Here is a 288,358-nt window from a genome sequence, read left to right as displayed (position 1 = left end):
AGTAAACATTTATTATTTAATTAGGTAAAAACTCTTTATATTAAAAAAAAGAGTTAGACTAATTTTAATAAACTTACATGCACTTTCTATGATATATAACTAAAACATTAATTTAAGTTTAGTAAAAATGTAAAAACTGTTTGGCATAAATAAAAGAACATGAACTTGTAAAAAAAGTTTTACTACATATGAATTTTTTGTTTTATTTATTAAATTTAATTTATATACAGCTAACATAATAGTATACACTTAATATTTAATTATAAACAAACTTTGTGTTTGTCTTCATTCTTTTGAGCTTCTTGTCGTGACAGCTATGACAGAACTACTTGAACATTAGATAGTTCTCGTGTTTATGGTACCTTATTAAAAACATAGTTATAATGTTTTAAAAATAAACGAAACAAACTTAACTAATAGTAAAGTAAAAAAAGCATAATTATAGGGGTATACAACGGCAAAATTGAATTAAACTTTTAGCCCTGTGACATTTTAGTAAATACTTGGTTTAAAATGGCTAGTTTGAATAACAATTAAAAGAACAAATTTTCATATGTCTTTTGTTCAGACTTATAAAAAAATTGTCTGTAAGTTTTATTGCTTTTTAAAAAAACACTTCTTTTGCTTTCTTGCTTTTAATAACTATTTATGCAATTTTTAAAGCAAAAGCTATTGTTAAGAAGTTCTGTCCGCAAGAAATTTTACTGGTAAACTTGGCCATTTTACTTCTAAACATATTTAAACTTGTAACAGTTTAAACTTCATTTTTTAATTTTAAAGTTTACAGCTTTACAACCTTATAGTGTCACAGAAGAAATTCAGATATTTAATTAATATTTATTGAATTAAACAAAACAAAAGTTGAAAACTAATGAAAACAAGAGCCTACTAAATTTTGTGAAATATTTAAGAATGTTTTATATATAAGATTTTAGCTTACAAAAAATACTTTAAATAAATTTAAACTTTATTAATAAACAAAATTTAAAATAACAGCAGAGTGATTTAAAACAGTGGCTCAAAGAACTTATTTAAAAGAAATTAAATAAAATAAATTGTGTAGATTTTTAATCTAAAATGTAATATTATCAAATTAAACATCAATGTATACTTCAAACCATAGTTAGTGAACAATTCACTGAACACTATTTTTTACTTGTATAGTTTTTAACACAACAAACTCTGCACAGTTGGAATAACTGACCAGATGATCTGCTAAAGATTATTAACACATATTAATTAATGCCAGTTGTTGTGGTAGTTATTTATCACTAGTTTATTTAATTATTGTTTCGCAGTATGTTCTTTTTCATAAACGTTTTGTTAAATATACTTTTGTTTAAAATCAACAAAATCGGCGAAAGTCTGCAGAACAAGTCCGGACTTTCGTTTGCCGTGAGACAAGCTCAAATTTAACAAAAGGGTTGATCATGCCAATTCGATCATCAGACCACAAGTTTCGGTAGACTGAGACCGTTCTCAGTCTACCGAAACTTGTGGTCTGATGATCGAATTGGCATGATCAACCCTTTTGTTTAAAATGTTTTCAAACCTGTGAAAAACAAAATATCTATTTTTAAAACTGAATATATAAAATATAATAGAACTAAGCTTAAAAAAATATTTCTAGCTTTTATTTAGAAACAATTTTTTAATAAATCATTTTTTTTGTTCTACAATTGGTTTTACTAGTATTCTTAAGATCATATTTTTTGTAGCTATAAGATGACTGAAAGTTCTCTTGCTGTAATAATTTTTCTAAAAACTGTGAGCATCAACTTTCCATTTTTTTTTTGTTTATTTTTTGTTGTTTATTTCAAGCAGCTTTTAAGGTAAAATATTTTTATTATGAACGTAATTACAAAAGTGTATGTTGTATTTTTTGGTTACAAACATATAACTACTGAATAAAACATGATTAAGTAAATAATTTAAACCTGGGCTTTCCAATTTTTTCTTTTTGATGGCCCAATTTATAAAAACTTAAAAAGCTATGGCCGTTTTGTACCAAGAATACTCAAAAACTACCATAAAAGACACCCAAGACTTTTTTTTTTGTTCTTCATTAACAACTCTAGAACATTCAGCGTAAGTTTAAATTTATGGCCTCCTGCCCCTCTTTACTGCTCATGGCCCCCCTTTGGCTACTTGGTTCACATTGGGAAACCATACTTTAGAAAAATGGTAAAGACTTTTTAAAGTAAACGTGCAAGTCCTAGTGGAGAATGCAAAAATTTTAAACTACTTTAGCTAACTCATTGTTTTATTCTTCTTATTAGTTGTTAATATTTTTCCTTTGATAAAGAAAGCAGAATAACAAAACTTTCAATTTTATAAATATTTTGTTTACATAACTGAAGCTTATTTTAAAATATTTCAATTGCTTCTAACTTGATTAAATCACACATATGATGGCAATGATAAAATACAATAATACCATATTTCTTCAATAATTATTAGTTTACAATACCTCAATATGTCAACTAGCAATTAATATCAATAGTTATTAGGTAGTATAATTTGCTTACATCAACTCCATGTTTCTTATAATCATAACATTTTTATTTTTTAAAGCTAAAACAAATTTAGTATAACTAACTAGCTTTAACTTTGTGAAAACATATGGCTAATTCATACTGTTACAATAATCACAGGATTGCTACTTGTATTTTCAAATATTTTTCCATCATATATATATAGTATCAAGGAAACTGAGTTTTTGAACTTTGAACTATATAAATGCATCTAAATTTTGTATATAACAATGCACCTTATATGTTGTTAAATATAAGGATATTTGTAGAGTAGTGCAAGTCTTACATTTAAAATTATATTTCGAAATTAATTAACAGATATAGCAACTATAAAGCAAGCTTAAGTAACAAATTAAAAAGGCACAATACCGAATTATCGAACTATATTTGGGATTTAAAAGACGCAAAAAAAGACTAAAATAAAAAATTGGAAATACTCTGCAGAACCAAAACCGAAAAACAACAAAACATGATGCCATTTATGTTGCTTGGAAAAGTACGAGATGGAAAAAATTAAAAAAGATTTATCATTAAATAAAAGAAAGGCAGCGACCTTGCTTCTATAATCAAAACATGTATTTATAAGAACAAAAACCACTAATTAATAACAAAAATAACAACAAAATAAAACCAAAAACAAGAACAGACAAAGCAAAAATAAGTTGATATGTACATAAGTTGTTTTTAGAATAGGCTAACTAAAATTATTCAATTTTATTTAAAACGTCACAATGTGTTTCTTTTTTTGTGTGATTCTTTAAAATTTTTGCTTTGTTCTTTATTTTGTTGTGAAGATATGTACTAAACATTAAAACTAAGTAAACGATTCGAAAATTAGTTGTATTTTATATTATAAATAATATATACATATAAATATATATATATATATATATATATATATAGATAGATAGATAGATAGATAGATAGATAGATAAATAGATAGATAGATAGATTTTTTGTGTCAAATCAAAGTTACATTACTTTAGATGTGGAATTTTTTTAAATTTCAGGTTTTTTATGATTTTGTTTAAAAATTTTTATTTTCAAAATTTTTCTAGGTAATTTTAGCCTACATGTTAATCTTCAAGGTTTTCAAAGATTCTAGTTTTTTTGGCAACCCTTATTTCAGCAGCTAAGTTCAAATTTATTGCTAATTATAATCTTGCTTGACTACCAAGTAATAGTGCAGCACTAGGTATGCCAGCAGCTGTGACAAAGTTTAAAAATAAACGGTTAACAGCAAAATGGGCACAAAACAACAACTACTTAACAACGGGTAAAAACTTCATAAGGCTACTAAATTACAGAAAGACAAAATTGCAAGAGGGCACAAAATTGCAGGGAGATAACTCTGCACGATTAGAAATTCGCATTAGGAGATAAAATTGCACGAGTAAACAAAATTGTACAGAGACAAACTTGCACAAATGGTCAATCTTGCACGAGTTTTATTCTTGCACGAGAGTAAAAAATCAGAAAAAAATTAAATAAAAAGGAAAACGAACTAAAATGAATAAAAGTTACTAAGCGAGGGTAAGGGGTAACAGTGATAATAAAAATAAAAATAGAAAAATAACAAACTAAAACTGTTAGAGAAAAAAAAAAATATAATCAAAAAAAAGCTACCGACCGAGGGTAGGGATTAGGGGTAGCAATAGTAAAAAAAACTAAATAAAGAAAAAATTAGAATTAATTAAATAACAAAAAAAAAACTCGTGCAAAGATGTCTCCGTGCAAAAGTGTCTTTGTGTAAAAATTTATTCGTGCAGTGCACTCGTTCCACTTTGTCCCCTCGTGCAATTTTGTACACTCGTGCAAATTTGACAACTACCCGCTACTAATATTTGAATTTTAACCCGTAATACTTAAAAAACATGTAATTTGAAAATATAACCGAAAACCCTAGAAAACAATAAAAATATAAACAACTATTTAGGTAAAAAATACACTAGAGGGTGGTCACTGGTTTTTTAGATTTTTTTATTCTTGCAGGTTTTCATAATTTATTTCATGATTTCAAAAACACTTGTTTTTGGGTCTATTTTTATTTTTAAAGTTAAGCATAAGGTAAAAAACTGTTTAACAACATTGAAAAAATACTGTAAAGCTACTTTAGATGTGTTTTTTAACGGTTAATTTCTAAATGAAAATCAATAAATTTTGTAAATGACATATTTTTCTTGTGTCTGATCAAAGTTTTTAATTTTACATGTAAATTTTCAAAGTTATAGTTTTTTCTCATTTTTCAAGGATTCCAGATTTTTGAAGGTTTTTTTTGCCTAAATTTCCAAATTGAGGTATTTTTAGGTTTTTTAGAAAATTTGATTGCAAATGTTTTTTCAATTTTTTAATGCTATTTTAAGATTTTTTCTATCTAAAATACAAATTTATACCAAAACTTTACTAGAAAATGTTTACTTCCAAAAACCTAAAAAAAATTTGAATCCTTAATAACAATTCTAAAAAACAGCAGAGAATGTATAAAATAGTTAACATTCTGATAAAAAAAATGCCATTATATAAAATAAAAGAAAATATGGATAACAGACCAAAAATTTGAAACAAAAAAGAAAAGGAGAAGAGAGAGATTGATATTGAAACTTTTTTCAGATTTATAGTGATAAGAAACAAATATGAGTACTGTATTGTTGTTTCGTGCCCCTTTTGCTGTGAAGCATTAAGCTTTTCACTGTTGCTTGCTCACAAAATCCTGCAAAATTTATTTCAGTTTCAAACTTATAATATGGTGACCAAGCCTCTTTATAAATTTGAACTCATCAACTGAAAATTTTAACTCATCAACAGAATGTAATCGCAGTAAAATCCTTAACTAGACAACTAAAACAATTACAAAAATTATGATTAGAATAGCCTAAAGAAGTAAACAAAAGCAATTAAATAGCTAACTAATTGTATTAAAGTTGAATGTTAAAACTATGTATACTTCAATAGTTTTTATAGTTGTGTTATAGTTACTAAGATAAAACAAAAAAAAACAAAAGTAAACCAAATTAGTCTACTTGAAATTTTCGACTGAATATTTATCTAAATTTGCAAACAATAATAATTTTAAGATAAGAGCATAGGGGGGGGGGGGGGAGTTAAAACATTATTTTGAAATTTAATCTAATTATATATAGCTTTTACTAAGCTACAAGATGCTTTTTACAGATATTAAAAAGTAAAAAGTAATTTTGAGATACAGCCAGTCAAAGTCAGAGGCAACAATAGGATCTCTAAGGGAGGCGCAAACTAAAACGGCAAATAACTTAAAATCACTAAAAAGTTAAAAACTAAAATTTTATAACGAAAAAAAATATTTTTTATATTAATTTTTTATATAAAGTTTTTATTTTTCAATTTTTTTAAATTTTTATCAACAGGAATTTTTTAATATATAAAGAAACACTTCCTGAAATTTTTTATCTCAAAAATCGTAGGAGAAAATAGATTTTTAGTGAAATTGTCTATTTTTGCCGTTTTAGTTAGCAGCTCCCATAGTAAACCTATTGTTGCCTCCGACTTTGACCGGCTATATCTCAAAATTGTTTTTGAAACTTTATAATCTGTAAAAAGCATCTTGTAGCTAAGTAAAGACTATATAAATTAAGGATCAAAATTAAAAAAAAAGTGTTTCACCCCCCCACCCCCTATGCCCATAAATTTTATACTTTTTTGTGATTATGACATCAGAGTATATCAAAGTGTTCTAAATAAATTACTATGGATTCAAGTTTTCATTTTAGATTTAAATTTAAAGTCAGTACATGTGTCAGTGACTTAATAAAAATTTAGTCGAAAATGAACAGAAAATGTGATTTTTAGGGATTGAATAATAACTTTTGAGTTTTAATTAGTTATTCTTAATGAAGCCAAAACACATTAAAATAATACAGATCGATGTGTGATGCAGCAAACATCACTTAAGTATTCCCATCTCTAAAACTTGTATCACACTGAAGAACTGGTTATATTTTAAAAAATTAAGAATTCTTAACAATAAAAAAGTACCTTATAACACAGGGTGGGCAAGTGCCCTTTTTTGCTTGATGCGGCCCTTGGAGTGAAAATGCACGGCCCAAAAATAATATAATCTAAGTGGAATCTGGCCCTAAAAATATAAAACTGCAGCCAGTAAGTTTTTAAATATGGCCATAACCAAACTTCTAAACTTACCTATGTTACTTAAAATATTCTGGTTTTGTTTGTGAACAAAATGAACTGTCTGAACAAATAGGTTACTATTGTCTTGAACACTGAAGATTGAAAACGGTTTGAAATTTATAAAACTACAACTATGTGATCTGAGAAAAAAATAAAAACCGTATTTCTGGGTTTTTTTTTTTGAGGTTTTCATAACTTCTTGTAGGTCTTTTTTTTCTTAGTAAAAATATTTTTAAAGTAAAAAAAATATCTTATATAGTATAGAAAGATTGAAAATATACTGTAACAATACTAAAAAATAGTTTGTAATAAAAAACAACTGAATGAACCCAAATTAATTTTTTGTATTTAATAGATTTATTGTAACTTATGGAAAATCGTTGTACATGTAAAAACTGTTTAAAACTTTAGGTTATTAAACTAATTTAGTTCGAAATTTCTGGTTTTTCTAAGTTGTTTTGGTCATAATTGTCAAATTCCAGGTTTTTCCAGAATTACAAGCTATTTGAAACCCTGAAAAAATTAAAACATTTTACTGAGGTGAGATTTATAAAAAATATCAAATTAGCTTATGATATTCAAAATGCTTTAAATTAGTATGATGAGTTTTTATGGTTATAATGAGTGTTTAACAACCGTGTTTTAAGAAATTTCAAACTGATTTTTTAAATTAAATGAAAATGCTTTGTTATTTTTAGTAAAGTAAAAAATGTAAGAATTATATGCTAGCAGCTGCTGATAGTTGTTGTAAATTTTGTAAATTTAAAAACTAAATTTTGACACCCAGTTGTTGTCATTTAGTTGAGCTAGTGTTTCAAATCTGAAAAAAAAAGTTTCAAGAAAATATAAATACAATAAGTCGATAAGTATTTTATATGTTAAGATTATTGTTACTTTTAAAACTATTGAATGTCTGTAAACTTTTATTGTTCTTTATTTGGTTTCAAAATTATTTTTTATTTTAATATACACAAGATTTAAAAAGTTAAAGAACAACTGGTCTTAACTATTTTTAATCTGCTTTAGACTTGCTCCTGATGGCAATTTATTAGTAAATATAACTCAACCTTTATGGTCATATATTATCAATTTAAATTATAAACATTTTTTATTTTAATTTCTTGTAAACGTTTTCCATTGTTCTAGGTATCTAGAAAATCTAAGAATTTACTGTATATTTATTAGACAGTGTTCAGAATAAGAACAATAGCAGAAACCTAGTAGGTTAATTTAATAAATCAAGATACACTATGCCTTTCAAATGTTTGAAAATGGTAAATTATCTTAAAAATTAAGTTAATAGCAATATTTCAAAAAAAAAATTAATTTTTATTTTTCAAAGTTTAAAATATGCTTTGCCTCCAAACTTATTTTTAGTCAATATAAGTTTTTAATAAGAAAAAAATTGGTTATTTTTCTTTCTTAAATGTGGCCTGATGGCCTCGTGGTCCTATGACACGGCTTTGAATTGAACGTTATAAGATCAAAAGTAATGGCTGACACATACACAAAAAATCTAATAAAACAACAAATGTGAATGACCAAAACAGCTCAAATTAATTACTTGCCCTTCTATCCTGCCACAGTAGCAAACCCCAATATGTGCTGACTTTTCTTTATTAGTTAAGTACTACTTCAGTAGCTATAATAAATAAACTATGAAAGGCAGATGTCATATGCTAAAATTAGGTTTGATAAGAAAAATTAAAAATAAAATTTACTGAAAATTGTTTGTTCATTCTTCACTTTTTGTAATGGATGCTTGCTATTCACTGGTTCTGCATGAACATACTAAAATTTTTAAAATGTATCATCAGCGAAGAATCTATCTGTTATAGAATTTATATCACCAACTTACAGAAAAAAACAAACTAAGAACATGAACAAAAATTTTTCTTACTTTTTTTTTAATGTTGCAAATAGTTTAAGTATTAATAATAAACTCTTTCAAGAAACAGGAAAATTTCATTTTTTGCAATTTATTGACAACAATATATAAATATAAAGAAACAATAAGATACATGTAGTTACAAAAAAACTTCTAACATAAAAATGAAAACATCCTGCTAAAATATCCGAGGAAATTTGTTTTAATATAGCCAATAAAATGTTTAATTTTAAATAGTCAGCTAACTAACATTAAAATATCAATTCAAGTATATTAGTTGAATAAATATTAAGTTTTAATTCAATTTACCATTATTACAGTTATTGTACTAAAAGTTTTATTTGTAATTACTATTTTTTACACTTCACTAAACATTTAAATTTTTCAGACTTTCACCTGGAAACTCAAGTTTCACTATTCCATATTCTTTCTTGTTACCTACACTACCTTTAGCTGGGTTATTTAAAATGTTCAAGCTCTTTTATTAGAATAAGGTCAATTGTAAAATAAAACAGACTATAGTTTTTTTATGTCTAATTAATAGTATATTAATAAGCGATAATATTAAAATAATACAGTTATAATACAATAATAATAAATAATATTAAATAAACAAGCGATAATAACTAAAATTAAAACCAAATTTTAAAGTTGTTTATTTTAGATTGTTTTAATTCTAACGTGTTTTATTAGTATACCACACCAAATATATATAGCATAAGCAGTTAGTTAATTTTTAATATTCGATTATTAGGTCATATTATATTTTAAAACTTTAAACTACAGTATGAATTTATTACGGTTTGTATTTATTCTAAATAACTAAGATACTTTTTCGGATGAGCCTTACTACAAAAATACTATAATAAATTTAAGAAAATGAAATGTATTCTGTTATATATTTTAAATAAATTTCATTGTTAAAAATCACTTTACTTTATACAAACTTTTATACTAAAATATAAAAAAGAAAAAGTATCTTAACGACAAAATAAAGATTTTCTGTGATAAATACATTGTGTTAAGTTTTGACTTCTTTAATTAATTGGATTAATCTAGGAAAATAAAAATATTTCTAATTATAAAAAATACCATTTAAGTAACATTACACTAAACTAAAAGGAAAACTCATTTGACAACTACGAATTGGAAATGTTTCGAATAAAATGATAACTATTTTTGTATTTTGGCATAAAAGTATATTTGTAAAAAAGACAAATCATTCTACCAAACACACTTTTTTTGTACTATAAAACATTATCAGCCTTATAGTTATAGTTTATTGAACGACAAAAAAGACGCTCAAAATATTTGGTCCTAGGACCTGGTGGACCAAGAACCTTCGGTTATCGAGTCGTATACCATGGATACCTTTTAACTTCTTGTTCAGGACTAATATATAAATATATATATATATATAAGCTTAATGTAACACCAAAAAAAGTTTCAAAGTGCTTTTCTTTCTAAAATTAAATAAAACTAAAAATTTTTTTACAACACAATGCAAGTATCAGTTTGTTGTTATTAAATTATAAGAATTTTTTTGATCAAAACTATTTCAGCAAACATATTAAAAATCTAATATTTAATTTATTTAAAGTGCTAGTTTTGTTGATTAAGGTTATTTTTATTTAAGTAAGGAATTTTCTTCCAACTCTTGTTAAAGGGGAAGCTTAACTAAATCTAGCTATACTAGAATGATTTATAATTTTGACGTTATTTTATTAAGTTTATATTAATGGTAACATTAAAAAAAAAGGCTAAACCTATGTCTACAAATACCAAATTCTAAAATCTAATGTAGTTGTGGCCGTTTATTAATTTAAAATATTAGTTTTTGCAGAACTTAATCAGCTTTTATACTTTTTTACTTGGTATCAAACCTAGTCAAAAAGCTTAATTAATACAAGAAAGGATATATGCTTATTGAAACTCGTATTTGAAATAAGTAATTGTTGTGGTTTTTATGTGTAGTATAAACTTTTGAAAAGTTGTATTTTACTATCAAAAATTAAAACAATCTAATTATGTTTTTAAAAGTATGGCTATTTTAATGTTTTAATGTTGCAAATGAGTCATTTGAAATTTTACTTTAAGTTTACCAGATTGCAATAAACAGACTTTCATTAAGTAATTGGCATTCGCTTCGCATAGCAACACGAAAACTCTGGTAACACTACTTGAAGAGACTTGGTTTTATAGTTTCTACGTTTAACTTTTTCTAATGTGTCTTGTTACCAGCAATCAGAACTTTTTATTTTAAGAAGCATTAAAGTTTGCAATGAACTTTATTCTTTTTATTTTTATTCTATATTTAATTTTAAAAAAAAGATTATTTAAAACTTTAAAAAACTTGGATTTAGATTTAATTTAAGTTAGTCCACAAATTTTGCATCTTGTAAGTTTATTATTAAAAATGGTTAGATCATATCAGTCATAAAAGGCATTTAGTATACTTAAAAAACTATTTTTTAATCTATTTTGAATATAAATAATAAGGAAATAAGTTATTTTCAACAAAAAATCTAAAATGTTTGGTTTAGTTGGTTTGGAATTTTTTGTAACTAAAATAAGTTTAAAATTTAATACATGATCAATAATTATACAGAAAATTTAAATGTTTTTTCTCAAGAAGTTTTTTTATTATCTTTCATATTTTAGTTTCTAATTTCTAATTAAATTGTCGCTTATATCTAAAATATTTAAAGTATATAAAATTTAAAAAAACTAAATAAAAGTCAATGAATATTTTCTGTAGTGCATAAAATATATGTGAATAGTAACTTTTATTGTAAATGTTATGTTCTTCATTTATAAATATCAAATTATAAAACATTCATATAATCATTATTTTTAAGCAGTTTTAACTCGATCATACACTCAACTTCTCTTTTTTTCATTATTTTAAGATAGTTTATTATTATCTATGACTAATTGCTATCATCAAAAAAATCGTTTTACTTTTCTGTTTGGATGTTGAATTTTGATTGATTTAAGTTTAATATTATATTATAACATAGAGTTTGAACTGTTATAAAATATTTCTTTTCTAGCTGTATAAATTGACACAACCTTTGTTAAATATCAAGTGAAGTATTTTTATTGAGTTTTAAGCACAAAATGTTAGATAATTTAGATTTTATGAACATATTTGTATTTGAATACTATAACAGTAAAAGTTGCTTTTGTCATTTAAAACTAATGGCTAGAGACAACAAAACAATGATTTTTCTTGTATCGAAAAATTTATTTTACTAGATTTTAAATAGAAAAATTACTAAATTTTTTTTTAAAGAAGACAAATTATAGGTTTCAATTTGTATACTAAGTGAGTATAAAACAACTATTCTAAATGAAATTATTACTTTTATTCGCTGTAAGTGTATTCTTTTGAATTATGTTTGATTTTTATCTTTAAAAAATATTTAAGGATTACAAAGTATTTGTGTTAAAATTGTTAGTAAGTACGATAACGTAAAGAACATTTTTATAACTAGTTAAAGACGCGCAAATTAAATTCAACGACTTAAACTGCCATTGTAATATAGTAATAAAATACACTATAAATTGAAAATAAATAATTTGATATTACTGGTTAACAAAATAAAGATTGATTTTTTTTTTTTGGCTTGGACATTTTTTAGTTGTAAAAGACATAAAAGCATAATAAAAGGTTTAATATAAAAATATCGCATTTATTGTAAAAATTAAGGCTTTTAAAACTACCTTTAAAAAAACTGAAGCAAAATTACCAGTAGTTAATGATAAAAAACTAAATAAAAAGTGAGTAACGGACAGTGAGAGCTAATGCAATTTGAAATAAACTGATGCCAAATGAAATCAAGTGATGCGTTTATTTTAAAAAACATTTGTTGAAATTTGTTAATTAACTCAATCATCAAACATATAATGTTATAACAAGTATTTTTTATAGTTTATTTTAGCAGACTGCAAGCCAGTTAAAACTTGAATTTAAACAACTAAAAATGGTTTAACTACAAAATAAAAAAAGCTTTAAAAATCTTGATGCATGAATTTTAATAAACGTTCGCCGATTAGTGTGAATAAAAGTGTAAATTATAATTGCAATGATTATATTTGTTATTAAGAGCCTTAAATTATTTTAAACCTTGAACTATTTTGTATCACAGAGATTATATAACAAAAAAAATGCTACAAATTCACATTCTGTATACATGGAATGACTTTTTGAAATTTTATAATAGGTTTAACACATTCTTTCAAAAAACTAAAAATATATACAAAAAAAATCCAAAGATATTAGTTCTTATATTTATCTGAGTAAAACAAAATTATTCGCCGAGTATCAAATTGTCCATTTATAGATTTTATAGATTTAAATCTTGACTAGTTAAAATAACAGATAACTTAAGAGAAATAAATAAATTTAATCCCATATTCATTTACTTTATAACTTAAATTTTTAATCATATAGTTATTTTACTTCATCAAATAGTTTTTTTATTATAAGTTAAGTACAATGTAAAATATCTATTTGTAAAAAGAAACTTTCAACCTTATAAAAACAATCCAGCATGTGTAGTTTAAAAAAAAAAAACAGAAAAAAACTGTTATAGTTATAGACTAGTTTTTGAATAAAAATCATATAATAAATATATAGTCAAACAACTATTTAAGTTATAATAGTTGAATTCAGAAGGTTTATTAAACGCTTAGAAAGTCACAACTTGTTTTAAGGCTTTAGTTGTGTCTTTTTAAACTTTCACATGGTTGAAAAAAGATCTTTAAAGTTTTTGTTCTCACTTAAAAAAAAAATTAACTGAGTAAATACATTTGTTAACTTTAGACTTTTTATTTTTGCTAATGTGATTTTAGAATAAGTTTTTTAGTTTTTTACTACAATTCTACATTTTAAGATAATGAGAATTAAGGTAAGTGATGTATATATTTTATTATTTTTTAACGTCTGTTTTACCATTGTAGTAATACATGTCAAGTATGTTTTATAACAAGTTCGAAATAATTTAAGAAGAAAAGCACTACTAAAAACAGTTTAAATAGACAATTTGGTTTAAAAAGTGAATATAAGTTCTAGAAAGAACGAATATTCTAGTGTAGTAAAAATAATTTATTTAAATTGAATGTATAGAATACAAATTTAAATTTAAACCATTAAGTTTTTTTTTTGCATACCTAATCTAAATGTATAAGTTGCACATACGTACTATGAGTAGATCAGTTATTGTATAATAAGTTTTTTTAGTTTTTTAAACTGAAATTGTGTTATAAAGGTAAGCATTTTAATAACTAAAACAAAAAGTTAACATTTGATTCTCTTGACATACTGTTTGTTTTTCTGATTCGAACATTTTACAATCTACAACTTATTTAGAACTAATTACTTTACATACCCAAGAAAAATTAGTTTAATTGATGCGAGTAAAAAATTTAAAAACGAGATTTATAAAAAGAGAGCTGTTTTAACAGTACCTTATTGGGGCGTAGTAAGGCGGTTGTAACAGCTTCGTACGGCTGCATGAAATTCTTTCATGATGTAAATAGTTCAAATTTCACATAAAAATTTAAAAAGTGACTTTTAAGTTCTCAGAACTCAATATACTTCAAACAAATTGTTAAAAATAAATTTGAAAGCATATAAATTCTTTGTTTGCTCAACAAATGGTCATAGTTGTTTGGTAGCACTAAAAGTAGTATGTTAGTAAACATATATACAAATGTTTTGTAGATTTGTTAATATTCAGGTTTATTTTAAAATCATAATTCAATTCCCTAACAGTGAAATGAAGTTTGTTTTTTTTTTCTAGAAAATATTGTTTTTTTAAATGATTTTAGTAATAATAAAATATGTAGTTTTCTAAAAGTTTGTGAAAGTAAAAATAGTAAACAATAACAAACAAAATTCATAAAATAAATACAATCATAGATTACTTTGTACAGCAATGACTCAAATTTAAAGAAAATATCTTCACTAGCAATATAATGAATAAGATAAATAATAAATATATAAGTGGTTTTCAATGATACTGAACTGTTTAATAAAATTATGAAGCAATAAGGATGATGTCATAACTTTGCTTACTCTTTAATCTTTTAAAATAGTTTTATTAATTAAAATTTTATTCTTATCTTTAAAAAGTATTATTTTAAAAATATAAGATTCACCTTTTTTTTCTGCTTATATTCAGTCTTTACATATAAGTTTTTTAAAATACCTTGTAACTGTAAACTTGTAAACTGTATAGGGATGATATCATAACTTAGCCTACTCTTTAATTTTTTGAATATAGTTTTATTAATTAAAAATTATTTTTTATCTTTATAAAAATATTATTTTATAAATATAGATTCAGTTTATTTTTCTGCTTTTATTAAGGCTATACACATAAATTGTTAAAAATACCTTATAACGTTTGCATACTGAATAATAGTAAGACTTTATTTTTTTTTTACATGTACAAATAATAATCTACCTTTTTGTTAGAAAATAAGTATATATAAGGTTATTTAAAATAAGCATTGCAATGTAAGTAGAAAGAGGACAAGAATTCTACTTATACTAATTTAAAACTATATTATCATGATTTTTTCAAACATGGACTAGATTTTTTTGAGGTAGCAATTCAAGCATTTCAAACTGATTTTTAAAAAAATTGATTCCGTAAGCTTCGTATAGTCAAGGTAAAAGTTTAATTTAGTTTATTAATCTTGGCATCCTCATTGACTTAAAATTATTTGTTTTATAAAAAAATTAATTATCAGTTACTATATCATATATGTAATTCCTTTACTCGTGTTATCTTAGTTTTTTTTTAATTCTATTTTTAATAAGGACATAAACAATTAATTACAAGTTTTTGTACATAGTAGATAGGTGATTCTTTATCTTCAAAACTGTTTTTTAGGTATTAAGGTAGTAAAATTTAATAAGGGGTTTTGAATTTTCACAAAAAGGTGTAGTTTTTAGTTAAGAGAAGAGAAAATTTAGAAAATATACAGAGAAGGAACCGTTGTTACTAGTAAGTAAAATATCATTATAAAATAGCGGTATGAAAGTCAGTTAGCTTTCAAGAATTATAAAAACAATTTTTTGTTTTGTCAGTTTTGATTTAATGTTTTTCTTTGCTAATACCATACAAGTCATTTAAGTAAGCATATTAATCTATTAATTGTTAAAATAAATGGTATTGTTTTTTACTTCATTTCAGCTTGAATGAATGCAACAAATTAATTTGTTTTTGTGTCATAAAAGACTTATAACCACAAACTTCTAGTTAATAAGGGTTAGGTAATAAACTTTAAAAACTAAAATTTTGTAATACCTACAGACGAGTATATTAAAATATATTTCATTATTAGAAAAATAAACTTCAAAATATATTGGCTAAACTAATCTCGCAGAAAAAAGCTATCGGTTTGCTTTCTTTCATGGCCAGCATAAAACCCTTAAAATAAATTCAAAACTTAGTATATAGATTAGTAATTATGTTTTTTTTTTTCTTCATTTTTACTAGTGTAATAAGTAAATCATATAATTTTGATGTTTCCAACACAAACATGTACTAAGATATTGATAAAATTATCGATTACACTTACAAAAAGTTTTATGCGTTTTTCTAACAATAAATAATTAATTGCTTAGTTGTGTGAAAACTTTAATTTTTTTTTAAGTTTTTAGCTTAAGAATTTTGATAGTAAGAGTTAGTAAACAAGCTAAAAAGAGAACACATGAAGGCGTCCTTTTTTTGATAGAAGAGAAAAAAGGTGAGATGGATTTTTTTTTATGTTTGTTAGTGAGGGTACAGTTGAATGAGCGGACTGTTTAACTTTAGTTACTTAGTTGGTTTCTAACCTATAGTCAAGCATGTTTTGTTTCTGTTTTAACTATAATTTTTTGTGTTAAAAACATTAAAGGTACTCTAATAGATTTACATCACTAATCCGCCTTAAGAAGTAGTTTTTTTTTTGTTTAGGTAATTTACTACTATGAATTATATAAATTAAAAGAAATCTTATTAGAAACTAAGAGTTCTAAAGTACATACTTATATTTTTTAAATCAGCAATTTTAAGTATAGTTACACATGTGTTGTATATACACACAGTGGATCTTTAAAAATTTCTAACCAATTATGACTAAATTCTCGTACTAAAATCAAAAATCAATATCTTTTAACTAAGTTCAGATGTATTTAAAGTCTTAGTTTGTTATTATATCTACCCGAAATAAACAAGAACCTAGAAATTGTTTTTTTATCTTTATGTGTTTTTAAGTTTATAAAAATCACTAGAATCAACCTGGAAGATAGATGCCACTTTGCATGTAGATACAATACCTTAAAAATGTAAAACCAACATTAAAATTTTTACACAAATGTTTCTAGTGACCAGTACTAGTATTAAATTTTACCTTTCCAGATGTTACACTTGCATCATACAAAATTTTGATACTTCAGTTTTTCATGTAATTAATGCCTCGGGCAGTGTTTATACACAAACTTTTATGTGTAAATAAACTCTTGCTGACTCTTCTTGCATCACTAAAGTATTATGTTACACATGGAATGTTTGGTACTTATTTCAAGTTTAATTTAGTTTATTGTTCACTTCAGATGTTTAAAACAAAATATTTTAAAATTTAAATCTAAAAGCAAAGTCTGTTTAAATTTTTTAGAATCAACAAAAGAACATTTTACCATTAATAAAACAGTGTGTATTTAGTTGAAACTTTTAAGTCGTGAAACTTACATAAATTGATCGATAAGCGAAAAATTCAAACTACAATTAAGTAATAGTAACTGAACATAAAAAGAAATTCTCTAGTTTTTTATAAAAAATTGATAAAATTTAGTTTAAGTTATGTTGAAGTTTATAGTTGTAAAGTCAGTCTTACATTACCATAACTACATTCAATTTAATTAATTTTTTTAATTGCATAGCTATGAGTTATAAACTTATTTTTAAATATTTTTGGTATACCTATTTAAAGTTTTAAAGAGTTATAAATATAGTAAAAAAAAAAAATGTTTTTTGTGAGAGTAAAAAAAAAGTGAAACTTAACAAACTGTTTTCTTGTACATTGTTTAGTTAATGAAAAACTGAATTGTTCAAGTTAAATTTTAAAGTAGCTAGTTTTATTCAAACTTGTTAATCCTTTTACCTATTCAATTGTTTTTGTTAAGAAAGACTTTAAAATGTATTAAAAAGTCTTGTGCTTGTTTTCTTTAAAAAATTAAATTATTAAAGTTTTAGTTTTAGTGTAACATAAAACTGTTATACAATTATATAAAAACTACTTTATTTTGAATTTTACTTTTCATAAAAATTTTATTTTGTAAAAGTTAGAAGATATTATAAATTATGAGTTTTCGTTTTCTCATTAGTTCATTACTTAAACTCAATTGAGCACAACCAATTTAATATATACATATGTATTTCAGCAGAATTATTTTTAAAGCTCTAAAATGTTTGCACCAATCCAGTCACCCGCGCTCCAGCTCGTCATCATTGATGAGACGACTAACAGGGTCGGAATCGTTGTGCTTGACTCCCTCAAAGATCCGCACTTTCCTTCAGCTAGCCGTTACAAGTTTCTCACCAGGAGCCCATGCGGGCTCGTAGAGGTGAACAGCGGAGGCTGGGCGACTGCTAGGCTTCCCAATGTGCCGCGCGTTTTCTGCATCTTGCAGTCAAACGCAAACATTGACATGAGGGCTGCGTATAGAATGTCAAGCGGTGAGTGGTGATTTTTAATGATTTTTTATGTTGATTAAAATTTTTGTTTATTCACTTAAGGTATATTATTATAAGTGTATTTTTCTGTATTATACCAATTATACTGTTGCTCTAACTTTTTATTTTCAGTACACTTAGCTTACAAATAACCTGTTTGTTCATGTGTTCTTTTTAAGAACAGTCTCCTTCCCTACCATGTTACAGCAACATCAATTTTTTTTTTACAGCATTCAAAGAAGGAGACAAACTGTTTGTAGTGGCGCAGCACGTTGAGAACAAGCAGCCGATGAGGCAAACGTGGCTGCGTCTCAACTACACATTTGTGGAATGTAACCTTCGACAACCTAACAAAGACCACTTCATGATGGTGCTCCAGAACGTTCTTCAGGATCCGAGGGACATCCTCGGATCCGCACACTTTTGAAAGTGTTTATGTGAAGTGTAAATCTTTTTGTATTTTTAAAACATCAGAAAAAATGCACATCTTTGTACATATGTATGTCTTTGTTATTAGATTAAATGTTTTAATATTTTTGGACAATAAATAAAGTGTTTACCTAAAACTTTTTAAATTTAAACAAATTAATTTTAGAGACTAATGTCTATATGAAATTTTTACTATTAAAACTATTTAAATTCGTCCTGATTTAAAAAGAGCCTGTTTGGATATGCCTTTAGTTTTATATGTAGCTTTTAATTGCTTATGGTTTCCCGCTCTTAAATGTGAATAAAGCAGAATATATCAGAATAGAGGATTGTTTGTATAAATTTCTAAAATTTAATTATAACAGTTATTTAAGTAATTATTTATAAGTGTGATAAAAAAAAGCCTGAAGTAGTATTTTAATATATTTTGCAATAGTTTTAAAGTACTATAGCTACTTGGTAGTAAACCTTAGCCTTAAAGTTAGATAAAACCTATTCAAAGATTTACAAATGCAAAAGTTTTTTGCTTTATTGTCCTAAAAATAAAACATTTTTAGCTACTTCTATGCACCACTTTGTCAAAAGTTTAACACTAGTAAAAATTAATTAAGTTTATAATATAATAAGAAGCAATAAGAGATTATTTTGTTTATCAAAGAATTTGTTTGATTTTTTAGGGAAACACTTAAGTTTTTAACATATACATTTAATACTTTTTTATAGATATTCTAAGATATATTAAGCCTAAAATTATAACTAAAGTAGAAAAATAAATTTTAAAATTTCAGTAAGTTAAATATAAATTGTATCTACAAAACTATATAGAGTTTGAACTATATGAAGTACAAAAAGTTAGAAAACGATAAATACAAAACAGTCATTTTAGGTGCACATAAATTGGTTAACTCAGTATCTTTGAGTAAATTAAATTTTTAAATAAAATTCCTGTTGTTGAGGTTTTTGATTAGTGGTTGTATTAGTACATTTTAGAAAAAAAAAATATTTTCATTTTGAATTAAAAAGTAGTGTTTAAAAATGGTACTTGTTAATATTAGATGGATTATAATTTTTTTAGTTGATATTATGATACAAAAAACTTAGGTTTTCCAAGCAGTCACTGGTTAAAATATACTATTTTTTTATTAATTTAACTTAATTAATTTTAATTTAAAACTGTTTGAGTTGATTTAGGCCTTTTAATAAGTGTATTCATGATTCGTTACACATGACCTAACATGAATGTGACGTCACTATATGATGCTGTCTGCTCATTTTACTATCTTTAATTATCTTTTTAGGAGCAGCAACTCCTCATTTTTTCCACCGTTAGCTCTTCATACCTTGGCTACTTTTACTTAGCTTTACTGTTAATGCAAATTTTTGCTTGTTGTTTTCACCATGAAAATATTTCAATATACATATTTTTTGGGAACGGGTCTAAGTTGCACGAAGACAAAATTGCACGAGGTTACTAATTTGCACGAAGCCAAAATTGCACGAAGAGGTTTTGCACCAAGGGTCAATTTTGCACGAGTTAAATTTTAGCACGTGAGTAAAAAAAAAAATTATAAAGAATAAATAGTATAAAAAAATAAAAATAATTTAATAAAATAAAAATTAAAAATAAAGTTATTAATTGAGGGTGAGGGTTAGGGGTAACAGTGATAGTAATAATATAAATAAAATATGTATAATAAAAAAAAATTAAAAAAAGCTACGGACCGAGAGTAAGGGTTAGGGGTAACAGTAAATGTAAAAAAAAATAAATAAAAAAATAAAAAAAAGTTAACAAAAAAAAACTTACCGACCTAGGGTAAGGGTTAGGGGTAACAGTGATGGAACAAAAATAATTAAAAAAGATTATAAAAAAATAAAAATATTAGTAACAATCAAAATCCGTGCAAAATTTTCTCCGTTAAAAATTGTCTGCTCGTGCAAAAGTGTCTTCGCGCAAAAGTGACCCTTTGTGCAAAAGTATCTTTGTGCAATTTTGTGAACTTATGCATTTATGTCCCTTCATGCAATTTTGTACGTTCGTGCAGTTTAAACAGTTACCCATATTTTTTTCTATTATAAAAGTTTGTTTTTTTCCAAAAGATTGTACTCTTACAATAGTTTGATAAACTTATTACACAAATTCTATCAATATTTTGTAACATTTACTTGTTTACATTGCTAAATAAAAAATGTTGGCTACATAGTCTAAATTGTAGAACTTTACATCGGGCAGTTTATTTAAAATAATTCTAATTTAGTAGATGTGTTCTGCTTATTTTCTTCAACTAAACCAAAAACATTTTGTTACTAGTAGATGTCTGCGTAAATGACTATATAAACTTAAAAGTATGCAGTGTATAGTTTTTCAAAAGTAAAAAAACAATAATTAAGTTAAAAAACTAATGTAGTTATGTAACTATAGATGACTCGTACATTTACCAGTAAAATTAAGCTATATTTTAATTAAGATTGCCGAAAAATCAAGATAGATAAGACTAAGTTTTAGAAAACTTTTTAAACTGTACAAGGTTAGCAAAAAATGTCTTTTTGGGCCGAACATACTAAAAATAAGTTTTCAGAGCATGTTATTAAAAAATCTTTAAAGCAAAGTTTTCTTGACATTAAAATTTTATAAGCAATGATTTCTACCAAAAATAAAAGAAAGTTTTTAGTATTTTTTAATTAATGACATCATTTTAGTTCGCTTTGCATATTTTTTTTAGATTCATAAATTTTGGCTTAACTTCATTTGCAGGCTATACGTTGCACGCATATAAGTGGTATGTTTACAAACATTTTGAACATTTAAAACGTAGAGTTGTTATAATAGCCTTGTTCTTGAAAGCCCATTTAGTTCAGTAAGTAGAACTTTATGTAGAAGTATTTCAAGTTGTTATGAAATTTAAACATCAACATAACATAATTATAACATATTTCCTTAATTTTTTCCGTATTAGAATGTTTCTGTTGGTTCAGATATTTTATCAAATGTAAGAACTAAGAAATGCATCAATATGATTTAAATAAATATCAAATTTGCTGCTCATTTTTTATTGTAACTTCTTGTTTTAATTAAAAAAACTTAAAACTTTCTTTTTATTTAACTTACACTAGTTTTATAGATTTTTTTTTTATCTATTGTGATAAAAAATTTAGTTTTAAATACTCGATAATTATAAAAAACTCTTCAATTATGTCATCATAAATTTAGTAAATTTAAAAAGTAATAAATGTATACAGTAACCTATCGGTTACATGATCACTTTGTCAAAACCCAAAAGTGCTTACTGAACTAAAAAATTGTAACTAATAAGTTACTTGTTTTTAAAAACATGTTTAACACATGACTTTTAGCTCAGAAGTGCATAAGATTTTTAATAGAAAAGTTACTGTGTATGATACTTATTTTAACAGAGTTAAAATAAAACTTAACTAAATAATCTAATCAACCTTTTTTATTATAACATTGCGTTTGTATATAAATAAAATAAGATTACTATATCATTATACTTGAAAAGGTCATAATGTTTTTACACCACCGAAATCTGGTAGTGAATAGAATGTTCAATCTCCACTAGTACAATTGTTTTAATAAGCTGTTTACAATTCGGTAAATTAAGCAATAATTTTTAGTTAAGATAGATAACTAGATAGTACTACATTACTAAAAGTTTCATAAATATATATTAAATCTAGTTAGAATATGAGAATGTAGTTAGAAATAATTTTAATTTTTAAGAGATTTTCGTCTTTTATTATATTCCATAAAACTATTGGCAAAGACCAAGAATTTAATTTTGGTCTAGTTTTGGTAAAGTTAATAATCATTAGGAAAACAAATATTTAAAAGTTGTCTTAAATATATATTTGAAATTCAACCAATTACATTTACTTAAATACTTCTTTTTTGTTTAGATTAAACTTATGCATTGTTTTTGTTAAAATTTATTTAGCTGTATTTTTATAAAAAATTCTTATACCCATAGCTGCCAAAATTTCCGTGTTTTATTCTGTTCTTAAGCTTGTATCATTATAGTTTCAGAATTCTTCTAGGTATTTTTGACGATAAAACTTGGTTTAAAATACTTCTATAAGTTTTTCTATATATTAATTTTCCTAAAAATATATTGAATGATTACTTATCAGAGTTTAAAATTTGTACACAGATTTAGAATAATCTGATACCTCTAGGAAGTTAAAGTTTAAAGCGTCTTTTTTTAACTATATTTCTACCTAAAGGGCTGATTAAACATTTTCATACTAAACCGAGCCTTTAGAGAGCAAGCTTATTAAACAAATTTAATAATCGCCATTTAATAAGAGTCTATTTTCATTACATCTCCTAAACATGTAGTTTAAAGGAGTTATTGCTGCCTTGCTTGTTATCTAGCGGGTTTATTTCTCAAAATTTCTTCTTACTAGTTGTTTCTTTAGTAACATAGTTGTTGATTTACTAAATTAGTTTAAACAGCGATAATATGCAGATATATTGTTTATTAAACAAAAAAGGGTTCAAAATAATAGTTCCTAGGACCTGATGGACTAAAATCCATTTGTTTATTAATTCCCACACCACTTGGATACCTTTTAAAGTCTTTTCCAGGACGTTAAATCGGCCTTTTTAGAAAACTATTTGAAAACTAAATTTGCAACTAAAACATTTAATTAAAGATATGAAACTCAAGCTTAAATAAAAACCGAATATCTAATTCTCATTTAGTAAGATGTTTGCTAATACAAACTAAGTAACAACTGAATTATTAATGATTATTCAATTATTCTTTGACAACGGTCTATTAAGTTTAATGAAGAAAAAGTTAACATGACTTTATTTCTCAAATTTGTTTTTTCTATGTTAAAATAGTTTATAGAATAAAAAATAATCATAAAGAATTAAGAAGATATTTAAGTTGTAATCTTATGTTTATTCTTTATTTTTAAGTTGTTTTGCTATTAATAGTGTATTGAATCATAATTAATAAAAAGATCAAGATTTCCACTGTTATAATAGTTTTTTAACACTTGAGTACAAGTAACTATAAATAAAATGCTAATAATTTTAGGAAACCTAACTTTAATAAGTAAAATTTTATTTTAATCTACTTAAAAAGCACACTTATTTAACAACAGATTTAAGTTTATCTTCTATGTTATATAAAAAAGTATAAACAGTGTTGCAAAACTTTTGTAACAAATCTTTTAAAGTACAGTATAAGTATGATCAAATGAAAGCATTTGTATATGGTTACTGTGAAAAAATATATTTCTTAGACCGATTACCGGAAAGGTTTTTCCTTATATCATGTCACTCGACTAACTTTACAGTGTTGGTTTTTATTGTACAAATTAAATAAACTATACAGTATATAAAATGCTTTAAATAGATACACAGTTAAAATTTAGGTTTTATATTAATAATATCTATTTAAGTGACAGGTTTGAGAGAGTTTTTCAAGGTTTAATTTTAATCATTTAACTATTAAAGCTAAAGGTTATTGTAACTAATAAATAAAAACTCTATAAACTAAAATTTTAAAGTATACATTTTTTACTTGTTATATTTAATATTTTTTAAGACCAAAGAGTAAAAACTATATAAATATGTGTCTGTATATTTTGGTTTTATGGATATAAAAACTTCGGTTTTATAGATATGTCTGTCTGCTAATTAACTAGGTTTAAGGTAAAAATTTCTATAAATATTCAATTTTGTTAAGGTAAAAATATAAAATAAGTTAATACATGTTATATTTCTAATTTGAATCAATTAAACTATTTAGCCTACACATAAAAAGATAGTTTATGTTGTTTATTCCAACTTACAAGTAACTTTTGAAACTATGTAAATACCCGATTGTAAAATCCCATAAATTGTACTAATATTATTGAAACTTAAAACTTTTTATTTATTAAACTGTTAATTAGATTGACTATGTTATATTATACGTTTAATATACAGCACATCTACTACATGGTAGTAAAAAAAAATGTTTTAGTTAGTTTTCGGAAAATACATAACCTTTATAAACTAGTAAAACACTAAATCAGTTTTATTTTTAAAACTAAACGGAAAATTTGTAAATTATCTATTTAAGATAGTTGCTTAATGTAAAAATTTATTTTCCTAAACCACTTTTTCTCTTGAATTATATAAAAATCTTCAAACAAAACTTATTTGTTTATACAAAAACGTTCGTTATAACTACTTGTTTATATTGTTGTTAATATCGTCTATATTCTAGTTAAAATTGTTTGGTATTGTGGTTATTTCTTTTACAATTTCTAAGCTGAGCTATGCTTTGTTTCTTAATGTAACAAAATAATTTAGAAAGTCCTTCAAAGAGTAGTGCTAATACTTTTTAATACGAGCAAATATAAAACTTAAACATATCAGAGTTACAAATATTAGAAACCATAAACTAACTTCACAAATTCACAAACAACATCTAGTTGCTAACAAAACAAATTGATTGTATCAAAGCTAAATTTTTGACAAGTCTAACTAGTAAAAGCTTAACAAACTATTTCTATAGCGTAGCTATTTTAAGTTTTGTTAAATTATAGATTAGGTTTTGTTTATTTTGAAGCATCTACTTCAAAATTAAATTTAACAGTATAGTTTATGAACTCAAGTAATCAAATTAACAAGCTTTTAGTTTGAATTACAATATACTTTATAACAGACAAGTTTTGTTGAATATAAATTTGTTAAGTGGTATGTACCACACAGTTATTATAGCGAACTATTTTAATAAAATTTACATTTTATTACTAACTATTTAAATTTCATATAACAGCGTGATGTTTTTATGAGACACTTAAAAATACGTAAATAAATAAAACCAATTTGTGAATATAAAAATAAATTAAAGACACAAATTTCTTGTCACACTTAAAAAATTTTGTAATTTACATAAAACTTTTTTACATTTTAAGAAATATACTTATTAAGTTTAAAATATTTTGTCAAAAACTCAGTCAAAACAGCATTTTTACGAAAATGACCACAGGTGTATAAAAAAATAATTTTTAAACTATTTATATTTCTAAACTGCAAAAAAAAAATCATTTTGTTTAACGTCAAAAACAAAAAGCCCATTTGTACTAAGTTCAATAGTTACATTTGTTCACATGCAAAATTCACATTAACTTTATAATGTTAACGTATTTTCAGACCATCTTAACAAAACTTATAAACTACAATAGATCTCATTACAATTTATATTATTCCAACCAAGAATGAAAATGACTAAATGTTCCTTTCTTTCCTTGCAAGCAACTTTCTGTTTTTTCTAATGCCTATTTTAGCCAAATCAGCTTCTATTCATCAAAACTTTAGTTTCTCACTTTGTTTGGAACCATGATTTCTATCTGAAGAACAGCGTACACAAAACTGAGCGTAAAATAGTGTTTTATATGGTTGTATTGTTGTTGGTTCTTACTAATAGTTTTTTCTTGTTGTTTCAGTAAAATATGTTATATCAAAAGAAAAAAGTATATAAGCTTAAATAATTTTTTTTTATTATACCTTTAAAAGTGCCTATTAGAATAGCATACCTAATTAATAATTAATTTGTAATATTTGAACAAATTAAGTTCTTATTAATTATTCACTATCAGCCAAAATCTACTTGATTTCTACTTAATAAGTGCTTCCTTGTTTTAATTTTTTTTCTCATTTGCAAACTACTAATTATTTTACAAAAAGCTTACTATTACACATTTTCATAAATAAATACAAACTTGGAAGAAAGCAAGAATAAAAAAAATATTTATGTCGAAAACAGCTAGCTTTCAATTTACTTTTTGTGTTTTAAAAACTTTAAAACAAATAAAATAATAGTACCCATATTTATAAACTAGTTAGAAATATTTAACGAAACAAAAATGCTTTTAACTCCTGATAATTTAAACTATGTAGGATATTAATCTTGACAAGAAAATAGAAAAAATAAAGCTGTAGTTTTAGGACTTGCTATATATTAGTAATGGAGATATTATATTTCTACCTAAACTACTTTCAAATAATTGAACAAACCAAAAATTTACCTTGAAAAACGTAAACTTCAACAAAACAAAACATACACAAATAAATAAGCATACAACGACGATTTTTTTATAATTGAGAAATACATTTAAATTAAAGTAATTTTATAATTGGCTAAATTGAACATATATAATAAACAAACAACGAACATCTACACTACTCTATATACAAAACACTTGTTGTATAAAAAACAAGTTAGTTGAAATGATATATAATACTTTTAATATAAAATTTTCGATAAACATTATAAAAATCTTAATTAGATTTTAAATACTTTCACGTATTTAGTAAACTTTAGTACTTCCTTTACTACTTACTATACATTTGTTGTGGTATAAAATGTTAAAACTTGTTAGAAAAGTATTTCAGATAAAAGCTATAATAAAGATTCATCATAGTTTTTTGTTAAAATTTGTATTGTTTTACATTTCTTTGCTGTTTTCATGGATAATACGTATCTTTCTGGAAATGGTAAATAAAAAGTTATCTAACAATTTATTATTATTATTATTATTATTATTATTATTAAGTTTATTGTCCAACAAAGGACCTAGGCATTAAAACCTAAGCCACTTAAACTGAAAGACACTAATATAAAAAGAAAAAAAATAAAATTACAGTGATTAAATAAACATAAACATAAGACTTATACAAAGTACAAACTGAATATATTAAAACTTATACAATTCAACGATTCCAAAGTCACCAATCTCCAATTATACGTTCTAAAGCAACAAATACCTGTAACAAGCATTTCTGTCAAATCTTCAGAACCTGTCTTCATCTCGCAGAACATTGATCTGAGCTACTATTTACCACTCGTTATGACGGCAAATTCAGTCAAAAATCACTTCAAAAATGTGGCAGCAACAGTTCACAAATCTAGCTTAGGAATCAACTGAGTATCCAATAATTTCAAAATCTAAAGCCCAAAGCACATTAACAACAGCCCTTCCGAAAAAATCAAAGTTGAAAAGTACCTAAACCTATAAAGGGAAGGTGTAGCTTACAGATTAAACTACCAATAAGCTACATACCACACACCAAATCAATGGCTAAAGAGATGAACAAAACTAATCACTTATAAATTTTACTGGTAAATATTTTATTTAAATCAAATCTTTTTAAGTTTAATCGAAAATGTTTAAGATTTTTGCACGATACTAGTTCATTTGGAAGTTTGTTCCACATTTTTACCGAACGATAGAAAAAAGATTCGTGCCAACCAACATAGTTGAAATGATATTTGCATGTATATTTTCTATTAATACCTCTGAGTGAATAATTATTTTCATAAGGTTTAAATAAAGTTTGAGAATCAATAGTAGTTTCATTGTTAATCAGTTTAAAAAAAGTAATTAGATCAAATTCAAGTCTTCTGTATTCTAAAGTTTTTATATTAAGCTTTGTTAGTCTGTCTATGTAAGACGTATATGAAATGTTGCACCGATTAAAGATTAATCTCGTAAATTTTCTTTGAATAGATTCTAGTTGGTTGATGTCTTCTATAGAATATGGAAACCATAAAGGTGTGTTGTATTCCATTTTAGGACGGATGTAAACTAGGTACAGTTTTTTAAGAATTACAAAATCCGTAGATATAAAGCTTTTAAGAACTTGAAAAGATAAAATTGATGCAATACGGTAAATATAATTAATATGATGGTTCCATTTTAAATTATCTGAAATAAAAATTCCAAGGTCTTTGAATACCTCAGTTTTAGGCAAGATTGCATTGTTTATTTTAAAATCAAACGTTGGAATAGGTGTACTTTTGTGAATATTCAAAACATGACATTTGCTGGGATTTAGGTTTAATCTCCTTTCTTTTAACCAATGGTAGATTTTATCTAAAGATTTTTGTAAAACTAAGTTAGATTGGCTAAATATTTTTGTGTCGTCTGCAAAAAGCTTAATGTTGCTATTAGAATCAACCTCTAAGGCTATATCATTTATATAGATTATAAATAACAGTGGACCTATAACCCCTCCTTGCGGAACTCCACTAAAAATTGGTAAGGATTCTGAGAACGTGTTACCGATAACTACTCTTTGTGTTCTTTCCTGAAGAAATTCTTTGAACCATTCAACTAGATTTCTATTAATTTTGTATTGAGATAAAGTTTTAATTAACTTAAAATGAGAGACAGAGTCAAACGCTTTCTGAATGTCTGTATAAATTACATTGATAGATTTATTGGTAAAAAAAGATACTAACCATGAATGAAGGCAATCCAATAATTGAATACATGAAGTTCGTTTAGGAAGAAAACCAAATTGTTTCGGAGAAATAAGATTATTTAAGAAAAGATGATTAAGTATTTTTAATGAAATTATATGTTCAAAAGATCTGCAAAAGCTACTAGTTAGTGAAATTGGTCTATAGTTTAATGGATTATTTTTGTTTCCTTTTTTGAATATTGGTATAATATAAGATATTTTCCATTGCCTTGGTATGAAAGATGTAGCTAAAGAGCAATTAAAAATTAACGAGATTGGAAAAATGAGAGAGCTAATAGTTCGTTTTAAAAAATACGAAGGTATATTTTCTGCTGTTCTGAGTATTTTATCTTTTAAATGATTTACAGATTCAATTATTTCATTATTACTAATAAAAAAATCCTGCATTTCAGGACAACTCTTATCAATAAGTATAAAATGTTCATCTTCATAATCTTTACTAAATACTTTTTGGAATGATTTGTTAAAATAAGAGGCTTTATCAAAGTCGGAAATTAATGGTAAGTTATTTTCATCAAGTAAAAGAGGAAAAGAAGGTGATAGATTTAGCTTTGATTTTACAAAATAATAAAATTTTTTTGAATTAGTATTTTGACAGAAGCTTTTTTCATATTGTATGTCGAATTTTTTTACAGCTTTTTCGTATGCTTTTAAAACCAGCTTGTATTTTTCAGTAATCTGCTGATCTAACTTGCATTTTTTGTATAGTTTTTGTCACTTTTTTTAAATTAGAAGGATATATCTTACGTTTTCTATTTTTCTTCTTCAAGGGTACAAATTTTTTGATTGTAAGATTAATAATGTTAACAAATTTATCATAAAACTCCTGTAAATTCTCTGATTTATTATAAATAAATTTTCAATCTATACTTGACAAATATTCGTTGATACACTTAAAATCCGCTCTGGAAAAATCTGGGTAAAGTGTCACAGTAGCTGATTTCATGCTCTTTTTAACACTAATGCCAAAAGATATAAGGGAATGGTCATTAGTATTAGTTAAAGGTGAATCTACTGAATGAAATTTAATTCTATCCAACCCCATGCAATTACAAAGCACTAAATCAAGAATACCACCGTCTTTATGTGTAGGTGAATCAATAATTTGAGTTAAATAGTTTTCTGAACAAAACTTAATAAAATTTTTATTACATTCATTGAAAGTTTAGCTTGGAATACTCCAATCAATATTGGGAAAATTAAAATCACCAATAATATAGAAAGAAAAATTTTTTGGTGTGAAATGTTTAATAAGGTCAATCATGTTTGATACAATTTTTATAGATTTAGAAAGATTTGGAGGAATATAAACACATAAAAATCTTAATTTTAATCCGTTGAGAATTAAATCAAAGCATATAAATTCAAAACCGTCAAAAGCAATAATTTCACTTTTAACTTCAATAATTTTTAAATAATTTTTAACAAAGACAGCAACGCCTCCCCCCCTGCTCAATCTATCATTGCGAATAACGTTATAACCAGATGGACAAAAAATAGAATTGATAATGTTAGGATTTAACCAAGTTTCAGTAAAGAAAAATAAGTCTATGTTGTTTGTGCACATATGAAACTCAACAAAACTTATTTTGTTTAAGATAGATCTAATATTTGTATAGGAAATTTTTATTATAAAATTTTTACTAGACTTTGACCTATTGAGAAAATTTGTGTTTAAGGCTTCAGTACACTTATTTTTTAAAGAACTAACAGTACTATTATTAAGAAAAAAGTCACTACAATTACCATCAAAATTAACAGATTGACTAAATATATTAAAGTTTTTAACAAAGTTGTTACAACTTACACTAACCCCAGAGTTCCAGGGTGAAGTAACGAAAGTGCTGCTGTATTTTCTCAACTATTTTGTTGTTTCTTATTACATATTGTACTCTCAGATTTTTATCATCAGCCAGTTTTTGTTTTATTTTTAATTCTTCTCGCAATTTTTTAAAAGATAATAGCTCTGAAACCGTTCTATCAGGATTAATATATATTGCGTTTTCTTTTCCTTTCCTAATAACTTTTAAATTTCTCAACTTTAAAAGTCTCTGCTTAGCTTCCAAATTGTTGAGCTTAATTATAATTGGTCTGCATCTATTCTTGATAATTTTTCAAATTCTGTACAATGAGTTGAATTCAGATTTAATAATTTTATGTACTCCCAAAATTTCTTGAATAGTATAGTACTTGAATTTTGAAGTACGATAACCTCATTTTGTGATTCTATTGGATTTCGAAGAATCATTTTTTAAAGAAACTAAATCAATAAAATTTAACTTTATATATAAGTATACATGCACAATTAAACATAAATTAAAAGATTTAGATCTAAAATGTTTAAGATACAAATTTGCAATAACTACTTTTATAGTACTTTGAGATGCGAAAAATTGCTTTTGTTAGAACTAGTTGACAGTTGAAATTAACCTCAAAATATAGCCATAACTTATAATTTAATTTTACAATACTGTTCTAATATAAGATGTTCAATTAGGCTTCAGCTTTATCATTAACATTTTTAATACCCACGTTTTTATAGTTAAGTTTGAACGGTATTCTCATATAAAATTTCAACAGTTTCATTATAGTTACCATAACATCTATTTTAAATGATTTCCATAGTGACAAACTTCAAAAGCACTACCGCTACTGATTATTAAATTGAACAGTTACAGTAATAATGATAACATTAATTGACAAATTTTTATTCTAAAACAATGTTTTGCCTTAATGGGCTCTTAAGTTATGACTTTAATGTTATTTAAGTAGGGTATTGACAATATAGTACTTTATTCCTCAAATGCTCCTAGTATAGCCTAACAATTTTTTGTGTTTTCATTTGTTTTAATTTAGCTAATCATTTTTGACTGAAGAACTTTCAATTCGTTTTTAGCAAGCAATAAAATAAAAAATAGTAGAACAAGTTAGTTCTACTAAGTTAGTTCGTTTTATGACGAAAACAAACTGTGATGTTCAGCATATTGCAAGACAGTTAAACTTAGTAAATGTCAAGTTCTAAATATTCAAAAAAAAAAAGTACTATTCTACTTATGACTTTAAAATAAACAATACAAACTTATCTTCAACTAAAGCGTATCAAGATTTTTGAAATTTTGTTGCTGAAAATTTAAAAAGAAACCACCATATTAATCTCCTTTACCGAACTGCGTCAACTACATCTTTTCAAGTTTTAAAGAGCTTCAAGTCTACGGATATAAACATCCTTAATAAGTTGTTTCTCATTTACATTCGTCCTAAATTAGAATATACCACACAAATCTGGTCTCCATACTTAAAAAAAGATACTTATCATATAGAATCTGTTCAAATAAGTTATACCAGATTAATCTATAACCGCTACAATATATCTTTTACGCTTACCTTGATAGATTAACAAAACTTAATATTAAAAGTTATTAAAAGGAGACTTGAATTTGATTTTATTACTTTTTTTAAACTGGCTAAAGCTAAAACTACTATTAATATATAATTACTTTTTGAACCTTACAGAACTAATTACTTACTGTGAGGAAAAAGCAATAAATTTACATGCAAAGATCGTTTTAATAATGACACTTGTATGAGTTCTTTTTTTATCGGCCAGTTAAAATATGGAAAAAACTTCAAAATGAATTAATATCTTGCAAAACAGTTAAAGAATTTCAATCAAAATTTAAAAAGTTTATTTAAATAAAATGTTTGTTAGTAAAATTAATAAATAATTTTTATAAATCGTTGATTTAATTTTGAGACTTTACTTAGTCCATAGTTAAATTTTTAAAGCTGCTTCTTTCCTCTATTACTCGTTAATGATGAGTCTTTTTTCAATATGTTAAATGATTATTTCTCAGGCCAATCTATTATAATATGCTTAGGGTTTAGGTTTTTGTTCTGAGTAAATGCATTTAAATGTTTCATGAATAATTAATTTACATCAAAGCGAAAAAGAAGTATAAGTTTGTGGATACAAAATTTGCTTTTTATATTAAATGATAAATTTAGTAACATTGTATCAAAATAATTTTTATTTTTCGATTTAAATAATGAACTTTTTGTATTGTTTTTATTTATGACTTATTTCGTAATGTGTCTTTCTGCTTAAGTAACCTAGATGTTGATGCCTAGGATTCATATGGACAATAAACTTGCAATAATAAAAATAATAACAAAATCCAGACTTAATTTTTGAAACCATTAAAAATAAAATACATCAAACAAGTTTTAAAATACAATTATAGTTTTACTTTTTTATTCGTTTTTTGCTTACGATTTTCCAAATAATAAAAAAAATGCAAAATAATTTACAATTGGTCTATTACATCCAACAATTATCAATTTGTTAACCACATTTACTACTTTTACTTATTTTCAACAGATTTTTAGAATATTAACATTAAAACTAAACATTTTACTATTAATTATATTAGAAAAATTATAGAAACTAAATTTGAAAACTTTATAACTAAAAAAATATTATAATTGCCTAAAATAAGCTAATGAAAGTGTTTCAAAAATATCAAATTCAAAGTTTATAATAAAAACTATGTTTTTCAAATTTTTGAATTTTCTCGCGGCGTTCCATTTCAAATTTTCCGGCCAAAATTTCAGGACTGTTTTTTTCCTGCTTGTTGAACAGTGTCCTTCTTTTGCTTGCGAACCACTTACGAACCTGTTAAAATAAAATAAATTCTCAAGTGTTACTTTAGGAATTAAAGTGCAGATAAAACTTATTCACATTATAAAATAATTGATTTAGGTTTAAATTAATACTAGTTTGTACACAACTTATATTGCATACTTTATCTGCTTTCATTTTTATATCCAAGTAGAACATACTATTTTTTAGAACGCAAAGAGCAAACTTTTGTTAGTTAAGAGTTAAAGTTTTAAGGTGCTTAAAAACTTGCACTTACTATTGTAACCAATTCTACTATTAGAATTAATCATTTAAAATTACTTACATGATTAGTAGCAATGTCGTAGTTGTCGGTCAGGTAAGCTGCCTCTCTATCAGTAATGTATCCATTGTATGCCTTAAACATCTCATTCAACATTTCTTCTACTTCTGCTTCTAACTTGTGATTTTTATTCCATATGCCCCCTGTTTGTTTTTATCAAAAAAAGTAATTAATAAAGTTCTAATAAGATAAGGTTATTAATCAGCCTGTGTGAATTTAAATTTATTAATAAATTTTACTTATAAATACTGTATAAAGTAAGGTCAACAAACATATTTTTATCGTTTTTGCATTTTACTTAACTAAATAAAAGTAAATGTATTTTCATGTGCCTATAAATAAGTTTGCTGATTATAGTTTTGAAACAGGCGGTACATGTGTAGTGATGATCTTAAAATTTGCGACGTACATCATTAATTAGCACAAGAGTTATAGTTTAAAAAAATATAAAACATATAATTGGAGTTTTTAAGACATTGAAAAAAATCAAGTATCAATGATTTTATTAAATGTTAAAACAAGCTATTTACGTTTTTGTTGTGATTTCTTGTCCGTGGTAGCAGCAGAACTATCATCTTGGTCTTGGTTGGTTTCCCGCGCTTTCTGCTCCATTTCCTGCAACTTCTTCTGCACTCCTCTCCATTTATGCTGCATTTCTTTCAGTTCCCGCAACAACATTTGTCTTTCTTTAACTCCCAAATGTTTTTCAGACTTCTTGATGGCTATCCCCTGGTCTTTTTGAATGTTTGGTTGCGTATTTGGGTGCACTGTTGCTTTCAGCTGAGGTTTTACATGTCTAGAATTCAACCAAACATCTGTAAAAATAAGTTTTTTTTTAAACTGTTCTTACACACTCTGTTTTTACTTAGTAAATAAACTCCATAATAATAGTACAAAAGATTTAGTAAAGTTAAAATCTCTTATTCTATATAGTATCTTAGACAATAACTGTAAATTTTGAAAGAATTACACATAAAAAGTACTTATTAAAGATTTAAAACTACATACAAATTTATATTCTCCGAAAACTTATTTAAAATATTACTTAATCATGACTACTTCACTCAAAACAAAAGGCAAATTTAAAGACAAAAGAACATGATTCTGTTCAAACAAAGTAACTAACCTTGGTATGGCAACAAACATCCATTAGGCATACGATTGACCAGTGAATTTTGTCTGACGTATTGAGAATAATTGTTGTGTTGTTGATATGGATGATACAAATCAACCGATGGTTGATACTGAGGTTGTTTTTGAATTTGGTGCATGTGGTTAAACGTTTTATTTGGATTGCTGTTAATATGGTTTAATAATAGATTCTGATGGTTTAAATTCTGATAGTTAGGTATTGGAATTTGACGGTTTTGTATTGGATTCTGATAATTGAATATTGGATTCTGATAGTTTGGTACTGGATTCTGATAACTAGGTACTGGATTCTGATAGTTTTGTGTTGGATTCTGATAATTTGGTACTGGATGATATTTAGGTATTGGATTTTGATAATTAGTTATTAGATTCTGAGAATTAGGTATTGTATTCTGATAATTAAGTATTGGATTTGGATGAGTAGGTAATGGATTCTTATAGTTAGGTATTGGGTTCTGATAATTTGGTGTTGGTTTCTTGTGGGTAAGTGCAAGATTCTGATAATTAGGTATTGGATTCTGGTGGTTAGGTATTGAATTTTGATGAAAATTTATTGGGTTCTGACGGATTACTGTTGGATGATGATAGTTTAATGATTGCTTATTATATTGTGATGCTTGGTTTTTATGGTCTAAATTTTGGTTTGGTTGGTAAAATAATTGGTTTTGGTGGTAAGAGGTTATATTTTGATGACTAAACGTTTGTTTCGGGTATTGTAATGTTTGATTATGATTGTGTTTTAGATTGTAAAAGTTTTGTTTTGGATAATGCTTTATTTGGTTTTGGTGGTCAAAAATTTGGTTTTGGTAGTTTTGTACCAAATATTGATTTTGATAAATTTTGTTCTGACTATACCTTATTTTATTTTGATGACGTAGTAAAGCGTTGATCGTAATTAGCTGCATTGGTGCTTGCTGTGACCCTAAAACAGTAAATAGTTTTTGTTAATGTAGCTTAAGCAATATTTCTTAATGCATGCAAGAACTAAATTGATTACTATATATTAAATCACATTTTTTAGGATTTAAAGCATAATTAACCTTAAAGTTTAAGTATATCGGTGTTTTTAACTGAATTTACCATCAAAGAGACTAAAATGTAAAAACTATTTGAGGTTTGAAACTTGTCGTGTTTTAATTAGTTAATTTATTTGTTGTTTACTATTTGAAAAAAGTTTACTGAGTTATAATAAAAACTTACCTATTTTTAGGCTTTGATTATTTGTCTCAGTTTCATTAGCTTCTTTTTCAAAAGCATTGTCCTCTGATGTATTATCTTTTTGCTTATTGTTTTTTAACAACTTTTGAGACAAATTAAATGCATTAAAAGGCATTTCTTATAAAATTTATTTAATTTATCTTTTGTTTTGTTTTGAGCTCTAAGACAAATATATTTTGTAAATTATTACATATAAAAGGGTTGTTTATTAAACACAAAATGCAATCTGTTTATAGTTTTTTAGATTTACCGTCTAACGGTCTAATGTAGAACCTAACATTGGCGTAGCGTGATGACGTCATAGGGGTGCAGAGCAACATAAATAAAGTTTTATCAGGTTAGTATACTTAAAGGTCAGTCTAAGCTAGGAAAAACTTTAGTTAGCAAAAAAAGAATTTTGTCTTGATATATTTCTAATTTTAGTTATTTAAACTATGTTTTTTATTATTTTTTTTATGCTTGGGTAAAATGGGTTAGGGGTAAGGGTATAAATTAAAACAAATTAAAAATGAGCTTTTAAAAAATTTGCTGATTCTGCTTATTTTTAGCTCAGCCTGACCTTTATGTATACTTTTTGTCTTTTTTATAATTATATTTACTGATATAGTCTTTTCTGCATGCTAAAACATTAAATTAAGCCAAAATTTATTCAAAAAACCTTATGAGGTCAACTGGTCTGTTTGATACTTTTTAAAATAATTAAGTATTATTTTGAATTTTTCAAACTTCAAATACATAATGAAAAATTTAACAGTAAATACAACAGGGTGTGTCTAAACTTTTTCAATGGGGTTGCACACATTTTTTGTTCAATGGTAGAGTATTTTGTGTAGAAGCTTTTGATAAAACGCATTATAATATTTTAAAGCTTTCAACTAGATGACTGTCTAAGGTTTTTCAGGTAAAACAAATGTTTAAAATTTTAACAATTAGAAAATACAATTAAAATAAATGCAAAATCTTAATATGTAACCCAGTTTTTTAATTTATAATAAACAAAAACTTAAGTATAAAAAACCTAATTCTTTTTCTTATTGACAGTTTTTTATAGTTTATACACTTTTTAGACAGAAAACTTATAAAACTACGTCATTTTGACGTAGTTCTTTAAAAAATATGATGAAACTGTATTATATACCAAAAACCAATTACAGTAACCTCTCGCTTATTTACGCTCATTGTGTCCACAGAAAAAGTGCGTAAAGATACCGGAGATCGTAAAGATACGAGAGGTACCATATATACTTACTATAATGGCTGTTTTTTTTTATTGTTTCTAGTTAAAAGTAGACTGAGAACTTTCCCACTTTTAAAAACTTGTTTACTTAATTTATAAATATGAAAACAAAAGTTAAAACTATACATATAAAAAAAAAGGATTTAATTTAAAAAAAAATAATACTTGTAAAAAAATTTTACTAAATTAATAATAAGTAGATTTTATCTTTATCTATACTCATATTTGACTTATTTGATACTTAACATTATATTCTGTTCTACTTAGCAAATTAATGTGTAAAGCAAGTGTTACAGAAGAAGAACTTATACTAAAAAAAACGTCAAATGAAAATTAGTGATATGTTTACTAAAAAAACAATTGAGATTTGTTTTAATAATGAGCTCTATATTTATTAAGTATCACTGCTACTTTTTGCTAGGAAGTTTCATTAAATTACTTTTTTAGATGTTTATTCATATGTTGAGCAAGAGTACTGTATTTTTTATTTGTGTTACAAACTCTCATTATTTCATTATACGTTCATTAATAACACAGTCATATTTCTTTCAGTATTTTAATTTAATCTCTCCTGATATACTGAGGTATAACTTAATTTTTTATCAATTAGTCAAGGAACATAAGTTTACAAAGTATAAAGATATAGAGAGGTGAGTTAGTATTTAAAACATATTTTACATTAAAAATATACAATAAGCCTAATTTGTGTAATATATAAGAAAACTAAAATTTTCATTGTTTGAGTTTTTTAGAATTCTAAAATGCGTAATTAAACGAGAGTGCGTAACATTACGAGTGCGTAAAGATGCGAGAGGTTACTGTATATTAAAATGTTTTTTTGATAAACAACTGTAAAAGAAAACCATAGTTAATCACTATTTTATAAAGTTTTTTTTTTATTTTATACGGGGTGCAAAGAAAACAGGAAACCATCCAATACACGTCTCTGATACACAATATTAAAATGTAAATACAAACTTCGTAAACACCGATTTTTTAACATAAATATTAAAATATAGTTAGATAATAACTATATTACTATACTTTTAAATTTTAAAAACCAAAAATTATTACAAATAATTGAACTTTTTTTACTTTTGTGAAATTAGTTTATATATAAACTAAATTTACTTTTTCAATCCCAAAATTAACCAAAGTTTAAAAAAGTTACTGTAAAACAGATGAAAAATAAAACTATACTTTAAAAAAAAATTAATTATTTTAATGCTTGAGATAACTTAAGTTAAGTAAAAACTGCAAAAAAAGCTTTTATTTCTAACAAATAAGCTACATCAAAAAAAAATTGAAAGAAACAAAAAAAAAACTTAGTTTAATAAAAAAAAAAGTTAAAATAATACCCATTAACTTAGCGCAACCGATTCTATGTTGCGGTTCTACAATTTAGTTTATATTTGAAAAAACATTATAAAATATGCTTTTTGTCAAATATACTAAAGATAGCATATTAAATGTTGTTATTATTTCAACAAAAAATCACAAAAGATTTAAATGATTGTTTGTTTATAAACAACACTCAACAACTGTAGATAGTTTATGTGTACTACAGTAAAGTTAGATATGTCATAACGCTATCTTTATTGGTTGTAACTGTTCATATTTAGTACTAGAACGCTTCAATTTATATAAAATTCAGTACTTGATAGCAATTAGATAATTAGTTTAATAAACAAACTCTTAATTATTATCATTATCTAACTTGTTTTTCAAGTAGATTACACACTTTAAAAGGTTTTAAAGCTCACTAAAATGATACAATTTTAATTTTTATTAATTATAGTCCAGTGTTAGAACATAAAATACCATTTTAACAAAAAAATAATTTTGTTTAATTAAAAACAAACGTTCACAATGCATTTTAATTTTTTCTCAAGAGATTTTAAAATAATCTTAAACACTTTTTATTATAGTTTAACTTTTTAAAATACTTAAAATATTTTTTAATTAGTTAATGTGCTTAACTTAGTGCTTGGTTTGTAACTTCGCTTACAGCTTGTTGAAATATTTAAATCTTCTTATGTTATGCAAAAACTTAGTAATAAATTAGTTGTAAACAAATCTTAAGTTACGGCCTGCAAGCAGTACATTACTGCTAGTGACTCTTTTTCTGAACAAAAATATTTAATAAAGAAAAGCCAGTTTAAGCTTTTATTTAAAAAGATTTTAAAACATGCCTTACACTTGATTTCAGTACACTCTAATGCCCAAATTATGTTATATTGTACAGCATTGCTTTTTGTATTACTTTTATATAAGATATTACGAAAATGCTCAAAGCAGTCATTTTTCTTGTTGTTCACTAAAGACTTTTTCCATTAACTTGCCCCGTTTTCAATAAAAGGTTGTTAATCTCTATTTTAAGACTTCTTTAAAACTTTAAATCATATGTATCAAGTTAATACGTTTATTAAGCTATAAACATCAATTGTGTATAAAGTAAATAAAGTTTAATTTTGATTTATTTATAAAAATCAAAGTTTTATTTAGTCATTTTTACCCAACGACAGGAGTCGGCAAACTTGAGTATGCGGCCCTCTAAGCAAAATTTATGCTTTGAAATATTGTTTTAATTTAAATAAACATGTACAATATGTAAATATCATTTTAAGTTTTCTCTTAATTTAGTTACTAGTAAAAAGTATAGTTTTTCTAATCATATCTTAAAAACTTATATAGCTATAAAATATGAATTGTAATGACTCTACAAGACTTTATTTAAAATCTGGCTTGCTATGAACTTAATCAGTAATTTTATACTTTATATGTAGAGTTTACTACTACTTGTTTAAAAAAAAACAAAGTCAAGCAATTGCAAAATACTGTACTAAAATACCTTCTATATAGTTTAGCATGATAAAATCTTTTTGGTAATAAGTTAAAACAACTATGTTTAAAACTCTTACAAATTACAGTGTTTATAATTTCATAAATAAAACTATATTTTTAGTCATAAATAATTATATCTTTACTTTTTTTTTAGTCGTGTAGGTAGATTACTTAAGTTTATACTAGTTCTCTGTTGTATTACATAATAAACTTGTTAGTTTAGTAAAAACTATGTTGCTTAATTTTGTAAGGTAAAAAGTAAGAAAATGGATAATAATACACTTATATTTATTGTTTAAATATTTTTATACTGATCAAGTTTTACAGCTTTTTTATCGGCTTTTAGTTTTAAAAATGTTTGTTAAGTATTTAGTTTTTATATTTTACAAAACTATTTAAGTAAACTTAAACATGAGACAATATACTATCATATTTTATCAATATAAATAAAAATTTAATAAAGACTTGATCAAAGGTCGGCAGATTTTCATTACTAGCGGGAAAAATTTCTAAGAAAAACAGCTTGCAGATTTAAATAAAAACGTCTTTCAATGGGGGTAGTTTTTTTTTACTATTTGGAACTACTAATATAAGAATACTGTTTTAAACCAAAAACATGATAAAATATGAAATAACAAAATGCTAGTAATTATTAATTATAATACCTTATGTTTTCACCACAAATTTTGTTTTTGCTCTTTCAAATAAATATATTTTTAGCGAAAAAAGAGCTAGCGGGCTGCAGAATTTGTTTGAGAGCTTGCGAGCCGCAGTTTACCAGTTCGTGAATTAAAGTAATAAACGAAATTACCAATAAAACATATCACAATTAAGAATCAGTTCGTACATAAACTAGGAGTAAATATGTTAATTAATAACATGTTATTAACAAGAATAATTACTTCTTTGAGCCAAAGCATTTTTGTATTGTTTTACTAAAAAAAAAGTAATACAAAACGGAATGATGTAAAGAATATCGTAAAACAGGCACCGTAGTGTACTAAAAATTAGTTGTAGGGCATATTTAAGAGTTTTATTATAAAAAACCTTTTTTTTTCACTTAAATAATCTTAATACACAAAAAGTATAACAAGTAATGATTTTTTGCTCGGCCCATTGCAACTTAAACTATAAATTGTTTAGAACTAGTGAATTGCTAAATTTTTGTATATTATCATAAAATATATAAGGTTTAACAAGTTTTATACTAGGTTACAAAGTATGCACCAAGTTTTAGCATGTTGGCTAATTAGAGAATATTTTAAGCTGTTTAAAAGTAAAATTAAAACCTGTTAAAAAGTGTCTTAAAATCTGTTGAAAAATAATTAATGTGCACTGTAATTATTTCTATTTAAATTAAAAAAAAATCATTTTATATTAAAGTGGTATTTTATTTTTCAACACTGGTCTGTAATTAATAGTAATTAAAAGTATAACATTGTAGTGAGATTTAAAACCTTTTAAAATCTGTAATTCACTGGGAAAATAAGCTAAGTAAGTATAATAACAAAGAGTCTGTTTATTAAACTAATTATCTAATTGCTATCAAGTACTGAATTTTGTATAAATTGAAGCGTTCTTGTATCAAATATGAACAGTTACAACGAGTAAAGATACTGTTATCACTTAGCTAGCTTTAGTGTCAGAGATATCAAATATTTACAGTTGTTGTAATGAACAAAACGCTTTGTTGTACAGTCCACAATTTTGATAATCATTTGTTACTTTTTTTTTCAAATATAAATTGAAGTTTGTTACTGCAACATATAAGCTGCAACATTACATTAAGTAAAAAGTTTTTTATTTAGTTCTATTTTTTTATGTAGCTTACTTTTTAGAAATTGACGGTTTTTCACAGATACTCGTAAAGTTTCAAAATTAAAAAATTAAGTTGTTTTAAGACTTTAAGAAAACTACATAAAAGGTTTTCGAAGTATAATTTTTCGTTAGTTTTACTGTAAGTTTTACTTTGTCAATCTATATGTATACTACTTGGAAAAAAAGAGATATTTTTAAAAGGTTATTGTAGTTCAGATTTCAAAGCAGAGTAATACTGTTGTTTTTTAATTTTAGTCAAAAATTTACAATAACACTTTAGTTTTAATTACATTTATAATTGATTTATTTATGATAAATAAAGGGTCTATGAGATATTTTATCTACACCAGCATATACTTAAATAAACCTTTAAACTAGTATATTTGTTAATGAAGCTAGCACATTTCCTCGATAATATTTTTTTAAATATTAAAAAAAAACATTATAATAATTAGTTTATTTTATAAAGTACCAGATGATGCAAGTCAGGTCACGTTGTAGAAAATATTCATAATTTTCTTTTTTTTTTATGATTATAACAGGGGTCGGCAATATGTGGCCCTTAAGCCAACTGCGGCCCTCAAAGATTTAACCCGCGACCGACAAGTATGATTTCATTTTTATGGGATTCTGCTTGTGAAAAATATTTTTTTGTTGATCAAAACTATGTTAATCTGGCACACTAAAATTTATATTTTAAGTTGATTTTGTTTGTTTAGGGTTCTGTGTTTTTACTTATTCTATTTTATGTTACAGATAAAAAGTACTCTACTAGTTTCACCCCTAGGTTAAACATGCAGTAATTTATAAACTTCAAAAACTAAACCTAAGCATATAAACATGAAAGAAGTAATTTTTGTTTTTCTGCTTTCTATGACTCATCATACATCGTCAACATTAGGTTCCAATTCAGAAGTTATTTAATACAATATAAATACTACTAAGCGTACTATTTATTTTGAAAAGTATAACAACAAAGCATTTTGACCAAATGAATGACCTTTTAATTTGTAATAATTTACAACAATTTATCTTTCTTAGTGTTTAAATCAAATAAATAATAAAATAGATTTATCTATTATATTTAAAAAAAAATGCTTTTTCAATCACTTAAATTGTCTAAAAACTTATTAAAAAACGTTAAACAAAAAAGCAAAAATCATATGACAATGTTTTTGGAAAAGATGCTAATGAATATGAGACTAATAATCAAAACTTTAAAAAAAATTACTTTGTTTGAGTATATACTTTAAAATAATTTTAGTTTATTACTAATAGAGCAAGTATATTTAATAGATCATGTAAATTTCTATATTTTAGTCTTTTTCGATTATAGTTTATGTAAAAAAAAAACAGATTTACTTCAAGTTCTAATTTAACTATGCTCAGAAACTAAAAATGTTTTTAAGTATGTAGTACTCAATTTAGTTATTGTAAGCATTACTCTTTATTTTTCAAGCTACAAAAATAAAACCAATATATTGTTCAAGAATCACAGCGAAATTCGATGTAACAATGACGAACAACGTTTTACTACGTCATCAAAGTAATATAACATACAATCAGAACAAGTTTTACCAATATCAATATTTGGTAAAAAATCACAACCGCTCATTTAACCCACGAAACCAGGCTTATAACCCACTGAACCAAAATTTTATCCAACAAAACCTAAAGTTCAACACACCCAACCAAAACTCTAACATACCTAAGCAAAATTTCAACCCAGCAAACCAAAATTTTCAACCACCAAACTTAAATATGAACCCATCCAACACAAACTTTATTTCACCAAACCTAAATATTAATCCACCCAACCAAAACTTCAACCTAACAAACCAAAATTTAAACGCACTGAACCAAAATGTTAACCAACCAAACCTAAGTATGAATCCTCCAAACTTTAATATTAATCAACCGAACTTAAACTTTTACCCAACGAACCAACCATTTCACCTGCACAATCAAACTTTCAACCAGCCAAACCAAATGGGTCACCATCAGAATCAGTTTTTCAATCACCAACAACACACGCATTACAAACCATCGAGAAGTTATTATCATCTATATCAACGGCACATCAACTATCCATATGTGAGACAAATATCACAAGTTAATCCTATGCATTATGGATGTGTATTGCCATACCGCAGTTAGTTACTTTGTTTGAACTGAAGCATGTTCTTTTATTGTTTAACTTGCTTTTTTACATTAAGTATATAAAGTACGATTAAGTAATGTTAACAAGAAATTAGAATGTATAAATCAGTTTAGATTTAGAAATGTTTTATTACTGTATTTCATAGATTCTAGTAATCAATAGTAAAAATGTGTTAGAATGCTAAAATCTTGCACTACTAAGATTAAATTAACTAATCATTTGAAAACTAGAACATAATATAACAGTTTACATTAATAAAACTTACTTTCACAGATACCAGGCCGAGTTACAGGCATGTAGAACCTCAGCTGAACGCAACTATGCAATCAAAAACACCATTAAACATGCTACCAAATATTCAAAATGACCCGGGGACAGCCATAGAGAAGCCTGAAAAACAATGTGAAGCGCCAAAAAGGCAAGTAACGTTGCGAGAGTTGGAACAATTGCAGCAAAAATGGCGGGAAATGCAGAATAAATTACAGAAAATGGAACAAAAAGCGCGGGAAACCAAGCAAAACCAAGAAGATAATTCAGCTGCTACCACCAACAATAGCTCACTGCGGAACGGTAATTTAAAATTTTAACAAAAGTATATTTATTTTTTACCATGTTTTTTATTTTTAAACCGAAGAAGCACAAGAACAACAAAACTAACCAAAAGGTCAGGGTAACAAGAGAAGAGTTCAGTTAAGGTAAAACGTAAAAGATAGAGCTTGAATGCTTTTTCAATAGTAGTTATGGATATTCCTAATCTCTTATTGAACCAACACTACACGTTTTACTCCTAGTTTAAAACTATAATCACAAATTTAATTTTAATAACATAAACAAAACAATTATTTTATATAAATTGGTAAAAAGAAATACGATGAAAAAGTTTTATTTATCGTACTTTATACAGTTTTCTAAACTAAGTTAAAAAGATTTAATTTCATTAAAGCTTATGAATATCTTCATTTTTTATTAGAACCGAGAGCAAGAGTTTGGAGGAAACGTCACAAGTTCCAGGATGAAGTAGAAGAAGTGTTGAACGAGATGTTCAACAGTTATAATGGACACATCACTACTAAGGAGGAAGCTTACCTGGTAAACAACTACGACATTGCCAATGACCATGTTAGTGTTTTTATGTTCTTAATCTTTATAGTGTATTCGCGTTGGAGAAGTATTTACAAGTGTTATACAACTTAGAAATATGTTTGACTTATGAGTTTTCTCATTGCGTTCTAAAATAATTGAGTATTTACTATTGAAATAAATAAATTAAAGCAGATTTCGCGAGCTATATAACGTGTATAAAAACTAGTACTAATTTAGTGTAAAAACAAAAACTTGAAAAAGTTGCATCTACACTTTAATTCCTAAATAGATACTTGAGATTGATTTTTTCCAAAACAGGTACGTAAATGGTTCTCAAGCAAACGGCTGGCACTTTTCAAAAAACATGGACAAAATAGTCCTGAAGTTAGGGCGGGAAAACTTGAAATGGAAAGGCGGGAAAAAATTCAGAAGTGTAAAGAAAACAATGTTTATTATAAACTTTAGATATTGACCATTTTTTCAACATTTTTATGAGTTCAATTAAGACAACTGAAATAGTTTTTGACTAAAGTATAAAGCTTTTTATTTTTATATTTAGGAGATTTTACTTTTTATAATAACAAAACTATAGTTTTAATGTTAATAGTCTTAAAAATTGTTTAAACTCAAACTGACATTTGATAAAATCGAAATAAAAGAGCTTTATATCATTTAAATATTGTTTGTGTAACATATCAATTCGATATTATATTTTAGAAATTTTTATTGTTTCTTAAAATATTCAAAGAATAAAGTAAATAAAAAACAAAATAAAATTATATCATAAAACTTTTAAGAAAAATAAAAGCTTTTAATAGTTTTAAAAGTAAAGTCTATAATTTTAATTTTTACTTCTTGCATAACATTATATGAAATTTAAATCGGAGATAAAACAAGGAACTTATTATTTTTTACTAAAAAATGATTACTAAATAAATTATTAAAGCATGCAGCATAAAAACATTTTAATATTATTCAGCTTGCAGATAAATGTTATACAAAGATAAAAAGTATTGTACTGTGGTACAAACCTTTTTTTCGGTGAAAAATAACAAATTAGTTATTTAAAATGTAATTTTTTTTTAAGTTTAGATTTTTAGCAATGTTTAAAAGTAGTACCCAAGAAAAGTGCAAAAGTTTGTAAGGCAAAGCTATAATAATATTGACTGTTAAAATTTCAAATCAAAAAGCAAAGTTATAAATTTATGTTGATTAATGTTTAATTGCTTACATGATTAACTAAACTAATATATAGAATTTTCGACAATTTTATAATAAATTGCGTTCTAACTATGGATTTAATGTTTGATTTGTTAACATATTTTTCTTAATTGATCAAAAATCATAAAATTTGCTTAAAAATCGTAAGTTACAACAAAAACATGTTGAATAATACTTTCTAAAATAACAAATATTTTTTCAATAAAGTAAGCTAAGATAAGTTTTTCAGTAAAAAAACTTTGAAATAGTTACTTTCAATAAAATCAGCAAAGTTTATTAATAAAACTACACGACAATTTAATTTACCAAGGGGTTTGTAGTCTAGGGCCATTTTGATTAGAAAAAATTACTTGCAGGCCGCACTGTATAGAAAATGTTTTCTGCGGGACTTATTTATAAAAATATATCTAGCTGTCAAAATAAAGACACTGTTTTAAGCCAATTCTGTGATTAAAATAGCAATATGGAGTAATTATTGATAATTTAAGTATAAGTCTGATCATTAGCAGATTAAACAACAAAAATCGAAGGTCGATTATTTTGATAAAGTATGTTGTTAGTTGATAAGCACATGCCAGGCCCCAGATTTCGCCTTCGATTGTGAGCCCCCTGCTTGTACATTAAAGTTGAGTACAGCTACGAACATTAGAAGTTTAAATCTATTTTTCTTTTATTTTTCTTATTGAATTGATCAATCATGTTTAGAGTTTAGTAAATTTGCTAATTAAAAAGTGAAAAAATTTGTGAAATTATATACAATGTAAAAATCTAATTTAAATTTACTTTTCTTTTATTTTTTCTATTGAATTCATCAATCATGTTTAGAGTTTAGTAGATTTGCTAAGTAAAAAGTGAACAAATTTGTGACACTATATAACGTTGTAAAAACCAAGTACTACATGATGACTACTTCACTGTAAATTTTGGATGTAAGTTTAAATTCTTATCATTTTTGTACAATTTATTTGCTGGTACATTAAATTAATTGTTATTAATCAAATTCTTTATTTATGTTAAAGAATTTATTTTTAATACACTACTACAAACTACATTAATAAAGCGTTTTTGTTTATTTTAATCTAAAAATTAAAAATCAATTGCTAACTGTGCAACAAGTTAGTTTTAAAAATATTTTAACCCAATAATCAAAATCAAAAAAAATTAGCTATGTTTACTAAGCAAAGGTTTAAATTATTTTTTGTATCCAAATTGTAAAACAATCGATGTAATGTAGTGAAAAAACTGCAAACGGAATAATTGCTGTACGAAAAATAAAGTAATTAAAACAATTCATTTTTATTCATTGAAAACGTACAATTTCTAATTTTCTAATAAAGCTAATAAGCTAAATATATTTGATGTTTATATGCAAAATCAATTTAAAACTTTTATGTTTCTAACGTTATTAATGTTAGCTGTTACTTTAAAACACCTGTTACAATCTAAGTACAAAAAACATAACTCTGTTGTTTTTTGATTTAATTATCCTATGAGTTTTAGTAGTTAGTTAAAAAGAAAGTATGAATGAGGAATTTATTTTTGTAATAGTTTATAAGTAGCTTAAGACCTTGTCAAAAAATAAAGTAATACTTAGTTTGTTATAAAACACTGTTAAAAATTATTAACAATTAAGGTTTTTTTTTTATTATAAAGATATTTAATTTTGATTTAAGTGTTTAAAATTAGTTTTGATAATAGATAATATATATACAGTTAAGATTAAAACTAGAAACACTTGTTAGACAGTTGTAGTAAAAAAATGTGCTTATGAAACAGTAATAAGCAAATTACTATTGATTGTTAACTCTGATAAAGAAGTGTAACAGGACAAGAATTTGGAGTTAAAAATCATATGGTAACGTTATGATTTACAAAAAACTTTTTTATAGTACGGTTCCTTAACACGAATAGTGGCCTACAAAATATTTAAGCTTTTAAATAAACAAAAGTTGAAAAAATGTGTTTAGTTATTAATCAAAAGTTTTTTTGTAAGTCTTAATCGCAAAGCTCTTATTTACACAGCTTTTTACAAGTTAAGAAAAATTTTAAATGTAAAAGTCATGTTTAAAACTTATTTAAATTAAATAACTAAAAACTTTCGTTAATGGAATTTTTTTTTTAATTTTTAGTTGTACAGTTTTTTAAACAGTTGTAAATAATACTATTAATTAATTAAACGATATTTAAGTTAATTAACACGTTTTATCTCTTTATCAGAATGTATTTAAGTAATGATTCATTTATTACTCTATAGCAGGGTTTCCCAAAGTGGACCAAGTGCCCCCTTAGGAGCACAGAAACTTAAGGGGCCATGAGCAGTGAAGGGGCCACAGGGGAGCTATAAGGTCATAATTTGAAGCTTACACTAGATATTCTGGAGTTGATGATGTAGAGCAAAAAAAAAGGTCCGAGGCGTTTTTAACAATAGTTTATTTTTTTAGTAATCTTGTTGGCGTGGGCCATACCATTACATAAATTTTTGTAAAGCAGGCCTTTTGAAAAAATGTTTGGGAAACCTTGCTCTACAGCTTTTTATTCTTAAAACCAAGTATTATTTTTTCACTTTTTTACTCTAAGTACACCAACACTTTCCTATACATCATAAAAACATTTTCAGTTATAGAAGTAGTTTTATAAAAAAAATCTACTATGTTGTTCAGCTTTAGTTTTAATTATATTACAAAGTTTTAGATTATCTTAAAATTGTAAGTTTTTGACATAGGTTTTATGAAATGTTTGTCCATAAAAACAATATCAAAAACAAGGAAAATGATAAAACAGCAGATAATTTTGCTAATGGAGAATAAGCTAATGCAAACAATACAACTGAGTGACAATAATTTTTTTTGTTGGACAATTTACTTAAAAAAAACTGTTTTAAATATTTTTTGTTGTATATACAACTTCATTTGATTGCTGAAGCACACAGCTTATACTTCTTAAAAGTTTTTTTTAAAGTTTTAAACACTGGATATGGCTATTGGTAGAGAAAAATAAAACTTTACCGAGTCTATATACATAATTTTTAACGCTTGTTATTCTACAACTGGATCTAGATATTTTTTTAATTGAATAACAACAATAATCTTTACAACTGATCAAAATATGAAGTTTGTCGAATCCAAGTTATATTATTCAGCTTTTTTAAGACTAAAAACTACGAAGTACCGTATTCTACCAGCAATACTTCTATATGACAAATTTAAATTTCTCAGCCTCCATATAAAGATTTCACCAGTCGCCCCAGAAGCATGCAACTCAAAAAGTCAACATTTTTTTTTTACATACTAAGTTATACAGCTAGCTTTTATACTTTTAAATACAGCTAGCTTTAAAGATTACTTATTTTACATTTCAATTTTTTAAATTATTTTATACACAGTTTTAAAATAGATAAAACTTAAAAGTTAATACTTTCTACGAACACTTTTTATGTTTTTTATGAATTTTTAAGTTAATATTTATTAAATATCTATATTTCTATTTACATTATAATCCTAGATATAAATATTAATAACTTTATAAATGCAATAACTAAATTAGAAAAAATCACTCAGACAAATTTTAACTTGAGAAATATTTTAAAACTAAAAAAATAATTTTTGTAAATTTTTTTTTTGTTATGAGTTTTTCTATGAGGATATTGATTTACTGAAGTTCATCGTCACAAAAACCTCATTGTCAGCTTAAACTTTGATTTTATTGTACTTTTTTATTGATATAATCGATTTTTCTGTCTTTGCATGCGTTTCAAAATGCTTCAAGTTATTCTTAACAAGATTGAGAGAAAATAGTTTTAATTTTAAGCTTTATGCATTAACTACATAGTACATTTCAGGGCAAAATTACCGTTTCCCATAGATTAAGTAGTCAGTTCGTTCATCTGCCTTAATAACATTATCATGAATGAAAAATCTAATAGCCAACCCTTATTGGAAAACTGAGTAAAACATTTAGACTTTTTTTTAATTTGCCTAATTTACGGCTTAGGGTCCCAAACGCATCCTAAAACTTTTCCTAAACTTTAATAAAATGTAAAGTAGAGCAATTTGACTAAAAATAGTTGTCAATTACTTGTTGGGAAAAAAACAAAAAAAAAATTTTTTAATATTGATATAAACAGCTCATTACTTTTTTGGAAAAAATATCACTCTTGACTCGTCTATTGTTTGTGAATATCATTGACTTGGTAGTTATGTGAAATACAAGATTTAGAATAAAACATCTTACGTAAGGTTATTTAATAATAGAATTTTCCAACTGAGTTTAAAAAAAAACAAAATATTAGGACAAAATAGTCTTTTTATTACTACACATAAATTAAAAAATAACTTCAACATGTTTTTAAATTACAACTCTAACGTTTTATTTTGTAAAAACTTTATCCAATTTTTTTGTTTATGACTTTGGCGGGCCTGTCGCTTCACAAGTTGGCCGTTCATTTTCTCTCTGCGGGCGGTACGTTGCCCATCCCTAATCTACAACAATGTTTAGAAGTTCCAAGTAATTATATATATATATATTACCTTAATATTAAATTTCCTTAGCAAAAATAGTTTAAATAAGCTGAAGTACTACTTTTAAAATTATTCTTATAAAGTTAGTTACTTTACATTGTAGAAAAAAAATGTCATCCTTTCATTTTAATGCTTTAGCTTAACTGTGAGGTTAATTTTAGAAAAAACACATACTACATATTTCCAAAGTATGTGCTTAAAGTAACTTTATTAAAATACTGTTGTTGAAAAAATGCTAAACATTTTTTAACTATTAATGTAGTTAAGTAACTTATTATCTGCTCACTTCTAGTTGTAAATTTATTTATACTAGTTAGTATTAACTACTCAAAAACAAAGTAACAACGCCTAGTAGTGTTTGAAACTTAAGATCAAACCTTATGTTTAAACAAAAAATATTTTGAGTCAAAAACTAAAAACTGTTTTCGTTACAGAAACTTAGTCATAAGAGTTGTTTAGATTCCTTTACAAATATGAATACATTGAATAAAAAAAGTTATTAGTTTTGAAATCATATTTGCTTCTTGAAATTGTAATTAATTTTGTTATTTAGTTTTCCTCTGTTTTTTATTTCTAATAAGAATACTCCGGGTAGAGTAGTAAACCTGTACATAGATTCATTTACATAGTTTTGAGTTTAAGTAAACAATCTTTTTAGACATTAAACTAGGGGGTAAGTAATTATAATATTTTATTTATTACAATTCCATTTCCCCCTTAAAAAGTTAAGAAATTGTGTTCAATATAAAAGATCACATAATAACTTAATTGGATTGGCTTACTTTTAAAACTTGCTGTTTAGCTTGACTCTGTTTGGGACACCTTGGTATTTTTAAGAGAACGCAGCGTGATTCGTCTGAAAATTGTGTATCATAAATCTGAAAATAAAATATTTCACAAATTTATAGTGCATATTTACTTTTGAGCATGTCTGTTAAACGACCATAAAATTGTGTGGCAGCTCAGTTGCTTAGAAGGCCTCGCTAAAAACGCAAGTGTCGCAGTCGAGGGTTTGACCTCTGTACTGGCCACTTTTTTTATTGATCAAGTAGTACTTATAAGTGAACTCGTAAATAGTAGTAAAAAAAAATCTGCAGTGCAATCCGTTTTGAATAATTTTTTATGGACTTATTGTTATCAGTTTGGATTTATAATAGACTTTAGTTTAAACTTTTTTCTGCGAGTCAAATTATTTAATAGAATTATTATTTTTTAATTAACTTCCTGGTTAATTAAAAAACTGCTAAACACATTTAATTATTACTCTCTTCTTTTCATAAAGTGTATTTTAATAATAATTTAATCCAAAGTAAAATAAATGAATATTAACTAGTTTGAAAACCAAACAATAATTAATTATATAGATATGACATTGTGGAAGTTTATAGTTTTTATAGCTTGTTTAAAGAAATATTTTTATATAATTAAACTTTAGAGAAATCAATAACTATTGTATAAGAAATACAAATCGTGTAATTTTATTATATAATTTTATGTTATGATATAATTTTAGGAAATTATAACTTTTTTTTGACATAACTAAAAGAGCTAATAAAGTTTTAAATAGCATTTATATGACTTCTCAATTTTTTTATAACAACAAGCGAGAGTTGTCAGAATTACTACAGAAAGAGTTCTGAATACTGAATAGTTTTTGTTTGTTTTTTCTTGAAACTTTATGCTCGAGTAATTATGTGGCCATTTTTTCATAGAAATCTTGCAACTCTGCCATTAAGCTAAAAAAGATAGTGCTTTTAAGTTTAGTTACTTAAAGAAAATAAAAAATGTAAAATAAGTAATATTTCCTAATAATTCAAAGGGAAAACTTAAAAAACTGTTTATATACTTGTAAGTTTTTAAGCTATTATTAAAACTATTTGAATGATCAATCAGCTATTTAACAGCAATTTGAATGAACAATCGTCCATTTTGTTAGACATTGCCTCTTTACTAAATTATTACCGGTTCACCATTGACTAGTTGATGCCGCATGATGGTCAATATCTTCAGACTTTGAAAACTATCATGTTTGTTTTATATTGACCTTGTTAGTAATATTGAAAAACATTCCTGTAAAAATAAACTATTTGTTTTACTAAAAAGCTTTTTCTCAAATAAAATGAATGGTTATATTTAGTTTTAATATCTGAGATTTTTGATATTATTACAAACATATCTTTATAGCTCAGAACTTTATAGAAATGTTTTTAGTTTTATTCTATCACCAGAAACAGTTTTTTTTTTCACTTTAAATATGTTTTTGTTATCTTCCTTTTTTTTTTTTTTTGATTTCAAATAAATTACAGGAATAAGCAAGTTCTTTAGGATTTACAAAAACTATCAAACAGTTAACTGATAAAATACAAATAGTATAATTATTATTTATTTTAACTCTAAACAAGAATATTTATCTATAAACTTTAGGCTAATGTTTTTTTGGTAAGATATGATTGCTTAAATACTTACTTATATTACACTTATATATACTTATTTTATACAACTTATAAACCTCAATAGAGCTTGAATTATACTCTCTACTATAACTTATTGTATTTATTACTTATTTTATCTTAACCCATACAGGTCAATCTAAAGTTTTAGTTTGCTTAGTTATACGCAAAGTATTATGTGGAATAATTTAAAAACCAGTTTTTAATAAATTTAAATTTTGTAACAATATATTTAGATTAAAATTTAAACAGATAAAAAAGTTTAACTCACACTAATAGTTCTTAAAATTTTACATTTTATACAAGTTAGATAATTAAAAAAAAAATATTTACACTGTAAGGTAGAATGTAGATTAATTATCTAAATACATTTTTTTTAAAGAATTATTATAATATAGTTGTAAAAGTGTTTGTAAGAGGTAACAAAATTTGATAAGCTAGAGTATTTCAAATAAATAAAAATTTAAAAACAATAATTGAATTAAAAAATAAAATAAACTTAATCTTAGTTATTAATAAAATAATTTCTAGCACACTAATTAACCTTTTAGGATGGACTAGTTAGAATTACTCTTTTATTTTTAAAATTTTAGTAGATTTTTCAAAGTGTAGAAATTTCTTATAGTTACTTTTATTTATGCTTTATTTTACTTTAAAACCTTAATTTATTTTTAAATTTAATAGAATATTTTGTGTTTAATATAGTAAATATTTTTAATGATTGTGTAAGTCTAAATATGTCATAATTTAAATGTTTCAAAATTAAAGAAAAAAAAATATGCAAGTTTTATCAAATTTGTAGTTTAATTTGCAGTACTTAAGTAAAGTTAATTTTTTACATAGTATTAGTTATTTCAAACTTTAATTTAACTAATTATTATACAGAAAAGTTCTAAATCTAGTATATAATAATGGCACACAAGACTTTAAAGTACAGTGTTATACTGATTGGAGATTCTGGAGCTGGAAAAACCTGCATGATGCGCAGATTTACACATAATAAATTTGATACTACCCACAAATTTACTATTGGTTAGATTTCACTTTTAATAAAGCCTATATTTTTTTACTTTATTAGTAGTTTTTTTTTAGTTATCAGAAGTTAAGTTTTATTAAATTTAGCCTACACTTTTAGTAATGTTTAATTAAGAAAAGTACTTAAATACACAGTATAATCTAATTTTTTAGACTAAAGATATTAAATAGATATGAACTCTAAATATGAAAGTTTGAACTTTACTCAAAGTTAAACTCATGTCTTTATTAAAACAATAATTTTTTAAGATGTTTAATAATTGAATGTTTTATAACTAACTAAGGTATTATCTATCTAAAATAATTGTTACCTAATTCAGTGTAGAACTATTTAAATATATGTTTATTTTAACTAATATTAAGCAATTTATAATAATTATTCAGTTGTTTTATTTTTATAATTTTAACTTAGTTAGTTTTGTACAATTAAGCTTATGTAAATATTTTTCTTTTTTTTTTCATCAATATAAACAATAAAAATTTACACTGATAAAAATTTTCTTTATAAGTTTTGTAATTAAAATCAATTGAATACTTAAAAACAAAACTCAAGATAATTAAAGTTAAGTAATTTTTTAATGTTTGTTTACAAAAGCTTTAGTACTTAAATGTTTAACTAAAAGAAAAATTAATCTTAAAAAACGAAAATTTGTGATTATTATTTAATACACTTTACTTTATTCTTTCATCAAAACCTTATATTTGGGTAAATAACTAAAGTGTATTGTAGTACTGTGCTTCCCCATTTATCCGGTCATGTTTGGCAACCTTTTTCATAACTTTAGACGGGTGACTACAAACATTGTATTTTCATCTAATTAACTATCTGCTTTATATTTATTTTATATTATACACTGTTCAAAATCAACTTTCACCTATCCTAAACTGGCTCATTTCAACAGATATAGGTAAATTTGCCAATTCGTAAACTTTTAAATTGTTTTAAATTCTAAGTGTAACTCGTTTTCTTTTTTTTCTGTTTTGTCCATTTTTAAAACCAGTTATGTTGACTAAATCCAAAGTATGTAATTCACTTTAAAAAGTCAGAAAAGCTTGCAAATGAACAATAAAAAACTTTTTATTTAATCAGTGTAAAAAATTGAATTCTAACATAAAGTTTGAGTAAATTTTAGAACGTTGACGTAATTGTAAACTGCTTTCTTATTTATAAAAGTTTAATTAATCTTGTATTTTTAGTAAAACCTTAATTTTAACTTTAAATTTCTAAGTTTTACTACAAAAACAATGTTTTACTTGTTTAAAAAACAGGGTTGCCACTTTACCTGGAAACCTGAAAAAACCTGGAATTTGACAATTTAGGCTAAAATAACCTGGAAAAACCTGGAATTTTTATCAAAACACCTGAAAAAAATTGATATAATTAATAATTTTAACATTTTCAGTAGTAAAATTTTGATTTGACACAAAAAATCTATTATATAACTAAGATTTTTTGTCATCATCAAAAAATTTTTTTATCAAAAAACACATTTTAAGTAACTTTAAAGTATCTTTTCAATATTTTTATACTGCTTAACACAGTGTCTTAAATATAAATTTACTTAAAACAAAAAATAGACCTAAAAATGTGTATTTTTTAAAAATTGGGAGAAATTTGGAAAACCTGGAAAAAAAGTTGAAAAAACGAGTGGCAACCCTGAAAAAGTTTTAGCAAGATCTTAATTTTGTTTTTTACCCGATTGAAATATATACATTTCCCGATCAAAACCAGTCGGATAAGTGAGAAAGCACTGGTACTAATATGTTTTGATTATGTAAATAGAAGTATAATAAAGTTTAAAGTTTATTTAATATAAGTTCAACTTAGTTTAGCTATTTAACTCTTAAAAAATTTCCAATAACCTATTAATTACATATCACACTTAACTAATCTAAATGGTAAAATATTACTTATTATAAGTTATGACTAAAAAAATTTACAAAAATTTTAAAATACTTAAATTGAATAATCACAGGAGCTGACTTCGAGATAAAATCTTTTGAACTAAATGGAAAGAAAATTAAACTTCAAGTATGGTAAGTCACAAATATTTATTACTTAATACAAGCTTTAATCAGCATTACTTAATTTTGGCAAAATGTTTTAAAGTACCTTAATAGTATATGTACATATATATAGATATATATATTAGTTAATAATTTATTGAAATGACGATAACAAAGTTGTTTGATTAATTAGATGGTAGATCGATTTTTGTACTGAATATTTGTAATGAACAATGTTAAATTCTTACGTCATGTTGTTTTTGTTTTTTTGTAAACTTTTGCATCTTTGTTTACCAAAGTGCTTTTTATTTTGAATTTGAACTGGCTGAAGATTAGAGACAATCTTTTTTGTCTTTATGAAACATATGTTCCAACATTTTTAAAATCGTCATTTCAATAAATTATTTAAAAGCCCTTCAAGTGGGCTCAGTAGAAGGTTCTCAAGTTTGAATATTATTATTATTATTTATTATAAAGAAAAGTAGATTTTTTAAAACCAGAACATACATTTATTAAAGCTAAATGCTTTAATCTTCAGCTAATACGGCTTGAAATAAGTAGCACTTTAGAAATCAATGATTCAAAAATTGTACAAATAAACAAAATATCACTATGACGTAATTATTAAATATTGTACAGTACGAATATTCAGTTCAAAAATTAATCTTTCATCCAAACAAACAACTAAAATTCACAAAACCAAAATTAATTGACTATGAAGTACTTTAAAATTTATTGCATTTTTAGTGGAGCATTTTTATATTAAATATATACATATACATATAGATTATAGACGATATAAATTGACTCCTCTTATTTTTCAACGCATACACAACTGCCGTTGTTTGTTTTAAGCACAGACTACAAACAGGGTAATTACCATCTACTATTGGCTGTGCTCACTTTATCACCTCCCAGGTTAAGTCCACCTCCTTGAGTAAGGCGAGTAAATTTACATCGTCTTGTCGACATATAAAAAATCTCCCTAAAATACAATAAATTTTACATACTTCATAGTCATACTGTGGTTTTGTGAATTTAAGTTTTTTTTTTCGGATGGAAGACTAATTTTCGCACTGAATACTTGTACAGTAAAATTTTTAATAAACATGTCATAGTGTTATTTTCTTTATTTATATAGCTTTTGTAAAATTGTTTAGCAAAGTGAACATCAAACTGTTCTAGCTGAATACTAAAGCATTTAGTTTTATGAAAGGTATTTTCTGTATTTTTTCTTAAAAGATTATTTAAAAGCCCTTCAAGTGGGATCAGTGGAAACCACTTAAGTTAACATAATTTGTACATGTGAAGGTTTTGTTATTTTTGACACAAAAAAAGTATAAGTATAATGTTTCTCAACTTAACGTGATATAAAATGATAACCGAATAAAACAATTAAACCATTAATATTTGTATGACACCACGTATAAAAAAGAGCACTTTAAACTACTTCTTAAGACACTAAAGCGTTGATGGTTTACACCGACATTTTCATAGGGACACAGCAGGTCAAGAGCGGTTCAACACGATAACAACTTCATACTACAGAGGTGCTGATGGTATATTGCTTGTGTATGACGTCACTAACCAAAAAAGTTTTGATAACGTAACCAAATGGCTGAAAAGAATTGATGAGGTAAGATTTTTCTGGAATGGCTATACATTATCTAAAAAAAATTCTTACTTTACACTAAGTAAATTTAAAATTAAATTAATAATAATTTTATTTTAATAAATAGTTTCAAGCAAGTATACAATTTAAAAATTTAGGTTTCAACTTTCAAATGCATAATCTAAACATAATTAGTTAAAAAAATACAGTTTTAAAAGTAATTTTTTAAAATCTCTAGCTTTATTGAGATTTTCTGTGAAAGTTTTTGTACTATCTACCCTATGTTAGATTTATTTGTTAGTTATTTATTATTAACAACTCTAAGTAAACAAACTGTTTATCTAAGTTTTAATAATCTTTAAGACTTTTTAAAATCAATCTTTCTATTAGCATGCTGATGAAGATGTTGAAAAGATACTAGTTGGTAACAAATGTGACATGAAAGATAAAAGAATGGTTCCTACAGGGATGGGAGAATTTGTTAGTTTAACTTTGTTTATTTAAATACAATTATTTTTAGGGATTTAATCACTCTAACTATAAAACGAGCTAGTTACATTTTTAATTGAAATATTCTTTCTGTAATGTTTTATTAATTATTACCCTGTAATTGTTAGTTTTAACAAATTTTCTATTCTATAATTTCGTGCTATTAGACACAGCTCATATTTAGACAGTTTCAGGGTATATAATAATTTTTTTATGTAATTTATTACTCAGATATTTTACAATATTTGTTAACTTACAGCTTGCTAAGGAATACGGGATGAAATTTTTCGAAACTTCAGCTAAATGTAACACAAGTGTAGTTAAAGCTTTCAAATCTATCACTGCAGACATTTTGACGAAGGTAAATAATTAGTACTCTTAAACTTTTGAGAGATTTTAAACAAGTTAGATTAAACTACTTACTTTAAGTACCAACAGTATCAAATAAACTAAGGCAAATTAATTTTAGTACTAATTTTTCAGAAAACGCCAAAAGAAGCAAAAACAAATAAAGGTTTCAAAATCACTGCTTACAACATGAACCCCCGTAGAAGGTGTTGTTAAGAACCTTGTTGTTTCTTTCATTCGAAATATACTAAGTAAAAAACATTAGTCTACAAATAAACATCTAGTTTTAAACTATTTTTGTTGATAAATAAAGAGTCGAACCTAGTTTTCATATATTGTAAGTAAAATATACTATAAGTTGAATTTTATTTTGAAAGCTATCTAAAACAGAGATAGTGTATTTATACTCGTATAGTTTAATATTTATTATTTTTGTAATTTAGATGTTATGTAGCTAATAGTTTTTTTTTCAATTTACTTAATAGCACATACTATATTACCTAGATTTTTCTCCACATAGGTTTTTTTTAAATCATAAAAAGTTATAAACTGGCCAAAAGCTTTTAATTTTATATAATTTTTTTAAACTTAATAATTTCCAAAAAACAACCCAATCAAAATTTATATGTTCTGATTAAAGGTATGCATTAAAACATAACTCTTTTTATATGCAAAAACAACGTAGTTATCTTATTCGCGACAATTGGGTATAACCAGCTTTATAAAGTGTGTTAAGAATATTAACGTATATTGGAATACAATGTACATAGTTCTCAAATATAAGTCTTTATGTTACCGACTTATATTATAAATTGCCTATAATACACTAAAAAAAACAATTAGAAATTTTTGTATGAGGTTTTAATCTACTACTTTTTTAAATCCTTTCCGTATTTAAACTTTTTTAGGACTGATAAAAAAATACTTTTTTACATTAACATAATAACTAAACTTATAAAACTATTGAATTAAAAAACTTAACTTTGATATTTTAGCAAAAATTGTAAAGTCTAGATCAAAGTTTTCAAAAATTTTTTTTTCAAGGGATAAATAAAGCTATAGCCGCCTCCAACAAGATTTCTCAAAAAACTACTCTTAAATACCTAACTTCTCTGAGACCTTTTTTATGCCCTTTATCATCAATTTCAGAGTATCTAGTGTAATTTTCAAATTATGACCTGGTCCCCCTCCCATTTATAGCTTATGACCCGTAAATTTCCTAAAAAAAAAGTAAAATCTAGCATAAGTTTTAAAATTACTATCAAAACGTTTTTTGCTCTTCATAATAAACTTACAGAATATCTAGTGTCAGTTTCAAATCATGACTTCACTGCCCCCGTGTAGCCTCTTTACCGCTCACGGCCCCTCATTTGACCCTCTAAATTTCTGTAATGGTCTCAAGGGGAGCCACCTGGCCCACTTTGGAAACCCTAGACAAGACCTACCTGCGTTTTTTGATACGTAGTTTTAAACATTTATAAAAACTCAAGCTATCTTTAAGTATATAATTTTTATATATATACTAAGAACATGATTTGATTTTATATATCGACTTTTTTAAACGTTGTTAATTGCAAAATGCAGGATCCACAAGCTTTTTAAATCTTTAGTAATAATATTTTTTATCACATTTAATATTAAAGAGTATTACCAAAATTTAGTTATCAATAAACAACATAGAAAAATTATGTTATTTAGTTTCATTATATTAGCTCACACTTAACCAATTTTTTTCAACTGTAATTGTACTTAATCATTAGCATTCTTTTAATTATAAAAATAAATATCCTATAAGTAATTATTATTAACAAAACCATTACTAAAATTATTTTTATTTTATTTAAAGCTCTTTAGTACTTAACGCGTTTTTGATTTTAACATTAATATTAAAAAAATTTGCATTTGGTTTACACTAAAAGATTTTATTAAAAACGTATTTCAGCAACAAAAAGTCTACTAAAATAACCAACAACAAAAAACATTATATCATACAAAATACAAAAAATAATAAAAACAGTAAAGCAATAAAAACAAAGCTTCCTTATCCAGTTCAAAAGGATTAAAAATTTATGCAAAAAACATCAGGTTATTAACGGATGACAATTTAAAGTTATTTCAATTCATGGAAGTTGAGTACTTCCTCTCAAGAAAAAATATTCAATAAAATCGTCCTAAATCAAAAGCGTAGAGGGAGAGTTCATTATTAGTTTGAAATACTTTTCAAAACTTTAGCTATTATTACTAGTGGTGAAACTAAATTAAAACATTACTAAAACAAACTAAGAAACTTTAGCAAGTACGGCAGGAAAAATAATTTAAAATTAATATATACTAGTACAATTTTAGTCTTCAACACATTATTACTTAAAGAACTTTAAGACCATAAGGGATACAAAGGAAAAAATTAGCTATAAATAAAATAAGTAAACACTTTAGCTTACAGTACTAAAACTTGTAAAAATAATAAATAAAAGAAAAAAAATAAATGTGCAAGAACAAAATCAAAGCTTAAACATTTTTTTTCATTCTTCTTCCATCCACGGATGGTTGAATATTTCCTCCACTGAAATCCTCCCCCTCACCCTCTTACAAAGCATCCTCTCCAGCAAATCTCTCAACATTACACTCACTCCCGCGCAAAACTTCAATTTCTTATTCAACACTTCGTAATCGCTGACAAACGGGTAATTCCCGTTCGCGCAAAAATACAAAATTTGCCCCACTCCCCACAGATCACAATCCCTTCCGTAACAACCAACGTTTTCAACCTGCTGCGGAGTCTGAAGCCCCTCGGTCCCTGAACTGCCATCTATCATGGGGTTATCCCCATTTGCGTAACTTTCAGCGTGTCCGAAGTCTATCAGTTTTATTTTCCGCCCTTTTGGGTCGTACAGGACGTTTTGGGGTTTCAAATCCAGGTGGAACGTTCCTGACTCGTTCATTTTGAGTACGAGCTCCAGTAACAGCTTGAAGATAACTCTGCATTCTTTTTCGGTAAACCTTCCTTTGGGCTGATCATCCGCGCTGTCGAATAAAGTTTTTGTAAAGTTTGAATTGTATTCAGTAACAAATACGATGTGTTTTTTGTAGACGTACCAGTCAAGCATCCTTAGCACTGACCCTTTGCCGTTTTGAACTTTTATTTTTTCCGCTTTTTCCTGACAGAACGCTTCATAGGGCACATTTCCTCTCAAATAATCTTTATAACAAGAAACTCCGAAAAACTTTATGGCCACTAAAGAATGATCAAACTTGTTCCTGCCCACGAAAACGTTTGTTTTTTCGTTCTCAAACAAGCTATGCTCTGCTATGTATTTGGCGTGGAATTTCGAACGGCTGCTCATTATCAAGCTTCCGTCGTCTATCGTGACTCTCGCGCCCTTCGGTGTGACGTAAGCCTGATACTTGATGACGTCACCTGCTTCTGTTTCGTCGTCTGATGCGGTCAAGTCGACGACTTGTTGGATATTCGAGTCGTTGAATGTTGAATAGCTAACCACTTCAAGGCGGGGTAAATTTTCAAAAATGTTTTTGGCAGGAACTTTTTCTGGCAAATTTTGATCCAACCTCTGTATTTTAGCTGGTCTGACACCAGACTGAGATACTGACATTTTTGATCTGTTGACAATTTTTTAACAGTTTATTAGACAGTATACACGTTTCACTGGATTTTAAACAAACTTTAAATTCATTAAATTATTTTACGAATAATTTTGCTATGTAAACTTTAAACTTTTTCAAAACTAATTAAAAAAAATTAAAATTATTAAGTGAATATTAATTTTACGAAGATTTGCTAAAATTCATTTAACTAACACATTTGAGTTTATACCTCTAACTGATGATACTCGAACTAAATTTCTTATGTAACACAACTAATTTTAGAACTTTTAGCAAGGTTTATAAAACTTAAGCGTTTAAATTACCTTAAATTTTTATTGCATTTTTATTCATAAATACATAAAACTGATAAATAGTTTACGGAGAAGTGTCAGAAATTCTGACTCAAAATTAAAAACGGTTTTAAAGTATGTAACTAAAGTTTGTGTAAAATCTAGTACCTTAAATTTAAAAATAAACTTTAGTTACATTCTCCAAGTACAGTTCACAACTGCTTAGTTGATTAATCACTAAGCCGCATACCTTTAAAACTTTACTTTTTAAAATAACACTTTATTCCTTAAATTTTAAAAATGTTTAAGCTTTATCAGTCTTTATTTTCTTTCTAATAGCCCACTATAATAATTTCCTAATCATTAATACAGATTGCCTGACAAATAACTGATTTATAATCCCAAACTTAAACTCTTGATACTTAAAGTTAAAAATACTGTCTAATAAAGTTATTGTTTTTATAGTTTACTATGAAACTCATTAAAAATGTGTTTTTTTTAGTCAGTAATAAGTACTTTAATTATCATGTAGTAAATAATGATGACTTACGGTTTTAGTCGTTTCCTTTTGGATGAGATAACTTTTGTATCATCTTCACTGTCTGATGAAATGACTATATAGTCAAAAGTTTCCATTTTTTGTTGTCTTGTGTTTTATTTTGTTATCACAAATTTCTGAACTAAAAAAATAGTTTGTCCACATCTCTACTTTAAAAAGTCTATAATTAAATTACATTTTTTTGCACTTTTAAGTCATTTTTTTTATAAATATTAAAGCTCCGTCAAATAAAACTATTACTAAATCTTGACCTCGAATTATATAAAAAAATTAAATCAATTTATTATATTTTTTTATAACAACCAAGTTAAAATAATTGTTTATAACACAAAATAGTTTTGTCACAAAACAAACTTTTTAATACATTACACAAAACTAGCACAAGTATTTTTTTTAATAAAAAATATCAACACTTTAAATTGTTTGTACAATTTGTTTGTAAACTTTATTTAAATTCTATAAGATGGGAAATACGTGGGCATGTTTTACTAAACTAATGACTTTTTCAAAATATATTAGAAATATAAGTTTTCATTCAATGTTTAATAAAAATAAATTTTAAGAGTAAAGTATATCAAATGATGTTTCCCGACAGGTTATTTCTCTTTTATAGTGAGTCTAAGCTAAGCTAAGGTCTGCTTTATTATGCAAAATTAATAATAAGTATCAGTTTAAAATTATAAATATATATATATATATATATATATATATAATACACGTTTAATTATCGAATAAAAAGCATAACTAGGATTAAGGACAATAAAATAAAAAGTATTGCTATAAAAATAGTTAAACATTGAAAATAAAACATTTTATATGAGGTATTCTTTTTGATGTGTTAGCAATACTGTTCAATTTTTAATGTGGCGTAAGTGAATGCATAAGAAAGGTGTAAGGAATGAAATACTTGTGAACGGGTCAAACATGCACAATGACACTTTTGCACTAAGGGCCACTTTCGCACAAGTTACTCAGTTTTGCATGAGAATAAAAAAAAATCAAAAAAATATTAACCAAAGAAAGAATTAAAAGCTAAAAGATAAATTAATGAAAAAAAAGTAAGTTACCCTGCGAAGTTAAGGTTTAGATGTAACAGTGATAGCAAAAATAAAACAAATAAAAAGTTCAAATTGTTAAAAAAATAAAAGTAAAAACTAGAATGATATAAAAAACAAAACTAAAAATTAAAAAAACAATTTCAACCTGTGTAAAAATGTCTTTGTGCAAAAGTGACTTTGTGCGAAAGTGTCTTTGTGCAAAAGTGTCCCTTTATGCATATTTGACTCCTTACCAAAATATTTAGGGGGCTAAAGTTTCCAAAAATCATATAATGATTATAAAATTTAAAATTTATTGCTTCAAATTATGTCTGAAGTAAACCGAGAAAGGAGGAAATCCTTAAAATCTGTTGGAAATATACATTTTAAATAAAACAGTCTATTTCTACCTTTCTAAGTTTGAATTATTCTATTTTAACCCTAACGTTTAAAAAACTAATTAGACTCAACTATTTTGCAAAAAGTGTAAAGCAACTGTTAGTTAACTTGTAGATCTTTAAAGTAAAATCAACATGTAAAAAATATCAAACCCCTATGCTTTTGAATATAAAAACCTACACAAAAAACTTGAAACCTTAACTTCTTTAGAGACTAAGTTTGTACTTCTTTTTAAATCTAAAGTGTTTAGATAACACTTAAGTATTACGTTTCTTGTTATATTTTTCTGATGCATTGTAACTATTTTTTATTAAAAAATTTTTCCTAAACTTTTAAGAAAAACGGTTAGGTATAACTTAAAAGGTATATATTTAAACTAATAAACACTATTTGCAAGTTATTATATCTAGCTCTGGACTCTAAAGTACATTAAGAACCATTTAAATTGTATAACTTTTAACTTGAATACCTGGTAAACATTAAAAGATAATTATAAAGGACAATAAATAAAAGGTATATTTACAGCTTTTTATAAATAGTTTCATAATTTATTCAAAGAACTAGTAACTTTCAAAAGCTTTGCACAGCAAATAACTTCTAAAATATTATCTTTTCAACATCTAAATTAATAAAATACTTTTCATATAAACTTACAACCCTGAAAATTACTCTGAAGCAGATTTCATAAAAATCTAACTTTAAGTTTTCTTAATTTATCTAATCTGTATAACTTTTCCAATAAATATTTATAATGTTTTTACTATAATTTTTTGAAACTTACATACTTTTTTAGTGAAGATTCAAAGTTAAAAAAAAAAGTTAATTTATATTAAACGGTAAATTTTATATAGGTGTTACAAATTTCCACTAAAATACACGTATGAGCTTTGAAACATATGTTTTAATCAGTATAATATTATGATTTTTAAAAGAAAACTTTGTAATATCACCAAATTGTTGTAACAAAACACTCTATGCAAAGAAAATTTAAACTTAGTTCTTCATTATGTATAAAATATTATGCATTTTCTTTTTAAAGTTGCATCAAGTATTTTGTAATATAATTTTTAAAGTTTTAAATTTACAAGTTTTATTTAAAGTATTAAACGTTGCAAAACATATTTTTTTAAAATTATAGTAAAAAAGTTCTAACTAATATTTTCATGCACAAGTAATTTCAAGCGATATTTTTTTTAATGGCAACTATTACAATTAAATAATTTTTAGTGAACTACATTAAAAATAAACGAAATTTGTTACGTTATTAAAAAATCACTATTTTTTTTTGGCATTGTATATTTCACTTATTTTAAATAAAAAAAATTAGTACTTTAAAACGCTTGTTCAAGCAGACCCATGCATTAAAGTTAAAGTTTAAGTACCTAGAGCAAATTTGTAATACATCCTTGCTTAGTAAAACTCTTAAATGCCTTTTTCACACAAGGACATTTTTTCTAGTACTATATTTCATGACTACCCTATACTCCATAACAACAAATAAATTATTTGAAAAATACATAACCCAAAGCTGCCTTAAGTGGACTTTCTAGTTTGTTTATTTTTATTAGTATTACGAAAATGATGACTCAAAAAGCATGCAGTTCAATGTACCAAATTGAAAAATTATCTGGTAGGATTATTAATTTAGATGTGTTTTCCATAATTTATTACAATAGTTGTTGTTTTATTCATAATAACCCGGAAAACGTTTATTGTTGCAAGGGTAGAGTTTGAGACTGATGTTTTTTACCATAAAAAAAACTAATTTACTAAACTCAAACCATTCATCAATAGTATTTAAAAAGTTTTAAAATATTATTTAACTACCTTCTTTTTTTTGATTATTTGGTTTTGATAGGATACTGATTTTGTAACACAAAATTTAAAGTATAAAAAAAGTGTGATCACTAAGTCTGGAATCCTGAAATATCTTAAATGTGATGTTGGGCTAAAAAACAAGGAATTTGAGAAATTTTGAGAAAAAAGCAATTTAAAACCTGGAATTTTAAGCAGTATTTACATGTTAATTTTTAATTGACACAATAAGTCTAACATATAGATAACAACTTTTTCTCATCATCAAATTTTTTTTGTAAAAAAACATATTTTAAGTATGTTTTTAATGTTCCTTTACTACTTAGCATAGTTTTAACTTTCAACTTAATTTGAAACTACAAATAGACCAAAAAACATAACCTAAAAAATTCTGGAAGAAATCTAAAACCTTTCTCTAAAACCAGTGGCAACCCTAGTAATATCTTAGGTGTTTACCATGTGGGGTCATTTGAGCTTTTCTTTGAAACTTAAATAAATATTTTGAAAAATTTTGAGTATTAATTGTGTGTTTCATTATTTGTGTTTAAAAACTATAAGTATAAATCAAAACGCATTCTTTAAAGTTTAAGTTTTACTAAAGTAATCCTGTAATTATTAATTAAAACAAAAAATAACTTATAATACTTAATACTAATACCTGTTTGTATTGCATATTAAGTTTACAGAGTTTGTTATTTTTAAAATTTTCATAAAATGAAAGCAAGTTTTAAACCAAAATAAAAGATATATAATTGGGTAAGAATTTACTTATATATTGCGACATTTCAATAACATAGAAATCTTCTCACAGTGGAAATTGTAAAAAAAAAATTGGAACACGATTCCAGCAAAGTTACTCGGTAATTGTTAATGAAAATTCGTATGCGTCCTCGGCACGACGTGAATATCCGTAGAAATGAAAATCAGCTCGATCCTATTACTATTATGACGTCACTATAGCAATTTGCAAATAGAATCCAACAATTTTGCTTTGGAACACGATTCCAGCAAAGTTACTTGGTAATTGTTGATGAAAATTTGTATGCGTCCTTGGCACGACGTGAGTATCCGTAGAAATGAAAATCAGCTCATTCCTACCACTATTGTGACGTCACCATAGAAAACAAGGATTTTGCTTTGGAACACGATTCCAGCAAAGTTACTCGGTAATTATTAATGAAAATTCGTATGCGTCCTTGGCACGACGTGAGTATCTGTAGAAATGAAAATTAGCTTGATTTTACTATTACTGTGACGTCACCATAGAAAACAAGGATTTGCAAATAGAATCCAACAATTTTGCTTTGGAACACGATTCCAGCAAAGTTACTCGGTAATTGTTAATGAAAATTCGTATGCGTCCTCGGCACGACGTGAGTATCCGTAGAAATAAAAATCAGCTTGATCCTACCATTATTGTGACGTCACCATAGAAAACAAGGATTTTGCTTTGGAACACGATTCCAGCAAAGTTACTAAGTAATTGTTGATGAAAATTCGTATGCGTCTTTAGCACGACGTGAGTATCCGTAGAAATGAAAATTAGCTCGATCCTACTATTACTGTTACGTCACCATAGAAAACAAGGATATGCAAATAGAATCCAATAATTTTGCTTTGGAACACGATTCCAGCAAAGTTACTTGGTAATTGTTAATGAAAATTCGTATGCGTCCTCGGCACGACGTGAGTATCCGTAGAAATGAAAATCAGCTCGATCCTACCACTATTGTGACGTCACCATAGAAAACAAGGATATGCAAATAGAATCCAATAATTTTGCTTTGGAACACGATTCCAGCAAAGTTACTCGGTAATTGTTAATGAAAATTCGTATGCGTCCTTGGCACGACGTAAGTTTCCGTAGAAATGAAAATCAGCTCGATCCTACCACTATTGTGACGTCACCATAGAAAACAAGGATTTTGCTTTGGAACACGATTTCAGCAAAGTTACTCGATAATTATTAATGAAAATTCGTATGCGTCCTTGGCACGACGTGAGTATCTGTAGAAATGAAAATTAGCTTGATTCTACCACTATTGTGACGTCACCATAGAAAACAAGGATTTTGCTTTGGAACACGATTCCAGCAAAGTTACTCGGTAATTGTTGATGAAAATTCGTATGCGTCTTCGGCACGACGTGAGTATCCGTAGAAATACATTATTAATAAAAAATTACTAATATTGTTATGTTTTAATTATTTACTAAAATCGTTAATTACTATTACTATCATTATTATTAATAGTTATAAGTTATCATAATTAATAAAAAATTACTTATATCGTTAAGTTATAATTTTTTTATAAAAATTTTTTATTACTATTACTATCATTATTATTACTATTGTTGTTATCATAATTAATTAAAAATTACTAATATCGTTATGTTATAAATTTTTATTAATATCGTTAATTACTATTACTATCATTATTATAAGTTACCATTATTAATTAAAAATTACTAATATCGTTATGTTATAAATTTTTTACTAAAATCGTTAATCACCATTACTATCATTATTACTATCATTATTATAAGTTACCATTATTAATTAAAAATTACTAATATCGTTATGTTATAAATTTTTTACTAAAATCGTTAATTACCATTACTATCATTATTATTATTATTATTGTTGTTATCATTATTAATTAAAAATTACTAATATCGTTACGTTATAAATTTTTTACTAAAATTGTTAATTACTATAACTAACATTATTATTACTATTGTTGTTTTCATTATTAATTAAAAATTACTAATATCGTTATGTTATAAATTTTTTACTAAAATCGTTAATCACTATTACTATTATTATAATTACTATTGTTGTTATCATATCATTATTAATCAAAAATTACTAATATCGTTATGTTATAAAAAAAATTTACTAAAATCGTTAATTACTATAACTAACATTATTATTATTATTGTTGTTATCATTATTAATAAAAAATTACTAATATCGGTATGTTATAATTTTTTATTAAAATGGTTGATTACTATTACTATCATTATTATTTATTGTTTTATATATTATTTATTGTATTTATTATTGTTTTTTTTCTATTTATTAGTGTAGAAAGGATTCATTTCTATTATTATAGTTTTTCTGTATTTATTGTTAGTAGTATTTTATAATTTAAAAAAGTTTGTTATTTTATTATTGTGATTTTTGTAAAGAAAAGTTTTATTTCTTTTATTATAATATAAAACATTTTTATTATTAGTATTCTATGATATAAAAAAATTGTTATTTTATTTGTAATAACATAAAAGAAACAACATTTCAATTTATCATTTTTAGTCCCTGGTACTTGTTTATCTCTGGTTCTTAAATTGAATTCAAAATGTTTTATAGTGTTTCTAACTAAGTCTTTCAAAGCTAATGTTTACAAGCTAATGATATAAACAATGCTACAGATGGAGAACATGTAGAAGAAGTTGATTTCAATGTAGAAAATTTCTGTGGATGAATTCGCCTATAGAAAAACTATCAACATGAACCAGAAGTAAAGTGTAGTGCAGTTGCTCCTCTGAAAACTGGAAGGATGGAAGTTTTATATTTGATAATATTTTAAAAGAATTAATTTTTGTTGACAGTTTAATTTTATTTAATAATTTTTATTTTTTAAGCATAAAGTAAGATTTTATTTTACACTTTACATTTTTTTAGATACTTTTTTTTTTGTTTTGAAACATAATAAAGTTTATTTTTTGCTTTGAGTTTTCTTATTTAGTGTAGTAATGTAGAATATTAGGCTAGAGAAAACGAGAGAATTAAAAAAAAGCTGACTCTCTCGTTTTTTCTACAGTAATTTTGCTTTAGCAAAATTATACAGAAAAGTGTAAACTGAAATATACTTGTTGCTACGCAACAAGTATATTTCAGTTTACAATTTTTGTTTACACTTTGAAAAGTTTTTCATTTTCAATAACAATCAGTTTATATATAACAACACTTGAATTATTTGAAATACCTTTAAAAAAAGCTATAAGATATATGAAAAAAAATATTGTTTAAATATTAATCTATCAATATTTATCAAAGTTTGAATAGTTTTAAAATTTAGTTTACTAAATATACATGCTTTTTCTAATAATTATTTATTTTGATTCAACAGTAAACTGTTTATTCTATATGTAAACTATTTGTTCTTAATAGTTTTTAAGGATAAAAGATTCACATTACACAGAAATTTGATATTGATTTATTAACATATTCCTAACTTTTAAAAAGTTTTTTTGTTATATAAAAGCAAAAAATTAATTACTAATGGAATATACAGTCAGTTTAATTAATAATTATCAACTTCAGGAATGAAAGTAATTTTTATTTTATGGTTAAAAAAAATTGAAATAACAGATTATAAAAATAAAAGTACCAAAAATTTTCTTCAAAGTTTGGTTTATTTCTCTTTAACTAATATTATAAATGAACTTACTATGAAATGGTTTTAAAATATTTATACATATAAAAGTGTTTTTAAGAAGACTATATAAGTTTATAAATTTTAGATAAAAAAAGGGTTAATCAAACTGATGAACTTTTGTTAAGCTTGAGCATACAAAAGTCCAGGCTTGTGCTGATGTTTTTCCCAATTTAAGGATGAAATATAATTGAAACTATTTTTTTTTCTTGGTATTGTATTTACTCTAAAAAAGAAAAACATTTATTACTTCCAATTTTTTAAGGAAAGCAAAACTGAATGAACTTGAAAATTATCTTTTAATTGTTTAGGAAAGTACAGTTTTTATATTTAGTAGGAGATAAAGTATAAACATAAAACCAATATTATTAAGGTGGCTGTTTTTAAGGCAGTTTGAACAGTTTTTGATCTGAAAAATTTAACAAAAATTTAAAATTTTATTAAATTGTTTTGTATTAAGGGCAAAGGGGGGATAAACACCCTATTTTGGTTTTTGATCTTATTTTATTTAGTTTTTATTAAGCTACAAAATGCTTTATACAGATTTGAAAAATTCAAAATATTTTTTAGATATAGCCATATAGCCGCTCAAAATCGGAGGCAACAATAAGTTCTTTATGGGAGGCGCAAACTAAAACGGCAAAAATATACTATTTCACTAAAAATCTATCTTTTCCTACGTTTTTTGAGATAACGACCTCAAATTTTCAGGACATGTTCCTTGATATATTTAGAAAATTCTCTCTGAAGGAATTTTTAAAATATTAGAAATTTAGAATTTTATATAAAAAATAAACAAAAAAAACCTGTTTTATTATTGTTTTTTTTTATTAACTTTTTATTTTTTAATTGTTCTAAATTCTATTCTGACATAATTTTTTAAATGTTCCTAGGAGCATTTCCTGAAAATTTGAGGTGGATATCTCAAAAAACGTAGGATGAGATAGATTTTTAGTGATTTCTAGTTATTTGCTGTTTTAGTTTGCGCCTCCCATAAGGAACATATTGTTGCCTCCAACTTTAACCGGCTATATATCAAAAATTATTTTGAAATTTTAAATCTGTCAAAAGCATCTTGTAGCTTGGTAAAAACTATATAAAATAAGATCAAAAACCAAAAAAGGGTGTAACCCCCCTATACCCTTAAATAAAAAGTCTTTAGTACTATTTATTTACTCTATTAATTTTTTTTTTTTTTTATTTAGTCTATATTTTTTATAAAACTTTAAAATTAATACAAATTTTTCTATTTACCTATTTTCTAATCAGTCTGTACTTAATTAGTTAGAATTTTGTACTAGGCAATAGTTAAATTTTCTTCAAATTATATAGCAGATAGTAAATTAATGTACAATTAGAAATGAATCTTTTACTTAAGTTTAGGTAATAAATTTATAGTTCTAACTTTAGAGAAATTGAAAATTATCCCAATAAAAAGTCCACTTACACAAGTTGCTTAAAAATGTACTTAAGAGTATATTTTTTCAAGCATAACCTAAGTTCTAATATAAGCTTTACAAAATTTCTATAAAACATACAATTTTTTAAAATTATTTATTCATAAACAACTATGTAAGGTAAAGTTGTCATAAAAATGACAGAAAGTGAGTTTCAGTATAGTTTGTGTGATTAAAGTTAAACTAGTATCAATTAACTCAGAATATTGAGTATTGTTGTTGCTAACATTTATATAGGCTTAAAGTGTTATAATTTCCAATAAGTATATAGTGTTTATGCAGACTAAACCATGTGAGATACATTTATCAAGGGATTAAATAGTTCATTTCATATCATCAACTATTTTAAACTTATAATTTAGCACACATTTTAGTTTCTTGATATGTGTTTTATAACTGGTTTATGCTGTGTATTGAACAATTTGAAACATTTTTTGTGAACGCTAGTTAAAGGGAGTAACAAGTTAACAGTAACTTTTTTTTACCTGAAACAGAAAAACTTTACAATATTTTGAAAATTTCTGAAACAATTTTCAACAGCTTTTCATTTAAAAGCCAAAAATCTGTTCACAAAAAAAGAATCAAGTTGTTCAGCTTCAAATTTCTTAACAACAGTTTATCTAACCAAACAAACATTTCAAATATAGATTTAAAATATTTTTATACGCCTATAATATTGGAACTGGTCAAGAGTGAATTTGCCAACACCCATGCTAAAGTATCAATTGAAGCTTTGTCCATTGTCTTGTGCAAATGCACTAAGGATTGTTTCAGGTATCATGTGCAGAATCCCGCGTTCAGAATCACCCATGATTGGTTGAATGATTTCATAAGGCAGTACAAATTAGATGAAAAGTACAGCGCCAAGCAGAATCCTTCAAAGTCTTCATATAAATTTGAGAGTTCTATTGGCCAATCAGAGCAAAGATCAAATGAATCCTGCCAATCAGAACAAAGCTACGTGGTTCTGCCTGGGAGTGGGATTAAAATATACAAAGTTAGTTGTGTTTTTTAAAAATATTAAAAAAATATATTTAATTAATTGTATCAGTATAATTCATTAGAAAGGTACAAGCATTTTTTGATCAATATCTCAAAACAAAACAAGAATGTGTATTAGGCCTTAAAATTGAAGGTATTTTTTAGGGTAATTTTTAATGAATTGAATCTTGTTTTTGGGGTTAGCACAAACTCAGGATACTTTTAATTTGTTTTTTATACTCAGGCTGACTCAGTTAAGTTTTTTTTTATAAAAACTGTAGACATTTTTTTATAGATTTTGAATGAGTTTTAGTAGATTTAGTTATTTAATAACCAATTTTATTAAACATCTTGATTTTATTGTTTTTGAATCAATTTAAGAAATATTTTTTAAGGATTTGAAACTCAATATGACTTAGGACAGTTCATGATAGTTTGTGGTCACTCAAGGCAGTTTTTTTAATTTAAAGAGTGGCAACCCTAATTTTCTTACAAATTGTATTTTAATGTTTTACAAGTTGATCTTATTTTGTAGAGTTTAATCTGAGCTATCAAACACTTTTTACCTCTTAATAAAGTTCAAAATAACTTTTGAGATATGAGCAATAAAAGTTGATGACCTCAATAGGTTTCTTATAAAAGTCAAAAGCCAAAAACACAAAAAAAACTATCACCTTCATTTTTCCCCAATCTTCTTAAAATTTTCTCAGTAAGTCTATTGCTAATACTTTAATAATTTAATGCAGGATTTTTTTTTGAAAATGTTTAAATATTATTAAAAAAACCACCTGTTTTTTTATCTAAACTTTTATTTTATAATATTTAAAGTCTTTTAAACTATAAAAAGAATGTTCTCCTAAAATTTGAGGTCTTTAGCTTGAAAAACAAATGAGAAGGTAGATTTATTGTTTTAAATTTCTGAGAAAATTGATCCTGAAAATTTTGCTAACCATACATTTGTATTGGAAACACTTTACAAAAAGTCTATGTCCCAGAAACTAATTAAAATTTGTGTATTGTGTAAAAGCTGGCTTTTAGTTTATACTTTAGGCTTTCATGAAAGAGCCAATGTTAATTTTTGTAAAAAAAATATGTAAGATTCCCTTATCCTCTTAATTAACTTCTTGTTTAACTTTTGAATAAATTATGGTTATTGTTGTGGTTATTTAAGATTGAATGCTAAAGCTTGATTAATGGTAACTTTTTTCAGTCTTAGACTTATAATGCTTATTTTCATTTATCTCATAAACTCATACTGAATTTTTGTTTCTTTGGCCCATTTTTTTCTAGGTTTTGAATTAAGTTTTGTGGAATAAGTTTTAATATTTAGTTATTCTATTACCAGTTTTGTTGTAAAACTTGATTTTATAGATTTTAAAAGTTAGAAAAAGTTTTTTAAGGATTTGAAAAAGGCTCTAGATAACTCAGAATAGTTTTGTTGACTCTAATATTAGCAACCATTAAGGGAATAGGGGGGAAGGGAGGTAAATACCCTTTTTTGATTTTTAATCTTATTTTATATAGTTTTTACTAAGCTACTAGATGCTTTTTACAGATTATAAAATTCAAAATATTTTTTTAGATATAGCTGGTCAAAGTCGGAGGGAATAATAGGATCCTTATGGGAGGCCCAAACTAAAACGGCAAATAACTAGAAATCACTAAAAATCTATCTAAAAAAAATTTTCAGGAATTGTTTCTTGATATATTTAGAAAATTCTGTCGGAACAAAAATTAAAAAAATAAAAAATAGAAATTTTATGACAAAAATAAAAAAACCTTTTTTTGTTTATATTTATAAAAAATGTTTATTTTTTAATTTTTTTAAAACTCTTTACGACTGAATTTTCTAAATATATCAAGGAACATTTCCTAAATATTTGAGGTAGTTATCTCAAAAACCTTAGGAGAAGATAGATTTTTAGTGAAATAGTCTTTTTTTGCCGTTTTAGTTTGCGCCTCCCTTAAGGAACCTATTTTTGCCTCCAACTTTGACCAGCTATATCTCAAAAATAATTTTGAATTTTTATGATCTGTAAAAAGCATTTTGTAGTTTAGTAAAAACTATATGAAATAAGATCAAAAACCAAAAAAAGGTGTTAACTCCCCTATGCCCTTAATAGGAGGCTTATATTTTTATTAAATTTCAATACCCCTTGATAATGAAGTAAGCTTTTTGTTACCTGTACTTTGAACCTTTGTTGTTGTTTATACTGTAGCTTCATAATTGTTTATTGATGCTGTACTAGCATGACTTTGCATTAAAATGAATGTTATGCTCGTATAATTAAACTTAAATTAATTTTTATTTTAGCTGATACAGTTTTTATAAAATTAAAATGCAGAAGTATTTTATAGTATTAGTTTCAAACAATTTTTTAAATGTGCAAACTATTTTTTTAACATGTAGCTCATGTAGTTTTAAGTAAAGCTGCACAAGCACATGAATTAAGTATCACATAATAATGTTTTAAATTAATCATACATTTAAAAAAACAAACAGAAGAAAAAAGTGAAAAGTGCATTACAGACAGTGGATGATGTTATTGATACAATTTCTAAAAATGGAATTCCTACAAATCTTTATGTTAGTTTTTAAGCTTTATACTGCATAGAGATTGAAACAAGTTTTACTAGTTTATGAGGACTGCAACTTTTTTTATTGAAATTGTATTAAACTTTATATGATTATATTTATTAATTTGTTGTTTAGGTTATTCAATCATTTTACATAAATAAGCTTTTTTTAAATACCTAAGTTTTGTTATAATGAAAGTGTTAAAAAACAAATATGTTTTCTAAATACTAAAAATCTACCTATTTTCGTTTTCTCGAAAATTATTTCATTGCTTGAGACTAGAAAACTTTAAAAGTCTTCCTAACGTGGTAGTTTCCAATAAAAAAATAAGATACTCCTCTTTTTTCATTTAAAATATAGTGTCAAAGTAATTTTTTTGTTATGGTATAGTTAATATTGTATCATTAGTTTTTGTAATTCATAATATTATAACTTAATTAGTAGTTAAACCCGCAACTATTTAAATAGTGTTATAATCATTATTAATAATTTCTCAACAGGACAAAATTAGCCAGTACAATCCATCAAATGATCCAGTTTACAAGGATTACTTGCCTACATCTTCCCGAGGTTACGAAAAACTCTTGAAGGTAAATAAAACTTTAAACTTTTATAAAACATAAGCTAATTTCAGTTAAAAAATTACGCCAAAACTAGCCAAGAGTTGGTTGTATATACGGTTATATACGGTTGTATCAAGATATAACTTAAAAAAACTTATATATCCTGAAACGTAAAACTTAAAAAAGTATATGTACTGAATTATCATAAGAACTTAAAAACAGATTAGAAGCTTATTTATATAATTTGTTGATATAATTATAATTAAATAAATGATTGAAATATGTTGAATTTTTATTAGATTGCGGAAATCACCAAAGAGCAGGTAGAACTGGAAATGAACTATGCAAATCAAGAAATCTCCAAAAAGTTTGTTAGTTTTCTTAAAATTAATCTTTACATTTATTTTTTCACAAAAAAAGCTGTATTTGCTTGATAAAAACGCATATACATGTATTAAGCTAAAGTAGTGGTTTAGGTAGTATACATAAATAATTCAGGATTCTGTCCAACTAGAAAACCACTTGTTTCATTTCTGATACTAAATAGACAAAAATTTTAAGTGAATGAAAAAAGAATATTGATTATCAATTTATTAAACGATTTAATTTACATAGATCATAAATTGTAATATTCATTAATTTACAATTTTTTAAAGAAATTATTTAAATTTATTAAAAAAATTGAATTAACCTTTTTTTTTTTGAACTAATTACATTTAGTCAATTTTTACGTATTTATTAAGTAAAATACGTGAGTCAAGTTTTTATGACTAATTGCTCGTTTTATCAACAGTTTTATAGTATTATTTTCAGTAATTAATTTACAGCCAAACAAACTTATTAAAATATACATTTTTAAATACAATTTATTTTTAAGTGAAGTATAATTGAATTATAAACAGCTTTCTATATTGTACGCAAATAAAGTAAAATTAATATGAACTAGTTATCAAATCTCTCAGAAAACTAATAGCAAAAATTCTAATCAAAAATGAATTTGACTCCTAAACTTGATAGTAATTGATTCTTAAAGGAAATAAAATTTATATAAAATAACTGTTAATTTTTATAACTTAAACAAATTTTTAACAGTACTCATTTTAACAAATTAACTTGTGTTTTTATTATAGGTTCAAGGCTGCCACAATATCAAATACGCATCAATTTCACAACCCATCAAAAGAAAGCCACTGGAAATCAAATTAACAGAACCGTGCAGTAAGAAGCAGAAATCATCAGGTAATTTGCTGCAGAAACCATTGAACTTGTTGGAAAGGTTTTCAATTGCAAAAGTTCCAGTTTATTTGAACAAGTCTTCATGGAAAAAACCAGTCATGCATGAAATTACAGTTCCTGAGTTGATAGGTAAAAAGTCTACTGAAAAGCAATCAATTGAAAACAAGTCTGTTGTGAGTGACAAAAAATTAGTTGCAAGTGACAATCAGTCTGTTGTTAGTGACAGTTCTTCAGGAACTAGTGACAGTACAGCTGTCTCTGAAAATAAAAGCTTTGAAAATATTGAGCAATGTTCTAATGCTCAAGTACTATCCAGAAAAACATCTTCTGATCTTAATTCAGCTGTTAATGGTGATATTCATAAAAATATTGTTAGTGAACATCTATGTCCTAGAAAACTTAAGCCATACCTAAGTTCTAAAGTCTATCCTAGAAAAATGTCCAGATTACAAACAACAAATGATAATTTCTCTAATAAATCAGTTGAATTGACACCAGTCATAGATGATAACATCAATTTAATACCTGTAAAATTGAATAAAAACAAAAGAAAAAATTTGTGTTCAGAAAGGCCTAAAAACTTAAAAAAGTTGCACCTTAAATGCCAAAATGGCTCAATAAGGTTCAACAACTCTTCACCACTAAACGGTTTCAAACACTCAAAGAAAACTGAAATCGAGTTAGTAAAATCTCCAAAGAAGCTATCTTTGTTCGAAAGGTTCAAAAGCGCTAAAACTTCATACCAAAGACAGCAGAATTTAATAGACCTGGACTCTAAGTACCAGAGTTTGAAGGCGGAAATTGCTGAGTATCTGAATTCAGATTCTGAGGAGGAAATTTCTTACAACAAACACACAGATTACAATCTTCTTTGGAGATCTTCAGATTCTGAAAATGATAGTTCTTCTGAAGTTTCTAAAGATTCAGGCATTCTACCAATGAAATCTGTAAGAAACTACAAACTGAAACAGTCACCAACAAAGTTTTCCGCCAAATCCAATCCTTTTGGGAAGGAATTAAAAGCAAACAAAGTCATTGTTGTTGACAGTTTTGAGAGCGAATGTTCTGATAAAGATGAATCAAACTTTCAATGTCGAATAAAATGTCTGGCTCAATCAACTCCAAAAGTCCCATATTTAAAACAATCCGACGTTACTGCTTGGAATATTTCTTATAGTGAAACCATCGATATTTCCAAAGACAGTAAAGCTTTTTCAAGTTGTTGTTGTAAAAACTCAGCTGTTTTAAGTAAGTTGGAAACAGTTGATAAAAATGAGGTTTTAAATTTGTATGAAGTCTTAAGTCAATCAGAATGTCTAAATGTTTCTCCAGAATCTTTAAATACTCCCATGGAGAGTTCAAATCTTTCTCAAGAGAGTTCAAATCTTTCTCAAAAAAGTCCAAATCTACCCATTCTTCTACCGCAAGAACAATCCAATCAAGAAAATAGAGGACCAAGTAGAACCTTCATTTTCAATAATAAGGTAAGAAATAAGCTTTTTTAATGTTTTAATAATTTAATCCAAACTTTTTTTTTATATACAAAATTAAAATGATTATAAAAATGTTACTTCTCATCATATTACAGGGTTGCCACTTAACCTGGAATCCTGGAAAAACCTGAAATTTGACAATTTAGGCAAAAAAAACCCAGAATTTTGAACAAAAAACCTGGAATTTTTAAGAATTTTAAAATTTTCAGTTATAAAATTTCGGTTTGACTAAAAACATTTATCATATAGATTAAAAAAATTTGTCATCACCAAAATTTTTTTTTATAAAACACATTTTAAGTAGCTTAACAGTATCATTTCAATCTTTTTGTACTATTTAACACAGTTTCTTATCTTAAATTTAACTTTAAACTAAAAATAGACCCAAAAGTGTGTACTTTTAAAAGCCTGGAAGAAATTTGAAAAATCTGGTAAAAATTTTGAAAAAACTAGTGGCAACCCTGATATTAGTTTTAATTTGTGCGATACTTAGTATTCATAGAACTATAGTATTTACATATTTAATACAATATGATGAGTAATATAATATAAATAATAATTGTTTATATATTTTTTAGGTTTTAATAGAAACATCTGGGTGCTACATATATCAGGAAGAAATAGATAAAGCTGCTGAATATTCACAGGTTTGTCATTAATATGAAAACTATAAATTAATGTATATAATTAATAATAAATTAATAATAGAAAAGTTTCAATTTTTTAATCTTACCATATTTAAAAAAAATACTTTAAGTTGAGGCATGTTTTGCTTTTTAGTATATAAACTTTTAATTTTTATCAATTTAATTTTGTTTTTGTGCACTGCAAAAAGTTTAAATCTCTGTAAAAAATGTTCACATGTTACACTTATACATTTTTTAAAGTAATCAATAACTTAATGCATATATTTTTGAGTTTTGTTTAACTAACATTTTTAAAAATTTATATACTGGAAAAAATTTTTTGTAACTTAAAATTACATTGTTTGTTTAATTTAAAAGTTGTTTTTATTGGAATTTGTTCTGTAGTTTGTAATTTTAATAACCTAAAAATATCTAAGTCTCTGTAACACAACTAGCCAAATACTTTTGATAATATAAATTACTTTTTTTGCAGTACTTAGAAGATTGGCTAGACTCTGTGACGTACTGAAAATTAAAAAGTCGATTTTTGAGTTTTTTCATTCCGTTTTTGCCTTCTTGTTGACTTTTTTGAATTAAATCATGAATTGTTACTTTTGTAGTATTTTATGGTTGTAGGTTGTTTATGATAATTTGAAACTTGAGTATATATGATTTAAGTTATACACTTTTATGTTATAAAAATCGTTATAAATGTGTTTTCGCAGTTTAAAAAGTTTAAGTTTTTCCTCTATATATCATTAACGTTTACGTTACTGGAACCCTGGTGTATTTGCTTATTGTTAAGCTATTTTCACAAACGTTTAGTTTTAAATAAATCATACAAGTCAAGTACTTGTGTTCTTTTTTAATTTTTTAAACATTTATAACAATTTAAATTTATCCATAAACTATGTTAAATTTTTATGCTGAATGTTCAACATTATTTATTTAAACTGAATTTTAGATGTACATCCTAAACATTTTACCTTTAAGTTTAACTTAACATGAAATAGATATAAAAAAAAGTTAGTTGTCCTAATAAAAAATAAATTGTAAAAATATTTATATAAGTCTTAGTACTAATATATATTAAAACTGACATATTTAAAATATAAAGTTAATTTAAAAACTTTATTTAGCTAGCTAACTTTTGTTAATTTATAGTTCACCAATTAAATTAAAACAAGCTTTTTACTTAGTAATTTGAGCAAAATTTATATACCTAACTTGAAAATGGTTTCGGAACTTTTCCAGTCAAAGGTCTAGGTTTATCAGAAAAGTTTCTTGACTGTGCTTGTTAAATACTCCGGCTGTTTGATTTTGAAAACCGAATTATAGAACTTTGAAAACATAATTTAATACAAAAATCTAAAACGTAATGATTCTAACGGGAATAACAACCATTTATAATTACTATGTGTACTGAAAATTAAATTGAGAGCACATTTCAAATATATTTTAAAAAAAGCTCGATCTCATTTGTTTTGCTTAAGTTGTTTTGGAGCAGAAAAATGCGTCGCGGGTCTAAAACTACAGACTTCATTCAATAATGTTTTCTTTTTCGATTTATTCACGTCTAACAAATTAAGACATTCAAATTTACAACTTAGCAGTGACTTTTGTTATCCATGTATTATGTTTTCCTATTAGCATATTTATATGATAAAAACAATATTGGTCCGGTAAGTGAATAATTTAGAAAATAAAAGTCGTTTGGCCTATGTTTATAATTAAATTTATATTTTAACTTGTTTGTTTTTGTTTAATCTTTTACAAAAAATTACTTAACTAAAGCTTCCGGATTTTTATAAGCTGAAAAAAAGTATTATATTAAACATGGGGTATGTATTTTTAACATATCAAATTTAATTCTACTATTTTATCCTAAGTTTAAGTTAAAACTGATTATTAACACTAAGTATTCAAAAAATAAGGTTTTTCAAGAGCATTAAAAAAGGTAGTTTATCTAATCTATAAAAGTGACGAGTTTAAAGAAAAAAGTTAGTTATTGTAAAAGAGCTTTTTGGTAATACTGAAGACTATACTATAAATAGTGGAATCTGTTCAAGTCTGGATATTTATTCAAGTCAAGAACTTCTTTCTATTGTTATCTCTTAGTATACCATCATTTTAATACTAAGTAGATTTACTTTGTGTTGTTTCTTATTAAATAAAAAGTATTAGAAGCATGTGTCTTTAGTTTATTATAAAATTTATATTTTTCCTCCTAATTCAATATACTTTTTTATCGTTAACGGTTTTTCACTTATGTAATTTATTTTAAAGTTGTTGTTCTACTTACTTAAAATACAAACTATAGTGGTTTTCTATATTCTTTATCGAATAAATGTTTTTAAGAAGTTATTAAGTACAATGTATAAATACTTTGAATCTTTACTGTTTGTAATTTTATCTTTGTTTAGTAAAATGTGTCTATAACACGCATTTTGATGTTGTCTGATAAAAATTAAATTAGAACTGCGTAGCTATTTTTAAAAATTACTACTTAGTTATAAATAAGAAACTAGCATTAAATTATATCAGATTTATCCTTTTAAAGTAAATATCATGTATAAAAACTTATAAATAATTTTTACTTTTAGAGATTTTGAAATAACATATACTTTTTGCTTAAAAATTGCAAATGTTCAGATTTATCTAAATTTAGTTGGAAATTTCAGAACTTTATATTGAAATTATTTTTTTCTAAATCAGAGCATTAATTTACAGAAAATAAAAAAACATTCTCACTCAAGTAGTTTAATTATACAATCTAAACACACTTTTTATTTAATAATTTTTAGTATGTGCATTTATTATTTTTGTATTTCAGTTCAACAATAGCTTAACCATTATTTGTTTTAAATTTTTTGATGCAATGTTAAGTTCAAGAAGGCCAATTAATGTGTGATATGATAAAACAATTTTTTAAAACAAATAAAGCTATTGTTACTTTTACAATTAACCGTATACTTTCCTTCAGCTGTATCAGTAGAATAACCACAAAATTGTTATGCTGACCCTATCTTATAAAAGTCATTGTAAAAAAAATCTATCAAAGTTAATATTTCACTAATTTTCAAAAAAAAACTATAGTATAAAGTGTTTTTTTACTTATTACAAAATAAGTTAATAGTAACATTTTAATATCTATCTAGTAATTCCATACTGTTAAATTATTTTTTATATCTTAGATTTCATTTAGTTATCTACCAAATCCAAGATCGGATTCGGCCGAATCCTAATTTCAAAATGAGACTCGAATTTGGACTCGGCCGAATCCTAAATTTCAAAATAAGATTCGGAAAAATTTGAAGTTTTGGATTCGGTAGACCACTTTAAACTTTTTGAATTTTACTTAATTGTTTGTCAAAAATTAAATAAAATGTAAAACTAGGTAAAGACTTCACGCTTGAGTGAATAAAAAATGTTTTTTTTTGCACTTATAAAAGCCTTACTAATTTTGATTTAGAGTTTTTCACACAGTATAAAAACTAAGATATGATATTTTTGTTAGACTCTTAAATAAAATTATGTACATAGTTAAGGCGTTTAATTTCAGCTTTTTGGATAACCGTTCTTATTGATTCGTCATATGTTTAGTTCTTATGTTTAGTCGTTGTAATGAACTGCTGCATTATTTATACAAAGAAAAAAATGCAACTTAGATACGTAACATTAAAGCAGATGCTTGCATACTTATAGCTGTATACTTTTTGTTAATATTTTATTATTTATTAAATTGATAATTTAAATGTATAACATATATGTCATAACTTCCAAGATTTAAATTTTTTTTGAAAACAATGTTCTTAAGAAAAAAAAACCGTTAGTAACAAAATCTTAATTAACTTGTAATGAACTGCTGCAACTACTTGCATTGTTCATTGTTGAGCTCAGAATATTAAGAGAATATTTAGAGCTCACCGCAGTTATGAGAAATAAGGCTTAAAATCTATAGTGCAACATATCGTCAAAAAAAGTTTGCCTAGTGATGTATAAAAGATTTAAAAGCAGCTTATGTTTTTTGAGTAAAAAAATAAATAATGTTGTGTTGTTCTTTTGTATAGTAGACACACCACCAAAACTATTTTACCTAACTTATATGAAGTAGTCTGAATAGTTTTTAGTACTGATATATAAAATTGACTGATACATTATAATAAGTTAGTGAAAAAGCATTTTATACTTTTTATGTCCAATTTATGAAATACAAATACCAAGCTGCCCGACGAGGGTCCTAAGCACAAAAGTGCTAGAAAGTCACCCGGTCTACAGGAAAAGCATGGACCAAAAGATCAGGTGGACAATCTACCCACAGACAATCAACCAGATCCAACTGAGACTTTGGATGTTGGCCCACCAACATCCATAGCTCACAAATTTGTAATAAATATTATTTCATTTGGTGCTCTATTTTTTTAAGTGGAAGATTGTTATGAAAACAGAATATTAAAACAATTAAAGTTATATCATTCTCGTTACATAGTTGCCAAAAAACCTGAAACCCTGGAGTTTGAAAATTTTGACTAAAAATCCAGGAAAAACCTGGAATTTGAACAAAAATCGCTAAAAAAAGTAAAATTTTAAATAATTTTTACATGTTAAGTAGTAAAGTTTTGATTTGACAAAAAAAAATTATCATAAAGATAAAAGTTTTTTGTCATCACAATTTTTTTTTAATAAAACACACTTTTAAAGTAGCTTTACAGTACCTTTTCAATGTTATTATACAATTTAACACAGTTTTAAAACTTAAACTTTAACTAAAAACAGACCCAAAAATGTTTACTTTTGAAAACCTGGAAGAATTTTTTAAAAGGTGGAGAACATTTGCCCAAAACATTTGGCAACCCTGTCTTTAGCAATAAGAGGAGAATGGAGACCTTTATTAGTAATATATCTTTAAATAAAACAGTTTTAAATAAATGATTTGGCTAATTTTATGCTGTTTTAGTTCGTAAGTATAGTTTACAAAACCGTATATCTTTAAATAATTTGTTCGTTAGCTTTTATTAATTATAGCAACCAAGGATTTCCAAACACTCAGGGTACTCTAGGAAACATAAAGTTATTTTTTTAATTTTAGAAAAGCTAAAATTAAATGATAAAATGCATATCTGTTCGACGCTAATCAAGGTGGTGATTCTCCTATATTGCTACCAGAGGAAAAAAAAACACAAAACTCTGTAATTTTTGATCCGAAGAAGTTTTCAACTTACTATCCTTTGTTTAAGGTAGAATCAAACACAGCTACACAGGAGGACGAGAAACAAGATTCTATTGATAAAGAAATTAAAGTAGAAGTAAAGGGCTTTTTTGCTACAGGATTTTTGAATAGAAACTGAAGAGGATGAAGTCTTAAACTGTTGGAACAAGACAAAATACCCACATCTTGCCAGTTTTGCAAGGTAATATCTTGCTGCACCACCATCTTCGGTGTATTCTGAAAGATTATTTTCTGAAGCTGGGAAATCGTACGAGCAAAAGCGCTATCGATTGCTTTCAAAGATATAAAAACTTTTATTTCTCCAACACAACATAAAAAAACTAGAATAGTTTTTTGTAGTATAACAGAGACATCTTTTGAGATTGTAGTTCGTTTTATATATTTGTTTTGTTATGGGAAAATGGTACTAAGTGGAATTAAATTTTTTTTATTACAATTGTAATTTATATTCTTTTTTAAGCGTTTACTACAATAAAACAATTGGTATTATATTAATCACGGCTCCATGTTTTTTCGATTGCACTTTGTTTTTTAAATATGAACAATTGCAAAAGTTTGTTCTAATTCGTTTATGGTCACAATTTAAACTAACTTCTAAGTTAAACGTAAAAAGTTTAACTTTTTTTCTGATTTTTTTTCTGCTTTAAGCATTTATTCAAGTCTATAATTTATTTACTATGTATAACGAAAGTACAACTTAATTGTTAATGTTGCTTGCATGGACATCAAAATATTATATTGAACTTAAGTTTTGTGTATGTAGCTTAATTTTTTTTTCCAACAGTATATCAAGCAATAAATTCGTTTTTTTGTTCGCTTTTAAAACAGATTATCTATTTATCAACACGTTATAAATATTGTTTAAACTTTTTTACGAAATAAGTGATAACATATTGCGTAATTGTTATTTATAAATTTATATTGTACTTACATAACAAGCAGATTAAATCTTTCTGATTCCAATTATTAAAATATTCGGACTCGGATTCGGCCGGATTAAAATTTCAAAATTGAGATTTGGATCCGGATTCGGCTGAACCCTAATTTGAAATTTAGATTCGGATTCGGATTTGGCCGAATACAAAATTTTTGGATTCGGTAGATCACTAATTTTATTACTTATGATAAAAAGAATTGTCCCTTAAAAACTTGGAAGAAAACCAAAAAATATTGTTTAAATTTCTAAAAACGCTGTTTTTTTTTTCCTGGAACAGATTCCTTCGTCATACAGTTCAAATGGTGTTGCAAGCAGTTTTGGACATTTGGCATCAAGAGCCGGACTTACCTAAGATAAACTTCAAAGCACCTTTTTCAGTTATTTTTTTAGCAGCGTTCTTTTTCCTATTCTCTGTATAAGCTACAATTTTCGTTAAAAAATGTTTGTTTAGTAGTTGTTTGATTATTTGTCTTTAAAAACATAAGTGTGTTAAATATAAATCTGCAAACCTGCTTCTACACCAGTTTGCAACCTGCTTTTCCCTAAGTTTTTTCATATAAAAAGCTTGAAAATTTCTGTCGGAGTACATCAGGTTTTATTTTAACATTAATTTTTTTTCAATGAGAGACTTGGTAAATGTAAAAGTGAGGTAACCTCTCTATGACGACTGTAATGTATTAAGTTTTAAGTTTTTTTCAACTTATAAAAAGTTGTTTAAAAGATACTAAAAAAACTAAGGTAACAAAACAGCTAATTTACAAAATTTTAAAACATTATAACTTTTGAACATTTTTAAACAGAAATTACATTTCGAGAAAGTATTAAATTTATTTGAAATAGATTAACTTTGTATTTGAAAAATCGCCTTCAATTTTTCATTGGCAGTTTTACCTGCGTAATGAGATTGATGAGTTAAGTTTTTCTACCATATTTTTTTGTTAAGTAAGCTGCATTGTTCAAATGTTTTAATTTTGAAAACATTGAAATACGTTTATAGTTGATTCTTTTAACTTTAACTTTCTAATTGTTTTGGAAAAAAACAAAACTTCTTGTTTTTTGGTATTTTAAAAATTTCACAAGTAAAACTCCCATAAACTTTTTATACATGTACAAAGTGTAATAAACAAGTAACATTTTAAACTGACTTAATTAGCTTGTGTGAATTGTAAACGTTATAGTGAGGTTTGCTTTTATTTAAGATTGATTATCAACTTTAAAAAAAAGTTTAAAGAAAAAATCATGTAATACTTGTTTCAATTAAAAACAGTGGTAAACAATTTTTATGTCACTTTTTACTATTCAAATCAAACATTTGAATAAAGGTATTCAATCTTTAGTATACTAGTGTAATGTATTTGTTGGTGATTAAACTTGAGTAAATTTTTTAAGCGATGTTTATAATATTAAATAAGAATGCTACAAGAAAAGTTTGAATAAATAAGTTTTTATTTCGAGTTCGTAGAATTGCTTGTAAAAATTATTAAGTACGCTAAATTTTTTAATAACCTTATAATATGACAAGAAAACAAATATTAAAGTTAAAAATTAATTTAAAGTTAAATCATAAGATTTTTAACTATCATGATAAACTTGATTGAGTTAAACACGTCTTTTAAACTTTTTTTGCCAAACTTGTACAAAATATATAAAACTATCTTTACTTAAATCTTTTTATATATTTGATTACACAAAGTAATAATTAATTTATAAACAAAGTTTTTGTTTGAAAGGAAGAAACTTGTTTAAGTTTAAATTCAATTTGTTTTCAATACTTTTTTATAAAAACTTAACTAAAATATAATTAAAACCGTTTATTTTATTTAACCATAACTAAAAACAGATTTAATTATCAAAAAACTACAATAACTAAAAAATGACTGTTAATGATAATTGCCAAATAAAAACTAATTTTTCCACTGTGTTCTGTCTCATTAAGCACCTCTGTCTCATTAACTTATTTTGTACTGTATAATTGATTAAGTAAAAAACATGAAATATTTTTTAGAATTATTCAACAAGTAAAAATTTTTGCCTACCGAAAATTATAGTTGAAAGTAAATAAATTTAATAATTTTTTTAAATCAGTTAAATTTCAAAATTTATATTATTTTGAAATTTTAGAATTTAAATAATGAAATAAAAAACAAAACTGTAACTACTTACTACAACAGCTGATAAGGCTTTAAAGGTAGAAGTTTTAAATATTTCATTTACTGGTATACATTCACATAAAAATTATTGAAACTGTAAATAAAAAAATATATAGTTTTAAAAAATGTTAAAAGGAATATAAATTCGTTGTAAAAGTAGTTGATTAAACACAGTACATAATCAACACAAAAAATATGGTCGAAAAATCTTTATATGGTCGAAAAAAAAAAGTAATTGAGTTTATACCATTACAAGTTTATCTATTAAATTTAAAAAATTTATAAAATATCAATTACACTATAAAGCATCATTTAAAGCAGTGATATTCACGGTGTGCACCTGTGCACACTAGTGTACATATAAATTGTTCTACTATGCACACTAGTGTACATATAAATTGTTCTACTATGCACACTAGTGTACATATAAATTATTCTACTGTGCGCACTAGTGTACATATAAATTATTCTACTGTACGCAAAACACTTTGAAAAAAAAAAAATATTTTTCAAATGACGTTTATTTTGTCTTTGTCTTTTATAAAAAGCAAATTATAATTTAAGCCAATTCTTAATACATTTATTGTACAGTAAGACACTCAAAACATGAGTATATTAATTTTTGTATATAATTTTGTATACTTTTTTGTTGTCTAGTGAGCACAGAATTTAGTAGAATCAGTAGTTTGGTGTACAAAGATTTTAAAAAGGTTGAATACCACTGGTTTATAGTATTATGGTACCGTTTATAAAGACTTAATATATAAAGTGTATATTCAATAACTTCTGTTTCAAAAAACATTAACGTAATGTTTTTGTGTACTAAAAAAAGGTTGCTCAGTTGTTGGTATGGTTAGTTTGTATTCTTTTATTGTTTATTTGTATTATATTGTTTAGAGTAGAGTTTAAGCTTTTGTTATGAAACCTTTACTGTTGAATAACAACAACTTTAGTTAAAATGTTTACAAAAACTTATAAAAAACTCTTGAAAAGAGATAAGTAACATAGATGTGAGAAAGGTTTTTAATCCACTGGCCATGTAAAAAAAGATTTAGAGGGCAGTTTAGTATAAAAAAAACTCTACAATATCAATATTGTAAGTAAATAGTTTTTTTATAAGTAAAATGTAGTCACAAATTGTATAAGTATCACATTTTAAGCTATTAGTTATAAAAGTGTATTTTTGGTGCAGAAAAAGTTTTTATTTTACCTAAAAAATACATTGCAGACCTTAAACTAAATTCAAGAATGATAACAAAGTTTTATTTATTTATATTCGATAAATGTTTTACAAGATAGTTTTTAAGAAAAATTATATGTTATAAAAAATACAGTTTTTAGAAGTAGTGTTGACTTTATGACTCGTGATCTTTAATTTTTCGTTTTATTTTTATTCTAGTTATTAAACAACTTACTATTTTTGACTTTACTTGTACTTTTTAAAAGTCACTCGAAATATTTAAAATATTACAACTAAAAACTTTTCCTATTGGAACCCGCTTTAAAGTTCTTCCATTATTTTTTTTTAATAAAATAACAATTCTATCAATAACAAACAAAAACAAGCTTAGCAGGTTGAATTGTTACGTCACAGTAGCAGTACAATGCGTTGGTGCTTTTTTCTCGATAAAATGAGTCACTTTAACTTCATATAAGCTCGTTAGTGCTGGCTTGCAAGTTAGTTGTGTGTTTAGCGACACACAGTTTGTTATAAGATAAAAATTAAAAGTTTTCGTGCTCGAAAAAATTGAATGACGAAAATGAAAGCTTGGCTTTCAGCAAATATTTTAATTTTTGCAATTTGTTTCTGCGCATGGCAAGCTGTAGCGGAAGAAGATTATTCAAGTTAGTTATGTTTGAAAAAAATATGTGTACTTTAATTCTTTTAGTTTCTGTACTATAAAAATTTATGTTAATTTAAGAAATTTAATAACAAAAGCATTAATTGTCGATATAAGTTAGCATAAATCAGATATTATTTGTTTTTTTTTCAATATTTTTTTTGAAAGAAAAACTATGCAAAGTATTGCATAGAGTTTAAATAAAGTAAGTTCTAATCAATCAAAATTTAAGTTTTGTCTAATTAGTTTTTAAATTTTTAAGTACAGATATATAGGTTAACTGTAACGGAAGCTAGCTGAATTCATAAAATACGTTAAAATGTAATTCTATATACTAGACATTTTTGTATTAGTTTCTAGTAATATCTACCTTTTTTTTCTATTCCATTTTATAAAAATATAACAAAAAACAAAAAGTATTTTGATATGCTAAGTACTGAAAAAGTTCATTTTTTGAAGTTTATTGTATCTAAAATTTTTTTCATTAAAAAATGGTGCACTGAAAGTGTTTATAAAGTATTTCCTTTATAGTTTAAACAAACATTAAAACTTGTAGAATTGTGTTTTACAAAATAAAAAGTTTTAAACTTATTTAAAATATTCAAGACTTTTCGGTTTGTGTTTGTTAAGTTGATGCAATATAAAAATATTTACAGTTGAATACGAAACATTTTTAATAGTCACACACATAGTAGCCTGTTGAAAAGTGAAAATTAAAAGTTTCAATGAGGGATATACAGTTTTAAAAACTTGAAAACGATGCTTATAAAAAACTAAGTTTGTAGTTTGAAAAATTACTATACAGTTAGGTGTAAAAAAATACTGGATTATCGTGAACATAATTAAAAAAGAATTAGTAGTTTATGTCAATTGAGAAATCATTTGCATAAATAAAAATAAACTTATTTGAACCTAACTAATTCTATTTAGTTTTACTAGTAGAAATAACACAACATGAATGGTATCTTACTAAACTTTCTTTAACGAATTTAAACAGAGCTTTTCCAAATAGTTTTTAGTACAAGTGTTTTATAAAGATTTTAAATTTTGCTCATCGATTCAAAGTGAGATACTTAACTTCAACTCTATAAAAAATTCTAAAATAAGTATAAATTTTTATAAAATTTAGTTTTTGTAGAAAATTAAAATGTAGATTTTTTTATCCGTTACTTTTAGTTAGATTAAGTAATTACTCAAATAAAAGGTTTTAAAATACCATACGGAAAAGAAAATTACAAGCACTTGAATATTAAGTTTAAACTGTAAACATGGTTTCAAAGTAATATATTCAAGTGTTGGGTAAACTTATGTTTAAAAATGTTTTAAACTGTGAAGTTAAACTGTGGTTGCAATTTTTTCTTAAGGTGTTTGAACTTAAATTTTTATGTTCTTTTTGTATAGTATATTAAAAAAATTGTTTGAGTAACCAATATGTGTTAAAAATACCAAAAATTAATGAAAACAAATAAGAGAATAATAATGACGAATAAGTTTATTTTCAAGCATCAGTTTAAGCTTAAGTTGCTTGAATAGGAAATGATTTCATGTTTACAAATACATTTTAACTGCATCGGTATATACGTTGTACAACAGTTACATAATATAAAAAATCATTAAAAAAAATTACCAAGTTTGCAATTTAATGTTTAATCTAACGGTTGCTATTAGTTATAATTAAGTTAAAAGTACAACCTTGAGTTAGGAATATTAAAGCTTGCGATATTATAAAAAACATTAAAGTTTGAAGACACTTTAATTAAAATAGAATAGATAAACATAATTTTATAAAGTTTAACAAAAAAGTATATAGAAATAATAAAGTTATTAGCTTATATTTTACTTAAACACGGTAATATTTTAAACTAGCAAGAAGACATAAACTTGTTGTTCAAAAAACTAGGTTCTAAGTAAGAATAAATTAAAGACGTTGAAATAAGAGCTTCTTATGTTCTTAGGTATATCATTTATCGGTAGTTAAAAATGTTAATTATAATCACGAAAATATTCAAAAAAAATCTAAACGTTTAAACTTTTCAAATAATTTTTTTAAGTTCATTGTTTGTTTTTAATACAACAATCTATACCTACAATAAGTGATTCATGAAGTTTTACGTAATTTAATTCTGATTTGTTTGTGTTAAGCAGCTTAAAAAACATTCAAATTGTTAACTTTTAATATTTTATTTTCATAACTACCAACTGTACATAAGTTGATTTAAAACAAATTGAAAATTTTCATAAGCTAACGACCTACTTTTTATTTATACTTACATAAAACCAGCTTAAACTGAAAGTTTATAAGTTCTCTAAGGTTTGGGAAAAAAACGCTTTATACAATAGACGGCTTAACATAACAACACAAAGAAATAAATTCAACACAAGAGCTTATTAAGGATTTTGTAAACAAATAAAATTACTTTTTTACGTCAATTTTAAGCATAAAGGCGTTGAACCTGAAATTTGTCGTCCAAAAACAGTTTATCAAGTTTTGTCATTTATGTCTGAAAGTTATAGTTAATAACTAAAATGTTATGTAACAAATTTAACCAAGTTTTTAAATGCTTACATCCTACCGAATAAGTTTGCAATTTGTTTTGCATATGACGTCAATTTTGTTAACTCAAAGTTCATGTAAGTTCATTTATTGACTAAAGAATGTCGCTTATTTTTAATTTCTAAACTAGTGTTTAAGTCATTAAAAGCTAAAACAGTAAGAAATTAATAAGTTTATAACTTTTAATATGCTGACGTATGCAGTATTGTTAAATTATATCTTTAAGATAAACACTAATGAACCTTACCTGTAAAAAATATATATACAAGCTATTTATTTATTAAATTAGAAAAATGTTTATATTAAAGATATCAAAAAATAACACTTTGCAACAAATTAGTGTTTCAGAAAAAAAAAATTCAAAAAATTATGTGTATTCAGATATCAAAAAAAAGTGTCTATTAAATATCGAAATATACAACATTTTTTTTTAGATATGAAAATAACCGATAGTTTATTTATTATTTCGGATATAAAAATATCTTTTTTTACCTTTTTTTTTCGTCCATCGAAAAAAAATAGTTTTTTTAAATTTTATAAATATATCAAAATAACAATCTATTTTTTCATTTATCAAAATGAACAATTTATCTAGCAGTTTTTCTTTCTGATACCAAAACAGTTTCTACATAAATTTATTTTTTTAGATATAAAAATAAACGACATTGAGCCACATGAGGGAGGTAACGGTGGTGGCGTGAAAATTAAAGCTTTCGGAAGAAGTTTGTTTTTTATACTGTTTTATTAATATTGTAATTTGTTTTAAGTCAAGCAGTTTAAACTTCTCGACTTAAAAAGCTTTAAGGAGCTTTTATTAACTATTTCTTTTATAGTTTATTATCAACAAAAAATGTTTCATTCCCATATTGGCATGTAGGAGATCATCAGTTGTTGTAAACAAATCTAACTTAAATGTTTGATTAATGTTAAAACTGTATGATTATTTATTATTACTAAAGGATGCAGATAAACTTTTTGCTACTTTTGCTTTGTAATGTCTGCTCATAAATATAAAATGTTGAGCTAAAGCTTTTGTTAAAACAGAAAATTTATCATGTTAAATTCAACAAGGACTAATAACACTTTAAAATCAAACAATAAAACAAATAACTCGTACTAAATAAAAACATTTGCCTTCAACATCCAAGAATTTAAAACACACTGCGCGTTATTACATAGAGTTTTTACAATTTAAGAGTCTTGATCAAAATATAAATAAAATACAAGTATTGAAAACTTTCTCGTGGAAGTTCAAAAAAGATACTTTCAACATCTAAGAGTTAAAAATACCTAGCACTAGTACATAAGATTTTTATGATTTATAAACCTTTATTAACAATCTAGTAAAAACATATTGTCGAAAAACGCTTTATTTATTATAGTTTTTTAATTAAAAACATTAGATATATTACCTAAACGTCTAAACTTTCGATGTCCCAGATTTCGATGCGGAGCTGGATTGGGGATCGAAGTCTCCCCGCACGAAGATGTTCCTCGTTTCAGCCGTGCGAGAGTACCCGTGCGAGTTCCACCAAGCGGAAAGCGACGAGCAGCAAGCAGTCTGCTACACCGTGTTGGTTCACGATTAACTATACAAAATAAATATGCTCTACACTGTGGTGGTTTTGGTTAACTTAAAAAACTTAATGAACATTTTTATGATTTTAAATTGACTTTTTAAACTACTATTTTTTTTTACATTTTTTAACTTCATCTACTTAAATTATTTTAAGTACAGCTTACGTTACTTAGATTTTCGCTTCTTAGACCAAAAAAGAAAAAAAAACACATTAAAATAAATACGTAAAGTGTGTTTATTGAAATTATGTTTGTGATATTTTTTGTATAGTCATTAACCACGGTTTTAGCTTTAATTAATGTAGGTTGTTTGCCGCACTGTATTCATTTTAGCTACTTACAACATACTTGCACTTAGTTTAATGATCAAACATATACACTTCATCAATGATCATCTTTTAAAAATATTTCACTAAGTTGACTGTTCTATTATTAGATAGCTATTAGGGTTTTCCTTCAAAACCTTGTAATGAAGTTTCTTCAGAGAGCATAGTGTTGTTTGTTTAAAATTGTTAAAAAAAAAATTATTTGCAAAACACATTTATGGTTTTATAACTGAAAAACAAAGGCTTTCATTTTATTTTCATCATGTACTTTGTATGTCGCGCCCTCACGTATCACAGACGAATGATTAAGATAAATGCGAATTTCTCATTATTATTACTTCCTCTCCCATTGTATTAACTGCATGATTGGTTTATGCTGTTTCCTTAGAAATGTACTTGTGACATTTTTTAAGCAAAAGTTCAGTTGCCAACTTGTACTAATGTTTTACAAGCGTTGAAAATTTCTACTGTAAAAACGTAAGTGTGGCTTATTATTTATCTTATGAATTAAAAAAAAAATTAAACACGCGTTTTCAATTTTTGCAATAAAATTAATTTTTCTAGACTTGTTAAAAAATACTTCTGTAAAGAATTTAATAAATTGCAACTTGTTACAATATAGCTAGTTAAGTTTTTATGTTTAACTATTCCCATTAAAAAGGGGAGCAAACCAAATCAACCCTAAACTCAGTCAACATTCAAAACACATGAAAATTTAATACCCTAACATATAACAAAGCCAAAGTATACGTCATAATACAAATGAAAAAACAGGCCTAACATGAGGCAGGACGATTACTACATACAGATGGAAGTCAACGGGTACAGGCTGGAGAACAGGCAGTTGTGCAGGAGTAGGTGGAACCACCACACTTGCAGATTTAGAGTGGGTGTTTGCGTGTCAAATATTTGACAACAATAAACTAGTATAAAGAGCTTTCGTAAAAAAAGTTACATTTCGATTAATGCGCTATGAACAAAAATGAATTAAGTTTTGTATATGCTCTACTTAAATAGCTTTAAGGAGCTTTTATCTAATATTTACATTTACAGTTTGTTATCAACAAAAAAAGGTTTCATTTCCATATTTGCATATATGAGATCATCAGTTATTGTAAACAAATTTTATTCAAGTATTTGATTAATGTTAAAACTGTATAATTATTTATTATTACTATTATTAATAGTATTGTGTATAAAAATCTTTCATTAAGTAAAATTACAGACATTATTTTGTTTTTACTAAAAAATTTCAATTTTATAATGAACCCATAAAATATAATAAAAAAGTTCAACTGTTTACATTACAAACCAACAGGTGAAAGACGACAAGTCCCCGTACATAACGTCCCTCTCGTCCCACTCCACGCTCCCCCGCTCCCTGCTGCAGATCAACGGGAGGATCTTCACCGACATCATAGCTTCAAGCAACGCCACCGCCACCAACGGCAACGAGCAGACGCTGAACAGAGTTTACCTCACCTCGGGCGACTGCAACCTGTACAAGGGGGTGGACGAGTTGTTAGTTGCTTTATTTGAAGATTGTTGAAAAGACATTTACGCTTCGGAAACTCACATTTAGATTTTTGCAAATATGTTTTGCTGTTTGTAATTTGTACAGGAAAGGAATGTTTTTTTTTTTATTTAGCTAATTGTAATTTTTTGTTTTTGTTTGTTTAGAATTACTTGAAAATAATTGTGTCTGTTTTAAAAGTATACATATAATTGCAGTAGAAAAACTTAATATAATTTTTTCAACTTTGATAAAATATGTAAAAGTTCCTTATTTAATTGTTACGAGTTGTCGGTTGCTTCTGTTTTGTTTGAATATTGTTGAAAAGTTGGAGAAACTCACGTTTAGATTCTAGCTATAATTTTTTTGCTATTTGTAGAAGACAATACTATTTTTTTTAATGAACTTCTCGAAATTTTGTTTTTAAGTTTTTTAATTTTCTCAAAAATGTGTATGTAAGTGTTTGAAAAACAAAAATGTTACTGGAGCATTAAGAGTTACCGGCTTTTAAAAGATTATTTTAACATTTTTCTCAAAAAAAACTGTATGCAAAAGTTCGATTAAGAGTTTTCAAATATTTTTTTAAGTTGGAAATTATTATATGTCCTATTTACAACCATCAGTTTTGAAATTTTATGTTGTAAACCGATAATCTTTCCAGCTACGGGTTACAACTGAGCGGTGAGAAATCGAACGACGGCTTCATCAAGTGCAAGATTGAATCGTCATTTGTCGGTAACCAGAACGCCTCGTTCATAGTTGGGGGGTACGGAAGATCGAGGATTGACAAGAAGGTTACGAGAGTCAGCGCAGACAACAAGATTTACATGTTTCAGACACATGCCGGTTAATTGAATGTGTTTTAACAGTACGTACATGTTTCAAACGGACACCGGTTATTTGAATTTGTTTTGACAAATTTATACATGTTTCAGACACATACCGGTTAATTGATATAGAAGCTTAATGTAACTACACAAGTTAAAAACAGTTTGGTTTATTAATATCGTTAGTATTTATCGCGAACAAAAAAAATGAAACATGATAAAAAAATAAGTAGACGATAACAAGACATACATGTTACAGATATTGAACATGTTTCAACATAATAAACATTTTCTAAACAAAGTATGCCAACAGTTGAAACTTCAACCTAAATACCATTACAGACAAGATAAAATACTATCTAAATATGAATTTATTTTTAGTCGTGGAAAGTGTTGAACCGAACGTGGGTAGTACAGCGGGAGGCACAGAAATAACAATAAAGGGAAAATATTTCGACGACAAGTCTGGCATAAAAGCAAAAGTTAGTTTTTGAAAAGATAAACAATAATAGTTTGATTGATAAAGTCAAAAGATAGTTGATGAACTATACTCGAATAATTAATCTAACAAAGTAAAACAAGTTCGATAACAAAGTATACTGCCAGCTCTGTGAAACTCAAACACAGAAAGCTAAAAAAAGTAAACTCTTTTATTTGCGTGAGAACCTTATATCTACTTATTTTTAATAAATCTTTTCATTTATACTTCCAACAACAAACTGCAGGTTGTAGTTGGGAGCGATAATTGTGACGTGACAGAGGTGAAGGACGAGCAAATTAAATGCGTTTCTCCCACGAAACCCCAAACGGCCAATCAGACGCTTCACATGGGCGGACGGGGAGTTTTGGTTGAAATTTTGACCAATGAGAGTGCGTTGTGGAACGAAACCGACTCCGAATGTTTGTCATGTATATATAATAACTATACTGTATCATAATTACTTAAAGCTCATTCGTTTTTGTATTTAAAAACAAGCTCTGGTTCACCATTTGATTAGCATTCCTTGTAGACGAAGCACGCTTTAAATTTAGCTTATTTTTCAAAATGAAATTACTATAAATTCTTACCGTAGCTGCTATGGTGTTAATATAAACTTGTATATTTCCGATTGAAAACAACTTAAACGTTGTTGTGCACGATAATAAAAATCCGAAAATAAAAATTTGCACAAACACAATAAAAACACGACATTTCAATCTTCAGACTACCATTCGTACCGTTCTGACGAGGTGAAGTTGTGTCACCATGACAACGTGACTGGGGTTGTTAAGGTAAGAGCTTCCGGGTTCTTCAGACCCACTACCACTTCAAAGTACAGGTTCTACTTCCACTCAAGTGGCAAATGCCAAACGTGCAGGCTGCGCATGGATCTCGGATCCGGTCTTGTAAGTTTGTTGGCTTATTTTATATTAGTTCATGGTCAAAATAAACTTTTAAACAGTTTGATTTTAAGACTTTTAGTTTGTGACAAAAAATATTTGATCATGTTTCTTTGCTTTAGATTGATGCTTTCAATTAAAATTCACCGTTAAATTATATAGATGTTTCATTTACCAAAATAGACTCTATTAACTTTTTTTATTTTATATTATTTATACAATTATGTTTTCTTTGAAAATTGCGTTATTGTAAATTTAAACTTTCCAACTTTTTAAGACTGAGGTAACGAAGGAAGAGAAGATGTCGGACTTCATCGACTTGACAGCAAACATTGGGTATTATTTCGTGGCAAGCGCGACACCCAGTGGCGATTGTGGTGAGAAAATACACCTGAGCGTCAGGATCGACGACACCGTGTTCACCGAAGACCAATTAGGTTGTTTGATTCAATTAATTTCAGTCTTCACCCGGAGCCTTAACTTTTTATAATCATATTTATAGTACAAAAGATAATTAATCAGAAGTTTGAAAAACGTATGATACCAAAATATCTAGTTACATCGCATACTTTTATTGGAACAAATGATAAAATATTAAAAATGGTTTTAGCTTTTTATTAGCTTTAGTTTGACGTGTTGTGTATAACAATTAAAAAGCTTTTTAAAATTTTAAAAGAAGAAAAATAAGTACGTCTTATGTAAACTTTCAAATCTTTTTTACCAAACACGTTATGCAAAAATCACCGACCAGACGCCTCGCAAAAGGACAAGATGGCGGTCTACCTGTCCTCGACGGTGGTGGACGAGGTGCAGGAGGTGCGGCTGGAGGAGTGGGAGAAAGGGTCGCCAGTGGAAGATCAGGCGGAGGTCACGCTGAAGTGCGGTGGAGATTGCCGGAACGAGCTGTTCAGGGTGAAGCTGGGCGGCAAGGAGACCGGTTTGTTGTTGTTTTTTTTCAGTTTGTTTTGGATTTTGTCGTGCTTGCTTGTTCAAGTACAAAATCCACTGGCTTGCTGGTTACCAGTATGAGTTTTTACCACTAAAAACCAGTTTGAGTGTCGTGGCGGTTCAAATGCTTGTGTTGCGAGATCAAAAAGTTTTTTAAGCTTTTATTTATGCTAAAAACTAATTTCAAAGTTATTTTTTTAAGTTTTTTTTTTATCAAAACAAAATCGATCATACATTGTTCTTCTTTTATTTACTTCTAAAGATTGTTGATATGTCTACTCAATCTTAACTTTCTCCTTTCTAAGATTGAAAAGCTTAGTGCTCACTGAAAAACTTTGTTGTAGCTATGCATCTATATATATATTAAACATTGTAAAACTAAACTTTAAGTTAAAAAAAACTAAAACTTTTTGTTTTCAAAGCTTGGATGAAAGTCGGTCTGGCCCAGGCATCTGTTAAAGACAGCATCGAAGGTTTGGAAGTTCTGGACGCGAAAAGCAACGAAAGGGTGCAAGTCGCAATGAGCAAGGTGAACGAAACACAAGTCGAGTACACAATCACGTTCAAGTCTAAAAGAGGTTTGTTTGATATTAGGAAACTTTTTTTTTCTAAATTGCACGTGTTTAAGACTTTATTTTTTTCCATAATCAAGATGCGCCTGAACATTAAAAAAAGCAGCGAAAACTTATGACCCTTTTCGTAAAAATAAAATAAGCTACAGTGAACTTACCTACTAGTGTTCACTGAAAAACTGGTAGAACTGCCAATGTTTAAAAAATATATAATTTTTTCGTTTTTAATAACCGATATTTTATAACAGAAATGCATTTGCTTCAAGTGCTAATACTTTATTTTACTTACATCTTTAACACTTTGTTATCAAGGCAATTGGTTCAATTACCTGAGCGTGGAGCCTTCAGTGGGAGTTACCAGTGTCGAGCTCAAAAACACAGTTGTGGGAATCCCCGATTTCAAAACTCTCACATTAGAGCACCAGGGCGTGCTTTCGAAACCGGTACCGGTGGGTGGCGCGAGTGAGGAGGAAATAGTTGACGCGATCAGCTACCTTTACGAGCCACACTGCCCACTAGAGTTCACGCTGGAGGGAGTGAAGAAAGACAAGTTTTTGTTCTAGTGAGTTTGTTAAGTATGTTAGGTTTACTAAAAAATTTATTGAGTTAACTTTCAATTTCAAAAAAATATCGGTTATATCAAAAATTATATACTTTAAACATTGTTATTTACTTAGAGTAATTTTGATTGTAATTTAAAATTTGTTTATTTCTTACGTGTTGTTCAACTCTTTTAACTTTTACCGTATTATTCGACTTATGAAAATTTATTATGACGTAACAGTGATCAGGAAACAGAGGAAACAAGGAAGGGAAGCACTCGTGTTGATAACTCATTCTGCGGAACTTACTCAGCCATAAACCTGGAAGATGCTTTCCACGTTGACAAGGGACCCATCATTACTAATATTTACAAAGATGTTTGTCTAACTTTGCTTTTAAAAAGTTTCAAATCTTAACCACTAAAAATAAAAATAAAAACTACATAAAAAAATGTCAACTAGTTATTAACAATAAATATTTGAAAACAAGTTTTAACAAATAAACTTTTTGAAATACAGTTTTAGAAGTGTTAGGTGGCAAACATTTTATTAACATTTTGTAACCAAAACAAAATAAATTGAAATAGTACTGTGAATTCACAGTTTTGCATCGCGTACAGCGGGACATAAATAAAGACAATAAAAAAAGGACTTTAGTATATTATTAACAGTTTCTGTTTTGTTTGGTACTTTATTTTGCAACCATAAAACGAACAAACAATAATTTAGTATATTTTGTATACAGTTTTGCATGGCGTACAGAGGGGATATAAGGCCTTACGTCAGAATGGAGTTCACCATGAAGGTGGAAAAAGAAACTTTGGACAAAAACGAGCACATTTGGCTGCCTGGACTGCATAAGCCGAAGGACATAAGAGACAACTGGACGTACGCTTGCTGGGACATTAAGGATTTTTTGGGAAAAAGTTTGTAAATGTTTATCTCTAACTTTCATTGTATGCCTAACAAAAATAATTTTCATGGGTCTGTGACTTTTTAGAACTTATCTGGTTTTATATTTTTTTAACATTTTGCCTTGCTGTATTTAACGTGCATTGCCTAATGTTGTGTTTGTATTTTTGTGATATAATGAACAATGTGATTACATCAATTTTTTTTTTAGTCTGTGATACTAAAAGTAGTAACTTATATACTGTTCTTTTAAAAAAATATATGTGTTACTTTATCTCTATTTAATACTCTAAGTAGTGGTTTACTTTTGATCTAAAGTAAACGGTAGTCATTTAAAGCTGTTTAATTTTCAGAATTTACCAACGCCAGAGATTTTAGAATCAAGAGGCTTATTCTGATGAGATGGGGAACCATATACGTGGATAACGTTTTCTTTGGGAGAAACGCCCCTGATAACGCGACTATTCAAGGTTTTTCACTAAAATCTGTTTTATAAAACTTTTTATTTCTAGTATAACAACGTATGTAGAAGAAGAATAAATAACTTTTCAAAATAAAAAAGTATGTAATTAAAAAAAAATGAGTGGTGAAAATAAACATCAGGATTATAACCTCTTTACAATTATTTTTTAACCTAATAAACAGCTTATATACTAGAAAAAAAAATTAATCATTAAATGAGTTTAATATTAAGGGCTTTTGAAAGAAAGAGCGCCCCCGGCGGTGCCCCACATAAAATTGAAGGAAGTTGTGGTGAACAGCACGGTGGAAAACTTCTTCGGAATCACGATGAAAAGTCACGACTGCGGTCACGACTACCCGTTGCTTGGTGAGCTTCAAACGCGATCATACTTTCATAAACAAACGAAACTTTTTTAACTGAAAACGCATTGGATTTAGTTTTGCAAAAGTTTGAAACAACTGCTTGATATTTGTACGCAGATTGCAAGTTACACGCTTTAATTGTTTCTATAGAGTTTCGCGCCTATGAAATCAAATGATTTAAGGAAAAGTAAAAGTTCGTACATACAAAGCTAAAAGTAAGCAATATTTTGTTTAGAACTGGCTTTCCTCGGAAATAAAAACGAAACAGGATCAAAACTGCAGTATGGAGACACGAGGAGTAAAAACAAAGTAATATAAAATCTAATGCTACACTTATTTAAACTGCATATTTTTTTATAAAGGATTTGTTTGCTGTAAAAAAAATGTTCCAGTAGTTTTGCTCAAAGTTTATACAGCTTTCAAAGTTTTATGAGCAGTTTACTTGCAGTTTTTAAAAAACATCCAAGGTAGCTTTTATAAAGTTTTTAGAAGTATAATACTTAAACTTAAGAATAAGTAAGTTGATTTTAGTGAAATACTAAATACAAGATTTTCTAGTGTTTAACAGCAGTATAATTTACAAATAAGCTGAGTGAAAAGCTAAAAGTTAGCTATAATGTATTTAAAACATTAACACAAATAATTTCTTTAAAAGACACAATTACGTGCTTGTATTTAAACTAAAGTGCTTGAAAAAAGACTAACCGACTTTATTTTATACTAAGAGATCTTTAACCAAAAATATAATATTTTAATATTAATTTAAATAAACAAACCCAGGTCACCGTGACCCGCACATCGACTGCCAGCCCTCCGGTCGGCGGCACGTTCGATCTCAGTTTCGAAAACGACCAGTTTGGGCCCATCCTCGACATTCCCGCCAACATAAGTGGCGGGGATTTTCAAACGCTGTTTTACGACGTGGACGGAATAAACAAGGTTGAAGCTTGGAGGTGGGGTACATGTACCGGGTTGGTTGAGAAACTTGATAAAACAGTTTTATTTACACAAAGCTCTTCACTTTGTTAAAAAATTGTGCTTGACCTAAAAATTGTTTTGTTAACCGTTTTGTTAAGATTTTTGAAATTCTATTCGTAACTTGATTGTTAAGAAAAAATAAATGTAGTAAACGGACTATCAAGTAAAATTCATTTTAAATAAGAAGACGAGAGTAATTAAAGTTTATTATATTTGTAACTGTAAGTAAATTTTTTATGTTTTATATTAAGTTTTTTTTTGTTGTTTTTTTGGTTTAGTAATATAAGATGAGCTGAGGTATATAGGCTAACGTACCTAAAAAAGAAACAATGGTTTAATTAATTTGATGGTGTTTAAAAAACAAGTAGTAGTGTAAAAGAAATAATACGCTACCTTATTTAAATAAAACTCATTCTTAAAATCAAAGTCTCAAACAAACTGCGCAGGTACAACTACATGATGCAGATAGTCAGTCCGGGAGGGTGGAAGGAAAACTTGAAGATCAACGGGAGCAAGTTGACGGGGGTGGACGTGGGATACTCGACTTACAAGCATCAGAGGGGATACCTGAGGCTCGCCCCCATCGGCGGGGACTTCCTCAGGACCGCGCACGACAAACCGCAGGTTCGAAAGATTTTGAAAATTTTCGAGAAATTTTTTTGTAAGGTCTTTGCAGCTTAAACAGTTTTGTTTTTTTTTAGCATATGTGTAATTTTTTATTTTGAATAATGTCTACCGTTAAGTGCTTCAACTAAACATTGCTTTGAAAATTTGAATTTTTGTAAAATAATTTTTTAAAGTGTTTGCAGTTTATTTCAATCAAATTGTTTTTTTTTAATTTAAGTCGTAAAAAGTCAGTTCATGTGTCAAAAACAAAACAAATAAACAACAAGAGTATCCGGTCCACAGGTGCAAGTCTACATAAACAACGTACCGTCCACGTGTTCGGCCGACCATGACGAAAACGACGCTACCTCCTGCGATTTCGATTGGCTGGCTGCGGAAACCCCCCACGTTGAAAGTGTTCAAGTTTCAGGCGGCACACCAGGGGAGGTTAGGATGGGCGACGAAGTTGAATTGACAGGTAGTTTGAAGACGGAGCGGTTGAAAATACTTTTAAATCTCGTTTTGTAGTTTGTAAAGCTTGATCCTTTTGGGAGGAGCAGAAATAGAAAAAATTATAATTTGTTAAAAAAGCAAACACAAAAAAATTTAATTTCATATCATTAAAACTATAAGTTTAACTGCAAAGTGTTGAGTGAATGTAAAAATATCATCAACTGCTTGAACTAATTTTACTTTACTCCATTCATAGCCTTAAAGTCAAAATTATTGTTACATATTCATCAATAAACTAACAAGAAATAAAAAGTTTACCTATAAAAGCTTTTTTTCCTCAAAATTATATACAATTAAATAAGTATATAATATTTTATGTTATATTATAATTATATAATTATATATACCATAATTAAATTAAAAAACAAAAAAAAAAAAAATCTAGGCACTGGGATTGGTCAGAGTAACGAAGAGGTTGCCACGATCGGCGGAGTGGAGCTGCAGTTTAAATCGATTAGCAACAGTGGAAACAAAACTTCTATTTCTTTCTACGTGAAAGAATGTCCGCTAGGTGATGATCAGCAAATCGTTCTTCTCGTTCCAGGAAAAGGTAATTTAACTAATAAAAAATTTACAGCTACATAAAAACTTCTGGTGCGTGTCATCAAAAGTTAAAATCGAAGAAAAACTGTTTAAAAAAACTTTAGTTTTTGATTTGCTTTTTGCATATGTTTGATAAACGAAATAATTGAAAAAGTTTTGTAAATAGTATTGTTTAACAGCTTGAACTTTTTTTCTACTTTTTCATGTTAAAATCATATACTTATAAGATTTAAAAACTTTTTTATGTAAACACGTTTCTGAAACAGCTGATTTTAAGAAAATACAGGAATAATAAAAACATTCAATTTGTTTGACCTAAAACTAAGAATAAATTGTTGTAAAAAAAATTACTTCAAAACTTAGGAAAAGCAGCTTTTGCAAACGACACCGACAAAATAAAAGTGGTTGGAGGAATAGACACTGTTGAGTCGATAGATACCGGCGATGGTTGTAAAACTTCTCTTAAAATCACCGGCACAGGTTTGCTTACAATATTTATTTGTTTGAAAATATTTTTGAACAATATAACAAAAATATAATTGCTTCAACTTTGGCATAACTTTATGTAAATATTTTTGTCGCATAAATAAAACGCATCAACTAAATTATTAATGAAGTTGATGGTTGTACTCAGATACGTATCAATACTTTTGCAGTAGCAATAGTTTTGTCATAACTTTTCTTATTACGTCACAAACGTTTGTTTTAGGTCTTGTTCCGCCCGAAGGCGATCTAACGGTGCAAGTGGGCGACTCATCAGCGTGTGACGTCACAACGAAAAGCTACACGGAAGTATTGTGCGTCATAATCGGTGACGTCAGCAGCTTGTTGAACGGAACGGATGTGAAAATAATGTCGGGCGGCGAAACTTACTTGCAGAAGTCATCGGTGGATGTTAACAAGTTCAGCAGTTCTCAAGCGGTAGTTACCGCCGTGGCGCCTCTCAAGTCCGACAGAATCGGAGGTTTGCGTTTCGATTTGAAATTATTTGTTTAAAACGTACAACCACTATCACTATGTAGAAAACACTGTGTATACATAAATATAGTTTGTGATGGCTAAGTTACAATATAAAAAAAGTATTAAAAAATGATCAACTATGTTGTTATTATTGACTCATACTTAAAATAAAATTTTTGATGGCACAGAAGTGTGTTTTAACCTCATATTCAAGTTAACAACAACTTGTAATTAAACTCTAGCTGCTTAAAGAATTAATACTACACTAGGGTCAACAAAGTTTAGGTTTATTTTAATAACTTTTGTTCAGGTACCACGATAACAATATCCGGTAAAAACCTGGGTGCGAACGGGACGGTCACTGTAGGTGGCGCCATGGCAACCATCACCAGCTGGAATGATAGTGAAATCGTTTTGATTACTCCGAAGCTGTTGCCTGGCAACCACCGGCTCGTCGTCAACGTAGACGGCGACAGTTGCCCCTTGGTTGCTACGTGAGTAATGTGAAACAAATGTTTTATTTTTAGAAATCCGTTACAAAACAGGGCTTCAATTTATTATATACCTTCAGTTATAATAGTATTTCTTATTGAAATAGAATACTAACAAAATAAACTTATTTTCTTTAAAAATTGTAAAAAGTTATTAAGAAATAAAAACAAAAACTTTTTTTTTTCAGGGACCTCATCGAGTACCCGTTCAATATAAATTTGGTGGGGCCGCGGAAGGAGTCGATCATGGGAGGAGTGAACCTGAAGATCAATGGGGAGGGTCTCTATGACGACATAAAGGTGACAGTTGGGGAATCACCCTGTGAAGTTTACATTGCCAATGGAACCGAAGCGAAATGCCGTACCACCCCGGCCACCATGACCCACAGGGTTGATAACCAGGGATCCCACAAAAGTTGGTTGTTACGTCATAATAAGATCTTAGTAGAATGTAATACGCTTTGTATATTTGTGTTGTTTAAAAGCTGTGAAGAGAGTAGTAAAGCTTGAAGCAAGAGTTTGTTTGTATTAAAAACTATTTTTTCAAAAAATATTCTTCCATTAATCAAGTAATATACCTAGTATATTTCTGCCAACTTAATTTACATTTTGTTTAATCAAACCTACTTGTGGTTACAACAAGTAAAATTAAACTCAAATCAAAAACTAGTACTTTATTCAAATCAAAATTTTGTTTTTTCCAGTTTAAGAAATTAGCAGTAGGTTTTTGCAACAAGCTTCAAACAACTGCCCATTTCTCATTTAAAAGTCATACTTTCAACCTGATTTCATCAAAACTTTTTTATTTCCGCAGGTTACGGCACCGGGTTCGCGTGGAACCCGCGGGTGACCCACGCCCAGGTGGGCGACGAGATCGAGTTTTTTTGGGAGCTGCCCGAAGGCATCCAGTACGTCGTAATCGGCCCCTTCACCACCTCCGACCCCGTTTCCCAGGAGTACGACGGGGACGGGTTCAACGTGGAACCCACCAAGAAAGGTTTTTAGAGTGCATAAATTTTTTGGAGTTTCTAAAATAAATTTGTTCAGTTGTGTTAAGTGTTTAGACGATACCTAATAAATGAATTCTTAAAAACACTTAAACTTTTATTTGTTGGATTTTCTTTGAATTGGTTTTAAAGCTAATTTGCTTTCAAAAAAAAATATTATGTGTGTACACATTGCTGTATCTATAAAAACTGTAGGCAACGTTTGAGAAATTATTCTAAAGTTCAACTTAAAAAGAGTCAATTTTTATTTTTTTGTGAAACATGCAATGAAAACTTCAAAAAGCATTTATCAGAGTGATAAACTCGCACGCGTAAGCAATATGACGTCATAAGTACTCACCCACCAGGTTCGTTCAAGTACAGAGTGACTGAGGTTGGCACCATCCACTTCAAGTCCCTCATATGGAACTGGAGCGAAATGGCGGGAAGGATCGTCGTCACCGAGCGCGAACCAATCACCCATGACGTCACAGTGAGGGTAAACCCCGAAGCTGAGAAATTGGGAAACTTGGTAATTTGTCTTATTGTTATTTTAGACGAGAGTAATTGTCAAAAACAACTTAAACTTAATTTACATTTATTGTTTAATTTATCATATAGATTTTTTTCTTAAAGAGTATTTGTCGAAAGTAATTCAGAAACATTTTTATCGTTACAAGTGAATATTATTAATATTAATTTTAATATGTCTACAATTTTTTGATTTTTAATTGTTTGTAACTTAACTTTGAAACGGACACGAAAAATACAAAGACTCGGTTTTATGATAAAAATATGTTAAAGTTTTTCTTTTTTGAGGACATTAAATTGATAAAACTAAACATTTGAAGCTATAAAAATTGAGGCTTCTGATGTGTGCAGTAAAACATTTTTGATGGAGCTAAAATTACTAGTAGATAAGCAATTTCAGAAGTGAAAAACAGGAAGTTAGAGATTTAAACAAAAATTTAACTCAAATGTTATTGTTTTTTTATAAAACAAATAATAAAACCTAGTTAAAAAATTAAGCTGTTTCGATACCAAACACCCTAAAACACTGTACGTTAAACATGTTATTCATAATCTTATTAATAATTATTTAGTTTTTAATTTATTGGCACAAATATTTCTTTTTTAAATACAGACTAGTCTTCAAGTGGTGTCTAGCATGAAAAAAACTGGAATTATAACTTCAATATCTCCATTAGTTGCAGATATTGGCACTGTATTCACATTAAAAGGTGGAAAACATTTTATATCATAGTCATAATAACGAATTTTTATTAATAATTTTGTGCTATGCTCTAAAACTGTAGTCATTTATGTATACAGTGTAAATTTAAATACAACGATTTTGTATAAAAACTTATACTCAAAGTAAAATTAATGTAAAAGTTTTTAAATTGACGAACAAAAGAAAAAAATAGCAATTATTTTTCGTAGTTACCTAAAATCTTAACAGTTGATGACTAAAATTTATAGTTACAGTCTTTCGTTTTGTTTACTTCAAAGAGTATTAAGTTTTTAGAAAAAATTTAAAAAACTATGAAAATATCCTTTACTAAAACATCTTATCAATATGGTAACTTCAATAGGCATTTGAAACTTTTTTTAAACTGTTAATAGGTTTCGAAAAAAGAAAGATTTAGTGTTTTCAAAGCACAAGTTTTAATTTTATAGCAAATTTTATGGATAACTATATCAAAAAAACATTTTTAAAGTTTAAATCATCTAATAAGACTGAACAAAAAATCTAGATATCATTACTATTCTTTAGTTTGAACCGTATGTTTTACATTTAAGTTAGCTCTGAATACAACTCATAAAACAACACAAACTTATTATTTTAAGGTGAAAACCTGGACCCAAACGGAAAAGTGAAGATTGGAGATGTTGAATGTCACGTCCAATCAGGAAGCGCCAACAATTTGACTTGCAAAGTTAATTCTACTAGTGAACTGGCTGTTGGTTGGTTAAAATTAAATAACTTATGCTTGCTGAATAATTTTGATTAAGAATTTTTTTTTATTTCAATGAATTTTTATTGTCTATAGAACTACAGGCTAACACTTAATTCAGGATTTTTTTGAAAGTTAATGCAATACTGCTGTTCTATAATTTTTTTCTTAAGCTGTAAGCATTGTTTAAAACAACTATAAGTTTAAATTTTAAAATAGCGATCATTTAAAGACATATTTTATAGTCACAACTTTAATTGTTATGAAAAGTTAACTTTTTCTAGCAATAAATTTACCTAATTTTTTCAAGCTGCAATAAAAAGCTTGGAGGAAAGGGTGTTAATTTAACTTAAAAAACAGATAAATGAAATAAGCTTGTTTTTTTAATTGTTATAAATTAAAAGTTTAGGAAAGTCTATAACAAGGACTAATAAGGCACCAACAATAATTAAATAAACTATTTTTTGTAAGTTCTTTGAAAATTAATCAAAAACTAAACACTGCTCTATTATGACGTCGACTAACTCAACGGATAGGTTTTTTGCTTGAACGATAAACAATCCTTATTTTTAGAAACACTTTAACAACAAACAAACACTAATATAAAATGCAAGCTCATTTACTTGACTGATGGAAATCTCTTTATTACGTCACAATATTACTTTATTCGTGTTATGACTTCCCACAGGCCGTCACGGGGTGGCAGTGGAATCACATCAGGGGAATGCCCTAATAAAAGTTCGGTCACTGGAGGGCAGGAGCGTCGTCATTCACCCGACAGTTGATACAGTTTCTCCCCAGCAGGGGTCGCAGCTGGGTGGCGCCATTTTGACGATACAGGTTTGTGAAGTCACAATATTTTTTTGAAACAACTTTAATAATACAAACTTGTGGCTTTTTGTTTCTGCAGAAAACATTTAAAGTATAGTGGTCTTAAAACTAACAACAAGCATTTCTAGATATAGTTGTGAATTATTTGTTCAATTATCTATCAAGTCAAAGTTCGCATAAAAAAACTGAAACTTTATTGCAAAGTTTTTCTTTTTTGTTGTGATGTCAAGTAAAAAATTACAACAGTTATAATGTGTGCCATGTTTCTCATTTTACAGTGAGCACACTTACTTTTAAATGTCAAAACAACAAACATTAGGGTTCAGGATTCAGTAGAAGAAGTCAGGTGTTGATCGGATCCTTGTTGGAATGTGAAGTGAAAGAAGTTTCGTACAAAACAATTAAGTGCGAGGCACCAGAGTTCAAAGGAGATAAAACTTTCGATGTGTTTGTGGTTGAGAGGTGAGAAAAACTAGCAATAAAAATATCAACTACCCTAGTTGTTTTCAATAATTATCTAACTCATTTATCAACTTTAGCATTACACCTTTAAAAAAACTTAAAATAAGTATTTTTTAAGTTGATGTCTGAATTTTTTTAACTAATTAATTTATCCTTATGCCATGTTTGGTAATGTTTTGCTTAAATTTGTTAATTTTTTTGAAAAAATTTATACAACGTTAAAGCTTAACTATAAATAGTTGGTCTATGTTTTGTATGATTTATTTGTATTTAAAGCAACATACTTTTTTGGACTAAATACTTCTAATCTAAAAAAAAAAATTTAATGTTATTAACTTAAAAAGGTCATTAACAAAAAATTTTCCAACAAGTCAACTGTTCTTCTAATTTACTTTCATCATACAGGGGAGTTCAAGTAAACCTATCTAACGCATTCGAATATTCAGATGCACACACGCCAAAAGTTACAAACGTAACTGTCACAGATGATTTCGTCTCATACACCATAAACATCACTGGTCAAGGTATGAAACAAAATTAAGTTCTTCAGTGTTTTTTTAATATTTTCTCCTAGTGTATAAAACTAATCCCTAGCAGTTCCGTAGGTTTTTATTTTGTACAAATTCTGTGAGTTGGTTTTCAAACGTAAATATAGATTTGTACTTAAAACATAGTGTTGTGATTTTATTTACGGCCACCTGATAACTAAATAGGAAAAATTGCACAATATATACATTTATAACTTTTTACAATTTTTTAATTAGTCTAAATGACAGCTTTGTGGTAGGTAGTATAAGAAAACGTTTAAAAATAATGAATATTTTAATACAAGATATTTGAAATTTCTATAGTAAGGGTCCTTAACACTCCTTTTTATTTTATTATCTACACCTAAAAATATTAAAAAGCCATAAAAATAAAATAGTTAATTTTTTTTTTCGACAGGTTTCGGCAACAATTCTGCAAGTATAAAGCTGCACATTGGTGAAAGTCACGAATGCATACCTGCTTCAATGGAAAAAAATGATGAACAGTTTACTTGTGTTTTGAACTCATTATTGCCGGTGGGATCACATGACTTGAAAGTTCACATCATAGGAAAAGGTAACTTGTGGTAAAAAAATATCCTTAATTTTAATTAATTAAATATATATATATATAGTGTTGGGGTGTTTTAAAGTGAAATTAAAATTTATTCTGAATTAAAAATATTTAATGCATCAAGTGTTTTTTTATAACATATGCTGTTGGTTGTACAAAAGTTTGTTTAAAGAATTTTTTTAAAATTCAGTGATTTTCAGGTCTAGCGAAGTTTGACGACGGATTGAGTCAGAAAGTCGTGAGCAGGAGTGAAATATTTTCGGTAACACCGGACACAGGAAGCGTAGAAGGTGGTACTGAAATTACAATAAAAGGTTGGTTGAACAACTAAATATAGTTACCACATAAGATTTCAAACTAACAAACACTTAATAAATATTGTCGTAGTACAGTTGATTTTTAAACACCGACTTAAAAGTATTTTTTAAACGTTTAAATTATTTTTATTTTTATGGTATTTTTAAAAAAGAATTTTCGTTTTTACACGCTATACAATTATTAATACAGTACGTATAACTAACAAGCTCACGTAATGTTGTTCAAAAACACTTGCTTAATCCAAAAAATGAGCGACAACTAGTTTAAAACTAATACTGAAAGTTTTATATCAACGAACGAGTCGCAAAGTCCTTTTATCTTAGTCAATCGACATACCAATATTAACACATTTCAATACAAAAAAATGATATTGTATCAACAAATAAGTGTTAAAATCATTCAATTCTACGCAGATATATTCAATTTTTGTAAAAATGTAAAGTTCATATTATTTCAACACAGGAAACGGGTTCGTTTGGGACGATAGGATGTGGGTGAAGATCACGTGGATCGACTGCCTGGTAAAATCAGTCGACCTTGACACCATCGTTTGCACGACGGGGAAGTCCCCCAAACAGGTGGGCGGCAACGTGCAGATTTTCTCGAACAGGATCAGGTACAACGAGAACCCGAGGTTCACTTACTCCGATGACGTCACTCCGACCATAACCAGCATACAACCGTCGTCAGGTACGATGAAACTTAATAAATAAATTTTAATAAACTATTTTAAAGCCATTTCAATTTGTAATAGTAGTTTTGTAAGAATTGGTGTATGTATGTTACTTTTTAAAATACTTTTGTTGTAGTGGTGCATTTGTAAAATTTAATGTATTTGATAAACTACTTGAAACATCACTATAAGTAAAAACCATTTACAAGTATTTTTTTTTATAATTTTATTTAACAACTTAAATTTAATATACATATCAATCTTTATTAATTTAAGTTAAAAATTTTAGGTTAAAAGTACTGTTTTTGTTTTCAATTAAATAATTACTACTTTCAAAATTCTATAACTTTTAATTAGTTTTACACGAAAGCCCAAGTAAAACACTGCATCTATAAAAACTTATTACAATCTAGTGACAATACAAACACGCAGGTAGCGAGGGAGACACGATAACAATCAACGGTACGAACTTCGGCAACACGACAGCAGGCATAATTCTGTCGTCCATGAACAAGGAGGCAATTCCCTTCGCCGAAATAAAAACTGTCGCCGACACGCAGATCACCGCCGTTTTGAAGGAATACGAGGGCGGGAAACTTGATGTGAAGGTAAAGAACAAAAGTATTAATAAAATTAAAATAAAAATAATAACATAAACAAGCTACAAAACGTGATTAAAACTGGACTGAAAAGTTGTTTTTAAACTTTATTGGTTAAAATATAAGATTATGAATGATATTAATAGACCTGCGTTTTAACTTTAGCACATTACGTTTAATGATAAATTTGTACTGTTTTTATATTTCATACAAGTGATTAGTTTTCATTTGAATTATTTTTCTTAGATGTACATACCGTCAAAAGGAAATACAAAAGTTGACGCAGCTTTCAACTACACATTGAAAGTAAAATCAATCACGCCTAACACTGGTTAAAGTTGTTTAAATTATTCTAAACCAATGTTTTTTTTAAGTTTAAACTTCAAAACTTTGTTTTAATTGTTTTTTTATATCTAAAAAGTTACAATCAGAAGTTTACGAAAACCATCGAGTTTTGGAAAATAATTATATGTAAAAGTTTCGATAAAAAATTAATTTTTTAGGAGCTAAAATGCACATTAATTGTTATAAGCGTTTTCATAACTCTGCTTAGATTTCTTTACTATGATTTTAGACAAAATTGTTTGTGTTGACAATAATATTGCTCAACTTGCTGAGTAATAAGCTTATCTATTTAATATATGTGCTAATTTACTATTTTATTTGTGACCGGTGTCGGTGAGAAAAAATCTGACCTTGGCAAGCAATAAGAAAAACAGTTTTGCTAAAGTACGTATTATTTTGTTAATTATTTGACAAAGTTAGAACTTTTCACACCAAACCGGTCAAAGATAACATAGTAAATTGGAACATTTATCATTTATAACTTTGAACATTAACATTTGGTTATAATAAGTCAACTTCCTTTTTTAATTGAAGAGCGTTAATGGCAAAGCTACCCAGGCTTGTTAAAAAAAAACATTAGTATGTTAAAAAATGATTGTTTAAGTTTTTCAAGTGGAAATGTTTTCACAGGAAGTTTTGGAGGCAAGCAACTTGTTTTAGTTGACGGTGACGGGTTTTCCAACAACAGTTTAGTTACAATTGGCGGACTGACATGCGAAATTACTGAAGTAACAAACAGCGCCATCAAGTGTTTGACCCCGGCAATGAGCGGTAACGATTCTACTGGTGAGCCGCCGATAGAAGATTTGTTTTGTGCTCTTTTAATTTCAGAAATTAGTTATGTTTTTTATTTTAATTTTTGCGGTAAGGCTTGTTTTCGGCACCTCAGCTAGCTTACTTTGGTATTAATAACACTGGTAAAAGTTTTATAGTAAAACTTTAGTAAACAAAAAGTTAATTTTACGTAAAAACTGTTACTAAACTTTACTTGATTATCAAAATAAATACTTTGTTTTTAACAAAGCTTAAAATAGAGGAAAATGCTAAAGTTTTACTTAGATTAGTTTTAAAAAGTTTTTTTTTTCCTTCATAAAAACATGTTACAGCTTCAGTCGTTGCTGACGTCATAGTGACGAACCCGGATTCCTCGTCAAACGATGACGTCACTTACGAGTATTCATTGGCGGAAACGGCGGTAATATCGGGGGTTTCCCCTCGAAGGGGAGGCACCGGAGGTGGAACCAAAATTACAATAACAGGGACGAAATTCCTAAGGTTATATTTTAGATTGGTTCTTTATTGAAAAAAAAGTTATTATTGTTTTAAGAACGCTAATAAAACTTTTAACATATAATATCTACATTTAGATTTTTTTAACGGTATAAAAACAAATAACATTTTATTAAATTAATTTATTGCTTTTAATACACTTTTATATTTCATAAACTACGAGCAAAAACCGCATCAGAAACTTTTAGTATACACACTTCCTCTTGTTTTACAAAACAACTTAATCTGCAACTGTTCTAGTTTAAATGTTCAATTAAATTTAGTCTTGGTGGGAATGAAATCGTGGTAACCATCGGAGGAATCGGGTGCCCACTGAACAAGTCACCCACAGAAACTGAAATCGAGTGCACAACCGATGCTAGACCGGAGGGTAGCATTGAAACTCAAGTAAGTAGCGAACAAGTTGAATTTATCGATTTTGTAAAAACAATATGCAAAAGACGGATTATTCAAATAAACATAGTATTAATTAAAACTCAAGTAAGTAGTAAACAATTTAGTCTTAACGATATATAACGAACAAGTTTAGAATATTTATTTTTAATCAAATTTACTTACAAAATTTACAGCTTTAAGAAAAAGAGTTTTCTAAACAATTTTTCAAGAACAGTGATTATTGAAGTCAAAAATTTTCATGCATATACATATTATATTGAATAGTATTTCTTCTCTACTATGGCTTTTAAGAATTAAATAGAAGTACACTTACAATCAAGTTCAAACTTTCATACAAAGGTTGAAGTGAAGTTAGGAGACAAGGGAAATGCGAGACAGGATTCAGCCTACTTCTACTACATTGACAGGTGGTCATCAACGTTCACGTGGGGAGGAAAGCCCATTCCAACAACTAAAGACTTTGTTGTCATCCCTAAAGTTGGTTATTATTTTTACATATTTTTACATACAAGTTACCCGTGCCCACCACAAAAGACGTTTTTGTTATTTCCTAAAGTTTGTTTCAGTTGTATATGAGCATCCACCAGACAAACTTATTTTTATAAAACAATTTTGTCACTTTAAATGCACAAAGACGTTAGAAAAGCTGTCTTAAATTTTCAACTTTACTTAAAGTATATTTTGTAAAAATATATCAAATTTTTCAATAGAAAACCGAATCTGATTTGCTATACGATCTCAAAATTTACAAACATAAACATAATTTATCAATATTAAGTTTCAAGCCGTATGGCAATTATGACGTCTTTTAAATGTTAAAAAGCTTTTTTTTTAATTACAAATAATTTGAGAGCTCTTTAAGTATAAAAACAAAAACATTAGTACAGTGCATCCTCTTTTATCCGGCCATGTTTGGCAAGATTTTTTGTAATTATGACCGGATTAGCTTTTAGCCGGCAGAAACAAAACATCGTTTTTTCTTTAAAGACTAAACCTCTTTCTTGTAATGCAATGCAATTAAAAACGAAGACTAATTTTTTGGTTTATGTTATTTTTCTTAGAAACTTAAAAACTAAAACAGACAAAAAACAAACAAAACAAAACTTTTATAAAGCTTAGAATAGTTTTGAGGAAGCACTGTATTATACCAAGAGTCGTATAAAAACTTTTAAAATCTCAATAAGGACATTGAAGTGCTAAACGAACGTATCAGATGTTTCTTATAAAATTAGTTTTGTATTTTTTTACTAAAATGTATAATAAGAAAAATAAATTGCACAATCATTTCTTTAACGTATAATTATCTAACCAGGGTAAAACAGTGTTGCTAGACGCTCACACAAAAGTTTTAGTGATGCTTCTTATTGACGGAGGAAAATTGATATTCGATGACGAAAATGACGTTTCGCTCCACGCAGAAAACATCCTCCTCACAAACGGAGGAGTTTTACAGGTTTGATTAATTTATTTTTGTTTTATTTCAAATATTGATAAATACAGCACATTTTGAAATCATATATTGATATGATTCGAAGTATCCTTATTTTTCCCTTCTTTAACCATAAAAGTTTACAAAACATAAAAAGTATAAAAATTTAGTCTAGTGAAATAATTTCTTTAATATTTTATTTAGCTTTTAACTTTATAGGCTATCTAAAATCTACAGTCTATACAAAGTTTACAAAGCTCGATACAAAATTAATTAACATATGAACAAAACAACTTTTAAGCATCAAGATAAAAGTCAATAACAAGAACATTTGAAACAACGGTTTCTCAACTCATCAAACAGGTCGGCACGGAAGAAGAGCCTTACGAGAGGAACACGGAGATCGTGTTGTACGGCCAGCTGAGATCGCCTGAGCTTCCCATATACGGCGCCAAGACTCTGGGTGTGAGGGACGGGACGCTAGAGCTGCACGGGAGGCACATCCCTTTCACTTGGACCAAGCTGGCACAAACCGCGTCCAAAGGCAGCAGCAAGGTTCGTTTGCAATTCGCAACTGTAAATTGTACATTTTTTGTAAAGTGGTTAAATTTCGAGTTTTAAAATTTTGTATAAAACTACGAAACAACTTTATTTTTTTATAACTTTAAGTGAACAAACAGCAGAACACAAGTTTAAGACTTAATAATGGAAAACTTTGAAAGATGTACAACTGTTTGAAATATTCTAACTAATATAAAACACTATATTCGATTTTTCTGCGTAGATAAAATTACAACATGCTGCTGAAAACTGGCGAGTGGGCGACGAAATCGCAATTGCGTCAACCGGTCACAGGCACTCGCAAATAGAAAACGAAAAGAGAAAAATAACTGCGATATCGTCTGGTAGGTTTTTCGTAATAAGCAGTTGCAGCTCATCAGTTTTACTTTTTTTTGTTTTTGAAAGTATGAAAATATTGTGATCTCACTAAGTGAATTATTTACTTTTACGCTTATCAATAGTTTTGACCTTTAAAAATCTTTATATAAAACTAGTGTAAATTAAAAAAAAAACTAGTACAACTTAACGATCCTTTATAAACAACTTTAATTTATTTTAGACAAAATGGAATTAACGTTAGATGAGCCGTTAGAATACGAGCATCTTGGAATTGACGAAACGTTTGGAACTCACACAGTCGAATTCAGAGGTTTTTTATCGATTTTATTAAAACAAGGTGTATAATTTTCATAGCAACAAAGTTTATCACATTTTCACAGCCGAGGTGGGTCTGTTGTCAAGGAACATAGTTGTGAGGGGATCGAGCGACCCCGCCTGGCATGACGACATTCCCGCGTGTGAAGAGGGTTTCGATACAGGGGAGTTTGCCACGCAAACCTGCTTCCAGGTACGATAATGATGTTGACGTATTTGCACTATAAATAAAAGATTGATCATTTCAAAAATGATTTCGAAGTTTCAATTAAATATTTTGAAATTTTCAATAGCTCAAGGAAACTTTGTTAAGTTTTAATACATACCGTGTTTAATTTACGAAATTTTGATATTTTTACAAACTCTACTTACTTGCATACATTTCAAATTTGTTTTTAATTTTTAGGATAAGTTTTGTATACTACTAAAAAATGTATTTTATTAATGCTTTAATAGGTTGTTTCTTTTAAGTTTTCACAAAAAATTTAAAAAAAATTTACAAATTCTAAGCGTATTTATTATTTTTTGACAATTTTTTTTTAATTTTTCAAAATTTATTTATTTAAAATGTATTTATCATCCAGGGAAGATTCGGAGAGGAGGTTGGATCTGATCAGTTCGGAGCCTCGATAATGATCCACGCGAAAGAAGCGAACTCCTTCAAAGCTGTCGCGAAAATCGAGTACGTCGAACTCACCTACGTCGGGCAGGCTTTCAGGCTCGGAAGGTGAGTTTGGATCAGTTATGTTATACTTTAGTAGTACAAATATATAACAAACATTGAAAACGAGTTATAATATAAGCTTTAAAAAAAAAGTTATGTTTGTGTTCATTTTTTTTAAAGAGGTTAGTTGATAAGTTTCGATATGCTTTAAAGTAGTTTTATGCCTTGTAAAATATATTTTTCGATTACATTAATTAACCTTGCAGGTATCCAATTCATTGGCATTTGATGGGAGATGTAAGTGGCATGTACGTGAGAGGATGTGCCATTCACAAGACTTTCAACAGGGCTGTTGCCATACACGGTTTGTTGTATAAAATGTGTAGTACCTCTTTTAATATTACTTAACAAATCGGGTATTGATACACATAACGTTTCATTTCGTTCCGGATATTCAACAACACAATAAATGTGAAATAATTAAGTAAAATATCCTTTGTAAATTTAAATAAGTTTAAATCTTATATAAATATTTTGGAACTTCTGTAAAAGTTTGATAGTTAGTTTTTATTGTTTATAAAATTAGATTTTGACTAAAACGTTCTTTGTTTGTTTTTTAATGCATCTAGTTACGAACATTACCACACTTTTTCATGCTTTTGTTTAAATGTAGAACAGCCCAAAACTTTTAAGCTTATAAAAATAACGCTATAAATTTATAGAAGTTTTTGAATACAAACGGCTTTAATTTTTTTAATTTTTTAACTTGCCAAATTATAGAAGCACAACGAATTAAGGATACCTCAATTAACTTTTACTAAATCTTCATGAGTTACTTTAGTTTTATCAAACTACAACTCATAGGTACGGACAACCTGTTGATCGACAGAACGGTGATATATGACGTGATGGGTGGGGCGTTCTTCATCGAGGACGGAATTGAAACTGGTATCACAATGCAGTTCAACCTGGCAATATTCGTCAGGCAGAGCACTTCGCTACTGAACGATGACGTCACACCTGGTTTGTTCAACTTCATTCTTGTATAAACTTTTTAGAACAGAGAAAGCAGATTTAGAATAGTTTAAATTTTAGCACTCGTACTCTCTAGTTTACACTGAATTGGGTTAAACGTTTTACTATAAATTATTACTTATATTAAAACGAACAACGTTAACAAATGAAACAAACTCACTACTGCCTATAAAACACATTTGAGGGTTCTCGACAATTGCGACATAATCATTGTCAATAAAACAAAAATAAGAAAAGTAAAGAAAACTACTTTATTTTAAACAAAAACATTAACAGCCGCTTACTGGGTGACTAACCCTAACAACACGGTCTTTGGTAACCACGCCGCGGGAGGCACCCACTTCGGGTTCTGGTACCGGATGCACAAGAACCCCGACGGCCCCTCGTACACCCCCGACGTGTGCCAGCAGAAGGTGGAGCTTGGCATATTCAGGAATAACACTGTGCACAGTCACGGGTGGTTCGGGTTGTGGATATTTCAGTCGTACTTTCCCGTCGTCGGTAGCAGGTTTGTTGTTTTTTTTTTAAATGTATGTTTCTCTGTGCCATTTGAGACTTAAGCAGGTTTTTTATGTTTATACAGCTTGAAAAGCTTTTTTTATTAAATTCAAATAAACACATTATAGGAATTGTTTTAACAACGCAGTTTGTGCTAACAAAAGTTTCGCCTTCAAATTTTTAAAACAATTTAAACGCCTTTATAAAAAGCTTCAAAATTCATATTTTTCGTTTCACAGCTGTTGTTCAACAAGTAAACATTTACAACTTTAAAGTCTAATACCAATCCAACAAAGGCAAAAACACAGTTATTAATATTTTCTTCCACAGCTGTTCGGGGAAAGGAAAACAATGGGATAAATAAAATTTAATAAATCTCAATATCTGTTATACTTCAAATTTCATGTAAATTTTATGCACCTAAAGCGTTTAAAACTTCAAAATGTCCTTGTAATTTAAAACATGTTTCAAAAACGTATATCTAAGACTTAAATATGCACCTACAAAGTTTAAATGGTTTCTAGCAAAAAATATTTTTTAGTCTAAAACATCTACAAGCTCTCACTTTTTCCCCTCTCGCAGTCGTTCAGTAAATGTTCCACACTTATTAACCACGTGGAACAAGTAAAGTAAAACAATTAAAAAAATAAACAAGCGGTTTAGTACAGTGTTTAGTTGAATTACCAATTTTCCACAAAAGTTTCAAAAGTCAATTTTTCATTTCACAGCTGTTGTTCAATAAACACAAAATCTAAAACTTTAAAGTCTATAATCCAACAATAATATTTTCCTCCGCAGTTGTATTTAGTCTAAAATAGCTACATTCTCTTACTCTTTCCCCTTCCACAGCTGTACGGGGAAGATCCCCTCGCCGGCCAGGTTCCGCACGCTGACCACGTGGAACAGCGAGAAGGGGGCCGAGTGGGTGGACTGCTCGGCGATGCAGTTCATAGATTTCGTCATGGTGAACAACGACAAGGCGTCAATTGACATGAAGTTCATCAAGGGCACGGGGTACGGCTACGAGAAGGGGGCCGTGGTGAAAGGGGGCTTGATGGTGGGCCACGCGTCCATTTCGCCCGCCAACTTCGAAACCAAGGTTGCCATGGTGAGTTGACTTTAAAAAATAACATTTTTGTATCTTTCAATATCGATTTTATTTAACCTGTAGTAGTTATAGTCAGTTCAAAGAGCTTATACAGTTTATGAATAAAACAGTTTCAAGGTCCCTTTTTGTACTTTGATATTAAAGCTAAGATAGCCTATCTGCATGGGTTGCATTTAAATATTAAGAATTAATTTCTAAAATCTTGGTAAATAACACAAAAAAAAATTATTCTCAACAACAGAGGTTACCGTTATCACCGGGGCTTACGATAGAAGATCTGGAATTTTACAATTTCAACAGAGGAGGTGTTGCTTTCAAAATGACAACAATCGATGGCACTTGCACTGAGTTGTGCGGTGGCTTCTACTACATCATGAAAGGTATATATTTTAGAACTAACTCCCCCCCCCCTCTACGTGTTACAACTAAAAAAAATTAAAAAGTATAAAAGCAAATGTTTTTTCTAAACCTTTAACATTTACTAAAACTTAATGTGTTATAACTTATACTGGATCAAGATTACTATCAAGCTTTTCTTTTAAGCAACAACATTGTTTTTAACGCTTTAAAAAGTAAAAGCGTTTGCAGCAGCTTTGTAATCATGTAAACGACCTGAAAAAAAGATCCAAACAAAATTATAAACAAACAACAGGACTGTCTTGGACGAACGTGAGCAGGAAAGTTCATTGGAAGTTCGAACACGAGGGAGTGCTTCAGGACGAAGACGGAAGTTTGACGGGGTCCGCGCCGGGATCGAAACTGGTTCCGTTGAGCGGCATCGTCAACTCTCCCGACTGCGAGGTTGTCTGTTTAGATGGTGCGATGCAGCCATTTATCTTGTCTGAAATATTTTGTTTGAATTAAAAGAATTTTTAAAACACTAATTTTTCAAATAAAAACTTTTTATTCCCTTACATGTTTATACGTAGAAAGCTTTTTATATTTTTGTAGTGACTAAGAATAAAAAAATATTTGGTATAACTATTTTTATGCTTTGGTTTTATAAAACGAAATCTCATTTTGCAAAACTTGCTTAAATTAAAACAAAAACTAACAGATGCTGACTGGTGCGGAATATTCAGGGGGCAGTTTCTCCTCTCTCCGCTGCCCTCAGACGACCAGATTTCACAGGATGGCCATGAAAGGGACAGTCCCTAAATCCCTACTGACCAAAGACCTTCTCCTCACCAACGAGTACGGAACATCGTCTGTGACGTACGCCCCCAAGAGGATGACCCACAAACCAGGTTGAATAATAAATGATTCGTAAAACAAAGAACTAAGAAATTTAAGCTTTAGATTACACTTTTTCAGTTGATAACAAAATACTTAAAAACTAGATACTTGTTAAAATTAATACTGAATTTATTAACTTTTCTTAAATGTAATCATAGAGAATCAAAGTTTTTTTTAATAGAAACAAATTTTGTAAAATCTATTATAAGCTAAGGTTTTTTAAAATTCTAACAATCTAATTACGATTTATTTAAAAATATATTTCAAAGGCTGGATGGCGCTGCTGTACAGTAAGAAGTTGCACGAAATAAACTGGAGGGGTGCGGACGGGTTCACCAATATTTCGTACACTTCAAAGTATTACGACTTCATGCCGGGCGATTATGTCATAATGAGGCACGAACTGGAATCCGCTCCCGACGTGTTAGTTTACAAGTTTAGTTTTAGAAGTGTTTTTTTGTTGGTGCATGAGAATTAAATATTGAAATAGAGCCACGGATAGTGAACAAAATCTAAAAAAAAAACTTTTGATATTTAATTCAAAACAATTTGACACGGCTATAACTTGATGCTGTTCAGACTTGAAAACCTTTTAAAAATATTGCAGAACTGTAAAAAAAAAACAAACGCAAAATTATTTATTACATGAAAAAAACTAACGACATTTCAGAGTCAACTTGGGCCCGGCCCCGATAGAAGTTGCCGACTCGGTGCCGCTTACGACCGACAGCAAAAACTTGGACTTCTACTTCAACCCGTCCACGAAGAACTTGGACTACAAAGTGGGCAACACGGATGGCGGTAAGGAGAAGAGAGCTTTGGAAGTTGTTGAAGATAACATAAAGCACGTAGCCGTCGTGCCCAAGATTTATCGGTGAGCTGTTAATATTTTTTCAAAGGTGGTTGACTTCCATTGCGCAATAATGTAAGGTGTAAAAAAGTAAATTGTTATTTGACTTTAATAGTTTTTCATATAAAACAGTAAACTTGTATGTACAAACAAACGTTTATGATAGCTAAATAGAATAGGAACACATGCAAATGAATTTTCTACTATAAATATTAAGCGAGTAATGAAGATATCTTTTCTTATTTGTTGTACAGTCATTGTGTTGAGTGAAAGTTCTACTTATAATTCTTCGTTGCTTAGTTTCTACCAACAGCTGCAAGAACACTTAAACATTTTTTTTTAAATATAACAAAAATAGTTACAAGATTTTTATTAAGTTTGCAACTAAACAGTCTTAGAACTTTAAAGCTTTCATATGCTTACACAGTTGCAAGAACGCGTTGAGTTATTTTACTTTTATTTCAATAACAAAATAATTTTTTACATATTCACAGTTGCAAGAACGCGGGATGCGTACCTGACGTGGGCGGTGACGCGGTGCCCCCGGGAAGGGAAACCCCCGCTGACGCGTTCAACTGGAGCAATATAACGTTTCCCTCTAGTGGCAAAAGGAAGAAGCGGGAATTGGGACACCCCTGCGTTGAAATCACTGTTAGTTTGAATGTTGAATGTTTATGTGAAATTGTTATGACAGCTTATGTTAAAACTTGCTTGATTTTAGATTTTTATTCTTTAATTTTGCGAATTTTTACATATATTTTTAAAAGTTAAAATTTTATCATATGTGTATATTCTTATATTTTTCAACACTTTTAATGATACTTTGTTTTGTAATTGTGCACAAAAGTAAAAATAAAAGTCATCTTTGGAATTTATAAGTAATTCCATACTTTAAATTGTTTTGAACATAATGTAATGAACACTATTCATACATGTTTACAGACGGACGGAGACTCGATCACAGTTGAAATTCTCAGGTCCGCAGATGGCATCGACCTGTGCTGGTGTCTAATCGACATAGAAACCGTGCAAGTCAACCACCTGATCGTCAAGGGGGTGGTTCAGTTCAAACCGGATGTTGATTTCGATGAGTTCGCGTTCAGCGCCAACACCATACAAGTTATCGTCAGTTGAGTTTTAAAGAGATGATCCTTAGTTGTAAGAACTTTTATAAATAACTTATTTTTGTGATGTTAATTCCTCAGTCAAATTTATTTTAGTTGCGATGTATTTGTGACTAACTTTGATTTAAGTAGTTAACTAGCACAACTTTCAAAACATAAGAGATAAGAAAAATGCTATTATAGTATGCTGTACTTCGCTACTAAACTTATGTTTCTAGCCTTCGGTTTAATTATGAGCTTGTCTAAATAAGTTAAGGTAAAGCATATCATTAAAATACTAGCATCAAGTATGTAAACAATAAACATATGGCAACAATTTGGTAATAGGATCGTACAAACGTGTTTCAGGTTTTTCTATAGTAAACTCTTACAACTCGTAAAATAAAACTCATAACTTTATTTTATATCTACAGCTATCGATTTATAGTCAACATAGTTTTATAGATTTTATTTTTCTAGTGTTACAGCTAAAAAACCTCAACTTTTATTCAGGGAGGTCGAATAATAGCTGGCCACGTGCCTGAAGATCCCTTCCTGAAAAAACTGACAATAAATTTGGTGGGAGAAAGATCTGATACGGTGAAAGAAGTTGACTTCCAGGGTGAGTTGACTATACAATTGTACTTGAAACTAAACATAAAACGTTTACTTAAAATTAACTTCAATTACAATATATGCATTTATTGTTTTATGTGTAGCTCAACATTGAGTCAAAGTAGTGCGTTTGAAACCCTTAAAATTTTTTGTATATTCATTCTTTGGATTGTTTTTGATACCTTTCCTAATTTTTCATGGAAGTTTTTCAAACCAAATCCCTGTAAATTCTAGTTTTAACGTTGTGTACTTGTGGTTTACTTACTAAAAACACGACAAGAAAAAAATATATACTGTCGAGTAAAGGAAAAACCCCGACTTAAAATAAAAACGGTCTTTGAGTCGTCGTGCGACAAGTTCTACTGAACAAATTGGAATTTAACTTACGACTGGACTAAATGCAATTTTGTTTTGGATAAGCAAAGCTGTATTTGTGCTCGATATGTCATTTTTCTTAAAACGCCAAATCATGACTTAAAAAATCTTAAGTAGAATAGATAAACTATTTAAAATAATAAAGTTTAAGTTTACACAGAGTTTTATTATAATCTAGTATGTTTCCATTAATAATAAAATACATTAAGTTTGTAGATTATTAACGAGTAAGTACATTGTGCACAAAAGTTTTTTTAAATAAATATTAGAATAAATCTTATAGTTGAAAAATAAAGAATAATAAACAGTCTAATAACATTTACAACAGGAATAACACTGGGCAGAAAAGCCATAGGCTGCTTCGGAGGTTGCGACTTCCATGGAATCAACCACAACGTGTATTGGACGAACTTGGAGGAAACTGTACAGGTTGGAGGCACCAGTATCAAGCTGACAGAAGAAGTAGATTGGAGCGTTGGTGACGAAATTATCATCACCACTACAAGTTACGCGTTAGTGGTTGTTTTGAGCTTTTTTTTTAAGTTGAAAATATAAAAGCATACTATAAACATTTTAAAAGCTTCTTACTGAAGCAAACTATTTCAAACTACACGGTAAACATCTGTGAAAAGCTGCGCAATGGTAATTTTTGAGTAATGAAAGTTGTAGTTTTATTTAAACTACTTTAATCAAGCTTTAAGCATTTTAACTTCAATAACTATGATTCAAGAACCAAAAAAAATATAGGATAAACTATATACAGTAGAACTAAAAACAATGGACATTCTGCATTTGAACTTTTAATAAATACTAAAGTTTGGATAATAAATAAACTTTTGTTTTTGTAGTATGAAACTGTATGCCATATGAATACAGTTTTGATATAATTTTAAAGGCTAACCTTTTAAAACTAAACATAGAATATTACAGAACAAAAATAAACGCAGCATTTCTGTTTTATCTTTTGTAAACTTTAATTCAGATCAAGCCAAACTGAGAAGCGGTTTATCAAGTCGAAATCGGGCAAAGTGTTGGAACTTAACAAGGCATTGGATCACAGGCACATGGGAGAAAGTTACACTATAAACGGCAGGACGTTTAACATGAGAGCAGAGGTCGGCCTGCTCACTAGAAACATCAAGATTGTCGGTTAGTTGTTGTTAATATGTTTTTTTTTTGAATACACTGTCATTTATTTTAATTAGTTTGTTGCGTTAAAAGAAGGTTCTTATAATTTCAAAAGCTTTGGCTTGAACTACGATGTGATTCTTTAAACTTAAACGATATATCTAATTTGCTTTAAATAAACAAATTTTACAAAAACTATATCAGCATGATATGAAAAAGTTCATGATAAAACTAGCCAAAAATTGTACATAAACACAGCTTTCTTATAATTACGTCACAATTACTATTTTGCAGGAGATAGATACGATTTTGTAGATAGAGACGCTTTTGGAGCTCGTGTATTGGTAGGATTTATTCCCGCTGCTACTGATATCTATGGTTTGTTGATATTATCAAAATTTAGTTCAAGTTATCATAAGTAACTTTAAGAACACTTGTTTGAATACCTTTTTATAATCAACTACTTTGAAAAACGCTACGTTGTAAGTAAAGACTGTATTTTAGGTATCCATACTTACAATAACGCATTAAACTTCTATTTTTTTATTTAATATTTACTCTCTTATTCATCAGTAGTATACCATCAAGTTTATGTAAAAAAAAAAGTCTAAAATAAAGGATTAAAGTTGTGAAAATTTTACTTTGGCATATATAAAAACTTACGATATTATTTAAAAAATTCTATTTCTTCAAGTTATTGCTATCCAAACGGTTTATTAAATCTTATTGTCTTCAGAAATGTCTTAACTGTATGTTAAAAATTAAAAAAAAACTTATAGAAAAATTTCATTACTCAGGTTGGGGCCGGTTCACCAACGTGGAGTTCCACCAGTGCGGACAGGAGGGTTTCACCGAGGCCTACGACCCCAGGTTCGCGTTGTCATGGGTGAACACGGGTCCCGTGGTGGCCAGCAGGCCCTCTTACGTGCACGCGTGCAGTTTCCATGACACCTACTCCACGGGCATCGGCATATTCGGGGCGGACGGGATCTCGGTGAAGGACAACGTCGTCCACAGGCCCATTCACGATGGTTTGTGTGATTGAACTGTTTTTTGAGACAAAACTAATGTTTTGAAGCACTTATAAACTTATAAAAAACATTACATTTTAAAAACTTGCTTTATCTAGTTCAGTATCATTTGTTTGTGGTTTTTGCCATAGGTTTTGTCTTAGGACTAATGTTAATTACACAGTGTTTTTAAATTTTTACTTCAATAGTAACAAGTAATCTCCAAAAGTATTTTGAAGCTTCAAGCTGTAATATGGATTTAAATTGAAAAAAAATCTAAAACGAATAGTCAGTTTAGTAACCTAAACATCCTATTTATTGCTACATTCATGCAGGTATAAGAATAGGGGGAAACAACATCGTAGTGGAGCACAACTTAGTGGCTCAAGCCGTGCTCAGAGGCGCATGGATGGATCGATTCGAAAAAAGAAACAACCTGGTAAAATAAACATTGTTTAATAACACAGTATAGTTCTGTTTTATGAATTAAACAAAAATATTTAAATCATTTTTGAGAAATTTTAAATCATTCAACAACTTTTCTCCTTCAGGATTTACTAATTCTGACACCAGCACATTCTTAACAGGATTTTTTATAAAAATAAACAAGCTTCTTTTTATAATTCAGGATTGGCACGCAAGCTTCAAATTGGTCGAAGGTAAGAACACGAGCCTCATAAACAACGTGGCAGCCGGTTCAGAAAGACTCGGATTCAGGACGAACGGGCAAGACTGCAACGTTGAAACCAAATGGAGCGGTTAGATGACTATTCTTTAAAATTATGAACTGTTTACTTTTCTTTTTAAGACTTTTTATTTTTTACATGAAATAACTGTTTTTTAAGTTAAAACAGTTAAGTACTATTTTTGTTCAGAAAGATATCGATAAATCATTGTAGTTAAGAATGTTCATACAGCTCGTTAAAATACCAATTTAAGATCTAAAAGCTGTAAAAAAGCCTCAACAAATCTTAAACTTTTCTAATCCACAGGAAATGTAGCGCACGGATGTTTGCACGGTATCCACATATTCAAGGGAGACGGGTCGATGAAGTGCGTTGTACTGAACGACTTCACCGCGTACAAGAACTGGGACTTTGGTGTTTACCACCAGACGCCCTCCAGTGTCGTGCTGAAAGACGCCATCATCGCTGATTCATGGGTGAGGTGTTGTAACTGTATTGACTTAGCAATGTCGAAGATAAGCGTGGATCTTGACAACATTTATACTGACATGTCTTAGTTAAAGACTACTAGTGTACTATGAAAAGTTACACATGTAAAATTAAAACTAAAATAAATCTGTTTTAAATAACATATATTCGAAAGTTTTCTCACAAGTAAATCTATAGAATCATATCAAAATATTTTTTGTCTGAATTGTTGTGAATTTATTTATAACACCCAGGGTAATACGTAAAATAAAATTTTTAATCTTAATATCCCAGTATTCAAAATTTAAACTATTTTTAAAAGCAAGCGAATAAAAGCAGTTATAAGATATTTAAATTTTGACACAATACCACTAATTTAGAAAGTTCAAAAAAGGTATTTCCAACAGCATATGGACTACACCCCACTAGTGTACGGACCACCCTCACTTTCACACGCTTACGAGGACAAGTACGCCAGAGTGGAGAATTTACTGCTGATTGGGCGAAGTGACCATTTCGACGAGAACGTTGACACCATGGACGAGAACACCGACAAGAGTTTGATAATCCGCCACGTTTCACCGTTAGTTGGCGTTGTTGAGTTGTAAAGTTTTAGACTGGTTAAATAAATATAAAATATCAATTTTAAATTAGAATGTTTGAATTTATGTGTATTTAGTTTGTTGTAGTGGTAAAAATATAAGGTTGAACTATTTTCTGTATTTATAGTAAATTTTCTTACTTTAAATTTAGAATAAAGTTAATTTAAATTATCAAAAGCTTACTGTTTTTAGGACAGCGAGCAAGAAACCACCGAGGTCGCAGACGGGTGGCAAGATAGGAATACTGTTGCCGTTGTTCCAGAGTGGGCTAACAGGCGCGCCTGATAAGGGGTGGCTGAAGAACATGAACTACCCGGCTATAAGGGGAAAACTGGAAATTATAAGTAAATTTTAAATTATGAAACTTGATAAATGGCTTGCATTGATCGCAAAATAAAGTTCTTTAATGCAAATGCGTTCTTCTGTGTTTTTAGTAAACATTGGTAAGAAATAAATAACTAATTTTATGACCAAAATTTTGTAAGTATTTACTTTCACACATAAAATCATTGATAATTAATATTTTCAACAACGTTTCTACCATTTATTTGTACAAACTTTTTAAGTGATTCCTTGTGTAGTTGACAATTTTTTTTAATCTTTTTTATCAACTTTTTACCCCGTATGTTTCTTCAGACTCAACATTCTACGGATTCAAGGCGACGTCTGGTGGTTCAAGGGATCTGGTGTTTCAATCAAGCAAGTCCAATGAAGACGCATACGCTCCCACCTACTTGTCGGGAATTACGCTGGACAACGTGGATGAAGATTCTATTGTGTTGTACTTAAGACCTGGTCTCGGGTGAGTAAAGAAATGTATTATTAGCTTGGTAAAATTTGTATGTTTTTGCCAAGCCATATGTTTGATAAAGTTGAAAAGAATTTTAACAAAGTTGTAAATTACTGTAAAAAAAACGCTTTGTAAGTAACGTTTTTTTTCACACTACCAAAGCAAAGTTTGGTTTCTTTTTTTTTTTTTTGTTTAAAACGTTCTTTGTGACAATATAATTATTTAGAAGACTTACATAAAGTTTTTTAAATGTTTAAAATGTATCCAATTATGTAGATGAAATGAGCTTTATGCAAACATTTATAATACTGTTGCGTTATTTCAGCAAGATAAATCCATCTGACTGTGTTGATATGGAATGTGATGCACACAAAAACGTTTTGATCAAAGACATGGATGGGTCCCTACTAGGATCGCCCGGGGCCATTATTCCTGATGTTAGTTTTTATTACTAAACAGACTATTCATTACTTAATTTTTATTTTACTAAAAGAAACTTAAGTAAAACTGTGAATTAAGTTATCTTTTTATTTTTTTCATAGTTTCCATCTGTCAATATGTTTTGGTGTTATATATATATATATATATATATTATTTAGTAATTTAATTAGGCGGCATACGGTTGGGACGACGATTCAATGAAGCAGAGGGGCTTGGGTGATTACAGGATTCCAAAGACGATGCTGACAAGAACGGACGGAAGCAGGATACCCGTGGGAGACATAATCGATCACAGAGGTTATAGTTGACAATTATTAGTATAAAAAATAATGCATTTGTTGTATTTGATCTAACACGTTTAAAATAACAAACTGATGTGTAAAACTTATTTTTTAAATTTATTTGATTTAACTCGTTTTACGATAATTTTCGTTAGATAAGTTATTTGTTTTATAATGACACCTTAATTGAGTTGTTATGTAATTTGAAAATAAGTACAACTTTATACACTGTTGTTTATTACATTACCTTTTATGTGTTTCAACTTCAAAAGCGAAACTGTTTATACTGCGTAGATTTAAAGTGTTTATTCAATCGTCATAATCAAACATTTTGCAGAAAAAAACAAAAATGTTACAATTTTGAAAATTTTTGGACTTTAATTGAACTTTTTGTTTAAAATAATTCAACATTTTTCTACACCAAACAGGAATAGTGAACACGGGTAACTGCACGTACAAGGACAAATGGCAGGCGTTCGACTGCAGCGGTGGCGTTCAGAAGGATTACACGATGCTGGTGATTGAGAGTATGGATGACGATACCGAGCTCAGGAGGCTTTCCCCTGTGGCTTTGTTAGGTGACCGCTACATCGATCTCAATAACGGTTGGTTTGAATTGATTTGGTTTAGTTTTTTGTAAATATTTGATAAAGTTTGTAATGTAACTTTGTTTGAATATAATAATGGTTGGTTTGAATTGTTTAGGCAGCATTTTTGTGTGATTATAATAAATATTTGTGTTGTTACTAAGTTTACATCAATCCCAATGAATGTTAGTATTGTTTTTTTCTTTTTGTATACAACTTTTTTTATTTTTAAACAGGTTAAAACTAATTGATTTTTTGTAATGCTCAAGTACAAAAGTTAAAGTACTTAAATATTTTTTTTCCATATAACTTGGTTCGTTTATTGACGTAAAAGTAATTAGATGACATATTTGTGTATTCCAATTTAAAAATTTCAAGATTTTCATTGTTAAAATAATTTGAAGTTTTCAAAAAATTTAACAAATATGAGTTTGAACACTTTTTCCCAGGACCGCAAGACCACGGTTGGTGCGCGGGGTACACGTGCCAGAAGCGGCTGTCGACCTTCTTCGCGCTGATAGCGACCGACACTCACTACGATCTCTACTTCACGGGGTACCCGCCGCGCGACCTCAGGCTCCATCTCATCAACGCCGACGATACGCGGGCCGTTCGGTTGGGAATATAGTCAGTTTGAAAGAGTTACTTTGATTTGTTGTGTACAACTAAAGACTCAACTAAAGATTTTAATAACTAACTATTTATTAATAGTTTGAAAGAGCTACTTGATTTTGTTATGTAACAAAAGACTCAGTTATTAATTTTCATCACAAACATACTATTTTTAATAATCACGAAGTTTAGCTTCTTTTTTAATTAACTTTTTTAAACATCTAGTTTATAAGATTTTTTTGATGGAATTGTTTTATTACTTTATTTTTATAATATGCTATATCTCTTTAAACTATTTTCATTTAATAAAAATGATTTGTTTGATAAGTTGTGTTTTTCTGATGGTAATAGTTTTTTTGTTTACAAAAAAAAAAGATTGAAAAAATACTTTATGCATTACATCTTTTTTTGAAAAAGCTATTGCTTTATTGTAAAATTTGTAACTTTTACTTTTTATAGCTACCCAAAACCAGAAAAGTTGGATGTATACAAAGGAGATAATTACTTCGAACCAAATGATAAAGACCTCCCTGACCTAAAAGCAGGTAAAAATACTAACTTTATTATTTATCAAAACTGTACTAAAAACTTGTGTTTATATACTTCTTTTAAAAACAACGTGTCATAAAACTTGCTTATGAGTAAAAAAAAAGTAACAAACTTTTTTAACTATAATAAGCAGTTTAATGACTGCAAAAACCTTAACAAACAACCTTAAAATTTATTTTATCAAGTAAAAAAAGAAGGTCGTTTCAAATATCTCGTTTTAAAAATCAACAAGCCTAAAAACAGTTGAAAGTTCAATAATGTACCAAATAAAAATCCCTACACACAGGAACAACAGGCGCGAACTTCATGGACAGGGCGAACGACATTTTGTACGTGGTGGTGAGGGGTTCGGACGCGATCGACATCAAAACTTCAGCGCTGATCGTCATCACGTTCGGGTTTCCCGCCGTTACGGTTGACGAGTTCTTCGGCGACAATTTGGTGAATAACCTCGCTCTGTAAGTATTTGATCGTGTTTAAGTTGAAAAATGTTTTCTGAGTAACTAAAAGTTATCTTTATATACGTATATTGTTCTTCTTTGTTGAAAAACAACATTTTTTGAACAAAGTTACCTCGTCAAAAATCTCTGTACGTTAATTTTGGTTAAAATGATTTTTCAACTGTAATTTTGGTAGATTGTCTAAAAATTAAATGCTTTAAATTTTAAATCATACTAGTTAAGTGAGAGATGAGGGTTAATTAATTAATGATATTTTTAAATCAATCTGCGTTATAATTTTAATTGAAAGTATATAAAATAACGTACTCTATTTAAACTTTAATTAAAATTAAAGCAAAACAAAACTGACTTGTTCTCAAGTATTTTTCTTTTTTACAAAACTCTTCTACTTTAGCTTATTTTCTAAATAATCCTATTCAGTTACAAAAACGAAACTTTTGCAGGTATCTCGAAGTGGACCCAAGTAAAATAAAAGTTGTTAAAATAATACGTGAGGACGGAAGAAAGAAGAGGTAAACTGTTTACAAAGTAATTGTCCTTATGTCAAAGCATAAAATGTTATGCACTGTATTAAAAACAATGATATTTTGCACTCAACAGCAATTTGTACAGTTAAAATGCAGAAAATATCTCTTAATTCTTTTATTAAGTATAGTTAAACAGAATTTTTTTAAAAACTAACAAAAATATCAGGCAAACGGGAACAGTGGAGTTCAAGTTTACTTTGGATGAATCGGTTATAAAAAGTCCGGCAGATGTGACCACTGACTCTACGAAGGAGCACAGGAAACTCATCGCTGAAGAACTAAACAACAAAACTAGCAAGGTAGCGTTTTGTTTGTGTTTTACTGCTATGTAGATACTTTATCTACTTTAGTTTTAAACTTTCGAACAAACTTACTGAACTCTTGTTGGGTTTTTGTCATTGTAGTAGGTATGCCGTTTCTCTTTAATAACTCTAACGTTTTTATAGCCAACCAGAAAAACTACAAATTGTTAAAATCATATAACATTACAGTTGTTTTCCTCAATTTCAATTCTTAAAATTTTTAACAGCTGATCCAGGACTTTCAGACGGGAGAGCTGACAAAAGCTCTCAACGTTTCTTCATTGCAACTGGAAGCAACCAAGTCCACTGCGGATGTTCTTCCTCCTAAAAATGGTAATTTTAAAACATCACTAAACTGATAAAAGATTCAAATGTAGTATACATTGAAAACTTTGAATTTAATACAGACAGTAAAAAAGTAGCAAGACCTTTAAAATATAGTATGTTGCTAAACGTTTCTTAACTATTAGCAAGCTTTAATTATCAGCTATTTTCAATTTACAGCAAGTGAAGTTGTCGAGGTACAAACAAAGATTCTGCTGCCATCCAAACAGAAAGCAGAAAATATCAGGCAGACCATTGAGGAGCTGAATAACAACTACATGTCCAGAGTGTCTATATTCGATGATAAAGTTTATTTGACTTAACTATTCATAAAATTTTATTGATGACTAAATAGAAGTTAATTTAAAAATTAAAAAAGTCATTTATTAGTGACGTTTTGACCTCAAAAAAAATTAAACTTATTTTTTACACGACTCAGCAGTATTAGTATTACCATCTTTTTTAAAACTTTAAAGTTTTTATAAAATTTTTCATAAATTTTTATTCTTAAACAGGATTCCGCAGTGACGAGACTGGGTGGTACCTGGAAAGCAAAGATGACATTAGAACCCGAATCAGGAGTTCCAGCGAAATTAGTTGGACCCACTACTATCACTTTCGAAAATGTAAGTTGCTTAAAACTTTGACAAAACCGTCCTAACGATTTAATCAACAAAAAACTTTTTTACAACTAATAAATTTATATCTAAAATATGTATAAAAACCACTAATTAAATAAAAATTATCGCTAACTAAATAATTTATTTAAAGATTCTAGTACAGTATTAAAACCATGCATTACGTTGAATTCATCTTTTTTCTCATTATTTTACTTTAAAATAATACGACTATCAAAAAAGTTCAAGTAAAACAAAATTTTTAATCAGGGATACGCAGATTTCAAACAACTAGCAATATCGCAACCAGGAAACCACAAGTTGAAGTTTAATGTAAGTTTTAAAGTTTATTTATGTTTTATAAGACTAAACTTAATAAATTATTTTCAAAATACTACTACTAGAAGTTTTTAGTCAAACGGTACAAAATATCAATAAGTAACACTTTGGTTTACTGAGTAGTTAGTACATAATGCTTAAACTAATTTTTTTCCAGATACTTGAGCCAAAAGCTTTGACTTTCGATGAAGTTGATCTGCCAATAACAGTGATCAAAAGAAAAGTCAACGCAATACTGAACAATGGAGAATATTTAAAAAACAACAGCATGATAGAAAAGGGCGGGAACGTGACATTGGAGTTTATGCTTGTGGATACGGAAGGACAAGAACTTGCTAATGTGGGCTATAAGGTTGGTTTTTATAAACACTTTTTTTTTACTTAATCAGATTTTAGTTTAAGTTGGTATTGAACTACAATAAATAAAACTTTTCTACAGATAGACTCTAGACCTAAACGTACTTTGATATAAAAAGAAAATTTTAACAACTTCATAGTTTTTTCTTTTCACTCTCTAACTATATTTAAAAAACAAAACTATAATAAAGTACAGTTAATGTTGTATTGAAGTTTTAAAGTAATTATATCAAACAAAATTTACCTAACAACTGTTACCAGGGAAACAAATGGTCGATCAAGGTGGAACTCGCTGATCCGGGAAATTCCGGAGGGGCGAAAGTTGACGGGGACCAGTACGATTTCGACCAATCACTGTCGGTTACCAAGGGGATGAAGGTGGGCGATGCCAGGGACGGTTTCAGGTACAACTTCAAGGTTACCATAGCAACCGAACCCGACATTTACTCGTCCGTGGTCGTTTTCACCCCAAGTGTTAAAGTCAGTTTGTTTTATAAATGTATTGAATTAGTTTTACTTAAAAACATCGTTTGTTGTAATTAACTGATTAGGATCGTACACTTGCGTTTTGGTTATATTAGTAATAAGTTAGATCTAAACGTTTTTCTTAGCTTCAAAATAAACATTATTTTCTGGTTCACAAATTTACATACTAAAAAACTTGTCGAATAATTATTTAAAGTTACGCGACAAAAGAAAGCTCAAATTTTGTTAAGCTGCTTCAAATACTTTATAGCTAGTGAATATTTTAATTAATTCAGGTGATGTCTCCGGAAAACCAAATCAACGAAACTACTTCTGTCAAAACAGTTTACAGGTAAAATTTTTTAAATTTATATTTTTTTTACAGTAAAAAATGCGTTTTTTAGTTTATTGTATTTTTCTAAAAAAAAAACACATGTTAATTTGTAACAAGTTGGTTTTATAAACCATAAAAAGTATTCTTCTTACTTGGTTCACATTAACAAATATTACAACAAAAAATACAGAACAAAACTGAAAACGGGTAACAGCCGTAGCAAGAGGTCGGTAGAGAGCAGTAAAGAAGATTTATCAGATGAAATATTGGCTTCTTCTTTCAACAACTACGTGGTTAACTTGATGTCATCGAACATTTCTGAAAACTCCCAAGTTGATGACGTCACTGCTACCTCTTCCGGTTTGAAAAAAAAACTTAATTATTTAATTTAAGATAATTTTAATCAAACTTAAATACTCATTTGCCACTTAAAAATCTTCATTATAAAAAACAAATGCATAAGCTTTATATTAACCAAGACAACTTTTAATTAGTGTTATTTTGAATATTAATTAGATTAAATCTTGGATATAATATCATGAAATTAAAGAAATTTATATTTTTCTCAATATAACAAACTTGTTATACTTAGACTTATCAAATAATTAAACAAATATTATTTGTTTTCAGGCTCCGACACTGAAGTAGAGTTTGTCGTGGCATCGAAAGACAAAAATTCGGCGGCCGAGGCCGGGAAATTCCTAGCGACGAAAATGGCGTCCGAAGGTTTCACATACATGGGAGAAAAAATTGAATATTCTGATGCTTCTTGCTTTATCTCTGTTGACGGAAGCTGCAAGTCGGCCATTCCTCCCACAAAAGGAGTTTGTTTTTTATTATTTTATGTCTAATACAAAAATATAAATTTAAAGAGTTTTAGTTTGTTAAAAACAATTTCTGTATTGTTTAGCGTATATACGACTAAACTTTTGGTCTTATCAAATGAAAAAATTTGATTATTTTTTTGGGTTAATAAGAAGTGTTGTTTTTAAATGATGTAAAGTATAGAACAATTTAAGAGAGTTTATGTTAAAATATACCAACTTTTTGTGGTATCTAAAAAAATTGTTACAGCTCTATAAAATTTTAGTTGATTGTTTTTAATCAAGCATAAGTATTAAACTAAAACATTAAAATTAAGTCTAATTGGCAGTTTTGAAAAAATATGTAAGAAATTAACTAAATGCTCTAACAGATTGAGTTATGGCAAGTTTTGGTAATAGCAGGAGGCTGTATTCTTGTGTTAGCGTCAATAATTGTTATTGCTGTGGCCAGAAATGCCAACAAAACTGTTTACAGTTAGTTTAGGTTTATGTATATTAATAAGAAATTATTTTATTTGTAAAATTTTAAAGTAAATATATTTGTTTTAAAACGACAGTAACCCATTCACGATAAAAATAATCAGTTTAAACAAACTTATGTTTAAATTAATAACAAGTATTAAAAGTTAACTACAGTTTTGTTTATGAAAATTTTAAACAATTTAAATTTGTAAAATCATTTCACACCATTAATTAATCTAAACTTGTTCATTAAAAACTTCAAAACAAGTATTATAGTTTACCCTTTTATCATAACAGATTTGGACAACGAGGCATCGGTTCAACGATCAAATATTCAGTTAACCAATTCTACCTGGGCAAAGTAAGTGCTGAAATATTTAGTTTACTTAAAAAATAAAACTCGTATTGCTGAAATAGGCTTTGTAAAAAAAAAATTATTATAGATACTTTTTAAATTAATGAATTTAATTTTTTTTTTAACAGCACGGGAAATAGTGTTGGAGAAGGTAAGATTTTGTTTTATTACAATATACATATAACGGTTTTTATACCATTTTTTATATAGTTGTCTTTGATAGTTTATCATTTGTATGAATTTTGTATTGTAGTGCTATTTTTTCAAGGTATGTTTCGTATAAAACCTCACAAAAATTCAGTATTATAATTTATTTTTAAAAAATCTAAAAAACTCATTAGGCTTTTTGTTACTAAGAAAATAAACCTATGAGTTTAAGAAGAACTTAAACAGAAATATAACTAAGAATTTCTTTACTACTTTCAAAACTAATTAATCGATCTAATAAGTATTCTATTTAATTGTTTTTTTTTTTTAGATACAATTTTGATTGAAGTTTTACAGTTACTTACTTAGTAATTACTCAACCAAATTATATTAAACTAAAACTTTATTATATCTGCAGATTAAAGAATAAAAAAAAAATGTTTTTCAAATTGTCTTATGTTTCTCAGATTTTACTTAAGTTGTTTGGTTTTATTTTTGTTAGTTATGTGTTAACTCTGTGTTAACATCATTATAACTGAAACAAGCTTTTATAAGTACAAAAGTTAAATGTGTTTCTTTCGCATAAAAGAGTACTACGTTTAAATTGTTTTAAACACTTTTTGAAATAAAATACTTCTAAACAGCTTCATTTAGACCAATAAAATTCGGTTTCTTGTAATTTCATAAAATTTTTACAAACATCTGACAAGTATAACTTTTACAGATGGCAGCTCTAACGCAGGTTACAACTATGATGAACAAGAAATTTAAATGTCCTTTTTTCAAGTGTTTATACAAGTATTCTATGAAGTTTTGATATAAGACATAATTTTAACGCTTTGACTTTATTTATTTCTTTTTTATAAAGCTTCTTAGTAAACTTTGTTTTATATTTTTAAAGGTTTTTAAATCATACGTAATTTTAAAAAAAATTCTGAGTATGCAACGTTTTTCAATTTTGTTTTGATTTTGTTACAGACATTGACAAAACTTTTACTTTGTGGTAAATCTTGTTTTTGTCGCTTGTAATACATACAATACGTTATACACATTTCATCTACTATTTTATAATTAAATCTTTTATAAGAAATTTTGTTGGTTAGTTTAGAATTTGATCCTATTTGCATTTATGACTTGCTATTATGTATGTGAAAAAAAAATAGCAAGATAAAAAAGCTTTTTTTTTCTATCTAAAATACAATGAGTTTAAATATGAAGTTTTATCATTAAATTAAACAACAGTCTATTACCTAAAGCAAGAAACTGTGAGTTAAAAAAAGTATTTAATTAGAAAATAGTTTTCTATCGAACAATTTCCTTAAATTAATTCGCTACAAAAAGTATTGATAAAATAACTTAACTAGGCCATAAAACCTTACTTTAAGTTCCAGATCAAAATAATCTGTACTACATCAATAAAAGACACTTATAATAATTGTATTATAAAACTTCATTTTTTTACATACTTCAATCCTATAGAATTTATTAAAAAAATTAAAAATGTTTAGTTAATACATATAATTTCTTATAACTATTATTTGTTTTATTTTAAATTTAAATCAGAAATAAGCAACTACTTATCTTATAGTTACAAACAAGCTAGCATAGATTAAATTGAAAATTATACTGTTACGAAAACAAATAAACTTACTTGGTCTTTTAAGTAGTTTTGCTTTAACATTCTAAATTTCTACCGTGAAACAAAAACACTTATAACTAACTATTTTGATCAAATTCAACCACAAAGTTTTGCTACTTAAAATTGTATTTTTGACAAGTTTAAGTTTTAAACTACTTTCGTTTTTGGAGCAATAGATAAAAACGTATCTAAAAGTTGTTAAATAAATTGATTTAAGGTAAGTACAGAAAGTATCTAAAGTAGTAAATGCACATATTTTTTTATGAAATATCTTAATAATTCAAATAAAACTGCTTTAGTATAGCTTTTTTTTGTTTATATAAATATCACCACAATTTTTGATAATTAATACAAATTGTATTTAAGAAAGTTCTAAATTAAAACTAATTTGTAATGGCACATATTACACAACAACTTTTACACAAGCTATGGCCCCCTCCGACAAGATTTCTAAAAAAACTTTAACTATAAACGCTTAAGACCTTTTTTTTTACTCTTCGTCATAAACTCTAGAATATCTAGTGTATATTTAAAATTGTGACTTCATGGCTTTTCTGTTGTCCCTTTACTGCTCATATCTCCCCCTTTGGCCCCTTTGCTGCTTATGGCCTTCTAAAATTCTGTAATGGTCCCCAAGGGGACCACTTGGCTTACATTAGGAAACCATGATATAATTTCTTAAAACTTATGTTGTTAGTTACCTAGTCTTAACAAAAATGTGAAAAGGTTGTAAACAAAAATATCTCATCTTGATAAAAATTGTATTATATACAAATTTAACTGTTTTTGCGAAAAAACTACATTGGACAAACATCTAGGCATTTAAAAACGAGAGTAAATGTACATATACCGAAATGTGTTTAAACTTTATAAAAGAAAAGACTAATAAGAAGACGAAAGCTGTTTTAAATGCGTCAAAAAGATCTTCGATAGCAGAACACCTGATTAACAACGTTAATTGTGCAAAGAACTATCATTTATCAAGATTTAAGGTTATTTACAACTATACAAATTCCATTGATTTGGTCAGACTAGAAGCAATCTCAATATTATGTGTAAGCAGAAAGATTTTGACTATAAGGTTTCCTTGTTCGTTTAAAAGTGTATTTAGTTAGCTTTTTTAAGTTTCCTTGGTCATTTTGTTTACTTAAAAGTGTCTTTGTTTTTGTTAGTGGTAAAAAAAGAAGTAGTTGTTTTAAGTCATTACCATTAAACTAATCTTCAATTATAATGACTCTGCTTTGTCAAAAGTTTTATAATAAACTTCTAGACGTTAATCTAAAAATTTTTTGTTCTAATGACAACTATGATAATTATATATATAGTATTTGAAAAAAAGTTACATTTGAAAAAGTATTCATAAAAAACAAGACAAATCGTAACTTTAAGTTTCTGTTATTATGATCAATCAAACTTTTTTATGATATATTTTACATTTAAAAAGTGATATTAACTCTCTCACTATTGTCCCGGACAAGACATTAAAAGGTATACAAGTGTTATGCGCCTTGACAACCGAAAGGTTTTTTAGTGCACTGGGTCCTAGGACCAAGAAATTTGATAGTCTTTTTTGTCGTTCAATACTGGGTCCGATTGTAATTTAATGGTGTCTCCCCTAATATTTGCTGAGTGAGTAAAATTAAAAAAAAAAAAAAATTTTATACGCTTATCCCTAACCACCTAATCCAAACATATCAAAATTTTATCAAATAAAATATATATATTTATATAGATATACAAAATTATATAAACAAAGTTTTATATTTTGCTGACGCAGCAAATATTCGAAGAAACACCGTTACATTACAACAAGACTCTCATTAAACAATATATATTCTATTAAAACAAGAGTTAATCTTTTTCCCTGTATACTTTAATTTTTACTAGTTTTAGCTTTTGTAATTCCCCTACCATAAAACAAGAGTTAAAATGCTTAAAAAACAACTGTGAATTATAGAAATAATTTTCAAAATTAGAAAATAAACAACACTAAAATAGAAAAAGAATAGCATGGGAATTTTGTGTTGATAGTTTTCAGGGATAGATGGAAAGTCCTGACTTAGATACGAATGTCGACTGTGTAGAAGAAGTTGTAGAACATGAAGTTTCTGAAGGTTTGAAATTAGTTATATTTAAAATTTGCAATATTAATTTTAAAACTTTGAGTAGTTTGCAGAACAGTTTGCTGTTAAAATGACTTATTGGTATAATTGCAGGTAACTTTACTGGTTTTGAAGAAAAAGTAGACTTGGAAAGCTTTCACCTTTTGAAAGTTCTTGGCTCAGGAGGCAAGTTTAGTTGAAAGTTTAAATTAACTTAAATAATATAAATAAGATAGTCTTCATATTAGTAAAAATCTTAATGAATTGAAAAATTTACTATTATATTGGTATTTTTTATTGTAATTAACTTTTAACATACTTAAAGTTGCAACAAGCACCCCATTTGTCTTGTATTTTGAAAACATAAACATTTAGTTTAGTTTTTTGTTATAAAATTTTAAAACTAATTTATGTATATTGGAAAATATTATAATTTTATTATTTATATAAAGAAATATTAAATCTTCTGAATACAACCATCATTAAATTTAAGTTAGTTTTGTATTCTTAATTTAAATTTTCATATTGTTAAGTGTTAAATTGAAATGTTATTTTTTCAGCTTTATAACATAAAAGAAATAAAAAAACAATGAAAGCCTAAAATTGTTTTTATAATTAATGACAATAATTATTCTAATTTTGATGTAAATTAATCTCCATATTGTTGATCATTTAAAAAGTAAAAAGTATGCTGATTAAAAAAAATTAAAACTATAAAATATCTGAGTTTTACATTTTTTGTTATATTGTTTGTTATTATAACTTATTATAGTTTTTTGAGTAACCAACAAGTTATAATTAACATTTTTAGATATTATTGATAAAATATAAAAATAATCAATTAACTTAATTTTATTTTTGAGTCAAAGTTGTAAATTTAAGAAAAAAAATTCTATAAAAACTGTTTTATATACCAGTTTAAGTTTTTTTCTTTTAAGTTTTTTTTTTTTTCAAGTTAAAGTATCTTAAAAAGAATTTTATTTTCATACATAATATACAATAATTATTTTCTTTAGACTATACAATTTGTTTATGAAACATTAATCAAATTACTTATTCTTTTTTTTAATGAATTTTTGTCGAGAAAAACTGGTTGAATATATTTTTATTAATTTATTTGATTATAAAATGTTTTCATTTCTGTAATAAGAAAAATGAAAGTATTTAGAATTTTATATTGATTTAATACTTTGTAGCATCTTAAAATAGTACATTTAATTTTTTTTTCAAAATTTAAATTATAACACAAAAAACTTGAAATAAGTTTATGAAGACTTTATGATTTTTTTATGGCTTTGCTGTGTCTACCTATGACACCTTTGAAACTGTAACAGTTGAGCATTTTAATAAAGTTTGCACATGTACAATTTTTTTAATGACATGATGTATAAATACATGGAAACTTTTGTTTATTTTTTGTAAACATTCAAATAACAGCGTATGGAAAAGTGTTTCTTGTAAAGAAAGTACACGGCCATGATGTGGGTTGCTTGTATGCCATGAAAGTTTTGAAGAAAGCTGCAATTGTGCACAAACCAAAAACTGCTGAACACACTATAACTGAGAGACAAGTCAGTATGATTTTTTCCAATATTAGTAGACACACATAGCATTACTGGAAGTCAAAAAGTTATATGTTTTGAACAGACACTTCTAGATTATATATACATTTTTTAACTATATACTTCACTCATAAACATAATACTACGTTTTTACATTATTTTATTTAGACTATATATCACTTGATTATATATATTCTATTTTGATTATATATCTAGATTATGTATAGTATTTTTCTAAACTGTAAACTTAAATCATAAACAAAATACTATATTTTTACATTAATTTATTTTGTTTTAAACATTTTTTATGTTTAATTAGTGACAAAATTTTTGTTTGATTTTTATTATTAAAAAGCTTAAATTTTGATGAATTATTGTTTCAGGTGTTAGAGTCTGTGAGGCAATCTCCATTTCTTGTTACTTTGCATTATGCCTTTCAAACTAATTCCAGGCTACATTTGATACTTGGTTAGTTTAAAATTTTATCCTTTTTTCAATTAACTCAGGAATTTGACAAGTGTAGGCTTTATAAAAATTTAACATTTATTTACTAACACTTTACCAATGTTTTACTCTATCTATAAAACTAGCTGTAACAGATTTCTACAAAAAATATCTAGAATTTTTTTAAGATAAAATTGTTTTAATATTTTTTTTGAACAAATACTAATCAAACAGATTATGTGTCTGGAGGGGAATTGTTCACTCATTTAAGCAGCAGAGGAAAGTTTTCTGAAGCTGAAGTCAGAATTTATGCTGCTGAAATTTTACTTGCAATTCAACACTTACATGATGTATGTTTAAATTTTGTTAGATTGTTTATTTGACTTATATTTGTTTAATACAAACTTCAAACTAATTAAAAAATATTTCTTAAATCATAAAATATTGAGTAAAAAACCATGAGAGTACTTTAAATAAAAAATGAGAACTAATTTTCACAGCTAGGGATAATATACAGAGATTTAAAGTTGGAAAACATTCTTCTTGATTCTGATGGACATATTGTACTTACTGATTTTGGTTTAAGTAAAGAATTCATCAATGATGTTAGTTGTAAAAAGTAAATTTTTGCTTAAAGAGCTCGTCTGTGATAAAAACTTAGTTTGCAAAGTAAAATTTTTTAAAATAAAAAGTATATTTATTCTACTTTTACATAATAGAGACCTTGATTGTTAATTTTTATTTCAATAAAAACTATAAACTGTAATAACCTACATGGTTTAAACAAACAAGTATAATTAAACAAACAGAACCACCGAACGTTTTCATTTTGCGGCACAATCGAGTACATGGCGCCAGAGGTGGTGAGAAACACGTTGGAGGGCCACTCCTACTCCGCTGACATCTGGAGTTTTGGGGTGCTCATGTACGAATTGCTTACAGGGGCTTCCCCCTTCACGGTACAGGGAATGAAAAATGACCAGAAACAAGTTTCCAAGTTGGTTTAAGATTAATATTTAAATCTATGTCGATGTGAACTGCATAAATGTTTAAGGTTGCAAATTTACAAAAAAAAATTAATTTTTTTTGTAATTTTAAATGAAAAAATAATAATGGATAGAAACAATTTTCCAAATTGTTTGAAACTTTGAAATATTTTATTAGACTTTATTTTATTGTGTATGGAAGTCAGATTTTAGAGAAAGTTTGAGCAATAAGTTTCTAATTTTTTTAGTTTAAATTTTCTTTCTTACTTGCTCATGTAATTTTGTACATGCTTTTGTCTTGAAAAAATTACTTTTATACCTGGGTGTTATTAATACCTTTTCAAAATGTAGAAACCATTAGGCAGGTATTTATAAACTTTTTGTACTTTAAAATTAACAATTTATATTCAAGGTAGTAATACAAGTTACAAAAAGGAAACTTTTAGATTGATTTTCTGTTAACCATGTTTAGCTATGAAATTAATTTCAGGAGGATTTTAACAAAAAGCCCACCAATTCCAAGAAATATATCAAAAGCAGCATTAGACTTGATACTTAAACTTCTTGTGAAAGATCCAAAGAAAAGGCTGGGATATGGTAGGAATGGAATAAATAACATAAAAGCTCACACTTTCTGGAAGGTTAATTTCTTCAGCAGTTTTCACATACACTATAAAGCTTTTTTTTCAGTAGCTTAGCTGTAATAACTTTTTTAGTATACATAGCATAAATATAAAAAAGAATTTCTTTTGTTATTAAAAGTGAAAAAACTGTCATATTAAGTAAGAAAATGTATAATCACAACTGCTAAAGTTGTATAACAATTGTATAAAATAATGTTAATTTTTGTAGAAAACTTTAACTAAAGTTAAATTATGGGTTGATTGTGAGTTTTGGTATATTAGAAATTAAGAAAGAAATATTAAGTAATCGTATTTGACCAGGTAGTAAATAACAAACTATAAAATTAATTTTACATATCATAACAAACTTACAAATAACATTTTCAAATCTAAAAACAAAGTTTGAACTAGCTATGAATACAATGTAAAATTTGAAAAATATCCAAACAGTTCTACATGTATTTTTCACATTAAAACTCATAAAAACAGTTTCTAATTCTTTTGTAGGGTTTAGACTGGAGCAAATTGGTGCAAAAGAAAATACAAGCTCCGTTCAAACCGGTGGTTTGCGATGAGCTCGACACCAGGAATTTTGCAGAGGAGTTCACCAAGCAGCACCCGCTGTTCTCACCCGCCCAAACACCTGCCATCAACTGCAATTTCAAAGTGAGTATATTGTTAATACGAGTTGAACTTTGTAAGCTTATGCTTCAATGCAGACTGTCATAGGTTTAAGGTTAGTATATATAAAACACATAAAGCAATACAGATTTAAATTAAGCCCACTGTTAACTGTAAGTTCATAGTTAGTCTACTGTTTTATACTATAAAAATTGTTGAAGATGAATGTACTATTTTAAACATTTTTTTTGATTTTGAAAATTTGAATTTTTAAAGTAATTTTGTGTTACTAAAAAATTGCAGTAGCTTAACATGTATGTAGTATAAAACACATAAAAACCATGTATGAAAAGTTTACTATTTATAAGTATTGTAAGAGGAAGACAAAAAGCTTATTTAGATTGAAATTTTTCAGTTAAAATTTATTTTACTATCACGTAGAGACAACACAAAATTTAGTAAATTAGCTTTATGAATATAAATTGTTATGAATATTTTATTACTTCTTAAGTACGTTTTTTCTCAAACTGACATTAATTTATATTGTTTAAAAACTGACAGTAGTTTATTTATAGTTTTTTAATAATTGGCTTGGTTTGTTAGTTTTATTATGTAAGTTTTCATCAGCTGTTGTTGTTTTATACTTAAAGATTTTCAATCCTCAAAAAAGAAAAATTTTACATAAAAGTTTATTAAAAATTGATGTTTATAAGATATCTAGTTATTTGAATTAAAGGTGTTTTCATAGTAGTTAAACAGTGTTTTAGTTTTAAGTATTTTTATTTTTTTAATATTGACAGCAAAATGTGTACATTAAATTGATAAGTTTTGAAATTTTTTTGATTAATTATGACACAGATGACATTTTTTAACTGATTTTTTTTAATTGTATCTTTTAGTTTACCAAATAAGAAATAAAAACTTTTAATCTTCCTTAGTACTTGAATAAAGTTGTTTAACAAAGTTTTACGGATATATCAAAATACAAAGGCCCAACTTTTGATTTCTAAATATTAATCTTTCATCGTTTACATGATTTAAAATCTAGTTTTATAAAAATATGGAAATTATTTCTCAACAATTTCAGATTAGATTGTCGAAATCGATTTTAAATGCTCATTTTTTGAAAGGCCAACTAAAAGTTTTAACGTACATTTTATTGCAATTAATAAAAAAAATTCTTTTATAGGAACTTATTAGATTTATAATTCTAAACTGTATAAATTTCTAGAGTATAATTACAAAAACCCTACTTGAGATAAGAGAACACTTTTAAACCTTTATTAATGTGGTTTATGTATATTTAAGTTAAATGACATTTCAACGAAAAAGATTTTGTGGGCGTTTGTTCAACATTGTTTTTATAGAAAATTTGAGTTCATGGTTTTTCCTGACATTTTAAATCATGTATAGAAATTTAATATTGTGTTTTTTTTTTTTCTTTTCAAGTAATCTTTAAAAAAGCATAGGAAAGTAGTTTGTTATTTATTTTGTATATTTTATGATGATTTTAAACTATACTTCAAACAATGAATACAGCCAATTTTAAAGCAATCCAAAACTTTTTTGTTAGTCTATGTAATAACCCTTAATAAAAATTATTTAAAGCAGCTTAAATGAAGTGTAAAACATTGGAAACACTCAAATTTGTACTTTAACATTTACTTAATCTTTTATGTATGGCTTAAATTGTTAAAGTTTAATCTAATGAAAAAACTACAGGTACAAGATATTTTATTTAAACTACAGAAACAGGCATTTTATAAGAACTAAAAATGTAAGGTATTTGTATAAATTCTACAGATACAGGTATTTTTATAAGAAGTACAAATGTAAGGTATTTTATTTATCAAAGTGAGTTTGTGGTTAATCATGACATTTGAAATTGAATGAGAAAAAACGCACAGCACGTTTAACTGTTTTGAAAACTTATATCCTTTTTTTTTTATTTCTTGTTAGTACATCTTTTTTTTTTTAATGAAATATATTAAAATAAGCTAATTTAACAAGAAGCCAAGCTTACATTAAACAAATTCAGAAAATTTGACTAGTTATTAATAAAATAAATGTTTTTATTTATTTATTATTACTACCACTTTTTATCTAAGTTAAAAACAAAGTTAAGCCATAAAAATTTTACTTTTAATAACATCATTTTGTCTAAGAAAAGTTATCGTTAAATATTATTTTGTTTTTTTTAAACCATTATCAAGCGTTATGAGAATTTTTCAATTAATTAAAATCATTTAAAATCACAACAACATCTTGCTTAAGTTTAAATCTTGCTAGATCAGCGGTTCTTAACCTGGGGTGAATTTACCCTTATTTTATGGAGTAAGTTTTCTTTTTTACAAGTTGTGTAAATTGATGTTTATTGACTGTCTATTTAATTTATAACTTAGTATACGACTGTAATTTTTTAAGTTAACGATTTTTATGTTTTTTTTTTTCTCAAAATTAAATACTATTTTTATATTGGGGTTAATTTTGGTAATAACATTCCAAAAAGGGGTAAAACATGTAAAAAAGGTTAAGAACCGCTGTGCTAATTATTTTAAGTATTTTTCTATGCTTAGTTAAAGATATATGTTCACAAATAATAAATCAACTTGTCTGCAGTAAAACTAAAAATTTTCAAATAATATATTGTTTGAAAAAAGTTATCATGTGAAAGCTAGTAGTCTTGTCAAGTTTTAATAAAGTTGTATAATTTATGTTAGGAATAATAATTATTTATTTGTTTTCTATTTATTTAAAAAGCAATCTTTCTTAAATGAAATATGTAAACGTCTTTTCTATAACTATCTAAATTTAATTTCTTTTAATATTGTGGTTTGGTGTCCTTGGTGTGATATTTTTTACATAGTCATGATTGATAAGTTTTAATATTGGTAGGTATAATCAATTTAGATAAAAATAAGTTTTTATTTATACTTGTGCAGCGTAGTATATTTGATGCTTTATAAACTTATAACTTATATTCTTAATTATTTGTTTTTGTTACCATTAAATTTATTGAGTTTTATAAAAAATATTTAAAATGTGCAACTTTTTTTAGTTATATATTTTTGGTATTATTGATTGATTTTTTAAATTAGATAATAACATGAAAATCAATAAATTACAAATAAACCATTTTTTCACAGAAAGTTGTAAATTTAATGCATTATAAACAGACATTATACAAATGTGAAATCAATACTTTTACTATGTCGTAGTAGATTTGTATACTGAATATTTTATGCTCTTTTTATTCCCTACATACGTGTAGTGTTGTTGTCATCTATTTTGAAAACTAATAATTACGCTTATATTTAGGCAATTTGATATGTCTATCATATTTATTTTCATGTGAACCTTTTACTTGATATAAAAAAGTATAAACTTATCATTATTCCTTTAAAATTGGTTGTTTGTTTAAGGAACTTTTAAAAGTATTATGGGTTTATTAAGAGCATTTTGTTTAATTTAACAATAAGTTTGCTAGCTTTATGAGTATTTTCTTGAATTTTTTATAATAACTTTAGTTTTACAATTGTGCTAATATTCTATTTTAATCGAGTATTTAATATAAAGTATGTAACAACAATAACTATTTGTTTAAAAATTACCAAAGTTGCAAAACGTAATATATTTGATATTTGATTTCTGTATATATATAAATGCACAATGAAAACTTTAAATTGAAACTTAATTAAAATTTTGCTATTTAGTAGTTAAAGACTTTTAGTAACCTAAAAGTATTTGTTTGAATAAATTATTGTAGTTTTTTAATTGATATTTATTGATATAGTTGAAAAAAATTAAAAACAACTTATTAATCAAAATAACATGGTATTTAACTTTTTTTTTCATATAACATTGGTGTATTCAAGATACAACTAACAGATAAAAACTTGATCAACACTTACTACCAAAAAATCATTACAGTTGTATTTCAATCAAATCTTTATTTCAAATTTACAGTTGAGCTTCAAAGTGACAAAAATTGTATTTTAGTCTGGTTTGAAGGTGTTAAATCTTTTATTTAATCTCTTTAATGCCAAATAAGTTGTTTGTAAATAGTTAATTATACTGTCTGCTGCAAAATAAATCTTGTTAAAAGGTGATGCGTGTGAAACTGTGTTTTGTTTACATTAAATAAGGTTCTGACCCATTAAAGCGTCTAAAACTTAATTTTTAAGTGTTGTGTAGTAATAAATTGTTGTTATAAGTTAGATTTTTAACTCGCGTAGTACACTGATTTCGTTTAGTTTGAAATGTTGAATTTTTTATTACTAAAGTTATTTATAAAGATATGAAATGATTTTAAAGATGAAATTGTTTATTTTAGTTAGTTTATATTCAATTTTCTTATTACTATTTGCAAATGTAGTTCATAAGCAATCTAGTATAAACTATTTATGTAATATATTTAATATATTATTATTAATATTAAGCTAAATGTATAACAAGAAGGTAAGTTGAATAAAAGTTAGGGAGAAAATTTTAAACCTTAAGGTTAGCTGCAAAAAAATCTTTTTAAAACTCTGTTTTTTTACAAAGTCTGTGTTTTAGCTCATCATATATTAAAAAGTAAACATCAACTTTAGTTTAGAATTTATGAAGTTTCATAGGCGTTTAATTTTAAGTATACTTAAATACTAAAAAATTTTAAATAAAAAATAAGGCATGTACTTAAGTTTTAGTATTTTAAACTTAAAGTATAATGATTATAAATAATAAATATGAAAAGTAAAATATGTTACCAAACTACGTCATTATTCTAATTACAATTGAAAAGAAAAGTTTTATACTGTTTATGTTTTAAGACATGTTACTTAGTCAGAATGAAAATTTAGTGATAAAAAGATTATGTAGGAAAACATATTTATTATATAAATATAACATATTTATTAAATAAACAAAACATTGTTTTAGAGTAATTTTTTACCACCTTAAGAAAAATTAAGCTTGCCAGACAGTTTGTTTATTAATAAGCTTATCACTTTACACAAATTTTATTAAATGAGATATTTTAACACCTTAATACTGTCACTTTGTACTTACAGTGTGTTTTTATACACAACTCATTGAACATTTATTTGAACTTTTGAACTAGTTATAAAGTAGTGACTAAAACACTTTTTAAAATTTCAAAAAAAAAAAAAAAATATTAAAATCAAAAGCGTTTTTAAATTTTTAATTTTTGTTTTTGCTTATAAAAGTATTCCAATAATCAGTTGGTGATACAAACGTAATAAAAAATGTTTTAGGTTCTGATAAGTTTTATCTAGATCAAAGCCTACAAAAGTTTTCGAGTTTAAATGTTGTAATCATATAGGGATGAAAATTGTCATTGTCACTAGTTTATTGTATTGCATTATACGGTATATTAAGAAAGATCATCATAAACTTAACTTTCTAATTTGTACAACATAAACCTTTTATATACAAAAGGTTAATTGATAACAAACTGAATTACTTCCACTTAAAAATAATATATCAGTATTTAATTTGCACGCCAGAGAAAAACTTTATAGTTAAAATAACTAACATTAACAAACGAATAAGTTTTTTTACTAAATTAACTTCAAAGTTATGCACAACAACTTAAAAATCTTGTTGTAGTTGTAAAAAAAATTGATAAAAAATTATTGAAACGTCTAAAACCTGTTAATTTGTGCACAACTAAACTGTGAATCAATCATGTTTTCACAGAAAGTTATAAATCAATGCATTATAAACATTATACAAATGTGAAATCAATACTTTTTACTATACTGTAGTAAAATTTGTATATTGAAAATGTTATTCTCTTTTTATTTTCTACATACGTGTAGTGCGGTAGTCATTTAAAGCTATAATTACGTTTTTATTCAATCAATTTAATACTTCTGTCATATTTATTTTCATTTAAACTCTTTACTTGGTATAACAAAGCTTAAACTATATCAATATTCATAAAAATTTGGTTGTTTGTTTAAGGAACTTTTGAAAATATTATGGGTTTATTAAGAGTATTTTGTTTAATTAAACGATAAGTTTGCTAGCTTTTTGAGTATTTGCTTGAGTTTTTTATAAAAGTTTTTTAAGTTACAATTCTGCTAGTATTCCATTTAAATAAAGTATTTAATATAAATTGTGTAATAACATTTTGTAATAACTATTTTTTTGAAAAATAGTTGCACAAAGTAATATACTTGATTTATCTATAAATGTTTATATAAATGCACAATAAAAACTTAAAATTTAAACTTAATTAAAAAGTTGCTCATAAGTAATTGAAAAGTACTAGTTGGAAAGAACTGTTTTTTATTGATATAGTTGAAAAAAATTAAATACAACTAAATAATCAACATGGTATTTAACTTTTTTTTCTTATAACATTGGTGTATTAAAGTATACAACTAACTTAATTGATACTTACAACTAACTTCATGAAAACTTGATCAATAATCACTACCAAAAAATCATTGCAGCTCAATTTAAATCATAGCTCTATTGTAAATTCACACTTAAGCTTCAAAGTGACAAAAATTTTATTTCAGTCAGATTAGAAGGTGTTAAAGTCTTTTATTTAATCTCCTTAATGCCAAATAAGTTGTTTGTAAATAATTAATTAAACTATCTGCTGCAATGCAAATCTTGCAAAAAGTGGTGCTTGTGAAACTGTCTGATCTATTAAAGTATATAAATACTAAATTTATATTTATTGTGTTGTAATCATTTGTAAATTTTAGCTCACATTGTATACTGATTTGGTTTAGTTTGAAATGTTCAATTTTTAGTAGTAAAATTATTTATAAATATGTGAAATAAATTTAAAGTATAAGTTGTTTGTTGTAGTTTTTATTTAATTTTATTATCATTGTTTGGGAATGTAATTCATAAGCAACTTAGTATAGACTATTTATATAATATATTTAATATATTATTTATAATATTAAGCTTTAATGTATAAGAAAAAGGTAGGTTTAATAACAGTTAGGGAGAAAACTTTTAAGCTTAAGGTCAGCTGCAAAAAAATCCATTTAAAACTCTATTTTTTTTATTTTTTGTTTTACAAAGTCTGTATTTTAGCTCATCATATATTGAAAAGTAAAACTTAAAAGTTTATAAATAAAGAACAAAAACTTACATATTTTTAAAATTTAGTCAACTACAATACTAAAATAGATTGTTTACTACAAAAAAAACTTTAGAAGTTTATAATACCAGTTAATCTGTAAACCGTTATTTATCTAAATAACGTATGGTATTAAAAATGTTAATGCATTATAATAGGCAATATTAAAACGTGTTATACATTTTACTATATTTAGTATTTAATAAAAATTTTAATATATTTTTCAATCACACTCTCTTTTATCTATGCTTCATTGTAAAAGCTTATTTACTCGTTAGAAATAGAATCTAAGTATTATTAATTTGCTATGTCTAAATTATTTCTTGAAATCATGTATTTTATTGACAACATAGTGTTTTGTTTATAAGACTTACAACTATAATAAGATTTTTAAGTTTTTTGCATAATTTTGAAGTTAATTTAGTAATAAAAACTTTTCGTTTGTTAATGTTAGTTATTTTAACTTTAAACTTTTTCTCTGGCGTGCAAAATAAATACTGATCTTTATGTGGAAGTAATTCAGTTTGTTATCAATTAACCTTTTGTATATAAAAGGTTTATGTTGTACAAATTAGAAACTTAAGTTCATGATGACCTTTCTTAATATACCGTATAATCCAATATAGTAAACTAGTGACAATGACAATTTTCATCCCTGTATGAACAATACAGTACAATTTTTAAGATTTAAAATTTAACATTTAAATTCGGCTTTGATATTGACAAAAATTTTCAGAACCCAAAATATTTGTTATTACGTTTGTATCACCATTTGATGATTGAAATACTTTTGTAAGCAATAACGAGAATTGTTAAACTTTAAAACATTTTCATAAGTTTTTCTTTAAGTATAATTAAAATATAAAACAAAGAACTCAAGCAACTACTTAGATACTAGTTCAAAGAAAGACTAAAAGTTCAAATAGTTTTTCAATGTGTTGTGTATAAAATATCACACTGAAAGTTCAAAGTGACAGTTTTAAGGTGTTAAAATATCTTATTTAATACGACTTGTGTAAAGTGATAAGCTTATTAATAAACAAACTGTCTGCAAGCTTAATCTTTCTTAAGGTGGTAAAATATTGTAAAATATGGTTTTAGTTATGTAATAAAAGTTTGTTTTCTTAGTAAACAAATAATATTTTAATGACGAATTTTTCATTCTTACTGAGCAACATGTCTTAAAACATAAACACTATAAGACTTTTGTTTATATTGAATTATATTGAGCACTCTACTTCATACAGTTTTATAACATATTTATATAAATTTTAAAACATTTAAACTTAAGTATTATATTTTTAATAAAAATAAAAACAAATTATACAGTAATCTTCCTTTGTTGTACCAACATATGTTTTTGTGTGTTAACGAATCAACACACTTCAACTGGGTTCTATAAAAAAATAAATACTGTAATGAAGGAATAGAAGCTAAAGTAGGTGTACAATTCGTTTTTATTAATATTCCAGTGAACTTGTTATGGGATCTTTTGTTAGCAAACACTTAAATCTATATTTTGAACAGTTATTATAATTTTATTGATTTATCTTTGTTTCATTATAGAATAATAAATGTTTTTTAAAAAATCAAAAGTGCACAAGAAAATAATCACGTTATAACAAATAAATTTAACAACTTACAGTTAAGAGCTATGAGAAAATAATGCTGTACAACATTTATAAAAAAAAATAATTTTTTTGTTTGTCTTAAAAAATGTATATGTTTCATAAAACAAAAGTAAATATGATAAAAATTACGCATTTAGACATAAACTTAAACAGTTTTAAAAATTAATCAACTAGAAACTAAAGTTTTTCTAAACTTAAATTTCAATAATAAACGTTGAAAATTTTTAATGCCTATTAATATGTACACAACTAAACTGTAAATCAACCACTTTTCACAGAGAAATGTCAATTAAAGCATTATGAACATAAGTTATTTAAGTTTTATTTTTTATTATTTTTTAAGTTATTCTTTTTTAATTTGTATATTATATAAATTTATACAACTAGAAATAAACTTCAACATTTTAAAAACAAACTTCATCAACTCAAAATAAAAGTTTTCATTAGTTTAAATTTCGAAAATAAAATCTGAAAATTCTTAAAAGCTACTAATTTGTACGCAATTAAACTGTTATTCACTCATTTTTCATAGAAAGTTGTAAATAAATGCATTACAAACATTATACAAATGTGAAATCAATACTTTTTACTACACTGTAGTAAAGTTTGTATATTGAATATGTTACTCTCTTTTTTTTTCCTACATACGTGTAGTGTAATACCACTCTTCATTTCTTTTTATTCTCAAATTATAACATGTTTTATTTTCGTACTTTTTGAACTTCGGACTTTTTTTATAAAAAATGTTTAAACTTGTCTTTTAATTTTTGCATATACTTAAATTTTATGAAAGTTTAAAGTAGGCATGCTATTTTTTCATGTTAACTAAATACAATCCAAAGTTTTGAAATACTTTTGCTTTAAAATAAAACAAATCACTTATTTTTTACTACTTTGTATACTTTTGTTACTTAATTAATTATTAAAGTTTCATAATAAATAATTTTTTACTAATCATTTTCATAAAGTTAATTTATTCTTTGTACTTAATGAGATTTTATTATATTACTTTTGAGTAAAACCTGATTTAAAGTGTTCGTAATTAAAAATCCATATTTTCGTTTACCATGTCTAAATTTAATTTTTAACTTAAACTTACTTTTACTAAAAGTAGTAGTTGACAAATTAAGTAAGGGCTAACATGATAAATTACATGATAAATTTTTAGCACTTTTTAATAAAAACAATTTTCAAACTGCTAAAACGTACAAGTGAAACAAAAACCTCAAAAAAGTATAATAAAATTTTGTACATTTCCATATGAGCTAACAGTTCTTATTTTTAAACTAGCTCATTTTCTTTCATCTCAATTTCTCTGTAAATTGTTTTGTACTTTTTTTTGTACAAACAAAGTTTAAAGCTAATTTGTTGACTGTATCCATTGTACTGCATTGATTATTTTCTTAGAAAAATGTTTTGTAATACTTGTTTGTTCAACATAAAAAAACTAAAGAGTACTTTACTTATACAACTTTTGTTAAAATTGAAAATGTTATAATGTATTAGTTTATATATAAGGTTTTTTTTTAAAAAGTACATTAGCTATATTTGCTAAATAAATGTATAAGGAAAAATAGATAATTCAGGTTAAATCACAGAAAACATAGTTTATTTATTTAGTTTTTTATAACGTTGTTAAATAATTTTTTTTAAAACCAAACGACTTAAATTAAAGTTATTGCTAGTTTATATTTTCTAAATTAAAAGCAATTTTTTAGATTAAAAGTGTTCTAATTGAATTAAGGCTACTATAAAGTTTTGCTTCAGATTTTTTTATATGGTTTCATTTGAAATCGTGTAGATTTTGTGCACACAACATTGCATTGCTTCACAAACTAAAATGTACAATAAGTGGTTCTTGTTTGTGTGTAGTTTAAACATCTTATTTGCATATTGTATTTCTATCTGGGAATTTTTACTCTTTTTATCTGTTTATTGTTAGTTGAATAAATTATCTTTATAGTTGTTATTTTTACCTTTTTAACATATTAACTTGTACACTGTACACAACTTAGACATTTTTTGCTTTAAAAAATAACAATTTAAAATAGTAGTTTATTATGTCTGCTTATGTATTTATTTAAAAGAAAGTTGATTATCTAAAGTTTTGTTGAAAAGACTTAACTACATCTAGGTTCAGTTTTACCTTCTTATTAGCATTCATTTTAAAAGCTAAATTGCAAATTAGTCAGATATTTATCAATGTATTTTATGTTATCAAAGTTGCAACATATAACTTGATTTTATGCAAATAAATATAAAAAGTATATAATGCCTTTTGTTTACTTGATTTAAAAAATATATTTTTCTACTGAGTTCAATTAAAAAAAATATTTAAATAAAAAAGAAAATTTACATTATATTTTTTAACAACCTCAAAATAGAATAAGTAACAATAGTAAATATGTTGAACAGTTTAAGAAAATTTTGAACCTGAAAAATGTTAAACTTTTTTCTTTGACAAACTGATTTTTTTGTTCATTAAATTTACTAAAAACTTAAAAAACTTCTCTGTATGTGTAGGTTCAATCTTTTATAAATTAAATATTCAGATATTCGCAGGTCACTTTTTTTTGTAAACAATAAGTGTCTACCATTATAACTAATTTTTTGTTTATTTTATTTTTATACTTTTATTATTTTGAAAGTAATGTGTTTATTATATATGGTTTACTTTTGTATGTAGCTTAGTTTTTCCAGGGATAAACTTTTCTAAACAAAATTTTTTTGTACTTTTGTTTAAATATTTTGTAAAAGATATGTTTATTCCAGAAATACTGTTTTAAAACGAAGTATTTATTTTCCTGGCTTACTATTTTACTAATTTTATATTTTTCTTTTTCAAGGATTATCATTTTATATAGTATATATTTCTATTTTCCTAGGGTTATTCTTTTGTGTCCCCTAATGTGATGTTTGGACGACCTCATGTCCTCACCGAAGACCTGCTTGACATTAAAACTGGCTGTCCCAGTCCAAAATTCAAAGCATGGTTTGTGTTAACTATTTCAGTTTTTTTTTATGTAGTTTTCAAACATAACTAATTTTAATTTTATGCGTGTTACCAATATATTTTGATTTCTATTGCAAATTAACAATGTTTAATTTATTGAAGAAACTTAATGGTTCTAGATATAAGTTTATTTTATTAACAATAGCTTTGAACAGTTTTAGTAAACTAATTTTTTTACATGTAAATTAGCTAGTTTGTATTGGTTTTTAAGCTACATATTTACTGAGTAGTTTATATAGCACATCGTAGGTTACTGGTTAACTTAGGCTTAAATACTATTTTTTTTTTTTTTTTTTTGTGACTATTTAGTTGATTGTTTAATGGCTAATTGAGAAAAACTTTCAACAGTGCACCATCTGCAGACGATTTTTTCAGCGAATATTACTTGGATATGGACGGACCACCATTGGGAGATGGGAGTTACTCGGTTTGCAGAAGATGCGTTGAATTGAGCACTGGGCAGCAATTTGCCGTGAAAATTGTGTCTTCAAAGTCAGTTTAAGTGGTAAAATTTTAAAATATAAATAGTTTAATAAGCTTGAGTTTCATAAAAGTTGAAGTTAATTTCATATTTTTGTTGTACTAAGTTTCGTAGTTATTAAGAAGTTTTCTTTCATTTAATTTTGTTTAATAGTTGACAAAAATTAAACTATTACGTCTTACAAGTTAGTTTATTTTAAACTTTTAGTGATCTATTTTGTTTTATTAGATCCTCTTAAGTAAAAAGAATTATGTTTTTCCGATGTGTTTGTTTTTATCCAATATCAATTTTAATATGCTTATACAGTTATTGTTTTAAATTGCTATAAGTACTGTTTAACTTACAGTGTTTTGCTTTTTGCTCAACTTTTAAATCTCTTAGTTTTAAATGCTGTTTGTTGTTAGCAATAAACTTAAAAGTTTAGTTTTATTTGTTTTGATCAATTTGTTTACACCCGTTATTGACACAAAAGAATCGATTATTCGTAAAAACAAATCTAATTGAAGTTTCTGTTACAACGTTAAGTCGTTTCAATTTATCTTGATCCTTTTATCCAATCCTTTAATGTCTTACACTTTTTTTTGTGTTTATATACAGCTGTTTAATTAGTATTTACTTAAGAAACCTACTAGTAAAAATTTTTAATACATTTATGAATACTATTGTAGCAGAATATCGAAATAATTTTTATATAGTGAAAGTTTTCGCAGATTGGAAAAGTTTGTGGAAAATGAAATAAAAGCGCTTGAAATCTGTAAAAATCACCCAAATATAGTCAAACTTCACAAAGTTTACAAGGGACAGGTTTTTTTTTTTTTAAACCGTTGGTAAATTAAAAAAACATTTGATCAAAAATAATTCTTTTGACTAAAATGTAAAAAAGTGCTGAGACAAGTTGATTTCACAAATACTTTGATACACATTTACTTTAAAGAACAATTACTGTATGGAAAATATATTATAAAATACTTTTTAATGATAAATAAATTATTACGGTAAACATTTTCAAAAATATAAGTTAGCAGTAATGTTCAAGTAAAATGTTTTAATTTGTACAAAACACCTTTGTGCAAATTTGTACAAAATTTGTTTCAAGTGTGCTAAATTTAGAAATTTAATACTTTTTAATTTATGACCACAAACTTTTTTTTTACTAAAATTTTTTTTTACTTTAATTGAAATAAAATATTAATCAAAGTAGATATATATCTTAGAAAATTAATTGTACTAAAAATTAATTCATAACTATTATATACAAAGTTGTTCGATCAAAGTTGCAATTTAGTCTCGACATTAAAAGTTTTTGATAATTAAATGTATTGATAAGATCACTGATAAGTGTTAGTTGATCATAACATTGTCAAACATTATTTAAAAGGTAACAATATTAAGATGCATGTATATAAATAGTTAATTCTAAAGCTTTTATTAATAAAATAATACTTACTTAGTTTTAATGGTATGCTTAAAATTTAATAACTTCATAAAAACGACATAAATTTGGCCATAACTTAATTGTTAATTAAGCCTGAATCCTTATCGAGTTATAAACAAATTGATGATAAGATAGAAAGTTATGATAAGAGTTTAAATTATAGTTTACACCACCATAAAAAGTAAACATAACTGGTTAAATTTGGTATTTGAGACTACTTTAAATTAAAAGAAAAAAAACAACTAATTTGTATAGAATTTCACTTATAAAGCTAAAATAATTTTAAAAATGTGGTTTTTGTGTTTACAATTTAAGTTTGCTAGCTACATCTTTTACGTTTTGTTATCATTTAAACTAAAACTTTTTTCAAAAACATTAACTACATAATTTCAAATAAAGAACCATTCACCAACAGCACCACACGTTCATGATAATGGAGTTGTTGAGGGGAGGCGAGTTGCTGCAGCTGATAAGAACTAGCAACATATCGGAGCAGCAGTGCGTGGTAATAATGAAGCAGATTGTGAGCGCTGTTTGCTTCATGCACCACAACAACATCGTTCATCGAGATATCAAGCCCGAGGTTGGTTTGTTTTTTGATAAAAAAAAATATATATTTATGTATAAATGTAATATATTTAAACGTTCGTCTAAACTACTGTTTTTTTATAACCAAATAAATATATATGTATATATATAAATAATAAGGTTGTTATTTAAACTTAAACACCTTCTACTGAGCCACACTTGAAGGGTTTTTAAATAATTTATTAGAAAAATAAGATTTCAAAAAAGCTGGTACACAAGTTTCATAAGACTAGACGCCTTAATCTTCAGCCAGCTAAATTTAAAATCAAATATATATATTTATTTATTTATTTATTATATATAACGTTATATATATATAACGTTATAATATATATTATATATATACATATTAGTATATTAAACGCAGAAACAGCTGTCCCAAGCGAAAGTTTATTTTGTGTATTTTAATTATATATATGTAGAAAAAAAAATTATAAAAACCTTGAAGAATTTCAAATTGGACCAGCTGAAGATTTAAGACATTTTTTTTTGTTGTCTATATGTCACATATATTCTGTAACATTTAAAATCGCATTTGCCTAATAAGTTATTTATATGTATAAAAATAATGTTTCAGGCATTAGAAGAAATTTTTTTTAAGTTAATATGTATATATATCCTTGTTAGTCTTGTGTTTTTTGAAAACGTTTTTTTTCTTTTGTTTCATCTTATAAAGTAAACTTTGTTTCAAATGTTTTGTATTCTTTTCTTTGTTGAAGACAAAACCTCAATGTCATCATTAAAAGGTTTTTTTAGTTTAAAAGTTATATTAATCTTGAATTCTCTCTACAAATAATTAAATAATGTAGTTTGTATTACTATATTAAAATTTATGAATAAACAAGTTAAGTTCAATTAAAAAACAAAGAACACTTTTCGATTCAAACAACTTCATCAATTTTTATATAATAACTTAAAAACATTTTAATTAGTTTTAAACCTGATTTAGTTTTCAATTATTTATAAAACAGAAATAAAATAAAATTTGAAGAATATAAACGTTAAGTAATTTATCATTATTCGATGTTTATGATAACGAATTAAACTAAAAAAATATTAAAAAGAAGCAAAACTATTTTTTTTTGTAAACTTGTTTTGCACCTACGTTTTACACATATGTATATTGAGTATTAAAAGTTAATTGAATTAAATGTTTTAGTAACCTCTTTTTAAATCCACTAAGTTTATTATAAAAAATTTAACACATCCTTTTCATAGTTAAATACCGAATCTTTTATTACAAAGTACTTCTTCATTTATCGGTTTCAAACTTTAAGCTTATAAGTTTTCATCAAAAGTACTTAATACTTTGTTGTGTAGACATTAATTTTGTAACAGTTTTTATAATATTGACTCACAGTTGAACAGTTTGATCATATGATATGAAAAAGAAAGACAATTTTCAGTATAAAAAGTTATAACTTTTAGTTAAGCCTCAAATAAAATAACTTGAAGTTTTAACATTTTAACATGAAGTTAACTTATTGTTACTTAACACTTCCGAAATAGTAGAGTTATATAACTTTTATTTTTCTCAACACTTTACTTGATGTATAAACAAAGTTTATTTCCTTTTCCTTAACGTACTTAAAATGATTAATGTTTATTAATAAATTCACGTTTTTTAGAATTGCTACTAATGGTTTTATAATAAATTTTAATTTCAAAAATAATCAAGTAACATTTTTAAAAGCTAGTATGAACATAATACAATTATCACAAACAAGTTTTTGTTAGAATGATGTAAGATTTTAGGAAATTTGACTTGTTTTTTGTTAAATTAAATGAGTTTGAGAAAAACATGATAATTATAATCACCTACACAGTCAAAATTAAACCATAAGGCTACAAAATAATTTTAATTACAACTATTAAAACCCGACAATTCCTGTTTTTAATAGCTTTTCAAGGTTCAATGATTAAATATTACATAGTAATCAAAAAAATGATTATTATTAAAAAAATAAATAATTCATAATTGCTTAAAATAGCCGTATTTAACAAGTGCAAATATTTATTTGAACCATATCTCAAAAAAAGACTTTAAGTAAAAAAAAGTTCCCAAAAGGTCAAATAAAAAAAAGCTATGATAGAAACTAATAAACGCTTAAAAGTTTAATTGAAGAGGCAATTTACAGTCATTCAAAGTTATCAGTATTTAATATTTAAATCATTACACCTTGTAATACATCATTATAAATAACAACAAATTTAGATTGTTGTTTTAAAACGATTTTCTCTTGAAATATTTAGATAAAACTCTCGTTTGATTTAACGTAACTTTTTAAACGTTTGAATTTTAGCTTTAAATAATGGTGTAGTCCTTTTTAGCAGAAGCATACATTTCACAGAAATAAAGAGCTTTTTTAAATTATCTGCAAAGAATTTTCATAATTTGACAGTTAATATTTCAATAAGTAAATATAAATTGATGAGGTTGAGGTTTACCATAAAACCTCAAAATTTATTAAGCTGAATTAATAATACTGAGGTTGTTGCTTAATTTTAATCTTTTTATTTTTAGTAGTACAGTAGCATTATTGTGTTTTTTAATTTTAAGTCTTTAGACTTGAGGTTTTCTTTAAACAGATTACAACAACATGTAAATTATTTCTGGTTGACCAAAATGTTAAATTTAAATATTGGTAATCCACTAAGCTTATTTTAAATGGTTTATCAAACCTTAAAAGTAAAATAAATGTTGTAGAATTTTGATTATTTAATATATTTCAAATTCGGTAAGTATTAGCTTTTGAATTAGTAAAAAAAGATTTGCTCTACATATTTATAAATTTTTATTTTACTTTTAAACGTTAATCTTTAGAATTATTTTTAAGTATCTTTTTTCATTATCATTAGTAGTATTTATAAAGACAAAGAAATTAAGTTAAGAAATGTAAGTATCACACATAAACCATACTTTTTTGTTTGTTTACTGTCTGGCGTGCACAAAATTATATGTCCACACAAAGTTCACATTGTACAAATAAGATTAATAAACGTTGATATTTCATGTTGGCATTTGATTAAGTCAAATTTGTTTTATGTTCATTGAATAAAAAAATTGGTTTACAACAGGAAGTCTTTGTACACTTTCATTGTAACATTTAGATAGTGTTATTTTTTAGTGAATATATTTTTAATTTGAGGTTTTGTAATTTTATAAAGCTTTTATAGTATTTCATCAATATATACTTCAACTAGTTTGAATATTTTGAATACTAAAACAATATAAATCTAAAAACTATTTAAATATTTAAATATTTTAACATGTATTGTATACTCACTCATATTGAGGCTATTGTTAACTTTGGATCTTTTGCTTTTGATTAGTATATTAGCACAACTGTGAGTTTTATTAGATTTTGTTAGACTTATGATTTTTTTTTAAGATTTTAAAATATAGTACTTAAATATAACAAATAAACTATTTCTGGTCAGTTAAAATATTTTGATTATGTATTAAAATTTTCACTTAGTTTAAAAGCATATACATTAGAAAAAAACTTAATAAAGTAAATAAAATTAACTACTGAATAATTTTGTATTGTTTTAATTTAAAAAATTGTTTTGTATATAATTACTGACTGATCTATGTATAAAATTTGAGTATGTTAGAGCTTTAGTAAGTTGATATTTCAAAAAAATTTTTATCAAACATCAATTGTTAAACTCAACATCTAGACTGTATGTTTTTTTTTTTCGCTTTTAATGTAACTTTTTATTGTTTTGTAAATAACAAAAATTTAGAAAGTTGTAATTAAAATTTGAAACTAAAAAGAAAGTAGATGTAGTAACACAAAAAAAGCACATAGTTATGTTTGTTTAGTGTCTGGTATATATGAAATTGAATGTCTATGCAAAGCTCATACTTTTATTAACATGATTAAGAACCTTGATATTTTGTATTGGCATTTAATCAAATAAAATTCTTTTAAGTTCATCGAATAAATACACTTGATTTATCTCAAAAAAATATATAAAATGATCTAATGTTATGCTGGCAGCATTTCTACAAATCAATTATTTTAGGCAAAATTTTTGTAGTTTAATAAAGGCTTTTTATGTTTATATAAATAACTCTTTCATTCTAGTGTTTTCTATGTTTATATTCAATTATCTTTAGATTTTATTTTTATTTTTTTCATAAAGTCATGTTAGTTAAATGTTTTTGTATGATTTAGTATGACTAACTAAAATTTATTCTATGTTATTCTTTTCACTTGTATTGTAGATAATAGAAATATAATTTTATTATAGACAATTGTTTTTTATTGTATTTTTCAAGGACGTTTTTTATTGTTTAAACTAAATACATTCTTGTTTTAGTTTTTTTTTTACATTAAACCCTATTTGTGAAAGTATTTTTTAATATCATACTTAATGTCTTAAAAAATTGTTTATAAACGAATAAAAGTATTTCATACTTCTATTTTTCTTAGCATTTGTTCTTTTTTACAGTGTTATTGCTTATATGATGTAATTATATTTTTAAGTTATTTGTAAGAGTATAGTTGTATTATATTGAATATAATCTAATTATTTATATTAAATTAAAGTTATAAATTTTTGTTTATTGTTTTTAGAAATTATATGATAATATCTAAAATATATGTAAAAGGTTTTTTTATGGTTTAGTTTTTTATGATTATTTTTAAGAAAAATTGTTAAAATTTATAACTTCTTTGAAAAGTTGTACACTTAAGTTCTATTTAAAGTTAAAATGTTTATGTTTTTTATCACTTGAAAAGTTTATTATGCTATATTTTAGTTTTTAAACTTGATATCAATCTAGTTTAGTTTGTTTATAATAAGACATTTTGATATTTTAAGAATAAAGCAACATTTAAAGATTTCTTTCTCAAGTCACTAAACTTATAGAATGTGTTTTTTAAATTAAAAACAGATATTTGCTAAAGTTCGGCAAAATAACTATGATCTGAAAAGCAAAAGACTATAAAATACGTTTTATATTAAAAAATTATAAGAAAATAATACTATTGAAAACGACTTTTGAAAATGAAGTTTTCTAATTTTTTTAAGTAATGAATCATTAAAATAGTATCAATAACTTTGAAAACAAATAAAATTCACATAACTGAAAAAAAAACTAATTTTAATTAAATTTTAATTTGTTATTAATTAAACATATATTTTGTTTTTGATATACTAAGTTAGAGTTGATGAAAAACCTAAAAGTGTACACTGTGCATAAGGTGCAGACCGAATTGTGAGTACATAACAAATATTGTAAAATAAAATTTTAAACTTACTGCAGAACATAAATCACTTTTCATTAACATATCTCATTGTCTAAATTTATAACAAAAGAATTAAGAAACCCAAAACTATTTTTGTGGCTTGCCACTAAACAGACTGAAGTTTTCAGTTTTTACAACAAATTTTGTTTTAAATACGATCAATCATACTCAACTCTATATAAAAAAAATTCGTTAGCTATGTTTTATCATATCTTCAATAGCTTTAAATAAGTTTTCTTTTTTGTTCATTTTTGTAAAATAGAAAGTTAAGTTAGCTAAAGTATACATTATTTTATTTTTATCTTAAATATAAAGATAAAATTTATTTTCAGAACATCATCTTCGTCAACCCGATCCAAACAAGCCCCAGACAGCAAAAATTCCCCAAATCAAAACAAACTTCCTTGGAGGAGGGACTCCACCTCAAAATAGTCGATTTCGGCTTCTCGAGGGGAAAACCCACGTCCAAGTCGTTGCCAATGGCGACGCCCCTGTTCACCCTCCACTACGCCGCCCCCGAAGTCCTGGAGAACTCGGTGCTGGACCACAGGGGCGAGGTTGGGGCGGAGGGACCCCACGAAAGTTTGAGTGTCGTGGGTTACGATGAAAATTGCGACCTGTGGAGTATCGGGGTCATTATGGTTAGTTTCGTACTTTACTTGATAAATTCAATTGTTTTATTAATATAATTTATGAGGTAACTATATCTATTTTAAAGTCAGCTGAGAAGTAGCTATTTAGAAGGAGTTTATGATTCTTTATTATCTTATTGGAACACTCGTTGTTTTTGATGCAATAATCGTAATGCCATAGATTACTTGAAATTTCTTGTTTCACTTAATTCAACTATTACAGTCGATTCATTTATTGAAATGTAACTAGCTTTATGATGTTTTAATTTTTTTATGTTTTATTTTGTTAATTTGGTATTTTTATTAGCTATTTAAGACTTTCAGTTGTACAACAAAATTTTAAACTTAAACTGCACTACTATTTTCAATCAGCTTGTAAACAATTTTACTTTATATTGAAACAGGCAAAACTAGCGTTTTAAAACTGAAATTTGACTCACAATTTAGTGTATTTAGAGTTCGCTTAAAAAACTTTAAAGCTAAATGTTTATTCTAAATACAGAATTTATATAATTTGTACAAATTTCACAATCGCTGATTTTTGTATAGTAATTTTGAATTAAAAAATGACCAGAGAAATTATTGAAAATGATTAAATTGACTGTATACTAAGAGGCAATACTACAAACTTTAAAGGTAAAAAAAAGTAAACAAATTATTTAACACTGTTTTACTTATCGTTTAGTGCATTTTTATAGCTACATTACTTTCAATTTTATTTTATAGTAGTTATTTATGTAATTGAACAAATCTTATGCCCCATTTAATTTTCAATATCTAAAAGCCAATCAAAATTAGACTAATAGGTTTTATCTTAAATGTATTTAAGTTTTTTGAGCTCAGTATAATTTTAATGATTTGTTTTATTATAGCACAAGTACATTCAGCAACCACGTAATAACATTTACATTTCCTTCATAAGTACATTACATGGTACTGTAACTGTGCCTTTTTAGCTTTTAGTTGCCATTCATATTCAAATATTATTGTTTTAAACACATATTTATAGTTACAAAGATTTTAAGTAACAGTTTTGCTGAATTTCTATGTTAAAAATTTATTATTAACTGTTTGAAAACAGTTTTTTTTATAGTCTGTGTATTTATTGTAAATTTATTTAGCATTTTTATTTTCCTATAGCTCTAGAAACATTAAGATTCAAAAGTGTACAACAGCTTTGAATTAAACATAATATTGAATCGATATACAATTTTCAAAGTACAAATGCATACTGTATCTTACCAAGTAACAAATTATTCTGCAAACAATAGCTTCGGGGCATCCAATTGTTGTTAACTACGAAAATACATTCTACGTACCTTTTATGTTCTGTACGTAAATTATATCACGTTAACAAAGCATTAAAAAATTGTTTTGGCAAAAGTATTAAATAAAATACGTATAAACTGACGAGTTACTTAATTTTAAGTGTTTTATTGTAATATTTTTTATGTTCTATGAATATTTTAGCACGTTGATGTATCATTAAGATTGTAAAATTTATTTTAACATGCACTTCAATAAAAAACGTGAAAATTTACGCTGTAAAACTCGAAATAATTGCCGTTGACGTTAGCAAATGTATTTACAAATTTTACGGTGTTTTGAATGGATTGTTTCTCCTAATTTACAGTTTTGAAAGACATAGATTATTAGACGATTTTTTACATATCACATAGTTCCAAATACTCTTTGCTTCAATGATGATTAGATCTGTTTAATCAAGACGATTTTTTATTGTAGTTTTAATTATATTTTTTCCATTAAAATATATTTGATTTTTTTAATAACTCTCACTTGAAACAGGTTTAGTTTATGATACGTAGAGTAATGAAAATAAAGTATAAATATAAATAAACATTAAATTAATAAAACTTTTAATCAAATAAATAAATTTAGCTTAAAAAAACTCCGCACTTTTTAACATACTCATTAAAATCTGCTATAAAATTTCAAAGCAAAACATATTACTGAAAGTAGTTGAGCTAAAAAAAATGTTTAGTTTTGTTACACATCAAAAATTTAAACCATTTTCAAAAAAAAATCAACTTTTTCAGTACGCCTTACTATCTGGGGAGGTACCATTCGTTAGAAACGGGAAAAGTCTAAATGCGGGAGAAATAATAAAAAGAATAAAAACAAGCGATTTCTGCTTCAAATCGAACAATTGGAAAAATGTTTCTCAACAAGCCAAGCATCTCGTTAAAGGTTTGTGGGTTTTTATACAACATATGTCTGAAATATTATTTTAGAGATTTATTTTCGTTTTGTTTTATAACTGTTTCTTAATCTTTCAAAAAAAAAAATTTTATTTTTCAATATATGTATTTTAAGAGTTTTTATTTAATGTTTATCAATTAAGTTACTCAATAAATACTTAATTGATCAAGTCCAATTTATTAGAATTGTGCAAGTTTTATAAAATTTCATTTTGAAGTTTAGTTTTTTCAAACTTGAACACTAATTTTTACTTTAATTTTAATCTCATCTTAAACTTTAAGTACTTTATTTTGAATTAAACTCCTTTTATAAACTTACAATAATTATTATTGCATTTTAGGTGTAACTTGACATTTAAGTTTATAGTTTCGTCTAGAGTTTCAATACTTAAATGCCAGATCAATATTTTTAATGTTTTTGGTAAGTGTATATAAAGATTAGATAATGCAGATTTTTTTATTTTCTTTTTTATTCATTAGAAGGTACTTTACTGATACCAACTAAATTAAAAGTTTCTGAATTGTATGCTATTTTAAGCATTATTTTAATTAGCTATTGACGACTCTACTGGAATATATATTTTGTTTTCATTCCATAAATTCTTTCAATTTAAAGAATCCTTTTAGGTAAAATCTGATTATCAATACAAAGTATGCATTTTTTTTTGTTACAACACTAGAATTCCGGTTATAACTTTTGTAGACATTTTGTAAAAAATTAACAAATATAGTAAATTAGTAAACTTATAAAAGACTATACATATTTAACTTAGATAAAGTGTTTTTAAGATCAACAACCTACCAAGTACTTTAATTTTCAGCTATTTTGTCTACTATAACTTGAAATCAGTACTGAATAAACTTTTATGTTTATGTAGCTACTTTTAAATTTAATCAGTAAAAACTTTAAATAACATTGTTCAATTTAACAAGCGTTGTTGATCAAATAAAAAAATTATCAAAATTTTCAAAAGCTGTGCAGATCAAAGTGCATGTTATATATTAAAAAAGTATATATGTTTTTTTTATAACTTACTTTAAAGTTTTCACTACGAAAAAATCATCATACAGTGATTGCAACCTCAGAATTTTTTTTATTGATTTTGATAAAAAATTTGTTATTTACTTTTTCAAATATTATAAGCTCACTTTATACTAGTTTTTAAGATTTTTTTCATTAAATTTTTCCAGGCCTCCTAGTGGTAAACCCTCGCCACCGGTTGAAAATGCACCAGGTCATCAACCACCCCTGGATACAACAGAACTTCCATGGCAACCACGACAGTATTCATGGTAACCACCTTAGCAACAAGAACGTAACCACCTGGTGTCGCCACTTCAACGCCACGTTGAACGCGTACAAAACAATTATGACGTCACAGTTCAAGCTGGCGTCGGTTGGCGACGCCAAGCTGGCCAAGCGTCGTCACGGAAACAAGCGGAAGTTGCTATGTGGTGATGGTGACGCAACAGGGTCGTCGTCAGGGAGTAGCAGGGATGACGTCACTGCTTGCTCCGCTTCGACGAGCTCCAGCGGCGATGGCTGTGACATCATAAAAGCTAAAAAGGCGAAATTAGATGACGAAATTGCGAAAGCAAAATAAGAAATGACAAATTTAAACTGACAATAATATTGCTAATGGTTGAATTTGTTTCAAATAAGAAATAGTTTTAAGCACAGGTAAGAAAAGGATTGCACCGCTTGACGATTAATCCATGTTACGTTCTGCGTCACTGGATTTGTCCTCACCGGAACTCATCAGGAAGACACAATTAGTGGTTATTTCAGTCAAACAATACTTGCAAAACTTTGCAGATTTGGTTTTTGACTGACACAACGAATCTTCGTGACAAAGAAACCTTTTTTTTTTTGAAAAAAAAATCCTTTTATTAATAAAAGCAACATTTATTTTACTGTGTCTGCCTATTGTGTTCTTATAAGGTCGAAACCAATTTGCAGAATTTCACATGATTATTGTTGATGGTCGTGCGGTGCAGTTTAGTACTTACAAATGAAAGAAGGAAACAAAACTTTAAAGTATTAAATTCTTAACAAAAAATGTGTTTTAAATTTTTTTATATATAAAACAATTTTGGCATTTAGTAAGTGGTTTGTAAGACTTTTTGTATTATTTTTATAATTAGATCAGTTTTACTTCCTTCTACTTCCTACACACTTTTAACAAGAAGAAGTATTTTATTTGATATTAACTGTCATTAATATTCTAAGTAGTAGTTTTTTTAACTCAATATGTGATAATCTTACTATTTCCAATTTAGTAACAAGCGTAAAAATACCTGTTTTTGAGAAATCCCGTAAAATACATCAAATTATTTATTGAAACTGTAAATGAGTTTCAACATCATTTCAATTAAACTGTACTAAAAATTTACGACTGTTTGAGTGTAATTTACTATGCTAAAAACCTTTTAAAGTGTTTTAAAAATATTACAGTGTTTTCAATGGTACATTGATTAGTTGTTTTTTTTTACTGACTAATCATTTTTTTTCTAATTAATTTTTTTGATATAGTATTAAATCACATATTACCTTCAAATCTGAACTTATTATTCTTTCAACTAATAATTTGCATCAGATTGTTATTGCCTTTTTTATTTGAATTTTTCAGCATCTGAATACGTTTTATTTTTTGCACTCGTATTTCCAAACTGAAAACAATAAGTGCCCAGATATTTATATAAAGTTTATGAAATCTAGCTATTTGTTTTTATTTAGCGTAATATTAACATTAAAAAGGTAAAGCAGTTTTAGTTGGTTAATTTTTATTTTTTATTAAAATGTTTTGTACTTGTTTTATCTAGAAGCTTTGATAATTATTATTTTTTTATTGTTACATTAGAATTGATATTTTAGTGTTTTTGAAATGTTTGTAACTGTACATACTATAGTTTTCTTGTGTTTATTTGTCACTGTTTAATTATGAATTTATTCTCTGTAGTATTTTTTTACTGAAATATTTTATGTACGTTTTTATCTGTGTGAAAATACTTCCAAATAAATTTTTTTGATCTTAAAGCATTTAAAAAATCTGTTTTTGTTTGGTTATTTTATTTAAAAGAAATTCGATTAGTATTTTTTGTGTAATGCATAACATTTTGACTTGAAGAATGTTTTTTTAACTTGTCATTTAAACTTTAATAATTATACTAATGAGATAGAAATAATACTGTTTATACCTTCATAAATCACACAAGTGTTTAGATTAATGAGAAGTGAACTAGAGCAAATGTAGCCATTTATTTACTCAAGTTTTTTGTGTTAACATTCAATACACTTCTACTACCTATTTTATTTAGATAGAAAAAGAGTTTTGACTAACTGTTTTAAAAACTAATAGTATTTAAGATATACAAGTTTGTTAATTTACGAACTTGTTCAAAAAACAATTTTTTGCTCAGTCAACAATGAGATTATAACAGAAATATTACAAATATTTCTAAACTATGGATAACCCTCGGTCGGTATTTTTTCTTCTTTTTTAATATATTTTTTGTATATTTAGTTTTTACTCTCGTGCAAAAATGTCCCTTCGTGCAAAAATTTCCTTTCGTGCATATTCGACCCGTTTTCTTTGAAACATATCCATCCAATATACTTTTCATTTGCCTGAAATAAGTACAACAAACTAATCATAAACGATACAACTGTTCAAATACTTTGGAAGTTAACAGTTTAGTAAGTGCAAGCAATTTCTATGTCGAGTTCGGTTATGAGCATTATATTAATTTTTTGTACATTGCTTGTCTTAGTGTCGTTTATGTTATTTTGTCTAGTTGTGTTGTCAAAGGGATGACCAAAGCAAAAAACCTTAACTTTTTAAGAAAGTACACAAAAGAGCAAAAACATAAAAGGTATTGTAGTGTTTTTAGCTGATTAAAAAACAGCTTTTTTAATAAAAATGTTGAAGTAAAACAAATACTGCAAAAAATAACATACCATAGATATTAGCTATGTTATATAATAAAAAAACCCATAAACTTTATTACGCAAAATATTGATACATCCACTAAGAGTCTTTATAAATATATGCTAGTCTAAGGACATAATTATGAAATATTACATATTTCAGATGAAAAGTGTTGCATTTTGAATGTATTTAAAACTAGGGATATAACTTAAAACTCAAACTTATATATTTTTTATTAAAAACGTTTAACTTGTAATATTTTTTTCAACTTAAAAGGAACTGTATTAAAATTTTACACGTTTTGAACAAAATTTGAAAGGTTCAGTTTTGCTGCACTAAAAATTACTTTTTTTTTAATTGTTAACCTCACGTTATTTGCTGTTTTTTAACAAGTTGTTTTCAATAAAAAAGTTTAAACTCTTCCAACATAACCCCGACACACGTTAAAACTAAAAATCAAAACTGTAACATATCCACCAAAATAATATAAGTATTGTTACTTTAATTCAAAGTCGAAAGCTGCAGTTCATGAAAAGTAAAAGTGCGACCCGCAAGTTTTTGTTTTGAATGGGATGCGGCTCATGAAGGTATGACTTGCGGCCCGTTAACACGCAATACATGGCACACAAATAAAAATTGAAATGTACACTGCACATTCTGAGGTGTAAAATGAAAAACAAAATTTTTAGTTATGGTTTGTGGCAAATTTAAAAAACTAAAACTATATATTTTTAAAGAAATACGTAAAATTTTAATGTATTGCATTCATTAAAGCTGACAGTTTTAATTGAAAACAGAAGTACATGTACTTAAACATTCTAAACTTATTGCTTGATAGTATAAAAACTAGTATCTAAAGAGTTACATATATGTAGAATAGTTTAAAGTAGCATAAATTCGTATAAATATAGATTAACAGAACACTTTAAAACATGTTTTTAGGCATATCAAAAAGTAGTAATGTGATTGTTTATATCAACTTATCTAACTTTTTATTCTGCGAAATTAAAATTTACATTAACCTTATGTATCAGAGATACTTACAAACAAAAAAAATCATACTGTTACACTTATTAGAGGTCTGCCTTTTCATTTAGGTATTTGAATATTTTTATTTTAAATAAGCCTCAATATTTTGAGATACTAAAAAGCTTATTACTGACCTCATTAATATTTAAAATTTCGAAAGCAATTAATTGTACTTAACTTCTTCTAGTATTTATTCTTATTATCTAGTACCTAAAATTTCTGACTAGTATGTTGAACTCAAGGCGTATTGCTTTTGTATTTGCAATTGTGTGCTATTTTGACTAAATTATCAAACATCACAGTTTTCTAATTATATGTTCTTTAAAAATAATAAAACAACATTTTTAATAAAGTGTTTAAACAACGGTTGTACTGGTCGTCACAAACAAATATAACAAGTAGTAATATAGTAGAACTAATGATGAAAAGCAATAAGAATTTCAGTGCACCTTTCGACCACCAACAATAACTCATGCAACAAACTGCATATTAGTTTCGTCCTATTTAGACTTATTAAACAGACATAGTGACCTTGATTCGGTTATCAGTCAAAACTAAACTTTAATAGATGTTTTTGTACTGAAGAGTACGTATATGGATCCAAAGAAAATTAATAAAACTAATTTTTAGTTATAGAATTTTATTATAAATACAAGTTTGTCAAGATGTATTTGAGTTTTTTTTTGTAAAACAAAACTTATTTAACTGGTTTTAAGCTTCTAATTTCAAAAGATTTTTTTTATGAACATATTAAACCTTACTTGTATTAATTTAATAATGAGTAAGTTTTTATCTTGATACATTAAATATATCTTTAATATCTTATAGTATCTTTATAAAAAAATATGATTCAAATTGTAAGTCTTGTTTTATAAAACACAGGAACATCTTATTAAAAAATGTTAACGTAATGTGTAAATTTGTACTTGTATTTATACTTGGCATACAGACAAAGATCTGATAAATCAAAAAACTAATTGAATTAAGTAAATCTTTAAAATTTACCCAAATACAGTTTTGTTATCTAATTCTTTTAATTTTTAAAAACAAAAGTAAAAAATATAATTAACTTTTTTTTTTTTTACTGGACGACAAATAAGACACTCAAAATATTTGGTCCTAGGGCCTGGTGCACGAAAAAACATTCTGGTTATCAAGTCACACACCTTATTAGTTACCATTTAACGTCTTGTCCAGGACACTTGTATAAATTACTAGTACATTTAGTAAAAAATTATAAAAAACTTAATTTTAATTTTATATTTTATACTTTTTAAGTCTAAAACGAAAATGAAATGATTTTTTGTTTTAAAACTAATTATTAAATATAATAATGTTCTTATATTTTTCTAGTTTTTTTATAAGTATCGACGAGGTCTTTGACCGAAACAAGGCTTACTAATTAAACTTTTAAAAGAATAAACTATATAAACATTTAGTTAGAAAGATGATTAATATAATAGGAAGTTTAACAACAAACAATTTAATAACGAGTTTGCTTTAACAAATATTAAATTTAAATTTGTTTATTAAACGACAAAACAAGACTCACAAAGTATTTGGTCTTAGGACCTGGTACACGAAAAACCTTCCGGTTATCGAGTCGCACACCACGGATACCTTTTAACGTCTTGTCCAGGACAATTTTAGAAGAAATTGTCTTAAATTACTATTTTAATGTTTATCATCTTATTTAAGCGTTTTTAATTTCTATGCAACAATTTTTAAGTTTCAACTAAAAGAAATGTAAAAATAAAGTTTTCAAATTTTTTAGTTAAAACTTAAAAATTGTAAAAATTTCATTAATCAAAAATATTATTGTAAAACTTCTTATGTAGAACAATTTAGAAATAATTTCTTAGTAATTACTCTATCACATGCAACTAAACTTTATTTCCAAAAATATAATATGCTTCGCTATTTATATAGGTACACTAGTTTTTATCATATAATAAAAGTAGTTTTTCTTTAAAATAAACAGTCGTAGAGAATTTTCTATTAACCTTTCTAAGCATCAAACTTATTTATATAAAAAATCTTTAACTTTGAATAGTTCCATACACATCTGTTTAACGAAAAAAAATTAAGACATACAAATTTTTTGGTAAACAAGAATTTAGTAATTATCTTTAATCTTAATAAAAATTTTAAAGTAAACTTCTCTGTATTTACGAAAACAACTATTTGCTCTATTTTATAATTTTATGTTGTTTTCTAGAAGCTTTCAATGAAAAACTAGCTTATTAATATACTGACATGTAAATAACTTTAATAGTACTTTTTGTGAGTCGATAAGTAAGTTTCGTTCTTGCAAAATTCAGCTCAGAAGTCTTTTTTAAGTCATTAGTTCTGTATGCCATCCGGGTACACATGTTTTTCTATCAACTATAAGTTTTTACTTTAAAAACAAAACTAGTAGTTTATTTTTGTAAACTTTGCTGTGAAAACTTTCAGAAGTGTAATTAGGTCTGTTTTTTTTTTTTTTGCATCCTCAAATTAAAAAAAAACATGTTGTCCGTTATATTTTACTGTTTTACATTTTGTATTATTGAGTTGTCTGGTAAGTAAGAAATCAATTAAAAAATTAAAAGTTTATTTAATTAATAAATTTCTAAAACATATGTTCAACATTAAAAACTAATAAAGAAAGTTACATATTTTAAAAATAATTAAAGTAACTTGAAAAGTATTTTAGTTTTAAGGTTGATTTAATTTCCCATCATTTTATCAAATATATTAATAATGAAATAAGAACACTAAAAGCATTTCTAAAATAGATTAACTGTAATAAAAAATTTTACATTTTTTTACTTGTATTTTTTTATCCAGCATGCAAACTATTAATAAATTACTATTAAATACAACGCTTAAGTCTGAAGCTTTTTGAACAAAAAATTAAAAAGTAGTGTTATCCTCATCTTTTATTCTTACGTTTGTTACATCAACACGTTTTTTTTTTACTTAGAATAATCGAGGCCGAATAATGAAACTTAATTTGGTTATTAAGCTAACAAAAACATCACAGCACTCAAATTTATACGAGTTTTTGTTTATTCAAATATATATTAAGAATCAATTTATGACAAAAGATTTCTATTAGAGCTAAATATTGTTTTGTAAAGATGAAGTTTTAAATGTTCAAGAAGAATTTTACAGAGATTCAAAAATTCAGCTGTATTTTTTACTTATATTTAATAATAATATTTCTTGTCCTGGACAAAACGTTAAAAGTTATATAAGTTGTACGATTCGACAACCAAGAGGTCAAGTGCACAGGTCCTTGGACAAAAAATTTTGACTACTTTTGTTGGTCGGTCAATAAACTAATTTTAAAAATAATATTGTATAACTAGCAATTATTATTATACTTTTCACATTATAGATCTAAAGTTGAATTTTTTATGATAAAGTTTGGTTTTTAAAAGTTTTTTTGAAATTGTTTGTCATAATAAAATAAGAACTATTTGCTATGTAAATTGCATTTTAGTAGATCAATAGAATATTTTTATAAGCATAAGCCTTTCGAATGTTTAAAAAAGTTTAACCTTGCTTATTATAACTTTTTTTACTACTAAATAACAAAAAACAGATATAAATACTACAATCAAGTTATATAAAACTTAAACTAAGAAGATAAAGAATCAATATGAGTTTGTTGAGTAAATAGTTCACAGATAAAACATTCTTTTCTATTATGCTTAACTTGATAATATTACATTTTAAAGATTGTTATCAATAATTTTTTTTAAGTCCTTCAACAATACATTACTTTCAAAACGTGCAAAGAAGTTTTAATCTAAAGATAGGCAACCTACAACCCTGGCCTAAGACGTGGTTTAAAAAATTACTGGTCTGTGGCGTGTGTTATATGTTGAACAGAACTTGTGCGTGTCAAAACTAGCTTTTTAATGACAAACGTTTTAATGTTTGTTTTTAATTTTCTTTTTGTAAATAGTAGTGTTTTTTAAATAACTATAACATTAAAATTTTACTTTTAAAGGGCTTTTCTAGATTTTGTAGTGGTTTTTTTTTGATTATGCGACCCACTAAAACTTTATTTTAAAAACCGAGCCTTAAAAACATTTTATTGGTAAACCTAGCTCGACAACTAAAAATGTTGTTGTACTACTGCTGTTCTAATTCTAAGATAGCTAAACGAACTTTTCGTAAAAATTCGACCAGCTAATTCAATGAAAATTGATAAGCTCTTTTACCGATTTTCGCCACTTCTTTAATTTAAAAACAAAAACTTTATACTCCTAAATCTATCACAGTTTAGAAATGTAATTGTTTTAAATTTTACTTCAAAACCTTAATATTAGTACACTTAACTAGAATGTAAATATGTTATATTACAAATGTAAAATATGTTCATAAATGTAGAGTATATTCACTATATTATATACATATATATATATATGTATATACATTAGTACTATAACAAAATAAATAGTATACATAATTGAAATTGGTAATACACCAGTTGGTAAGAGTGAAATCCAGTGTCTTTTGTAAACCTTCAAAATTTATTATGAAGATTGAGTATTTTTGTTTAACTTAGAAAATCAAGGGAAGTGACAATCGTATTAAATTTTACAAGTCATTTTTATGTTTAACGTACTACTTTTATTTCTCAGTTTAAAACAAAATCGTGTACTTTAATGGCTGAGGGGTAAGGAATTTTTTTACATAGAGATTCCATTTTTAAAATATTTAATTTTGCTATCAGTTACTTTTTATAGAGTTAATAAGAAAAAACTTGCAATTTTATACTGACATTTTCTCTGACCTTTGTTGGTTAGCGCCCAGTTTAGCTTATTACTAAATGAAACAACACTACATATTAGGTTAGAAGTTTTCAAACACTTGAACTGACATGTAAAAGCTTACAATCATTTCAACTGACATCTTCTCAATACTGCTTCAGCCTGACGCGTATGAAACCTGTTCTTAGCGTTTTCATAGCATAAATTGTAGTTTAAGACATTAGTTAGGGGATAAAGTCAGGTAATTAATTTTATTCTTAATGAAGGACCAAGTAAAAATGGCAAAAATCTAGACTATTTCATAATTAATACTTCTTCAGTTTTTAAGAAATCTTTCTCAAACTTTATGAGTAATTGATGATTAACTTTTTAAACAATTATTTTTTTTTGTTTGAATAAAAAATGTTATTGATTTTTTTTTTTAATCGCTGCAAAAAGACTTTTTTTCTTAAAAAGCAAGTAACATTAACTATAAAAATGAACAAGATGGGTTCTTTTAATTTCAGAGTAAATTGACAGTGAGAAAGTTGCGGTGCATACGTTTGTATATTTCTTTTTACAAGAATGAATATATCTCAAAATCTAATATAACTTTTTTATTTTATAAGTACTACTTATAGTTTTTATTATAAGCCTTCAAATAATAGCCAGTTTATTTCATTTCGATGAGTATATATCGGCGTTTGACTTTCAAATAAGCGTTAGTTGTCTATTTTTCTGCTGGTATAGCGTTTACGATCAATGAGGTTCGAATGATCAACGCATTGTCAAGTTAAGCTCAAGCTTGTGAAGTATAAGCTACATCGAAGAAAATACACATTATCCAATGAAGAACAGTCCATATATTGTCAAGCCACCAGAACACTTAGTTTCCGTCTAAGAACTAACGCCGGAGAACCCTAATTGTAACGATTATTTCGTCAAGATTGTTAGTATTATTGCACGCAAGTATTGTTACAGACTACTAATTTATACAATTTATTTCTTGACGTTTTATATTATTATTTTATATTAAAATACTTGACATTAATTCAAAGTATGTTTTATTCATAAATTAGGAATATGTTACTTATAAGAAAGACCAATATCTGTAACCTTAGTACTGTAAGCTACTAGTAAGTAAGACACGTAGTTTAGCTAAGTACTTGGAGACCACATACTTAAGACCATAAACTATAACTAGTATGTATCATATATACATCTCAATTTTCATAGTATAACAACATTAAAGAAATACTGCAAAGCTACTTTAATTGTATTATACTTCATAAAAAAAATTCTATAACAAAAATTAAAAAATTGTATGATAGATTTTTTATGTCAAATCAAAATTTTACTATTTAACATTTAAAAATTCTAAGTTTTTCAGTGATTTTTATCAAAATTCCAAGTTTTTTTCAGTCTAAATTTTTACTTTCCAAGTTTTGTAGCACCCCTGTGAAGACCAACGGCAATTTACTATATTTAGTGAAATTAAAATAAACAAATCTGAAGAAAAGTGTTAATTCACTACGATAATACAAATATGTATCGTTAAATTTATAGTAAAATTGTGATGTATCATCTACAGAGTATATAAACTTATATTCACTATTAATGAAATTAAGATGATAAAACAAGGTTAACTTATATTATTAAGATAAACCTTCTGATTATTTTCAAAATATAATTTTTGACTATAAAAGGCACTAAAAAGCATTTTAATTCTAAGTATAATCAACAATTAGGTTAGAACATTTGAGCTAAATTAAAAAGATTCATAAATTTTACAAATTTAATTGCTTTTAGACATAACTTAATTTATTTAACACAAAAGACAACATGTATATGATTTGTGTGATTTATTTTGAACTAAGAATTTTTAAAACAATTTTAGCAAGTAAATAAAGTTTAATGATATATAGAGGAAAAACATAACATTTTTTAACTGCAAAAACATATTTATAAAGATTCTATAACGTATATATATATATATAAAAACTCAAAATATATATCTTTAAACGTTAAAACATCATAAACTATAAGGTTAAAACACACAAAAAGAGGTAAAATACTACAAAAGTAACAATTCATGATTTGAAACAAAAAAGTCAACAAGAAAACAAAAACGGAATGAAAAAACTCAGAAATCGACTTTGATATTTTCAGTTCGTCACAGAGTCTAGCCAATCTTCTAAATACTGCAAAAAAAAGTAACATTAATAATATACTTAGTTGTATTTGAGATAATTAAGTATTTCAATAGCAAAAACACTACAACCTATAAAAATCTAGAATATATATTTTTTATATCAAATTATATATAATTAAGGGTTGCTAACATTTAAATCAAGAAACTGTATCAGGTTAAGATTTAATTTAAAAATAATGAAGTAATAACTTAATTAATGAAAAAATTGAAAATTTTCTCAAACTAAATTTATAGTTAACATAGAAATAACAAACCTGTGAATATTCAGCAGCTTTATCTATTTCCTCTTGATATATGTAGCACCCAGATGTTTCTATTAATACCTGAAAATATTAACAATTATAATTTATACTATATTACTCATCATATTGTATTAAAACAGTTAAATACGTAAATATTATAGTTCTATGAATATTAAGTGTCCCACAAACTTAAAATAATTTAATGAGAAGTTACAACTTTAAAATTTATTATTGAATATTAAATTGTTTTATATTTGTATAGATAAATAAAAATTTGATAAAATTATAAAAACATAAAAAAAAGTTAATTTTTTACCTTATTATTGAAAATGAATGTTCTATTTAGTCCACTGTTTTCATGATCAGATAGTTCTTGGGTTTGAAGTGGGGAAAGCTTTGAACATTCTATAGGAACTTTTGAATGATGTGGAGGGACATTTGAACTTTCTGGAGGAATATTTGAAATTTCTGGAGAAATATTTGAACATTCCAGTTGACTGATTACGTTTGAATTTTTCAGCTTAACACTGTCATCGGTTTCCGATTGAGTTGATTTCACACTGAAATTTTCACAAGAATTACTTGAAAAACTCCCGCTGTCTTCGCTGACTTCACTATCAGAGATTTCCCAAGCAGTCACGTCGTTTGAAACTTCCTGTTTCAATTTGGGGACTTTTGGAGTTGATTGCGCCAGACACTTTATTGGAAAGTGGACGTTGGATGAATCTTTGTCACATTCACTATCTGAAGAACTGTCAACAACAATGACTTTGTTTGAAAACTCCTTCTTCACGAAATGAGTGGATTTGGCGGGAAACTTTGTTGGCGCCTTTTTCAGTTTGTAGTTTCTTACAGATTTCAGTGGTAAAATGCCTGAATCTTTGGAATCTTCCGAAGAACTATCATTTTCTGAATCTGAAGAGCCCCACAACAATTTGTAATCTGTGTGTTTGTTGCAAGAAATTTCCTCCTCAGAATCTGAATTCAGACACTTTGCGATTTTCGCCTTCAAGCTCTGGTACTTGAAGTCCAACTCGTTCAAATTCTGCCGGCTTTGGTGGACAGTTTTGGCGCTTTTGAATCTTTCAAACAAAGACTGCTTTTTTTCAGATATTGTTTTGATTTCATTTGTCTTCGAGTGTTTGAAACCGTTTACTGGTGAAGAAGTACTGGACTTGATTGAGCCATTCTGACATTTTAGGCGCAACTTATTGAAGACTTTAGGCCTCTTCGAGGGAGATAGTTTTCTTTTGTTTTTGTTCTCTTTTTCAGGTGTTGAACTAAAACTACCACATTTGACAGGTGCCAATTCAGTGGATTTTTGAGGGAGATTACCATTAACAGCCGTTTGTAAATTAGGGGATACTTTTCTGGGCAAGATTTTGGAGCTTATACACGGCTTAATTTTTGCAGGACACTTACTTAGAGCTTTTTTATGAAGATAAACATTAACAGGTTCTTCAAGATCAGAACATGTTTTTCTTGATAATGCTTCTACGTTATTACATTCAGGCTCAATACTTTCAGAAACTTTATGTTCAGAAACCGTATTGTTATTAACAACTGAAGAACTGTCACTATCAACTGAAGAACTGTCACTAACAACAGACTGATTGTCACTTGCAACTGATATTTTGTCACTGACAACAGAATGATTGTCACTTGCAACAGACTTGTTTACAATTGATTGTTTGTCAGTAGACTTTTTACCACCCAACTCAGGAACTGTAATTTCATGCATGACTGGTTTTTTCCATGAAGACTTGTTCAAATTAACTTGAACTTTTGCAATTGAAAACCTCTCCAATAAGTTCAATGGTTTCTGCAGCAAATTGTTTGATAATTTCTGCTTCTTACTGCACGGTTCTGTCCATTGGCTCTCCAGTGGCTTTCTTTTGATGGGTTGTGAAATTGATGTGTATTTGATATTGTGGCAGCCTGGAGCCTATATTAAATATAATATATTATTTAATATCATTATATTGTTAAAACTTAACTGCCAAATCTGAATTTATTAATTTTTTTATTAAAATTAACTACTATTAGGTATAATAAAAAAGTTCATTTAGATTTGAACTTATATGATAATTTTTTAACATGTTTTAATCTAAATCATAGAGTAATGTTAACTATTTTAATACTGCCAAATAACATAATGTAACTAAAAGATGTTTAATATTTTATGAATTTTTAAAAAAATATTTCATATCAATTAAAAGTTTAGTCAAAATACAAAAATATTTTAAATTAACTATTTACTTTGTTAAAATAGTTAACTAGAGAAAAAAGCAGAAGCTGTTAATAACTTACTGTAAGCTGAAAACAAGTAATTAGTCATAAAAACTTAAACATATTATTTTTACTCAATAAACACGTCAAGCCAACTTTATGCAATTCTGTTTATAAAAGCTATTTTGCAACATTTGATGATATTTTAACTTCAATTATAAAAAAGTTAAAATGATTTGAATTTTTAAATAATGAACTTTTTTTAGAAAATATTTAACATTTAACTTTTGAATGAGAAAGTTATATAAAATTTTTAAGTACACTTAGCTTCAGCTTCCATTATAAAAATTATACAGACACTATATGTTTTATAATAAAACTACATTTTTAAGTACATACATATATAACAAATAACTATTGAAAGTGTAACTAACAAATTTTTTGGAAATTTCTTGATTAGCATACTTCATTTCCAACTCAACTTGTTCTTTGGTGATTTTTGCAATCTAATAAAAAATGTTAAAATATTAATATTTTAAATTAGTTAAAACTAACACACTAAAATGAATTAAAAATTATTATTCAGTTTTCAAGTAATTATTCTGTAAATACGAAAAATTCTTTAAAATTCAATGACTATACGTAATATAAAACCGAAGACGGTTACAAATAGAAAGTATCAAGTTTTTTACCTTCAAGATTTTCTTGCTCCCAAGGGCAGATGTTGGTAAATAATCATTGTACACTGGGTCATTTGAAGGACTGTACTGGCTAATTTTGTCCTGTTTGCAAAAATTTTTAATCATTAGAGTCATACAACTACCATTTAAAAATAAAAGCCAACATTAGAACTGCATTTATTTAGCCTATGATTAAACTAAACTTATCACCTAACATAAAATTAGTTTACTACCCAGAATTTAAGAGCACAGCCTATAATTTTTTTTTTCAGCATTATAATTTTATTTTATCTAAGACAATTTACAATTAAGATTTTGAACAATTCTAATTTAACAATTTAATATAAACTAAATATATACTTTTTAACTAGTCTTACAAACACATACTTGATAAAATTTTAATATATTATATAAACAAACGGCCTGTGAAAAACTAAATGTTTGAAATATGTATAATCATAACTATGCTAACACATATGCTTTATTAGTTTAAGCTGTTAAAGTATTGTTTTAAAGGTAGAATAAATGGAAAATTCTTAAGATTTTATACTTATATATTATAAAAAATAAACTACAGTATATTTAGTAAGCAAAATCATTTCTCTTTTATAATAAAAAATTAACTTTTTACCATTATAACTTAAATCAAAATCAATTTGAGATTTAATTTCAACAACTTAAGCTATTTACAGTTAGTTTATTTCATATTGAAAAGTTCAATTAAAAAACTATTAAACTTTTATCTAAAAATAATATGAGTACTTTAAGTAATAGCAAAACAATTATTCAAAAACATAATTTAAAAAATACATTTAACACAAAACTTAAGCAGTGTAACTTCTAAAAAGCAAACTAGACTTTGTTTCTATATTATAGTTTTTCATAAATATATTTATATGTAATAAAACACAAGCACTTAGGCATTTAATTTTAATTACTATTAGATTAACTATGATAAAAACTGTTAAAACATTATACTTCTATGGTCACAATTTGAAAACTTTCCACGTATACTAGAAAAATTCAAAACTATATGATTTAAAAAGCTAATACAACTTAAAAACTAACATAAAGATATGAAGGAATTCCATTTTTAGAAATTGTATCAATAACTTCATCCACTGTCTGCAATGCACTTTTCACGTTTTTCTTCTGTTTGGTTTTTTTAAATTATTAGTCATTTATTTAACTATCATATAAAACTAAAACTATTTGTTTGCAACTTAAGCTATAACTTTGAGAGCTTTATATTAATACTAAAAAGCTTGCTCATTTAAAAAAATATCTAGATTTTTATATTTCTTAGAAATTTTGTTTTCAAAAGGCGTACTTTAAAAAGTTATATTAATTGAGAAGAAATTAAACTTAACACAAGAACATAAGCAAATCAACTTATTTTAATGCCATTACAATTAATTACATGAGTATTAACTAACTTATAATATTAAAAAATGTTTATGCTACACAATTACACTATAAGATGAGCTAAAATACTATACCCATTTATAAGGCAGAAAATTTAAGATATTTGTGAACTAATGTAACTGTTCTTAATATTTATAAAAAGGTCATTTAAAACTACTTTAAAAGCAGATTATAATTATAACATAATTTAATGATTAATCAATAAAATACTTTAATAATAGACCAAAGCTGATGTTCAATTGAGTATTTTATTGTTGTTAGACAATTAAATTTACTGGCTTATGGTTTTAAACACTTTAAGTTATTACAATTATAATCTCAAAAAGCATTATACTAAGTAAATTAAACAGCTAAGATAAGTACTAGTGTTTGTGGCTTTAAATATTTGTATGTCTCATCTTTTACAAAAGTGATTATAAAGTAAAAATCAGAGTATACTTTTTAAACCAAAGCCGTAAAATTTTGTTTTCAACTCAGTGCATTATTCACATAGCCTAAAACATATTTAAAAACTTTTTTTGATTTTTTTACAAATGTACTGATCGTTTTACTATATTATCAATTATAAAAAACAAATGTAAAACTAAGTACTTATTAACTTAACATTAGTGATCTATTAGATCCACTATCCAGATCCGGCCCTTTTTCATTAATATCACATCTGGCCGGATCATATTTTTTTTAATTTGATCTGGTAAGGCATAAGCTTAATTTCGAAAATAGATCTAGAACCAGATCCAATTATTGTGGATCCAGTAGACCACTACATAATATATTTTATACATAAAAAAATTTAGAAACAAAAAAACTACTACTACTACTAGTATTAAGTCTCAGAACGACGTAATAATAAAATTAGATGAAAATAACATATATTTTTCATTGAATTGTTTAATTAAAAATATTTTTGCTGATACCAATGAATAACATACATATTGGTAAATAAAATTACATTTTGTTAAAGACACTGTTCAGAAAATATGCAGTAAATAATTATGTTTCAAAGAAAATCAAAACTTTATATATAACATTTTTAAAATATATAAACAATTTATATGGAATACCTATACCACTATCCTTTAAATATAATTAGAACTATTGAGAAAATTTCTTAGAAAAACTAGGCAATCTTTTGTGAAAATTACATAATTTTCATTGGCTTATTACTTGTAACAACTATTATTTTTATTTTTTATTATTCAAAAGACCAACTTAAGTTTTAAAAAAATATTAAAAAAACTAACTTTGTATATTTTAATCCCACTCCCAGGCAGAACCACGTAGCTTTGTTCTGATTCGCTGGATTCATTTGATCTTTGCTCTGATTGGCTTCGTCTGAACTCAAATCTGTATGAAGACTTTGAAGGATTCTGCTTGACGCTGTACAATTCATCTAATTTGTACTGCCTTATGAAATCATTCAACCAATCATGGGTGATTCTGAACGCGGGATTCTGCAAATGATACCTGAAACAATCCTTAGTGCATTTGCACAAGACAATGAACAAAGCTTCAATTGATACTTTAGCATGGGTGTTGGCAAATTCACGCTTGACCAGTTCCAATATTATAGGCGTATAAAAATATTTTGAATCTATATTTGAAATGTTTGTTTGGTTAGATAAACTGTTGTTACGGAAATTAATGGTGAACAACCTGATACTTTTCTTGTGAACAAAATGTTTGCTCATACAAAAAAGATGTTTGTTTAAAAAAAAACCATCAAAATGGTAACACCTTTTTTTTTTTTTTTGTTTTGTTATTCTGTTTCAATTTAAAAAAGTTACAGTTAGCTCTATGGCTAGGGGGCATAGTAGGGTAAACCACTTTTTTCACAACCTGACCTTACATTGTTAAGTTTCAAATAAGCTACAGGTTGCTTTTTGCAGATTTTTTAATTCAAATAACTTTTTAAGATATAGCTAGTCAAAGTTAGAGACTACAATAGGTTCCTTATGGGAGACACAAACTCAAAATGCAAAAAAAGACTATTTAATTAAAAATATCTCCTATGTTATTTTATGTAAATACCTTAAACTTTCAGGAAATGTTCCTCCAATATTTAAAAAATCTATTGTAACAAATTTTATAAAAAAATAATATAGAATGGATTTAGGACAAAAAAAAACCTTTTTTGTTATAATTTTTTTTTGAAACTTTTTTACAGAGAGTTTTCTGAATATTGCAAGAAACTTTTTTTTTATTGTTTTTTTTAATCTTTTTATATCAGTCTTTTTTTGCCTTTTTAGTTAGCGACTTTCATAAGGAACCTATTATGGTCTACAACTTAGACAGACTATACTTCAAAAATTATTTAAAATTTGTAAAAAGCAACTTGTAGCTTACGTAAAACTCAACAAAATAATTTTTAAAATTAAACAAGTTCATTTATTTACCCATATGCCCTTAAGCCAATTATTTGTATTAAAAAACAGTATACTCACATTAAATTAGTGTTCACAAAAAATGTAGCAAGTTGTTCATTACACAGCATAAACCAATAGTAAAACACATATCAAGAAGCTAAAACAGGTACTTAGATTATTAGCTCAAATCACTTAATAATATGAGTTACACCATTTCAACCCTTAACAAATGTATTTCACCTGGTTTAGCATGAGTATGTTTTTAAAATAAACAATTAGTACTAATAAATTACACTAGATATTCTGAGTTAACTGATACTAATTTAACTCATTCACACATATTATACTGAAACTCACTTTCTGTCATTTTATTATAGCAACTTAGCTTTATGTTGGTGTTTTTTGATAAATATTTAATAACTATGGTATATTTTTAACAAGTTTTTATCAAAGTTTTACTAGAACTTAGACTGTACTTAAACAAATATACTCATTTAAGTACTTTTTAAATTAACTTGTGTAACTGGACTTTAAAAGGATAATTTTATAAGCTGAAAGTTAAATACATAAATGCTTTACTTAAATTTAAGTTCCAATTATGCTAAGAACTTATTATCTACTAAATAATTTGAAAAAAAACTCAATGATTAGATAATACAAAAATCTAACTTTAAAACATATTGAGTTAAGAAAAATAGCTTAATCTTTATTATAAAATTTAAAAAAAAATCTGTTAACCTTCATAACAAAAATTTTAATAAGTTAAACAGATAAGATAAACAGTTAATAAGTTACAGATATTTGAAATTTTTTATACTTATTTTGATCAAATAAATAGTAACTCAAAGACTTTTTTTAATCAAAAATTTTTAATAACTTTTTTTAACTTCCCTTAATTTCTATAAAAAAATAAAACTCAATGTAACCTTAGGAATTCCCACCCTAACAATATAGATTTTAGTTATATCTTTTATCTACTATTAAAGAGTAAAATAATTGTTACTTAATTAATACATTCATTTAAAGTTCTTTCAACTTTAGTTTGCTCAAAAAAATGTCAGCAATAAACTATATGTTATTCAGAGTAAGTACAATATACAAAAAACAACTTAATTATAACTTAATCACATCTAGTAAATAGTGGAAAATAATATCAAATAAAAATTAAGCAACTGATAATATTGAATGATTCTGTTTTAAAAATAATAACTTTCTAAGAAAATTTAGCCCATATAATATATGAGTTTTTTAACTCTTTGAATAAAAAAAAACTATAGACTAAAAACTGTCTGGAGTCATCTTGAGTTTTTAACTATCCATTAAATAGTTAAAATATAGAATAGTTTAAACAAAAATAATTTCAAATAAATTTGTTTTTAAAAAAAAATGGTTATAAAATATTAACTGATCTGAACTGAGTTTTTTTAATGGTAAAACTGTTCTGATCTTTTTTAAAAACTTCAAACTAGCGTGAGTTATTCTGAGTGTGTGGCAACTCTGTGATATTGGAATATGTAAGAATTGACACTCTTTTAACAGGATGACTAACAAACCTTGATCATTGAATTTAAAAATAACAAAAAAATGGAACTAGATATTTTTGGAAAAAAATCAAACCTGATGTCAAACAATTTTACATGTAAAATGATTAAATTTAGATTAGAAATTAATAAACAAAAAAATAGTTTATTATTTACAACTTTATTCATTAATAAAATATTTAATGTTGTATTTTAGTATCCTTTCAGAAATTTAAATAAATATATTAACCTTAAAATTATTTTTCTACTACAAAGAAACAAGAAAAGTTGTACTTTTTAAAAACCTTAAGGAAAAACTAAAACAGTGGCCACTCTGTTTCGAGTCAGTCCAAGTTATCAGACTACTACAGAGTAATTTCAATTATAAAAATTTTATTGGCTACATCATTAAGGGCATAGGGGGGTAAACACCCTTTTTTGGTTTTTGATCTTATTTTATAAAGTTTTTACTAAGCTACAAGATGCTTTTTACAGATTTAAAAAGTTCAAAATAATTTTTGAGATATAGCCAGTCAAAGTCTGAGCCAACAATAGGTTCCTTATGGGAGGCTTAAACTAAAACAACAAAAATAGACTATTTTACTAAAAATCTATCTCCTCCTACGCTTTTTAAGATAACTACCTAAAATTTTCAGGAAATGTTCCTTGCAGTATTTAGAAAATTCTGTTGGAACAGAGTTTTAAAATAATAAAAATAAATATTTTATATAAAAAATAAACAAAAAAAAAGTTATTTTTTTGTTTTTTTGTTATAAAATTTTTATTTTTTAATATTTTAAAACTCTGTTCCGACAGAATTCTCTAAATACTGCAAGGAACATTTCCTAAAAATTTGAGGTAGTTATCTCAAAAAACGTATGAGGAGATAGATTTTTAGTGATTTCTAGTTATTTGCTGTTTTAGTTTGCGCCTCCCATAAGGATCCTACAGTTGCCTCCAACTTTGAGCGGCTATATCTCAAAAAATATTTTGAACTTTTTAAATCTGTAAAAAGCATCTTGTAGCTTAGTAAAAACTATATAAAATAAGATTAAAAACCAAAAAAGGGTGTCTACCCCCCTATGCCCTTAATGTAGTGACTTTCAAACTTAATCTTAAAAGCAAGATGGCCACTGTTTTTTTTTTTAATTATTCCATGTTTTTATAATAAAAGTTTACTTATTTACTTATTAGAAAATTGTTTTGATAAATAAAAAAATTTACTTTAATAACTGAAAAATATTGTAATGCTACTTAAATGTGTTTTGAGATAAACAGGTTGCCAAATGCAATAAACAGGTTGGTTTCTGACAAATTTTATTCAGGTTTTCAAAATTCCCTCAGGTTCTTAAAAGTACACGCTTTTGAGTCTGTTTCAGTTTATAACTGAGTATTAGGTAAAAAACTGTGTTAATGGCATAGGGGAGTATACATCAATTTATTCAAAATTTATCTTCATTAATATAGTTTTTAACAAGCTACATGATACTTTTTACAGATTTTAAAAATTCTAAATAACTTTTAATATATAGCCGGTTAAAGTTGGAGGCAACAATAGAATCTTTATGGGAGGTGCAGACTAAAGCGGCAAATAACTAGAAATCACTAAAAGTCTATCTTCTACGTTTTTTAAGATAACTACCTCAAATTTTTAGGAAATGTTCCTTGCAGTATTTAGAAAATTCTGTCTGAAAGAATAATAAGAAATAAATAAATTAAAAAATTATAAGAAAAATAAACTGTTTTTTTTTTGTTGGTTTTTTGTATATAAAATTTTTATGTTTTATTTTTTTTTAATTCTTTCCAACAGAATTTTATAAATTTAATCAAGGAACACTTTCTAAGAAATTGAGTTAATTATCTCAAAATACATAGGAGAAGATAGATCTTTAGTGAAATAGTCTATTTTTGCTGTTTTAGTTTGCGCCTCCCATAATGAACCTATTTTTGACTATGCCTTTGACCAGCTGTATCTCAAAAATTATTTTCAATTTTTTGAATCTGTAAAAAGCATCTTGTAGTTTACTAAAAACTATATGAAATAAGATCAAATTTTGAAAAAAGTTTTTTACTCCCTCCAAGCCCTTGAATAGTATAACAACATTGAAAAGATACTATAAAGCTAATTTAATTATGTTTTTAACAAAGAAATATTTGATGATGACAAAAAAAATATCTATATGATAAGATTTTTGTGTCAAATCAAAATTTTAACATGTAAAAATTAGTTTTATTAAGGCCATAAGGGGTGGCTAAACCATGTTTTTTACAAGTTGATCTTATTTTATAGAGTTTTTCTAAACTTTAAGATGCCTTTTATGGTTTTAAAAAATCAAAATTATTTTTTGAAATATGACCAGTCAAAGTCGGGACGCATAAAAGGTTCCCTATGGGAAAAGAAAACTAAAACAGCAAAAAAAGACTATTTAATTTAAAATCTATCTCCTACATTTTTCAAGCAATCTTCTTCAAACTTTTACAGTCTAATCTTTAAACAATAACAAAAAACATTTCTTTGAAAAAAAACACTTAATTTTTTAATATTTGTGATAATTTTTTTTTTAACAATAAAATTCTTAAGTAACGTTTTTTTTTTATTTTAAGAGACAATTCCTAAAAATTTGAAGAAGATTGCTTTAAAAATGAAGGAAGAAATATATTTTTGGTAAATTTTAAAACTTCCAAGAAAATTGATCCTAAAAAATTTGTGGTCGATACATTTATATCGGAAATTTTTTACAAAAATTAAATATCTTAAAAGTTAAATGATATTTTTGAATTCTATAAAAACTGACTTGTAGGTTGTACTTAAAGCTTTCATATAAAAGCCAAAGTTAATTTCTGTAAAAAAAAAAAAAAATGTTGGACCCCCTATGGCCATAAAGGTTTTTGGAAAAGTTTTTTTTAATTACATGTTTTAGTTTAAATTTTAAATTAAAATAAAAAAAACTGTTTACAACATAGAAAAGAAAACATTGAAAAGATGTCATAAAGCTCCTTTAAATGTGTTTTTTTTGATAAAAAGAAATTTAATATCAACAAAAAAAAATTTATCAATGCAATAGATTTTTTGATACAAATCAAAATTTTACTATTCAAAATGTGTTGGTTTCAAGTTGTGTATAAGTCTAGGTTTCTAAGTGATTTTTGTTCAAAATTTCAGCTTTTTTTTTCTTAAATTCCAGGTTTTCCAAGTTTATAGCCTAAATTGTCAAATTCCAGGTTTTTCAAAATTTTTTTTGTGATTTGTGTTTGTAATTTAAGGTTTTTCTTCAAAATTTCTCAAATTCCAGGTTTTATGGTAACCCTGAATACATAAACTCTAAATAACACAAAGTTGTGTTTGTTTATTTTATATCTGATCTATTAATAGTTATGGTGCCTGGTAAAACAGTCAGATTTTTCAAGGATTAAAGGTTAGATAGCCACCCTGTAAAAGTTGTCATTTTTACTCAGATTAATGTTGCTCAATTTTCATGAGGTATATAAATTCCTAAATTAATATTTTTAAAACAGAAGATACACCAATATTTAATCAAAATAACAACTTCTAAAAAAAGTTTAAAACTTGTTTAAAACTTAACCAAGTGTTTATAGTACAGAAGTCATTAAATGATTTTAAAAAATTATAACTTATTTTGAATCAAATACTTACACTTTTAGTTAAAGTTACCTATGACAGCAAAGTACACTAGTAAAATTTTCTTTCATATTTCTTCTATATTATTTGTGCATAATTTAAGTGTTTTACTTTTTATAAATAAAGCAATAATTATTGATCTAAAATAAGAAAAACACTACTAAATAAATAATTAATCCTACCATATAATTTTTCAATTTGGTGCATTGAATTGCATGCTTTTGAAGTCATCATTTTTGTTATTAAATATAAATAAACAATTTAAAAGTCTAGTTTAAAAATTTGATGGGGTTATCCTTTTCTCCAAATTTATATTTTATTGTTATGAATTATTGGGTGGGTCATAAGATAAAGTACAAATTACAAAATATTGGAGAAAATGTACTTTTTGCAAAAATCTTAAAAATATTTACTAACCAGGTACTAAATTTGAAATCTGGAAATACGCACTGTTAGTTTAAAATACAAATCTGCTATAGTTAATAAGATAAAACTAATAAATAAAAACTTTGTAATGCTTTAAAAGATATAAGATAAGCTTTGTAGCTTTTTAAAATAAGTTTTAAAGGTAACTGTGTAATAAAAAAAAGTGTATTTGTTGCGCAGAACGAAGTTTTAAAAAATATAAATTAAAAAACATGAATCACTACGTAACAAATTTAGTTTAATTCTTTTTATTTAGTAAACTATCAAAATCCACCCGCGTTCAAAATCCACTCATTTTTATTTTATAATGTCTTTATTTATTTATATATTTTTTGCATTTTTTTTTTTTTTTTTTTACTATCACTAATACCCCTCCTAACCCTTATCCTCAATTAGTATGCGATTTTCGAATTTGACTGGGTGGATTTTGATCGGATAGACTTTGAACGTGTCCCGTTTATTTAATTTCTGAAAGTTAGTTTGTTTATTGCCAAAATTGTCATTGTGGCAATGAGCGTATCTCTGAATGTAAGTTAAGAATATTATAATTCTAAAAAAAAACAACTATTTATTAAGTACTCGGAGTTTATATTTGTGACAAAACTTTTACTTGGAAATAAAAGTCATACGTTTAGGTTAGATTCAACACTTCTTTTCTGATTATTACAACTAATTGAGTAGCAAAACTAAAATACTAATAACTTTCAATTACTACAGATAGCTTATTTTATCAATAAAATAATAATAATTTTATGTTCTTACATGGTTATAACTCGAAGTATTTTAAAAATATACCGTTTTAAACACCTTTTATCAAAGCTCAATTAAAAATAAAATAAAAAAGTTTGGATTTAAAATTTTTGTTTAACATAATGAACAAGCACACTTGTGTTTGAAACGGTTCTGTTAAAAAATCTTTGTTTTTTAATCTTAGATTAAAGAATGTTGTTTTATTTGTTTTTTTCTGACAAAAGCGTTTCAGTTTAAGAAACCGTTGTTTTTAAATAATAGTACATATTTAAACAAGTACAATGTAATTAAACTATTTAAAACTAGTAAAAAGTAATTATTTTACTATCATTATTAACAAAAATAGTTACGTTTAAAATTTTTCTTAAATATTTACAACGACACGTCGTTTTATACACCCCAATTTATAAATATTAATTTAAGAAGGATTAATTGAAAATTTTACAAAATACATGCAAAGTTACTTTTAAAAGTTTTTTTTGAATAAAACAATCATAATAATTTGGTTCTTAAGTTAGCTTATATTAGCTATTTTAATTGTATTTAAGTTTAATTTTAAACAATGTTGTTAAAAGAAATAATTAAAAAAGTAAGGACAGCGTTTAGTTTTATATTTGATTTAAAAAGTTAAGTTTTAGTTACTTTGTTTTATTATTAGTAGATAAAAGTTTTTTCTTCGAAACCTATTATAATAAGCCCTTTTTTTAAACAGATCGCAATGAAGAATAAAAATAAGTAGCACACGCCATCGCATAGTTAAAAAAAATGGCCAATACAGGGAGCGAAACCTCGAAATTCGCGGTATAAGCTCTAACTAACTGATTTAATAGACCACACAATAATGATTTAATAGTTCTGATTATAAAGTAAACCTTATATATGACGTCTTAATTGTAATTAAGTTTTGTCACAAAAACAAAATTAAAAAATATATAGGTAATGTGAAATGAACTTACTTAATTTAAATTTACTTGATTAATAAAAAGTCTAAAAGGACTTAATTCAATTTTTAAATTATTTAACATAGTTTTTCTAAAGTCCTTAAGTAGACATTTTATAATTAAATACTCAAAATTCAAAGCGATTTGTTTGTTAATAAAGGTCCTAGCGAAGGAAGTTGATTTGTATGTACTATAAAAATAACTTGCGCAGCACTTTTTATTATTGAGTTGACGTAAGTTTTTTTATGTTAAACGAGAAAACTAGTAAGTGTTTGGATCTTTATTTAATACAGTTTATCTTCTTTTTTTTTGCAGTATTTATTTTTTACAGAACTCCGTTTAAAAGTGTTAAATCGTTTAACATACATAAAAATATGTCAGTTCAATAATAAAAAGTACTGTTCAATTTGTTTTCATTTCAGAATTACAACGTATCATAGGTTTTCTTCATAGTTAAATTATCATGTTACGTTTATTATAGTGTATTATTATGTTTGTAATTTAAAGAAAGTAAACAAGCTTAAATAAATTCAATAATGAAAATACTTGTATATTTATATATTTTACTACAATCGAGCAATTACACATTATATTAGTTATTATAAACCTTAAACAACATCAAGCGTAGTTTTTTTAAATAATCTTAAATTAAAAAAAAAACTAATGATGTTATACAAGATTGTCAACAAAGTTTAAGCAGCATTACAAAAAACTCAATGTATTTGTTTTTTATTTAATATAAGTAAACTGCTTATAAAATTTAATCTAACCTTTTATTATTTTTTGTTCATTTTAATATAACTTTTGTTTAACAAAAAAGCATTTTTTTGTAAATATTGTAAAAAACACTTTATAAAATTTACTTAATATTAACATAAATATCTTAAAATTAGGCTTTAATTAGTTTTAAACGTAAAATATTCTTTTAAACGCTTGAGTAAATCTTTGTCAAATATTTTTTTAAAACATTTTGTATTTAAAAAATTTTTTTCACACATTTAAAACACATATTAACTAAAGTAAAATTTAAGTTAGCTTTAGTTTTAAAAAATAGGTTTATGGTCACATTTAACTCTAAAAAAACGGTTTTACATCATTTTAAACAAAAGCTTCATAAGTTTAATAATATGCAAACGCTTCCTTCCTTGTAATCATCTTTCCTGTTCTCTCTGACCTTCGCTTTTCTTGTTCATGTCGATTCCTCTTCTCTTCATTGTCAATCGCTTGTTGGTAAACCAGTTTTTATCTGTTAAGTTAGCTAGTAAATAAATGCTTTTAAAAACTATATGGCTTTAAAAATGTGCTTAAGAAAAAGATAAATTTTAAATTAAATGTGAAAAAAAAAATACTAAAAGATAGCTTAAAAAATAGCATTTAAAATTTATCACTTGACAATGAAACTAGTATAGTTTTGAAAAGCTTTGTGTAATAAAATATTAAGCAAAATTAATAATCTATTGATATTAAGTTGCAAATGGTATATAAATACGTTCAAAAACCTTCCTATAATAGAACTTACAGTTGTTTTCAAACGTTGAACTGTTAAGCAATTGTTGTGTCTTATGTACTTATTTATATCAAAACAGTTTGGATCATTTTGAAGCATATTCTCGTACTTAAGCGCTTCTTGGTAAATATTTGCTGATAATGAGTCATTTGATGCGGCATCACCTGGAAGTCTTGTTTGTTGAACATCTCTTGTGAAAGTGGTTTTTGTAAAGGAGCTATGAAATAAAATTTCATACTAAAATATGAACACTAATACTAATACATAAGCTAAGTTACTGGTATGCACTAATATCTATACGTTAAACACTTATTCAGAGAACAGTTGCTTAGTATCGGCCACTGAAACTCTTGAAAACTAATTTTTACACTACTTGGTTTTCTATTATTCATGATATTGGTTTGTAGTTAAGAATTAAGTGATGCTAGTTTAAAAAATTTTTATTTGTGCAAAATAAGGTATTCAATTTAACCCACCGTGCAAGAGTAACACCGTGCAAAAATGAAACTCCGTGTAAAAGTCATGCTGTAAAATACAAACTCAGAGCTACAATGACGCCGTTCAAAGAAGAACCCACCGTGCTATGTTGTTTGGGTTTGGGGGAAATAGGGAGGCCATAAGACATGATACAATTTAATAAATACCCATTTGTTACAAATCACGAACTTTCTTTAGTTAGAAAGAAATCAGTAAACTACAAAAATGTTTAAAAATAATATCGTCATTATAAACTATCTCTATTTAAGTTTTTCAATTGTTGTTTCAGTAGCATCAAACAAATAAACCTTAAGCCTTCAAGATGGCTTATTCACAAGTGTTGTACACAAGATTAGTAAATATACAATAAAATTATAAAATTACAAATTGTTTTGATTAAACAATTTGAAATTAAAAAAAAACATTTATAAAAATTTATTGTTTATCACAGCAAACAGCAACAGTTAAAAACCACATTAGTCTATTTTAATAAGCATAAGTACCTGTTACCAATAAAAATAAATTTCAGCCTTTAACTTTCATTATATTCTTTATAAAAAACTGAATCAAAGCGTAGGGGTAAAGTATTTTTGAAAACTAACACAAAGTATCTTATTACAAATCGGTTATCAAAAAAAAAATTACACCAAAAAGCAGCATAAACTTTTAAAGCTGTTTTAAAACTAATGTCAAATACATGTGTTTACTTACAATAATAGTAAGAAACTTTACTATTCTAACCTTTTTTATAGCTAAAAAAGTCGCAAAGTTTCAGTGCTGTTAAATCTATTTATTTAAAGAACTATTTAAAATAATCTGTTTACTTTTTTGCATGAAACTCCTACTAGAGGAAATCTTGTACAAACAAAACTAATAAAAGGATTGTTATATCAGAATTGTTGTACACTAAATTAGTATTTACTCTTTAGATAAAGGTTTTTTTGCTTTAGTATTTTTCTTTTACTAGTTTTGCTAAAAAAAATCCAAACGCTAATAGGCGATGTCGTTTGATAACAAATTATTAACGAGTTAAAAACAGTTCATAAAACAAGAAGTAAGTATATATGATATATAAAAATACATATTTACCTGTTTTAAATTTCAGTGTTATTTGAAAGAATATACTTTATAAAATATGTATATATGTAATCATACTTGTTAAGAATAGTTTAATGTCCATATCTAACAATTTTAAATTTATTAAAAAATAAATTATTTTTGTAAGCACCATTTAAATTTTTTGTCTTCTATTTGCATGAATCATTTTTTAACTATAAATATGTAATTTTTAAAATAAGTGTGCTTGAATTTACAGCATTGTTTATGTGTTCTTAAATTAGTACAGAGAAATTATAGCCTTTGAATGTATCTTTACTTAAACCTCATGAAGTATAGCAAAAATAACTTAGAACTTATTTAATTTATAATATACTGATTGAAAAGTGATAATCTAAAAACTTAAGTTCTAAGTTTTTTTTTTTTTTGAATGTTTGGTATGTATTAAATAATGTCAATTAACTAGCAAAACATTTTGTATTGCTTGTTAATTGACATATCACAAATGTTTAGCAATGTTTTTAGATATTTTCATATTGTATTATTTAAACAATATGCTATAAAATTAAGTACTTGAGCTAAAAACTTGATAAACTTAAACGATACATTAACTTTAAATAAACTTAAACAAAAATACTTACTTTATATACAGTTATAGCTTTTTTATACAGTTTTCACCACTATTTAGTGAACTTTCTATTTCAAGATGACAGTAAGGTTTGATACTTAAAAGTAAGATTTCCCAAACTTTTTCATAAGGCCCCAGTTGAAGAAATTAAAATAGCAAAGGCTCCATCGATTAAAGTTTATTAAAATCCGCCCTTACACTTTTTTCTTTTGCTCTCCATCATCGATTCCAGAGTATCTAGTGCAAGTTTCAAACTATGCCCCGATACCTTACCTTTGCATTTTATGGCCAACCTAAAATTTCAAAAAAGGTCCATTTTGGAAGTTTCTGGTCTAATATAATATTTAAAACTACCCTTAAATACGCTTAAAACCTTTTTCGTTCTTCATCACTAACTCCAGAATATGTAGTGTAATATTCGAGTTATGAACCCTTAACTGGTCACACTCCCTACCCCTCCCCCTTTATGGCACAATTTGGGAAGTCCTACTTTAAAGATATTTTGAATATTTACAAAAAACAAGTTAGTTTACAGCAGGCCTATTTCTGTAAGAATTATTTTAAATGAGTAAGATTTAATTTTACCTTCAACATTTTGTTGTCTAACTTATTTTAACTAATTTTGTAAGCTAAGTTTACTAAATGTAACAAAACAAATACATCGGCAAAAGTCTGCAGAGAAGAATCCTGGACTTTCGTATGCCGTGAGACAAGCTTAAGTTTATCAAAAGGGTTGATCATACCAATTCGATCATCAGACCACAAGCCACAAATAAATTTTTTGGTTGTGATTGACTTATGAGTCCTAATAAGGATGAAAGCGATCTCATTCTACCGAAGCTTGTGGTCTGATGATCGAATTGGATTGATCAACCCTTTTGTTAATGTAACAAAAGTTTCAAGTACTTTTTAAAACTTTTTTGTGATTAACAATTGTTAATTTATGGTTAAAATTGATCAAATAAAGTTTTACTAATTAGTAAACCATACTCAGAACAAAGAAACAGTTTTCTAAGTTAAAAAGAGTCAAATATGCTTTTAAATATTTTTTTTATAAATACAATACAAGTTTTCTCAAATGTGAGTTAAAGAGTTTTATCATTTTACAAAAGAAATGTCATATTTTTGTAAAAATCGAAAACTTGGGTTTTAAAAAAACTCTTTTAACCACTATAATTTACACATAAGCAATCTCAGTTCAAAATGCATCTAATAAGGGAAATCAAAAAAATAAATATAAGCTTTTAATTCTTCAATATATACACATTCGAAGCGTTTAGAAAATTTAAATAAAACTTTCCAGTAGTTTAAAAAAAGTTTGATACTTTTATATAGTGAAAACTCAGTTCAATTGGCGACAAATGTTAAATAGAAAAAAAGTCTAAAAGCTTACAATTGCAAAAAATAAGCACATAAAAGCGTTCAAAAAAATCGAACTACAGCTTTTCATTATTTTGGAAAAATATAACACATTTTCTATCTTTTTCCTGCGCATTTTGCTCTTCTTCCCGCTTTTTCACCTGAATTTTTCCCGCCAAAATTTCCTCATTAGTTCGATTTTCTTTCTTAAACAGCTTTTTCCTTTCACCCGCAAACCATGTTTCAATCTATTATCAAAAATTTGAAAGAAAATCCATTTTCCAAAAACTTTTATTATATACACAAAAGAGAAATTTATATTTAAAAAGAGTAATAGTTATTTAACTGTAGTAATTTAGCTCAAGTAGTCTCAATTAATTTTAAATAATAAAAGTATTTTATTAGCGTATTAGATTGTGTTATCAATCAAATATTTATTAGTAACTAGTTTTTTAAGTCATTATAGAGCAGAATATTTTACTCTTTTATTTATAGACTTAAGTTGTATGTGGGACAGATCATTGAAGAAAGTTTACCGGCTTTTTTTCAGTTAAAAAGGATTTACCTTTTCGAAAAACTATAATATAAAAATGGACTAATAATTACGTTTTTCATAAGTAAACTTGGTAAAATTTTGAAGTTTATTTCAGTATTAATCAACTTTGATTAATAAAAATGTTATAAATTTTTAAAATACGGTTGCATCTAAAACACAATTTAAGATATAATCAACTTTTAATGATCCAAAGGTTGCCATGTTTATCCCTCAGAACCTCTGCAGAGCTTAAGCATTTTAACTGAAGCTAAAAATCCCTAGTAGAAACACATCACTTGGTAATGCAATAACTTAAATGTGTTAAAGTATAATTAATTTGTAACTAAAACCGTTTTTTGATATAATGACTTTATTAAGCATTCATTTTAAAAACTAAATTGATTCCCTCTTTAAAACAAAACAACTGTTAAAAAAAACGAATAAACAAAACCTACGAAAACCATATTAAACCTACATTACAAAGATATGAAATTAATCTTTTAGCAAAAGCGGCTAAAATTCTACAACATGTAAAAATGAAACAACTTACTTGGTAGCCACTGACATTGAATCTATTTCCAAGAAATTCAGCTTCCAATGACGTTATATGTCCATTTACCTTCGTGAATTTTTCACTCATGTACTTTTCCTCTGCTTTTGTAAACTTGTAGTTTCTTATTCTTTTTGCTAATGTGTAAATTAATTTATTTTAATTTTTTTTGTAGAAAACAAAGCTAACATTAAATAAAGTTTAATTTATTTACTTAACTTATAGTTCAAAAACTTAAAATGTAAGCATAGTAAAGCAAATCTTTTACTTTTAATCTTGTAAACTCATGTTTAAAAGATAAATTTAGTAGTTTGTTTCATTTAAAAAAAAATTTCCGAAAAAAACATCTAAAAAAAACTTTTGACTTAATAACCTAGCTAACTTGAAGTTAAATTAAATTTTTTTTAAAAGTTAACAAAAAACTAATTACATTTAAAACTTTGTTTTGGTAAACTAAACTAAAAGCTTGTTTCTATTAATAAAATTTTGAATAATTAAGTATATATTTAAATGTTTATAAAAACATTAAATAATATACTTATCATAAAAAAGGATAGTTTTTGAAGTCTTTTAAAGCTTACTATACTTAAACTTAAAGTTTGTATCTTAGTATGTAAAAAAAAAATGTTTAAACTAAAATTAATATATTTATATAGCAAGGAAGAAGCGTGATGACGTCATAGGTGGTGCAGAGTAATTCAAATTACCTCTTTGTTATAAATATTTCGTTCAAGTATAATAGTATTCGTAACTAAAAGAGTTAATAATATTTAAGGTTTCTAACGCAGTTTCTTATAGCTTTTTTTTAAGTTTTGTTTGAAGTTGTCTTAATCTTCAGTGTAAGTAATGATATTTTTTGCTTTAAAACAAGTTTTATTCTTACGTTTTTGCTGCTGGCTGTTAACAGCAGAGTTTTCTTGAATTTCCTTCTTTTTCTGCAACATCTCTCTTATTTTCTGAGATTGAGCTCGTAATTTAGCCTTGTTTGCTTCTTTCTGTTCTTCTGTCAATGGAGGTTCCATGTATTGGTTGGGTAATGTGTTTGCAGTTGGTACCATCGTGTATTGTAGTTCAGGGTCTAAAAATCGTGTTAAAACAAAGACGACTATATATTTATCTACAATCATAAATTTATTTATAAATTGAACAATGCTATACATAAAAGTTGAGTTACAAAACTGTATTAAATTTTGTTTGCAGCTTTTGTAAATTTAAAGCAAATTGAAATTACAAGTAGCTAGAAATACTTATATAAACTAGATTATAAAGAGTTATTAAGAAAATTGTTTACACTTAAAAACTTTTGCACAAATTAATTTAATAAACAATAAAATTTTAGCTTAAGTATATCAACTAACAACTGCTAAGCTGTAAAGGTCCGTTAACAACTGGGTTATAAGCTATATCTTTCGGAATCATTAAATTTTTCTGGAAAAATATACTATTATGTAGTTGCATCAGTTGTTGGTTTTGATAAAGCAGGTTCGTATAACTTTGGTTTCCAAGTTGCAGGTTTTGATAAGGTGGTGTTGATTGTTTTTGGGAAACTAAAAAAGAAGTTATTGGTTAGTGAGAATTAATTTTGTAATATATAGACCAGTAAAATCTTTATAAACATTGTCTATGTAACAAAGCATTGCAACGCTCTGCTGCGGTTAGCGGTAAAGAGTCGACTTCTTTCATTCTTTTCTCTCAAGTTGTGTCATGTTTATAAGCGGTCAACTCATAAAGTGTGGGTTGCTTTTGGCTTTTGGTGGCTTTGTTACTGTCATTCACGAGCATTCCTGCACGTTTAACAGTTTGTTGTAGCATTAAACATCATAACTAGCGTAAAGATGTCGATTCTTTTTAAATTAGGCTGTTAAGCCGAAATTTTTTATTTCTTATTGTTTTGCTAGTAAAATTTATTGTAAGCATTTATGTGTTAGTTTATTTTTACTTTCTGCGTACATTTATTGACTGTAAATACAATCCTAACTTACAGACTCGATTTCAGTTATACAAAAAGTATAAGTTATTTAAAAGCTTTATAAACCTATTATTTTAATTAGATAAATCAGTCTAGACGCTAGCTTAAGAACTAACTTAAGATTTACTATATACTAGCGCGTTATAATCAGTTAGAACCAGGGTGTTATCAATACACATTAGGCATGTAGCTAGCTTGGTACGTGTCTGCAAATCTGCATAAACGTATACTTTTGTGCAAAAAAAAAACTTTTGTTTCAATTTTTCAGCTTTAAAAAGCCCTGCTTTCCTGGCTTTTAATATTAATCTAAACTTAGTTTTACACTCCTGAGAGATAATTTTGACTTAAATGCTCTCTTTAGCACTTTCAGTGTCGTGAAAATTGAACGACTTCGATACATCTTAACTGTATACGTTTAGTTCATTAACTATGAAGTTTAAACATTAGTCACTCACTTTTAAAAGGTTTATTAGTTAATTTCGTTTAGCTCTTCATCAGAATAAACTTGCTAAAATCATTATTTCATTAACAGACTCATTTGTCAAAAAGCTATGCATTGCAAATTGATTCTAATAGAAGCTGTAGCTTTCACTTCAAAAATTAAAACTATTTTATGTTACAAGAATTTACATAATTTAATGTTGTTTTTATTGACTACGTTAAATTTTCGATTTTGAAACTATTCGAAAGTTGTACCTTTAAAAGTATATCTGTTTTTTAAGTTTAATTGTGAGTTCTTTATACTTACTTCAAATAAAAGTATTATGGGATTACACAAGTGGTAACACATAAAGAACCATAGGGGTTGTGGAGCAAAATAAGTTGTCTTGTATACAGTTATCACACATACTTCAACATTTCATTCATTTTTTAAATAGGTACATAACTACATATTTTCATGTTAAATTCTACAACATTAGAAGTTGCTTAAATTGTTCCGTTGCCTTAAGGATGTTAACACGCGTCAAATCAGATGTTTTGTTTTTTGTAGATTCGTAACGTTTTTCTGTTCCCTGATAATTCTTTTGTTTTGATTAAAAGTTAAGCTATGTTATTAAAAGAATCCAGGCTTTTAAAACAAAGCTGTACCCACAATAAAAACTGTTTAAAATAATTTGATAAGAAATAAATTATTCAAAAAATAGAAACTTACCGTTGTTCAGTTGTGTATTGATCTCTATTTCTTCACTTCCATCAACATTATCATCTGTTGTATTGTTGTTTTTCATTTCTGACGTCTTGTAAAAACCTGTGTCAAAAACATATTGTTTTAATATAAGCAAAGAGTGTAAGATTAAAGACATAGTAGATAAAAAACTTTCCCACTCGATATCTTGGACTAATTTTTAAATTAATACAACTTATAGAAAGAAAAATATAGCTGTATAATTTAAAAGAAATAATTTTTCTAATAAACAAAAAAATTGTAACTTTAATGAAAGTAAAACTGAAAAACATTGTTGACAAAAAAGTTATTAATGATTTTTCTAATAAACAATCTGTAATTTTCTATGACTTATAGGAAAGGATTGCTTAACAGATATTATTAATAAAAAACTATAGGTTATATATTTAATTGATACTAGTATATTAAATTGATAACTTACCTCTATTAATAAAAAAAATCAAATCAATGTTTTAAACAACGATAATAAAAAAATTAACTAATATGTTATAAGTTTATTTATAGCTGCGTTAAAAAATATAAACTATTACAAGTTATAAACTTTATTCGGTTTACGTGTATTTGCAATTTAATTAAGTTTAAAGTATTTTTAAAATCTAGAAACTGTTCTTAATTTATAGCAATTAATGTAAAATACGTATAAAGTTAGAATATTAACAATTAACTAATACTTTTAAACTTTTGTTTAAATTTAAATCAAAGCAAAACTATTATTTGTTGGCTACTATTAGTATTTAGAAACGAAACTACAAAAATCAAATCTTTTTGGTAACTCATAATGTTACTTTTCGCTGCCAACGCTACCTTAAATGTACATTTTTAGTTTTATCAAGTTTCAATTTATACAAAATAATAATTGTTAATAATTTGCTCGTTACTGTATTTTAAGTGCATTTTATTAATAAAATTTTTTAACAAGTGTTTTTGATTGTTTCTAGTTTTAAACCTTACTATTGAAATATTTGTTTGTAGAAAGAACTAATTTTAAACAGTTATGCCACATAAAATATCCATATAATATAATAAACCTTAGTTTTAATTATTAACTTAACAGTGTTTTAACAAATTAAGTAGCAATTTAGTTATTCTCGAGAGATCTTAGTTACTTATAAACTATTTTGATAATCATTTCCTTGTTTATACTTTCTAATTAACTAATTACAAAAACTACCAGAACTTCTGGTATTTTATTAGAGTTTTACTTTGTATTGTATACTAAAATTTCTATTTAATACTATAGTTTTATTTGTGATATACACATATATATATATTACATATATATAAAAAGTTTATTTCAAGATTTAAAACTCAAAGGACTCGAGTTTCGTGCTTATGCACTCATCAGCTTGAAAACAAGTTTAAAATAAAGCACAAAACAAAATACACAAATGAAAGTTAAAAAACTTAGCATAAATAGATTATGACGTAATTTTGAAACTATCAAAAATCATGCAAAACGGCTTGTGCAAAAAATAATTTACCAATCGACAATAAACTGGAAAAAATTCATAAAGCTTCAGTGAGTAAATATATATTACGACAGATAATTGCAAGAGATAAAGATAAAATTAAGGTACAAATTGAAATTTATATTATTTTAAGATGAAATTAAAACGCTTTTAAAGTTTAATAAGTTTTAATTTAATATATATATATTATGCCCTGTATGAAGCTTATGTATAACTTATTAATTTTATTATAAAACCAATAAATAGGAAAATTCTGCTATTTAGTAGAAATGACAGCTAGCGTTATATTAGTTATTTTATAAATAAAGTATAACAAACAGTTTTAAACCTAAAACACATAACGTTATAATCAACTTTAATAGCTCTTTTCTAACTCTTTTATCACTTATCTTTAAATGTTTTGAAGTTTGATCTCACTGTAAAAAGTACCCTTAATGTTTAATTAAATAAACAAGAAGAAACAACTAAAAGAATACTATACTGAAATATTTAGTAAAACAATATGAAAATTCTACTCCTAATAACTTTATAAATACTTTAGTTAGTAATGAATAAGCAATAATATGTAAATAAGCTATTCCCTTAATTTATCAAAATCTGAATTTTATAAATGAAACTTTTTGTGTAATAATATATTGTTAATGAAAGGATTTAAAATGATATTCATCTCACTAAATTAACTTAGATAGGGAAAAGTTACTTGGTTACGAATTGGTCAGATGAAAAATAAACTCAGGATAGAGTTGATAAAGTTGAAAGAAATACTTGGAAATAAACGAAAATAAATCATCGAATTGGAAAACTTTTAGTTGACAAATGTACGCGCTTTGGATTTTAGCCGTCACTGTTTTAACCTATCGTAAAAGGTGCTTAAATACACATAAACTGGCTTTCAAAATTGATAAGATTACTTTATATTATTACACGGCTGTATTATTAATCGAACTTGATCATCATTACTTTTTTACTGAGAAAAATGTTAAATTTAAAATGTCATTGTTGTAATTTTGGGTGGTTATCACAGTAACACAAAATAACACAGCAGACTTGAATTATTAGTCTATATATAAACATTTTAAATTCAAGGTTAATATAAATAAGTTAGTGTCTATCTCAATTGATTTTAAATTTTTTCATAACAAAACATTCATCAATGAAATTCTTACTTAATACTTATAGTTAAGCTTCCAAAACATGTTTCATTATCTGTAAAACACCATACATCAACTCTGTAGCTTTTTTATCTATCTGGTTTTAATGGCTATCGTGACTAATTTTCAAAAGTTAGGAAAACTTTTAAAGTTTTGAAAATTAAGGTTAATTAACAAGTACAAAAACCAAATAAAATATCCAAACAGTTTCTCCGCCATAAGTTTTATTTAAATTTTTGATTTGCACTTTAAGCTTGTAAATAAACTATTGAGTGAAAGTACGTTTACCTTGTAAAGACAGTATAAAATAAACTTTAATGAAGTAAGCAAAGATAAAATTTAAATATAATTTAAGTTTGTGATATTAAATATTTTTTATTTTATTTATTTATTGAAATATTTTATAGTATATTTCAGCTCAATGCATACTATTTCAAAATAGTCGAAATAGTATTTTAAGAAAATCTTACTGCTTCCTTCTTAAATTAGTAATTAATATCTGAAAGTTTTTTTTTTACCTTTATTAGTCTAAAGTTGTATTTTTACATCAATTATTACAATTATATTTAATAACTTGCAACCTAAGAAGAAATTTTTCTATACAAAACGGGCTGCATGCAATTTTTTATTCATAATTTGTTCTGAAAATTCTAAAAAGGCTGTTGACCCCTGGTTAAATTTTATCAACTTTTCATTTTTATTAACAACATAACTAGTTTTATAGATTGTATAGTTAAACTTTTAATTGCTATTACCAATAAATAAATATCTATTTAATAAATATTTACCGAAATATTAATTTATTGTCTAGGAGGTTTTACACAGCAAGTTTTGTTTTTCTTAATAAATTTTAAGCTGTATTTTTAGTCCTGATGAGTTGAAAGTGCTTTATGATCTAGACAAGCATTTAAGTCTTGCTGTTACAAAACAGAGTTTAAAGCTGCATTTGGGATGGGTTGTTTTATAAAAAGAATTATTTTGTTTTTATGTTTTGTTTCTATTATAAAACAGCTGCAACATTAATGAATATCACTATATAATATAGTAGTAAAACTTCGCTTTTTTAAACTTTTAATTTAAACTTTAAGTAACCTTGTAAACTTTTACATACAATAACCTTCCATTTTATTACGCACTTTGGATATAGCGAAGAACACTTAGACTACCCTAACTCATTTATTTAATACTTTTTATAAAAAAATAAGAACTTAAAAGCCAAAATAATAACCTGAATTGCTTTTATTTCAACTTTTTTACAGTATGTGTAATTCAGCTTAGCAATATTGAAAAAATTAATCGGTTTAATCACTTTAATAGATGTTTTTACATGACAAAAAGAATTTGCTTTGTGTTTTTATAATGATTAACCTTTAAAACCCAATAAAAAATTTTAATACGTTGAACTATCTTAAAATAAACTTTTTTCTTTATTCTTTTATTCATACTTTTTTTAAAGTTGAAAAAGTTTAAAAATAACTTAAATTTAATATATTGCTTCTCTTATATCTAAAAATTATTTAAAATAATTTCAAACTCTTTTAAAATATGTATCAAATGTCATTTCCATTTCAGTGTTTTTTAAGAATCACAAAATTGAACATACAGTTGTCTTTATCTTTTATATTTGCTTATTTAGTAAAATTAGAAATAAAATTCAAGTTCCTTGCTCATTACATAAAAGCATTTCAAAGTGAAATATTTTTCTAATAGTTACGAAAAAAAAAGATATATAATATATCAATAAAACTAAAAACAGAACAATCATTTTTTAAGTTTTAAACATTTTTCATTTCGATCTCCTGAAATTTTTCGCGCCTCTCCTTATCACTTCTTCCTTCAAGAATTTGCTGACTATTTCTTCCTTGCTCGCTGAAAAGCGTTCTCCTTTTCTTGGCAAACCAAATATGTATCTGTTGGTAATTAAAAAAAATATAATTTGAAGAAAACCTTATAAATATGATAACTTTTTGCACTAAATACTAAAACAAGTGTTTTAAAATAAAACTAGTAATACTTTTAAATAAATTTATACAGATTACTGAGAATGATCAAGTTTTTGTTTTAATTTTCAAATATCTAAACTGTTTAAAGCAAGAAGCGAGAACTTTTGCAAAATAAATGTGATTGAAGCTTAAAGCTGTGTTAGAACTAGTAACTATTACTTCAACACTATTTTACTCTAAACAACTCACTTAAAAACTATTCATTTGCTAATTACTAAGATTGAACTTAAGAAAAAAAGACAATTTACAAATGCCATTTTAGGTATATAAGTATCGGTACAACATTTCAAATCTGTAGTAAAAATTTAGTCTTAAAGCTACTTAGTTTAAAACCTGCTTACTTGGTAATCAACCACACTGAGCTTGTTAGCAAGGGTAGCTGCTTCCTTTGTTGTAATATATCCTTTGTGTTTATTAAACACGTCGTTCAAGATCTCTTCTTTTTCCTGGAACGTGTAATGTTTCTTCAACTCAACTTCTGTCATGGTAAAATATTATTAAAATTTTATATTTCTTTTGAAGTTTAACTTTATTATTTTGCTAACAAAGATCGTATAAAAAAGTGCTGAAGTCATAAAGTACAAACTTATTTTAAAGAAATAAAAGCGAAAACAAAAGTTTAACTTTTGTGAATCAAGTTGAAAATATTTTATATACATCTTTGGTGGTGGCATATATTAAAATAAATAAGTTAAAAAAAACTGTTTTTAAAATATAAAACTCTGAAGTCTTAAAAACCATCTAAATTAAGTACCAAAGATTATTTTGTTTGATATTTTGCTTATTATGACGTCATCATTCGTCGCCCAAGGATTTTGATGACGTCATTAAAATGTATAAATTGAACAATTTTGCATTATTTTGCAAAAATAAACTGCTGCAACTAGAACACCCATAAAAAGACCTACCAAAAGTGTTATCAGAAAAATTAAAAAGTATTATTTATATGTATACTACGAAAAAATATGAACGTGGTTAAATGTTATAAATTTAAAAAAAAATGTAAAACTATGACTATAAGCTTGATAGTTTGGACATAATAGAAATTGTTTGTAATATTTCTCATTAGTCAAAACTGGTCAACTTTATAAAGACTTTATGCAAACACTGACACCTTTTTTTCTTTGTTTTTACTTTTAAATAATTTATTGTGTAAAAAAACGTTTTTACTGAACTTTCAAGCACAATTTACCTAGCAGTTTGTTTATGTTAATTTAATATTCGTTAGGTTTTCTAAAACAATTTCAAAATGCAAAACATGATAAAAAACTAACCACCTAATCAACTTTGTTTATTTTAAATATACCAACTACCTTTCTGATGCGCAGTAATGGTAGCAGCTGAATTGTTCTTTCGGTCACACTGTGCCAGTTTCCCACTTTCACACTCTCTGCACCCTCTTATGCACTTCTCGCAGTTTTTCAGTCCTCTGCGCCAATACCAAAGCCGCCTATTATAGCTCCAGCTTGAGATTAAAGACTTCTTGCTGAAATAAAAGTTTTAATAATAATGGTAAAACTGGTTTTAGGTAAATAATCATATATGAAGTTGATTATATAATATTAAAAGTGGTTATGAGTAACTAATCATATATGTTTCCGACAGGATTTCCAAAAGTGGGCAATATCTCCCCTTTAGGGTTGATTTTAGCGTTTATTGGGCACACCTTATGGGTAACTTGAGAATTGTGCAAACCATTAGCATAATGTAGCAAATCATATTTACTGAGTTAACAAAAAAAGCTATTTTTACAATATTTTGCTAACTCAGCAAACTAAAAATTTTACTTATTAAACTTACATTTTTGCTTTACTTTGAATATGTTTTGTAATGTGAGTTAGGGTATAAATAGAATTGTTTTTAAAAACTTGAAATTTGCTATATTATGATGGTAATATGCACAATTCTTCAGTTGCCTCAAATTGTTAAATTAGTTGATTAATATTTTATATACATTTTTACAACTAAATATAAAAGTTTAACTAGAAATACGCTAGAGCTTAACAACAAGCTGTCTATTAATATAACATAACAAATTGTTTTTCGAAGCTTTTATAAGTAACTCTAATTAATTCAACTATTATTTTTTTACGCTACTATTTGTACTACGAAACCATATAACAAACACAAAACTAACTTTTTTTTGTACTTCATAACGTTACCTTTAGTTTCAGCAACTGCAAACTTTTGTTTTTTCAAACTTCTATTTATAAAAAAACGTTAACTATTAATAATTTGCCTCAACTGTTTGATAACAGTAACAAACATTTTTAAAAGTTTATATTTTAAGCCTAACTGTTGTTATATTGTTTGTTTTTAAAACTAATTTTAAGCAGTTAAGTCAACATAAAGTAAAGTCATATTATAACAATCAATAATAATTAATGGTCATCTAACAGTGTATGAACAAATTAAGTAGACTTTAATTTTTTAAGACGTTTTTAAGTAATTTAGCAGTAACTTCCTTGTTTATACTTTATAATTAGTAAACTACTGAAACTGTTTGATTCACTTGATTACCTTATAAGGAATCACTCTTATACGTCATTTAGTATGAAGCTTATGTACAAACTCATATTGTTTTCATTGGTGATTCTAAAATTGATTAAATTAGATTTTGAACTATATCACTCAAAAGATATATTGTAATTTTAGAGTTAAAATAAAACTGTCATTTTTCAACATGCCTAAATAACCTTATAAAAACATTTTACTTTAAGTAAACTTTTGCTGAAAATTACTAGTAAACGTTATTAGCTAAGTTTTAACAAAATACGTTGTAAATTATTTAGGAAAAACACTGTGCAATAAGTTTCCAGATTTTCAAAGCTTAGTTAAGTTATTAAAATTTGTAAATAAAAAAAAAGTACATAAAGGAAAGTAGTTTAACAGACCTAAATATGAAAGTTAATAAAGTTTTAAACTTTCTTGTAGTATGAAAACCAAAAACACGCCTATTTTATCTAGTAGAAATAAAATTTGTTACAAACAAAAAACTATATTTCTAGATAGGTTACAAAACTAATAGTTGAAAATAAACAAGTACAGTAATAATTCACAACCTTAGCTGTTCAGAGCGTGTATAAACTGTAAAATTTAGATTATTTAATCAGTTTCTGTTTTACAAGAGCTGAGTTATTTTTAAAAGAGAAGTACTTGTATTAAATATCTTTGTTGTAATGTTTGGTCAGTACCGGGATAAAGTCAATTTAATCAAATTCAAAATGTCAATATAATTATTACAACAGCACTTACATGCAAGTGTTTTTTCTTTTTTTAATGTAAAAAGCTAAAAAAAAAACCTTTTGAAAATAAGCCGGATGATTTTATGTATAAGTTAAAACAATATTTAATGTTATACCACTTCATTTAAGTTGTTATTAAAAAAAGTAAAGCATATTGTTATTTAACAAGATTTTAAAGAAAAATAAAGGTAAAAAGTACAATTTTCACCATGTCTTTATAGTAAACAAGTGTACAAGTGTTTAGCTTATCACAATATTGAACAAATAAAATACCACACTGCTTAAAAGATTTCAGGTGAACTAAGGGTTTTGTAACGGAAAAAACAACTTAATAAATAAAAAATAAACACATTATATGAGAAAATTTATCATATACGTTTTAGAAAAATACTTTTAAGTAATTAATTATTGACATTAAAAAAAATCATTTAATTTACTTGTGTTCAGATGACACTGGTTATGACTACAATTTAGTAATATTTAATCAAACTCTTCTTATATATAAGATTTTGTTAATTTATTTTATTTATTAGTTAAAATTTCCCGTTGTGTGAGCAAGTTAAGTAAGTTTAATAAATTTTTGAACAAACACGAAACTATAAATATATTTGTAAAACTCTAACATTTGTCATGCCTACTTTACTGACTGTTAACTAAAGTCTCACTTAGAGTTTAAATAAAAATGACAAATATAAGTAGAATATCTCCTTTATTTTTATTAAGTTAAAGATAAGTTTGTTTAAAAATAAGCTTTGATAAAGTACAATGTGACGTGTCAACTTAGTTTATTGCATGAATGAAATATATGTTTGACATAACAAATACTTACTTAACAAATACTCCTATTTAAAATACTTTTCAACTTGCATAGATATAAAATATTCACAATAGTCATTAAAAAAAACATGTTGTTTAACACTGAATTTTAATATTTTTGGTAGACATTTGAGAAATAACAAGATTATTAAAAGTAAAAGAATGATTAAAATAAGTTTTCAAATATTAACAACAATAAAACAGCACAGAAATGTTAAAATAAAAAAAAAATACAAAAGTTTATTGTCTAAGAATCATTCCTTTATAAAAAATAATAGGTTATATAAATTGATAAATATAAGTTTAATAAGGTTTATCAATCAAGCATTGAAAATAAATAGCTAAATTAATAGTATTTTATAAATAAAAAATTCAGTGAAAAGTACAGATCTATTTTTTTCTACATGGTTTTTTTTGCTTTAATTTTACCTAAAATGCATCTCTAGAATGACTACAGGTATTTTTGTTGTGTTTCTAGTTTGAACAAAATATGAACTTTTTTGTGTAATAAAATTTCACTTTGTTTTCTACTAACTAAAAAGTACTCTTATAAGTTTCAAAAGATGGGTCACTTTCATTAACTATTTGTATTTTCCGTTTCTAAAAATAAAACTTCATTTGTGTTTCCATTTTTGTAACCAAACATACATAAGCTGACTCCAAAACTGACCATACTTCTGTTTTATCAGTTTTAAAAGTTTTAGCCGTAAATATGAAGTAAAATACATATTAGTTGAAGATAACACAATGATTTGTTTAGACTTGCTTATTTTCTCAGAAAATTATTCCCCTAAATTGAAGTTCAACTCGTTTTTAAGTTATTGACTTTGTATTTATACATGTATTTTAAAATAACAAGTATAGTGATATTGACTTCGGGTTTCACTGCATATTTTCTTTCAATAATTACAAATATTTGACTCAAACTTAGAAAAAATATTACTTTTTTGCTAAGTGAATAACTTCTTTATATAAAAAAAAATTCTATCTAAAAAGCTACATATAAACCTAGTCTTTCTATTTTTTTTATTGTATGTAATGTAAGTTTATAAAACTTTTCAATAAATAAAATTTAGTTAAAAAAACTTATTAAAAAAAATATAAACCAGATTTAAAAAAATTTCTGACCAAAATTTAGTCTACTAACATGTTTATCATTTTTTAAATTTGTTTTAGTACTACGTTTTTAGTTCTGTTGTGTTTTATTTAAAATTAGTTCTTTTTTGATGCAATTTGGTCTGTTAACTTTTGGATAAAATACTTATCATCTTTTAAAAATAATATCAAACAAATATGCATGCTAAAAATAAAGTTAAAATACTGTCTTAATTATATTAGATAAACATCTTCTAAGCTATGGATTATACTGAGTTTTTAAATAATTTTATGCTAGCTTTCAAAACAAATATTTATACAGTTTTCTCTTATTTTAAATATTTAATTTAATTATTCATTCTATACTTTATAAATATATATAATTAAATGCTCTTTATAACTTAAAAGTTATTCTTCAATGTTTATTATAGTATTAATAAAATTGATACTATAACTTACTTTTTACGACTAGAATTTACGACTGCTGTTAAATTTGATGAGAATAGTGTGTCATAAAATACCATGAAAGTTATTCACTAGTTTAAAAATATTTCATTATACTTTTTATAAACTAACATAGATTGAAACATTGATTAAAAACTTACTAAATTATAATAACAAGCACTCAAAACGTTTAGTCTAAAGACTTGGTATATAAAAAAAGCTTACGATCATCGAGTCATACACCAAGGATACAGTTTAATGTCTTGTCAAGGGCAAAGTAGAGTTTTTCCTAATAAACTATTAAAATATAGTATTTATTTTTGGAACTATAAATGTAGGTGTTTTAAATTAAAATGCTAGTAAATAACTTTAGTCATCAGTACCTACAAACAATTACATCATAGTGTACAAAACGTTGAAGGCTTTAAGAAATTTGTGTGAAAATATGACAAAAGCGTCAATGTTTTTTATTTTTGCATCATAATTTTTACGACTTGCGTTTGAAGGTTAACATTTAACACTCAATATTCAAATATTTATATTAATTTTTTTTTTTTACTTCAATGTTTCAAAGGTATTTTAATCTCTTTCACTTAATTTTCCTTTCTATTCATTAGATTAAAGTGAGTTATATTTTGTAAATTTTTATTGCTACATGAAATAAGAAAGAAATAGAAATAGTTTTTGAAAATATCTATTTTAATACAAAGAGGAGTATAAAAGGTTAAATACTTTTTCGTTACATACTTAACTTTAAAAAAGTTAAACCATAAATAACAATTCTTACGCGTATGTTGAATTAAAGAAAAAAATGTTATATTACAACTATGTAGTTTATTAAAAGAAATAGTTAATAATGTTATCAGTATAGAAAACTAAAATTGAAGAATTAAACAAGTTATAATACAAACTTTCTTAATATGTTTTGTTTTTAAAAATTAAACTATGACTTTATTTACTTTGCCCAACAATTTTAGTCAATTAACTATAGTCATCAGCATTTATTACTAGTTATTAAGTATTTTTAGGTCGGTAAACTTTTAAATACTTAAAACTTGTGTGAAAATATGTCAATAAGTTGAGCATTAATGACTTTTTCTCTTTCAAAAATTTAACGACTTGCGTTTGAAGTTTAATCATTTATCACCTCAAAATTAAGTATACGTGTTGTTTCTAGTTTTATAATGTAATTTTTAATGATTTACTGGAAAATACTAAATTTCATTAAAATCGAAAGATTTTTTTTGTTTTTATTATTTATCATAAAAATAAGAAATTATAGGAAAAAAAACTTTTAGGGTCTACTTAGGGACTGAATAGGCTTACAGAGTTGTTATTGTTAGATAATACGTTGTTTTTAATAATCAACGCTAGTCCGATTTTGACTCGTATATAGCTACGATAGCTGAGGCGGTAAGATCGGGTATGTGTCAAATATGCACGAAAGGACAGTTTTGCACGAAAAGTCACTTTTGAACAACGTGACATTTTTGCACAAAGCGAAATTGAGCATGAAGAAATTATTTCACGGCGTCAAGTTTGAACAAGCGTTTACTTTTGCACAAAGACACTTTTGCTCAGATAAATTTTTCTTTTTTTGTTTAGTTTATTTTTATTTTCTGATTTTACGATCACTGTTAACCCTAACCCTTATCCTTGGTTGGTAACTTTTTTTTCTCTTTTCTTGTTACGTTGTTAAATTATTTTCTATTTACTTATTATATTTTTACTTTCAATCAATTTTTTTTTAACTGTTACCACTAACCCTTAACCTCGGTTTTTAACTTTTTTTCGTCTTCAATTATTTTTCTTAATTTTTTATGACTTATGACTTTATTATTCAATTTAGATTACTGTTTTACATCAGTATGTAAAATTAAGAGCTTTTGGAAGCTTAATTTCGCAAACACATTTAAAATACTTGCTAGTTCTAAGCATATATTCATAATATAACCTCAGAACTAGAAGTTTGTTATGCAGCAAATAATTGGGTACGCAATAATCTCAAAAAAGAAACAAATTTGCAAAAAACATTTTTTTGAGAATTTATTCACCTTTGTTATCTACACCTACTTCGAAAGACTTATTATGTCATAGCAAAACATTACATAATTTGTTTTCTTATCATTTGGAAAGACTTAAACTAATAAAGAGCTTATTAAAAAACCGATAAATGCGTTATCATGAAAACTATCATTTATTAAACACACACATAAACACTGCATTCACATAACTTTCAATTTTTTTTTGTGCGATAAACTTGGTGCTAACGTGACTCAAACAAACGGAACTGACTTTAGCAAAATAAATACTGATACAATGGGAAGTTGTACAGTTTTAGCTGCACAACTCTCTCCATTGGAGACCGTTTCTAGCACGAAGAGGTTCGTTTGACAACACAACCACCGAAAAGTTTCAAGTTAGATCTACGGTACAGTAGTTTTACGGTACCGTAGATCAAACGGAAGTTTGGCAAGTCGTTTGGTTTTATCAATGGGAAGCCAAGTTGATTTTTTTTGGTGACAACTCAAACACAGTGGCTTTTTATGATGTTTGTATAAAAAATGGTTTGAAAAATCTTTTGAAGCTACTTAAAATTTAGGATATGTTGCATGTCTGAACATACTTGAATTCTATACTGTGGTTTAATAAGAAATATAAGTGTACTTTAGTCTTGTGTGAATATAGTATAAATACTTTCTGTCGGAATTACATACACTATATATAAACCTGTTCTGTATAATAAAATCTTACACTTTTATAGTCATGTTGTTTTATAGACTATGATATTAGAACTGCATACCATTTAATAACTTCTGACGAATTTTTATCGAAAATAAAAATTGAAAAGTTTTTATATTTTATCTAACTATTTATTTATCTCATTTTATAGTTTGATAGTTGTACCCATAAATTAAAACTTTAAGACTTCTCTACAATTTTCCAGAAATACTTAAAATTAATGAAATTTCCAACATATATATAAAAGAATCTATTTTCTTGGTAAAAAAATCTTTTTAAAAAATATATTCAGTTGAAAACATAAATTTTCTTAGAACATGTTGACGATTTGTGTTCTTTTAGTTTTAGTATAATTGAATTTTTCAAAACTTCTTTATTAAAAACTGTGGACAGTTTTAATTTAAACAAACTAATATTAAAGTTTAGTAAAACAGTTGTATTTTATATAAAATTATAATGTTCGACTTTTAGGAAAATAATTAAAATAATTTGAAACAATGATATTAGTGAAAGTTCATACTTTTTAACTTAATCATCTTTGCTGACAATCTCAATAACTAAATATTAAACCTCATCTAAATCCATAGAGTACCTTTTAAAATCTAATAAATAGATGAAATTTACGAAACTTTGGTTTGTAATTTTTTTAGCTTAAAAGTTTAAATTATAAAGTACAAAATTTTACATTTTCAAACAAATGCTTTTTTCAAAAGTTATAGAAATTAAAAGTTGATTAACTTTTTAAACTAAAAACAAGCAGAAATGTCCAGTTTCAAAACTTTTTAAGTCTGTGGAACTTATTTGTATAGGATAAAAAAAAAATTAAAAGCAAATTTTAAAAATATTATAAAAAGGATGAGCTTAAAATTAGAGTATTTTAGTGTTTAAAGTTTATAACAACTGGTACTAGTGTTAAGTTAGCTTGTCCGCGTTTTTCAAGAAGTTTTATAAAATTTCCAAATTTTTAACCTAATTATTTTCCTTATTCTAATAGCTTAATATTTTTTTTTTCTAGAGAACGGTCCTTCGTGTTTAATTAAAAAAAATGTCATTGGATTAGGTCTTGACTTCTAGTGTGGGTCCCCTTAGAAAAAATAAGTTTTTTTGACAATTTTTACTCAGCTCGAATTAAAGAATATATATAATTTTTTTTTTTTAATATTTATTAGTGAATAACATCTGTACAACTTTTTTTTTCAAATGTTAATATTTTGTACTATTTAGTTTTATTCCAGATTTCCTAATTCCGAAATAAGACAAATTAAACAAAATATTAACAGTTGAAAAAAAATGTATAACATTATTCACATATAAATATAAAAAATAAGTATTTAACTTTTTCTTTTAATTCGAGCTAATTAAAAATCGATAACAAAACTTGTATTTCGTACTATTTAACCTTATTCCGGAATTAGGAATTTTAGAATAAAGCTCAATAGTACAAAATATTAACCATCGGACAAAAAAAAATTGTACAGACTTTATTCACTAATAAATATAAATAAATAAAAAAAACAATTATATATATTTTTTTTAATTCGAGCTGAGTAAAAATTGATAAAAAAACTTATTTTTTTTTAAGGGGCCACTAAAAGTCAAACCCCAATCCAATGGATTTTTTTTAATTAAAGACAAGTTATCGTTTTCTAAAGTAAAAAAAAGAAATTTTTATTTAGCTATTAAGATAAAGAAATTTGTTGGGTCTAAAGTTTGGACATTTTTTTTTAATTCTTGAAAAACGTTAACCATCTAACTTCACACTCGTACAACTGGTATTAAAAATAAAATTTGATAGTTTTTTGAATATAATATTATGTAGCAGTTTTGCTAAAAACATCAGATTTTTATTTCGAGTTTAGATGATAAACGTTGTAACAACTGCTAATAGTATTGGTTAAACGATAAAGCTGTCATTTAAAGAGATACGCAACAAATATCAAGTTTTTCAAGAATTTACATTAAACACTTAAGTTAAACAAGCTGAAACAGAATGTTTAAATGAATATAAATTATTAACATTCATCAAAGTAAACTACAAAAGTAAATATTTCGCCTTTAGCATTTTTTATTTGGTTTCTTTAATAAATTTAAGCAGACTGTTAAGCTTTGGCAACCTCTAATCTAGTGTTAGGTCTCCAAAGGATAAAGCTATTTCAAAACTGTAAGCTACTCATAATGTATGCAATTATACTTTTTATAAAATATTTCTACTTGTTTACTGTAACTTAGATTAAAAAATTACAAATACAATAACTCTTATGTATTTATGGTTTCTACAGTGACAAATCTCCGTCATACAAAAAGAAAATAACTAAATTTTTTTTTTTATGTAGCTTAAACAATTACTTTAAAAAATAAAACTGAAACAAGTGTTATCAACAGAGTTTTATTAAAGAAAATAATACAGTTTTTGTACTTTTAATTAATGAAATAAATGTTAAAAACTCATTTAATTTGTCTTTTAAGTAAAATAAAAATAAATCTTATAATATTAAAAAAATTATACAGCGAATGATAGTTAGTTAAAATATGCTAAAGTATGTTAAATAGTCTATTTTTTTAGCTTATCAGTCTTTTAAACTCATGCGACTATGTAGTTTTTTTATTCAAACTAATTTTTTCTTTTTAACCCATAAACCTTCCTAAAAATCAAATTTCTTCATATATGAAGCCACACAGCTGCTCAAGTTAAAAGTACTGATCAGTTAAAAATAAGAACAACTATGCAAATTTTTAACTTTATAATAATCAGTCTCTCGTGTATAAGTTAAAAATGTACAAATTAAATTTTTTGGTCACAAAAATTTAAATAGTATTTAAAAATGTATATAACTGTTAAAACAGCTGATGTATTTAGAAAAAGTTACAAAACAACAATAATAATGATTTTTTTTTTTAAACTTAAATCTTTTAAAAATTCTAAAACAAATTTTTAAGAAGATGATTTTATTTTTTAAAATATAATTATTATTATCTTTTATTAAAACACGTGTAACTTATATTTAGTTCAGAGGTCGACAAACTGCGGCCCTTAAAGCAAAAATTCGCCGCCCGCAAGGTACTTTTTAGCTGAAAGCGTACTTTTTTATAACAATATAAGTAAAAAATTCTGAATAAAAATTTAGAATTAGGCTCTTAGTTCGGTAGTTCAGTAAATACTCTTCTTTACTAGTGCTTTATTAATGCTTGCTTTGTCTTTTTTTTTGATTTAAAACAGTATTTTTAAAGTGAGTATCACAACAATCTAAATATAAGAGCGGCCCTCGAAGACTTTTATATAAAAAGTGAGGCCCGCGAGCAATTTTTTCTATAAAAATTGGCCACGTGTAACTAAAGGCTACCGACCTCTGATTTAGTTGAATAACTGTTTTTTTTTTTAGTTTTTAAACATTTGTTTTTAATACAAGTTATATATAAATATTTAGTTTAACAGTTTTTTCTTAAAATTAGATTAGTTAATTAAAATGGAAACCTTAAGCAACTACCTCAAGTTAGTATCAAATCAGAACTTATAAAAAATATTTAAACTCATTTTCTTATTTATGTTAGCAATAAAATTTTTTAAACAAAATCATTTCATTTAATGAATGGTAAAGAAAACTAAAATTAATGAAATAAAACACCTTCAATGAATCATTAAAGTTATAGAAAAATAAAACTATATATAGTTTAATACACACATACCTAAATTTGAAGTGTTAGTTGATTAAACTACAAACGCAAGTCGTAAAAATTTGAATTGAGAAAAAAAACATTGACGTTTAATATATTGACATATTACTAAAAGTTTTTTAATCATTTATTAAGTTTTAAGATTTATATTTGGAAATTTATAATTATGAATAAAGTTAATATACTAACTTTTTTAGATAAAATAAGATAATTTAGAACTACACTACCAAAAGTACTAGTATTTTACTAAAAATCAGCTTTTATAAATTAATAAGTTTTTAGATTTTCAAAATGTTTACCAAACAAAATTGCTAACTTTTTAATTTTTAATAAATTATGAAAAATTTAATTATGTAATATATATTATAACTCCAACAACTTAAAAAAATCTTAATTTACAATTAATAATTTTTTTATGAATCATTTAACCAGCAACCTTTAATTATTTTAGTACTTAAGTAAAAATTGAATAGAACCAATTTCTTTTTCTTAACTAACCTTTGTTTAGAAGAAGATTTTGTAAGTTCGTTATAGAAATTTAATTTAGTAGTTTTCTGAAAAATATTTTGATAATGATGTTTATTGTCTCATTTATTTCAACAATATTTTCTAACTTTTCGAATTATTATCTTGCAACAACTAAATTATATATTTTCTAAACTTTTTTTGGAACTTTAGACGCACTATAAACTATGTAAAGTTAATTCTTCAATATATAAAAAGTATAGTAAGTGTAACTATTTTAAACGAGTGAATAATGTTTACGATATTTTTATGACAAAATATTTTCTCCTAATATTTTTCAGCAACTCGTTTATATATAAGCTTGCAACTTTCTTAAAAACATAACACAGAACAACAGTGAAGTTGAAACATCAGTTTTAACAAGTTAATAAAGTTTTGTTTAATAATTTTTAAGTTATAGTGAGCTTTTAGTTGTATATACAAGCACGAAAAAAAAGTAATTTTTTAAAAGCTAATATAAAACTATTACAATCTTAGTATACTAAATAACTCAGCAAAAGTTTTTTTTAAAAGCGTTACAATCATAATTTAATTTTAGGTTTAGCAAATATTTAATTCACGATAATTTTTATGAAAATTACAACATAATTTTTTTTAAATAGATTTTAAATACGAAAAAAAAAATGTAAATGTTTAAAAGCTAGTATATAACTATTTAATATTCAGTATTTTGAATAACTAAGCACAAAATTTTCTAAAAGGGTTATTATCATGATTACTTTTAGGTTTACCATATACTTTATATATAGTAATTTTTATAAAAGTGATATATATTCTACCTAAAACTTATAATAGTTAAATAAAATCAATAGAGAACTATTTGAACCTAAATATAGTAAAACCAAGTGTTTAGTATTTTTAATTGTTTGGTAAAAAGCGTTAACGTTTTTTTGATTAACGATCAAGTTTAGGTTAAAATTTAATCGATGAATTAAATTTACAAGTTTATTTTAGAAATAAAGTAACATATGTTTAAAATATATCAGAAAAAGTATTGAAAATAACTTTAAAACAAAATTAAAATGAGTAAATTTTTATCCTACTTCTGGTATGAAACGTTTTTTGTAGCTTTTTTTATAAACAAGTCATTAATTTCCTGACAAGTAATATTTGTTTTCAGAATTTGTAATTATAAAACTTAAAGATGCAGCTGAATTCAAAATCGGTATTTATAATATTTATTCTTTTGAACAACTACACAAACGCGACGCCAATTAAAAAAAACCTCAAATGCAATAATCATACATTTCTGAGAGAATCAGCAACTGAAGGGAATATTGTACTAAGAGCAAGCAGAATGTATTTCACTTCAAACTTACAGCTGAAGGCTAGTAATACTGATGCATGGTCAACTTTAGTGTCAACTTCAGCAAAACGCTTATATATGTTTGGTATCAAAGAAAAAAGAGGAACTTATAGGTTTCTGACACTGAGCAACGGAACATTAGAACTAATCGATGAAAATGGCCCATCTTTTGAAACTCGTAAAAGTACTTTTCAGATTGTGGAAAAGAAATTGAAACTTTATGACACAGAAACGTTTCTCTTTTGTTCAAAAGACAACATTACAAACCCCTGTTTTCACTATAATGATGCACTACAGGTGAAAATTGAGCAATAAAACCAGTTAAAAAAAATTTTACAGTTACACAATTTCAATTATTTCATTAAAGTTTATATATTCATTAGCTTTTTTTAGTTGTTTATAATAAAAATACTAATATAATTTTTTATGTAAAACGTTTATTTTGTTTATAACTTATGTAATATTTCTTATTCATTATCGAACATTCGTTAAAAATTTTGCATTTTTATTTATTTTGCTCTTTACATTCCCATGCTATTAAACTGTAACTGTTAATAATATAAAATAATTTATTTGGTCATTCCCTTTTTTACTTTTTTTTTTTGTTTATCAAATGTTTGTTTTTAATGTTAAAAATTAATATTAAGTAACACCTTTTGTTTGATAACTAATAGTTCATAACAATACAATTTAATAACAAATTCAAAATATACTTAACTTGCTGTATTAAAAATGATTTTATTTATGCAATAAAACTGAATTACCATGTTTAATTTTAAACTCTCAAAGTTTTTTAAAATAGAATTTTAATAAATAAATAAAGAAAGTTTTTCTTAATTGTTTAAGTTAAAAGACTTAAAGAAATTGCTTGACAACTCGTAAAAAAAAACCAATAAAACTTTAAAGTCTGAATCTAATTACTTTTTCAGCAAAAGACACACTAGCAATTTACTAACTAGTTAAGGTATAATCAATAAAAAAACTTTATACAACATAAACTACAACCTGAAAAGAAAAGAAAATTTAATTCAGAACAAACTAAATCATACTACATGAAATAACTCAATAGTAATGTAAATTTAGTATGATAAGCTATGATCGTTTTTAACATTAAAAAATAGTTACGTTGTGCTTAATTATGTGACAAAATTCAACTTAGTATTAAATGTATACATTTTACAAATCCAAACGAAAACAAAGTTCTGCTTTACACATAAGTAAGCTAGAAAAATATACTGTTTAAAATTTTAATATTCAAAAAAAATTGAGAAAGCTAGTTAAAAAATGTTTAAACAAAGCAACATCGAAAGCAAATAGTTTTATAGCTTTTGATTAATATATGAACTATATTTTGTCTAATAGTACTCCAACAACAAAAATGTCTAAAATAATATAAGTTTTTTAAAAGATTGAAGTACAACAATTTTAAATTGAAAAAAAAAAGCTTTTAAAAACTTAGAGTGTAATTATTACATAATTTAAAAAACAATTAGTAAATAGAAAGTTTTTAAACCTTTCCGAAAACTGTAACCGCCTGAAATTGCGTTTTTTACCCCTAGATTTCCTTGTTAATTTTATGGAACCTAGTGCTGTAAGTTTGTTAACAGTAGTTTTGAAGTTTTTTTTTAACTTGATTTTTAAAAAAATAATTTATACATTATTGGTCAACAAAATTTTTTGCCAAAAATTAATATGGGGTTAAGTAACCAAACGCCTTGATTTTAAGCAAAATGAAGTTATATATACTTTGCATGCTCGATTACTAAATAAAAAATTAGTTAATTTTTCAACAGTTTTGGCTACTTACGAGCTAACTATTTTTAGATTCAATATTGCATAAAAGCTTATTATTAAAACATGTAGCTGTCTATTTTCTTTTGTATAGATAGTATGCGTGGTTTTGTTAAAGTCCAATTAGCGTACTTAATGTTGTGAAGACTTAATTAAAATATAAGCGAGCCTTTAGTTTACTAACAAATTAAAGAGCTTTTCTGAGTGTATCTAAAACATGAGTAGAACTTAAAAAAAGTAATGAATTATTCTAAATTTTACTTTAGTAAAATATTCATGTTAGATATAGAAGTTGTTCTTGAAAAGACATTAAACTGTACCCTGGTGTATGACTCGATAGCCGAAAGTTTTGTTCCTACATCGCATCTTTAAACCATTTTTTGTCGTTCAATAAATAATGATAAATTGTTAACAATTTCTATGAATCCAACCCTTGTATGTGGTTTAAAATAAAAAATATTATAGAATAAGTTAATCTATAATTTGAAAAAAAAAAACTTAATAAAGCTTAAAACTTTTGTAAAGTTTTACATTTGGTAGGTGTAATATATAGTCAATTAAGCCCTTTTAATTAATAACACGAGCCGCAACTTATCTTTAGTTAAAAATATTTACGAAAAAACATGATAGTTTTTCTAAGTTTACTTTGAACATATTAAAAAGAAATAAACTAGTTTAATTGTCTCAAAGCAGAAGTGAAAACGTAATGAATATTTTATCAAAATATAAATAGAAAACTATCATTTTTATAAAAAAACAAAATACTACTAGAGACGATCTGTTTGGATATAAAATTAAACCCGTCACTTGTAAAACGAATTCCTGTGTCAGTTACTCTTACAAACGTAGTAATAAGTTTTAGTTATATTTCATCATAATTTTAAATAAAAAAGTATATTATTGATTCAGGTAAATCTTAAAATTTAATCTAGAAAAATTTTCAAACACATAAGGAAACGTCTAGAACATTATACAAAAGACTGATTTTTAAGTTATCATTCTAGCTTTAACAGCCAAGAATCAATAGACACTAAACTCGTTACTCTAGTAACGATGTTGTATGTTATAAGTTATGCTGTTAATCCATTGTATTTTGATTCGCTGTCATTTGTTTAACAAAAGATTTGTTATATTTGTTATTACTATGTGTTAGTTTTATTGTTGTTTTCTGTTCGTATTTATTCATAGTAAAATACATAGTTCTATTAACTGACTCAATTTCAGTTGAGTAATATTATAAGTTTAATAAAATGATAGTAAACCTATTAGATTTAATAACAAAATTAGTTTAATAGCATAAGTTTAATAAATACTTAATAAACCTATTAGGTTGAATAAAAATAAAATAGTTTTTGAACTAGTTAAGGATTTTGCATTATAAGTATGAGCGTTACAGTTAGTTAACCGCCAGGCCCGCGTTATATACATAACCAAGCACATACCCTAATTGGTTTTACACTGGCTATTAAATTTAATTAACAGAATGATATTAAAAAATCTTACAAAAAATCTTTGCGTATATTTTTCAAGATATGCTACCCAGACTAAAAAAGCCAAGAGTCATAATTTTTCTATGGGCTCTAACACCGACCCAATAAAACAGAACATAAAAAATGATAGTTTATCTTAGCTGTGTCATTTAGTTATAAAATTTCTGAAAACAAACTTTAAGAACAAAGATCGAAATACTGCTGTGTATTGAATTTTAATGTCAAGGAAAAGTCTTAAATTTTTATTATTTTAGAATTATTATTGTTTAGTAAATCTTAAACAATCAAAAAAAGTTTAATTTAAGCAGATTGATATAAAAACACAGTCAAAATAAGGAAATCAATTTGAAACTATAATAAGTTAAATAGAATTAATATAAAAATATATTTCGAGTAGAACTGTATTAAAATTAAGTTTTTTTTGTGACAAAATAAACTTGAATTTCAACAAAAGTACCGTTTTGTAAATTTTAGTTTGTTTTGATTATGAAACCTGATATGATAAACCTAAAAGTGAAAAAAAATATTGATATAGTTAGAAATGATCAAGTCACAAACTATTAGGTTAGATATGATCAGTTTAGAAATGAATGGGTTTAAAGTGATCGGGTTAGAAGTGATTTCGATCGGGTAAGATATGAATGGGTTAGAAATGATCTGGTAAAAAATGATAGCAGGTTAGAAATGATTGGGACAGAAATGATCAGGTTAGATATGAACAGCTTAGAAATGATGAGGTAAGAAATGATCGGGTTAGAAGTGATAGGGTTATAAATGATCGAGTTGAAAACGATCGAGATAGAAATGATCGAGTTAGAAATAATCTGGTTAGAAATGATCGGGTTAGAAATGATCGCAGATTAGAAATGATCGGCTCCCGCCTAGTAATTTACTCCATAAAGCTATAATTTTTTATTTGTTTTAAAATCTTGGTTTTCTGTATCAAAACAAAATAAACAAAAACTAAAGTATATAAGTATACTTTTTCTTTGTTTTTTGAGGTATATTTCATTACAAAGCTGTATAAATAATGAGCTAAAATGTCTAAAAATCTATTTACTAAATTCTTATTTTAAATACTTTTCTAGTTATCCTGAAAGAAAGCTTCATAAGAGTCTAAAATTGAGAATTTTTTTTTGTTCTCACGTACAAATATAAATTTTAATTAGCCTTTCATTTACTCATATTTGTAACTTAAACAATACCATTTATTTATCTTTATACAATTAGTAATTTAAGATGTTTGCGTTTTGTTGACAGCTTGAAACTAACATTTAAGTATTAGAAGTCAATCATACCAATTAAAAATAAAACGTTTCACTTTACCCTACTTAAGGAGTGAAAAAAATGTCACAGGATTTATTAATTAAGACAATAGTCGAAAATAGTGAAAACTTCAGTTTTTAAATATCTGATATTTTTCATTGTGTCAGATTTTTAAAAATGTTTAAGGATAAATTCTCAGTATCTAGAAAATTAAAAACATGTTTCAATCACAAACAACTAACTATTTTTCTTTATAATTACAAATTTTTATTTTTGAAGTCTATAAAACAAACAAAATTACATTAAACTTTATTTCAATGAATACTAATACGACAAGCATGAAAGTACAATTCTGATAAAAAAGATTAATTTAAAGGTTTTTTGACATATAATAAGTTAAATGTATAATCTTTTATACTTAACTTTATGTAAGTTTTAAAAATCATTAAATCAAAAATTGTTCTTAATTTTATTTAAAGATTCTTTAAAAATAACAACAATAATTTGGAAAAATTTATTAAAAACAACTACTAAAGAGTAGTTTCAACAAAAAAAAACATTAAGTTAAATAAATTCTACGCGTATATATATATATCATATATATCGTATATATATAACTGCTGTATATATCATAATAAGCCAGCAAGCGTAACAGAAAAAAATTTAGAAAAACTTTTGGTTAAAGTAATACTATGAAATTGTAAAATCATTTGCAATAAATTTAAAACAAACTGTACATGAAAAACCCATTCACTAATATAAAAAAACAAACTGTACTGTTTAAACATTTATTTTAATAAACTAAACTTAAAGCCTGCTTACAAAGAAGGTACGCACTTGTAAGTTAATATCTCACAGAGTCCGTAAAACTCTTGAGAAGCGTCACTGTGCCAATAATCCATGTTGCACGGATAATCATTCAAACTAATATCATTATTCAAAAAGCCTCTGATGTGGACACAATCCTCGTCTATGCCGGGAATATCGCTTACATTCGGATCGTTGTCCGGCTGACTGGGTTGCCACCTGTAGAGAGCGATTTCACTCATGTCTGTGACGTCATAAGAAGTTCCGTTTATCAGCCGGAAGTTTCCGTCTTGGCCTCTATCGTTCATGCCTATCCACAAATGCTTGTCATGAATGTTTTCTTCTACCAAGCGTCTGATTTCACTGAAAAGAATTGATAATCAAATAAAATATTGTTTACTTTTTTAAGCTAAGATTATTTAAATTCAGTATAACTATAGTTATAAGTGTATAGTTTTTTAAAGATCCGCGTTGTTAAAATCTTATGCTCTCGGTTTTCTCGGTAAAAAACTAATTGGTTTATATTATCTTTTAGTTTATGATTTTGATCTCCACCAACAATTAAACTTTTTTTTTTAATCAATATGTTTTCTAAAACTTGGTTAATCAGTAGCTAATCACATTAAAAACAACCATTAAGGAAACAAACTCGTGTCTACTAGAGCCTTGATGGTCTAAATTGTGAGTGATTAGGTCCCCGCCCATTTCGTTACAAAGAAGACGAGATTTTTCAAAGTTTCCCGGCGTCGGCGTGATTCGAAAGCTGTAACTGACTGCAAAACAGAAAACTAGTACAAAAACAGTATTTTTCGGTTCATATTTTGAAAATACATAAAACTTGTTTAACCTTACTTTCTGTTAAATCTTTTAGTTTTTTTAAACTTTTTGTATACTTTTTTTATAACTTTGTTTAAAATTTGAAGGATAAATACTATACAGTTATGAAGTTCTTTAGAAAAAAATTGTACTTTTTTTTCAGTTCAAGGATGTTTGTAAACCAAAGTAGACCGTAAAATTAGTAACTTTGAATACACAATTTTCATAAAAAAATGTGTACAAACAAAGTAAGACGAACCGTAATTGTCTTGTATTTCGCTGTGGATGCTTTCCAAGTCATCACAATTCCACGCCCAGCCTCTATCGTTCGAACAGTTCCCTATCGATAAACCGAAAATCCCGATTATAAGAAGTAATTGAGCTTTTGCTGTCATTAATTCTTCTAATTTTATTCTAATGACCTATTACGTAATAACATGCTCCAGTTAGATTTATAATTGTTCAACATTAGCTATTATGCTATTAGTATTATCATCAGCAAACTTACAAAAAATTAAAAATTAAAATTAATAACAAGTTTAAGTACTTAAAGTTAATAACAAATAAACTTAAATTTTTTAATTATTTACCAAGAAAGTTTCTTAATGCTTGAGATATAGTTATACTGTGTTAAAACTCAGTATAAAAAGTTACTTTTTCTCCTAAATATTTTTGTTAAAGCTTAAAATATGTTTACAAAGTAAAAGAGTAAAATTCATACAACTTAGCGTTTTTAATAAACCTTTTGATTTTAATTTTGTATAGGGACTTTACTTTATACAAAATAACAGAAAAGTTAGCATATGTTTTGTTGTTTCATAACATTTAAAATTACATAAATTATTATTAAATTTGTTTACTTTAAACTTCGTTTTATAACACTATAAGAAGTACGTGATCTTATAAGTTTTGTCTGCGCTACTTTAAGTTACACAACTTTGTGTACAAACAATGTATGTTTGTTTTAATTCAGATAAGTTAAGTAAACAAAAGTTTTACATTGTTAAATGTCAATTACAGTAAAAACTTGACAGTAAAATTAAACATGGCTGTAATTAAAGATAAACAAATGTTTTAATGTTTTGAATGTCGATTATAGTAAAAACTTGACAGTAAAATTAAACATGGCTATAATTAAAGATAAACAAATGTTTTAATGTTTTGAATGTCAATTACAGTAAAAACTTGACAGTAAAATTAAACATGGCTATAATTAAAGATAAACAAATGTTTTAATGTTTTGAATGTCGATTATAGTAAAAAAGTGACATTTAGTTTAAACATAACTGTAAATAAACTTTCTCAGCGAAAATGCAAGTATATATTCATTAGCTTCGAATTAGTTTTAAACAAAGTTTAACATATGAAATATAAGTAAATTATTAAAAATAAATCTTAAAATTTTAGATTTATAAGAAATTATTTTTATTAGTTTCTACTTGTGTTATATTCATTGCTAAATAACTTTAACTCAGTCATATTATTAAGTTTCGTCATTTTACATAAGCTTTATAGTATAAACGAATTTGTAATTTTTTTAGTTTTGAAAATTAAACCTAAATATATATTTCTAAAGCTTTTGAAAATACACTCGTTTGTGTCTACCGTAAATGCTTATGGTTTCTTATAGTTTTTTAGGTGTTAATATATTTGTTGAGTTAATTTGTTTAATATAAAAATGATATGTATTGTTATTTTTGAATTGGTCTAAATTATTATTCAACGTTTTATTTTCTTTAGATTGATATAATAATGCAATTTGAAGTTATAAAATAACCAAAAGTTTGTACAGTTTTAACAGTTTTAGTTTTAAGTAAAAGATACAGCTGTATCCAAAATTTAAAATATTTATTAACTTTAGTCGATGATGTACTTAACCTAAAAAAATTGGTTTTGTTGTACTTTGTGTTTATATTGAAATCATTGTACTAAAAAGCAAAAACACCACACTATGCTACATGAAATATTTTATAGGTTTAGAAAGAAAACGTTGTTTTTTAGTTATACTTTAAACAGTGAAACTATGTTAAATTAAGTAAAGCTTCATTAAAAAACCATAACATTCAAGGTTAAGTATTTTTGTTAATTACTTTGGACGTTTCAACAATTGTTTTGAAGATAAACTTACAACTCAGATTTCATAAAAAAAAACAAATTTGTGCTTACTCGTCATTGTTATATTCAGCAAAAATTAACTTATTTAGTCCAAAAGTAATCGATATAAAATGATATTAATGAACAAAATTAACTTGATAATAATAAGTAGTTTAAGTAAATAAACTAAAATAAAATAAAACGTGCGTAACAATTTTAAAAATAATTCACGAAAACAAAGAAAGAGTGTTATCAAATTCTTTATATCCACAACACATAACTTTTCTTAAAAAAATACTATAGCCTCTAGTTAAATTAATTATAAAATTTTACAACAATTTTTGATAATTTTAAATCTTTTCTAGTTAAAAATACTTGCACAACCAACAAACATTATGTACTTAAACCATTTAAACTAGTAGAAAGTATTTATTTAATTATAATTATTAATAAAAAATAGTTACCTTAAAACTTTTTCAAAGTATTTAAAACGACACGTTGTTTTATACACCACGCACTTACTAACCACAATTATTAAAATTTGATTAAGAAGAATTTATAGAACATTTTACAAAATACATACAAAGTTATTTTTTATAGTTTTTATGTTCAAAAAAAACATTATAATTTAGCTTGTAAATTAGCTTATATTAAGTCTTTTAAAATTTAATTTCAAACAAAATTGTACAAAAGAATTTTGGTAAAAAGTAGAAGCAGCTGGTAGTTTTGTATTTGATTGAAAGTGTTAACTTTTAATTTTGTAGATTGAAAACTAGTTTCAAACCTATTATGTAAAAAACTATCAAAACAAGCTTTTTTTAACGGATTGTAGTGCAGAAACAGTTTTTGTTAAAAATTAAAATCTGTAGCACAAGCCACAATTTATTATTTTTGAATAAACAGTACGAGGATCGAACCCGCGACATTTGCATAATATAACGACACTTTAACCAACTCAGCTAACCGGCCACACATTAAATAATTATTAGTCTAGTTTTTTAAGTACACCTTATAATATGACATCATAAACGTAACTACGTTTTGTCACAGAAAAAATATTTTCTTAAATCTATAGGTACAATAAAATATATTAACTTATTTTAAATTAACTTTAAAAAACTAAAGGGAATCAATTTAATTTTTTACCTTAATTAATCTAAATTTAAAACAGAATCTCTAAATGGACGTATCATAATAAAATACTCAAAATTCGAAGCTATTAGTTTGTTAATAAAGATCCTAGCGAGGGAAGTAAACACACTTCAATGTAGTTCGGTAAAAAATAAATAATACAAGAAAATAGGATAAAGTAAATTAGTATGTGTAATAACTAAAGGTAGTTGTTAATATTTAGACCTTCATTTAACACACATGTATCTTCTATTCTTTTCTTGCAGTACTTATTATTTTACAGAACGCCGTTGAAGTGTGTTTACTCGTTTAAAACACAGAAACATATGTCAGTTCAATAATGAAAAGTACTGCTCAACTTGTTTTCATTTTAAAATTACAACGCATCATAGTTTTTTTTTTCAAAGATAAATTATCATGTTATGTTTATTATAGTTTGTTATTATGTTTGTAATTTTCAAAAGTAAACAAACTTAAATGGTTTCAATAATGAAAATAAATTTGTTTTCATATATAAACTACAATCGAGCAATTACACTTTTTATTAATTATTATGAACATTAAACAATATCGAACGTAAAAATACTTTAAATAATCTTAAATTTTTCAAATACTAATGATGTTATACAAGTTTGTCTAAACAGTTTAAACAGCTTTAGAAAAAACTCAATGTATTTTTTTTTTGATTAATATAAGTAAATAACTGTATAAAATTAAATCTAACCCTTTTTTTTGTTCATTTTAATATAACTGTTGTTTAACAAAGAAAAAAAAATCTGTAAATATTGTAAAAAAACACGTTATAAAGTTTACTCAATATTAACATAAATATCTTAAAATTAATCTTCTTTTAGTTTTAAAACGTTAAATATTCTTTTAAACGTTTAAGTAAAACTTTGTCAAATATTTTAAATAACATTATGTATATTCTAAATATTTTTTACACACTTAAAACACATTTTAACTAAAGTAGATTTTAAGTTAACATTAATGTCAAAGATAGGTTTTTAAATCGTATTAAAAAAAAAAAGCTTCAAAAACGTCATAAAATTCAAATGCTTCCCTCCTTGTAATCACCTTCCTCTTCTCTCTGTCTCTGGTCCCTCTTTCTTTGACCTTCACCTTTCTTGTTCATGTCAATTCCTTTTCTCTTCATTGTCAACTGCTTGTTGGTAAACCAGGTTTTTATGTGTAAAATTAGCTAGTAAATAAATGCTTTTAAAGACTATATGGCTTTGAAAATGTGTTGATAAGTTTTTGTTTAGTTAAATGAATTAAAATGTTTTGCATTTAGTCAACACATATTAAAAATATTTCTGTTATTTATAAACTATTGATAGAGATTTATGTGCACATTAAAATGAGTATTATTGGAATATAGATTAGAAGAAGCATTTAATTTAAAGTTAACAAACAGTATATAATTTTAGTAGCTGCAACTATTCAAACTTTAAATGTTCAAATCTTGTACTTATTTATTTAATATATACAGTAATTTAGTTACCTGGAATGGAGTAACACCAATTTCCTTAGCGAGGTAAGCTTTTTCCTTTATAGTTATACAACCGTTGTACTCATTGAAATAACTTTTAATTAATTCCACTTCTTCAAAGACGTTTTATTTTTAAAACTTGTTGTTAAGTTACTGTTGAGTTTTAAAAACCAACTAAAACAATTGAGCAAACATTATAACAACTCAATACAACTATCATGTGTTATTTTAATTAAGTATCATCACTTAAACTTTACTGCTAATAGTCTCGAAAAGTTTTAAACAAAATAAAATATTTTTATAAATTCTAAATACTTAGTAACTGTTTTTAATTAGAGTTCGCTTTATAAGTTGTTAAATAACTTTAGTGTTTTCTAATATTACGTTTGCTTAAAATATAATATTTTATAAAGCTTTTGTATAATGTGTAATTTCCTATTAAAGTGTATGATAAATTTGTATTAACCTAGAGACTTTTTAAATAAAATTAGCTTACATCAGTTTATCAAGGCACAAATTTAAACTTACTATTTTAGGATAACTTAAAAACAATTGTAAGTAAGTCTTTTAGAGACAATAAAATAACAATTAGTTTTAAATAAAAAATCATTTTTATATATTAAAATAATATTGGTGTATGTGTAGTTATTATTTTACAATACACTGACTCCTTAACAGCTTTCTTATTAAAACTTTATGATGCATTAAAAATGGTACTTTAAGTATTGATAATTTAGCTATTTTCCAAAATTAAATACAGAGTTAGTATAAAATAAAAAATTTAAAATAAGTTGAATGTGGTTGAATTTTCTTAGAACTTGGTTAAAGTTTATTAATTCAAAAATGAAGTTATATAGTTTAAGTAAAATTTTAAAATTACATTTTCCTAACCTTTTACTACTATTTCAGATAACTCTTATTGAATTATTAATTTTAATAGTTATGTAACATAGTTTAAAAGGTTTAAATTGCCTCTTACAAACTTTCAACTTTTTGCAAATACTAAAATTTAAATATAGACTAGTAAAGTGCTTGACGATAGAGAAAAATTTATTTGTATATAATTAATCTAAATATAAAAAAAATATTCAGATGCTATTGTTAAACGTGTTAATATATTTTCACTGCATATCTTTAGAAACGTTACTGCAGAACAACAAGTTTTGAAACAAAGTTTTTTACTAAACACAACAAAAGAATATCAAAATGCTAATTAGTCATTAGTAAGATTTACAAAAGTAAAAAAATAATCAACACAAAAACATTTATTAAACTAACTATAATACATACAAAACAAAGTTGTCCGTTAATTGAAAAAATAAAGACACTTTATTACCAAAATAATTTTGTTAACATAATTCCAGTTGGTTTAAAATTATTTATTTAGCCTTTTATCTCACTAGGTCAATTACATTATTGCAATGGCCAACAACTCAAAATCTCGATAGCAAATAGTTATTTTCACAATCTGTCTTATCAATTAAGTGTTCCGCTATCGATGATCTTTTAAAGCATTGGTATCTGTTTTTGTCTTTATGTTGGTCTTTTCTTTCAATTTAAGTTAATACATGTGGTAAATGCTCTTTAACACTTGTTTTAAGATGTCTGGAAATTTGATCAGTATAACTTCTTTCACAAAAGTCTGTAAACGACTAATTTGTTTATTTTTATTTTTGATTCATTTGGGTTGATCTTTTAATGCTGTAACCAGAGTTTCCTATAGTGGGCTATAAGCTGCAAAGCGGCAAAAACAGGGCAGTGAGGCCATAGTTTAAAACTTAAACTAGACACTTTGTTGTTGATGATAATGAGCAAAAAAGTTCTTAGGCGTATTTAACGGTAAATTTAAGACTTAATTTGGACCACGGCTTAAAGCGGTCATAAGCTTCAAAAGTGGGCACAAGACCATAAATTGAAACTTATACTAGATGTGCCAGAGTTGATGATGAAGAGCAAAACAGGTCTTACGTGCAATTATTTAATATTTGATTTTTTGAGAGAGGGACCTAACTTTTTTTAATTTCTTCAAAGAGGCCTTATAAAAAAATGAGGTAATCCTTGTTTAAACTTTCAGAATAACATTTAGTCTAATATGAAGAAGCACAAACTGAAGTCTAAAAACAAAAAAGCTAACTTTTTTTTTGAAATTTCAATAATAATATAAAAATTTTGCTATTTTTCTGAGTACTTTGTTTGAAGATTCTTAGTACAACTATATAAATTTGGTTGTCTTTTATAGCTTTGAATAAATTAACCTAAACTTTTATCAAAAGTTTTTTATTCAAAAGTTCAGTAAAAGTTTAGTATAACTAGAAACTAAAGAACTGTAATTTTTTTTTGTACTATCTATACCATTACATTGCACAGAATTTGCACTGTTTTAAAATTTTGATATTGATATAAAAATTTTGCTATTTTTCTTGGTATTTTTCTAAAAGATTTTTAGTACAGCTATTTAAATTTAGTAGTCTTTTATAGCTTTAAACAAATTAACCTAAACGTTTATCAAAAGGTTTTATTGTAACAGTTTAGTAAAAGTTTAATATAAATAGAAACTAAAGAACTGTAAAAACTTTTTGTACTATGTATACGGTTACATTTGCATAGATAACTTATTTCAAAATAGTTCATTATTAGTGTATATAAACCTAATTTAATAGTTTATTTTCAAATTACTGACAAATAATTTAATAAATTCTAATCAACATGAACATTAAAGTGATTATTAATCTAAAGTAAATAAGTTAGTCTTAAATATTTGTTACAATTAACTAAGTTTTTAATCAAAAAGTTTTTTCTAAAGCATCAACAAAAACACAAATTAAATCGGTATATACTTAGTATAAATGCTTAAGAATGTTGTCAAATTACCTGATTGAAGAAGTAGAATTTTTTTTCAGTTAGTAAATTACACAATACTTTTTTCTTAAAGTTTTTAAAGCTATACATATATTAAAACCTGTATATTAACATTCAACCTTAAAGGAAAAATAAAAACTGTACAACAAAAAAAAGTCGAAACAAAGTATGAAGTTTAATTTAGAATAACTTAATATGAAAAGGTTTTGTATCGTAAAATTTAAAGTATTTGTTTTGCAATTAGCTTTTTCTATTGCAAATCTACATTTAGTTTTCACAAAAAAGTATAACAACATAAACTACAAACTATAAAAATCTTCAAATGTATACTAAATTAGTTGCAGAGTAGGATGAAAACAAAAATGAAAAATAAGTTAAACATAATTGATTTTATATCATATCGGTAAGTTTATTAAATAGTTTGAGTGTTCATCTTTATTAAAAACAATTATATTAAGATTGTAAATACACTTTTAAAAAGAATGCTAGTTTATTAAACATATTTTTTATGTAAGAGTCTAAAAAGAATAAAAAAGTTATACTAAATTATCTAGTTTATATTGTATCAAAGTCATTTAAACATAAAAAAATTTGTTCAGTAAGGACTATCTTTTGACAAAAAGTAATTATAAGTAGACTCAGAACTTAAGCTGAAAAAGTATCCACGTTATAACTTATCTATACTTACGCTAACTATTTGATATTTTAATGTTATACTACTCAAATAAACCTTAAACTTTATAAGATGGCATGTTAACAAGTCTTATATACAAGATTTGTAAGAGTCTAATGAAATATTTTGTTTTGATATAGTTTACTTTAGCTAACTAACACAAAAAAAATTACTAAAATCTACTGTTTTTTACTCTGAACAAGTGTTTGAAAAATCGATAGGCTATATGTTTAAGTCAAGAAATTTTGCTACTAAAATATGTAAAGTTCATCCAATAACTATTTAGTATGCTTTTAAAAATACAAACGATAAATGTAAGTTTAAAGTAGTTTTTGACTATAACAGAAACTTTTTTAACAAAATTTTTTGAAAAAAAAGTATAAACAGCAATCCAAACATTTGAAGGTTTTAACATTGAAATATTTATTAAAGATGTGTGTTTGTTTTATTTAAACTTTTAAACACTTGACTATATTGATTTATAAACTTCTTCTTAAAGTTAAAAATTTTATACAACTAAAGTGTTACATCTATTCATTTGTGGAGTTATTTTTTAGGTATTTCATTTGCTTATTTTATAAAGCATTTGGCGTATTTAGTTGTTTTTTCGGCTAAAACCTTGTACAAAATTAGTCTTTAGTCTTTAACTAAACTCTTTTTTTATTATGAATTAGTTTTACTAGTTTTGCCAGATACAAACTTTAAACGCTAATAGGCGATGTAAATTGATAACAAATATTTACAAGTGAAAAACAGTGCACAAAAGAAGAAGTAGGCATATGTATATTTAGAAAGATGTCTTGTTTTAAATTTCAGACATACTTGATATAAAACGTTAAATAAAGTCACATTACCATGTATATAAGTTATAGTACTATTAAGTTAATTTCAGTGTGTGTATCTTACCACTTAAAGTTTATGTTTATTAATATTATTCATGTAAACACCAAATTTTTGAGTACTTTATTTAAGTAATTTTTTATTGAAATATGTAACTATCTAAATAAGTATGCTTGAGTTTATTGTTTTTAGTTTGTGTATTTTTAAATTAATACTAAAGAGAATAATTAAAACCATTGAATGTATTTTAACTTAACTTCAATAAAATATAGCAAAATATAACTAGAACTAATCTTAACTTTTGACATTGTGATTCTAAAGACTAAAATTACTTACACTTTTTTGTTTTCACTTTGACTTTATGGTATGTATTCAAATAGTACAAAATATTTTGTTTTGTTTGTTTATTGATCTTTTTCGAAGCAAAGTTTTAAATACTTTTATTTCGGGTTGGTGTCATTTTTGCATGACAACAGTTTTTCACAAGTGGAAAATTTTGAACAGCGACCCTTTCTTAACGCAGGGTCACTAAAGCGTCACTTTTGCTTAAATTACTTAACTATAGAGGTACACAACTATTTAAAGTATGCACCAACTTGAAGTACATTCCCGCGTTAAGTTTATCATAAAAATTTTATGTTTTATGTATTTCGAGATATAGTGCGTACTCTACGCGTAATTAACGCGGTTGCGTACTTAACTTGGGTGCGTACCTTTTTTAACTGCGTACTTTGTGCACAAGTGACGTTTAATGGAAATGTAACGCTCGTGTAAAAAGGAACGCTTAAGCAAAAGTGACCCCTTTTCATTGTTTCACTTAACTAAATTTTTACAAAATTAAGCAGTTAAGCTAAAGGCTTGGTAACTTAGAAATAATACTTAAATTTTCACTAAATTTAAACGAATTACATATTTTTATAATCATTTATTATTTAATTTATACAACTATCTAGTAAGCTTACTATTTTCAGGAAGAAAGGAAGGTTTAATATTTTAAAAATACTTAAAATTTTTATTACAACAAACCATTTTTTTATAAAACTTAAAACTGAGTAAGAAAATTTTTAGTTGTTCTATATTCTAAGGTCTTTTTTTTAAAATTTTACGCTAAGTCTACTTAAGGTACCAAAAAGTTTAAACATGATTTTTTATACTTTTTATGTTATATAATTACAATTTTATGGTAAATTTACCTCAATATTCACTCATAAACGTTACTCAGTCCAAAACAACAGTTTTTTTAATTGAAAAAAATAAACTATGTTTATTTAATAAACACAATAAACATATTATCAAAAATGAGTTAATAAGTTACAACATTTTACAAAATAAATGTCTCATTTCAGTAAAAATAAAAGCTGTGGTTCAAATTAAAAAACTCTTTAAAGCACTAATTTACATATAAGCAATCTCATTTCAAAATGCAACAAATAATGGATATTAAAAAGAGTTAAATATAAGTTTTTTATTGTTTAATATAAACACATTTGAACCGTTTAGAAAATTAAAATAAAACTTTTCTGTAGTATATTAAAAATTTAAAGTGTTGATACTATTATATTACCAAATTCAGTTCAGTTGGCGACAAATTTTGGATAGAAAAAATTAAAAGCTTCCAATTGCAAAAGATAAACTCATTAAAACGTCCAAAAAATCAAACTACGATTTTTCATTAATTTGGAAAAATATAACACATTTTCCATCTCTTTCCTGCGCATTTTGTTCTTCTTCCCGCTTTTTCACCTGAATTTTTCCCGCCAAAATTTCCTCGTTAGTTCGATTTTCTTTTATGAACAGCTTTTTCCTTTCACCCGCAAACCACGCAAATAAATCACTTAGCAAAAGCGGCTAAAATTCTACAACATGTAAAAATGAAACAACTTACTTGGTAGCCACTGACATTGAATCTATTTCCAAGAAATTCAGCTTCCAATGACGTTATATGTCCATTTACCTTCGTGAATTTTTCACTCATGTACTTTTCCTCTGCTTTTGTAAACTTGTAGTTTCTTATTCTTTTTGCTAATGTGTAAATTAATTTTTTTTTATTTTTTTTGTAGAAAACAAAGCTAACATTAAATAAAGTTTAATATATTTACTTAACTTATAGTTCAAAAACTTAAAATGTAAGCATAGTAAAGCAAATCTTTTACTTTTAATCTTGTAAATTCATGTTTAAAAGATAAATTTAGTGTTTTGTTTCATTTAAAAAAAATTTCCGAAAAAAACATCTAAAAAAAACTTTTGACTTAATAACCTAGCTAACTTGAAGTTAAATTAAATTTTTTTTAAAAGTTAACAAAAAACTAATAACATTTAAAACTTTGTTTTGGTAAACTAAACTAAAAGCTTGTTTCTATTAATAAACTTTTGAATAATTAAGTATATATTTAAATGTTCATAAAAACATTAAATAATATACTTATTATAAAAAAGGATAGTTTTTGAAGTCTTTTAAAGCTTACTATACTTAAACTTAATATTTGTATCTTAGTATGTAAAAAAAATGTTTAAACTAAAATTTTAATATTTATTTAGCAAGGAAGAAGCGTGATGACGTCATAGGTGCAGAGTTATTCAATTTATCTCTTTGTTATAAATATTTTGCATAAGTATAATAATATTCTTAAATAATAGAGTTGATGACATTTAAGCTTTTTTAACGAACTTCTTATGGTTGTTTTTAAGCTTTGTTTGAACTTGTCTTAATCCTTAGTGTAAGTTATTATATTTTTAGCTTTAAAACAATTTTTATTCTTACGTTTTTGCTGCTGGCTGTTAGCAGCTGAGCTCTCTTGAATTTCCTTCTTTTTCTGCAACATCTCTCTTATCTTCTGAGATTGAGCTCGTAATCTAGCCTTGTTTGCTTCTTTCTGTTCTTCTGTCAATGGAGGTTCCATGTATTTGTTTGGTAATGTGTTTGCAATTGGTACCATCGTGTATTGTAGTTCAGGGTCTAAAAATATTGCTTTAGTAAAGATAGCTCTACGCTTAGTTATAAGCTTAAACTTGTTTTTAGTTTGGACGGAACTGTTCTTGACAGCTGAAGTTATAAAACTGTCTTAAATTTTTTTTGCAGCTTTTGTAAATCAATTGTAATACAAGTAGCTAAAAGTACTTATAAACTAGTTTTAAAAAGAGTTATCAAGAAAATTACTTACACTTAAAAACTTGTGCCAAAAAGCTATCAATAAACTATCAAATTTAGTTTTAGTAAATCAACTAACAACTGCTAAGCTGTAAAGGCCCGTTAATAACCGGGTTATAAGAAGTATCTTTCGGCATGTGGAAACTTCGCTGGAAAAATATACTATGCATCAGTTGTTGGTTTTGATAAAGCAGGTTCGTATAACTTGAATTTGCAAGCTGCAGATTTTGATAAGGTGGTGTTGATTGTTGTTGAGGAACTGAAAAAGAAGTTATTGGTTAATGAGAATTAATTTTGTAATATATAAACTAGTAAAATCTTAATAAACATTGTATATGTAACAAAGCAATGTAGCGCTCTGCTGCGGTTAGTGGTAAAGAGTTTTCTTCTTTTATTCTCTTCTCTCAAGTTGTGTCATGTTTATAAGCAATAAAATCGTAAAGTGCGGGTTGCTTTTGGAGGTTTTGTTATTGTCTTTCACGAGCAATCCTGCACATTTAGCAGTTTGTTGTAGTATTAAACATCGTTATTAGCCTAACGAATGTTTTTGACTTAAGCTGTTAAGCTGAAGTATTTTATTTTTTAATGTTTTGCTAGTAAAATTTATTGTGTTTGTACCCTTTATAAGTAATATAATAAGTTTAAAGTTTTTTATGTAGCCTTTATGTTATTGTATATTTTTACTTTCTGCGCACATTTAACATTGTAAATACACTCTTATCTTACTGACTCGATTTTAGTTACACATGTAGTATAAGTTATCTAACAGCTTTATAAACCTACTATATTTGTCAGCTAAATTATTCTAGACGCTAGCTTAAAAACTAACTTGGGATTTAGTATATGTTAGTTCGTTACAGTCAGTTATAACCAGACCCATATCAATACACATCAGGCACGTAGGTTGGTATATTTTTAGGTAAAAAACTTGCTTTTGTTTCAATCTTAAGCTTTAAAATTCTCTTCTTTCTTAGCTTTTAGTATTAATTTAGACTCAGACTCCTGAGAGATAATTTTGACACATATGTACTCTTTAGCAATTTTAGTGTCGTGAAAATTTAACGAATTAGATACATCTTAATTGTATACATTTAGTTCATTAACAGATTCATTGGTCAAAAAGCTAAGCATCAGAAATTTATTCTAGTAGAAGCTGTAGCTTTTACTTCAAAAGTCAAAGTTATACAATCTTCTAAATAATTTCTTTTCGGTACTAACTTTATATAAAAATTCAAGACAATAATTCATTTTGCAGTATATTTTATTTTTGTTAACTAAAAATTTTTCAATCTACCCTTTTCAATAGTTTTTGTAGATAACTAAATAGATTTTTCTAAAATAGTAAAATTAATAAAATTGTAAGATTATGCGTCATAATAGGTAAATAAAATTACATGTACTAGGCGATGCTAATATAAAGTTGTTTAACAAAATTTAAAGTATAAAGCTTAAGTACTAGAAATTGAAAGTATTAATAGCAATTTTAATAAGAGGAAACCGACTTATTTAAACTTTCTTAAAATAAAATTAAACAACAAAAACAAAACTTAGTAGCGAATTTACAATAATTTAAACAAATTAGAGTTATAAACAAATTTTTGTTTGCATAAACTTGGCTTATTAGTTTTAATAAATATAGACTCTAAAACACTTAAATGATACATGTTACGTCCTTTACAAATAATTGAAAACATATTATCGTTATAGTTTTTTGCGCATTCTAAATTATTTAACAGATGTTCACCTATTGCCGATTGACTTTTTATTGGCTTATTAGTCCCATAGATCATCCAGTTTCGCAATGCGTTGGTCACGTGTTGGTCCCTTCTTATGTGAAATCGTTGCGAAGTTCTCCCAATATACTCACTATCACAGTGGCATTTGTATTTATAGATTATATTGCATTTTTCTTGATCAGGAGTGAGATCTTTAACGATTCCGTTAAGTGGTTTTCTAGTGGAATGGGTAATTCTTAATTTAACTGCCCCAAAAGTGTTATCTACGGTTTCTAAAACTTGGTTTTCAAAAAGCTTAGCTTCCTTTCCTAAATATGGAAGTCTTAAGTATACTACACATTTATTTGGGCCGTGTTTTGTAGGACTGACAAGCTTCGCGGTAGTCCTATTGATAGTTTTTTCAATAACTTCCAAAGGGTAACCTAAGGAGCCAAAAATACTTTTAATATTACTGATTTCTTCACTTAGTTTAACCTCAGAACAAATTTTATGTGCTCGAAAAACTAAGCACGATATTAAGTTGGTTTTTTGTGAGGTGGGACAAAAAGACTGCCAAGGAACAAAAATCTAAAAGTTTTAGAAAAATCTATTTAGTTATCTACAAAAACTATTGAAAAGGGTAGATTGAAAAATTTTTAGTTAACAAAAATAAAATATACTGCAAAATGAATTATTGTCTTGAATTTTTATACAATCTTATTCTCAAAAGTTTGCATAATTTAATGTTGTTTCTATTGACTACGTTAAATGTTCGATTTTGAAACAAAAACTTTGAAGTTGTACAGTTGAGAAAATAACTTTTTTTTAGTTAAATTGTGATTTTCTTGTACATACTTTCATTGAAAGTTTTATTGGTTTACACAAGTGGCAACACGAATAGAATCATAGGGGTTGTGAAGCAACATAAATAGCCTTGTATACAGTTATCACTCATACTTCAACATTCCACTAATTTATGAAATATTAACATAATTGCAAACTTTCATTCAAATTCAACAACATTAGAAGTTGTTTAAATCGCTCTGTTTCCGCTAGAACGTTATCACGCGTCATTTCAGATGTTTTATTTTTTGTAGATTTGTAACTTTTTTTGGCTAGCTTTGTCCCTGATACATATGTATACTTACAGTTTGTGTAATTACTTTTTTTTTATTAGAATTTATGCTAATTTCTATTAAAAAGTTTATTTAAGGGATCCAAGCTTATAAAACAAAGCTGTATCCACAATATAAACTGTTTAAAATAGTTTAGTAAGAAATAAGTTATTTAAAACATGAAGCTAACTGTTGCTCTGTTGTGTACTCTTTTCACTAACTCCGATTCCATCAACATTACCATCTGTTGTATTATTGTTTTGCATTTCTGAAGTCTTGTTAAAACCTGTGTCAAAAACATATTGTTTTAAGTATAAACAAAAAGTTTGTAATTTAAATGAAAGTAAAACTGAAAAACATTGTCAATAAAAAAAGTTATTAATGATTTTCTAATAATAAATTTGTAACTTTCTACGACTTTATAGGAAAGGATTGCTTAACAGATATTGTAAATAAAAACTATAACTAGTCTTTAAAAATAAAAAGCTATAGGCTATATATTTATTTGATACTAGTATATTAAATTGGTAACTTACCTCTACTAATAAAAAAATTCAAATCAATGTTTTAAACAACGATATTAAACTGGAAAATATTAACAAAGATCATTAAAGATGTTATAAGTTTATTTACAGCTGCGTTAAAAGAATTAAACTATTACAAATTATAAACCTTATTCGGTTTACGTATATTTGCAATTTAACTGAGTTTTAAGTATTTTTAAAATTTAGAAACTGTTCTTAATTTATAGCAATTAATGCAAAATACGTATAAAGTTAAAATATTAAAAATTAACTAGTACTTTTAAACTTTTATTCAAATTTAATTTAAAGCAAAACTATTATTTGTTGGCTACTGTTAGTATTAAGAAACCAAACTACAAAAAATATAATCTTTTTTGTAACTTATAATTTTACCTTTCGCTGCCAATGCTTCCTTAAATGTACATTTTTAGTTTTGTTAAACTTCAATTTATACAAAATAATAATTATTAATAATTTACTTGTTACTGTTTGTTAAGTGAATTTTATTAGTACAATTTTCAAACAAGTGTTTTAAATAGTTTATAGTTTTAAACCTTACTGTTAAATTATTTGTTTGTAGAAAAACTAATTTTAAAAAGTTAAGTCAACACAAAATATCCAGATAATATAATAAACTTTAATTTTGATTATTTACTTAATAGTGTTTAAACAAATTAAGTAGCAATTTAATTGTTTTCGAGAGATCTTAGTTACTTATAAACTTTTTATTAATCATTTCTTTATTTATACTTTCTAATTAACTAACTACAAAATCTCCTAGCAACTTCAAGCATTTTATAAGAGATATACTTTGTATTGTATACTAAAAGATATGTTAAAAAGGTTTGTGATATATATACATATATTAAAAAGGTTTATTTAAAGATGCAAAACTCAAAGGACTAGAGTTTCGTGACTATTCACTCATCAGCTTCAAAACAATTTTGAAATAAAGCACAAAACAAAATCACTAATGAAAGTTAAAAAAATTTTTGCATAAATAGATTATGACGTAATTTTGAAACTATCAAAAATCATGCAAAACGGCTTGTGCAAAAATTAATTTACCAATCGACAATAAACTAGCAAAAATTCATATAACTTCAGTGAGCAACTATATATTAGGACAGATAATTGAAAGAGATAAAGATATCGGAAGGTCACTTTTGCACAAGGGGACACTTTTGCACGGAGGGCCACTTTTGCACGAGGTACACTTTTGCATGGCGTCACTTTTGCACGAGGAGACTTTTTTGCACGGCTACATTTTTTCACGATGACAATTTTTACGGCATTGTTGTTGCATAACGTCACATTTTTACGATGAAATTTTTGCACAGTGACATTTTTGCACGATGACTTTTTCGCATGGAAAATCAATTTTGCATGCGGACCGATTTAAAGTTTTTTTAGCTACTACCAAGTCTGTAACATAAAAAGAAACTGAAAATTTAAATTTTATAATATACCTTTACTAAAGGCAAAAATTAAAGGTCTAAAATTTTAAACAGTAAAAGTTAATGTTAGAAACAAACTAACGGATAGATAAAATAAAATGATTTGAAAAAAATTCATACAAGGGACAATAAAGTTAATTTATTTAGAAACTAGGATAAAAATACTTTAAATGTAAGTAAGTTGTTCTAGTTTATTTTAAATTTTTATATATTAATCAACAACTATGCCTTTTTATATATTTTACTATACGGTTACATGTTTATCGTCATATGATGAACCTAGGCATAAAAACCTTGACCACTTAAACTGGAAGACACATAAATAAAAGATAAAATAACACATTTAGTTTATTTATTATAACAAGTATAATAGCATAATTTGATATAAAATTTATAGGTTAACATAAAAAGAAAAATTTTAATCACAAACATATATTTATTTACGATTTGATGTAGAACGATCAACATCAAGTATTTAAATGCATTGACTAACAACAAAAATAAAAACCTTACGCTCCAAGGACATTAACTTTAGGCTCTCATCGGCTTATTTCATGATCATGAAATGCTGGTGTAAACATCTCTTGATACTTTTGATGAACATAAGTTCAAACTTCTAAATGTTACTCTCTCATTGGCTTATCATGATCATGCAACATTATTGTTATGAAATAATCTAAGTTTAAATCATGAAAAATGCGCTTTTTTATAGCTTTTTTTATTTTCACGCTAAATCAAAAAATAAAAATAAACACCAAGTAAAACCTGAAATACTTTTACAATTCATAAACTGACAAAATCTTTGTTTTTAATTTAACTATTGTTTGAAATTAAAATAAATTTAAAATATTTGTTCAACAACTATATAATGCTAATTATAACATTAAGAGAAAACAAGTAAAGTTTAATACTCAAAAATTTTAAAGCCTTACTAAATAAAGTTTATTTTCCTGTTTGAAAGGTAACAATATTCAGATTATTTTCATTTGATGTTTTAAAAACTGTTTTTATTTAAAATTAAAAATGTGTATTCATCTAGTTTTTTTAAATTAAGCTAAAAAATATAAATTAATGAACTGTGGTACGTTATTATATTGTTCTACGTAAAACTTTAAATAAAGTCTTTACATTAAAATTTCATTAAAAAACTACTACATTTTATATATTCTAAACAACTTAAGTTTAAAAGCGAATATTATTTAAGTAAAAAAAAAAATTGATAAAAAAAAATTGTCGCCGTGTAAAAGTGTCTCCTCGTGCAAAAGTGAACCTCCGCGCAAAAGAGTCACCGTGCAAAAGTGTCCCCTCGTGCAAAGGTGACGCCGTGCAAAAGTGTCCCCTCGTGCTAAAGTTACGCTCGTGCAAAAGTGACCATTCGTGCAAAAGAGTCGCCGTGCAAAAGTGTCCTCTCGTGCAAAAGTGACCCTTCGGGCAAAAGTGACGCTCGTGCAAAAGTGACGCTCGTGCAAAAGTGACCCGTTCCCATTTCAGTATACTTAATCTTTTCCATAACAAAACACTTCATCAATTAAATTCTTACTAAATACTTATAGTTAAACTTCTAAAAACATGATTTATTATCTGTAAAACACTATACATCGAGTTTGTAGCTTTTAATTTCTTTATCCGACTTTTATGGCTATCGTAACTAACTTTCAATAGTTAAGAACTTTTCTAAATTTTAGAAAATTAAGATTAATTAACTAGTACAATAAAATATCTAAACAGTTTCTCCGATACAAGTTTTATTTAAATTTTTGATATGAAATTTAAGCTCGTAAACAAACTATTGAGTGAAAATACGTTCACCATGTTAACACTGTATAATAAAAACTTTACTTAAGTTAGCAAAAACAAAAAATATATATAGAATTTAAATTTGTTAGGCTAAACATTTTTTTATTCCGCCCTGTACTTTTCAGCTCAATACATACTATTTCAAAATAGTCGAAATAGTGATTTAAGAAAATCTTACTGCTAGCCTCTTGATTAATATCTGAAAGTTTGTTGTTTTTCCTTTTTCTTACACTATTAGGCTAAAGTTGTATTTCTTATCAGTTATTACAATTATATTTAGTAACTGCAACCTCAGATGAAATTTTTCTATACAAAGTTTCCTGCGTGCAATTGTTTATACAAAATTTGTTCTGAAAATTCTAAAAAGGCTGCTGACCCCTGGTTAAATGTTATCAACTTTTCATCTTTATCAACAAACCTAACTAGTTTCATAGATTGTATAACTAAACTTTCAATTGCTATTACCAAGAAATAAATCTTTTTTATGTAAACATTTAACGAAATAGTAGTTTATTGTCTAGGAGGTTTTACACAACAAGTTTTGATTTTCTTTATAATTTTTAAGCTGTTATTAAGTCCTGATGAGTTGAAAATGCTTGATGATCTAGACAAGCATTTAAGTTTTGTTGTTACAAAACAGAGTTTAAAGCTGCACTCGGTATGGGTTGTTTTATACAAAAAAATACTTTGTTTTTATGTTTTTATTTGTAACATTATTGAATATCAGTATATAATACAAGAGAAAAACTTCGCTTTTTTTAATGTTAATAAAATTTTAAGTTACCCTTGTAAACTTTAACTCATTTTTCTAATACTTTATATCAAAAAATAAGAGCTTATAAGCCAAAGTAATAACCTAAATAAAATTTATTTTAACTTTTATACAGTATGTATAATCCAGCCTAGTAATATTGAAAAGTTTGATGGGTTTAATTACTTTAATAGATGTTTTTATATGAAAAAAGAATTTACTTTGTAATTTCATAACTACTTACCCATAAAACCCATTAATATTTTTTATTACGTTGAACTACCTTTTAAAATAATTTTTACTTTATTCTTTTATTCATATTTTCTTTAAAGTTAAAAAAACGTTTAAAAATAACTTACATTTAAATAATATTATACATAAATATCAATTTAAAACATTTTAAACTCTTTTATTTACATGTAATCAAATGCCATTACAGTTTCAATTTTTTATAAGAATCAAAAAATTGAACCTATAGTTGTCTCTATTTTTTATATTTTGTAGAACTAAAAATGAAATTTCAGTTTTTTATCTGTTACATAAAAGCATTTCAAAAGCAAGTATGTTTTTAATAAGTTTGACAAAAAAAAAGATATATAGTATATTGATAAAAATCAAAACAGAACAATCATTTTTTAAATTTTAAACATTTTTTTTTCAGTTTCCTGATTTTTTTCGCGCCTCTCCATTTCAATTCTTCCTTCGAGAATTTTCTGAATATTTTTTCCTTGCTCGTTAAAAAGTGTTCTTCTTTTCTTGGCAAACCAAATACGTATCTATTGGTAATTAAAAAACATAAGTTCAACAAAACCTTACAAACACGATAAATTTTAGCAGTAATTATGAAAAACTGTGTTTTAAAATAAAATTAGTAATAAATGATCAAGTTTTTGATTTTAAGTTTAAAATATCTAAACCGTTTTAAACAAAAAGCGAGAACTTTTGTTAAATAAATTTGGTTGAAGCTTAAAATTGTGTTAAAACTAGTAATTAATACTTCAACACTATTTTACTTTAAAACAACTTACTTAAAATCATTTATTTGGTAATTAGTAACATAGAACTTACAAAAAAAAAAAAAAAAACAATTTTGAAATTTCATATTAGATATATAAGTATCGATACAACTGTTTTGAGGTCTGTAGTTAAAAATTAATCTTAAATTTACTTAGGTTAAAACCTGCTTACTTGGTAATCAGCAACACTGAGCTTGTTAGCAAGAGTAGCTGCTTCCTTAGTTGTAATGTATCCTTTGTGTTTATTAAACACGTCGTTCAAGATCTCTTCTTTTTCCTGGAACGTGTAATGTTTCTTCAACTCAACTCCTGTCATGGTAAACTGTTGTAAAATTTTTAAACTACTTTGAAGTGTTGTTTAGCTTTCTGATTTTGCTGACAAAATCGTTTAAAAAAGCGTTGAAGTCATAAAGTATAAACTTAATTTCAAGAAATAAACACAAAAACCAAAGTTTCACTTTTGTGACTTCAATCTGAAACTATTTTATAGACGTCTGCGATTTAAAAAATGCAGTTTAACAAAGTTATTTAAAATAAAAAGCTTTAAAGTGTTAAAAACGATCTAAATTAGCAACTAAAGATTATTGTTTTTGCCATTTTGCTTATCATGACGTCATCATTCGTCGCCCTTTGTGTTAAAATGTTATCAGAAAAGTTAAAAATTAATATATGCATACGAAGAGAAAATATAAACGTGATTAAATGTTATAAGTTTAAAAAAAACTAAAACTATGATTATAAGCTTGATAGTTTTGACGTAATATAAATTGTTTGTAATATTTCTCATTAATCAAAACTGTTCAATTTTATAAAGACTTTATTCAAACACTGACGCCTTTTTTCATTTATTTTACTGTTAGATATTGTTTGAGTTGCAAAAAGTTTTTACAGAACATTTTGTACATTTTACCTTGCAGTTTGTTTTTAATAATTCAATATTCGTTAGGTTTTCTAAAACAATTTCAAAATGCAAAACATGATAAAAAACTAACCACCTAATCAACTTTGTTCATCTTAAATATACTAACTACCTTTCTGATGCGCAGTAATGGTAGCAGCTGAATTGTTCTCTCGGTCACACTGTGCCAGTTTGCCACTTTCGCACTCTCTGCACTCTCTTATGCACCTCTCGCAGTTTTTCAGTCCTCTTCGCCAATACCAAAGCCGCCTATTATAGCTCCAGCTTGAGATTGGAGACTTCTTGCTGAAATAAAAGCTTTAATAGTAATGGTAAAACTGGTTGTAGGTAAATAATCACATATAAAGTTGATTATATAATATTAAAAGTGGTTATGAGTAACCAATCATATATGTTTCCGACAGGATTTCCAAAAGTGGGCAATATTGCCCCTTTAGGGTTGATTTTAGCGTTTATTGGGCGCACCTTATGTGTAACTTGAAAATTGTGCAAACCATTAGCATAATGTAGCAAATCATATTTACTGAGTTAACAAAAAAAGCTATTTTTACAATATTTTGCTAACTCAGCAAACTATTAATTTTACTCATTTAATTTACATTTTTGACTTATTTTAAATATGATTGGGTAAGGTGAATCAGGGTATAAATAGAATTGTTTTTAAAAGCTTGAAATTTGCTACATTATGATGGTAATGTGCACAATTTTCAAGTTGCCTGAGATTATTCAAGTAGTTGATTAATATTTCAAATACGTTTTAACAATTAAAAGTAAAAGTTCAACTAGAAACTCGCTAGAGCTTTAAAACAAGCTGTCTATAATATAATAAAACAAATTATTTTTTAAAGCTTTTATCATTAACTCTATTTATTCAACTATTAATTTCATATGCTACTATTTGTACTACAAAACCAAATTACAAACATAAAACTAACTTTTTTTTGTACTTCATAACGCTTCCTTTAGTTTTAGCAACTGCAAATTTTCGTTTAGTCAAACTTCTATTTACACAAAACAATAACTATTAATAATTTGCCTCAACTGTTTGATAACAGTAACAAACATTTTAAAAAGTTTATAATTTTAAGCCTCACTGTTGTTATATTGTTTGTTTTTAAACTAATTCTAAACAGTTAAGCCAACATAAAGTACAAATATATTACAACAATGAATAATATTTAAAGTGTACGAAGAAATTAAGTAGCACTTTAATTTTTTCAAGATGTTTTTAACTAACTTAGCAGTAACTTCCTTGTTTATACTTTCTAATTAGTAAATTACTGAAACTGTTTGATTCATTTGATTACCTTATAAGCAGACATTTTTATACGTCATTTAGTATGAAGCTTAAGTACAAACTCATATTGTGTTTTATGTTGTTTGCTTTAGCGATTCTAAAATTGATTAAATTATATTTTGAACTATATATCTCTAAAGATATATTGTAATTTTAGCGTTTAAATGTAACTGCCTATTTTTGAACATGCTTCAATAACCATTAAAAAATATTTTACTTTAAGTAAACTTTTACAGAAATTTTTGAGTAAACGTTATTAGCTAAGTTTTAACAAAACAAGTTGTAAACTATAAAAAAAAACACTGTACAAAAAGTTTTCAGATTTTCAAAGCTTAGATTAGTTATTGAATATTATAAATTTTTAAAAACAAGTACATAAAGGATATTAGTTAAACAAAACCTAGATATGAAACTTAATAAAGTTTTAACTTTCTTATAATTTGAAAACCTAATTAAGAAATGGTAAAACTAAAAGTACGGTATTTCATTTAGTAGAAATAAAGTTTTTTACAAACAAAAAACTATGTTTCTGGATAGGTAACAAAACTAAATATTTTAAAATAAACAAATACAGTAATAATGCAAAACCTTGGCTGTTAAGAGAGTGAATAAATTATAAAATTTCGATTATCAAATGAATTTCTGTTTTACAAGAGGCAAGTTATTATTTTAAGAGAAGTATTTATATTAAATATCTTTGATGGTAATGTTTAATCAGTTTTTGTACTGGATAATGTCAATTTAATCAGATTTAAAATGCCAATATAAATATTATAACAGCACTTACAGGCAAGAGTTTTTTTTTATTGTGAAATATTTGAAATATAAGCTTTTCAATATGAAAAAGCTTTCAACGTGAGCTGGATAATTTTATGTATAAATTAAAATGATATTGTTTGGACTTGCTTATTTTCTTAGAAGCTTATGACTCTTATATTGAAGTTCAACTTGTTTTTTAATTATTGACTTTGCATTTATGTATTTATTAAAAACAAAAGTAATGTGAATAATGAAATAGAATTTAACTGCATATTTTTTTTTTAATAATTACAAATATTTGATTAAAACTGAGAAAAATATTACTTATAAGCTAAGTGAATAACATCTTTATATAAAAAACAACTCCTTCATAAAAACTGCATATAAACTAAGTCCTTTTATTTTTTTTATTCTATGCAATGAAAGTTTTCAAAACTTTTTTTATAAATAGAATAAATTTAACTATCTATTTATTTTTTTTTAATTATAAGTCAGATTTAAAAAAAGTATTTACTAAAATTTAGTCTACTAAGATGTTTATCATAATTTATTTTATATATTAAAGTACCAAGTTTTTAAAAAGTTCAATTTTGATGCCATTTAGTCTGTTAAACTTTTAGATAAAGTATTTACTATCTTTTAAAAATAATGTCATACAAATATGTATTCCAAAATAAAAGTTAAAATATTTTCTTAACCATATTAGATATAAATCTTCTAAACTATTGTTTTTACTGAGTTTTTTTTTTTTTAATTTTATGCTAGCTTCGAAAAATAAGTATTTATATAGTCTTCTCTAGTTTTAGTTATTCGATTTAGTTATTCATTCTATACTTTATAAAATATATATTAATAAAAGATCTTTATAACTTAAAAGTCATTCTTTAAAGTTTACACAACTTACTTTTTCTGTAGTACGACTAGAAGTAAACTGCTCTTAAATTTGATGAGAAAATAGTGTTTCATAAAAATACCATGAAAATTATTCACTAGTTTAAAACTATCTCACTTATTTCATTATATTTTCATAGACTAATAGATATTGAAACATTGATTAAAAAACTCACTAAATTATAATATCAAGCGCTCAAAAAGTTTAGTTTAAGCACTTGGTATATAAAAAAGCTTACGATCATCGAGTCATAAACAACGGATACGGTTTAATGTCTTGTCGAAGGCAAACTAGTGCTTTTCCTAATTAAGTATTAAAATATAGTATATAGTATTGGAACTATAAATGTAGGTGTTTTAAATTATAATGCTAGTAAATAACTGTCGTCATCAGCACATACAAACAATTACATTATAGTGTACGAAACGTTGAAGGTTTTAAGAAATTTGTTTTAAAAATATGACAAAAACGTCAATGTTTTTTATTTTTGCATCATAATTTTTACGACTTGCTTTTGAAGGTCAATCATTTAACACTCTACATTTAAATATTTATATATTTTTTTATAAACTTCAATATTTCAAAGGTATTTTAATCTCATCACTTAATTTTCCTTTCCATTCATTAGATCAAAGTAATTTATATTTTGTACATTTTTATTTCATACATAAAATAAGAACGAGTTGGAAAAAGTTTCTGTTAATTTTCTGTTAAATACAAAGAGGAGATGAAAAGGTTTTTGGTTAGATACTTAAATTAAAAAAGTTAAACTATGAATAAAACTTCTTAAACATATAATGAATTATAGAAAAAAATGTTATATTATAATTATTTAGTTTATTAAAAACAAATAATTAACAATGTTTTTCAGTAAAGAATACTAAAGTTGAAGAATTAAACAAGGTATGATACAAAAAGTTCTAATATCTTATACTTTTAAAAATAAAATTATAACTTTATTTGACTTGCCCAAAAATTTTATTCAATAAACTACAGTCAGCAGCATTTATTAAAAAAATATTTAGTGTTTTTAGGTCAGTAAACTTTTAAATACTTAAAAATTGTGTGAAAATATCTCAATAAGTAAAACATTAACGATTTTTTACTTCTTCAAAAATTTTATCGACTTTGGTTTCAAGTTTTACCATTTATCACCTCACAATTGAGTAAGTGAGTTTTTTTTTTACTTTTATTATGTAATGTTTAATGATTTATTAAAAAGTATTAAGTTTCATTATAAATTGAAAGAATTTTTTTCTAAATTATTTATCATTATATAAATAAGAAATTATTGGAAAAAAAACTTTAGGGTCTACTTAGCGACTGAATAGGCTTAGTAGCGGACAGCGCTACAGAGCTATTATTATTAGAGAATGCATTGTTTCAAATAATCCTGTTTTAAAAGTAAGTGGGAGTCCGAATTGAACTTACAAATATCTAATATAACTTAAGGTAAGATCTGGTAGGTGTCAAAAATGCACGAAAGGACACTTTTGCACAAAGACAATTTTGCTCAGCTTGAATTTTTCTTTTTCTTTTTGTTTATTTAATTTAATTTTCTTAGTTTACTATCACTTTTAGACCCTAACCCTTACCGTTGGTCGGAATTTTTTTTCTTCTTTATATGTTTTTAAATTACTCTTTATTTACTTATTTTATTGTTATTTTTAATTTTTTTTTTTCGTTTTTTTCTATCACTGTTACCACTAACCCTTACCCTCGGTCTGGAACTTTTTTTCGTCTTCTATGACTTTTGTAAATATTTTTTTTACTTATGATTTTATTATGCTACTTAGATTACTGTTTTACATCTTTATGTAAAATTAAGAACTTATGTAAGTTAAATTTCGTAAAGTCCTCTAAAATACTTGCTAGTTCTAAGTATACATTCTAAATATAACCTCAGAACTAGAAGTTTATTATGCCACAAATAATTGGGTAAGTAATAACCTCAAAAAAGAAGCAAGTTTTCAAAAAAAAAAAAGAATTCACTTACCTTTATTATTTAAACCTACTTTGAAAAATTTATTATGTCATAGGAAAACATTACATAAGTCGTTTTATTTTTATAAATAAATTCTTAAACTAATAAAAAGCATATCAAAAAACCAAGAAGTACTTTATCACAAAAACCATCATTTATTTCATAATTTTATTATTCATAAAACTAAATTATCATGATAAGTTGTACACTATCTAAGATAATATACACTTATACACTTATTATAACTAATAACTTAGATAGTGTACAACTTATCATGATAATTGAGTTTTATTGAATAAATAAAAAACATTCTTATTACAGCTAAAAAAGTATGTTTTAAATTTGATTTTAACTTGTATTGGTATGAATTATTGGTCATCAAACAAAAGATGTTACTTGATACTACTTTCTAACATTAAAAATGACATTAATTAAACAAAAAAACTGTAAAATAAATTAATGATTAAATAAGTCATTAAATTCGATTAACAGTAAAACAGCATGGGAATGTGAAATTCTAAATAAATAAAAAGACAAACTTTTTAACAAATATTGGGCTATAAATAAGTAATATTACATAAGTTATGAACAAAATATGCGTGTTATATAAATAATCATATTGGTATTTATTTAAAAATAATAAAAAAATTAAACGATTTTTTTTACCAACTTTCATGAAATAATTGAAATTGTGTAACTGTAAAATTATTCTCAACTGATTCTATTGCTCAATTTTTACCAGTAGTGCATCATTATAGTGAAAACAGGGGTTTGTGATGTTGTCTTTTGAACAAAAGAGGAACGTTTCTGTGTCATAAAGTTTCAATTTCTTGTCCACTATCTGAAAAGTACTTTTACAAGTTTCAAAAGATGGGCCATTTTCATCGATCAGTTCTAATGTTCCGTTGCTCAGTGTCAGAAATTTATAAGTTTTTTTATTTTCTTTGATACCAAACATATATAAGTGTTTTGCTGAAGTTGACACTATAGTCGACCATGCATCTGTATTACTAGCTTGCAGCTGTAAGTTTGAAGTGAAATACATTCTGCTTGTTCTTAGTACAATGTTCCCTTCAGTTGCTGATTCTCTCAGGAATGTATGATTATTGCATTTGAGATTTTTGTAAATCGGCGTTGCGTTTGTGTAATTATTTAAAAGAATGAATATTATAAACAATGGTTTTGAATTCAGGTGCATCTTTAAGTTTTATAATTACAAATTCTGGAAAATAATATTACTTGTTAGCAAAATTAATGACTTGTATATAAAATAAACTACAAAAACATTTCATATCAGAAACATTATAAAAATTTAGTCATTTTAATTTTGTTTTTAATTTAGATTTTTTTTTGTTAACTTTAATAAAATTGTTACTTTTTTTTGAAAAAGAAGTTATTAAACTAATTAATGTATTAAATTTGAACCTAAACTTGTACTTTGAAAAAAAAACGTAAACACTTTTCACCGAACTATTAAAAATACTAAACACTTGCTGTTACTATATTTAGTTTCAAACAGTTATTATTAATGATATTCGATAGCTGTAAGTTTTAGGTAGAGTATACACATACTTTATTAAAAATTATCTTGTATGAAATATATGCTAAACCTAAAGTTAAATTATGATCTAAACTTTTTTAGAAAAAAATTGTTGAACTATCGAAAAAACTGAGAATTTAGTATTTTTTTACTAGCTTTCAAACATCAAATTTTCTTTCTTGTGTTTAAAATCTATGTTTTTAAATATATATTATATTTTGTAAGAGTATATACAACTAAAAGTTCACTATAGTTTAAAATAAAGTTTGAAAATACTTTTTTAACTTAATAAAACTGATGTTACAACTTCACTGTTGTTCTGTGTTATGTTTTTAAGAAAGTTGCAAGCTTATATATAAACGAGTTGCTAAGAAATATTAGGAGAAATTATTTTGTCATAAAAATATCGTAAAAATTATTCACTCGTTTAAAGTTGTTACACTTACTTTATCATACTTTTTATAGATTGAAGAATTAACTTTACATAGTTTATAGTGCGTCTAAAGTTCCAAATAAGTATAGAAAATTTACACTTTAGTTGTTGCAAGATAATAGTTCTAAACTTAGAAAGTATTGTTAAAAAAATGAGACAATAAACATCATCATTTAAATATTTTTCTTAAAACTAGTAAATATAATTTCTATATAAAATTTACAAAATCTTCTTCTAAAAAAAGTAAGTTTAGAAATAAAAAATGTTTTCTTTTCCATTTTCAGTTAAGTACTAAAAGAATTAAAGGTTGCTGGTTAAATATTTAAGAAAAATCTTATTAATTGTAAATTAAGATTCTTAAAAGTTTTTTGAGTTAAATATGTATTATGTTACTAAATTTTTCATAGTTTTTTAAAAATTAAATAATTAGCAATCTAGTTCAGTATATCTTTTAAAAAATTAAAAACTCATTAAATTATAAAAGCTGATTTTTAATAAAATACTTATACTTTTAGTATTGCAATTTTAAATTATCTTGTATAATCTAACAATGTTAGTATATTAATTGTAGTCATAGTTATAAGTTTCTAAATATAAGTCTTAAAACTTTAAAATGATTTAAAACGGGTTATTAATATGTCATGGTATGAAAATGGTATGAAAAACCTTTTGAAGCTGCTTAAAATTTAGGATATGTTGCATGTCTGAAAGTACTTGAATTCTATACTGTTGTTTAATAAGAAATACAAATACATCTTATTATTTTAAATTAGGCTTGTGTGTATGTAGTATAAATATCATGTGTTGGAAATACATACAAAATAAATTCAACTTTTCTGTTTCATAACATATTACACTTTCAAGTATCGTATTGTTTTATAGAACTAGATACTGTTTTAAAAATTCTGACGATTTTTAATGAGAATAAAAATTTAAAAAAAAACTGTTTTTTATATATATATATATTTTTTTAATCAAAACTGTAAGCTACTTATAAAAAAATGATTTTTTTTTGATAAAATATTTTTACTTGTTCACTGTAACTTAAATTAAAAAACAACATAACACGATTAATTCTTACATATTTAAGATTTCTACAGTGAAAAACCTCCGTCATACAAAAAGAAAGTAACTAACAGTCTTATTTATCTTATAAACAACAATTTCAAAAAAAAAAAAAAATTTTTATCAACCGAACTTTACTTAAAATATTAATGCAGTTTTCGTAGTTTTACTCATAGAACAAATGTTACAAACTTATTTAACTTTTCTTATAAGTTGAATAAATATATATCTTTTAATATTAAAAAGTTCATTCAGCGAATGATTTTAACATAACATATGGAAATAAAGTATTGTATAAACTAATTTTGTAAATAACCAGTCCTTTTAAATTGTGCAACTATACAGTGTGTTATTCTAAATTAACTTTTTTTGATCGAAAAACTTTTGATATATTTATTTAAAAGTACTGAACAGATAAAAATTAATACAACATTGCACAGTTTCAACTAAACAATCAGTCTGTTGTGCAGAAGTTACAAATTAGCAAATTTAAGTTTTTTAATAACAAAAATTTAAAGACTACGTTTAAAAATATATAAAACTGTTAAAAATGATTCAATAGTAGACAGCTTGTATTTAAAGTATTTACTTAACCACAACAATAATGATCTTTATTAAATTTTAATCTTTTTTAAAAGTTCTAAAACAAATCTTTATAATGTTTTTTTTTAATATATACAACTTATTTTCTTAAAATTAAAACACGTGTAACTTTTATTTAGTTGCATAACAAAAAATTTTTAAACATCTTTTTTAAATAAAAGTTATATCTAAATAATTGGTTTAACAGTTTTTTATTAAATTAGATTAGTTAACAAAAACGGAAAGCAAAAGCAACTACCTAAAGTTAGTATTTTAAAAGTTATCAAAATAAATTCCTACTCATTTTCTTAACAACTTACCAATAAAACTATTTTTAAAATTAATTTAATGAATGGTAAAGAAAATTGAGTAAAATGAAATAAAACACCTTCAGTGAATCATTAAAGATATGTAAAAAAAAACTATATAAAGTTTTAAACACACATACTTAATTTTGAAGTTTTAATTGATTAAACTACAAACGCAAGTTGTAAAAGCTTTAATGGAGAAAAAACATTGACGTTTTATAATTTGACATATTACTAACAGTTTTTAAATCATTTATTAAATTTTAAGATTTATATTTGGAAATTTATATTTATGACTACAACTAACATATTAACGTTGTTAGATAAAACAACATAATTTTAAAATACAATAATAAAGATATAAGTGTTTTATTAAAAAAAAGATTTTATCATTTCATAAGTTTTTAGATTTACAAAATATATACAGAACAAAATTGTTAACTTTTTAACCTTTAATAAACAAGAAAAATTTAATTATATAATATATATTATCACTCAAATAAATTTTAAGAATTTTAATTTACAATTAATAAGTTTTTTTCTTAATTATTTAACCAGCAACCTTAAATTATTTTAGTACTGAAGTAAAAATTATAAAAGTTGAATATTTATTATATAAAAAACTATTTTTATTTCTAAACTAACTTTTTTTAGAAAGAGATTTTGTAAATTCAGTATAGATATTAAATTTACTATATTTAAGAAAAATATTTAAATGATTATATTTATTGTCTCATTTATTTAACAATACTTTCTAAGTTTTCGAATTACTATCTTGCAACAACAAAATTATAAATTTCGATACTTATTTTGGAATTTTAGATAAACTATAAACTATGTAAAGTTAATTCTTCAATCTATAAAAAGTATGATGAAGTAAGTGTAACGACTTCAAACGAGTGAATAATGTTTACGACATTTTTATGACAAAACATATTCTCCTAATATTTTTTAGCAACTTGTTTATATATAAGCTCGCAACTTTTTAAAAAATATAACACAAAACAACAGTTATATTAAGTTTTTAAAGTATTGTTAAATAGTTTTTATGTTATAGTGAGCTTTTAGTTCTCTCATTATAATACATATTTAAAAACATGTACTTAAAATACGAAAAAAAAGTAAATGTTTAAAGGCTAGTAAAAAACTTAAAAATCCTCAGTATGTTAAATAAATCAGCAAAAATTTTTCTAAAAGGGTTAATATCATAATAAAATTTTAGGTTTAGCATATATTTCATTGAAAATAATTTTTATTAAAAGTTCTATATATTCTGCCTTAGACTTTTAATAGTTTAATACAACCAATAGAGAACTATTTAAGCCCAAGTATAGTAACACCAGGTGTTTAGTATTTTTAATAGCTTTGTAAAAAGTATTTACGTTTTTTCTTAAGGCAAGTTTAGTTTAAAATTTGATAGACTAATTAAATTTACAACTTTATTGTCGAAAAGTAGTAATTATTTTATTAAAATTTACAAAAAGATTATTAAAACTAACTTTAAAACAAAATTAAAATAATTAAATTTCTATGCTTCTTCTGAAATGAATTTTTTTGTTATTTATTTTATAAACAAGTCATTATTTTTATGCCAACTAATATTTCTTTTCAGAATTTGTAATTATTAAACTTTAAGATGCAGCTGAATTCAAAATCATTATTTATAATATTTATTCTTTTAAACAACTACGCAAACGCAACGCCGATTTACAAAAATCTCAAATGCAATAACCATACATTTCTGAGAGAATCAGCAACTGAAGGGAACATTGTACTAAGAGCAAGAAGAATGTATTTCACTTCAAACTTACAGCTGAAGGCTAGTAATACAGATGCATGGTCAACTCTAGTGTCAACTTCAGCAAAACACTTATATATGCTTGGTATCAAAGAAAATAAAAAGAATTATAAATTTCTTACACTGAGAAACGGAACATTAGAACTAATCGATGAAAATGGCCCATCTTTTGAAACTTGTAAAAGTACTTTTCAGATAGTGGATAAGAAATTGAAACTTTATGACACAGAAACGTTCCTCTTTTGTTCAAAAGACAACATCACAAACCCCTGTTTTCACTATAATGATGCACTGCAGGTGAAAATTGAGCAATAGAATCAGTTGAAACTATTTACAGTTACACTATTTCAGTTGTTTCATGAAAGTTTATATAAGACTTTTTGTTTAACACTTTTAGTTTTTTTAATAAAAATAATAACATAATTATTTATAAAATATGCTTGTTTTGTTTATACTTTATATATTATTACTTATTTATTATCGAATATTCGTTAAAAATTTTGCATTTTTATTTATTTCGCTCTTCACATTCCTATGCCATTTTACTGTTAATAATATTTAATAATTTATTTAATCATTTACTTTTTTCACTTTTTTTTTGTTTTCTAAATGTTATTTTTAATGTTAGGAAGTATATTCAAGTAACATCTTTTGTTTGATGACTAGTAATTTATACGAATAAAAGTTAAAAGAAAAAGTTAACTTGCTGTAATAAAAATTCCTTTTATTTATTTTATAAAACTCAATTATCATGTTAAGTTGTACATTATCAAAGTATTTTAAAATAAAGTTTTAATACATAAAAAAATAAAGCATTAGAAAGTTAAAAGGGCTTAAAGAAACTGCTTGACAACTAGTAAAAAAAAACCCAATAAAACTTAAAAGTCTGAATTTAATCACTTTTTCCACAAAAGACATACCAGCAATTTACTAACTAATTGAGCAATGATCAGTAAAAAAAAATATATATATCAAGTATAACTAGAAAAGAAAAAACATATATTTGCAACAAATTAAGTCATACTATGTGAAATAACTTAATAGTAATATAAATTTAGAATGATAAACTATGTTTGGTTTTAATGTTAGAAAGTAGTTACGTAATGCTTAATTATGTAACAAAACTCAATAATATTAAACTTATACATTAGCCAAAACCAAACGAAAATAAATTTCCGTTTTACACAAAAAGTAAACTAGAAACACTGTCTAAGGCACTGTATAAGTTTTTTAAATAATTTTTTATAAAAAACACTGTAGACAAAACTATATAACTTACAGTATAATTAAAAAAAGTTAATTCAAGATTATTTTTCTATGCATACCTACAGAAATTTTTTATGTTGATTTTAAAGCAAAATTCAGATCTAACTGGACTCAGTTTACTTTTACTAATTTCTAGATCTGGTGGATCACCAGCTTATTGTATAGTTTTAGTGAATTATTAAAAAAATAGTAAATTTTTATCTTTTTAATATAAGTCAATTTATGTATACAAAAAAGTTAAGTATGATATTTTACTAAATACTTAAAGCAGTGGTTGTGAAAATTTTGTACATCTGATTTTTTTCAGACAGATTATTATTAATTATTATTCTCACTTGCTCTATTGTGGTTAAGTTATTTTTTTTAATAAAACTTACTTACTTTATTTTAGGAAAACCAATAATAATGTTTAAATTATAATCAGATTTTCTATACACTTATACTAAAGCTCCTTTTACTACTCAGTTAAACTTTTGTGCACAGTAAAGCAACTTATTTACACACTGCTATACGTAAATGCACACTTTGAAAACCAAACGACAGTGTTACAAATATAATTTCATAAAAAAAAATTATGTGTTTTTTGTGAAATAATTAAGTTTGTAGAACCTCAACAAATTAAAAAATTATAAAAAAATTTAATGCACATAAATAATATTTTAGAAAAGTATGAACTCAAAAAGTTTTTCTAACAAAAAACACTCCAATATATTTTAAAATGTACAGCCTAGAATATTTTTAAATTATTTTTTTTATAAATATAACAAGTTACACTGCTTAGCATCAAGCTCTAGTATAAGCACACAACTATCTTTATATTGATTTTAAAATTGAATATAAGTATCAAAAAAATAACTAAACCACGATAATAAATAATATTACTGACTATTTTTCTTTCAAAAAGTAAAGTTTAGAAAACCTTTCGTAAAACAGGGATTTAAATTTAGTTACTTAATTATTCAAAACTTTATTCTAAAACTTCAATTCACTGACAACTAATTTAAAAAGATCTTTTATTGTTGTTACTAACTATTGTTTAGGTATTATAATCGTTTTAAAACTTAATGAGTTTTGAACTCCAACGGTTTTCAATTAAATCGAAGGTTTTAAACATGTTTTATTGATAAAAAACTGACAGCTAATGTTTAATTGTAACAAAAGCAAAAAAAAATCGCATATATAATAAAAAATTAAATGCCTTACTTTGTAGTGAAAATTTTTGTATGAACATACATTTATATAATCTAAAGTCAACAACACACAAAAATTACTTTTTCCTAGAAGTGATTATATCTTTTCGTTAGCGCAGCTTTTAAAAAGTTTAAACTTTAAATATACTTAACTACAGATAAAGCAATTTATACTTTATCTCCCCGAGATTTTTTTCAAAAACTGTTATTCTATGCAGTAAATGTTTATGCTCATTTTACAGAATATTATTTATTATATGGTACATCAATGCTGTTTTCAATGTGTTAAGCTTTTAAAGTCGACTGTAATGTAGTATGTTTAAAATGCTGTAAAATATTATGTTTAAAGTATAAGTTCTATCTAGAAATAATAACAATAAAATTCAGTTATTTACTTTGATATAGTAAATAACTAAACTGATATATAGCCTGTACTATAGAGATCAATAATTACTTAAGTACTATCACTCTCAGACAAAAGTGTGTACGTTTTGAAATGCGTACTTTACAGTTTTTGGACAAATTATAACTGTATAACACTAAAAAATATCAAATATATAACTTTTATACATTTATGACTTTTATATTTTATTTTAATATTTTTCTTAAATAACTTTATTTTAATTGTGTTCATAATATTAATACTATTTTTTGTTCATGTAACTTCAATTGTAAAACAAAACATCATGAAAAGTTTGGATTCAATTGCTTTTATAACTTGAAACGTATTTTACGCATAATTGAAGTGTGTTTACTACACATTTTTGTTTTACTTACTTACGTTTACTGTCTTATACTGTAGTCACAACTTTAATTATTTACATTGCTCATTTAGAATTAAATACTAAGGTTTTTGTACGTCATATTAACAAAATTTTAATGTTTGTAATATTTTCAGTATCTTAAAAATAACTAAAATGTTGCCTGAAAATAATTCATATTAATTTATCAAAAGAAAAAAACAACATTAACATTTAATTCAATTTAGAATTTTATAGTACTTTTCTAGCTCATAATTTCTACAAATAAGTATAAAATACGCGTAAAGCAATAAGTAGTAACTGTAAACAAAATTTAGTTGTGCAATAGTCTTAAATGTTCAAAGAAAAGTTAAAAAAGCTGGTTAATAAAGCACAATTCAAAGCAAATTGTTTTTTTTTTTTGCAAAATATGTAAGTTATATTTTGTCTAATGGTGTTCCAACAACAAAGACGTTTAATTTCTAGAACTTTTATGAAAAAAACTAATTATAAATACTTTAAATTACAAAATAGAATTTATAAAGCTATAATGTAAACATTATACAATCTGAAAAATATTAATAAGTAAAAAGTTTTTAAAACTTTCCCATAAATGTAATCGCCCGAAATTGCGTTTTTTACCACTAGATTTTCTTGTGAAACTTATGAAACCTAGTATTGTAAGTTTGTCAACAGTAATCAAATAAAGCAGAATGCAAAGTTTAATTAATAGTTCAATACTTCAATTATCAAACTTTTATTGAAATAAGTGAAATATAAACATAAGAACTGCTAGAATTGACAATGTGAAAATCATGCAGTATTATGAAGCTGAAACGTATAACAAAACTTTCAGAGAAAAACTAAATACGAAGTACTATCTAAAATTACTAAACAGCTTTTCTTAATAATAGAAAACATATTTTGCGATATGTAAATAAATTATTTAGTCAAAAACTTTTAGTAAAATAATTTGATGGAAATTTAATTATTTAAATAAAACTTAAATTGTAAATCAAAAACTATTGATTCTCAAACTTTCTTTAAACCTTATGAAAATAATTACTCACTCAGAGGTAATAATAGAAAATATACATGCAAATATCATTTCAACTATGTTGGTTGGCACAAATCTTTTTTCTATCGTTAGGTAAAAATGTGGAACAAACTTCCAAATGAACTAGTATTGTGCAAAAATCTTAAACATTTTCGATTAAACTTAAAAAGATTTGATTTAAATAAAATATTTACCAGTAAAATTTATAAGTGATTAGTTTTGTTCATCTCTTTAGCCATTGATTTGGTGTATGGTATGTAGTTTATTGGTAGTTTAATCTGTAAGCTACACCTTCCCCTTATAGATTTTAGGTACTTTTCAACTTTGATTTTTTTGGAAGGGCTGTTGTTAATGTGCTTTGGGCTTTAGATTTTAAAATTATTGGATATTCAGTTGATTCCTAAGCTAGATTTGTGAATTGTTGCTGCCAAATTTTTGAAGTGATTTTTGACTGAATTTGCCGTCATAACGAGTAGCAAATAGTAGCTGAGATGAATGTTCTGCAAGATGAAGACAGCTTCTGAAGATTTGACAGAAATGCTTATTACAGGGGTTTGTTGCTTTGGAACGTATAATTGGAGATTGGTGACTTTGGAATTGTTGAATATTTGGTTGTGAAAGTTTTAATTTATTCAGTTTCTGCCTTGTATAAGTTTTATGTTTATGTTTATTTAATCACTGTAATTTGTTTTTTCTTTTTATGTTAGTGTCTTTCAGTTTAAGTGGCTTAGGTTTTAATGCCTAGGTCCTTCGTTGGACAATAAACTTAATAATAATAATAAAAAAAAAAACTATATCTTTATTGAAGTGATCAAGATGGGGTTTCAAATGATTGGGTTAGAAGTGAATATTTTTGGGTTAGAAATGACCGTGTTAGATATGATCAGGTTAGAAGTAATCTGGTTAGAAATAATTAGAGATGATTTCGGGTTAGAAATGATCGGTTCCCAACTGGCATATATCACAAATTATCCAAATGTCGTTTCTTCAATACTATGAAAACATACAACGTTATACAAAATACTGTAATAAAAAATGTTTAAAACATTTGTTTTCTTAATTTTGTAGTTTCATTTTGTTAGCATAAAATAAGGTTTCTGTGGTTTCAATTCTTAACAGTTTTTTAGAGGTTTTTTTGGTTGTAGCTTGCTGGCTAGTTTTAATAAAAACGAAACCCGGGTCTAAGTCTACATGAGATTTATGATCTAATGTTCAAAGTGGTATGATCAAAAGATTATAAATGATTTAATCTTAACTTAATTCTCTATTACAAGAAAGTAGCTCCAGCTTTTTTAAACTTTCATTTTTTATTTAACTTTTCATGACGAGTTTTGAAAGGTACTGTTTAATTTATCTTTGACCTTAACTTTTAAAATATAAGCATCTACAGATACAAAATTAGCTAGATTCCAACAAAAAAAAAAGTTTTGAACGTACGTTGTATGTAAAAGACAACTTAAATTTATATATTTATTTTTGTAGTAAGTCGTCCAGTTTCTGTGAGTACTAAAATATATTTTTGTCTTACAATAAAAAAAATTCATAGTAGAATTGACTTAAGTAATGTAGGTTAAATAGTAGTACAAGTTGATTACAACCTCTTAATCATTGAACATCGTAAAAATATACATATTTGTATACTTTTTAACTTTACTAATTGTTATTAAACATTACAAAGAAAAATATCGGAAATCTTGTTAGATTACTTAACAAAAAATTTTTATTAGTAAACTAGGAGTAAAATTTGAATTAATTTATGTTTAGTTTTTTTTCTCTGTATTTACATTTAGTACTATATTTAAGATTTTACTTAGTAAGTTTAAATGGTGTTTATAAAAAACGAACTTTAATAACTTTTTTTTACAAAAACCTTAGATTTACAAATATTGTATAAAAAGTAGTTCGAAAGATACATCGAATCAAATTTGATAAGTTTTGTTAACATTTCATTTATTTTGGTTAGAGTAAAATTAGATATATTTTAAAATTTCACTTTAGTATCTCAATTTTTCCACGTTGTTAAAAGTACATAACTTAACCCAAAAGTTTTTGTATGGAAATTAAATAATAAAATAATGCAAACTATAGTTTTATTAAGCCATAAGTAGCACACTACATCAAAAAATCTAAATGGAACTTTTAACAGTCACGAAAAAAAAAGCTGTCTACAAGTTAAAATGTCATTTGCATAGTGTTTTTGTCAGAAAAACGTAAAAGCAATTTGAATAACAAATGGATCAACTTATCACTAGATTATTCAGAAACTGATTGTTAAAAGTTATGAGTCAAGAAATAAGTCTTTTTTCTGAGCATCTAAATTAATATTATTATAAAGAGAAAAAAGTCTATTTTAGGACGAACTACTGTACCATGTGTTACTGACATTCGGTTAATTTTACCTTTAAAGCTAAAGTAATAATTTAAGTTCTGTATTTTTTAGATCATGCATGAAAAATGTAGTTAGTTTGTTATTTAATTATCTCTTTAACGTATTTTATTTATTTGCTCAGTTTGTCTTGTGCATATCTTTTTGTGATTGGAATTTAAAAAACGATTTTATCCAAACTAAAACTACTTATTACAAATTTAATTTTTAAAGTAAGGTTACATAAACTCTATAATTAGCTGTACGTAATTACACCAAAATATAATATATAAAGATATAACCTATTGTTAAGTAACTAACTTTTACACCTGCTTACTTAGCATTTAAACAACCTAAATCAAAATCTGTAACAATCAAAAAAAGATGTCAAAAAGTTTCTTACTGCTTTTCCGATTAAAAATATAGGTATTCGCCATACTTCGCCATAAAAATAGGTATTTAGAGATTTTGTAATGTTACTGTTTTAAAATAGTAAAATTTATATTAAAACTAAATGCTGGTTGTCATTTCATTTCCTGCATTTTAAATATTTAATAAGCACCAATTAGATGCCTTATAAAATACAGTTTTGCTTCAGTAACCTCCAATCTCATTTAGTAAAATAGGTAGTTTTTTATTAATTTCTCTTGGCTAGTTTAATATTAATTTTAAAAGGCTAGGTAGCTTTACAGGTGATTACAGTTTCATGCTTAACCTTTGAAAAATGTTAACTGTTTAGAGGCAAAAGTAAGTTGATGTTATTGGTACCATAAAAACAAATTAAACTTAAAATTTACAGAGTTAACTTTGTTTATTTTTTGTGCTTGAAAAAAATAGTATTTTTTTGCTAGTTTATTGTTTTTAGTATAAGTATTTTTTTTTTGTTTCTATTTCAATTGCAAATTAATTAGAAGTCTTTACTTCTAACTACAAAGAATTTTGTATCTTTATCTTACTAAGTTTTAAACTTGTATCTTTTTAACTTTGCTTTTGGTTGTATTTTTTTTAGAAATAAGTTTATAAGATTTGAGGAAACAAAGTCAGTGTGACCAATACAATTCTTATCAAGGGACAAGTTTAAAAAGGAAAAGAAAAATGTAAAGATACAGTTTTATAGCAATCTTTCTCAAACTTTACAAGTGTAATCTTATGGTGAACAATTGTACTGTTGAAACTCAAACAAAAAATATAAAAATGAGTTATTTTTAATAAATTTAATGATTTTTTTCCATTGAATAGAAAATTTTAACGTTTTACAGATTGCTGTAATTAACAGATTAGTCACTAAACCTTTATTCCTGGAAAAACCTAAAAACCTTAGAATTTGATAAATTAGGCTAAAAACACAGGAATTTAAGAAGTTTTGAAAAAAAAACTTGAAAAACCTTGAATTAAAAAAAAAATTGCAGTTAAACCTCGAAAAAACTGAAATTTTAAACAATTTCTAAATTTTGAGTAGTAAAATTTGATTTGGCACATAAATTTGTCATATAAACAGGGTTGCCACAAAACCTTGAACCCTGTATAAACCTGGAATTTGAGAAATTTTAGAGAAAAACAGAAAAACCTTGAATTTTCAACAATTTTAATGTGCTAAGTTGTGAAGTTTTGATTTAACACTGATAACCTTCATATAGATATTTTTTTTTTCTTTATCAAACTTTTTTTTATTAAAAAGCACATTTTAAGTAGCTTACCAGTATTTTTTCATCAATATTATATGTTTGATTTAAACCTTAAACTTAGCTTTAATTGTATTAGGTTAACCCAAAAGTGTGTACTGTTTGAAACAAAGAAGAAATACAGAAAATCTGGAAAAAAATTCTCAAAAACCAGAGGCAGACCTGTATAGATAAAGATTTGTGGTCATCATCAAACTTTTTTTTTTAAAAGCATATTTAAAGTAGCTTTACAGTATGTTTTTAATGTTTTTATACTGCTCCATGCAGTTTTTAACCTTAAACTTAACTTAAAACTAAAAATAGACCCAAAAATATGGACTTTGAAAAACCTGGAAGAAATTTCTCAGAAACCAGTGGTAACCCTGTATAGAGAATTTTTTTTTTATGCAAGGAATATTAACAAAAATTCAAGGTCTATAGATTAGAAAATGAAGAAAAAGATAAATGTAAATTAGATTTTTGAATTTTCAAGTTTTTTAAAAGCAACTATGTTTAAAGTTTAAATTTTGTTTTCAAACTAGTTTTAAGTTTATACTTTAAGCTTAATATATATGTGGTTTTGTATAAATTTTTGTTTTCAAAATATTTTGTTTGTTTCTGAAAATTGCACATCCCACTCTTTAAGGTATATACCTATTTTTGCAAATATTATTTCTTTTTGTTTGAAAGCTTATATTGTTAACTATAAGTTTTATGTAATGAAACATTTTAGTTAACTTTGTAAAAAGTTTGAGACAATTTTTCTTCATTAGTGTTTTTAAATACAAAAATCATCCTTATATGCCTCCTTATTTATATATAACCTATAAACTTTCAGCAAATATTTATTTAATAACTTGAAAAATTTTAAGTTTTGGGTTTTAAAATTATATAAAATTTGATATAAATACGCATAACCGTTGTTTGAAAATAAAATATTGAAAAGTAAAACGGGTTACTAGATTTTCTTCAATATTAGTATTATAAGGTATAAAAAACTGAAAGAAACTAGGCTAGTTTGATTTTTTAATCAGCTAATTTAGTTGGAAAAACCATAAAATACTTTTTTGATATACATTATTTAAGTTTTAGAATAAAAAATATTTTTACATTTTTTTTTAATAACAGGGTTACTATACCCTTACACATATGATAAATCTGAGTATTATGAAGTTTATGAAAATCTTAGCATGACTAAGAGTAATTTTGTTTTTTAAGAAAAACTCAAGATAGTTTTAGCTTCTTTGATAATCTTAGGAAATATTATTTTGAGGTTTTCAAGGAGATTTACTGGATTTAGATTGAATACTTTTTTATTTTATAACCAATTTTGTTACAGAACTTGGTTTTTGATATTTGTGAAACAGAAAACTTTTTTTAAGAATTAGAAAAGATAGGATGACTCACATTTTAAAGTTTTTGGTTTCAAGAGTTGCAACCCTGCAGTCCAGAGTAACTATTCTTTTAAGGGCAAAGGTCTGACATTTTTTTTACTGGATATAACATTAGAACATGTATGAAAGCTTGAAGTACAAGCTACAAGTCAATTTTAATAGATCTATAAAATGTTGTTTAAATTTTTAGATATTGCAATTTTTATAAAAAGTTTCTGATACAAATTTAAGTACTGCAAATTTTCAGGTCAATTTTCTCAGAAGTTTAAAAAATCATCAACATTTTATTTTCTAATTCATTTTATGAGGTAAAGACCTCAAGCTTTCAGGAAACATTCCTTTTATAGTCTAAAAGACTGTGAACGTTGGAATTTAAAAAATAAAAAATAAATAAAATTTTTAGATAAAAAGTCAAAAAAGTTGCTGGTTTTTTTTATTAAAATTTTATTTTTTAAAACTTGAATAAATACTGCTCTCAATCTTTCAAACATTTAATAATACACTTTTGGTGAAAATTTAAAGAAGATTGCTCAAAAAATATAGGAGGAGATAAATTTTTAATGAAATGGTCTTTTTTGCGTGTTTAGTTTTTAGTTGGGCCTTTCATTAGTAACCTATTGAAGTCACCAACTGTGATCGTTCATATTTGAAAAGTTACTTAAAATTTTTCAAGTGGTTAAAAATCTGACAAAACTCTAAAAAATAAGATCAACTTCTAAAATCAAGGTGGAACCCCCTATGCCCTTAATTCATGAGAGGATCTTGAAAAACAGTTTAAAACTATTTTTCATGATAGCTAAAAACCTGCAAATAAAACCAAGAAAGTTTTCATAGATTTGAAAATTTGGCATCATGCAATAAGCATAGTTTTTAATATATAAATCTTTTGGTTTATGGGTTTAATTTTGATGAAATCATAAGTAGTACTTATTAAGTACGTAATAAAAAAAAACCTAGATTGACATTATTTAGGAGTGAGGAGTACAGTATAACTTTTTAATCATATTGTAAAATTCACATTTAAACATATGATTTGGATTTGATTTACATTCATTAAGAATAATTTTGAAAAATAAAATTTGAAAAAAAAAAAAATTGCTGCCCAAAAAACTATTTTTAGCCCCAAAAGTCACATGTTTTTGATTTTTTGACTTAAACTGTTATAATGTCACTTATACATGCCTTAGATTTATAATTTGTATCTATAATGAAAGCTTATAATTATAGGCATATATTTAAAGACATTTCAACTGCTTTTGATGTATTATGACGTTATAATAGCACAAAAAATGCAAATTTTGACTATAAAAGTTATATTTTCTGTTTTAAATGTAAAACTCTTCTGCTGTTATAACTTTTAGTCTTTTGATTTTTAATTAAAATTGTTTCGAATTAGTTACAGCGTTACCGCATTTTCAGGGAATCCTGGTAAACTCAGTAAATTTTCGAATTGTAGAAAATCTCTGGGAAACTCAGGGTATTTTGTTATTTTTTTTAAACTCAAGGTAGAATTGATTTTTCTTGAAATTTCAGGAAACTTTTAGTGTTAAATAAAAATTTTAGGGAAAATTTTTTCTAGATCTAGAATGAGTACTCAGAGTTGATTTATAAGCATAAGTAATATTATACTTTTATTATTTTATGTTTCTTGTTTTGTCTGAAGTAAAAATATGACCTCTAAGCCTAAAATCTTTTTTTATTTAATGTTTACTAACTATTTGTAATGAATAATAAATAACTTTTTTATTGACAAAACTAATAATTGTCTTTTAATTGATGTTCATAATAAATTTTAAAAATCAAATTTTTATATGTTACTTTTCATCACTTTAATAAATAATACATATAGTATCCTTTTTTAGATGCAATTTTTATCAAAGATATCTACCAGTTATACAGACCGATACAAAAGTTTACAATACAAACGGACTTTGAAAAAGCTAAAAAAATTTAAGTAATACCCTAATATTTGAAACAAGTTAAATTTATTATTAAAAGCTTTCTTCAATTATAATTAATTAAAAGTGATCACATGCTAAATACCACTATTTAAAACTTTTTTTTTTTGTATGTAAATTTATCTACTTTTTGTAGATAACTTGTTCAAGTTTTAAATTTAGATCCAGAATGAAAGAAAATATTTTTTTTCCCCTTACTTTTTAAGTCATGTAATTTAAAGTAAGGAAAATTAATCGTATCTTATTGACTTTATTTTTTTTGGAAAAGTCAATGAAACATATATAAAAAAAATGATCTCAATCTGTAAACTATTTTTTTAATTTTTATCAAACTTTGATTAGAATATATATCTTGAATGTATCTACAATGTAAAAGGTCTGACTTGATGTATAGTTTATTTTCGTATTTTTTAAGCTGTTAAATACTAATTACAGTTTAATAATTTTAAGTAAAGTTTTGAGGTGTAAGGACCATAGTCAGTCAGTTAGAGACATATGTATTTGTAGTGCACAACAAAAGACTGTACAATAGGTTTAATATCTTGCCCTGTCCTTAAAGTTGAGCTTGATTAATTTTTTGTGCATGGTAAATCGTAAAAATAAACAAGGCAAAAATTATAGTTCTTAGCTTTTACCTCCATTCAGTTTTTTGAGATGTTTTTCTGGAACAAACCCTTATGTTAATTGTTTAAACCTTAAAATATGACCTTTGTTTTTTGCTGAAATTTTTGGTACAAGTCTCAACTAAACATTAAATTAAAACTTTTAAATTCTATAAAAACCGGCATATAAATAATACTTGTTTGTATTTTGAAATTATTGTTCACTTGTGTTAAAATCATTTTTGATTTCTCTTTGACTTAAACATAAACAATTTTAAAACATAACATGAGTTTCATTAGAGACAAACTTTATGTTAAAAACTTAAGACAAAACTGTAAAATACCACCCTAAAACTACTAAAAATACAAAATGAGACAGTTTTATTACAACTAAAAATTTTCTGAGTAAATAAATAGTTATTGTGGTTAACTTAAGGGCATAGGGGGGTCCGACATTTTTTTTTAAACTACAAATAACATATGATCTTATATAAAAGCTTGAAGTAGAATCTACAAGCCATTTTTAATAGAGTTAAAAAATCTTATTTAACTTTTAAAACATTGTAATTTTTATAAAAATTTTCCAATACAAACGTGTGGATTGCAAATTTTTTAGGGTCAATTTTCTCGGAAATTTCAAAAATCACTAAAAATCTATCTTATCCTTCAATTTTTGAGCTAGAGACCTCAAACTTTCAGAATTTATTTTTTTATAGTTTAAAAAACTTTAAATGTTGGAATTTAAAAAAAATAGAAATTTATAAATTTTAGATAAAAAAACAAAAATATAGGTGGTTAATTAAAAAAATTAAATTATTAATAAAATATAAAAATTCCTGCATTAAATATTTTTAAATTTTAATAATACACTTTCTGTGAAAATTTGAAGAAAATTGGTTGAAAAATGAAGGAGGAGATAGATTTTTAGTGAAATGGTCTTTTTTTCCTTTTTAGTTTGCACCTTCCATAAGAAACCTATTGAGGTCACCAACTTTGATCGCTCATATCTTGATACTTTTTATGAATTTTTTTGTGCGTTTAAAAATGTCTGATAGCTCAGATAAAACTCTATAAAATAAGACCAACTTGTAAAAGTCAAGGTGGATCCCCCCCATGCCCTTAAGTACTTTTTTTAACTACATGTATGTATACATGCAACATGTGCCAATAATAAACAAAGTAAAGGTATACCTACACCTTAACACTAAAATTAAAAAAATCATTACAACACTCATCTAAAACTCAAGCAACTATTTTAAAGTATACTAAATGCTGTACTATGTTATTAGTAATACAACTTCATTACTTTAGCATGAGTATTTTATAAAAGGGTTACTCACAAGCTTAGTAACAGAAGCAGGGAAAGATATTTTTTTTATTTACTGAATTCACAATACTTAACTTTTCATAACTTAACATGCGCGTGTGGCAACCCTGATGTTACTACTTATAATTGTTACTTCAAAAATATTTTGAGCAATTTTTTTCCAATCCACACTAAACTCAAATCATTTCTTAGTTACTATTGGTGAAATTTTTTTTTATTTAAGATGCTGCTGCAAATTTTGTAGTTGATAATATAAAAAAGTAGTCATATTTTTTGATGATTTTTGAGTTTCAGAATAAAAAATCATCAAAAAAAACTATTATTTTTAAATTATTGATATACTTGAATTTTATTAATACTTAAGTGACATAATCTTGAAATAGTATTTACTGGTTATATATTAACTTTTATATATTATTAAAAAAAAAGTTTTAAATAAAAAAATATTTAGTAGAAATTAAACTCTTTATAATTATTATTTGTATAATAAAATAAATTTTTATTGAATTTTTGTAAAACATTTATACAGTAAGGTGCATCTGTTGCTCCTCAAAAATAAAAATTTAGAGTAGACCTTAGTTTACTTATAATGCATGTCAAATCACATAAATAAATAACAAGAACAATTTATCTTTCTAGCTTTTACCACCATATGGCTTTTTATATTTTTTTCAAAAAATAATCCTTAAGTAAATTGTACCTACCTTAAAATTGAAATTTTTTGCACATGTAGCAATCATCACTAAAACATATTCTTTAAGTTTTGAGACAATTTAAAAAAAGTATTATGGAGGCTCTTCTTTCTCAAAACTTTCTCAAAAATAAATTATAACTAGTAAAAAACTGATAAATATTAAAAAAAAATCATCTTTAAAACTTTCCTCAAATTGTCTAAAAACGAACTTGTTTTAGTGATGATTGCTACTCAATGAAAAGACCTCAAAATAGTTGGTCCTAGGACCTGGTACACAAAAAACTATTCAGTTATCACGTTGTAAACAAAAAACTTTTAATGACTTGACCAGGACAATACATTGAGATGAAGTAATTTTTGCAAAAAGTTTACAATATAACATAAGTATAGACCAAGGGTCAGTAGTTTTTTGTAAGTTTATGGCCAAATTTTCTAGAAAACTTTTCTTGTTTTCTTGAGCTGCCAGTATTTTTAATTTTTTAAGTAATCAATATAATATATTGTTTTATACCACAAGTATGACAAAATAAACAACTATAGATTTAGTTGTTTATTATAGTGTGATTAGTGATTATTAAATGAAGTGTCACTTGTCACTTTCTACTTAAATTTTTTGAAGTATGTATTTAATATATCTTTTGCCTGAGGTGTAGTGTTAGGTTGAATATTTGAGCAATTTAAAATGTTTATAAACTTATTATTAAACAAAAAAATAAATTTTTGTTTACAAAATTTTGATTGTAATTAGAATATTTTTATTTTACTAGGATACTTAAAAAAGTTTCAAGTTAAGGGCTATTTTTAAAAATTTACAAAGTTTCCAAGCCCCTAACAAAAATACCATCCATAGCCACACATTTTAGATTTGTAGTTTGCTCTTAGCTGACTCCTAGTATAAACCAACTACAACTTTGCTCTAAAAAAGTGTTCACTAAAAATTTTTCAACTTTTCATTTTGGAAGCTAGAAATCACAAATTTTCATTTAAGATTTCTGAAATAACATAAAAAAGGTAAAAAAAAGATTTTCATAAGATTTGAAAAATATCAGGATGACCCAAGACAGTTTATTTTGACTCAAAGAAAAGCAATCCTGGTAGATTGTTAAAATATGATAAAATATATGCATTTATATTGAACTTTTTTTTCCTTAAGTTTGCATTTGTTTTATAAATAATTGACTTACCTACCAAATTTTTTTTTGTTAAAAGGTGAGGAATTCAGGATGGTTAGCTGTCAAAAATTTTTGAAGGTACACTTTTCCATGATGACATTTGCACAAAGACATTCAAAAATACTTTTGCACTGGTTAGAACATTGTTTTATTTTTTACAAACACTGTTACCTTTACCCATGACCAGCATTTTTTTTATTCATTATTATAATTTTAGTTTTTAATTGTTTTTTAAATATTAATAATTTTTCTAATATCACTGTTCCCTAATTCTTACCCTTGTTCGGTTATTTAATTTTCTTAATAATGATATATATATATTCATTTTTTGCTTTTTTACTCTTACCGTTACCCATAACCTTTACACGTGGTAAGTATTTTTTTAATATGTACATTTTATTTTTATTTTTTAGTGTCAATCAAAATTGATCGTTTGTACATATATGATCCTGCTTATGATATGTAAGATAAATCGCTACAAAATAAGATTAATTTGTTAAACCTATTTTCGATCTCACATTAAGTTTTTTAAATTTCTGTAAAATGTTATATTGTTTTAGCAAAATATAAAGTTAGAATATCCACATTTTGACTACTTATAATTTACTTACTTTTTTTCTTTTCTAATCTATTCATAAACTCAGGTCAACTTATAATGTTTATAATTAAATTCATGTTAGTTATGTCTGATAACTAATTTTTCATCATGTAAATGAATTATTACTCTTTTTTTCTGCTCTTCATCTGCAGCTCCAAAACATCTAGTGCAGGGTTTTCCAAAATGGTTCATGACAGATATTCAGGAGGGGATGAGCAGCGAATGGGCCAAAGGAGGGGGCATAATGTCATAGGTTGAAACTCTCACTAGATATTCTGGAGTTCCAGATAAAGAGCAAAAAGGTCTTAGGTGTTTTTAATGGTAATTTTTTGAGTAATCTAGTTGGAGGGGCCATAGCTTTTTGAATTGCTTAAAAGGGGGCATTTTAAAAAAAGTTTAGGAAACCCTGTTTACATAGAATCCAAGAATTTTTTGTACAAATTTATTTAAAATAAATGTGAATAAAAATACATAAATTAGTTTTTAATTGCATCTTTTTAGATACAGTGTGGTATTAATAACAAGGTGTATTAGTTAATGTATCGAAATACTATTAATCTCACTTATAATTATTCTTAATTATTTCAGATCTTCCTTAGAAGTCCCTGTTCAAGCATTACTGTTTACCAGTCCACTACTAAACAAGGTGAAGTTTTGTACATCAGTTTTAAAAAAAATTACTTTCAGAAAAGTCTTTAGTTATTCTATTTTGTTTACTAAGTAAAAATATCTTTAAATGCAAACATTTTCTTGAACATTTTGTTTTTTATAAGTAGTTACTAACTTTTTTACATATGTTTTACTGGTTCTTAAATTTTTTTTTCTTAAGATATTTCAACACTACAGTTGTTTAACTTTTTCCGATAGTTTGAATAACGATTGTAATTTTAGTTTAATTGTTTAATGTCAATATAATAAACTACTTAATTTGCATTAAATTTCAATTTTGCAAACTAATTATCCTGTAATGGTACAGTATATGTAAATTATTTATCAGCTTTGTTCTTATGTTTTATTTTGTTGTTGTTTTACTTTTGTTTAATATAAAATAATATTAAGCATAGGTTACTATGACAAAGTTTTTGGATAATATTGCTTAAATATTAGACAACAAATACATTTCGTAAGCAGACTTCTTGAAGCCTACCTATCATGTTTCAATATTTTAAACTAAAAATATTTTGGATTGTTCTTTAGACGTATTATCTTTAAGAACAAAGGTTGGCATATCAAAAAAGGAACTTTTTTTATGTGCTTTAAAAAACATATTTAAATATAATTTTTTCGAACAAATAAAATTTAGGCGTTAGATTATTTTTTAAAGATAACACTAAAAATTATTTTTTTGTTTTTTGAGAATTTTACTATATTAAAATAATTGAAAAAAAAATTATGCTGCCCGCGGGCCGCAGTTTGCCGAGCCCTGTTTTAGAACTTTAAATTTTCGTTTAATGGTTCATTTTTGAATGAAGTTGTAATATTTAATTTGTTTTTTTTTCTACTGTTTAAATTTTCAGTTATTATTCTAAATGGGTATCTTCAGACACTAAAACTTAAATTTAATTTGATTTTAATAATTTTGACTAGCAAAGACTTTTTTTTTGACTTTGCCATATAACATTCATTTTTGAATATGAGTTTGGTAAACCCTGGTTTAAACTATAAAAAACAGTATTCTTTAAGCTTCTTTAATTTTTTGAAGTAGCTAAAATTTTTATTTTTTTAGCTTTCTCAAAGACTTAGAAGAGCAATTGCAGTTATTAATGAAGTTCTACAACATTGCTATTTCAAAAATATATGCAGCTAAAGTAAGGTATAAAACATATGAAACAGTTAAAATCTTTATTTGTAATTTTTTAGTTTTTTAAGTTTTTTATTTACTAATAACTAAAGTCAATACAACTTATACATTTAAATTGAGCTAAAAAATGAAAATATATTTTGTTTAGTTTTTGAACTAATCTATATAAATAAATCAAATCTTTTCATATTACTATGAAAAAATCTAAATAGGTGGCATTATCTTTTGTTTGACAAGGTTGTAATTTGTGTAAATGAAGGTTAACAGTACTATGTAAAAAATAAGTTAAAGTAATTATGAAATATATTTCTAGGATTGGAGTGCAATTGAAAAGATGGTTGTTGAGAAGTGGAGATAGGTATGAAGTTTTAACTATGTTTCTCAGCATGTGAATATAAATAAGAACTATTTGTCTTTATTTTCTGCTTTGGTTTAAAGACAAACTGGGTCAACAAATAAATCTGGGATTTAAAAATGTATTTTTAATTATGTTTCTTATTTGTATTTTATTACAATTTAGCATTTAAAGAGTTTTAATGTAATTTTTCTATAACAATTTTTGAGATTACACGTATATAAGAACTTTATTTTGAACCAGTCTGTAGACTTATACTGGTAGATTTAGCCTGTGAACTAGAATTTTTTTTATTCTATTTTTACTAGCCCCTTTTTTATTCTATTCTTATTCTCATAGCTTTGTCTTTTTTCTTGTTTTTGTTAAGTTACCTATTTATTATAACATTTTTAACTTGAAATTATTATGCGTTTTTATTAAATATATATTTATTATGCAAAATTATTATTAAGACTGTTTAGTAAATAACAAACCGAGTAGAATAAGCCTTTTTTCTGAAATACTAGAGAAGCTACTTTAAATTGAAAGTTTTAGTAACGGATTTTCTAGTTTTTAACAGTTTTATTAATGATCAGACCCACAGTTTTTTGCATTTTCAATTAGTATTAAGTGTATACAAAAACAACCATTTAAGTTAAGCTTTTAGTTTTTTTTTTTCGGCAACTTAGTGTATATCATTTTATATTTGGAAATACAGTTAAGTTTACAATTATTCAATTTTTTTAAAAATGAAACTCCATTAAGTTTAATTTTATCAAGCGAACAATTTGTGTTGAAATTATTATGATTGTTTCGTGTTTATGGATTTTTCAACTTACTTATTATTATTATTCAATTTTTTCTTTTTTAAACTTTTTTTTCAGATATTTTCTTTTTTGTTTTAGTGTTGAGAGATTTTTTTAGAGATTTAAATGCAATTAAATTTTTTATTAGTTTTATTAATACATTTTTGTTATATTGTTGAATAGAAATATTTTAAAGATAAGGTTGATAACTAAAATTTTATATAAGATAGTTAATCATTATTAAGAAAGTTATATTTTATAAACATTTTGAGTTTCTTAAAGTTAATATCAGTAATTTAGTCAAGTTAGAAAAGGCTGCTTCGTTGAAAAGCTGTAAAAAAAATGAAGACAGTATAGTCTTCAATAAATTGTCAAATAATATAAGATATCTATTCTATTAACATCATAAGGTCTTAACTGTAATTTGTTTTCAGTAATATTTACTGAAATTATTAAAGAGTTTATAGTATAAGTTATGAACAAATTTCTTGACTGTATGTCAAACCTTGTACCGACAACTTGAATTAAAGTAGAATTGAACCTAGTAGATTTTATAAATTAGTTAATATAGAATGTTATAGTAGAGTTAAGTTATTCGTTAACAATACATTATAAATTAAGTATACAAAAAGATTATATAAAGTAACCTGGATAATGGTTACATGACAATTCAAATTCGGACAATTCAAATTCCGACAACTCAAATTCTTAAAAATTAATTAGAAGACTATATCTCAAAAAATAATTGAAATTTGAGAAAAATGCTTATGTAGACCTTATTAATATCTATAAGCCACTTTTTCTTTTTTGCAAAATCTTAAATACTTTTTAAGATATTTTAAAACTACTAAAAATAACTACGTTTTTTACTTTTCTTAAACCATATATCAAAAAATATTCAATGCTTTGCACAAAAAAAATGGCTTGAAGATATTAATAGGACCTACATATGTATTTTTTTATATTTGACAAATATACATTAATTTTTAGTAGTGGCCCTTTCAGTTCTTTTTTAAGAATTTGATTTCTCGGAATTTGAATTGTCCGAATTCGAATAGTCGTGTACCCTGGATAATATTACATAAACAACAGTAAAATATAAAAGTAAAATCAATTATTTTTAATATACTCGTATTTTTTTAACTAATTACAATTTACAACATAAGTAATACAAAAATTAACAATTTTATTGCTTATATGTACATCGCCTCAAGAACGCTATCTAGCGGATAGCGTAACACTACCTTTATAACTACACTAACATAAAGCAGTTTTACACACTTGGCATTTAGTTTGCATTTTGGCAGATAGCATCACACATATAAGTTGCTTCGTACACTAATACTTGTATTTTGTGAATAGTTTTAAAATTACTATCAATAAACACAAGACTATTTGTGATGCAATACAACATTCTGATTATACTTAAAGTTATTAGACTAATATTAGAAATAATAACCTTAAAATACAGATTTTAAAAGTTATACTTGTTTAAAAAATTTGAAGCTCGTTGTTAATGCACCATACTCAAGTTTGACAGAAAGTCAACTACATTTAATTAATGTTACAATTTGTATATATGAGGAGTTGTTTAGTTAGTATCGCAAAAGCAATTGCTTTTTAGAATTTGATAATTGTCCAACAAACTAATAAAATCAAAAATAACTAGTTGTAAGCTAAAACTATATCAGAATAAAAGAGTTTTGAAATTTCTAACAGCAGTTAGTTTATTTGTTGTTTAACAACGCCTCAGTACAAAGGAAATCTATAGCTAAGAAATTATTCAAGTACAAGTTAACAAATACAGGTTAACCTTATTATTGAAAATTGTCAGAGTTTTATTTTATAAATAAAACGTAATTAAGCACGAGTATAAAACTTATAATTCTAAATCGATTATGTTTGTTAGTTTAGACTTGAAATTTTCTAAAGAAATATGACATAAAGCACAACTATTCAATTACCTCTTTTTTATGTCTTTATAAAGTACAATAAACAAAGTAACATAAGAAACGTTTTGTAGACAATTTGTTTATAGAATTTTATTTGTTTATTTATTAAAGACAACAATTTTTGTTATGTAGAACTTCTAAGAGTGGTTGCATATTAAAGCACTTAATACATATACAGTCATTTAAGAGTTTCTTAGACTAGAAGTAATTATGTTGATGTAGTAAAATTAACTAAACTCAAAGAATACTTTTTATTTAATATACCTTAATGCATTTTAGGAACAAAAAGAAATTTTATAACGTAAAAAGTTTTATAACTGAACTTGCAATCTATTAAATATTTTCAAACTAAGTTAGGTACTTTTAGTGCTTTTTTGAGATATTTTGCAAACTTTTTATAGAAAAACAAAATATTTTTAGTAAATAAAAAAATTCAGTTGATATATTGTTACATCAAAAGTTTTCTTTTTAGTTTTATCAATTTTATGTATGTTAACAATTCAAGCAATGAATAAAAATGTTTATAATTATCCAAAACTTTAAATACTGGTGTTGTTATCAAAGATATTTTTCACTATAAGATTACAAAAGGGTTTGTTAAGTTTTTATCTAAAGTCATGTACCTTATAAAAACTTAAATAGTTTAGCAATTATATGAATTAAGTTTAGAGTTTCACAAGTAACACTAGGACTTTTATTCTTCTTTTATATTATTGTTTTAATAAATGAATAAATTGATTTCAACTCACCGCCAAATATACTTATCAAAAAAGAAGGCACTCAATTGTTTTGCTAGTATAAAAAAGGGTGCTGTTTTTCAAGTATTTTATCATATGTTTCTATAGCTAATTATTTTCGAGTTTTCTAGAAAGTTTTTTTGTTCTTTTTACCTTGAATAATGCTATTTATGTTTTGCTTTAAAATTATCTCAGTTGTTAAAATCAACATTTTTTATCTCGAAACCACGTAGTCTTCTTTAACATATTAAGTAGCTTAAATTTCTCTTGTCCATTTGCCATAACAAACGATTTAGTCTGACTTACTAATTTAAATGAAAAAGTCTTAAAATCTTAAATATTTTTACTTAAAAGTCTTTCTATATAAGGTGTGTGTCTTTTTTGCCTAGTAACAAAACTTATTTGATGCACATTTATAAAAATATTTGAATTTGAGCTAAAAATTTATAAACCTTACTATAGTCAACTATGAACCCCTAACTATAATTATTAATTTTTTATACCTGAATGCGTAGATATATATACAATAAAAAACTTTTCTTACACTTGGTGCGTTCTTGAGAAGTAACTATTTTAACCAAATTTTTAAAAGTATGTAGTGATTTCACTAAATGTTGTAAGTAGTTTAAGTAGTAATAATTCTAGTAAGTATTAAGTAATGTATTTGCTGCTTTGAATACTGTAAAAACATATTTAAAAAAACTCAATAATTTTTTGAAAAATATACTTTTATAAGCAGTTTGTCTTTCTGGCTTTATAAGTACATACAAAGTAATACAACCTAAAATTGTTTATTTATGGGACAAAAAGTATCACAAAATAAATTTCTTTTTGGTTTTACTTCTTTCGTTAGAAAAAAAAAACCAAGTTTAGTGTTATACACATTGTTCCATACAGTTTTCATCTGTATGTTAAGTTAATATATACTTTTTTAGAGGTAATATACATATTATAGACTAGACAAATTGTAGTTGCTTTTAAAGCATAGTTTTTATTACAATACCTAAAATAAGTTTTCAAGCTAATTTTTCTTATTTTATTACAAAACTTTTTTTTATTTAGCTGTATATCTCTAATTTTATTTTTTATGTGACTGTTGATTATAAATAGAAAAAAGTATGAAAATAAACTCAAGTATATATTGCTCTATTACTTTTAAGTTAAAGTATAGCACCCACACCATTTTATCTATCAATAAAATATAAGGTATTTTGTATACTTCAAATTGATTAAAATTTTAGTTTAACTTGTTTCTTTTCTAAATATTTTCTAGTATGCTACAAGTTTTGTTTATTTTGTTTGGTAAGCTATTTTTAAATATTAAGAAAATGTATTCAGTTTTAATTGTGATAAGAAATAGTTTTTGATGAATATATTTAAAAAAACTTATTTTTAAAACTAAATACCAAACTGCATATTATCAGGCCAATTAAATTTTAGAGAACTTACTAATAAATTATTTTTCTGAAATAAGTATCAATTAAAATAACGTGAAAACTAATTAATAATGGCCTAAATTAACTTCATTTTAGCAGTAAATAAATATAAATATAATCTGAAATATAATGTTTTAGGCTTAAAAATCTTATTTTTAGTGTTATAGTAAATATATATAATTAATTTAAACTAAATTTCATACATTAACTAATTTGTTCAAAGCTATTTATTGTTTTACTCGCTTGTTAGATAAGCTAAATTTTGCGACAATCAAATACAAAATCATATTATTACAATTCAGTTTATAATTTAAAAAGCGCGCCTAATTTTAATGTATAATTTAATGGTTATATCTTTTTTTTCTCTTACTTCTCTTTATTCTAGAAGCTTCCCTACAACGAAGCGTTCTATGAAGGCTTCTCATTTTACTCTTTATTTTATCTCAGTAGCTACGTAATGCTCAGCCAAGCGTATTTTTTTTCTACCACTAACAGTCGCTCTTATATTTTAACGTTTCTTAAAAAATTTTTTGGTTAACGTTTGTTATTAAAAACTAAAAACACAAAAAAGAACAATAAACTACTTTTTAATAATTTTAAAAGTCTAAAAAAAGTACAGGTCATGCATTTGAAACAATTTTTTTTACTATGTGAATAAAAAAAGCATGTGTTATAGTTTATATCAATATAAGTGTTAAAATATTTTTTAATGTTTGGATTTCGTTAGTTCAGAAGCACTTTGCACTAAAATGTCTAGCAATAATTCTAGTAATAAATGATAATGTTTAAAGTCATTTTTTGTATATCTTATGAAGCTTTGCAAGTACCCATTTAATACTTTTTTGAAGACACTTGACTTTGGTTTAAGTTTATTTGCATACTGTAAATAATCTATACATTTTTTTTGTCATTATATGTATTAAAAATATTCCAAATAGCTTTTGTACCTTAAAATATTTCACGTACACAATAAAAGCTGTATGTGAAAAGGGTCTATCAAAATCCACCTGATCAAAACCTACCCAATTTATTTTTGTTTAATAATTAATTCATATATTTTTTTTTACTATCACTGTTACCCCTAACCCTTACCCTCGATCGGTAAGCGGTTCTCGAATCTGTCTGGGTGAATTTTGGTCGCGGTTGGATTTTGAACGTGTCCCGTGAAAAGAGTCCCAACTATTAAACTCCGACAATTAAAATTCTTTAAAAAATTAATTTCTTTAAGACTTTTATTTTATTTTTGCAAAATTAAAAACAAAATTGAGATATGGTTAAATTAAGTTTTAAAATATAGTAGTTTTCTAAATTTATATTTAATAAGCAATATTTTTTTTGACTAATTAATTAGACTTACATCCCAAATTTTAATACTTTTTAGTATATAATATTTTTTGGGATATGGATCTATATTTCTATTTTATAGAATTTGAACTGTCGGAGTTTTATTTTTTGTTTAACCTTACATGAAAAAATTTAAAATGGATTACATTTATAATATTTTGAGGAATGAAATAATGTGAAAATTAGTTTTAGATAAATTCGTTGTGAAATTAAAATTTACTTTTAAGTAAAACATATTTTTACTCATTCTATTCTAAAAAAAAAAATTGGAAAAATTTATAGAGTTAATAAGTGTTAATGTAAACTTAATTCAAAATAATGGTCAACTTCAAAATGATCCGGGTTTTACAAAATTAATAAAGCACAAACCAATTTTCTTTTGTTTATCAAACTTGATGCGTTCTTGAGAAAAACAAAATTATTTAAACCCGATTTATAAAAGTTGTAAGTGCTTTCTCCAAATGTATCAAGTTTTTAAGTAGCTTATGTAGTAATAACTTTTGTAAATATAAAGTGAGATATTTGCTGCTTTGGTAATATAATACTGTTAAAGCATATAATACCAAAATTGCAATGTTTTCAATGATACTAACTTAGAAACTAGTTGGGTTAATGAGTATAATAGTACTTACATGGTAAAACAATATAGAATGGTTTATTTTGAAAACTAAGGTATCACACACTTAAAACAACAATATCAGTATTTTAGCTAAAATCTATCAGTTATATCTAATTTAAGAATTTTATATAGATCTTGTCTAGTTATATTTCAAAAAAATATAGATTTGCTTTAAATTTTTAAAATTCAAATTATTGTGAAAAATAGTATAATCTTAAAATTTTATATAATAGTTTTTAGACTAAAATTTTAGACATTGGAAGTAAATAGAATTTTTTGTTTTTAGTTATATGTTTTTCAGAAAAGACTGCAATCATGTAGACGTTAAACAACCAAAGATGAAGCCTTGGATCATGAAGTATTCTGCTCACTGGAAATTTTTTTCAACAATTCATTTGTCAAAAACCGCCAACAATTATGATCCTCTACGCTAAGTTACTTAAAATTACTTTAATTTTTGTAAAATATCTGTTAATTCTATAATGAAATAGCTATTTTTACATGTTTTTAAAGTTTGATATAGTCTTGAAAAAATTGTATAATATTAAATTTTTAACGAGCATAAAGTTAATTTTAGACAAACTTATTAATTTTTCAAAAAACATAAAACTTTAATGTCAATTATTTTCCTTATCTTAAAAGCTATCTAAAAAATTTTTTTATTTTAGAGAACGCACCTTTGTCTTCAATTTGAAAAAAAAAATTTGGTTTGGGGTTAGAATTATTTCATGGGATACCTCCAAAAATAAAAGTTTTTTTTTTGTTTTTTTTTCATTATTATTGTTTTAGAACCGAAAATAAATATTTTTTTATTTTTTTTTTATTTTCCCTTATTTTGCATGTTATTTAAACTCTTAAACGTTTATTTTTTAAATAATGTTAATATCTTTTACGATTTGGCCCCAAATCAAAATGATGTATATTACAATATCATTTGCCTTGGCCATTTCCTAGATAAAAAATTAATAAAAGAAAAAAAATATAATGAGAATGTGAATTACAACAAATTTAATAAAACTAAAATAATTTAATTAAATTTGTTGTAATTCACATTCTTATTATATATATTTTTTTCTTTTATCAATTTTTTATCTTGGAAATAGCCAAGGCAAATGATAGTGTAATATACATCATTTTGATCTAAGGCCAAATCGTAAAAGATATTAACATTACTTATACAATAAACATTTAAGAGTTTAAATAACATGCAAAATAAGGAAAAAAAAAATTTAAAAAAAAAAAAAATATTTTTGGTTCTTAAACAACAATAATGAAAAAAAAATCTTTATTTTTGGAGGGACCCCATGAAATAATTCCAACCCCAAACCAAATATTTTTTTTTAAATCAAAGACAAAGGTGCGTTCTCTAAAATAAAAGAAATATTTTTAGATAGCTTTTAAGATAAGGAAATAATTGACATTAAAGTTTTATGCTTTTTGAAAAATTAATAAGTTTGCCTATAAAATTAACTTTATGCTCGTAAATTATTATATTAAATTGTATAATAGTGCTTTCGGTGCCAGTTATATGTTAAAGACCACTTGAACCCACTTTCAGTTTAGAGTGTGTCTTGTTTGACCTAGTTAAGGTATGTAAATTAATAATCTCATATTTCAAGCTAAACACTGTATAAGCCATACTAGATAGAGTAGTTAAAAATTTCCAGTTTATTTTGATTTTTAGAATACTTCATGTGTGGATACATGTTTGAATTTTAAAGTTAAAATAAACATTTACTGTTCAAAATTTGTTACACATGTAACGTTTTTGAGAACAGCAAAATTAGTTTTATTTAGATTTAAAAAGCAATAGTTGATAATTTTTGTTTTTAAACAAAGCAAAATATAAATAATTGGATTGATGAATAGTATTTTTAAAATATTTGATGATATATTTCCCGAAGTGACATCAATGTTTGATACTAAGTTTATATTTTTTTATAGGTGAAAACTAAGAAATTAATTGGTTTAATGGGTAAAATTGTACAATGTAAATACATGGCAATAAAAGCTAACATAATATACTACTATCATGAAAAAGGTATAATAGCATAAGTTTACTTTTAATTTTACTTCTATTTAAAAGAAACTTATTTTTATTTACTTATGTTTTTGTTTTGTAAACATTAGAGTTTTAATATTTTAAGTTAACAATATCTTGTTTTGTACCTAATGTTATACTAAATTAAAATATTATTTTTTAGAAATTTAGCTACCCAAATTAATAGTGCTTGTTATGTTGTTAAATTACATTTAATGTTAAATATATTTTTTTCAAAATTAAGAGCTGTACGTAGATTTAATTAATGGATGTTTTAATAGAGATGTTAGTTTTTTGGAGTGGATGAATTTTATTTAACATAAAAGGAGAAAAGTTCTTTAAAACCTAGTCATATTTTAAATTGCAATTCATTTTCAGCTTATACAAAAACTTGTTTATTATTCATCTTTTTGTTTTTGTTGATTATAAGTATATGTAGATAGGTAAAAAAAA

The 288,358-nt window shown here is 25.7% G+C and overlaps 5 protein-coding genes across 5 annotated transcripts; 3 read left to right on the top strand and 2 right to left on the bottom strand.

The window, feature by feature from the left end:
• The first annotated feature begins 54,604 nt into the window (after positions 1-54,604).
• On the top strand, positions 54,605-59,209 carry LOC145831374 (ras-related protein Rab-10-like). The gene is made up of 5 exons (XM_082938616.1): positions 54,605-54,725; positions 56,705-56,765; positions 58,233-58,371; positions 58,738-58,827; positions 59,096-59,209. Exons 1-5 carry the CDS (start codon positions 54,605-54,607, stop codon positions 59,207-59,209), a joined length of 525 nt encoding a protein of 174 aa, XP_082794742.1.
• Positions 59,210-61,706: 2,497 nt separating this feature from the next.
• LOC145832510 (serine/threonine-protein kinase pim-1-like) lies at positions 61,707-62,795 on the bottom strand. Its single transcript, XM_082939827.1, has one exon. The coding sequence runs from the start codon at positions 62,793-62,795 to the stop codon at positions 61,707-61,709; it is 1,089 nt and encodes a 362-aa protein (XP_082795953.1).
• A 27,539-nt stretch (positions 62,796-90,334) lies between these two features.
• On the top strand, positions 90,335-139,009 carry LOC145832509 (fibrocystin-L-like). The gene is made up of 90 exons (XM_082939826.1): positions 90,335-90,419; positions 93,617-93,691; positions 94,410-94,542; positions 95,648-95,759; positions 96,192-96,394; positions 97,048-97,232; positions 97,595-97,695; positions 97,939-98,113; positions 98,418-98,599; positions 98,871-99,030; positions 99,345-99,530; positions 99,964-100,119; positions 100,426-100,675; positions 100,898-101,033; positions 101,401-101,581; positions 101,921-102,037; positions 102,262-102,396; positions 102,628-102,701; positions 103,173-103,363; positions 103,817-103,994; positions 104,280-104,454; positions 104,875-105,039; positions 105,396-105,512; positions 105,742-105,996; positions 106,303-106,486; positions 106,672-106,898; positions 107,298-107,480; positions 107,838-108,032; positions 109,321-109,437; positions 110,116-110,267; positions 110,578-110,720; positions 111,126-111,244; positions 111,666-111,824; positions 112,022-112,135; positions 112,602-112,829; positions 113,245-113,420; positions 113,658-113,742; positions 114,387-114,542; positions 114,869-115,031; positions 115,310-115,433; positions 115,782-115,919; positions 116,755-116,895; positions 117,235-117,426; positions 117,656-117,776; positions 117,992-118,081; positions 118,152-118,279; positions 118,671-118,813; positions 119,017-119,114; positions 119,615-119,773; positions 120,062-120,293; positions 121,133-121,391; positions 121,633-121,771; positions 122,044-122,192; positions 122,449-122,638; positions 122,897-123,050; positions 123,298-123,501; positions 123,972-124,128; positions 124,420-124,602; positions 125,094-125,202; positions 125,899-126,082; positions 126,553-126,719; positions 126,993-127,076; positions 127,496-127,729; positions 128,044-128,147; positions 128,337-128,466; positions 128,701-128,870; positions 129,270-129,445; positions 129,657-129,808; positions 130,101-130,266; positions 130,580-130,691; positions 130,866-130,992; positions 131,405-131,581; positions 132,013-132,190; positions 132,635-132,720; positions 133,011-133,182; positions 133,629-133,697; positions 133,879-134,011; positions 134,242-134,347; positions 134,519-134,646; positions 134,854-134,964; positions 135,226-135,288; positions 135,452-135,646; positions 135,913-136,131; positions 136,413-136,468; positions 136,641-136,810; positions 137,081-137,274; positions 137,646-137,748; positions 138,034-138,097; positions 138,220-138,242; positions 138,963-139,009. The coding sequence occupies exons 1-90, from the start codon at positions 90,335-90,337 to the stop codon at positions 139,007-139,009; spliced, it is 13,338 nt and encodes a 4,445-aa protein (XP_082795952.1).
• A 2,844-nt stretch (positions 139,010-141,853) lies between these two features.
• On the top strand, positions 141,854-171,266 carry LOC145831412 (ribosomal protein S6 kinase alpha-5-like). Its single transcript, XM_082938667.1, has 16 exons — positions 141,854-141,991; positions 142,094-142,165; positions 143,417-143,550; positions 143,925-144,009; positions 144,220-144,335; positions 144,486-144,590; positions 144,795-144,982; positions 145,462-145,612; positions 146,102-146,260; positions 157,840-157,946; positions 158,316-158,459; positions 159,159-159,252; positions 160,299-160,466; positions 166,065-166,373; positions 168,422-168,572; positions 169,775-171,266. The coding sequence occupies exons 1-16, from the start codon at positions 141,922-141,924 to the stop codon at positions 170,185-170,187; spliced, it is 2,466 nt and encodes an 821-aa protein (XP_082794793.1). The 5' UTR covers positions 141,854-141,921; the 3' UTR covers positions 170,188-171,266.
• Positions 171,267-180,216: 8,950 nt separating this feature from the next.
• LOC145831563 (uncharacterized) lies at positions 180,217-192,913 on the bottom strand. The gene is made up of 8 exons (XM_082938857.1): positions 192,783-192,913; positions 186,319-186,668; positions 184,718-184,801; positions 183,662-183,751; positions 183,404-183,475; positions 181,057-182,685; positions 180,753-180,821; positions 180,217-180,487 (listed from the first exon to the last, which is right to left on the bottom strand). The coding sequence occupies exons 1-8, from the start codon at positions 192,832-192,834 to the stop codon at positions 180,452-180,454; spliced, it is 2,382 nt and encodes a 793-aa protein (XP_082794983.1). The 5' UTR covers positions 192,835-192,913; the 3' UTR covers positions 180,217-180,451.
• Positions 192,914-288,358: the final 95,445 nt, after the last annotated feature.

This window comes from Thalia democratica, chromosome 3, assembly GCF_965202585.1.
Source record: "Thalia democratica chromosome 3, ktThaDemo2.hap1.1, whole genome shotgun sequence".
NCBI classification, from domain to species: Eukaryota; Metazoa; Chordata; class Thaliacea; order Salpida; family Salpidae; genus Thalia; species Thalia democratica.
Note: the sequence above shows the minus strand (reverse complement) of the source record. Positions and strands in the feature narration are given on the sequence as shown.

What these genes read in the sequence shown, in the direction of transcription:
- LOC145831374 (XM_082938616.1), top strand. Translation starts at nt 54,605, where the DNA reads ATGGCACACAAGACTTTAAAGTACAGTGTTATACTGATTGGAGATTCT. An exon ending in TACCCACAAATTTACTATTG is followed by an intron (nt 54,726 to 56,704) that starts GTTAGATTTCAC and finishes GAATAATCACAG; the next exon opens with GAGCTGACTTCGAGATAAAA. An exon ending in CTACAGGGATGGGAGAATTT is followed by an intron (nt 58,828 to 59,095) that starts GTTAGTTTAACT and finishes GTTAACTTACAG; the next exon opens with CTTGCTAAGGAATACGGGAT.
- LOC145832510 (XM_082939827.1), bottom strand. Translation starts at nt 62,795, where the DNA reads ATGTCAGTATCTCAGTCTGGTGTCAGACCAGCTAAAATACAGAGGTTG.
- LOC145832509 (XM_082939826.1), top strand. Translation starts at nt 90,335, where the DNA reads ATGAAAGCTTGGCTTTCAGCAAATATTTTAATTTTTGCAATTTGTTTC. An exon ending in AATTAAAGCTTTCGGAAGAA is followed by an intron (nt 93,692 to 94,409) that starts GTTTGTTTTTTA and finishes TCGATGTCCCAG; the next exon opens with ATTTCGATGCGGAGCTGGAT. An exon ending in CTTCTACTACATCATGAAAG is followed by an intron (nt 121,772 to 122,043) that starts GTATATATTTTA and finishes AACAAACAACAG; the next exon opens with GACTGTCTTGGACGAACGTG.
- LOC145831412 (XM_082938667.1), top strand. Translation starts at nt 141,922, where the DNA reads ATGGAAAGTCCTGACTTAGATACGAATGTCGACTGTGTAGAAGAAGTT. An exon ending in GAAAGTTCTTGGCTCAGGAG is followed by an intron (nt 142,166 to 143,416) that starts GCAAGTTTAGTT and finishes TTCAAATAACAG; the next exon opens with CGTATGGAAAAGTGTTTCTT. An exon ending in ACACTATAACTGAGAGACAA is followed by an intron (nt 143,551 to 143,924) that starts GTCAGTATGATT and finishes TTATTGTTTCAG; the next exon opens with GTGTTAGAGTCTGTGAGGCA.
- LOC145831563 (XM_082938857.1), bottom strand. Translation starts at nt 192,834, where the DNA reads ATGATGACTTCAAAAGCATGCAATTCAATGCACCAAATTGAAAAATTA. An exon ending in GAATTCCTTCATATCTTTAT is followed by an intron (nt 183,752 to 184,717) that starts GTTAGTTTTTAA and finishes TTTTGCAAACAG; the next exon opens with GACAAAATTAGCCAGTACAG. An exon ending in AAGAAATTTCCAAAAAATTT is followed by an intron (nt 182,686 to 183,403) that starts GTTAGTTACACT and finishes TATTTAATATAG; the next exon opens with GCTCCAGGCTGCCACAATAT.